This window comes from Triturus cristatus, chromosome 10 (genome assembly GCF_964204655.1).
Source record: "Triturus cristatus chromosome 10, aTriCri1.1, whole genome shotgun sequence".
Lineage (NCBI taxonomy): Eukaryota > Metazoa > Chordata > Amphibia > Caudata > Salamandridae > Triturus > Triturus cristatus.
Window position 1 is genome coordinate 870,337,490 of NC_140593.1, and position 288,358 is coordinate 870,625,847.

Below are 288,358 nucleotides of genomic sequence, written 5' to 3' on the forward strand. Positions count from 1 at the left end.
CGCTATCCAACACTTTCCATACTATTGCACTCTCTGGAGTGGGAATAGTAAATTTTACCCTTACGCTATCCAACACTTTCCCTACTGTTGCACTCTCTGGAGTTGGAATAGTAATTTTTATCCCTACGCTATCCAACGTTTTCCCTACTGTTGCACTCTTTGGAGTTGGAATAGTTATTTTTACCCCTACGCTATCCAACGTTTTACCTACTGTTGCACTGTCTGGAGTGGGAATAGTAATTTTTACCCTTACGCTATCCAACACTTTCCCTACTATTGCACTCTCTGGAGTGGGAATAGTAATTTTTACCCTTACGCTATCCAACACTTTCCCTACTATTGCACTCTCTGGAGTTGGAATAGTAATTTTTACCCCTACGCTATCCAATGTTTTCCCTACTGTTGCACTCTCGGGAGTTGGAATAGTTATTTTTACCCCTACGCTATCCAACATTTTCCTTACTGTTGTTTTTGTTGGAGTTGGACTAGTAGTTTTATTGTGTCTGATATTTAATATGTTTTGTAATATTTTAGCTATTGTAAAATATAATTTATAATAAAAAATATTCAAATTAAAAATATTGATTATTATTTGCTATATGTAATTATTTAATATTTGTTAATGTTATTGTTTTATGTGTATAGATGTATTGGTAATTAAAAAAAATATTTAATAATTTATATGTTACAGAAATTATTATTAAAAGTAATTATTAAGTAAGTGTATATATTATATATTATATATATATGTTTAATTAAAGTTTTATTTAATTATATATATTAAATATAAATTTTAGATATTATAAAATATATTTAATTATGTTTCTTTTATTTATAAGTATTATTTGGTTTATTTTACATATATTATTAAAGTAAAAAAAACGATATTTTTTAATTACGATATTTTTGACATCGATATTAAATTATCGATGTTTTTGTACTTACCATGTTGTAGATAGGATGTCGATATTCTTGACCACGATATTTTTGTTGCGATATTTTTGTAGGTCGATTTTCTGTCTTTCGAAATTATGTCATACAACCTTGCTATTTACCATGTGGTATGATTCCACCGTAGATAGCGGGCCCAAATAGCGAAATCGCTATTTCTAAAGGCAACTTGCATTGCATTTAAGGAATCGCAATTTGCGACTCCTTAAATGCAATCGCAATTTAAGAAATCGCAAAAAATTGCGATTTACTATATTGCGAGTGGCAAGTTGTGTCATGAATCGCAAAAGCTATTTTTGCGATCGCAAACGGCCTTTTTTTGCTAATTGCATCGTTTGCGATCGCAAAAAGCTTTGATGCATGTGCCTGTTAGTTTCCATACACAAGGCAGGGTACTTTAGTTACCACTGTACCACAGTTTCAACAGGGACAGGCCACCCAGCCAGAGGGTTGTTAATTTGCGTCAAAATAGCCCTAGGCTGCAAGATTACACTCCACTTCTCAGATAGCCCATATATATTGGGGATCTGCCTGAAGGGCCGTGAAGGCAAATCCATAGATATTTATAACATATATGTTAGAGGAACAAGGGGGGATCGTCCATCTGCCACTATCAAATAGATAGAAGATCTGCTGGATTAATGATCTACCCAAAATCCGTTGTTGGAAGCAGGCAACCTAAATGCGACATTCGAGCCTTTAGATAGAAGCGATATGACTGAGTCAAGCGAGGAAGACGCCGAGTGGTCTGTCCCCACACTAGACCTTCCCTCGTTTAAGAAATGGTCTCAGGTAGCACTTCATTTAAAAAAAAAAAAACATTATTTGAAAAGCAAAACAAGTCGTGGCTAGCATTATTACATAGATATACAAGGTAAACAGCAGAAATAGAATTCATGAGAATAAAACGAAAAAAATAAAAAGGATTAAATTGAGTGCACAATCAATTATGAATCCTAGTGGGGAGAAACAGAGTAAAAAGCTCTGCGAGCAGACAGTACATAGATGACATAAATAAAATAAATGGCATGAAAAACTTCTCCATAGTCGGCATCAGCGCTTGGACCATTCCTCTTGAGGGGCCCAAAATCTTAGAGACCAACTCCCGTCTCCTTCTCCCCCTTAGTAGAAACACTGAGGATTCCAAGTTGTACAATACCAACATCCTATCTCTCCAATTCAAAAAGGTAGGGGCTTCTAAACTTAACCATTGAGATGTAATACAAAGCCGATACATAGCCAGCGCTGCAAACAAGAAAGCAACGACATATCTAGATCTTCCAACCATCCCAGTGTCCTCGCACCCCATTATGACCATCTCGCGGGAAATTGCTACCAGGATATTAAGCACTGTATTTATAAAGATCTCCACTTCACGAAGGAAGTCCCCCAGATTTGGACACAAATAAAACATGTGTATAGCATCGGCAGCTTGAAGCCCACACCTAGCGCAGGTGTATAATACAGATCGAACATTGCGATATAGCTTTCAGTCCGTAGCCTGCCGGAGACTAGGACATGGCTTGTCAACTCCAGTGCAGGCCATATATCTACCCCAATCTTGCCCAATTTCCCCACCCACTTAATATTCTGTGCGACAAGGCCAGATAATAGATGTTGATAGACAGTACCAATTCTAGCCTTCCTTTGAGCTAATTCAATGACAATGATCTTATCAAACATTGTGGGGGTGGCACGATGACATTTATCAATAAAGCTTCTAATTTGAATATATTTGAAAAAATCTTGGGTATTTACATGGAATTTTTCCCTTAAAAAAGAAAAAGAAGCCATTTGCCCACCCGTACATAGATCGCCTATATCATTTAACCCCAATAACTGCCATCTAAAGATGACCTGATCCTGGAAAATAGGGGTCAAAACATCAACAGCTTTGAAGGGCGTGTAAATATTAACCTTCGAAATAGCCCATTTGTAACTAATTTTCCGCCAGACCGAAAACAGAGCCCCAATAACTCTCAGGTAGCACTTCAAGTAAAAGCTCTAACCCTAGAGTATGGGCTAAGGGCATCTAACGGAAGGACAAGCTCAGACAAAAGGGTGCCCATAGTTTTAATAGGGCAAATAGCTCGAGCTGAATTGACTATGTCTTGATAGATCTGCAGCCATGGAGTGAAGGCATTGATATATCAGTTGATGAAACCATAGATAGAGACCACAATCTACTCAGCCTAAGTATGTGTCAAGAATTCCTGTCATGCGAGGGGAGGAAAACGGTAACCAGCGAAAACGGACTACATCTCCCAGGATGCTTAGCGGTTGAGAGGTTATGTAAACAGGAGAGCTGTTACATAACTCAAGGAAAACACGCCCTTATGTAAACAGGAGAGCTGTTACATAACTCAAGGAAAACACGCCCTTATGTAAACAGGAGAGCTGTTACATAACTCAAGGAAAACACGCCCTTATGTAAACAGGAGAGCTGTTACATAACTCAAGGAAAACACGCCCTATAAAGGGAGGAACCGGGAGGTACAACGCTGTCGGATATTGTGTTTACACCGACGTACCTGCTTAGTGAAGAGCAGTGTTCCGGAGTGGTGCTCCAGTAAGGCAAGAACGGAGGTAGGTCGAGTCGTTACTCCCTGGGCCGTGTCTTGCCCCATCGTCACCTGTGAAGGACCCGGAAGCTCTACCGGATAACCATTGAGCTTCGCTTTTTGACTCGGCTGAGTCAAAGCGCAGTGGCGCTTTTGCTGGTTGGAGTCGTAACTCCCAGCCCGACCAGAGATACAGGGACTGCCAGCTGTAATGCACACCAGGAGGTGTTTGCCGCGTTACAGACTCGGAAGTCCACAGGATCGATTGAGCGGCTGCTCTCAGTTCAGTCTTCTTTGTTTGTGATTGGGGTATCGGTGACGCATCACCAGGAGGTGACTCCGCGTCCCGGTGCAGTCTGAGGAAGAGGTTGAGCGGCTGCTCCCTTCAGGTAGAGACCCCGGCTGGGTGTTTCCCTGACTCCTCGATTCTCCCCAACACTCTTCGTGCCCCTCACAGCCTACCGATTGGCATTGTCGGCCATTTCATTTCTGCCCTCTGTTGGCATACGCCGGGATCGGCGTATATGCAGAGGACGGCTAGGACCATCCGTGCTGTGGGCTGGTAACGTACTTAGCCTGGAGGATTCCAGTGACTATAACCTTTGTTTATTCCTTGTATTATTTTTGCCTTCATTAAAATAACTAAACCTTCACAAGTGGTTGCGTTCTCATTATCGTGTCTGTTAAACGATCCTGAGACGTTCAGGGCGTTACAGTATGAGAGTTGGGCAGGACCTATCGTTCAGATTGTAGAGCATCAGATAACCAAAGAATGCCAGGCATCCAACGACCAACGCAGCCTAAAGTGGGGCAAGATAATTTTGCATGAAGATAAACTATCTGGGTTGCACAATGATCTCCTGGAGGGCGTGACCAAACTAGAGATGTTACTTGAGAATACAGAAGGCTTAGCCAAGGCAACTAATGTCCACACAGACCCCTTCAAACAATTAGGCTCATATTTCACCATAGCCAGGCATCGGCTGACACACGGAAGCATCAAAAGGGATCCCACAACCTGGTTTAATAAAGAGTGTAGAACTTCCAGAATTCAACTATGGAAGGTCATTAAATCTAAACACAGAATAACCATAAATACTTCAAGGAAGAATTATAAATCATCCCTCCAAAAAGACAAAGAGAGTGGATGAACTATGTTGGCAGAAAATCAAGGAAGCCTGTGAAACAAGAGATTCAAAGAAGTTTGGGCACTAATAGTATGGGGCGACGAAGCAGGAGCGCCATCTTCACCGAATTATATATTGGCATCTGCCTGGTATGACCATTTCTGCCAACTTTACCAAGACAATGATTCATATTCACTGCTAGGGAAGTTTTAAACACACCGGCCGAGCGACTAGGTAGTGACCTATTTTAAATGGATGATATCGAAGCCTCTATTGGTAGAATAGTCCAGTCTAAAGCTCCTGGACCAGATGGTATACCAGGTGATCTCTTTCTTTTCGACAGCCTGCGCTGGTCTCGTTATATCTTATTGCTTTCAAACGCCATAGCAAGAGGTGCCCCGATTCCGAGCTCCTGGCAAGGGGCTGAGGTGGTCCCCCTATACAAAAAAGGGGACAGAGAACTGTAACTATAGGAACATTAGCCTAATCGATACAATACAGATAGTATTTTGCCGAGTGCTGCTATAGAATATACAGACGTGGGCCGATGAAAATGCCATCTTACCCTTTTCCAAGCCGGTTTCAGGGAAATACTGTGACAGTTGACCAGGTATTCCAACTCCTCCTCCTTTATTGGAAAACTGTGGTAATCAGCAAGGGTAGTTTGAATATAGCCTTCATCAATTTGAAGACAGCCTTTGGTTTAGTCCCAAAACAGAAGCTGTGGCAGGTACTCAAGGATAAAGGAATATCAATCAAACTTTTAAACCTAGTCATAAGGCTACATGAAAACAACTTAGCTAGAATGAGGTGGGGTACACAGGGGCAATTTACCGACCCAATCCCTGTCAGCAGGAGAGTTCGGCAGGGATGCGTACTTGGCCCACACTTTTCTCACTTTACATGAATGACAAAGTACGATTCCTCACCTTAAAACCTGCAGATGCTCCAATTCTAGACAGGAAAAAGATTGTGACCCTCCATTTTGCATACAATACTTTGCTGGTGTCCAAACCTCCAAGTGGGCTTGAGTTACTCCTGGATACATTTACCGATCCAATCCCTGTCAGCAGGAGAGTTCGGCAGGGATGCGTACTTGCGCCCACACTTTTCTCACTTTACATGAATGACAAAGTACGATTCCTCACCTTAAAACCTGCAGATGCTCCAATTCTAGACAGGAAAAAGATTGTGACCCTCCATTTTGCATACAATACTTTGCTGGTGTCCAAACCTCCAAGTGGGCTTGAGTTACTCCTGGATACATTTGTCTGCTTTTGTGACATGCAGGCCTAGTGATAAACACCACCAAAACCACATTTATGTCTTTAAACCCTCATAAATCGGGGCAGTCCATCATTGGAAGGAGTATCGCTATAAAGAGTAAATATGTTTGAATATCTAGGCATTAAAATGTCCGAGAAAATGTTCTGGAGACCCCATGTCCAAAAGATGGTTCTGAAACATAAACAGTTGGGGCACTAGGGAAAGAACATCACCAGTCATCAAGCACACCAGTAGTTGTGGCCCTACAAGTCAATGATGCAAAGGCAGCCAATTCTGCTCTGTACGGGTCAGAACTATGGGATTTTGAGAATCTAGAGGAGCTCACAAAATCTGAGCACAAATTCCTGAGGAATCTGGTATTGCTGCCCCAGAGCTCCGACCTTCACCCCTTAATGTTGCATATGGGCGGGAGACCGATGAACGATATTGCCAAGCTCCGCCCACTGTTATTCTGGGCTAGAATTAGAACCATCCCGACATTACTGGGATTGGGTTACAAAGATAGCCTGCCAGAAATTCTCCTGGGGGAGTCTAACGATGAAATTTAGACTCCACAAGCAAACCATCTTTTTGGAGCCTGATTTAGACCTTATCTTAATACCGCTTGATAGAAAACTGTACATCCAGTTCAGGCTGGGCTCACTCCCTCTGCTGGACATGTACAGTAGGTGGCAAAACAACACATCATTGCTAAGAACCTGCCTTGGGTGTGAATCCCACAAAGAATCCATGCCCCATGTTATGTTCCTGTGTCCGGCTTACACACAGCCCAGATTGAATTTGCTAAAACCTATTTGTAGGCAAATGAGAACTTGAGATTCCCAGGCAGCCATGAGAATCCTCAAATCAGATGTCAGACCCTTGTTCACCTGCACAGTTGCCAAATTTCTTGGCCATATGTGGCGCATCAGGCGAAGAGTTCTAGCCGGAAAGTCATGAAGTTGCATTGGCACTTTACAGGAATTGATTAATTTATTTTATTACAAAGATGCTATAATTATGTATTGTATGTTTTTTATTGTATTGTAATATTTAATGCTGAGGCATGTTTTACCTTAATGTTTAAACTTCTTCAAGATGTATTTAAACAATCAATTAGGAAAAATAATTTTATGGCAACGGATGATGAGTTATGATGGAGGTAAACTTTTATGGCATGTCGCCTAAATCAAGTATTTTGACTGACTGTCTGGCTATTGTATTTATCGATCTCAACATTACCCCCTCTAGTTGAATTTTCAACGACATCATTTTCCTTCTACGTCATGACAATCACATTATTTGAAATGGTGTATGTTGCTGCGGTGTCTGTTATCCCTTCCCTAGTCATTTGCATGCTGCTTAGATGCGGACTGCGTTTTTATAGAAGGCAACTCCCACCTGTAGGAAACCATACTGTAATATTACAACCATGTCAACAGGAATCATCAATGTGCACAGCCTGGTCACTCATAAGGGGAGCCCTGAAAAAAAGACTATGAAACCAGTCCTGCGTAGTGGCACCCCCTCCCTCCTTCATGTACGTGTGTAAATGATACAGTGCTTGGGTGGCAATAGCCAGTGTCTCGTTGTCCATGTCGTTTCCAGGGATAAAAGTATAAATGGAAGCACCAATCTTGGAACATACCCCTCCCTCCATTGCAATCATCATGTCACACACATACCGATGTTGCATCACTAGGAGGCGTCTGGCTCTCAGTCCTTTCCTAATAGCATTAAGGCTAAGATCAGTGTCATTTCAACACTTCCCATCTGGTACTTTGCAACCAGCGGACATTTGCTTTTGTTGAAAGGTGAAGAAAGGTATGATCCCTCCTGGATTGATATGAGTGTCTGTGAACATTCTGAAATCTTGAGGAATGTCCTTGTACTGAGCCCAACCAAAATAATCAGCCGTTCTTTTTCTTTGAACCTGATGCAACAGAGTTGTTTTCCACTGTATGGATGTTGGAACTACTCAGACCAATCTTCTCCAGGTATGACCAAGGTTGGGATGTGTATGGTTTTGTGGGCGCAGAGGCCTCACCATCCAGGAATGAGCTGCACATAGGCAAGGTCGCAATAAATGCCAGTAAAAATCCATTAGCGTGGAGGAGACCCATTGCAGATCTGGTATCTGCAACATCACTTCACAGTTGACATTGGTCCCGTGCGATATCGTCCCATTGCCTCTGTAACACAAAGAATACCGTGTAGGTTTCCATACAATTAGGGGTTATCCTTTTCTTCCAACCATGTTTACCTATTTAACTCAGTATCCCTGATTTCATGACATGGGGTGTCTGTGCTGAAGTCCGAACCCCTCCTAAAGGACTCATTTCCCCTAGCATTATCGAGGTGGATGGCCCGACACTGGAATTCCATACTTGGAACCCATTTCTCATTAAAAAAGGTGGCCCCAAATACATTAAGGGCCACCCGGGAACCACAGACAGAAGTGGGGAGAGACTCGTTTGCACACTGGAGCTGTGGTTTCACTACTGCGAAGAACCTCTTTTCTACTAGGTGTCAGGGCCAAACAGTATCCTCCCCTACAGGGCCCCACCTGCGCATCCTGTCTAACTCTGTTTGAATGTTGCTTGGGTCAGTAAAAGGGTACAGTACTGTGTGATTGGCCTCGCATCTGAAGATGTTTATTACTGCTTTATATGATTCTACTCTACTGGGATTTATCTTTGCCCTAATCCTACCGAGATATTGGTGGATGAACCACTTGGCTTCTCGAGGACTATTTCTTGGAGTAAGTAAAGTCTGTCTGCACCTATTGTGTAGGGTAACAGTGAGCATATGTAACATGATATGTTTGTGGTTTGCATGCCCACGGTGGTCATGTGTTGATACCATATGTTGTATAGGAGTGTGCTGTGTAGTGCATGTGTGGGATTCTAGCTTTGGGTTCAGTGTATACGTAAGTGAGGTGCAAGAGGTCTATGCACATGCATTTGAAGAATGTCAAAGCGGGTGTCATGGAACAAGGCACATTTGAGGAATTGACGGGGTGTGCGAGCACCCCAGCTAAGCACAGTGTGTACAAAAGTATAGAGGTTCATACCTTAAAAAACATTTGTCTGCTGTAACATGGTCTTCTGTGTGGATATCTGTTATCTGGCCGCCCAGAGGTGTCTTGTCTTGGTGAAGAGAGAAAAAAGGAGTTCATAATAAAAAATAAAAAAACGCTGTAAAGTCAAGTTGTAGTCTGTGCTCCTCAGTGGTTGCTTGTGGAAGTCTTTTTGGAGACTGAGGTCGAAATTATTTTGTAGGCTTCAGCTGAAGAGGTGGCAGTGGTTGAGATGATGATGCAGATGTGGTTAAATCGCCAATCTGTAGGATAAGAGCTGTGGGTTGTTTGGTAGCTTGTGAAAAGCACATCGTTTGATACTTTTTTAGAACAATTCCTGGTTTCTTTTATATGGGTACATTCTATGGTTTTAATGGAGTTTGAAGCTACCTAGCAGGGTGCTGAAAAATGGTGGTAGCACTTTTAGGGAACGGTGAGTTTTAAGTTTATTTTAGTTGTATTTGTACTTTCTCTCCCCCTCTGCTTGCCACAGTGGAGACAGTGTTTTCCTCTGTGGGCTGCTCCGTAAAAAGGTGTGTTATTTTAATCGCTGTGGGGGAATCCTTTTGACCTAAATGGGCAACGTGCATTTTTGGGAAACAGCGGAGTCTTGATTATTTGGTGGTCCGTCTGCTGACTTTTGAGCATTTCTCTGTTCTCTTAAGTGGTGCTCGCAATGAGGTTCTAACTAAACAGGGTTGAATTATTGTGTTACGCATTCTTTCTGGAGGTATTGAGAATTGTGGGCTGTTTCTAGGCTGCCTTTTTCATGGTCCGGTGGGCATTTACCTGTGGTCTGGGTGTTGCTGCTCTCAACAAGGAATAATGGAGGTGGTGGGAGGGTTGCTCATGCGGCACTGTAGGGCCCTGCAGTGAAATAACTGCAATTGTGTTTCTTTGCATCCTTCGTAAGGCCCTGTTTATCTTATTTGACAAGATGGGTGAAGTAGTGAGCAGCCCCATGCACCTTGGATGGGTGCTGCGATGGTCATCTAAGGGACCCTCCCATCGCCCTCCTCTCCCTCAGATCCAGGAGGCTTTGGCTCTATTGCCCTTAGTGGGAATCAGGGACTTCCTACCTCGTGAAATGCTACTCCCGCTGCTTGGGAGGGGCATGATCCTTCGAGCGGACTTAGGATGTGTTTGGAAACACTAGAGGAGAAGAAAAGGCAGAATTTCTTGCTTATGATGAGAGGTAGGTGCGTGTCTGCGACTTGTCATCCTGTGAGTAACAAACTGAAACAACTGATTTCCCTGGTGAATTTCCCTATTGTCGTAGTGCAAAATTAGTGCATGGATGAAAGTGTTCTGTGGGTCATCCCAACATCCCAAGTACACAGAAAACCTGGCTTCTGGCACAGGAGTGTCAACTCGTTTTTTAACTGAAGAGAGGGCCTCCATTTGCTGGAGGTCTAAAAATGTTAAAGAATGGGGTCGTTTTGATCGGGGGCGCACCCTAGTGACTTGGGCAAAGTGACCTGGCTGCTTGTTTTTACGCACTGGTCAATGGCCACCCTGCCCCGTCGTCCAATTGCCCTGTGCCAGTACGTGGCCAGCTAACACTGCCCTGGGGGACTAGCAGCATAGTGGGGCCTAGACCCCTGCAGGCACTGATAATGGTAAATTTAGTGTGAATTCCAGATCGGGGGAACATTTGGCAGCCTACACATATGTTGCAGATGTACATAAGGAAAGGTATCTGAATGATGGTGTGAGGGGGATATATCTTGTTGTGGGCGATCTTGCCATTGTGTGTTCATATTTTGCAATTGTGAAAAGGCTTTTCTTCCCCAAACAGTAAAATCCTTCCTGCCGTGTCTGTGGCTGGGGCCCTTGCTGGGCTGGGCTCCCTGTATGTGGTTACTCTTGCCACGTGCTGGGCTAACTATATGGGCCCTGCTGTGGTGGGGCACAGTTTGCCTGATTTCCCTGGCACTGATTAGATGATGCAATGGCGTTGCTCTAACCTTGACTTTGTGGACGGGTATTTTTTGTGGAATGTCCTAGGATTATGCCTTTTAGTTTGTGGTATGCTTTAAGAGGACATTGACTGACCATGGGATCTGATCTGTGACAATAGTGGCATTCCACAAGTCTTGGCTGTGGCCAGCCTCCCGAGGGTCTGCCGTTGGGACTGGTCAGATACCCTTTAGGGTCCGGGGGTGGATCTCCATTTAATACTGGTGCCATCTGTATACTAGCAGCCAACACAGATAATTCTTGAGCTGTCATCTTCAATTTGCGATGGACCAATTTAACTGTGACTCTTTGGGCCTGTTCCTGCTTTTCCTTGTTATTCTCCTGTTTCTTCCAGTAATAATGCAATATGTGGGCCTAAATCTCCCGCCAGGGTTTAGTGTCTAACCACACTACATCATCTAGTCCAGTTTAAATCTCAATGGGTTGTCCCTTTTTGAGGATTTTCTAAAAGAATGCAGCCTGGGGACCCATGTATATGCAGGGCTCTCCTGTCGCTTGTCCCCATCATTCTCTCATTCTATTTAGAAAATTGGTCACAGTTTGGTCAGGAAATATATCCCTCAGGGCCATCCATATTTGTTGCCTAAATGAGTTAAATGCAGCTTGTCATGTTCGGTGTTGATCAGCGTGGCTGTGGGGATGCAGTCTCAAGAAAAAAACTATGTCTGTCTGATCCCCGATGAGACTGCTGAGCAGACTTTTGATGTCACCTAGCGCTAAGTTTATTCCTGCGGTGTTTTTCTCGAAACACAAGATCCACTTGCCTGCCCTGTCCATCAATGAGGGCAGTTTGTTTCTGAGCCCTTCTTTGTCCATTAGTGCCAAAAGCACTTAGATGGTCCCTGTTACGCCTTTCTGCAGCAGTAGTGGTCCAGTTCTGATGTGGGCAGGCTCTGTCAGCTTCTCTCAGATGTACCTTTCCCATCGTCCACGGCATTTCTGCATGTAGGGATAGTTCCATCTCGGTTCCTCCCCTCCATGCTGAATGCAGTCCTCTGCAATGGCTATGACCTTTGGACGATCATACTGGCCCTTCCTTTCGGTCCAGAAGGCCAGTAGATGGCAGAAAGGCTGCGTTAAGGCCTCACCCTCTTCTCTAGACACTATTTCTCTAGGGGTTGGTTTGCCTGACCGGCGTGTTCGGAAGTAGCAGTGGATGTCCTCGCCGTCGCTCTCCTCGTGCACGTGTAAAGGTGCCATGCTACTCCTTCTGTGGCTAAGTTTTGGTACAGTCAGGCTATCCCGACAATTATTTCATGGTCGCCTCCTCTCATGTGCCGATGGCCAGGTAATGTGCGTGCGTCTGTTAGGGGCCTTCCTTCTGACTCTTTCCTGGTCTCATTCCCATGTGGGGCCCGGGGCCTAGCCCTGACTCCCTCCAGGGGAGGGGGAGTTGCTCCCCCTCCCTGCTGGGTTTCCCAGCGATGAGCTCTCTCTCTTTCTATGCTTAACTTACACCTTTTCTCTACTTCTCACCTGGGCTGCCTCCTTCTCTCATTGCTGCGTGCTGTTTTCCAAGTAATTTCTCGGCCAAAAACTCACTCCCTGATGCTTCCTCCACACCATGGACATACCCTGGGGGAGTGTAGCCCATGGCTCCCCCTTTGGAGTCGGACTTTGGAGGATTGGGGCCCCAATTTTCCCCTCCACTGATGGAACATCTTCCAGTATGCCCACAAACATCCCTCCGACCTTAGGGCGTCCTGTGCGGTGGTTAGGAGCATGTGCTCCTTGTTCTGCTCAGACCTGATGGGTCATGACCGATGAGCTAGGGTCTGACCAGAGGGAGCTTGGCACTGAACTGAGTCAGGGTTGATTTCATCTGAGCTGGTGGGTCCAGTAATCTCCCCCCCTGGGTCTGGTGGCTTGCTGCCCCAGGGGAGATCCACCAGCCTCCTCAACCTGTGGATTGGTGTAACCCAGCGCTGGGGTGACTGGGATGGCAGGCATCAACTAGAGCACATCCCTGCCAAAGTATGTTTGGGAGGTGCAGATGCCTCGCTTACAGTCGCAGATAGTCTTAGCGGCAGGGACCACATCGTAGATGGTCCATAGAACAAGTATGGCCTCTCATTTAGCCCTCTTCTGACCTGTATATCTGGTCTCTATGTGTGTCTTGTGGAGTCTCCATGATGGATTAGGAAACTCGTTTTTAAAGGAATTTACGAACTTTTGATTGTCTTGAGATTTTAAATAATTACAAATTCTACTCAAATTGTGGGGAAAACTGTGTACACAGGGTTAACCGGAAGCAATCTACTGGTTACGAGGTCTAACAAATCTGATGCATCGACAGACGTTTTAACAATGACAAATTCGACAAAATAATAATAACCTGCAATGGTTAGTTCAGAACAATACAAGTTGACTTTTAGCAGTGAAATAGCAAATATAAAAATTTTATTTGTGGAAAAAATTGTTAATACATCAAGAAATGCATAAACATATGAACATGAAACAACATTTAACATGAAGCACAATTTCCAAAATATCAACAGCACCACAACATCAATAATGCATAAAATGGAAAAATCTAAAAGAGACTAGAAGAGAAAAGATTTGTTGGAAAAATTGATACTTGGTCCAAAAACCCCTAGTACTTCCAGTGCCTCCAGCCCAAGGAGAGGGATGCTCTGTGTAACGCACAGAGGTAAGGGAGCTCCATAGGCTGTCAATATCAGCTCTGTGGACAAAAATAGCCACGATTTGTGCGGAGTAAAAATGGACAGCTGACAACTATTGGCCCTCTTTGGCCAGACACAAGTAATGACTTATTTAGCAAGGCCCAAAGTTTTCCCTCACGTGCGACTCATACCCTATGTCACACCTAGGAATTGTGCGTACTGACTGCATGACTCCCAGCAGTCTAAGAAAACAAATTCCACACTTCACTTTTTTCAAGGACCGTGGTAAGAAACCATCAGCCAAAAATATAACACCCTTTAACTAAAAAATAAGATTCAGGTGGTGACCCCATGTAACACACCAAGGACCAGGATTGCACCTATTGTGTATCGTTCAACGGTCCACCATCACTTTCACTGCAGTCGTTTTATTAGGTATATACCTTAAGCTCCTGTTGACTTACTAACCACTTCTCATATTCGAAATCTCAGTTCCCTGATGCCAGGTTTCATCTCCATTAAGAATGTTGCAATTGTTTATTTAGTAATGCTATTTCTATCAGACTTATATTCAATCAATCTTTGTTTCGAGTTCCCGAAGCTTGTCCTACATGTTTTACCACAAGGAAGTATTAGTTGGCATATCTCAGTTGATGTCATAAAGTTTGTATAATTTTTTAACAAGACCTTCCTCCCTGAAGTTGGATGTTGTTTATTTGACCCTTTGATCACATGATTACATTGAGAACAATTTAGCCATGGGAAGGTTCCTTGCTTTTTTGCCATTAAACAACTTTTGATCACTGTTTTTGAAAATCTGCTCTCATTAGTGCATGCTGAAGATTTCTCCTGTGTGTGTGTACAATCATAATTTTATGATAATACATACTTATCAATAGGTTACTGTTTTGAAAGATCTCCCAATGTTAACCATGATTTTCGCAATTGCTTGGCTTTGCCTTCAAAACATTACAATCATTTTAAAATGCCTTTCAGCTTCTTTTTGGGAACACCTTGAGGCTTTGTTCTCTGACTTTTTCTTTATCACGCTCTTTGCACTTAGATTTAAGAATCATAGGGGCATATCAACAACAACCGGCGATAATTTTCGCTGAGCGCACTTAGCGCTCGGATAATTATCGCCGGTTAGCGCCGATTTTTATTGCTGAGATAGCGTGCTATTAGCAACGCTTATCTCATCAGCGATAAAAATCCTAGCGCTAACTGGCTAACGCGAGATTATCGCTGGAAACCCAGCGATAATCTCACGTTAGCTAGTTGATAGGGACACACAAACTTAGCCATGATATCCACCTTCGATAGGATATCATGGCTAAGTCAGCCCTGAAGTAGGCGTAAGGAAAGTAGTGATAACAGGGGTTATCGCTACTTTTCCTGACGCTATGCTTCATAGCGTTAGGCTTGCTGATAGGAGAAATATCGCTTAGCGACATTTCTCCTGTCATGCCAGGTCAGGAACGCCCACTTTGCATCCCATTAGAGATGCAAAGCTGGGCCTTAGAAATCCCCACGCTAAAGCAAGGTTTCACGCGTTAGCGTGACCTTGCTGATTAGGCGATTAAATTATCGCCGCTTTTCGGCCGAAAACGGCCGCAAAAGCGGCGATAATTTTTTATCGCCTGCTTGTTGATATGCCCCTTAATTTCTTTTACCAATTAGTTTGCATATCTCTTGTTCTCTGCTATAGTCATGGCACAAAGGGGGGTTTATGCTACTACCAAGTTGATTCCAAAGACTTCTGGATTTAAAGTACAGTTGGCACTCTTGTACATTCTTGCAGCCCATAAGCTGACACGGTTCCGATTGCATGATAAAAACGTAGTATCGTCAACTATACAACCAAAAAGAATGAAAATGTATGCGACCTATTGTTTAATGGTAAGACGAGTTAGGTAGAAGCCTCACAGCAAATGCAAGCTCTTAGATTTTAAATCCTCATTAACCATAAGTTGCACATAGGGCAGCGTTGTTCCTGTGACTCGCCTGAGTAGTTCATGGTTGCGTTGATCTGTGTGTGCAACTCAGGCACAACGTGCCTTTGGCAATAGCCTTAGGGCCCTACCTAACGAATGCAACAACACAACCGAAACAACCTGTTAGTCACGCAAAAGAAAGCAAAAGTTACTGTACAGTAAAAACAAGCTCTCTGATATTAATTCCTTAATAATATAACCTGCACTTAAGGTAGCGTTATTTGTGTGACTCGCATGCGTAGCTCATGGTAACGTTGACCTGTGTGTGCAACTCAGACACAACGTGCCTTTAGCAATAGGCTCGGGGCCCTACCTACCGAATGCTACGTTCACAATTGAACCAGCCTGTTTGTCACGCAAAAGAAAGCAAAAGTTAATGTTCAGTAAAAACAAGTTCTCTGATATTAATTCCTTAATAACATAACTTGCACTGTGTAGCTCATGGGTACAATGATCGGTGTGTGCAACTCAGAAACAGCGTGCCTTTAGCAATAGCCTCTGGGCCCTACCTACAGAATGCTGCATTCACAACCAGACATGTTTGTCCCGCAAAAGAAAGCACAAATTACTGCCCAGTAAGAACTTTGTAGCCATTTTTGAGTCAGACTTGCAAACTATTTGAGTTTTTCTTAGCATTTAAAAAAAATATTTTTTATTCAGTTCTGGGAGTGAGCACTATTCGCTCTCACACAGTTGTTTCTTCTGAATGTCCTGCGACTTTTATAGCAACTGGACATGTTGGGAGGACAGAAATTAAAATCACAGAAAGAGAGGGATGACTCGGAGGAGTGGTCAACAAAAGGGAGCATTGTGAGGAACAGAAGGTCTTGCCTGTAACCTGCTCGAAAGGCGATCCCTGTGGTATGCATGGGAGACAACTGTTTTTAAACTGAGTTACTAATCCTTTTTATGTTTTGTTCGTTTTATAGATATATTGACTAAAATGTTGTTGAATCTCACGATCTATGGCTTGAATTGAATGTCTGTGTACATTTGCACAGGATTTAATGTAATTCATCATCCTGTTAAGGCTTTAACATATGGAAATAATGACAAAATAAATCTATCTGCAAAGAGATCTCCAACCTAGTGCCAGAAGGGCAAGAACCCTGAGAGATTTTCTGAACATTAACATAGTTTATAGTTTCTCTGCAATCACCCTCTCCAAAAAGGGCATTCATTTGTAAATATGAGTTTATGTCTGAATTTACCCTATTTACGACTGACAGGATTTCACAAAGGGATTCCTGGCAGGCGTAAACCCATTGACGAGCGCGAAGATCTCAGCCAGGCGGGGCCCTCCTTAATTATAAGAAACAATTGGGAAATGGGCATGAATTATCATGTGTTAGAAGTCAGTGTGAATGAGCGCAGCAGGTGTGACATCACAACCTAAAGTTGTAATTTTAGCCCCAGTGCCTAATATCCAGTGGATCGTTTAAAAGAATCTGCAGGGTGCTTTTTTTTTTTTTTTTTTACAATTTTATATAGTACAAACTCAACCTGTACGTATCATGTGTTTTTTTGTTAAGCGTGGGAAGTTTAAGTGACATGCCCAGTGCTTCCTTTGTAAAAAAATAAGTACCAGGACCTTTCGCAGGAGGCCACTGCAGCCTGCACCACCAACTGCCCCTACTAGCACTGCCAATGACAGTACTGACACAACTACTAACAATCACATTCCTACAAGTGTGACTGTTGTTCGAATATGAATTTACCTCAAAGAAATAAAAAGACAAGAGACGTTTAGAAAAACAGGAACAAGTTGGTTTAATTAAATACAGTGGCCGGGAGAGTATTGACAAAGGCACACCTGAAGACCGTCTCACAATACAGAAGTTTTGGCCGCACATATATATATTTTGAGGGTGCAATTAAACACTTTGACATTCTTTGAAAAGCCTCATAGTCATAAATAACAAGAAAAACATTTCATACTACTAAGTCGGGCCTCATCAGGACATGGGCAAAAGGAAAGTGCAACAGTATGAAAAACACTGATTAGGGGCAACCGGAGTGATCAAACGCCTCAAAGTGCGAGGTAAAAGCCTCTGTCAATTTTGCTGCACTCAGCGTTCCCTAAATGAAATTTTTGACCGTAAAAAATCTAAGAATTACTCTCTCCGTAGGCACACTCTCAACATGGGGAAGTGAAAAGGAAGCGCCGGCGATGATTTGAAAGAAGCACGCTCGGCGCTTCAGCTTCAATAAGTGACAAAATCACATGGTTTTGTCACTTGTTGACAATGTCCTGATGATTCCCGACTTAGTGGTCCGAAACGCATTGACATTTTGAATTGGAGGAGTCCGACTGATTGAAAGTTGCACGCAAGATACCCGGATACGCACTTTGGGAGTGTGCGGAGGTTGAATGTAGTCCTCACCTTTGTGAACTGGATTACCTCCCATAAGGAATGCTCATGAAATGTTGTGTTTTTAGCAACTGATGTATGAATGTATGGGAAGGAAGGAAACATGAATTATTGATGATCGTGTTGTTGTATATGTTTTTTCTTTATGTATTCTTAAAAAAATATAATGAATCTTTCTGAAAGTTCATTTAGGGCGGGTTTGTGAATGCTTAAAAATATAAAGAAATAAGTCTTGGGACTGAGTACCTATACATAGGGATTAATTTATTGTTTTTCCTACAGAAAAGTGCTTTGATTTATTCCCACACATTAGTCTTGTTTGTTCTCATATGTTTTTGCCCAGATGTGGTGGGATGATTAGGGCAAACCCCTATTGTTTGTTGACATGATGCAAAGGCATGCTAGCTGTAAGGAAATGACTCTTTTTGCATGTTTCCCCACCGACATTTTTAGACTGACTCTGCTGGTTTTTCGACTCTGATAGTGCACTGAGTCCTGCTAACCAGACCTCAGTAACAGTGTTCTAGCCCATACAAAGTGTATGTCATATTGGTTACTCTCAAGTGGCAGAGACTGATTTACTTATAAGTCCCCAGTATATGGTGCCCAGGAAATGTAAGTCAGAGTGTTCACCCAAGGCTGCAACACTGTTTGTGCCACCATGTGTGTGAGAGAGAACAAACTGTCTCCCAGCCTGACTCTGCAGACTGCAAGGGTAATGGTAACACTGTTAGTTTGCCTTTGCCATTCAAACCAATGACAAAACCCTCACTTTCCTTAACAATATTTGTAAGTCTCGCCTATGGAAGGCCTATCGAGCCCTAAGGCAGGGAGCTGTACATTATTAAGTAAGACATTTATTTTATATATATGTCTTGACAGCAACACTTCCAAATTGTTGGTTTGCTGTGGGAGAGTTAGTAGCCCCATTGGCTAACACAGAGTTATCAGCTGCCCACTCCATCCGGTTAACTTCTGTATGGGCCTACTGAGATGGGTACTGTAAGGTATCACATTTTTGGTGGCATTAAACCCAACTTGAGGCCCAAGTCAAATTTATTGTCATTATTATAAAAATGCAACTTTTTGAAAGTTGCCGCTCTATGTCCCAGTTTGTACAGTGACCTCACATGGTCACTGGTCACCAGACAGCTTTCAGTCCTCCTGCGGAGTAGTGTGAATGACTCCTGGGCTTAGGAACAATAGCAGCCTGCTATAGGGCAAGGTGTTACCTCCCCTTTGCATGAAGCCCCGCAGGATGTTAGTCCAAAGCTGCCTTTGGTGGCAAATGGTGATCACACTCTTGAGGGGCTGCCCTTTGTTCAGGTAGACAGGCAGGCAGTGGGAAATCGTCAGCTAGAGGGAAGGGATCCGGTAGTACTCGGGCGGCTCCTCAGCTAAGCCATAGAATCATAGCCCCACTGCCTTTCAGCACTGCAAAAAAATAAAAATAAAATGATAATATCTCAATGTTATCATTTTATTTTTCCATGCTGACGCAGTGTTGCTAGCGGGCAGGGCTTGGCAGAGCAGGGGGGAGGAGTGGTTGCACTCTCTATGTGCGCATGACTGTTTGGCCGGCCGCATTAGGCCAGCTAAATAGTTATGCGCACTTTGCATGTTCTCCACAGGCTGTATTGTACAGCCTGGTGGAGAACATGCCCAGGATCCTAGTCACTGTCTGAGCACCAAACTAATGCGCTCAGACCAATCACAAAGCTGCATTGCAAAGTTGTGATTGGTGTAGGGGAGCCTGGGTGCTTCCAGCTTCAACAGAAGGAAGAGGACAGAGAGGACGGAGGAGAGACTGACAGGTAAGTGATTTTATTTAATTTTTTTAAACATCTTCCCGCCTCACTACTGCTTCCCTTAGGCAAGAACCCTGAGAGATTTTCTGAACATTAACATAGTTTATAGTTTCTCTGCAATCACCCTCTCCAAAAAGGGCATTCATTTGTAAATATGAGTTTATGTCTGAATTTACCCTATTTACGACTGACAGGATTTCACAAAGGGATTCCTGGCAGGCGTAAACCCATTGACGAGCGCGAAGATCTCAGCCAGGCGGGGCCCTCCTTAATTATAAGAAACAATTGGGAAATGGGCATGAATTATCATGTGTTAGAAGTCAGTGTGAATGAGCGCAGCAGGTGTGACATCACAACCTAAAGTTGTAATTTTAGCCCCAGTGCCTAATATCCAGTGGATCGTTTAAAAGAATCTGCAGGGTGCTTTTTTTTTTTTTTTTTTACAATTTTATATAGTACAAACTCAACCTGTACGTATCATGTGTTTTTTTGTTAAGCGTGGGAAGTTTAAGTGACATGCCCAGTGCTTCCTTTGTAAAAAAATAAGTACCAGGACCTTTCGCAGGAGGCCACTGCAGCCTGCACCACCAACTGCCCCTACTAGCACTGCCAATGACAGTACTGACACAACTACTAACAATCACATTCCTACAAGTGTGACTGTTGTTCGAATATGAATTTACCTCAAAGAAATAAAAAGACAAGAGACGTTTAGAAAAACAGGAACAAGTTGGTTTAATTAAATACAGTGGCCGGGAGAGTATTGACAAAGGCACACCTGAAGACCGTCTCACAATACAGAAGTTTTGGCCGCACATATATATATTTTGAGGGTGCAATTAAACACTTTGACATTCTTTGAAAAGCCTCATAGTCATAAATAACAAGAAAAACATTTCATACTACTAAGTCGGGCCTCATCAGGACATGGGCAAAAGGAAAGTGCAACAGTATGAAAAACACTGATTAGGGGCAACCGGAGTGATCAAACGCCTCAAAGTGCGAGGTAAAAGCCTCTGTCAATTTTGCTGCACTCAGCGTTCCCTAAATGAAATTTTTGACCGTAAAAAATCTAAGAATTACTCTCTCCGTAGGCACACTCTCAACATGGGGAAGTGAAAAGGAAGCGCCGGCGATGATTTGAAAGAAGCACGCTCGGCGCTTCAGCTTCAATAAGTGACAAAATCACATGGTTTTGTCACTTGTTGACAATGTCCTGATGATTCCCGACTTAGTGGTCCGAAACGCATTGACATTTTGAATTGGAGGAGTCCGACTGATTGAAAGTTGCACGCAAGATACCCGGATACGCACTTTGGGAGTGTGCGGAGGTTGAATGTAGTCCTCACCTTTGTGAACTGGATTACCTCCCATAAGGAATGCTCATGAAATGTTGTGTTTTTAGCAACTGATGTATGAATGTATGGGAAGGAAGGAAACATGAATTATTGATGATCGTGTTGTTGTATATGTTTTTTCTTTATGTATTCTTAAAAAAATATAATGAATCTTTCTGAAAGTTCATTTAGGGCGGGTTTGTGAATGCTTAAAAATATAAAGAAATAAGTCTTGGGACTGAGTACCTATACATAGGGATTAATTTATTGTTTTTCCTACAGAAAAGTGCTTTGATTTATTCCCACACATTAGTCTTGTTTGTTCTCATATGTTTTTGCCCAGATGTGGTGGGATGATTAGGGCAAACCCCTATTGTTTGTTGACATGATGCAAAGGCATGCTAGCTGTAAGGAAATGACTCTTTTTGCATGTTTCCCCACCGACATTTTTAGACTGACTCTGCTGGTTTTTCGACTCTGATAGTGCACTGAGTCCTGCTAACCAGACCTCAGTAACAGTGTTCTAGCCCATACAAAGTGTATGTCATATTGGTTACTCTCAAGTGGCAGAGACTGATTTACTTATAAGTCCCCAGTATATGGTGCCCAGGAAATGTAAGTCAGAGTGTTCACCCAAGGCTGCAACACTGTTTGTGCCACCATGTGTGTGAGAGAGAACAAACTGTCTCCCAGCCTGACTCTGCAGACTGCAAGGGTAATGGTAACACTGTTAGTTTGACTTTGCCATTCAAACCAATGACAAAACCCTCACTTTCCTTAACAATATTTGTAAGTCTCGCCTATGGAAGGCCTATCGAGCCCTAAGGCAGGGAGCTGTACATTATTAAGTAAGACATTTATTTTATATATATGTCTTGACAGCAACACTTCCAAATTGTTGGTTTGCTGTGGGAGAGTTAGTAGCCCCATTGGCTAACACAGAGTTATCAGCTGCCCACTCCATCCGGTTAACTTCTGTATGGGCCTACTGAGATGGGTACTGTAAGGTATCACATTTTTGGTGGCATTAAACCCAACTTGAGGCCCAAGTCAAATTTATTGTCATTATTATAAAAATGCAACTTTTTGAAAGTTGCCACTCTATGTCCCAGTTTGTACAGTGACCTCACATGGTCACTGGTCACCAGACAGCTTTCAGTCCTCCTGCGGAGTAGTGTGAATGACTCCTGGGCTTAGGAACAATAGCAGCCTGCTATAGGGCAAGGTGTTACCTCCCCTTTGCATGAAGCCCCGCAGGATGTTAGTCCAAAGCTGCCTTTGGTGGCAAATGGTGATCACACTCTTGAGGGGCTGCCCTTTGTTCAGGTAGACAGGCAGGCAGTGGGAAATCGTCAGCTAGAGGGAAGGGATCCGGTAGTACTCGGGCGGCTCCTCAGCTAAGCCATAGAATCATAGCCCCACTGCCTTTCAGCACTGCAAAAAAATAAAAATAAAATGATAATATCTCAATGTTATCATTTTATTTTTCCATGCTGACGCAGTGTTGCTAGCGGGCAGGGCTTGGCAGAGCAGGGGGGAGGAGTGGTTGCACTCTCTATGTGCGCATGACTGTTTGGCCGGCCGCATTAGGCCAGCTAAATAGTTATGCGCACTTTGCATGTTCTCCACAGGCTGTATTGTACAGCCTGGTGGAGAACATGCCCAGGATCCTAGTCACTGTCTGAGCACCAAACTAATGCGCTCAGACCAATCACAAAGCTGCATTGCAAAGTTGTGATTGGTGTAGGGGAGCCTGGGTGCTTCCAGCTTCAACAGAAGGAAGAGGACAGAGAGGACGGAGGAGAGACTGACAGGTAAGTGATTTTATTTAATTTTTTTAAACATCTTCCCGCCTCACTACTGCTTCCTAAGAGCAGCCGCCACTGGGTAATACATTGGCTAGTGACTGCATCATTCCCACAGTGCAATCTCTGGGAATAAATGTTGCACCCCTGACATCCTAACCACAGATCACACCAGTACTGGAGAAAAAACAAAAGAAGGACTGCCCTGCTGACCCTTGGGCTTAGCGAAGAGAGACTGCACTATCTGCTATACTGCACATGCCCCAATTCCGACTGGCAAAGAGAGGACTGTGCTTGTGGCTCCTGGCTTGGGGAAAAGTTGTTCCCAAGTCCCAGACCAAAGAAGCGACACCAATGATCAGTTGCTTGACTGAACCAGCACCAGGGCTAACAAAGCTGAAGTAGCCTAACTCGGCAAGTCAGTAAGCACTTTGAGATAATCACCACTGACTGGCCCTGGGCATCCCAAGAGATCGATCCTTGACAGCCAAAAGTTTCACCCAGGTCTGCTGGACCCAAAAGTATCATCTGGGTCCAGATTGGTCGTCCAAGAGTAACACCAACCTCCACCGAATGATATTGTTAGAACCACTGTGGACAGAGATCGGTAGTCCAGCTGCAGCTGACCTTCTACTGTCTCAAAAAGAATTCAAGGAACTCTGACCTCTGTAGCCAAAGTCACATCACCTGATCTGTGGACCGAGGAATATCTGCAGAGGCACCATGCTGACCACGAGGCACCCAGAACATTCTTGAGTATCTTCCATCTCCTGCAGCATCAGGACCACTCCATTAAAGTCTAGCGCGGTTGTCATGTAAAGTTTGGAACAGGACTGGAAACCTGTTTGGTGGTCAGCTACCTGTCCAAATACTCCTTATTGGCTCCCCAGACCTTCTCTCTGTTGGATTTGGTCAACCAAGTTGTTCTGGAGTAGTCAAACTCAGCTATTTCAATACTTTTCAAAAGTTTGCAAACTTTACGATCACCAATGATTGTTTTAAGTTGAAGTGAGATTTAAGTTCTCTTTAAAAACCTGCAACTCTGGAATCCTCTGGTGGATTGTGCTCATCTTGGAATCAATTTTTATATATTGGTATCAGATTTCTTTTTTGTTGTGTGACTTTCTTGTTTTGTTGTTTGGTGCTGGTAAATGCTTTACACAACCAAATACTCACACATGCTTTTTCTGCTTTTTCTAGTATTGTATTTGTACTGATTGTTCACCCTCCAGTACAAATTCCTACCTGTAAACAACTACACAGTGGTCGAACTTGTAAGATATGCGTTGTAGTGTAAACAACCCATTACATTTAGGTATATGTTGCACAGAACTGTCCGCAGAGATAAGCGTGGTAGAGACGAATGAGATGCACTGACATGTTCCTAGCACTGCCAATTGCCTTCTCTGTTTTCAGCCTGTCCCGGGAGGGGCCAGAAGGTAATTAGAAAGCCCCCTCTATTTGGTCCAGGAGCGATCGGGCTTTGAAGACTGCAGGCCCTTTAACTAGCAAGAAAAGACCTCGTGGTCAGAAAGCCCAGCGGAGCAAAGATGCGAGCCATCAAGAGCAGAGGAAGCTTTGAGACTTGAGGAGACTTTGAGGATGCCAGAAGGCAACCGCCCACATGGGCTTCCCTGCCTCGCTCCTGGAGGAGCTTGGCTAGCCCAGGTGCATGCCGGGAGTCACCAGAAGGAGGGGAGGCCAAGTGGAGAGCACTCATCTGTGGAACGGGGTGTAGTGTGCACATTGGCCCCGCAAAGTCCTTGCCACACTGTGGCACGTGGTCTGACATACATGCAGCAAGGAACTTGTCTTACATTTTAAAATGGAGCATTTTTTTGTTTGTTGTTTAGTTGTAGCTAATTCCCTAATATGCCTTATAAAAGAGTGCAGGAAGCCCTCAAGAACTATTATGCAATCTCTAGTGAAGTTTAAATAATGAGATATAAATAAGACATTGTATTTCCCTGAGAATGGGGAGACTGCAAGCTGCATTTTGTTCTTCTCCTCAGGAGGGGAGACAGCAGGGGAAGCCCGCCCGCAGGAGCCTGGAGGACTACAGCTTCCCGTATTCTTTGTGCGCCAACACCCATCAAGCACACATGCTGGCCCGCAGTGCGGGTACACGCCCGGGCCACACCCAGGCCGCACCCAGGACAAGGGTGGGCCCGTCCACACCCGTCATCACCCAGAAGAGGCCGGCTGGGCCCCTCCCCCCCAATACTCTAGATGCTTTCCTCTTGAAAGAGATTTAAATCACGGAACAGCACCTCTCCCTTGAAGAGGTAAGATCTTGCCCTAACCTCACTGGCCAGAGCTCTTTGTCTGCCTTGACTTTTCTAGTACCCGTTGATGCCGCCTTACCCTTAGAAACTGGTATAGAAATGTTACCACTGCTCCAAGAAAGTCCACCAATTGAACCCCCTGGTAAAAAAAGAAGAGGAAGGGTGAAGACAATTATAGCATCAAAGACTGCACCAAAGCCTGTAAGGCCCGTGAATTCTAATGGCCAAGACATTGAAACTCTTACCTTGCCCAGTGGGGGGGTACACTGTTATCATTAGACTACCTATGTGGGATGCTTGAACATTCTCTCTCTCGCCTTTTACAACCGCTGATAATGAGACTGGAAACAATTGAGGATTCGATGTCTATGTTGTGTAATAGTTCTCGCTCTTGTGTGGTGGGAGGGGGTGGGGGGGTTTTAAGACAGGTCAAGCACAAACAATTAGCCTTAGCTTCCCGAAATCCTTGTTACCTACCCCAACCCCAAATCATTTAGCCTCTCCCAATGTTTTGGATCCACAACCTGTGGCTCTTATCTCAGTGTCCGGAGCGTCCGGAGGCTCGAATCCACCTAATGATAGTAACCACCTTATTACAAAACCCAATATATTCCCAAATAGTTGAGAGTAGTTGTTTTATCTCATCCTGTTTTGCCAGGAAATGACACTGCCTATGCTCGACCACCTATAAATACCGCTTCTCTAGATGGTGGCATCATAGGTTTTCATGGGTGCGTGGCTTGGCTGGGGACGATGGCGGACGCATGAGCAGAGAGCTCAGCATCAGCCTAGCAGCCTCAGCCTTGCAGTTATCCTATGTAATTAGATGCCTGGGGTCGCCCAACACGCCATCGGTGCCCCTCACGGGGCCGAGACCACGAGGAGCGGACCTGGCGAGGTTCAACTGGCCGTCTGCACTGACTATCAGCGGCGGCTGTGGACTTGTGCTGTGGGATCGGGAAGGCTCAAAATAGCGGCAGGAGCGTACGCTGTACACACAGACCACGGGGCTCTGCTTTGATCATGAGGGCCGTCCCGTGGCACCTGATTGTGACTGCGCTGCTGTCCACTGCATCCCTTATAACAGTGTGGAAGGAGAGACAATGAATGGTGGTGCAGCAGCCTGTGGAGGCATTGATGGGACGCGAAAAGCCGCGCCCTGAATCAATGGGTTGGAGGCAGGGTGGATTCGTACCCGGAGACAGAGAGGGCTCACCGGAGCGCGTCCCGGTACTGGTGTGGAACCTTGACCTGGGCAGGTGCCCTGAAAAACTTGACGGTGATTGGAGGGCCCCTGGAGAACCAGGAGCAGCACAGTGAGTAAGGACTGGTGTGGGGAGCACATCGCCCGGCCTGGGGACGAGAGACGCACAGGTGGATCTCGTGGGGCTTGCGGTGCAGGAATGACTGGGTTATTGCACTGCGGCCCCCTGACTCCGGAACAGACTAATGCCCTGGAGGAAGGAGTGGGCTGAGTGGAGTGTCGTCCAGCGCTGACCCGGAGCAGTGGCCTGAGCGGGAGAACTGGCAGAATTGGTGGCAGTGGGAGGCCTCCTGTGGATCCAGGACCGGTATTGCAGTCAGGGGCTACCCGGACAGACGCAGTCCCTGGCTCTGTGGAGAGCAATAAGCAGGTGGGTCCCGTGAGACTTGCGGTGACTGATTGCCTCACACAAGGCCAGATTTCAAGGAGGCGGGTAGCGGAGGGGTCCGGACTCCGGGCGGTGCCCCCCGGGGAGAGCAAAGGGGCAGTTTGAGACTCTGTTGGGCACCTAGCTCTGCAGCGGCGAAGTGCACAACGCCAGCCAGAACGGTGGCAGCTGCAACAGGAGTAGTGGCGTCGGAGCGCCCCATCGTGAGCTGCTGTGGGCCTTAGAGGATTGATTACTGGTGATCCGGCATCTTGTGGGCCCCCGACGGGGGGTGGCTGGGGAGGGCAGAGAGAGGCTCCGGCAACTCCAGTGGAGGCAGCGGCCGAGGGACGACTTTGAGTGGGACTGGCGAAGAGTGGGTAACCCCCACCTACAACCACATCAGCTGGGGGATTGTGGAGCAGGAGAAGAGCCTAGGCCTTGCATACAAGGCTAGAACTTAACCAGGGGGGTGCTGTGAGTGACCCCAAACCATTGGTGCCCTTCATTGGGGCAAACCAACGCTGTGCGGTGAACTTGACTTCGATCACCCCCCGGAGAGCGTCTGCCGCTGGACGGAGAAGGGGGTGCGGGTGCACGGGTTGAACCCACACTACTATGGGTAAACCCAGGGGTTGCCCGACTGGGGCCCCCCAGGATCAAGAGGAAGGCGATCAAGACCAGCGGAAGACTACCCGGGACGACCCGGGGCAGCAACAGCTTCTACAAATATTGGAGGACATAGCAGACACGAAGGCGACCCTCCACCAGGATATTAGCATTGTTGCAGTGGGGCTTGGGCTACTAAGAGACAAACACAAAAAGCTCTCGGAGTGGGTCAAGAAAACTGAAGCCAGTATTGCAGAGCTGACACCGGCGCAGAAAGATATGGCACAGCAACTGGGGGCCCTAACGGACAAGGTGCACGTTCTGGAGCGCAGGACCGAAGATTCAGAAGGACGTAATCGGAGAAATAACATCAGGGTGGTGGGGCTACAAGAGGGAACGGAAGGGGGTGATATGGTGGCCTTCTTGGAAAAATGGTTCAGGAGCGTGGTGGCCCCGGAGGGTCTCACTGCTTTCTACACTCTGGAAAGAGCTCACAGAGTACCAGCCATGCCGCTGGCCCCGGGGGTCCTCCGAGACCTGTGGTGGCCTGCTTGCTCCACTTTCGAGATAGGGACTTACTCCTGCAGAGAGCAAGGACGTAGGGCCCCTTCACTGTAGACAACAATAGCGTTACTCTTTTTCCGGACTATACTTTGGAGGTACAGAGGAAGCGGGCCTCCTATGTGGCAGTTAAGAAAGCACTACGAGACGAAAGCCTTCAGTATTCCCTGATGTTCCCAGCCCGCTTGCGCATTATCCTGGATGGGAACACACACTATGTTGACTCTCCTAAAGATACCTGGGATTGGCTAGAGATGTACAAAAAAGAGACATCGTGAGGAGAGCAACCTGGGAATGCACAAAGGTGAACCACGAACCAAACATTACGCTCGAACGGTCATCCCCGTAACAGAACCCAGAAGAAACCCATGTTATCTCAGACTACACAGGAGCGGGTGGAGGCTCTGCAAGCTATGGTGGCACTGGCGCAGGATCGGAATGCAGTTCCGGAAGAAGAGGCTGGTTCTTCCAGAGAGTCAGTGGACAATGAATTGGACACATCCCATGGCAGCGGTGAACGGATGCCCGGGGTGATGCCACAGACGGCAGATGGCATTATTTGAATGAGGGTGGTAAGTCAGAGTGGGCAGAGTGGTTAGAGGAACACTTACACTTGTAAGGACTGGTGCATGTCCCGGACTGTCTTGCTTATGATGGGGCTGGTGTGCAAGGGCTAGTGAAGTCCCGAGCCACCCGCGGTCCCTAGAACCTCTGTAGTTGACAGAGGATTTTGTGTGAATTTTCTTATGGTTTGGATGGGTGCTAGTTTAACAGTCACAAATTGTGCTGATGCACACACTCAATGTCCATATATAGTATACAAGTTATTGAGATAACACAAAATTCAATTGGGCTCCTGATCTTTTAGTCTTCTTTTATTTCAAAGTCTTCCATTCCCAATGCGTTTCGTCGCTATGGTAATCAACCGTGCGACTTCCTCTGGGCTGGAAGTAACAAATAACCACAATTGTAGTACCAACAAATATAAGAAAATTAAAATAACAACTTAAGGTGAGCCCATAGAAAACCTCATGCATGAGGACTACATACTGTGCTTACAACAAAAAAGCAATTTCCAGTGCTCAGTATACATACATGCACCTCTTCCGCTAACCTGTGGTTCCTATTTGGATAACATCAAAAAGTATAACAAGGTGTCTCTAAGATTAATGTGTATATGTCATACCATAATCCTATAGTGATTGCCAATCCAATAGTTTGAAATATTATCATGCCACCATTAGTATCCAATGTGCGCCAAACACACAAATAATTAATTGATCAGTACCTTAAACTTCAATTAGGTCATATATCTGAAATCAAATAAAATAAATAGCGACAGGATGAGTTATGGAGCACATGGGGCAAGGTTTCTCAGTACGCAAGAGTCACCTCACATTTCAAAACCGAACCATCATACCTCCCGTATTCGTGTATGAATTCCAACTGTAATGTAACTCCACGTTTCAAAAAAAGCTATCCTCTGCAAGGAATAAATGCAATATAATCAATCCTTAATAAAACTGATTATCTTTTTAGAATATGTTGTGACTCAACTATGTGTATCTATCACACATGAACTCTTACCTCGACTGTTCTTAAAGTATTTCAAAACATATTTTGCCACGGAATAGTCCAAATGCTGCTATTAGTTATTTGCACCGCGTAATATCAAAAGTTGTAGCTCACACGTCCCTGAAGTACGGGGACCTGCAGGTAAAATACGATGTCAGTTTATCAGTCAGACAAATCGAATATGCGCTCATTACTAAAGATACATTTGGACTCATGGAGTCAGTACGTACCTTCTAAGTTCTCAACACCCGATTACAGGTGAGGCAGCGGCGGTATGATATTACCAGCGCTTGCAATATATATCATAGACAGCGACGACGCCTACGGCAAGAAGCATGCGTATATTACCTCCCCCCTGCCGGCATTCTAAATGGGCGCCATCTTGTAACAATAGAAAGCTTACTATTTTATGTTGTTTAGGAAGTTTCTTCACGCAAACAATATACACCAGGATTACCCGGACATAGCATAGGAATTCAGATCTCCGTGTGTCATATACGCAATAATAACCGTAACAGCTGCCATATATGATACTGTTATATTCCCAAACGATCTGTTTCGTTCAGCGCCATCTTGGAAGAATAACATCATACAACGAATTGAAATAAAACAGTAAAGCCTATCAAGTATGAAAGGGGCTGAAGCGGAGATAGGAGAAGCGGAACAGCACCTTCAAGAAGTGGAGCGAGATCGCCCTGGGAGGCCGGATAGACAGGGAGAGCTCATGGAAGCAAAGGAGGTGGCAGCAGCAGAAGTAGAGCTGTTGCGCTGTTTCGACTAAAAAGCTTATGCCACACGTGCCCATGAAGAGGGGTACAAGTCAGGAGCTCTCCTAGCTTGGCTGGCTAACCTGTCGCACAGAGGCTCGATGATCCTCGAGATCCGAGACCACCGGGCAGGGGCTTGCTATACTCAACAGGGTAGAAATGAGTTATTTCTTGACTATTACAAAGACTTATATAAGAGTTGGATGACCCAGACGGAGAGTGACTTGAGTAGATATACAAATGAACTCAGACTTCCACAACTGGATGGTGACCAGGCGGAGTTGTTAGGAAGAGATATTGAGATCGGAGAAGTGAGGGCAGCTACTAAGCATATGGCACGGAATAAGACTCCGGGGATGTATGGACTCCCGATAGAATTCTATCTAACCTACACTGAGCAGCTAGCACCTAGATTGGTAGTGCTATATAATGATGCAAAGCATATAGGCCAGCTTCCAGTGTTAATGAGAGAGGCAGTTATCGTCCCACTCCTTAAACCTGGTAAGCTAGCATGGGACCGATCTGCATACCGCCCGATATCCATGCTTAATACAGATTATAAAATACTGAGCCGTATATTGGCGACTCGACTTCTGCCTTTCATGTCGACCATAATACATCAGAATCAGGCTGGATTTATTTCCACTAGGAATATGGCCTTAAATATTCAGCACCTAATGCAGATTTTAGAAGCAGACTCCTATCCGAAAGACACAGCCACTGTGTTTGCTGTCGATATTGAAAAAGCCTTTGACAGCTTGGAATGGCCATACCTGTTCCACGTCATGTCTAAATTTGGACTGGGGGACAAATTTATAGAGTGGACGGCCTTACTCTACAACTGCTCTTCGGCAAGGGTTAGGATGGGTAGATTGATATCTGATGCTTGTGACGTGGGCTGGGGCACGAGACAGGGATGTCAGCTGTCCCCACTCCTGTTTGCGCTGACAATGGAGCCGCTGGCGGCTAAGGCCAGGACGGGACGATACTACCAAGGCCTACAAGTGCATGGGCAGATTCTCCACATAGCCCTATATGCCGACAATTTGCACATTTTTTGTAAACTCAGGACAGGTGCTCCTAGGGTGTTGTAAATTGAAACAACGATGTGATTAAGCATTTACTAAAGACATTAATTCCTCTGTTATAGATCGTGTTTTCTCTGTTATGTTGGCCGAAGCTTGGACTCCATTTTGTATTGTCATGCTTCCACGTGTTCCCCACGAGAAGAGTCCAACCTCTGTGTTAGTTGCTCTTGTAATCTGCCTAGTAACAGTCTATAAATAGCTCCTTTGTCCATCTGGCACATGCCCAGACTTGACCACATCTGTTATCAGTTAGCCTTGCTTGACCATGTTTTCGCGGGCTCAAGGAGTGTGTTAGCTCCGCCCACATATTGATTCAGTATCGAAAATGACCATAAATGGTAATGTTCTTCGTTTTCATGTTGTATCCACCCACTCATGAGCCCCTCTACTGTGTATAAAAGGGGACCATGTACGAAGGTTCTTTGTGCTACTCTATGCAATACTGAAGAGTGTTGTGTGGATTGTAGGACCACCCTTAAGGGTTAATAAATGCTGTCTTTGTACTTTGCAGTTTCCGTGCCAACTTCCTTATAGATTCCATTACAGGAGAGCGAACCCTTGTGTCCTGCGGGCCTAGCTGGGGCCTGTATTCATCAATTGGCGCCCGTCACGTGGGGCTCATCGGCGACTCGGATGCTCGAAGGATTGGTCGCGACGAAGGTGAGGAATTGGGCCGGGGACGTGATCACTGCCAGCGGCGTCTTAGCCCTGGCATCCCAAGGTTTTTCTTCCTTCCCTTCCGAGCTGGCCGTCTGGGTGGCGCCGGTCCTCGACTGAGACCTCTTCTGTCGGTCTTGCCGTGAAAGCCGTTTGGGCGATTGTGGAGCTTGGCAGTTGGAATCTGGACTCTTGATTGGTAAGAACCGGTGTACGGTACTTGCTCCGAGTTTTGAAGCCTGATCTGGCTATTTGAGTTTGATTTGTGATGACTAGTCATATTTTGGATTTGTCTTTGTGAATATATATGCGTTGCAACACATATAGGCAGGTAATGTGGAGAGATTTCTCCAGAGCTGTGTAACTTTGAACGGCGCAACGATTAAGTGCCATTTTTTATAATATTGCATATTTTGCATTATTTCTGAGCATGCCTGCTTTCAGCGCACTCCGTAAGTGGTGCTGCTGTTTCGGAAACCGGTTGGACCTCGAGGAATCTGCTCCAGCTCCCCCAGAGGGGACTCCTAATAGGGATATGTATGTGAAGCATGGTCTTTCTTCCATAATGTACAGCACAGTATGGAGGAAATATACAAAAAAAGATCCTGAGTTGCGATGGCCTCTGTATGGATCGTTTGATATACGTAAGATTGAGTATGTGGAACAGTGTATGTGTAAGCGGCGTGCTCGTCAGGATATGTTTGAGTGTGTGCGGTTGTGGGTGAAGGAGGTGCGTGAGCGAGAGAAGCGTGAGAGAGCGCTGTTTGATAAAGAACAACGGAAGAATGATCATGTGCGAGCACAGGAAGCGAAGCGTCGGGAGGACAGAGAGCAGACGGACAGGCAAGAGAAGGAGCGTAGGCTACAAGTTTCGGGTCAATACGTTGTTCGGCAGCCACTTTATCCTGTCCTTAATAATCTCGATGATGATTTTTCTTTACTAGATCGCCCTCCGCCCCCATATGTCGGCGCATCTGCTCCGAGGCCGCAAGATTCTGTCCCGGGTACGGGTAAGGTAGATACGCGGTCCATGTTATCAGCCGACCAAATGGCTGAGCTTCGGCAAATTTCCTTCCGTGCGCTTAACGGCAAGATATCTATAGAGGAATTATTTCATACTTGGGGGTCGTGGCAGGAGAGAGATAAATTGTATTTTCTGGGTCATTTCGCGGATGAAGTGATTGATGCTTTCCGGAAACGTTCTGGTGTTTTTGAGCCCGACGAAGTATCATCGGATGCTAAAGCATTGCGTAATGGTGTTTTCTCTTTTTCTAAGGCTCCAGATACGGTTCGGCGGCTGTTCGCCTTGCGGGACGAGGTGCTGGTCTATAAAGAGAAAGCGCGCCAGCGAGCAGGGAAGGAGAAGCAGTCGGATTCGTGCACATCAGAGGGCCACTCATCCACCTCCCAGTCAGATAAGGATGACATAGTGCATGTTAAACCAATGCGAGAGGCGGCGCCTTTGTATGTTCCTCCTAAAGGAGCAGGGACTAGCTCGGACATTACCTCCGCCGATGCTAAGGGATATTTCGTGTATAATTGGGTTTACACTCCATGGCATAGGGCTGATGTTATGGCTTTAAAGAATGCGCTGCCTGACCCCCGCAAGAATCCAGCGGCCTTCTACGAAGAAGTAGAGGGGGCCTTGAATTCTTGTGTCATGACTTTAGCAGATATAGACTTGTTCTTTGGGCTTATTCTACCACCAGACATGTGGCGATCTGTGCGGAAGGTGGATGATGCTGTCACTTTTAAGGCTCGATGGTCTGAACTGGAGGATGAGGATAGGGAGAGGAAGCCTGCGCAGAAACCGCCCCAGAATATTTTAGATCTCCCTGCTGCTATTGTGGCTAAGTTGAAGACAATTATCCCCCCTAAAAAGATTGACTGGAATATGTTAGCTGCATGTAAACAGAAAGTTGACGAGTCAGTTGCGGACTTCTTTACGCGCTTTGAGGAGACGTTTCATGATTTTAGTGGCCAGTCGCTTACTGACGATACGGGACGCCACCTTTTTGTGGATAAATATGTGGCTAATCTGCTGCCGGCAGTTGCGGCCCGTCTGAAAGCGAGTGAAAGTTCTTGGTCCTCCGCTACGCCGACGGCCCTCCTGACTATCGCCCAGTATTATGAGCGTCAGGAGCAAGAAGCAAAGGGCCAGGAGGAAAAGAAATCGAAAGATTTGAAAACAAAGGTGATGTTGGCGCAAGTCTATGGCCCGCCTCGACGGGGTAGTAATAGAGGTAGGGGAGGATCTTATGGTCCTCCCTCGGGCCGGTCTGATTTGAATAGGAATCAATGTGCGTATTGTAAGCAATCGGGTCATTGGGCTAGGGACTGCCCGGTGTTGCATGCATCGCGCCAGGGGCATACCCACGGTGGCCCGCGAGGTAGAGGGGGTTTCTCGAACTTTCGAGGGAATTCTAACGAACAGGCTCGTCTTGAGTCTGCTGGGCAGCACCGAGATAGATCAAATGTTTTCGATCGCCAGCATCAGTATCAAGCATCAGGAATTGACCGGTCGGGGTACCATGACTCTCAGCATGCATAGGATTGCGTTGGATGGGGGTTAGAATCAGTTGAGGTGCCGGTCGATCAGAAGGGCCCTTATGTATCGGCTGAGGTTTTGGGCTCTACTGATCAGTTCCTAGTGGATACTGGAGCGACACGTAGTGCGCTATCTAAGCAATTGGTTCCGGGGGCTCCCCCATCCGGCTTAATGGTCACATCGGTAGGGTTTGATGGTACACTCTCCCGAAGCCCTCTTTCACAGCCCCTCATGTTTAAGGTTGATTCTTTTTCTGCACCCTGTCCGTTTCTGCTTGCCCCGTACACACCGGACAATATTATGGGTCTTGATATGTTAAAGCACTTTAGGGCTACTATCCGCTGCTCCCCTGCTGGTGTGCGGGTAATATTGAATGACAATTACCCCCGATCTGAACGGATGTGTACGATGTCAGAGGATGCGCTGTTGGCTACCCTCCCTCATGCTTTGTGGGCAACTTCGGATACTGATGTGGGACAAATGGTGATTCCGCCGGTCCACATTAGCGTCCAGGAGGGGGCGGTGTTACCACGCCTCCCACAGTACCGTATTTCCCAGGAGGGCGAGGAGGCTCTCATACAGATAGTGCAGGATTTGATAACGGTTGGGGTAGTCGAGGAAGTCCCCTACAACATTTGTAACAGTCCGATTCTTCCCATACTGAAAAAGGATACGGATGCCAGAGTTTATCGGTTTATAATTGATTTGAGGGAAGTGAACAAGATCGTGATACCTCAATACCCAGTGGTTTCCGATATCACGACGTTGCTTACCTTGGTCCCGCCTACGGCGACCATGTTCTCAGTGATTGATTTGAAAAATGCCTTCTTTTCCATTCCCATTCACCCTGATAGCCGATATCTTTTTGGGTTTACACTGAATAATAGATCTTATCGTTTCTGTAGGATTCCCCAGGGCTATACAGAAAGCCCTAGCATTTACATTCAGGCTTTGAAACGACAATTGGATTCCTTTGTCCTGCTCGAGGGTGTCGCCCTCATTCAATATGTCGATGATATCTTACTGGCGGCTGACACCCTGGAGTTATGTGAAAAAAGTACGTTATCCTTACTTTCCTTTCTAGCGTCCCGAAATCATAAGGTATCTAGGAAGAAATTGCAATTCTGTAGACCAAAGGTGACTTATCTGGGTCACCTTTTGTCTAAGGAGGGACGTGCACTCACACCGGATCGTATCCAAGTAATTCTGGATACACCGAGACCATCCACACAGAAGGATGTGCGTGCATTTTTGGGCCTTGTTTCTTTTTGTAGACAGTGGATATTGGGGTTCTCGCACATAGCTAAGCCATTGTTAGCCCTTTTGACAAAGGACACGCCTATCCCAATCCCTTGGTCAGATGAGTGTGATACTGATTTTCAGCAACTACGACAGGCCCTTTGTTCAGCACCAGTGTTAGGAACCCCTGATTATGCAAAACCCTTTTCGTTGTATGTGCATGAGAAAGATGGATGTGCATTGTCAGTTTTAGTGCAGATGCACGGTGATAAGCAGCGCCCATGTGCATATTTTTCGGCTGTACTTGATCCTGTTGCCCGAGCATTACCAGGGTGTTTTCGCTCGGTTGCGGCGACAGCTGTGTCAATACGCCAAAGCGAGGGAATTGTGTTATCTCATAAGCTGTTGGTATTAGTCCCCCATGCTGTTGATGCCCTGCTTAATCAAACAAAGACGCAGCATTTGACCAGTGCCCGTTTAACGGGATATGAGTTGACGCTTTTGGCTCCTCATATTACGTTGAAAAGGTGTGTGACGTTAAACCCGGCAACATTGTTGCCATACCCCGAAACCCAGCCTGAGGCGCGGAAAGCGCATGATTGTATTCTCGTGACTGAGGAACAAACAAAGGGTCGTATTGATCTCCAGGATACGCCCTTTCCAGATGTAGATGGAGAACTGTGGGTGGATGGATCCTGTCTGAAACTACCAGATGGTACGGCTTCAGCAGCATATGCAATTACCACATTACAAACGATAGTGGAGACAGCACGCATACCACAGAAATCAGCTCAAGCAGCGGAACTGATAGCATTAACACGAGCATGTGAGCGCAGTACAGGATTATGTGTGAATGTTTATACAGATAGCCGCTATGCCTTCGGAGTAGCGCATGATTTTGGCCTACTCTGGAAGGAGAGAGGGTTTTTAACGTCACATGGAGTACAGATAATGCATGGAGAGTTAGTTCATAATCTTTTAACTGCATTGACATACCCAAAGAAAATTGCCATCGTTAAGTGTAGCGCCCATAGGAAAGTGGTTGATAAAGTTGGAGAAGGGAATGCGTTAGCGGATCAAGTAGCACGGGAGACTGCGATGCAGCCCGGTACTACTGCCATGTATGTAGTGAAGTCACAGGTGGAGAGATGGCATGATGCGAAGGAGGAAGTGCGAGAAATGCAAAGGACCGCTTCTGACAAAGAGCGGGAACAATGGGCTAGCGAGGGAGAACTGGATGACGAGGGTTGCTGGAGAAATAAGCAGATGGATAGATGGAAATTACCCACGGCCTTTGTACAACCTATGGTTCAGATGGCACATGGGCTAGCACATGTTGGAGCTTCCGCAATTGTGAAATTGCTTACCCAAGTCTGGGAGCATCCAGAGATTGCTAGCACGGCAAAGAGAGTGGTGCAGACCTGTATGATCTGCCTGAGGTACAACCCAGGAAAGGGTACTCGAACTCCAGCAGGAGGGTTTGTGACACCCACTGCACCCTTTGAGGTTCTGCAGATGGATTACATCCAGCTTGAGCGCTGTAATAATTTGAAGTATGTTCTAGTAGTGGTCTGCGCTTTCAGCAAATGGGTTGAAGCGTACCCTACGAAAGACAATACTGCAATGACTACTGCGAAGCTGCTGCTAAAGGAGTTTTTCCCCCGATATGGCGTCTGTAGACTTCTGTGGAGTGATAACGGCCCTCACTTTGTAGCGGATGTTATAAAGTATGTCTTGAAGGGCCTAGGCATCACTCAGAAGTTCCACGCCGTGTTTCACCCTCAGTCTGCAGGCCTAGTTGAGAAGTATAATGGTACACTGAAGCTTAAGATCGCCAAGATTCAAGCTTCGACGTCTTTGACTTGGCCAGACGCTCTGCCACTGGCGTTATTGTCAATTAGATCAGTACCGCACTCTCAAACTGGCCTTACGCCATACGAGATCGTTTTTGGACGCCCAATGAATATTTGGGGTCCACCAAGACCTAAGGCTGTGTATGATGTACCTTGTGTAATGATGAGCGATTATCTGGCACAGTTAACGGATAACTTGGTTTCTATCCATCAACAGGTCCGAGAGGCGCTCCCTGATCGGTCTTCCGGCGAAGGACATGGTCTCCGGCCTGGTGACCATGTCATGGTGAAAGTCTTCGACAGAACGAATAGCTTGGAGCCGAGATGGGTGGGCCCTGAGCAGGTCCTCCTCGCAACGAGGACGGCTGTGCGAGTCTCCAATCGAAAGAATTGGATCCACTCTCTGCACTGTAGGAAGGTGCCGCCTGGATTGGTGGAACGTGCCGTGCTGACCGATCAACGAGACATTTTGGCTGCAGAGACAGGCCGTGCTGCGGAGCCAAACGCCACTGAGGAGCTCTTTCCGGACCACGCGACTCCTGGAGGAAGGCGATATCATCTTTGACCAAGGAAGTGAGTTTTCCAGTAGCGGGACATACTGTCAGAACGGCCCTTGGGTTAGTGAAACGGAGAGCCGATGAGGCAAGGGGGGGGGATCAGCCCTGCATTAGTGTAGCGACACCCGTCTTGGCCCGCTGGTGAAGAAATCAACCGCTGCCCAAGGGGAAGAGTTCTGACAGACTTTTAGTTTCAGGAAGATATTGGGTTTTATTTTTACCTTGATATGGAGAAAAAGAAAATCCTTTGTGCATTAGGGTTCATGTTGACAGTAGCCATTGTTGGGATAACCACATGGTTCGTGGAGGATGTAACTCCCGCTCGGAAGATTCTTGTGTTGACAACTCCGGTGCCTGAGGAGCACTATTTTTATACATTACCGTATCAAGAGTTGAAGCATCGACAATCTTACCTGAATAACACTTTCATCCAGATGCTGCATCATACCCATGTTGCTACGAATGCTACGAACTGTTGGATATGTGGGATGATACCAGCTCATGAGAAGAAAGGAGGAACGCCATTTATACCACTTCCTTTCTCTCATAATGGCTCTTGTAGAGCATGGTATACTTTGCTTTTTGCCACTCGGAAACCGACAGTGGGACGATTGCTTTTTAGACTTAATAAAGAATGCCATCAAGACAAGAATGGGTATCCACAAGCGAATGGGACAATTTGGGAGTGGGAAGAGTACCGACCAGACAATGAATCCATTCCCTACATCTTTACGAACACAAGAGACACTGTGGGAAGAGATAAATTTGTAATTCAAGTAGCACAAGCTCAAGCGGACCTGTGTGTCCAGAGTGTGGGTTTTATTCCTGTTGGTGTTAGTGATTGTATTACTGTTTTGAATATTGATGGGTTGAACAACAGTACCTTTTTAGCCTCCCATAATACGTACTTTGTGTGTGGAAATAAAGGTTATTACCGTCTGCCGGCTGGGTGGTCTGGGGTATGCTATGTATCATTTCTATTACCTCCTGTATTCTTAGCACCCGCATCTTATCATAAGGATTTGAAATTATTAAATAATGTGACTGTAAATAGGTATAAACGTACTCTATCAATTGATGATATAGATCAGACTGACACCAGTCTGCAACAGTATATTGATTTTAACTTAGGACTGTTTTTCTTTGTTGGAGCTGCCCTGAACAGTAGGAAGATCCGAAGATTAACAAGAGTGGTAGAAGCTGTGACAAATCAGACTGCTGCTGCTCTTGGGAATCTTACGGAGGAATTACAGATCACTAGAATTGTTGCATTGCAGAATCGTATGGTACTAGATGTTATGCTAGCTGACAGAGGAGGAGCATGTAAAATTATTGGAAGTAGCTGTTGTGTGTTTATTCCTGATCATACGCCATCAGTTTATAATGCCATCAATAAACTGCATAAAATTGCAGCTGAGATCCATACAGAAAACGGCACTTGGTCTTTTTCTGGATGGTTTTGGGCGTTAATTACCGCCTGGGGATGGAAGGTTCTAACTGGTCTCTGCATTATTGTAGCGGTTCTGTTTTCATGCTGTATTTGTATCCAATGTGGTCCCTTGCTCTGCTCATTATGTGTATCATTCTGTATCCCTGATAAGAAAGCTATTGCCGATGTTGCCCACCAAAAACGTTTAGCTAAAGAAGTTGAAGAAATGATGACAATTGATATATATGATGATTATCCTAACAAACCGGATGTCTTCAGTAAATGCTGAAAGGGTCGTCTGTTGTAAATTGAAACAACGATGTGATTAAGCATTTACTAAAGACATTAATTCCTCTGTTATAGATCGTGTTTTCTCTGTTATGTTGGCCGAAGCTTGGACTCCATTTTGTATTGTCATGCTTCCACGTGTTCCCCACGAGAAGAGTCCAACCTCTGTGTTAGTTGCTCTTGTAATCTGCCTAGTAACAGTCTATAAATAGCTCCTTTGTCCATCTGGCACATGCCCAGACTTGACCACATCTGTTATCAGTTAGCCTTGCTTGACCATGTTTTCGCGGGCTCAAGGAGTGCGTTAGCTCCGCCCACATATTGATTCAGTATCGAAAATGACCATAAATGGTAATGTTCTTCGTTTTCATGTTGTATCCACCCACTCATGAGCCCCTCTACTGTGTATAAAAGGGGACCATGTACGAAGGTTCTTTGTGCTACTCTATGCAATACTGAAGAGTGTTGTGTGGATTGTAGGACCACCCTTAAGGGTTAATAAATGCTGTCTTTGTACTTTGCAGTTTCCGTGCCAACTTCCTTATAGATTCCATTACAGGAGAGCGAACCCTTGTGTCCTGCGGGCCTAGCTGGGGCCTGTATTCATCAAGGGGTGAAGGAATTATTGCATGAGCTGGGCGTGGTGGCTAGACTTAGAGTAAATTGGGCAAAGTCTTGCTTGTTCCCAACTATCGGCGATACAGAAGGACCACAAGATATAGCTGGAGTGCAGTGGGAATACAGGTGTCTACCATATTTAGGGGTAAAGATATACCATACGCAAGCGGATAAGTTGGAGGACAATATTGGCAGGGCAGTGAGAGGCCTGGCGAGTAGCTTTAAGTTCTGGGGGACGCTCCCACTGTCAGTGGCTGGTCGAGTGGCCTTACGAAAAATGGTGGCCCTCCCAAGGCTATTATATTACTTTGGGACCTTGCCGGTTTGGATTCCAGCGCAGGTTTTTAAACAGCTAGCGACCATAGTCACAAGCTTCCTGTGTGGTACCGGTAGGTGAAGGGTGGCTTTGACCGTGTTAATGTGTCCAAGAGCAGAGGGGGGATGGGCAGTTCCTGATTTTGAAAACTATTACATGGCAGCTCAGCTGCAATGGCTTACGCAAAGCATAGCAGCACGGTTGCAATGGTCAGAAGAGAGGAGAGATAGAGCCCCGGCACTGAGATTGCTTTCTCAAATTGTACTGGACCTCCCTGTCCGTGCTGGCACCCTCCCAGGGGACCTTAAAAGACGAGGCAGTGTTGGAGACAGATTCTAAAAAGGATAAGAATTTCGGTGCCATATGCCCCTGATATACCGCTATCCATGTGTGGGGTGTTGCCCCACGGAGGTACGTGGCGGGATTTGGCAGACTGGGGCGAGAAAGGTTTGACTACCATAGGGATCTTTATGAAGATGGTAACATGCTGCCTTTTCATGACCTACAGGAGCGTTTTGATTTACAAGAGGGGGGGTGTTTTGCTCCATGTGGTGCTCCCTGCGGTTATCCACGAACACTGGAAGGAGGGCCTAGTTGATCCAAAAACCTCATTGGGATGTCAATATATAGTAACAGCTGCGGGAAAGTTTAAGGCGGTCATGTGCCTGTACAGGCGTATGACACAGGAGAAGCTGTTACCTCTGAGTGTACTGAAGTGCAAGTGGGAGGAAGATGTGGGGGAAGAGATACCAGAAAGAACCTGGGCTGACATAGTGGAAAGAGCATGGAAGAGCACCAGGAACGTCCGTTTTCAGTTGGTGCACTTTTATATACTGCACAGAGCCTATCTCACGAAAATTAAAACCTATTTTGACACTGATTCGGATGAGTGCCCGCATTGCCAAGGGGAAGGGGTGGATTTCCATCACATGTTCTAGGGGTGCCCACAACTAGACACTTATTGGAACGAGATAGTGACCTTGTTGAATGCCTTAACGGACAGGGAGTTGGAACCCGCAATAGGGCGTGTGTACTGCATTGGTTTCCCCATACAGCTAAAAACAAGATCACTAGCAAATTCCTAAACATGGGTCTTTTACTAGCCAAAAGGGAAATCACGATGCATTGGAAAGTGCAGAGGGGCCCCAACATAGCTAGATGGAAGAAGGAATTCATTAAATGGGCGGAGTGTGATGGGACAATGAGGTTGCAATTGGCGAAGAGAACGAGTAGCGAAATGACATTAGATGCGGCAAAAGCATGGGAAATGTTAGTGGGAATATTAAAGGACCCAGACACTGACAGCGATAAAGACAGTGAGATTGCTGTGCCAGCGATAGGAAATTAACATGGTCACGCCCAAGTGACACAGTACTGACACCCCTAGTAACAACATGATAACTGAGAACACTGCAGAGACGCGCAACTGAATTCACTGTTAGCCCTGGTACGTAGGCGTACAGATAGGTGCTGAGTGTCTTATGCAGAGTTAGAAGTGACATGCCTGGGGGGGAGGGATGGGTTGAGGGAGGTTAGGGAGTTTAATTAGAGATATGATTTGCAGCCATATTGCGATAACCACCATGGGATGGTACTGGAAAGCAGGATTTGTCCTTATCATTTCTCCACTTTTGTCTTGAAAATTGAGAGGGCGGGCCACTGCCATGCATAGCAGACTTCAATTTGCATGAGTTTACAATATATGCTTGTAACATCAACCCGGATGGGAAGTATTATGTAACGAAATTTAACACAATGTAGGTTTGTGCTGACAAGGAAATCTCGTTATAGTTTGTTTTAAAAAAAAATCATAGGTTTTCACCCCAGAATGGAGGCTGATCACCGACCAGTTGTTGTGGCGAAATCAGGAGTAAGGCTAGACCTTCCAACAGCAGCCTGCCCCTATATTATAGTGTTAGCAAATGTACCAGAATTAAAAGTGAACCAACAAGAAACTACAGAGCAGCTAAACCACAAAGCCTAGCATTGGCTTTTTAACTATACAGGGGATAGCTTTAAAATGTACCAACACCTTATTAAGGCCAGGAGGGTAAATTGGGTAGGAAGGGCCCCTAAAACCACCAAAGCGAACTGTATCATCATTGATTTTGATAACCACCACAAGATAGTTGACCTACTAGGTTTACTACCAAGTACTCTGACTCTCTATTTTATAGACCCTCCACGCTATCCCAAGTTGCAGCCTACAAAATAAATAATGGCAATTTGCCCCTATGTTTCTCTAACCAACGCTTCCAACAAACCTTTTTATCCTTACCTCTTAGTAATACATTTTCCTTATTGGAAGACAAGAATTAATGTGATTGACTTGATTATCAGAGTTTATTAGCCAATAATGATGTTCACACACTGCCATATATTGGGTCCTCTGTATCTTTTCTCCCCTCTGTAAGCTATCAATCAAATACAAGCTCACAGACAGCCAGTTTAGCCTTGTCTAAGAGCTCGATACACACAGAGATTACCCCGGAATCTATTGCAGTTATCTCTTATTGCTGGGTATAATCAAAAAAGTCCAATTTGGATTGGTTGTCTTTATTAATGCCTTACGACATTGTGCGCCTTCAGGAGACGTGGGAAGTTGACCAGATTCATTTGAATGGGTATCGCTCACTTCATACGCCTGCCATACCCTCACTAGCTGGTCACGCAAAAGGTGGTCTATAGACATTACTTTCTAATACTTTTCCTTTAAAAGTTAAAACTTTTTTAAACACATCTCCAATCTATCATATTATCCTCCTAGAGTTTTATAAAGATATATATTGATTACTAATACATTTTATAATAATATTTTGATAGTAATCACGCATCGATTTTGGAGAAAGGGAGTAACAAACCCTGTGATATAATCTGGCTAGAGGATTTTAATGCTCATCCTTGTAATAAGATTAATAAACCAGTGTGTGGGCTAGTAGATGAAGATAGGGATTTTGTTCCCCATTTTACCCACAATGATTATGGTAACGCCTTAAATAGGTTGTTAATTATAAATAACCTTGCAATCATAAATACTTTTGAAATTCTAACTGGCCAGTTAAACTTCACTTTTTCTAGTCTCTCCCACTTCTCGATGATCGATTATGTCTTGGTCTCAAATCCCATAAGGAATCTTTTCACTCATTTTATGACCAACTTCATGCTGCAATCACGTTTCTTATCTCTTCTTTATTAAAAAAGGAACACCCTGTACATTTCCATATCAACCAGTGATTGCTAGAGAGAATGGGTTTGTCTTGAAGTGGGAGAGAGTCGACACAGTGAAGTTTGTGGGTAATGCAGTCTCCAAACGAGCATTGGAGATAACGACATGTCTAGACCCTATAACTGATGATGGCATAATTATAGCATTTGAGCAAATCTTATTGGAAAATAAAAACAATCTAATACATTCTATACGTGATGGGCAGCGTAAGGGCCCTACCTGGTTTGACGATGAATGTGTACAATCGCTCAAGAACCTCCATACCGCCCTAAAGTCAAAACCTAGAGGTCAAACTTTGGTCAAGTCTTTACGCCAGCTATATAGGAAAGCTAGGTTATCAAGGATAAAATCTTAAAAGAGGACTGTTGGGAAAGACTTCAAGGGGCCGCCTTATTAAACAGCTCACAGGCCTTTTGGTCATTGATTAATGCGCCTTTTCTGAGAGACTAGCAAAGAATCACAACAGATACTCATATAGAGCAGAGTTGCCCACTTGGAAGGCCTATTTGGAAATACTGAGGAAGTGACCATTCAATTTCCCCCTCTAACCTCAGTTGGTACAGGAGGCAATGTCTTGTTCACTCTGGAGGAAATAAAATAAGCTCTTAACCAGCGTAAAAGAGCGAAGGCACCTGGCCCGATGGTGTCCCAATTGACTTTTTTTTAGATAATCAAGATCTTTGGGCTCCACTTTTAACAAATGTTTTTAGCAAAATTGCTTGAACAGGTGCTCCTTCTTCATGGAAAATGACTGTAATTGTACGTATTTATAAAAAGGGGGACAAAACACTTCTGAAAAATTATAGGCCCATATCTCTGTTAGATTCCACTGCTAAACTGATGGGCCGGCTACTTTTAAACAGGCTTGAGGAATGGTCTTTGGAAAGGAACATTATAATTCCATGCCAATATGGTTTTAGAAAAGGAAAGGGCACAGTGGACCAGTGCCTGAATTTGAATTTAATAGTAGCTAAATATACAGCAGCTAAGAATGGTCACTTATACCTTGCCTTCATGGATCTGTCGGCATCCTTTGACTGCATGGCACAGTCTAGGCTTTGGCAGATAATTGAGGCAATGGGGGTCGACATACAGATTATTAATATAATCCATGACCTTTATGCTGGAGCAACTGCCTGTGTCCGTTTTGGCAACAGAGGAGAACGCACTAGACACTTTAAAATCACTAGGGGTGTGAGGCAGGGGTGCGTCCTTGCCCCCTTTTTATTTGTTATTTATGCAAACGCCATAGAATCTGCTTTGTTAGGGTCCACTCCAGATATCCCCGATATAAACTCTCTTCAAGTTCCAATACTCCTCTACGCGGACGACGCGGTGATCTTGGCGCGCACTAGTAACATGCTGCGCTGACTCGTAGCGGAGTATGCAAAATTTATGAATAATTTGGACCTGAAAATTAATTATTCTAAGTCTTTTGTTCTTGTGGCAGGTCCAAAACAGCAGAAATTGCCACAAATGTATATTGAAAGGGGGAAGTTAGGTGTTGAGGACTCTTTTAATTATTTAGGGATCATGTTCAATATAAAAAGGAATTGGCAAAGCATGGTCTCTAATAGGGGATTACTGATGGAAAAAAATATTGGGGCTCTTTTTAAATTCACAAAAAAAATTGGGACCAAACTTATTGAAGTGGTTAAGAAAGTTTATGAAGCAAAAGTTGTATCTGCTCCCACTTATGGGGCATCACAGATTCTTCTAAATTGCAACGTGTAGAAGATGCCTTTTTGAAAAACTTGGCTTCCCTGCTCCAGTCGTGTTCCAACTATATTTGTCACATGGAGTTGAGAGTTCCTTACATTAGTAATAAAATCCGTATTGCACCCATTCTGATGTGGCATTCGTTCTGGCGAAAGGAGACTCTTTCACTGACTAGGGATATTATGAATGATGTTTTGAAATTAGATGGTTTGAACAAAATCAGTTGGTTAAAATATGTTGACTCCAACCTTAAGATGATTGGTTTACACCACCTTTATGGAGATCCAATGATGTGTTGCTCCATTTCTAAGAAAGAGCTGAAAATACATTCACTGACCGAGTTTAAGGCAAGGAGGCAGGATATTAATCTTAAACTGTCAACAGTTAGAGCATATCACGCTGTCCCGGGTATATCGATTAATGTGAATATAACTTATATAATCTGCAATATAGATATATTTTAATGCGATTTCACCTAAACTATATCCCCTTGATGCTAGGTCTCCCTTCTAAAATCTATGTGATCTCCGAACTGCCACTATGTTCTTGTGACAATTGATCCACCCAGAATGATCTTCATTTCTTGTTCTTTTGCAAATTTTATGGTGAAGAAAGGAAATAATGTATTGTCCCCCTCATTCGCAAAATGAATTTTAAACAGTGTTGTGTGGCTCTATATTATCTACAGAGATTGTCTGATCCTTTTACATGTCACTCTTTGGGCTCTTTCTTTTTATCTGCCGTGAGGAAAAGAAGATTATATTGCCATCCTGATACCTTTGTGCAATAACTGTGTGTACATTCATGATTATTATCTTTTTAAAATATGATTAACTTTTCAATCCAATTCTATATTTTTTAGTGAGTTTGTCTAAATATATGTAATTTTAAATTGTAATAATAATGGAAATTGACGTGTTTGAAGAATACTTTTCATGCCATCATTGTGCTGGCGAAATAAAGTTATTTTGACTGATTGAGATATAAAGACGAGGTGACAGGTTAAGACCGAGTGGTTCCCTCCCTCACATTCCTCCCTTGCAGTAATAGTGTGAGCAAAACACTTACCTATGGCACTTTTCTTGCTTTTGAGGGGCAACTGACACAGCCCTGGTGGTCCTCGATGGCAGCAACCTAAAGTAAGAAATAAGAAGGAATTGTTACTTTTGTTGAAACCATACATTTATAAAGCTCCACTGAACCTGAATTCATTTATGTCTGTCTATTGTGTCACGCACATCTTATAGTATATGAGGACATAAACCTCTTAACCCTGCTTGACCTAGTTTCACTAAACAGTAGTATTTGGCACAACACCAGATCAGAGTATTTTAATAGGTCTGGCTTTACACTTAAACCTGAAGTGTTTGTATTGTTCCTCCCGACATGTCCACATTTAATAAATTAAGAAGGATTTAGCGCATAGGAGTTTTGGTGCTGCATGAGGATCAATCTTTGGCATCAAATATCCTTTGCATGTGAAAGATGATAGTTGCACAAGTGCTAGCGCAAATCTTTAGTGAGTCTTTACCTTGATGTTATAGATGCGTAGACTCCATAATTCACAGAGTGCTTCGAAATATTTACATGACTCCTGTAAGGTCCTGGAAAGTTCCTGTGAAGACCCAAAGCTTTTACACAAAGCTTTTTACGTATAATTTTAAACATCTCATCAGTATATTGTTTGCTTTCTGTTTTTTTGGACCGAACACAACTTCAGCAGTTTTTTTGTTTGTTAAAATTGAAAGTTACCCTGCTTACGTTAAAGAGCAGTCTACACAGTTGCATCAAGGTTGTCCTAAGGTATGGCAAGGTGGAAGATTAACAAGCACCGACATAGCCAAAATATGTGTGTGTGTGTCTGTGGTTTCGAACATAGATTATTGGAAGCAGGAATGAGAGTGATGGATGCAGGAAAGAGAGTGTGAATGGATAGATTGATGAAAGAATGAAAACTTGTGATGTGAAAATGATGGAAGTATGTGTGGATAATATAAAGTGAAAGTGAAATGAAAGAATGAATGAGGTTGGAGGATATATTCATGAATTAATCATTGCATGAATTAATTACAAACCTTGTGTGGATGCATGGATGAATCACAGCAATAAATAGGCTAAATGAATATAAGTGCGAATTGAATGGATAGTTAAAAAGACCAACTGTAGATGGTTTACTTAATGAGGGCAACAGGATAACAGATGAATGGGCAAGGGTGTGAGGTTTGTCAAAAAAAATCTGCTTACACACCTACTTGAATTCTCAGCAACTTTAATACACAAGTAGGCAAATGCAAAATAACAATATAGAATGACATGGGTTTACTCTACCAAGGGTTTATCCTCCTAATGTTAATCCACTCCCCAAAACACATGTTTTATAGACGTTTGCATGCATGAATCAAAGGAGTGCATGCAATAGAAATTAAAACTCTGATGTCAATGAAGGTATAGAGTGTTCTCATGAGAATGGCATGCAAGACTATGAGAACAGATAAACATAATGTAAACTTTCAGATGCTGAGCTGGTAAAATGTGAATCCTCACAGATCAGAAGTGGTACTACTTCCACGGCTATGATTAACATGGGCACACAAGATAGTGTTGGCTAAAGAAATATGCTAGTATAACCAAAGGAGATCGAATTAGCTACCTATTTTACTGTCGCCATAGAGACAAGCTCCTCATAATCGTTTAGGCTGAAGTGCCTTGGAACCCACAGTGTGTTTTAAAAGAACCCTCACTCATTAACCTGGATGGTGGCATGCTTCATCACTGGGTTTCCATTCCTGGTCGCCAAATGCTTCCAGGGTGTGCTACGGTGCCTGAATACAGCGGAGTTGTTTTTTTCGGGGGATCTGTGACTGTGTGTGAGATGGTGAAGAGTGCTGTTAACATTGGTTCTAGACCTCCTATCACCAATCATGAATTTATTTTTCATATTAGTGGAGGTCCCGGTCAATGTTAAAAGCAAAGCAGTGGTGGATATTTGTGAAATATTAGTTGATCCCACTTATCCTAAACATGTTTCCGCCACCTGTATAATATGTCTCTAAGGGTCAATGTGGCTTTCGTCAGGATAAAAAAAAACAACTCATGCACACTATGGATTTAAGTTTCAGGTTTCTACTTACAAACCCGATCAATACTGGCAATAATCACCTCTTGCGATCCATCCTGTAAAATAAAATTATGAGAAAATTACATAATTATGAAGTCGGTAGTTCTATAATTTAGCCAGATTTAATATTGTTATCGTCACCTCTGGTTACATTGGTGCCTATTTTCCACTGTTATGCTTTTTCAAAGCTAACGATGCATATATAGTTGAACATTTGCACACTTCTGGATAGGCAAAGATTAACAAGGACAGACAATTATTATCAATAGAGTTTTGGACACACTTGTACAACACATGAACAGATACATCTTATGTGCAGATACATCTTTGTTTGGCCAAGTTTGTGTTATACTAGAAAATACAACAGCCGACTGTGCTGCGCAACTCCACGTATGTCATAGCCAAAATATTTTCATGCAGTGCTGTAAGTAAATTCCAAATGAAATGTTTTAGTCTTGTTCGTTGTTTTTTGTTGTTATACAGGCAGTTTTTACACAAATCAGCCAACAGCGCTTTTCATTGGTGCATGCAAGTATGTTAATTCATTCGCATGCAGTGAAAAATGGACTTATAATTTAAATCAATAAAAGTGGACACTGACTCTTAGTTTTGTAGTATTTAGCTACATGGGATTTTCTGAGGGGGTGGACCCTGTTGTCACACTCTGTAATATTGAGATAATGGTTGTTAGTTAGTACGATTCAAGGGTACTGACTTTAATCCTGTTTTAGTATCTCTAGTCAGGCTCCCCCGAGTATCAAAGTAGCCACTTACTTCTTCAAGGTGTTTCACCCTCCTGTGCACCTGTTACGTCCTTGTGAGACCCGCATCGTTTGAGGTGCCCTGGGTTTTCACTTTAAGTAATGAATCGTCCGGTTTTCCCGCCCGTAAGCGGGCTTTTTTGTGTGGCGCTTATTGGGTAGTGGATACATCCCTTGTTGTTTGGAGACTCCTGCCATCCATATTCTGCCGCATCCCCGTAGAAGCGGGGTATGACCTCTGGCATAATGGGTTCCAGGTGTGCATATGCGCGTATCATAGGCAGCGTCATTCAGAGGTAACTATAGTTCCTAAGTCAACAAATCCTGTAAGGGGATGGTGTTGATGTTTTCAATTCTGGTGTTTATGGAGCATTTTGCTTTCATTATTGCTTGCTTTCTGCACTGATAGTGCATGGTATATAGACTGTACTTACACTGTATATGAGGTCCAAATAATTTTTTACAAATCAAACTTACACCATTCCATACTTCTTCAGTGGGTCTTTGTTCATGCGGGTATGCTCTTTCCTTCCACAGTAAACTTTTATCTGTGAAAAGGCCGTCTCAACATTGGCACTTGAGACTGGCAACAGTAAAAAAGCCAGTACACAATTTGCTAACTCTGGCCACTGATATAGCTTTCCATACCAATACTGGTGCACCTAAAGATTGAATTCTCTGGGACAGGCTCTGCAGCATATGTGTTGAACTGGGTGTACATGCCCTCAGTTATTGAAGAGGTCAAAAATGAAGCAGTACTTTTCAAAGTGCGGAGAAAATTCCCCTTTTATGGAAGGGTTCTAGAACTTGTGCAGAGTATCACAGTGAGGCTTCATTGACCTTCAAATGCCATGGTTGTTGAAGAGACATTTCTATGCATCATTGTAAGCCATTTCTCATGCATTGTAAAATAAAAGCTCCTGAATTGCTCCTCAACATATCTTTGCTCACCATATGGCAAGTATTCTAACATGGAACATGTTGCAGTCCCAAAGTCACTGAAAGTGTCGCCCTGCCAACTCTCAGGGAGATGTTTCACATCTACACCAATTACAATGAATACTTGGTAGTCAAGGGTCTTTTCAGACTCTAGTTTTTGATTATGTCCACTACAGCAGTCATGTTTACTTGTCAAATTCGAAGCATGAAGTAAGGTGTACTTTTTTCACATCACCTTCAATGTGTGACTGAAGATCCTCACATTTCTTGCCTTTGGCATCATCACTAAGCAAATATTTTGTAAATGCTCACCACATGGAAAATATAGCATTCACGGCCTCTAGGACTGAGAGCCATCGGCTAAATGACACAGTTGGGTTGACTCTTTCATGGATGCCGCACAAAGCACAAAATGAGAAATATTTGTGTTTTAGTTCCCATGCATAACAGACTGGACTACAAAGTCACTAGCATTCTTCACTAACTCTGAAGACAATAAAGATGCTTTCAGCATACCATCTAGCAAGTGGCAAGGGTCTCTTTCAGGGAAGCACTTCAGCTCAGGTATCAATTTTGACAGGCCATCACACAACTTTTTGTAGCTGAATCACTGCACATACTAACAATATAATTCCAATCTTCGTTGAACTTGGTAGAAACTTTTTGTAGCAGCATTCCAAGTGACTCTGCTTTCCATGTTTTCCAAAAGTCTGGTGTCATGTTTTCACCACTATCCCAGATGCTTAGTGACAGCAGTCTTTTCACATATACCAACCACTACTCCTTGCATTGAATGTTTACATCCTGCAGAGTTTGTCAAATCACCTACTATCAATACTGACTCGCTAGAAAAGGGGGATGATGTATCAAAAGTTTCACCCATTCTCTGTCTGTGGGTAAATGTGATGGTACATATTGGGAAAGATTCTTAGAAACCAGCCATTTTACCTATCAGTGAAAGATTTAAACATAGCCAAAATATCAAATATGATTTTAATATTTCCTGATTCTCTACAGTTTCTAAACAAAAAGGAATAAGGCCTAAAACATGCTTCTAAACCCTGCATCTTTAGACGAAAGACCACAAAAAATGAAAAAAGCAAAAGGAAGAAGAAGAAACAATATTTTAGTGAAAGCCCTAACAACAAAACTCAAGCACATTACTTGTAGCCCACTCTTTCTTGCTGACACCCTGTAGAACAAAGTTCCATTGTATTGGCCCCTTCAGGAAGAAATAAAAATGACTCTTTCACTCTCCTTTTTCTTTCTTTGAATGACATTCATTGTGTGGTTGTGCAGGTCTTTATAAGTGTTTAGATGGTTACACTGATGAGGGCTATTTTCGTTTCAGTGCGGTTCTATCACTTACAATATAGGTTTACACCTAAAACAGGATAGCCTAAATATGGTATAGAAGTATCACAAAAAGGAAGAATTTAGAAATGAAACCAAAGAGAAGTGGTGCAATACAGTTGTGGTAGAGACATTCAGTGATGATTAAAGATTTATGAGATGGATACCCACCAGCTATACTTTGAATGGAATATCCTTCTGTTAGCTGTATGATAAATTAATTAGTGAGCTTGTTCAGCTAGATGTGACTCTTTAACCATCAACACCACTGGCTGTTTTCTCTCCCATAAAGGAAATTGATATTTATTCACTGGGAAAATAACCTGCATATAGGCTGCAGTGGGTGTGATATCTTGAGCAGGCTGACCATGATGCACCAGCAACCCAGTATCAAATGTCACACCACTGCACATCTGTACATTCTTTCGATATAAGCTGAGACGTGATCATTGCACCAGAGAGACATCATAGTGTGAAAAATACATGTGGGGCAATTTCTTAGAGTCCTCGAGCAGTTGGTGGTTACTGGGAATTACACTCTCCTGATATATTATGTATCATGTTCAATGGCAACCAAAACTATTGCACTCTAATTGGATAACCAAGTTTCTTCTTGAGGCATGTGACTCATTGGGATAGTCAAAACAGACAAGACTTGCTCTAAGATGAAACAGTTGTTATAAACGTAGATTCCACATGACACTGCAAACAGCACACATAACATGTATTCACAGTAAATTAAAAATATCAGTTAAAACATGATGCATTTGGGCTATCCAGGAGGTACTATTCTCTTTTGGGGCTGTGCTAAGACCAACATATATTTTATAATGTTTATACATTACATGTTTCATAACATTGGCCCTGTTGTCTACCAGGTGAACTTTGGGATCCTTCTGGGTTTTTAAACAATTTGGGGAAACTGCATTTGAAGGTTCCTGGCTATGGGACAAGTGTCAAACAGTGAAACAAAGTGGAAACCTTGCTCTGAGCTTAGTTTTGATGGCTCCTGGTGCTGGGTACAACCTGATAAATATGTGGGCTGAAACCACAGCTGTTGAGTTTCCAGTTGTAAATGGATAAGCATGTCTCTATTGCTAGAAGGCCACCGGCCAAACAGCAAAGTTCCAACACAGGGAAAAAATATTAATGTATTTCAGGGTGCCAACAGTCTCTTAGTTCAAGTCATTGGTAACAAGAGATTTCTTAACCATTGTCCAGAAGGTAGACAATTCCAGTTCAGAATTCTTTAAGGCTCCAGCTGTTTTGAACAGGGGTAGAAGTAGCATTGGAGCAGTAACCACATTGTGGTATGCCCCAGGGAGTCTAATATTTAGGTATCAACATGTCAGTAACTTTCCGTTGATATCAGGTTTGCCCTGTGGCAGGCACCCATGGGATCAGTAGAGCCCACCGGACCGGAAATCTTCATAAAGGATAGACAATGGTTTGAATTGTTCTGGAATCTGGATGGGCTATCTCCAACCAATGATTCAAGACATCATCATTCAGCTTTTGAAGACACTCTGAATGAGATGATTCTGTTTGATAGTACGTAAAAGTCCTCTACCCAGCAAGAGGTTTGCACACATGCCCTTAGTGCCCAATTGCACTGATGTCTGGATCCCTAATGCTGATTTTTGTTTTCATATTGTAGGAATCTGGCTCTGTATATACTACACCAAAGGAAGGTACAGTGTCCACAGAGTGCACTGGATCCCCAAAGGCTGTCAGAGGTAAAAGTAGACAAAACCTTACCATCTATTTGTGGTAGTGTGGGCAAACTGTACAGCTTTATCAGAGGGTAGTCTTAAGCATGTATTGTTCTCACTCAGGCAAGAACTTATTTCACACATTTAAAGACTGAACTCTGACCAATTGTTTTGTATAAAGATGTTTCTTTGCTGTATTTTATTTATAGAACCAAGCCACACTTGGTGCAGGTAAGTAAAATAATACTTTTTTCATATAATACAGTTAAATGCAGTTACAGGTAGGTCAAATGCTCAGAAATGGTTGAAATTACTTTTCAGTTACTTTGCAGTTACTGTCTGATTACTTCTTAGATTACTTTTCAGATTACTTTTTCTACTCAGTGTGATATGACTAAATATCACACGACATTTCCCGAATAAAAGGTAAGTAAGTCAGTTTTTGTGAATACACAGCTTCTTAAGTTCTCATACAATTTCCATCTTTACATAACTTTTTCCACAGAAAAGCAGTTAATGCAATTCTATGGGAGGAAATGAAGTTATCAGTTTAAAGGTTAAGTACTTGGTTGTGGAATTTGGGTTTCTGGGGTTAGAACCAGTGTTCCCACAGGGTCAAGGATGCACTCAGTGGTACTAGGGCGGCTGGGTGCAGAGTGCTGAGGCAATATGTTATCCAATAGGGGGTAAGGAGCCTCCGGTTGGTCGCTGCTCTAGGGCACTTCCCTTGGATGTGGGAGCAAAGCCCCTAGGGTTTAGCTCAGGACAAAGGGGGATCCAAGATAGCACACAAAGTGCACCCACAGCGGCACTGGGGTGGCCGGGTGCAGCATGCTGATTTGACGTTGGGTGCCCTGTTGTTTTCAATGGGAGTTGCAGGTTTTGGGTTTTGACTTCAGGCTCGGTCAAGGAAGTTTTCTGGGAGGAACCAACAGCAGGGTAGGTAAGTCGGAGGGCCTGGGATGTAGGTGCACCTCAGGTCCTCTTCTCCAGGGTGCAGGGCGGCTGGATGCAGGGGAGCCTTCTGAGGTTGGGTTTCGCCTGACTGAGCCTTTGTTGTTGGGGGGCTCCGTACAGAGGCTGCAGGCGACGTTGGGAGTCCTGGAGGGGCCAACCCATGGTGGACTTGGACTCTGGAGCGCTGGGGGACCTTGCTGGGATGGGTGGGTCACTTGGACTCAGGCCTTAGGTGACGGGTTAAGTGGTGATTCCAGGCATCAGGTTTTTTTGTCTTCAGCAGGCTTGGAGTCTTGCTTTGGAGATTCTTTTGAACAGAGTTGCTGTTCACAGGAGATCTGTTCATTGTTGAAGTCAGTCCTCCCAAGGGTTCTGGAGGTCACTAGCTACAGGACAAGGTGACTTATGGCGCAGGATCTCTGGAAACTGCAGATGAGCTGAAAGAACTGAGGAAAAGTCAGTTCTTCTCTGCAGTCTCCTCTGCTGGGTGTCTTCTTTCTTCCTTCTTCTTCGTAAGTTGCGGGAATCTGCCTTCTGGATTCAGAGCCGCCCCCTAAATACTGTAGTTAGGGATGTTTTAGGGCTACTGACCTTAGGGTGACTACACCCTTGGTGTGCTCACCCACATGGGGGAGTGGGCACAATCCTTAACATTGATTGGAGAGTGTCTGCCATCTGCACGATGGCAGGCACTGAAGAGTGGGCTTCACCTCACCTCCCCTCCCTGAGGGGTGAGATTGGCAGAGGTGGGCACACCTTCTGCGCTGTTCCGATTGTTCCCGCCTGTCCTCCCTCCGAAAAGGGGGAGAGAAAGGAAGGGTGCTGCATCCTGATAGCAGGAGAGATTGAGGGTTGCGTTCAAAAGGTGACAAGGCCTTTGAAGCTCCCCTGCCACAGATGACTCTTCCTGACCTGTGGGAGGTGGGACCACGTCAGCCCAGGAAAGGTTTTGTTTCTGGGCTCAGGGAGAGAAGGCTCCCATCCCAGGGGTGCAGAAACATCTCTCGTGGTGTCAGGATGTTGTTTACCAGTCAGGGAACCCAACAGAGGCTGGTAGTTTTTTCAGGGGGCATCTCTAAGATGCCTTCTGAGTGCATGGTATAATAAATTCCACACTGTCTTCAGTGTGGGTTTATTATGCTGAGATGTTTGCTACCAAACTTCCCAGAATTCATTTAAGCCTTTTTTTAAATAATTTTTATTAATTACAAATACAACTTCCATTTTTACCAGTAAAGCCATTTTGGTGCTGTGGAGTTTGTAATGACAAACTCTCAGACCGGATACTTGTTATGACTTTACTGCACTTACAATGTCTAAGAATGGACTTAGACACTGTAGGGGTACAGTGCTCACGCAACTGTACCCTCACCAATGGTATCGTGTACCCAGCTAGAGGCGTGTCTTACCTATACCATAGGCAGTGGGTTGCAGGCATGGCTCACTGGTATATGTGCCATGTCAACTCTTCACTTTTCTCTGCACCAAAACACGCAGCCTGCAATGGCAGTGAGTGTGTGTTTTAAGGTACAGGACCTCTAAGGGTGGCACCATATGTGCTGCAGCCCTTAGAGATCTTCCCTGGTCACACTGCCCTTGGTACCCATGGTAACTTTTACAAGGGACTTACATGTGGCCACTGAGGTGTCAATTGGGGCCACAAAGGTACACAGGCCATGGGAACCTTATAGGCAGGGGCCCAGGGCACATCAAGTCAAAGTGCATCAGAAGTCTGGCAAAAAGTGGTGGGGTTAGTGCAACAGAAGCCCACTTTTCACTAAAGTTTTCCAAGAATACACCTAAAAAAAGCTGACTGTGTCCTGAGATTGCCATGAGTACTCTTGAAACTGTTGTAATTTTGTGAAAGTAATCTTCATTCAAAATCTCATTGTGAAGATGAGTAGATGTTCAGTGCAAGCAGAAGTGCTAAAGATACTTTGATATAGTCACCAGTAAATAAGTTCTTACTGGCTACTTAAAATGTCATTGTATTCTGATATCAGCATCAGTCTGTACTAACTAATAAGTGAGAACACAGCCTCGTAAAATATCATAATATAAAAACCATTTTGTGTTATATACCCTAATTCTAAACATCATTGCTCAATTAGAATATTAATACCCAGAAATACTCTATGAAAACACAATGTTGCTCAAAAATATGTTAACAGAAAAATTAGTAACACAAAATCAACTACTCTGTTTGTAAATACTGTACATTATCTTGTTGAATGTAGGCCCTTCCGTCATGAAAGGAGCAGATAGATGTATTTTAGTGGCTGTTCAAAACTTTGCCCTTATGTTCTTACAATCGTATGGCGGGAAAGCCTTTTCGAATGCTCAGTTCTGCATTCCTTCAAACAATGAGCTGGGACTGAGAAGGAGGCGCCGACTCCTCTCTTTCCTTGAGAGTAGCTTCCGTGTTCAATATCCACGGACAGCCACACAGGTGTGCAAGGCGGAACCAGCAACATCACAGGCGCGGGAGGAAAAGTGCAGGCTTAAAGCCCTGATTTCAAAGAGCGGAGGGACAGTGGAGCAGCGCTGACAGTAGCAGGTACGGTTTATCCATCTCCAGTAACTCAGCGAGGATTGTACCTTCCAGAAAGCCTCAACGACAGGGCCTTGGTGTCTGCTGGGCATTGCTTTGGGTATTGTTTGGTTGTACGTTGGCAACCGCAGCTCGGTCCTAAGGCAGAGACGCGAGACAAGTATGTAACTGGATAGAGATGGCTGTGCGTGGATGACGGATCAGGCAGGAAACGGTGGCTCTAGGGAGAAAGTAGTGGCTTACAATTTTTTTCCTGGGTCCTTTAACAGCCACAGCCGAAACACATACTTCATCTGCTAATGGGTATGAGATTCACCTGGTTAGTATTGTAGGATATAAAAATAGAGAAAAGCTTTCGACACAGAAAGTCGCAGGGTCCCATTCAACTCCATAATTTTAGTGTTTTCTTCCCAGCTGAAAGGAGGGGGCATTTCACTTGTTTGCGTTAAGGCCTGCGAATAATTTTTATTGTTACACGGTTAATTTGCAAGTATATAAACATGTGTTTTCTATTTAATTTTCTATTTACGACATTCCTCATTTGAAGGCAATTACCATAGTTTTCGCAAAGCAGAAGTGAGCAAATGGTTAATAAAAGCACCTCGGTGAATTTCCTACTAGTTCTCTCCATATCTCTGCTTTGGCTGTTGGACTTTGTCTCGAAATAATTATCAACATTGTGCTTCCCCAGGCGCAATATTCTAAGGTCCAACACTGTATCTCAGTGACCTCCGGTCGCCCCACACGCCGCACGGCTTCCCCTTTGCGCTCGTGTCGCCCTCTCGCTGCCGCTGACTGGAGCTTGCCGCTGGTGGGCCTGTGCCCCTGGTGACCGCTGCATTGCCTCTCCCTTTGGCATTTCTTCTGTTTTTGGCTTTTCTTCTGTTTTCTGTCCCTGCCTGTTGGCATCCCCTGCGCCCCCTGCCCCTTGTGCCCCCCCGCTCCTCGCTTCCCGCCGCTGCTCCCCTGCGGCCCGCCCCCTTTTTGCCTTCTGTGTCCCTTCCCCTCGCCCATTGGCCGCCCCACTTGGCCTTTTATGGAGGTCGCCGCGCGGAAACGCGCCAAAGGCAAGCCTGTCTGCGCCCGTCCGCGCCTGGCCCGCGCCCAGCGCCAGAACCCCTGGACCCCGCAACCGCAACTGCCACAACCAGACTGCACTACGACTCCAGCGCCCTCCATGCACTCAACATCGGACGTGACCACTCCTGCTACCGGGCCACCCCGAAGCACACCCAAGGGCCCTTCACCTGCCGGAACTGCAGCCTCACCAGCATCCGGCCCGCAAAACCTTCAACCAGACAACCCATCCAGCTCCGTTGCATCCTCCTCAACACCCGATCCGCCCGCCAGCATGCCATGGAACTCTGGGACCTCCTAGACTCAACCAACCCGGACGTCGCCTTCCTGACGGAGATCTGGCTGAACACCACCTTGGCACCAGACGTCGCCATAGCCATTCCAGAAGTCTACAAGATCTCCCACAGAGACCGCACCAACAGAGTGGGAGGAGGAATCGCCATCATCCACAAAGACACCCTCAGAGTCTCGACCAACACCGAGGACACCATCACCACCGCTGAGCACATGCACTTCCAGATCCACACCGACCCCAACACCACCCTCAGAGAAACACTCATCTACAGACCACCCGGACCCCAACCACACTTCAGCGACACCATCGCCGGCCTCATCAGCACCCACGCCATCGCCTCCACAGACTACATCCTCCTCGGGACCTGAACTTCCACCTCGAAAACAACAACGACGCCAACTCCACCGCCCTGATCGCCAACCTCGGACCCAAACAGCTCGTGACGTCACCCACCCATGCTGCCGGACACACATTGGACCCCATCTTCTCAGCAAGTCCCCACGTCTCCTTCAGCCACACCACCGAACCCCACTGGACCGACCACAGATATGTCCACTTCACCTTCAGGAAACCCACCACACACCACCGAACCCAACAGTTGCCACGCCGCTGCTGGGGCAAAGTCATCAAGGACCAACTGACCACCACCCTCGCCCTGAGACCACCCGCCGACCCCACCGACCCCGACACCGCCGCTGAACCAGTGGATCAACAACTGCGCCGACTCCCTCGCCCCACTCAAGACCTCCGCAACCAATCACACCAACAAGAAAGCCGCGTGGTTCACCGAAGACCTCCGCACCTCCAAGCACACCTGTCGGAAGCTGGAGAAGAAATGGCTCCACGACCGTGCACCAGACAGCTACACAACCCACAAGAACGCCACCCGCAAACACCACCAACTCATCAGGACCGCCAAGAGGACCGCCTTCAAGGACCGCCTAGACAACAACACACACACCTCCAAAGAGCTCTTCAGCATCGTGACAGAACTCTCCAACCCCAGATCCAACACCAACGACATCCCACCTTCACAGGACCTGCGCGACTCACTGGCCACCTTCTTTCACCACAAGATCACCAACATCCACGACAGCTTCAACTCCGATACCCCCACACCCACCGCCGAGACAACCAGTCCTGCGACCTCCACCAGCCGCCTGACTGCCTGGACCAACGTCAGCGACGAAGACACCATCAAGACCATGAACTCCATACACTCCGGATCCCCATCTGACCCATGCCCCCACCACGTCTTCAACAAAGCCAGCACAACCATCGCACCCCAGCTCCGGAAAATAATCAACTCCTCCTTCGAGACAGCAACCTTCCCAGAAAGCTGGAAGCATGACGAGATCAATGCCCTACTAAAGAAACCCAAGGCGGACCCCAAGGACCTCAAGAACTTCCGGCCCATCTCCCTGCTCCCCTTCCTGGCGAAAGTCACAGAGAAGATTGTCAACAGACAGCTGACCCGCTACCTCGAAGACAACAACATCCTGGACTCATCTCAGTCATGCTTCCGCAGCAACCACAGCACCGAGACCGCCCTCATCGCCACCACCAATGACGTCAGGATCCTGATGGACAAAGGAGAAACAGCCGCCCTCATCCTTCTAGACCTATCAGCAGCCTTCGACACGGTCTGCCACCGCACTCTAGCAGCACGCCTCCAGGACGCCGGAATCCAAGAGAAGGCCCTAGCCTGGACCACTTCCTTCCTCACCGGCAGAACCCTGAGCGTCCGCCTCCCACCGTTCCGCTCCAAGACCACCGAGATCATCTGCGGTGTCCCACAGGGATCCTCCCTCAGCCCGACGCTGTTCAACATCTACATGACACCACTCGCCCATGTCGTACGACAACACAGCCTCAACATCATCTCCTACGCCGACGACACCCAGCTGATCATATCCCTCACCGGAGACCCCCATACCGCCAAAGCCAGCCTCCACAGAGGAATGAAGGCCGTCGCCGAATGGATGAAGCACAGCAAATTGAAGCTGAACTCAGACAAGACAGAGGTCCTCATCCTCGGCTCCACCCCCTCCGCCTGGGACGACTCCTTGTGGCCAACATCGCTAGGAGCAGCCCCAAAACCCACCAACCACACACGCAAACTAGGGATCATCCTAGACTCCGCCCTCTCCATGACCAAGCAAGTCAACGCAGTTTCTGCATCCTGCTTCAACACCCTCCGTATGCTCCGCAGAATCTTCAAATGGATCCCCCCCGAACACCAGAAAGACCGTCACTCATCACCAGCAGACTGGACTACGGGAACGCCCTCTATGCAGGAACTACAAGCAAGCTCCTGAAGCGGCTGCAACGCATCCAGAACACCTCGGCACGACTGATCCTCAACATCCCACGACGCAACCACATCACACCCCACCTGAGAGACCTGCATTGGCTCCCCGTCAACAAGAGGATCACCTTCAAACTCCTCATCCACGCACACAAGGCCCTCCACAACACCGGATCAGTATACCTCAACCACCGACTCAACTTCCACACCCCCACACGCAGCCTCCGCTCTGCCAACCTCGCCACAGTACCTCGCACACAAAAAACCACCACCGGCGGCAGATCCTTCTCCTTCCTCGCCGCCAAGACCTGGAACACTATCCCTACCAAACTACGACAGACCCAGGACCTGCTGGCCTTCAGAAGACTCCTCAAGACCTGGCTCTTCGATAGTAGCAGCCCCCCCCCCCCCCCCCCAGCGCCTTGTGACCCTCACGGGTATGTAGCGCGCTTTACAAATGCATCTGTCTTGTATTGTATTGTATCATAGTAAATGTTACATAAAGACAACAAGGGGTGGATTCACACGTCATCCATACAGGTAGGCAGTATAGTTAAAGAGTACTTGGTCTGGAGAAGCACAAACTCTGAATTTAAAATGTAACACAATGAATTGGGGCTTTCTTTAATAACAAGAACTGATTTATACCCAAATAAACCCTATTTGCAACATTAGAATAATGAAAGTCTGGGGAAAGAATCCATACGCTCTAATCTATCCTTTGAAGTCTGCACGGAGTTCTTTGATGACAGTTAATTGCTCACTGTAAACTGCAACTAGCAAAAAGAAGTCTATGACAAAAGCAGTAACCCACTGACCTGTTTACATTATATTCACTTTGTGATCTGCATGCTACATGTTCTTTGCAGCAGGCATATTAACCCTCTGCTCTACCTTACCATGAATCAAAACTTCCACAAGTCAAAACTTTTACTAGACAAAACTCCAATCTCACCAGAGAGAACATTAATCACCAGAGTTTTCTTCATGTTTTAATTGTTGACTGAAAATTGCTGGAGGCCAGGAACACAGCAGCAAGTGCTTTTAAGCAAACAGGCGCCCCATGTGAAATCAGGACCCGGTGCATTGGCACCGGTCGCACCGCCCTAGAGCTGGCCCTGAATCCACTTGCACTATCGTTGAATGAGAGCACCATCTTAAGACCGAAGAACAAGACAGAGGGCCTGATTGACAAACTACATTTTATGGGACGTAAGTAGTACTACAGTAGTACCACATATTTTTTCCAGAAAGCATTTCACAAATTGACAAGTGTTAAATCTACCCTCCTCATACTTGTTCTATGAGGACAACCTCACACTTCACAAACTGCACTTTTAAAGGTACTACAGCCAAAAAGGACCCAAAACAGTAGTAAATGTACTCCAGCTCAGAGCCTGACTAAGGCCAGCACAGCACTTTTCTAACCACTGGTACTGCAACATCCTCACATAGGAAATAATGGAGATAGGTTCCTACAATAAATAAAATTAACATATTTCAACTAGTGAAACATTTAAATAAAAGCAATTTTATGTTAAAAAGTATCTAAAAATAAAACGTTTATTTTATTTGAAAATTTTGTAATTACTTTCTCAGAATTTGAAAATGAATTTAACTTTAATTTTTTATTCAAATCTAATTAAGAAATGCACGAACTCATGACAAATACATATATTTTACTTTGTTAAAAGCACATGCAGTCTGTGGAAGGCCACATGTACATGCAGCAGAAAAACGTGCTCTGGCAAGGGGACAAGAAATAAATAAAGCAATTGGACACTCTTGTCTCTTGTATGTGCCCTGTTGCCAGGCAGAAAATCCCGCTTCTTTCTGTGCTGTCCTGATTGTGAGTTTTGGATGGCCTTTCCCCCAATTCCTTTGAGTGAAATACAAGCGCAGGGAGGAGAAATGCATGCAGTGATAAGCAAGCAGGTAAGCAATCACTGACACAGGCAGGAGAAAAACAGCCGATGGGAATAGCAAACAGTGATCACAGTGCTCATGTAAAGAACTCCAATAGCTTCCAGTCAAGCTGTGAGCTGTGACTTAAGCCTGGTGTAGAAGTCAGCTGGATTTCAAGAAGAGGGAGCAAGCGTTCGCAGATGTGAAGAGTTGCTGTTCAGAAAAAAGTGCACCAATACTACAGAAAAATCCTTCGGAGAAAGGATATAATATACCAATACTCCAGGGGAGGAGTAAGACAGGAGAAGGTGGGGCATACACCCTCAAGAAACCACAGAGAATAAAGCTTTCCAGAAGGATATACAGTTTGACCAATCTGCAGCGAGGGCGTGGCCAAAGCCCATAGAAGTGAATGCAGCATGCCTCGCCGAGCACTTCATGCACACTGCTAGGCTTGACCTAAAAAGAAGAAGGGATCCATGTGGTTACCCTCCCCGAGGCTCAATAGGCCCGAGACCCCATCCCCACAGGGCCATTTGTGATAAAAAAAAAAAGGGAGGGGGTTGTGCGGCCCTCTTCCCCAAACTTTATCATCCACCATCTCCTGGAGCCAAACTCAACTTTAAATTGAGGGGGGCATGTGGCCCCCCTCTCTGCACCAGCAAATGCACTGGGTACCCCAGACCCCGGGGCAAGCTCACAGACTGTGTCCCATGGAGCTCACCCTCCCAAGGACACAGTACTTTCCGTGCCAACTTCAGTGTGGGCAGGGAAATATGTCTGCTCCCACCAGGCAGAAGCATTTTTAAATCTCCTACCAGGTGAGAGCAGACATGTCTTTCCAGCCTGCAAGAGCATGGTCAGGGAAGTCATATCATTTCTCACTCGGCGGGATCCGTAAAAATGCTCTTGCCAGGTGGGAGCAGACTTCTGTTTCCCTGCCTGTGCTCCTGCCGGCAGAGAAACACAGATTTCTCCTGCCCAAAGGAAGCATGCAGAAATAGCTGCCCCTGCAGGATGGGAGCAATGCCGACTTCCCATTGTATGCCCCTCCCCATAAAGGCCCTGGAGGATGGGGAAGTAGCCCATGTGCCTTCTACACTTTAGAAACATTGTTTGGCCCCTGGGGTTAAGGTCTCAGGGGCCAAAAGATTCTCAGAGAGGAGGCCCCACACCCCCTTCATTAAAATAAAAAAAATATGCCCCAGGGATGTGGGCCCAAAGGCCAATGCTGTGAACAGCCAAAGGGCTTGCGAGGCTTGGAGTTGGCAGGGGGGGTGTTGACCAGGGTGTTGGCTTTACTTATGAAAATAAAATATTACATTGCATTAAAAAAACTAGATATTCACTGAAAAAACAAAGTTAAAGTAGCGTCATAGTTAGGATGAGCATTTGTTTGCAATGTTTTAAACTTACAAACCCACTGAAATTCACTAGTTATAGCTATCTCAAGTAGCTTTTATTCGTGCCCCAAGGTAACCATAATTCATGCCCTTTCCTTGCACTGCTAATTATCCCACATAATATATTACTCATGACATCTTTTATGACATCATTGAGATAATGGTTGATGAGATAGGTACATTAGTGCGCGAGACATTTTTACTTGACATAACTACAACTGCTGAATTTCAGAGGCTTTTGTTACTTTAAGCTATGTGTTTTCAGTAATTATAGATAGATAGACAGATAGATAGATAGAGAGAGAGAGAGATAGATATATTTCACAGAAAAATCCACCACCACCATGCACAGTTTTTGTATTAATAATTTTACAGCAAATGTTGGGGTTACATTATCATTGATGTTATAGAAGATGTTATGAGCATTGTAATATATGGGGTAATCAGCAGTGCATTGCAAGGGTGCGAGTTATAGTTACCTTAGGGCATGTGTTATAGTTACTTGAGCTAACTATAACTACTGAATTTCTATGGTTTAGTGTATGTAAAATGTGAATCTAAACTATAACGTCCCTTTAACCTTTATTTTTTTCAGTAAATTGTTACATTTTTTAATGGTATTTCCTAACTATAATGTCCCTGTAACCTTTTGCTTCTTTAGTGAATTTTTGAATTTTTTTAATGATATTTCCTAACTAACCTCAGCTCTCAAACACTAACTGAATAACATTGTTTATGCTCCCTGTGTGCCGGAGCAATGCCGGATCCCCCTGAAGGCGGGGAGCCGGCAGGGGCCGCGGTGGCATTGGGGCTCCACCATGGCCCAAACCATGGCAAAGTGGGTGCCCTAGGTGGGCTCGAGGGCATTCACCCTTTATTGGAATGGGCTCCAGTGGATTGGGCCCTCTGGGCTGATATCAGCTTGGGTAGATGGGTCACGCAGCCCCCTCTCCCATTTTTATTTGCAAGGCCCCTGGTATGGGGTCGACAGAGCCAATATTGACACTGGGAGGGAGCTATGTGTCCTCACCCACCTAATAATATGGGCAGGCCTTGGGAATTGGGGTCCCTAGGGACAAAATCGGCCAGGTGAGGGGGACTGTGTGCCCCCTCCCCTTTCTTAATATGGGTGGTGTTCGGGAAATGGGTCCCTGGGGCAAGAAATCACCCAGGGAGGGCTGCTGCATGCACCCTCCCCATTTAAAATATTGGCACGGAGATGGGGTTTCTGGAGTCAAAATTGGCCTGGGGAGGGAGGCTTTGTGCCTCCCCCACATAAATTAAGCGATGGGCCCCAGGGATGGGGTTCTCTATGCAGATTACGGCCCAAAGAGGGAGGCTATGTACCCCCTCACCTTAAAAATGTGGCAGGCCCCAGGGTATGGGATCCCTCCCACCACAATCAGCACAGGGAGGGGGCTGTGTAGACCTCCCAGGGTTGGCTGCATAAGGGGGGTTCAGCTCTTCACAACATGGTGTTGGCCTCAGGGCCTACCCTCTGCATGCAACCAAACCCACACCATGCACTCCCCTTGCCATGCGCAGCAGGGGGTTGACTGCAGTGCCTGACCTGCGGCCTGGCTCAACAGCCAACCCCCCCACACTCAGACAATGGGATGTGTGATGTGGGATTTGTTGCAAGCGGGGGGTTGGCCGTAGGCCCTGGCCACTGGCCAGGCTCTGCTGACAACCTCCTGCTGCCCATGGTCAAAGGCTGTGCATAGCGCGGGGTTGGATGCATGCCAGTGGTTGGCCTCAGGGCAGTTCGATTAACATATGGTATTTTTTATTACTTTACAAAAGCCCTATAAATTCACTGGAAAACCCAAAGGTTACAGGGATGTTATAATTAGGATGTGCCATAAAAAAAACATAGAAATCCACTGAAAAAAACTAAGCTTACAGGAACGTAATAGTTAGAAAATACCATTAAAAAAATAGACATTCAGTGACAAAACTGAAGGTTACAGGTACGTTATAGTTAGCTTCACTTTTTATACACACAATACCATAGAAATTCGGCAGTTATAATAAGAGTAATGTGAAGGAACTATAACTCTAAGGTAACTACAACTCGAGCCCTCACCAATACACTGCTAATTACCCCACATATTACAACACGCATAACATTTTCTATGACATCATTAATAATGTTTCTCCAACATCTGACATAAAATAATTAATAAGGCAAATGCACATGGCGGGCATGAGTTATAGTTACCATATGTCATGAGTTATAGTTACTTGAGATAACTCTAATTATAACTGCTGAATTTCTATGGTTTTGTGTGTATAAAATGTGAACATAACTGTAACGTCTCTGTAACCTTTGGTTTTTCCATTGAATATCTACATTTTTTTGATATTTCATAACTATAACTTCCCTGTAACCTTTGTATTTTTATAGTGAAAAGAAAATATATATATATATTAAACAGAAAAGGTTGCCCTGCATGAAGACGCCACACACGGGGAGTAATCACCTTTTAATTGAAGACTTGCAATTGTAACAGCCTCCCACAGCAGTCATTTTCAAAAGAGCCCAATGTGTTTCAGACACAACTGTCCTTGTTCACAGGCTGAGAAAAAGAGGACCAGCAACCGCATTGTGGAACACCTAATAATGTCTCTCAAGTCCCGCCGCAGTGGGCGTATGCAAGATTGCATGCTGGTATTTGTGGTTCCACAGTCAATCATTCCGAAGTGGGTGCTTCCGTGCCTCTCAAATTGTTAAATGTCTCCCCCCCATGGGTTGATGTGAAGCCATCTTTGAGCGGACTCGCGCGCGTAGGGTGACGGGAGAGCCTACTTAAAGTCGCCCCTTCCGCGCAGCGGAACGCGCAGGTGGAAGCCTTCGCTTAGCCTGAGTCGTGCCAGAGTCCTGCCCGTCTGCGCCCGTCAGCGTCTCGGAGGCGGCGGGGCGGCTGTGGATTCTGATTGGAAGCGGGGAGTATGTTACATTATACCTCTGCTACGCTTCGAGCCTTGCGTACTACATCTAGCCTGTGTCGCTCTGTTTTCCCCGGTCGACACAAGGGTAAACGTCGCTGCCCGGCGTGTGGCTGGTCGCCCACTGGGTCACTCTGCTGCGCCCCTAGGGCATCTAAAGTACATGCGAAACATCTCTGTCTGCTGTTGAACACAAGATCGGTAGGAAGACATGCCCAGTACATCTACGATCTTCTTGTCAGGGATAATCCTCTTTGCCTGCTCCTGACCGAAACTTGGTTGGGAGAGGCGTCCAATCCGGACATCTTTACTGCGATCCCTCCAACCTATAATATTTTCCGCCAAGACAGGGCGAAGGGTAGGGGGGGCGGAGTTGCTGTGGTGGTGAGGAAGAACATTTCTTGCTCTGTTCTTCCTGTTAACTCCATTGAGGGCTCTGAATCCCTTGGTTTTACGCTCAGACTGTCTCCAGCTCAAGCACTTAAGGGTCTGTTGGTCTACAGGCCTCCTGGCCCGGTGGGTTCCTTTTGGGAGGACCTACAGACAGCCATCTCGGAGCTGGCGCTGTCTGCACAGCATTGCTTGCTGGCAGGCGATTTCAACTTTCATCTCGATGTCACGGACGATCCGAATGGGGTTAAACTGCTGGATATTACATCTCCGCTTGGCTTGGCACCGTTTGTGTCAGGGCCTACACATGAGAGAGGGCATACCCTCGATCAAGTGTTCTCCTCTGTCCCAATTGTCGACATCGAAATACGGCCGGTGCTCTGGTCGGATCATAGATTGATTGGGTTTTCCGTGTTGGAAAATGGGCGGTCTGACATCTGCGCCCCCACGGTGTCCAGAACGGCCTCGAGAGCGTTGTACAGAGTGACGCCTGATATGTTGGAGCAGGCGCTCACAGAACATCCCTGTCCCCTCTCGGGGGATCCGGAAAGAGACACTGAGGCCCTGCAGCTATGGCTGACTGAGAGGTTAGATGATCTTGCACCAAGGGTAACCCCCCGGTCCTCGGTGAGACGGCAGTCGGCGCCGTGGTTTACGGAGGCGCTGCGTTTGGCTCGCAGTCAATGCAAGGTTGCTGAGCGGGCCTGGCGCCTTCAATATGATGGGGAGGCCAAACTCGCCTATAGATCTGCGGTGAAGGCCTATCATCGTGACATTCTTGGTGCCAAGCGGGAATATCTTGCCAGGAGGATTGAGGCGGCGGCGAACTCCTGTAAGGAGATCTTCACGATTGTGAAGGAGTTCACGGCCCCTTCCTCCTATTCACCCCCCCCTGTATCATCGGATGCGTGGGCATGTGATCTTGCCACTTTTTTCACCGACAAGATCAAGGCAATTCAGGCCTCCTTCTCGGAGAGCGTGGCGGAGGGTTGCTGTGGCCTCGGGGCAGGACTTGGAACATCGTCCCTGCCTACGGCAGTACTGGCTGACTTTCCTCCTGTCTCCAGTGATATGTCCCGGGCTCTGCTGGCCAGTCTCAAATCTGGCTCCCCACTTGACCCCTGCCCTGCCAAATTTTTGGCCGGGATGGCGGCAGTGGTGAATCCCCTGGTCAACCCGATCCTCAATGCCTCCTTGAGGGTGGGGAGTGTCCCTCGCACCTGGAAAAGGGCGATGGTGATCCCCCTTCTGAAAAAGCCTGGTCTTGATGCCGAGGTCTTGGCCAATTATAGGCCAATTTCACTTCTCCCGGCCCTGGCTAAGATCACCGAGAAACATGTTCATGGTGTCTTGTCGAGCTTTTTAGAATCTAACAATTTGCTCCATCCATCCCAATCCGGGTTCCGTCCGAACTTCAGTACGGAAACGGCGTTGGTGGAGGTCTCTGAGATCATCAGGGAGACCTTGGATGTGGGTGGCAAGGCCATGTTAGTCATGTTGGACCTGTCGGCGGCCTTTGACACCGTCCCCCATGAGGCGCTCCTCGCTAGGCTTCATGACATCGGCCTAAGGGGGACGGCGTTCAGATGGTTTTCATCTTTTCTGGAGGGCCGCCGCCAGACGGTCTGGGTGTCCCAGAGCTCCGCCGAGATGCCGCCATTGGGAGTTGGGGTTCCACAGGGGTCTGTATTGAGCCCGACATTGTTCAACATCTTTATGTCCCCCCTGACGGCTGCGGTGGAGGCTTACGGAGCCCAGATCGTGTCCTATGCCGACGACACTCAACTCCTTTTCACATGTGCTAAAGATCAGCCATTTGATGGGGAGAGAATACGGGACTGCCTGGATATGGTCTTTGGCTGGTTCCAGCGGAACAGTCTAAAGGCCAACTCCAGTAAGTCGGAGGTGTTATTCTTCGGCTGTGTCATCGATCCCGAGTGGCGGCAGTGGTGGCCGGCCGCCATGTGTCCCCGGCACAATCTTCCTTGGTGGCCAAAAATCTCGGCGTTAAGCTTGACAACAAGCTTTCTCTCGGATCGCATGTTCCTGGCCTGGCCGGCACCTGTTTCGGTGTTCTGAAAATGCTCCGCAGGTTTCTTCCACTACTATCTGCGGAGCATAGACGGATTACGGTGCAGGCGCTTATCGGATCCAGGCTAGACTATGCCAATGCCCTTTTCCTGGGTCTTCCAGACTATTTGGTCCAGCGTCTGCAGGTGACACAGAACTCTGCAGCGCGCGCAATCTTTGGTTTGCATAGACGCGCACGGGCTTCTGGTCTTCTGCAGACGCTGCATTGGCTCCCGATCCGAAAGCGGATTATGTTCAAATCCTTGACGCTGGTACATAAAGCTCTGTTTGGCTCAGGCGCAGGTTATCTGCAGAAGAGATTGGCTTTCTATCGCCCCGCCCGCTCACTGCGTTCGGAATCCCTTTTCACGGCTGTGGTTCCACGCGTGAGGAAGGCTCGGATTGGGGGGCGCTCTTTCAGCCACAAGGCCTCCCAGCTGTGGAACTCGCTCCCACTGGTACTTCGCAGTACTCCCAATTTGCTTCAATTCAGAAAGAATTTGAAGACTTGGCTTTTTAATCTTTCTGTTTAGGTGGATTTTTTTTCCTTTTCTCTTTTGGGGCTCCTGTTTTTCTTGTTATGTTGTTATACACTGTAGCTGTATGTGGAAAGCGCCGGGACACTCTTTTAGAGTAGCCGAGCGCTATATAAACGCATCTTAACATAACATAACATAACATTACACTGCCCATTCGATGTCATTCAACCTGGGACCCCCATTTCTACAGCATCTTGGTTTCAAGCCGCCACCGATCCACACTAGAAGCAGCAGAGCTTCTTCGCGGCTGGACCGGCCGGTAAACATCAAACAGAAAACGTTGGCCTGCATGAAGATGCCACACACGGGGAGTAATCCCCTTTTAATTGAAGACTTGTAGTTGTAACAGCCTCCCACAGCAATATTTTTCAAAAGAGCCCAACGTGTTTCAGAAACAATTGTCCTTGTTCACAGGCTGAGAAAAAAAGGGCCAGCAACCGCATTGGGGAACACCTACTAATGTCTCTCAAGTCCCACCCCAGTGGGCGTATATCAAGATTGCATGCTGGTACTTGTGGTGCCACAGTCAATCACCCCCCCCACGGTCCCCAACGGAGAGGCCAGGTCCCGGGGATGGGGTCCCTGGGGCCATAAGTGGCCTGGGAGGGGGGCCATGTGGCCCCCCTCCCCAATAAGTAATTCTTTTTTAAACATGGAAATGCCGGCCACAGTGGATGGGGTCCCCAGGGCCATAATTGGCCGGAGGAGGGGGGCCATGCGATCCCCTCCAAAGAATAAATAAAAATTAAAAAAATTAAAAAGTCTGGCCATGCCCCGGGGATGGGTTCCCTGGGGCCAAAATTGGCCTGGGAGGAGGGCCATGCAGCCCCCTTCCCGTTTTTCAAACAAAAAAAAGTAAAAAGGAGTCAGGCCCTGGGGGATGGGGTCCCCAGGGCCACAAAAATGTAAAAGAAGGGGGGCCACACAGCCCCCCTTGTTAGAAAAATATAGACATAAAAAAGCCGGCGAGACGCTGGAGGCCACGCCCCCTTACTCCACCACTCTGCAAATGCGCCCCCGGCATGTTCTAAGTTGGGGGATTAAGTCCCCTTGAACACTGAAGGTCCCTGGGGGCCAACTAGCCCACCAGGTACCTCCAGTAAATGCCACACAGCTGCGTTACAGAGAGGTGGTCAGATGCCACGCCCCTTTTTACTCCTCTCTGCAATGCAGGTCTGTGACGCTTATTGGAGATACCTGGTGGGCTAGTTGGCCCCCAGGGAACCTCAGGATTAAAGGGGACTTAATCCCCCAGCTTACAAGGCACCAGGGGGCGCGTTTGCACAGTGGTGCAGGGAGGGGACAGGGCCTGATATTAGAAGAGTGCCAACCCGCCCCATTGCGTGTTGTAAATTGGGAGATTAAGTCCCCTTGAATCCTGAGGGTCGCTCGGGGCCAACTAGCCCACCAGGTACCTCCAGTAAGCACCAGTGAGCTGCGTTGCAGAGAGGTGTTCCGAGGCCACGCCCCTTTTTACACCACTCTGCAAACGCGGCTTCTGGTGCACTGCTGGTGGGGCGATGAGGTCCTCTTCTGTCCCGAGGACCCCAGGACACAAGTGGACTTCATCCTTTGAGCAGCAGTATTTCAGAAGCCAAGTTTGCACCCTGGTGTAAAAAGGGGTATGGCCTTGGAACACCTCTCTGCAATGCAGCTCTGTGGTGCTTAAAGGAGGTACCTGGTGGGTGAGTTGGCCCCCAGGGACCCTCAGAATTCAAGTGGACTTCATCCCTTAACTTACAAAGTGCCGGGGGGTACGTTTGCACAGTGGTGCAGGGAGGGGGCGGGGCCTGATATAACAAGTTAGAAATCTTGCTGTGTGGGACTTACTGGAGGTAATAAAAGGGTAGTTGGCCCCCAAGTTTGATGTTCGGGGCTAACTACCCCTGCTGTTACCTCCAGTAAATCCCACACAGTGGGATTGCTAAAAGGTGTTTGGAGGCCAGCTCACCTTTCTTCACCACTCTGAAAAGGAGACTGCTATGTTATAGTTAGAAATTAGCATTTAAAAAACCTTTGAAATTCACTGAAAAAAACATAGGTTTCAGGGATGTTATAGTTAGAAATTAGCATTTAAAAAGCCTTTGAAATTCACTGAAAAAAACCATAGGTTTCGGGCACGTTATAGTTAGAAATGAGCATTTAAAAAACCTTAGAAATTGACTGGAAAAAAAAAAAGGTTTCTGGGACGTTATAGTTAGTTGGACATTTCACTCGTACAAAACCAGAGAAAATCCGCCGGTATAGTTAGTTCAGCTAACTTTAACTCCGCCCCCGCTATGCCCTGCTGATGAGGTCACATATTACATCATCCATGACATGGTCAGTGACATCACTGATGACATCACTTATGTCATCTCAAATGATTTGAATGTTTGCATGAAAAGAGTCTGTATGTGGCAGCTGGACAGAAAATTACGTTGGTGAATAAACGCTGTCAAGAGTTTATTTAACTTGCACGTGACACTTTATCTTTGCATGTAAGCAAGACAAATTGAAAGACTCTGTGGTTCTAAAAAACAAATGCTATTAAGCAACATTCGAATGGATGCCACAATTTAGCAAGTTTCTTGAGGCAGCAATAATGAATATTGGGACATGCATGCACTAAGCTGCGTCATGTAGGGGCATGGACATAAAATGACCTGTGTCTGGTTACCTCTTCACCTATGATTAAGGCATTCTGCCGAAACGCGTCAGGTTTGTGTAGCTGCAGCCACATTTTGCATTTAAATAAACGCTGCTCAAGCTCTGTAAATTGACCTCAGCACCTTTTGTTGTGGAAATAATTACCAGGAGTATCTGTTTCCGTCGACTGAGGCCACCCTGCAGAGTTGGGGACCCTCATCGACAGAAGACTGTTTGGAGATTTTCTATGGGGGGCATAAGCTGCTTGCTTCCACACATTGAAAGAGGATTGCACCTAAAAGTATGTGATTTTTTAGGCGAGAAAGGGAGAAGGGAGAGGTTTTTACCTCTTTCTAGCAATTCCAAACTAATGCGCATTTGCATGAAAAGAGTTTTGATGTGGCAGCTGGATAGAAAATGAGGTCGGTGAATAAACGCTGTCAAGAATGTATTTTATATTGCACGTGACACTTTATCTTTGCATTTAAGCAAGACAAATTGAAAGACTTTGTGGTTCTAAAAAAGAAAACGCTATTAAGCAACATTGGTATGGAAGCCACAATTCAGCAAGTTTCTTAAGGCAGCAATAATGTATTGTGGAACTTGCATGCACTAAGCTACGTCATGTGGGGTATGGACATGAAATCACCTGTGTCTGGTTACCTCTTTACCTATGGTTAAGGCATTCCACTAAAACGCGCCAGGTTTGTGTACCTTCAGCCACATTTTGCATTTAAATAAACGCTGCTTAAGCTCGGTGAATTGACCTCAGCACCTTTTTTTGTGGACTTAATTACTGATAGTTTCTGTCCCTGTCAGCTGAGGCCGCTCTGTAGGGTCAGGGACCCCAGTCGACAGAAGACTGTTTTGAAGATGTTATATGGGGAGCATAACCTGCTTGCTTCCACACGTTGAAAGAGGATTGCACCTAAAACTATGTGATTTTCGAGGCAAGAAAGGCAGAAGGGAGAGGTTTTCACCTCTTCTTGGCAATTACAGACTAATGCATGTTTGCAAGAAAAGAGTTTTGATGTGGCAGCTGGATAGAAAATGAGGTTGGTGAATAAAGGCTGTCAAGAATGTATTTTATATTGCACGTGACACTTTTATCTTTGCATTTAAGCAAGACAAATTGAAAGACTTTTTGGTTAAAAAAAACCCGCTATTAATCAACATTGGAATGGATGCCACAATTCAGCAAGATTCTTGAGGCAGCAATAATGCCTTGTGGCACTTGCGTGCACTAAGCTACGTCACGTGGGGGCATGGACATAAAAGCACCTGTGTCTAGTTACCTCTTTACCTATGATTAAGGCATTCCGCCGATACGTATCAGGTTTGTGTATCTACAGCTAGATTTTGCATTTAAATAAACGCTGCTTAACTCTGTGAATGGGCCTCAGAACCTTTGGTTGTGATATATATATAGGAGTGATGCGTGAGCCAGCACCTTTGGACCCTGTACTCAAATACAACGTGTCACCCCCCGAGCGGTTACATTACCACGGTGTTTACATTCTATTGTACGGGGAGAGAGGCTGCACTCTTTACTGCGGGGGATACAATTGGTCTCAGCCTGAAATCTTTCATCAAACTTGGATCCTCAGTTGGATGAATGAGGTCCGGATGCCAACAGGATTTGGGACACCACTGGGAGTCTGGTAGAACCGCTCATGGAAGTGGTCACCATGCCGAACTCCATCTACCAGCATGCACCAGGTCCAAGCCCAGCGCGAGGTGTATCACAGCATTAAGCAGAGGAGGAGCTTAAACATCCAGCTACTGGGAGTGGCTACAGTAACACCAGTAGATTTAAACCTGCTCCAGGCGCAAAGAACTGCTTGAAACCAGGCACCTAGGAAAGCCTTACAGCTGAAACGCATCTGCCACAGCATTTCTTGAACTCTGATCCCTACGCGCTGTAAGCGATTTGCTGAATAAATTCCAATTGTTTTAAATCCCTGCTTGTGTTGGGCTCATTCCGAGTAGTGAATGAGTATTGGACTTAATATATATATGTATATATATCCACACTTCTTACTTATGTATACCCGCCACTGCTCCAAAGTAGAGGGCGTATCATCTTAATGGACAACCCAAGTATGGTCCAGACACAATCAACAATTCCCCTCACAAACGGAAGGATGACAATGCCTTGCCTCAAGACAAAATTTTATTTTATTTGTCGGCTGTTACCGGACGCATTTTTCCTGCACAACAGGCTTGCTCACCTTTGATAGAGTTTTCAACCAAATTTAAACACCTTTTCATGACGAATCACGTGAGAACTACTCAATAAATGTAAGTGAAGACAGACTGGTATTTTTACAGTTGATTTACATACCATCAAATCATATCTACATTGCATTGTCTGCTGTTGATACTTCATAATAGTAATGTACGTCAACTTCATGTTGTATTTCTATACAATTCGTCATTGGAATATTCTTAATATTAATATTCCAACAGCCAATATTTGTTGTACAGTCATGGGTATTCTTAAGGTATTTATATCCCTTCATCTAGCCCCAGTGGGCATATCTTTCTTAACGGACCATTTGTCATTGCCATAATTACTAATTTGTATTTCAGCCCTAGTGGGCCGGTAAACGTTTTTTTCCTCCTCCTCCTAAACATGCATGTTGTCCTAACTATTAGAACTACACTATTCCTCTCCTAATGGGCATGTTCTACGGCAGAAATAAAACATCACAATACCAGTTGTCTTCTACAATACAAAGTGCACAAAATGATAATAAGAATACCACAACCATATAAAAACAGTTAAAAACAGAGAGATTTCAAGGAAGTTCACTGTAGCCTATCACATTTCATAAATGTGTGGAATCCTTCTTCCGTATTTAATCCTCCTGGGATCTTTGTATCGAGCTCTATTATATAGCAGGACTCCAACCTTCTTATATATATGTAGACACACACACATATATGTATATATATACAGAAACACACACATATATATGTATATGTTAGATATCCGATTGTTTCTTTCCAGAAAAATCACGCAGCACACCAAAGGATTCTTTTCAAATGGGTCTCCTTTATTCCAACGAGACGCTATGTATATGTGTATATGTATGTATGTATATAGTTATAGTTAGGACCTATTTTCCATAGGAAATCCGCAACATTCTATTCCCAATAAGTCTGGCAGCGATTGACGAATCTTCGCGAAAATTTCCAAACTTTTGGCCAGGTCCGCTCCGCTCCTACCCTGAAAGTTGTGTGGTGATTCGTCAAGCGGGGGCCGAGAAAAAAGGAGGGTCCCAAAACGCATTTTCCCCATGCTATTTCCCGTAGGATCTGTTGTCGCAGCTACAGCCCGAACTGCTGAACGGAATTACACCAAATTTGGCATAGAGGTAGTCCTCAGTTCAGACTCGTGCCTTTTGCTTAAATGGTGGAAATCTGTTCAGTAGTTCCTGAGAAAATTAGGGTAAAAAAGTTAGTGATATCTATGGCCGGGGAGGATCCACGCACCCTCCCCACACCCTCCCAGAACCCTCCCGAGCATGAGCTGAATGCTAATTGGCTGCCAACACTCTGAATCAGGAAATGTTGGCAGCCATCTTGTGCCTCGGTAGAACCGAGGCACAAGAAAACCGAAGAAAAGGCGCAAAATGCGACAAGGGGGCAGGGTAGAAACACCCTGACCCCCTAGGCCTGCTCAGGGGGTCCCACAAGGACCCCCAAGGCCCCCAATTTTTTTTTTTGTTTTTAAAAATCGCGGGATGCGCGTAGGGTCCGCGCATCCCGCTAATGAAAAAAAAAAAGAAACACGGTCTTCTGCGCTTCGTTTTGAATTATGCCCCCGGGGGGGCCAAGTCCCGGGGACAATATGGTATTATAATGGGGGCCCAGAGGGTCCCCCAAGCCCTGGGAACCGCCACCCCCCGGGGCTTTTGTAAAATATGTGGGGGGGCTCTCAGCACCCCCAACCCTGGGGACTGCCACCCCCGGGGCTTCAATTTCTTTGTTGGGGGCTCTCAGGCCCCCCCGTGGCCCCGGGGACTGCCACCCCCTGGGGCTTTTTAAAAAAAAATCTACCCTGTGTGGGGGGCTCAAGCCCCCCCGCACGCCCTGGGAACCACCACCTCCCCGGGGCTCTAAATATGTAAAATGGGGGGTCCGTGAGGGACCCCCCAGCCCCGGGGACCACCACCCCCCGGGGCTTTGAAAGAGGTGGGAGGGGGGCCGTGAAATCCCCTCCCGGAGCCCTCGATGGCCCTGGGGACCGCCACCCCCCAGGGCCGGCTCCTGCAGTGTCCCGGGTGCCCACCCCGGGACACTGCCATTTGCAATGAGAGGGCAGGAGCCTCGCGGCTCCCACCCTGTCAGTGCAAACTGCTTTGCTATTTGGAAGAGAGAGCAGGAAACCTGCTTTCTCTTCCAAATAGCAAAGCTGATTGCTTTTCCACATGGGAGCAGCATGTTAGCTGCTCCCCATGTGGAAAAGCAATGCCGGCTCCTGCAGGAAGCGGGGAGCCGGCTGGGACCGTGGGGGGATTGGGACCCCCCACGTTCCCCAACGAGATGGCCAGGCCCCGGGGATGGGGTCCCTGGGGCCATAAGTGGCCCCCCTCCTAAAACTTAAAAAAAAAAAAAAACGACCCGGGGGATGGGTCCCCTGGGCCTTAAGTGGACACAGGACTACGCAGCCCCCTCACTAAAAATATGTTTCTTTGTTTTTTTTTTTTTAAAAGGCCCATGCCCCGGGGGATGGGGTCCCCGGGGCAGATTAAGGCCTCGGGAGGAGGGCCACGCGGCCCCCCTCCACAGTATAAAAAAAAAGAAAATTAGGGGGCAGGCCCTGGGGGATGGGGTCCCCAAGGCCAAAAAATAAGAAAAAGAAGGGGGGCTACACAGCCCCCCTTCTTAAAAAGAATTTTATTTTAATAAAACGGAATCGGGGAGGAGGACACACCCCCTCCTTTCATCACTCTGCAAACGCGCCCCCTGGCGCGTTTGCAGAGGGGGAACAAATTCCCCTTCAATACTGGGTGTTAGAATATGGGTTCTCTGGTTGGCACAGGTAGGTACTTGTGACAAGCAGGGAACCTTTCCTCTAGTCAGGGTAAGGGGTTACACACCTAAAATAACCCCTGCTCATCCTCTAGGTAGCTTGGCGCGAGAGGACAAGGCTTATCTCAGAGCGTTATAGGTTAAGCATTTGTGAACACATACAGTAACCAAGTGACAACACTACAAATGGACACCACACAGGTTTTTATATTAAAAATAAGGATTCTTTATATAGAGCTACCACAAGACCATTAAACGACAAAAATACACAATACTGTTACTTGGGATGGTAGAAGATTGCTTAGTTCTCTTAAGTTCTTAAATGCGACACTTTAAGTCAATGTACCTGAGATGCGACACGCAGGGCAACGAAAGTGTTGCAACGATGCTGATGCGATGAAGTTTTTGGTGCAAAGAAATAAAGACGTGAAGATCTTCCAGATGCGTTACGCTTCTCCGATGTTGCGAGAAGACTCGACTCGATGCGTGAGCTACAGCGGCGTCACCCCTTTATGCGATGCGACGACAGCGGCCTTGGCAGCAGCACTCTTCTCCGACGTTTGCGAGACGCTTCCGCTCGATGCGATGCTGCAGTGGCGTCACCCCTTTACGCGATGCGACGACAGCAGCTCCGACGGTGGCACGCTTCTCCGTGGGTGCGAGGCGCTTTTCTTGATGCGGTGCAATGCAAAAACTACGATGGCTGCGATGGCGACACGCTTCTTTCTCGATGCGAGACTCTTCTCTTGATGCGGTGCAATTCATCAAATGCGATGGCTGCGATGGCGACACGCTTCTTCGGCGTTGCGAGACTTCCGAAATGATGCGAGACGCTTCCGCTCGATGCGATGCAGCGGCGACACCCTTTGCGAGATGCGACAACAACAGCTCCGACGGCGGCACGCTTCTCCTTCTCGAGTCGCGCTTCCAGCTCCTTGCGACACGCAGTCCCTCAGAAGGCCCAACAACAGCAGCAGGCACTTCCAAAGAACTCTGAGGAGCTGGGGGTGAAGTCCACTGGTCCTGGGACTTCGTTCAGGGGGCAAGCTCAGCACAAGCCCTTGGAGATCATTTTCAGCACAAGTTGAAAATAAAAAGTCTTTCCCAGTTTTTCTCCTCTCCTTCAGCAGCAAGGCAACCACTGCAGGCCAATCCTCCAGGTCAGGGACAGAACTCCTCCTTACAGCTTTCCCGGTTCTTTCTCCTCTGGCAGAGGTTCTTCTTGTTTAAGCAGGATCTAATTTCTTGGGAGCAGGGTCCCAATACATATACCCCTAATTCCTTTGTTCCTCTCGGGTTGAGGGGCCTTTGCCCAGTCCAAACCAGTTCTTGAGCACTTTGTTTTTGTGAGGCAGGCTGTTTCTTTCAGGGTGCAGGGCAGAGACATCAGCCGCTCCACAGGAGGTGGAGCCAGCATTGTGGTGGCAGAGCACAGCCCTATTCAGAGTCCAGGTGCACTCCTCCCACCCATCTATCTGTCAATCTTCCTATTCACCACCAGGCTACCTAGCCCTGCCCCTCTGGGTTTCCCCAGCCCTGTCACTCACACAAGCCAGACAGCAGATACACATCACACAGAGGCGGGCTGGAATGGTTAGACAAGCAAAGGCCAACTTTCTAAAAGTGGCATTTGCAAACACAGAATATTAAAATAAACCTTACTAAAAGATGTACCTTATTATTCTGAGTTCAGGCATACTAAACTCGATTTTCTACCATGTTCCCTGGGCATGTTAGGATCATAGGATGTAACAATCTTAACAGCCCATTCTGGCATATGGGGACAGGTAGCCTTACAATAGTGAAAAAATGAAAATGGCTGTAATTCACTATTAGGACATGCCACACACATCAGGGCTTGTCCTACCTTATGCTTACAATGCACCCTGCCCTTGGGCCTACCATAGGGGTGACTGATAGGAAGTTAAGGGAAGGTTTAGGGACTGGCAAGTGGGTGCACTTGCCCAGTCAGCATGACAGTACCAGACTGCACGCAGGTTCTGCAATGGCAGACCCTAGAGACATTTTACCAGGCCGCTTTTGTGGGTGGCACAACCAGTGCTGCAAGCCCACCAGCAGCATTTGTATTTACAAGCCCTGGGCACTCCTGGTGCACTTTACTGGGGTCTGACAGTAAACCAAATAAGCCAATCATGGAATCCAACCACCATACACATTTTAAAATAGGGAGAGCATATGCACTTTAGCACTGAACAGCAGTGGTAAAGTGCCCAGAGTCATAGAATAGCCAACAACAGGTCAGAAAAAGTACAGGTGGAAGGCGAAAAGTTTAGGGACCATCGGGCCAAAAGGGCCAGGTCCAACACTGGGGGTCCCTGGGGGCCAACTAGCCCACCAGGAAACTCCAGTATGTACCAGAGGGCTGCGTTGCAGAGAAGTGTTCTGAGGCCACACCCCTTTATGCACCTCGCTGCAACGCAGCTCTGTGGCGCTTAATGCAGGTACCTGGTGGGCTAGTTGGACCCCAGGGGACCTCAGGATTCAAGGGCAGTTAATCTCCCAACTTAAAACGCGCCACAGGGTGCGTTTGCACAGTGGTGAAGGTAGGGGGCCATCAGTGATGTCACTGACCATATCATGAGTGATGTAATATGTGACGTCATCAGCAGTGCATTGCGGGGGCATGAGTTATAGTTAGCTGAACTAACTATAACGGGGGAATTTCTAGGGTTTTGTACGAGGGAAATGTCCAGCTAACTATAACGCCCCTGAAACCTATGTTTTTTTCAGTGAATTTATAAGGTTTTTTAAATGCCAATTCCTAATTGTAACAACCCTGAAACCTATGGTTTTTTCAGTGAATATATATATGTATATGTATGTATGTATATTATCTACTAGCGGTCGCCAGTAGATAGTTATAGTTAGGACCTATTTTCCATAGGAAATCCTCAACATTCTATTCCCAATAAGTCTGGCGCCGGTTGATGAATCCTAGCGAAATTTTCCAAACTTTTGGCCAGCTCTGCTCCGCTCCTACCCTGAAAGTTTCGTGGTGATTCGTAAAGCGGGGGGCGAGAAAAAAGGGGCGTCCCAAGACGTGTTTTCCCCATGCAATTTCCTATAGGATCTGATGTCGCAGCTACAGCCCGAACCGCTGAACGGAATGACACCAAATTTGGCAAAGAGGTAGTCCTCAGTTCAGACTCATGCCTTTTGCATAAATGGTGTGACTCTGTTCATTAGTTCCTGAGAAAATTAGGGTAAAAAAGTTAGTGATATCTATGGCCGGGGAGGATCCGCGGACCCTACACGCACCAAATGCGCACCCTCCCCGAATTGAGCGCGCACCCTCCGGACCGCGCGCTGAATGCTAATTGGCTGTCGAGTGTCTGTCTACATTTGAAACCAGGAACTGTTGGTGGCCATTTTCTGCCTCGGTAGAAGCGAGGCTGAAGAAGCAAGGGGAATAAGTGTGTAAAACATATAAAGGGGGCAGAGTGGAAATACTCTGACCCTCTAGAGGTGCTTAGGGGGTCCCAGAAGGACCCCCTGGGGCCCCCTTTTTTTAAAAACAAAAACAGCGAAATGCGCGCAGGGTGCGCGCATCCTATCGCGTTTGGTGCACAGATCCTCTCGCGTTGGGTGCACGGATCCAAGGAAAAAAAATTGAAAAAAGACAAGAAATCATTGGTTGTATGACAACTTTCTACACTGAAAGGTAGGGTGTATATTTCTGTTTTTTTTAAACGCAGGATTCTTATTGGTTAACAAAAACTGATTGTAAGGAACATTATATATGATAAGCTGATATGTTGAAAAGTCAAGCACACTTGCTGTCTTGTTTAGCAACATTGTGTGCTGAACTTGTGACCTGTTTGCTCAGTACAGTGTTCCATGACCTGTTTCTATGGTAACAGGCAGAAGGCAGATTGGGGGAAGGGTTGAAATGTATTTTATTTGGAAAGGGTTGAAATGTTTAACCAATAGAAATGTGTGTTTGCTTTTGAATTTATGTGTGAAGGATTGTGATTTGATGTTTACATGTATATGTGTGGAAAATGAAAGGGAAACTTTGCCATTCTTTGTTTTTGCTGAGAGGTGCACAGTGCAGAGATTCTGTATAAGAAAATCTGGTGTGTGACTGATATCTGGTGTGTGACTGACATACTTTTTAATCTACAAAATAACGTGAAAGGTGAGTTATTTAATTGTGAGGGGATGTATGTAGACTATTTTGATTTTAATCAGACTAATGTATTTCTCCTGCTAAAGTGTAGGGAGTACTTTTTTTCTCTACAATCTTATTGACAGTGTGTGTGCATGTAGAAACCATTCTGTGATAAGCATTTGTGTTTTTCATGTATTTGCAGACAGATATCTGTGCTGTTTTTATATTTTGGTAGAATTAGAAACCAGTTATTGTTTCTGAATTTGTGAAATGAGTCATGTTTCTATACTAAAATGTAGTACTCCTTCTAGATGGAGAAATGTGTTTTGGTATAGTGCAAGGGATAGTGTTGTTTGTCTAGAATCACACAGTGAGTATGTGTGCATTTGGGAACCACTGTGAGGAAGTATTTGGTAACATCGTGTATTTGCTGACAGATAACTGTTTTAAAACCTGTCTTGTTGTCAAGTTTTAGTAGCATTAGAAGGCAGTTTTTGCTTATGCTTTGATTAAATGAGTCAGGCTTTGACACAAAAGTGCAGTCCTGAAATATGTAGATTGTGTGCAGTTCCTTTATCACTTCCACTGTAGTGAATGAGTTTTGGTAAACTCCTAGGGACAGTGGTGCTTGTCTAGAATCACACTGTGAGTCTGTGTGCATTTGGGAACCACTGTGAGAGAAGCATTTGGTAACATCGTGTATTTTCTGACAGATAACTTTTTTAAAACCTGTCATGTTGTCAAGTTTTAGTACATTAAAAGCCAGTCTTTGCTTATGCATTGATTAAATGAGTTAGGCTTTGACACAAAAGTGCAGTCCTGAAATATGTAGATTGTGTGCAGTTCCCTTACCACTTCCACATTAGTGAATGATTTTTGGTAAACTCCTTGGTATAGTGGTTGTTGTCTAGAATCACACTGTGAGTCTGTGTGCATTTGAGAACCCCTGTGAGAGAAGCATTTGGTAACATTGTGTATTTTCTGGCAAATAACTCTTTTAAAACCTGTCATGTTGTCAAGTTTTAGTAGCATTAGAAGCCAGTCTTTGCTTATGCGTTGATTAAATGAGTCATGCTTTGACAGTAATGTGCTGTACTTTAATATGTAGATTGTGTGCAGTCCCCTTACCCCTTGAACAGTAGTGAACGAGTTTTGGTAAACTGGTAGGGATAGTGTTGCTTGTCTAGAATCACACTGTGAGTCTGTGTGCATTTGGGAACCACTGTGAGAGAAGCATTTGGTAACATTGTGTATTTGCTGACAGATAACTGTTTTAAAACCTGTTTTGTTGTCAAGTTTTAGTAGTATTAGAAGGCAGTTTTTGCTTATGCTTTGATTAAATGAGTCAGGCTTTGACACTAAAGTGCAGTTCTGAAATATGTAGCTTGTGTGCAGTCCCCTTACCACTTCTACTGTAGTGAATGAGTTTTGGTAAACTTCTAGGGATAGTGGTTGTTGTCTAGAATCATACAGTGAGTCTTTGTGCATTTGGGAACCACTGTGAGAGAAGCATTTGGTAACATTGTGTATTTTCTGACCGATAACTCTTTTAAAACCGGTCATGTTGTCAAGTTTTAGAAGCATTAGAAGCCAGTCTTTGCTTATGCATTGATAAAGTGAGTCATGCTTTGACACTAATGTGCTGTACTTTAATATGTAGATTGTGTGTAGTCCCCTTACCCCTTGCACAGTAGTGAATGAGTTTTGGTAAGCTGCTAGGGATTGTGGTGCTTGTCTAGAATCACACTGTGAGTGTGTGTGCTTTTGGGAACCACTGTGATAGAAGCATTTGGTAACATCGTGTATTTGCTGACAGATAACTGTTTTAAAACCAGTCATGTTGTCAAGTTTTAGTATCTTTAGAAGCTATTCTTTGCTTATGCATTGATAAAATGAGTCAGGGTTTGACACTAAAGTGCAGTACCATGTACAATTCTCTTCACTGTGCCAGAACTGAAAATGTAAAAGTTTTACCCAGGCACTGTCCTAGCAGTATTCTGATGATTTAGTCAGTTTCCAAGTACTCATTTTGTGAACCATACATTACCATATAGACTGCTTCAAATGTCTATGCAGTATGAATGCAGTCTTCTAACATACTATACACTTGTCTTTCACACCTTCAATTCCCTAGTCAGTATCCATACAGTCCAGCAAACATCCTGTCACTCCCTTTGCACTCCTCTAGTGACCCATTCAGTACCAAGTACTAATCCATTCACTGTGTCAAAAGCCAACCACTTATAAATTCACCCAGGCACTCTCCTTGCTGTACTCTAATCATTCCGTTAGCACCCAAGTACTCATGCAGTGAGCCAGGCCTTTACACATAGACTGCTTCAAATGCCTATTCACTATGGATACAGTCCTCTAATCACCTACACAGTTGTCTTTCACACCTTCAATTCCCCAATCAGTATTCGTACACTTCTAGCAAACACCCTGTCACTCCCCAAGTGTGTCTCCTTATAGTACTGTAATCATTCAGTCAGTTAGCATGTAGTCTTTTAGTGAGGTGGCTTTAGGGCATGAACTGCTTCAAAGTAGTATGCACAATGCATGTAGTGTTTTAACCATCGTCACACTTGTGGTTCAGGGCTCTAGTTTCTTAGTCAGTTTTTATATAAAATGTGTTTGTACAGTAATGGAATAGTATAAATTTGAAAGTTATTAATATACATTTATTTGTGATTCTTTTTTACAGATACTGTTTTTCAACGTAAAAATAGAGAAATCATGCCAGAAAAAAAAAGAAAAAGAAAAGAAACTCAGACAGGCTCAGGAGCAGGAGTGTTTCTCATCCGTTTGCTCTCTTCTCGGGCAAGATTGTTCGGATGAAGGGTCCTTAGGTGTTTCATCATACTTGCTGTGCCGTACGAGTATTTCTTGTTAGGATCCCCTTGTGAGAGAACTCTTTTGCAAATCTTGCACGTGACCAAGGTGGCATTGGTCTTTGTTTGCCCCTCGGGAAAAGTAAAAAATTTCCACACCACTGAAGAAAAACGTTGTGGGCGTGGTGCCTTCTCCAAAAATGTATCCTCAGATTTGGTGAATATTTTAAAGCGGCAACATTTTCAGTTTTTGTAAGTTAAACTTATTACATTTTGTTAGCCATAAGCATTTTATATATCTGTGATTTGTATCTTGTGGTATTTTGCTGAGAATAGCATGTTGGGTTTGTTTTAACAATCTTTCTGATTGTTTTCAATATATTCTGAGAACAGCAAAAAAAGCAAACAAATTACTTTGGGGAAATTATGCTGTGTTGTAAAAAATGTATTATAACATTATATATATTTTTTTCCTTTTCTTTCACAAATTTTAAAATAAGCACTTTATATGAATTTAGATTGCAATGAAAATCTGAAAAAAATGTATACCATTTTTATTCCTATTACTGTGAAGGTAAGTTTAACTAAGTCTCAATATGCAGAATGATGAGGTCTGCAAGAAGCTACAAAGTTGAAACACGTTTCTAAAAACACTCTGTTTATACCTATGTAGTTTTGAAATCTGACCATAATCAGATATCATGTGACTTGCAAAAAAGAGATTTGAGGGGTCCATTGTACCTATTGAAGGACCACAATCATTTCAATCATTTTTCTTTGAACATCTTTGCAGACAAAACTCTGTGCTTACCTTCTATCATTCGCAAGGAATTTTAAAACCGGAAATATGTCACTTTTTGTAACATAGTTATTGTGCAAGACACTCTTTCATATTTACAAAGAGAGGAAAAGAAAGAGAAAAATGCCTTTACTGATTGTTTTGTGCAGGAAGGTGTGTCTTCCTGCACAAAAACAAACAGCACATGACACAGATATTCTTGCACTACGGTGCAAGGGTGCCTGTGTCACCACATGGCTGCAGTTTAAGCAGCCGTGCAGAGAGAAGCATAGATTTGCAACATATTTATGTACATATGTTGCATCCCTGTGCTTTGGAAGTACTACAGCACACTGCAGTTAAAGAGGTTACTGTGTGATGCTGCAGCACTTCCTCATAGTTCTGCACTTATACATTCACCATACGCTACTAATGCATTCATTCAGTCAATTACATACTACACATACATTCATCTAAACTTTCACACACTAACAAAGAAATTTAGCTCTTTTTTTAAACCAGGAAAGTTAGTTCTTGCAAGAACTTTTTTTTTCTTCTTTTTTGTTTTTTATTTTATTTTTGGTTTTTCCAACAATTTAGTGATTTTTTTGGAGAAAAAAAAAACAAAAAACAAAACAGGAGGAACCAAGCAATGAACTTCAGGGAACAATAAAAAAAAAAAAAAATAGCAAATGTGACTTTCTTGCCGGCGGCAGATCAGATCGATCGACTGCTCACCGTAGCACAAAGTCGCATTGCACTTAGTGCAGAGCACTTTTAAAAATTGAAATTGAGGACGGATGTCCAAGTTTTGGGCTGATGGATGCACTCTTGAAGAGCTCGGCTGCGATGAGTGGAAGGCGCAGGAGCAGGAGTGTTTCTCATCCGTTTACACTCTTCTCATGCAAGATTGTTTCGATGAAGGGTCCTTAGGTGCTTCATCATACTAGCCGTGCCGCATGAGTATTTCTTGTTAGGATCCCCTCGCGACAGCACTCTTTTGAAATCTTTCATGTGACCAAGGTGGCATTGGTCTTATTCTGCCCCTCGGGAAAAATAAAAAATGTCCACACCACTGAAGAAAAACGTTCTTTGCGTGGTGCCTCCTCCAAAAATTCATCCTAAGATGTATGAGGAGATGCAGGTGATGCCTGCTGCCCTGAAGCTATTTTTAGTTGAAAAAAGTTAGAGCTAAGTGTAAACTTAGTCTAAAAAATATAATGCACCATGCGCGTGCTGTGGTCGCGCAGTGCGCTTCGCGCACCGCTCGCCCACGTTACGTAGTTCGTAGTTCGCGGAATTTTTCCGTTTCTACCGTGCGCGCAGGCTACGCGCACTCCGCGATTTTTCGTAAAAGAAATTACAATAAAAATTTGTCCTTGGGGGTCCTTCTGGGACCCCCTGACCAAGGCTAGGGGGTCAGGAACTGTCCACCCTGCCCCCTTTTCACGTTCTCCACCTTTGTTTTTCACCCCCTCAGACTGCGAGAGACAAAATGGCGGCCAACACTTCCTGGTTTCGACCGATTCGAATGTTTACTAAGATCTAACAACCAATCAGAATCGCGCTCGCGCACGTGAGCGTGAGCGTACGGTAAGGATTACCGTACGCGCACGGTGCGCGCCTATAGATATATATATTGATTTAAATGCTATTTTCTCAGGAAATACTGAACAGATTTACACCAGACCTGCAAAAGGCACATCCCTGACCTGAGGACTACCTCTCTGCCAAATTTCAAGTAATTCTGTTCAGCCGTTCGGGCTGTAGCTTGGACTAAAGGTCCTACGGAAAAATGCATGGAGAAATGTGTTTTGGGACCCCCCCTTTTTCTCAGCCCCCGCTTGACGAATCCCCCCGAGACTTTCAGGGAAGGAGCGGAGCTGAGCGCCCCACCTATTTTGAAAATTTTGCGAGGATTCGTCAATCGGCGCCAAAGTTATTCAAAATAGAATGTTGCGGATTTCCTATGGAAACACGATCCTAACTATAACTATCTACTGGCGACCGCCAGTAGATAATATATATATATTTATACGTGAGAGTCAGTGATTGTGAGAGTGGCTGTATGGATGAGTGTGTACTTGTATCAGTGATTATTTAAGAGAGTAAGTATGCATTAGTATCTGTAGGAATAAGTGAGTTGGTGTGTGTATAACTGTATAGGTTATTGACTAGGTGTGTGAGTAACTCCATGGATGAGTGGCGGTGTGAGTGTCTGTATAAGTGCATGAGTGCATATGATAGTGTTGTATTGATGAGTGACTGCATGTATGAGTGATTGTATGGGTGAATGAGTGGATATGTGTGTAGACCTAGGAATCAGTGAGTGTGTATGTAGTTAGTTGGTAGTGTGTTGATGTTTTCGAAAATGGTAGTCTGTATTTTACAGTGTCGGTGGTATTTCTCGGGTTTTTATGAGTGACATGTCCAACTAACTATAACGTCCCTGAAACCTATGGTTTTTTCAGTGAATATATATATATATATATATATATATATATATATATATATATATATATTCACTGAAAAAACCATAGGCTTCAGGGGTGTTATAGTTAGCTGGACTTTTCACTTGTACAAAACCATTGAAATTCCCCCGTTATAGTTAGTTCAGCTAACTATAACTCGCGCGCCCGCAATGCACTGCTGATGACGTCACATATTACATCACTCATGACATGGTCAGTGACATCACTCATGACATCACTGATGACATCTCAAATGACATCACTGATGACATCACTGATTACATCATCCAAAGAAAATGTGTTTTTCTGAAAATTAAATATGTTTTATATATGTATATCTCAAGGTCGATGGAAGAATAAATGGGTATATAAGTGTCTAAATGGATGATTTGTTTTTGAAAAATTGATTGTGTAACTGACTGATTAAGTGTATCATAGTGAATACATGGCTTAGTGAGTAATGTTTAAATATGTAAATATCTGTATCAGTCTCTCACTTTGTGTATAAGTGGCTGCATGGGTTGGTGAGTAGCTACATGGGTGTCTATATAGGTTATTAGTTGTTTTTTTGTGTATCAGTCTGAGTGTCTGCATGGTTCGGTGGGGGGTATTACGTAGTGCATAGGTGCATGAATGAGTGACTCACTGTTTGTATGTGTTGAACACAGCATGTGTGCAGGACTGTATGGGTGGATGAGTGTGTGTATGGGTGTGTTAGTGAGTGAATGACTGTCTCAATAGTGTCTTTATGAGTAACTACATATGTTTTAAACTAGTATATGTGACTATTGGTGTATATATGTGAGTATATGTGAGAGTGAGAGATTGAAAGAGTTCCTGTATGAATAAGTATGTGTTTCTATACGTGATTGTTTAAAAGACTAAGTATGTGTAAGTTTCCGTAGAAGTAAGTGTGGTGGTGTGTGTATAACTGTATATGCAAGTAAATGTATGTTTGATTCTTTATTAGCATGAGTGACTATGTGTGTGAGTAACTCTATGGATGAGTGGCATTGTGTAACAGGATGTATAGGTGTATGAGTACATATGATGAGTGAATACATGTATGAGTGACTGTATAGGACTGTTGGTGAATGAGTGGATGTGTATGTGGATCTTAGAATTACTGAAGAGGTTGTTGTAACTGGTATTGGTATGTCCATTGTTTTGAAAATTTTAGTCTCTATTTTTGAATGTGTGTATCAAAGGTTATATTAGGGTGAGAGGAGGTCTGCCACTCTATCACAAGGATGATGTCATCAGTGATGTCATTTGAGATGTCATCAGTGATGTCATGAGTGATGTCACTGACCATGTCATGAGTGATGTAATATGTGACGTCATCAGCAGTGCATTGCGGGCGCGCGAGTTATAGTTAGCTGAACTAACTATAACGGGGGAATTTCAATGGTTTTGTACAAGTGAAAAGTCCAGCTAACTATAACACCCCTGAAACCTATGGTTTTTTCAGTGAATTTCTGAGGTTTTTTAAATGCTAATTCCTAACTATAACGTGCCTGAAACCTATGGTTTTTTCTGTGAATTTCAAAGGTTTTTTAAATGCTAATTTCTAACTATGCCTACAGAGATAGGACATGTGAAGAAAGAAGAAAAAATGCACAGAAAGAAACAAAAGAAGTGCAGAAAGAAGCAACAGATGTCCTCAAATACGAAGATAAGTGCAGGAAGAAGGATAACGTGCAGAAAGAACAAAAAGAAGAGCAGAAAGAAGCCTTGTTGCAAAATCATCCTGTACCCTCAACTTTTTCAGACGGATACTGGTGGTAACTGAGTCTGACTAACCAGTCCTAGAGCCAGTGCTATGTTAAAAGACACTTAGAATACAGTGAAAACACCTACATACACTAGGGAACATTATGCGTTGGGGTCCCCCTGTGATTAGCATGACCTCCTCTGTAAGCCCCTAGTATATTATAGGGCATGGGGATTAAAACTACCTCTTAAAACAGGCCACAGGGCGTTTTTGCACACGTTAACTCAGGCCCCGTCCCCTCCCTTCACCACTGTGTAAACACGCCCTGTGTCCATTTTTAGTTGGGAGATTAAGTTCATTTGAATCCTGAGGGTCCCTAGGGTCCAACTAGCCCACTAGGTACCACCAGTAAGTGCCACAGAGCTGCGTTGCAGAGAGGTGTAAAAAGTGGCACGGCCTGGACCACCTCTCTGCAATGCAGCTCAGTGGCGCTTACTGGAAGCACTTGGTGGGCTAGTTAGCCCCCAGGGGCCCTCAGTATTGAAGGGAAATTATATCCCCAATTTAAAACGTGCCATAGTGCGTGTTTGCACACGTCACCTCAGGCCCCGTCCCCTCCCTTCATCACTGTGTAAACGCGCCCTGTGGCTGTTCTAAGTTGAGAGATTAAGTCCTCTTGAATCCTAAGGGTCCCTAGGGTCAAACTAGACCACTAGGTACCTCCAGTAAGCGCCACAGAGCTGCGTTGCAGAGAGGTGTAAAAAGGGGCTTGGCCTCAGAACACCTGTCTGCAGCGCAGCTCCCTGGCGCATACTGGAGATGCCTGTTGGGGGCGCGTTTGCAGAGTGCTGCACGGAGGGGTCATGGCCTCCGGCACGATGCCAGCCTTTTATTTATTTTAATTTTTTAAGAAGGGGGGCTGTGTGGTTCCCCTTCTTATTCTAATCTATTGGCCCTGATGACCCCATCCCCCAGGGCCTGTCTCCTAATTATATTTTTTTGACCCCAATCCCCAGGGCCGGCCACTGTTTTTTATTATTTTAAAAAAATATATATTTATAGACACACCTAGGACATGCTGGACAAACCGTACGTACCTATCACCATGACGATTTGCGTGATATTCATTAAAAGGCGACTATGCATGCAATGAATCCACGTGGAATGTATTTACACCACTAGTGAAGCTCTGACATGTCTGATGCCCTACCGTGCCTAATCCCGGCAGACACCCTTGTCGTTTATTTATACAAACATGGGTAGCTATTGATGGGCACATTTAATACACATGCACACCAAGCCATTCAAAGGGGATTCAACAAAAATTCGACCAAAACTATGCAAGAAACCCCCCTCACGGTTAATAAAACACACATCCACTGCTGGATGTGTAATACTTTTTATTTTACTCTCTGGAAAGGGGACGAACATCACTTGAGAGTCACAGCGCGCTCCTGACAGAGCCCAATGCTGTGTTACACCCACCATTGCCTGCCGAGTGCCACACACCTCTGTGTTGTATTCCACTAGCTAGTGCATATGCTATGACACTCTCTAGCCCATGTGCACTGTAACACCACCCCGTGAATATGTCATACCACACTTGTCTTCGCACGGGTTATATTGCCCCATCTAACGTGCCTTTTTCGATGCCTATGTTATAACGCACAGTGCTATGCCATACATATTACAATCTGGGATCCATATCTTTGTCACAGTGCATATGCAACGTTACACTCCCCAGCACATATTTTATATTACAACTTTAGAGACTAGTTAGGTTACACAACACTGCCCTGTGCATATTACATTCCAAGGCGCATATCGCATAGCAGGCGCTAGTGCCTGTGCTATCTCGCGCTCTCCAATGAATCTGTCATTGCGCACAATGTATTGCATATTATATTTCACGCCCGGTTCATCTTATATCACACTTTTTTGTGCATAGTTTATACCATACACTATATCTAGTTTTCATTTTCAATCGTGCTCTCAGGACTATGTTCTATATAACACTGTGTTCACCTACCCTTTTCACGGGCATTACATTTTGCGATAGGGGGTGGAGGGTCAGGGGATGTTTCTGCCAAGTGAGCCAGGAGTCACAGTCACAAACGTCCTCTTCTTCCTGAATAAAAGTGAGATTATGCTGCATACTTGTTCATATTTTAAGTAGTTCGCACAGACACAATGTTTTAAAAACAATAAAGTTCCTAATACCCGCCTTCTCTGAACAGTTAGCTTGCTGCCCCATCCCCCTCCTCCCTATCCTCTGTTGTGTGAATCCATGGACTAGCCTCCTCCCTCCTGCCATGCATGGTCTGATGTGCTGCCACTGCCCTCAATTTAGTATGATGTACCAGTCCACTCCTCCTGCCCTCCATTGCCCAATTCTATGCCCCATCATTGACCTCCTGCTTAAACTCTGTGCTCAGCTTGCTGCCCCTATTCTCCTTCCCCCTGCCCTCCGATGTCGTTGTGCATGCCCCTGCTCCATCCTTTTTGCCCACCATGTCCCATGGACCTGCCACTCCTATCTACTCTGAGTGTTCTGTTGAGCTGCCACTCCCCTCCCACCTGCCTAGCATTGTCAGATGACTGTAACCTGTCCCTGCCACCTCCACCCTGCCTGTCCACAAGCCATGCCCCTATCCTCTTCCTCCTGTCCTACATGGTCCATTGTACTGCCACACCCTTCTGCCCTCCCTGGTCTGTTGTGCTGCAACTGCTCCTCCTGCCTGCCCCGTGTGGTCTGTTGTGAGGTCCCTTCCCCTGAACTTTCTTGTCTGTGCACAGGTCCTGACCCTCCCTTCTATCCTCCATCGTCCTTTGTGCATGCCCCTGCACCCTCCTTTTTGCCCATCATAGCCATTGTGCTGCCACTAACCCTCCCACTTGCCATGCATGGTCTTCTGTGCTGCCATGGCCCCTCCCACCTTCCCTGTGTGGTCAGTTAGCTGCCCCTGACCATTATGGTCAGCTAGCTACCATTGCCTCTTGCCCCTCTGTTCTCTGTTGTCCATGTGCATGGTCCTGTCCCCTCCCTCTTGCTTTCTATGGATTTTTGTGCTGCACTCCCGTCCTGCATGCCCTGTGTGGTGTATTGTGCTGCTGCAAACCCTGATGCCTGCCCTGCAGGGTCAGTTTGGTGCACCTCTCCATGTCCCTCCTGTCCTCTGTTATCCAAGTCTATGTCCCTATCCCATTTCCTTCCATGATCCAATGTACCATACTTGCGAACATTTTGAACTTGGTAAGAGGGAGATTTTGAAAAAAAACTGGGGTATTGATTTTCCCCTTTGAGTTACATTGAAAAAGAGGATATTGTAGACAGGAGACAGATCAAATAAAGCCCATTTGAGCTTAAAAACATTGGACTTTTCCTTCAGCCCACAATGGTCTATTACATTGCCACAGCCTTGAAGGAGGGTAGATTTTGTATCACAGGGGGCCCCTGGCCCGTTCTGTCCACACCTGAAGTATGAGACCCTTGTCCTTGCCCTGCCAGCCGCATTTGTAGGCCGTATTAAATTGACCAGCGGGTCCTGTGTTGCTATATAATTATCCTGAGACATCCTTACCACTCAGCCAGCATAAAACCCCTGTGTAGGCCCTTCTGTTCAATATGTAGGCCTCTTTGTTAAATTGACCATAGCTCTGCAATTTTAGTGTATAGCAGTCCGAAGGCAGGTCTGCGAGGCCTTCTGCTCCAAACTAGTAGCCCCCACCCTACCCGAGTCCTCCGTGCTCGGTATCAAAGTTCAACATCCCCCTGAAGCTGTCGACATACAGTAGGCTGCATCCTGGACTGGTACTTGCTTCCTGGGCAGGTTTCCCGCTTTTAAGGAAGTGGCAACCACAGAGCGTCAAGTTAGGAGAACTGAGGAGATTTTATACATGAATATATTGAATTCCCGTACAATACCCATTATTTTCTGCTTGCTCTATGGAACTTACGATAAACGATTGGCCTGAGAGACTGACCTTTTCACCCAGTCCATTGTCAGCATTAAGTGGGTAAATGACGAAATGTCTGGTAAAATCTGCAGACAAAGCTTTTGGGTAGCATACGTAGGTAGATGTAGCGTGCAAAGGAGCCCACAAAATGATATAAAAAGGAAGCACCCACAGATATCGACGGACTACCTCGCCGTCTGTATGTAGGTTAACAGGCTGTGCAGGTTTTCCCCAAGAGCTGGGAGCTCTTGTCTTCCTTTGCTTAAAATGTCTTGCTCTGCTTTGCTTGAAGTATCTTATTCTATTTTACCTATATGAAATGTCATGTTATGTTTAACCATTGTTCTCTTTACTTTTGCATTTAAAAGATTTTGTATTGTAATTGCAGGAATGCTTGCTCTAAGAGTAAACGTGAGTGTTCCTAGGTAACATTTTCCTTGGTGTAACTTGTTTCTCATGATGCATTTATAGATGTGTTTTCTCTCTCTCTCTGTCAGTACATTAATTGAGATACAGAGAATATCATGACAGCTGTATGATTATCTGGATTCTGTATTTTGTACTTTATGTCTCTATTCTGCGGTTTCTTTGAAGTTGCATCTTCTCATTAAACTGCCATTGTATTCTGCCTCCAATTCCATGTCTCATATGTCTGTTTTCTTCATTTTTGGAGCAAGCGTTACTAGGCACCCCGGCTCAAATTAAGGTGCCCCTTTTGTCCCTGACTCACTCTCCTGCTCAGTTCTGTGGTGGCTCCCGGGGCTCTGGGGACCGCCCCTAGCTTCCTTGACCCGTAATAGATCTTCCCTCCAACAGCCTCTCTTGCAAGTCCTGTATTGTTGGTTTGTTGCCCCTGCCCCCCTTTCCACTGCCCTCCATAGTCTGTTGTGCTTCCATGGCCCTTCCTGCCTGCTCAGTGTGGTTAAATTGTTGCCTTTGCACCCTCCTACCTGCCTTCAATTTTCAGAGTCCGTGCCCCTGGCCTCTGCCTCTCAACAGTATCCTAATGAACAACTAGATTGCTAACATTCTATATTTATTACAAAAGTGTGGAACGCCTGACATGATCTTGATGTAATCAAAACTGTAATACCTAGAGCATTTCCTTTAGAAATTACATATATGAGAGGGTCTTATTGGCATCAAAATTATGGTTAGTACTCTAAAAGACTAAAATAAGGACATATTTTCTGAGTTTTCAAATAGCGACAAAGCACTTTTAAATTATTTGTTATCTTTATGTTTTTTTATCCAGTTGAACACTTGATTAAATGTTGCACTTAGGGGAGAGGATGTGGTGTTACTTCCAGAACTGCAGACTTTGCAACTGGGGAACCAGGTTGAAGTTTCTGCTTCAGCTCGACATTCTGTGATTCTGGTCAAATCACTTAGTCTCCCCATGTCTACAACCAAAATGAATTTGTTCTTGTGTGATGTAACCAATGCTCATGTAAAGCACTCCAATACCTGACAAGTCTGCACTATATAACACTGCAAAAACACAAAATAATAAGTGTTTTGCACACTTCTGTCATTGGGCTATATTTGGGCTACATCTGGGTGATTTTGGGCTACATTTGGGCTCTTTTGTCTCCGGTGGCCATCTTGGGAGATTTATTTGTTATGAAGTTTCCTAATTTCCTCATGTACTGCAGTCTCCTCAGTAGGAAATGCTTTCAGTTTTTTACTTTTATTCCCTCATGAAGGTATTCAGATATGTCACACATTTGCCATAAATTCTTAATGTTAGCACTCTAGTTGCTCATTAGATCACTGTAGTAAAACTACTGTTCACCATGGAAGTCTGCTCCTGGTATTAAAAGTGCATGTTTCAGTCTGCATGTCAGAATTTTTTAATGAAATAGAAGAGGATTTGAGAAGTCACTCAAAATGTGCTCTCATTTTCTTTCTTCAGCATCAATCATAATTTCTATGGCAAAATGAACCCCCTCATTGTGTTCCTTTTTAAATTAAATGTTTTAAGTGTTACCAGTTTATTCCAATCAAGATGGCTTCAGGTATGCCATACTTTTGTCATAATGAAGACAGTAAGCGCTCTAGTTGTTTTTAAGAACATTCTGAGACATTCTGTCATTGGGCTATACTTGGGCTACATCTGGGTGATATTTGGGCTACATTTTGGCTCTTTTGTCTCTGGTGGCCATCTTGGGAGACTTATTTGTTATGAAGTTTCCTAATTTCCTCATTTACTGCAGTCTCCTCAGTAGGAAATACTTTCAGTTTTTTACTTTGATTCCATCAAGAAGGCATTCAGATGTGCCACACATTTGCCATAAATTCAGAATGTTAGCACTCTTTTTGCTCATTAGATCACTGTAGTAAAGCTACTGCTCACCAGGGAAAACTGCTGCTGGTATTGAAAGTGCATGTTTCAGTCTGCATGTCAGAATGTTTTAATGAAATAGAAGAGGATTTGAGAAGTCACTCAAAATGTGCCCTAATTTTTCTTTCTGCAGCACTAATCATACTTTTTATGGAAAAATGAACCCCCTCATTTTGTTCCTTTTTAAATTAAATGTTTTAAGAGTTACCACTTTAATCCAAGCAAGATGGCTTCAGGTGTGCCATACGTTTATCATAAGTAGGACTGTTAGCGCTCTAGTAGTTCTTTGGAACACTCTGGGAAGCTGCAGTAGAACACAAAGGAATCAACTGACAGTCTCTGCCCTTGTTGGATGTACATGTTTTACTGAGAATGTCAGACTTCATTCTCACATGACTGAGAAAGATAATGTGAATTTACAGAAAATAAGCTCTCAGTTTAGCTTATAGATCACCTTCCAAACCTCTGTGGTAAAAGCATGAGAAAATATTTTTCTCTCAATCATGATATCCCAGCAGAAGGCTTTTTCACATGGTGAAATCACCTTAGAACATACCACAATTCCTAAAATGAGTATGGTACCATCAACAAATGATTTATAATGTAACTAAAGTCTTAAAACCTTCTATTAACTGCAATGCTTTTTAATGAGGTGCTATCATGTATATTGGTCCCAAGATGGCTGCCAACACTTCTTGGATGAAGTGCTGACAGCCAATCAGATCTCAGGATGAGATGTGTGGTTAGGCTCCGCCCACATATATATATGCTTTTAAATGCTATTTTCTCAGGATATACTGAACAGATTTACACCAGACCTACAAAAGGCACTTCCTTGACCTGTAGACTACCTCTCTGCCAAATTTCAAGTAACTCTGTTCGGCCGTTCGGGCTGTAGCTGTGTCTAAAGGTCCTATGGAAAAATGCATGGGAAAAACGCGTTTTGGGACCCCCCTTTTTTCTCAGCCCCCGCTTGACGAATCTCCCCGAGACTTTCAGGGTAGGAGCGGAGCGTAGCGCCCCACCTATTTTGAAAATTTCGCGAGGATTCGTCGACCGGCGCCAAAGTTATTCCAAATAGAATGTTGCGGATTTCCTATGGAAACAGGGTCCTAACTATAACTATCTACTGGCGACCGCCAGTAGATAATATATATATATATATATATATATATATATATATATATATATATATATATATATATATATATTACCTACTGGTGGTCGCCAGTTGGGACCTAGTAACTATAGGAAAATGGCAACATTATATTTGCGATAACTTTGGCGCCAATTGATGAATCTTCGTGAAATTTTCAAAACTAATTCTTTGTTGAGATCAGCTCCGATGTTGAGAGTTTGGGGGTGATTCGTTAGGGGGGGGCCGAGAAAAAAGGGTGTACCAAAACATGTTTTTTCAATGTTAATTTCCATAGGCAACTTTAGACTAGGCTACAGATCGAACGGGTGAACGGAATTACCCCAAATTTGGCAGGGAGAAGGGTCTTGGTCTTGAAAGCACGCTTTTGTTTTTGAGAAATATCGAAATTTACAGATATCGATATTTGGGAATTCTGCCATCTGATTGGCTGAGGCATTACGAGCACGAGCTTGCTGCTAATTGGCTGCGAGCGCTGCAAGCGTTTGCAACTAGGAAGTGTTGGCCGCCATTTTGTGATTTTGTTGAAGCGAGTAAGGGGGAAAAAGGGCAAACAATGTGGGAAAGAGGAGGGTAGGAGCACTGTGACCTCTGTGGGTGTTTAGGGTGTGCTATAGAGGGGGTGCGAAGTGAACTGCTCATACCTACCGTTCTGAAAGTGCTGAGTACGGAAATTAAGTGAGGTATTGCGTAGTCTGATGCTGCTAAGGTGAGCTGCTGCAGGAGTCAGGGATGAAAGCATGAGCCTACACTGTGTGTCTTATGGTGTGAAGTCATGTGCCCTGGCCGCTGCAACACACCTGTGGAAGTAGTGTCAGCATGTGTTTACACCTACTAGGAAGAACTACTGACTCCTACTGCTTTGAAAGTCCTGGGGTACGGAAAATATGTGAGGTATTGTCTAGAGTCTCATGGTGCTAAGCTGAGGCGCTGCCGGAGTCGAGGATGAAAGCGTGAGTCCAAACTGTGTGTCATATACTGTGAAGTCATGTGCTCTGGCCCCTGTGCCACATCTGTCAAGTAGTGTCATCATGTAGTTATACCTACTCGGAGGAACTTTTGTTTTGAACATTGTAACTTATGTATGGTGCTTAGGGGGTGTTATACACGGTGTGCGATTGTAAATTTGCACGTATTAAATCAATACAGTATTTTTAACGGGCAAACTACTCACCCCTATGGGTCTGAAGGCCCTCGAGGCCGGCGTGGAAATTATGTGAGCTATTAAGTGAGCTATTGCCCAGAGTCACATGTTGCTGAGCTGAGGTGTCCAAAGGTGTCCTTCGTAAGCATTGCCAAACCTACCCCAGTCAATGTGCCTAGGTAATTTCTACCACAATACACAATCATGAGGTCAGGGTGTGGAAGATGCAAAGAGGTTTTAACCAAAGGTAGCAATTGGTGCAACTTCAATCTTCTCTGTGTAAACCATTTAATGTCCAAATTTTGTAAACCTAGGTCTAAGTCAATACGTCTGTGTTTTGCATACCTCTCGCTCCTGAAAATATAGCTATGTCTTACGATCCACACTAGCATTTTGAAGGTATGGTTGGAAGGTATGGAAAGATGTCTGTAGCTCAATCAGTTCCTTGGTAGAATAAGAGATATGTTTAAAGATGGGAAAGTAGTTTTTTTTCCCATACAAAATGATACGTGATTGGGAGTTGAAAAGCATTCTTTTTTAAAAGTCGGGTGCACATTCGTTTTGTGGAAAAGCATCTTTGTGATTGGTTAAGAAAAAGCAGTTTCAACGTGGAGTAAATATCATAGGATAAAATTTGCTCAACTGAACCACAGCTGCTACTTGTATTTGGAAGGCACTGTTCGAACTAAAAACAATCGTGAACTTTTAACCTGCACGTGCTGTTAAATGTTTGAGAAAATGCTGCATAAAAATATCGTTAAGTTTTAAAAAATTGATGAACTTTTAACCTGCACGTGTTGTAGAATGTTCTAGAAAGTGTGTTGATAGAATACGTTGCACTTCTGACTTCTATGTGTTGTTGAATATTAAAAAAACGGTTTATATGGAAAATTGAAAAGAAACCAATAGAGAGAAGTTTTCAAAACCTAAAAGAATCAAGGAACTATTCTAATTTGTTCTTTACAAGTGTTTATGTGTGGAGTAACAAAATTATAGACACAACAGCACCAGGAAGAGGAAGAAGCAGGGAGTGGGCGGACGGGGGGAGATAGGCAGAATGGCACACATACACAATTAAGTACAGCACAAGTATAGACAAACAATGGCTAAAATGAAACACACCGACAAGGAGCACAAGTCACACAACCCGCCGCCAACATCACACCACTGAACGAGCATAGAAGTGAAAACCACGCTTCATTCATACAGGATGTGTACAAAGGCCGGTCGTTGGTGTTGTGGGATGTCTGCGACCGTGGTTATCATGGATGAGATGCCCAGCACGTTGCACATGGACGAGTTCACTGTTTGTTACATTGCCAAACATCTGCTTCTCCCTCCCATGAGCCCCCACACTTTTCTACGGTGCACTGTTGTATCTCGTGCACTCGTACGGCACACCATAGTAATGCCTATTCGCGCATGTCCTGCTACATTCAAACTACACCATCACAGTGCCGTTTGGTGGGGGTGCATGGCACTTTACAACATCGAGTGCTACCGCCTTAGGGGCAGGCCACACCAGAACACAGAGACACACTTACCGCACTTCCTCTACACTGACATGTCCGAGGCACCCTGTTCCCCTTGCCGGATAGGCACACCCCTGCGCTGACCTGTGTACTCCGGACCAGCACATGCCGGTTGTGCATGCAGGAGGATTCGTGCATAGCTACATGTCCAGGCTCACTGCCAACGCTGAAGTGACAGCACAGTGTGATGTTGCAGGGCTCGTGCCTATCATGCTAAGACAATGACCACAGGGACACACTTGCTCAGATGTGGGTTTGGGGGGTGTTGGCGGTCCTGGAGTTGTTGCGATGAGTCTTGTGGCCCTCATGGGTATCCATGCATCATGCTCATTGATTCTATGGCACCTGTGGGTGTTCTGGTGTGGCTCTTGGCTGTGTTCCATTTCATGGTGCAGGTAGTCGTCTTGCTTAACACCATCAGAAAGCAGGTGTAAAATACCTGGTGCTAACGTGGCTAATCGCCAGAATTTGTTTCGCATTGCAGTTGGTGTGAAAGTTGTGATGTGATTTTTTTCGTGTGCAGAACAATATACGAACTGAGCAATGTATCTCGTCAAGATCCAGCACTTGACGCACTATTCCCAATCAATCTAAATACAATGAGAGTTCTTAATTGATTTTGTGTGTACACTGTAAGTGCAGCCACTACCTCAGTGCAATTCAATACAGGATTTTAGTATTTAGAATAAATCGCAAAGGTGCACCTCGTGTCTTTTTGTAAGGGAACGGCTAGCCTGCATTTTATTATCAGCACTTTAATGGAAGTAAAGTTGAGATACATCTAATACACTATTCAGAAGTTGGTGTAAACTGCAGACATCACCAGTATTCCCACGAAAAGTGCCCCAAAATTTAACACCATGGTGGACTCCATCAAATAACAGTAATAAGAACAAGAGTCACACAGCAGTGAAGAGAACAACCAAAAACGTTATTATTTTTTTTTTTACTTTATTTTTTTATAAATACATATGAAAACGATACACGAAAAAGTATTTGCAAAATGTTTTTTTTATTAACATATATATAAATGATAAACTAATAAACAAAATGTAACAAAAATAATAGAAAACAAGAAAGCGGAACACTCCTGTGGGGACCATGGATGTCGACGACAGAGCCTGGAAAATACTGCACAAAATAAGGACGTTTGTAATGGGCATATCAAAGGAGGGAGGAACAGAGAAACAGAGTAGGAAAAAAAAGCCAGAGAGAAAAAGAGAGGGAAAGAAAGAAAGGGAGTGAGAAAGGGAGAAGGAAGAGAGAGAGTTAGAGAGATAGAAGGAAAAGAAGGAAGAGAGAGAGACAGACAGACACTGCCGCCTCTGCGCATCCATGAGCAAATAATTACCTGGTGCCACCGGAGTGTGCAGCAGTGGGCACTCCACGTGCCCGTCAAAACTCCGCACATCCGAGATACGTCGCTGAGTCCTGAGTCATGAATTGCGGAAACAACATCAGCTTCTCCGCAAATCTCACAGATGTCGCTGAGTCCTGAGTCATGAATGGCGGAGACCACATCAGCTTCTCCACATCCTGGCAGATCTCACAAATGTCACTGAGTCCTGAGTCATCAATGGCGGAGACCACATCAGCTTCTCCACAGCCCGGCAGATCTCACACATGTCGCTGAGCCCTGAGTCATCGATGGCGGAGACCACATCAGCTTTTGGGGCGGCTAAGCCTGTGGAACTCAAGTGTGTGCACGTGGTGGTAGGCCCCTAATGGCCATATGAGGTTTGGGTGGTATTAACCTTGTGCATCCGAAGTCCGCACCAAGGGGGTAATAGGCCCCTGATGGCTTTACAGATCAGGGTGCGACTAACCTTCTGCGCAACCTTTCAAAGACTCTTTATGGTTGAGATGCATGGAGCGTCCGCCATCTAGTCAGCACCGGCAATAAAGGATGTGACGTTGTCGATCTATTATATTTGCGTGGTCACATGGCCTGTGATGCATGTGCCAGACGGATGTGGTGTGTGTGCACACCTGCCCTGAGGGAGTGGCCGTGAGATGTTGAGAAGTAGACCACTGACCTGCACACCAACAGCGAGTACGCCTGCAACAGGTAGCTATGTGGGGCCAATGTCGGAACGTAATCGCAGTGGCGTGGCGCGGCGTGGCGTATGACGGAACAGGGCAGGGATAGCTACAGTAACGCAGACGGATCGTAGTACTCCGTCTGTGAGTCGAGCGAACGGGCCGCAGCTGGCCCTCTGCGATCCTGGGTGCGAACTGTTTATAACTCACACGACATAAGCATTGAGAAACATTTTGTGATTCAGTCCGTCAGCTGGCATTTGTCCGAGGCATTTGTGAAAACATATCAGAGTTCTTTCTGTGATAGATACCCCTTTGACGCTGCCTCTCCCCACATCAGCAGGTAACGCACCCTCTTCCCACATTACCATCATACACCCAACAACCTTCTTGGGCCTGGAAGTGTCCCTGTGCGGTTGGACAAAGAAGATCTTAGTCATGTATAGATTTACATATAGAAAAAATTATTTAAAGAACGGAACAACAAATAAAACTGAAAGGAGTCTGGTGCTGTGGTCGGTGCCACGGACTTGGTGTCACTGCCATTCAGGACTCAGGACACAGTTACACATGTGGGATCGGCTTCTGTTAAAGAGGGTTAGAGGCACCAGAAGTATTGAGACTGTATGAGCCAATGATGATGCTTGGTGTGGACGGGCCGCACTGGGAGCAATGTGTCTTGGCTACTGGACTGCGTCATGTGGAATCAGGACTCTATCTGAATTGTGAGGCGTGCTGACCGTAGTGTAGGCCAGGGGTAGCGGTGAGCAAGGGCCCACAACCACATGCATACGTTGGTGGCCCACCGGCCTGAGTAGTGGAGGTTCAGTGGCACCATGTGTCGCCGGCCTTCCATATGCAAATACCCCTCACTAATCGAAGGGAGTGTGGTGCTGTGGTCGCTGTTACGAAGTTTGGGTCACTGACGTTCAGGACTCAGGACACAGTTACACATGTGGGATCTGTTTGTGTTAAAGAGGGTTAGTGGGACTACGTGTCGCCGGCCTTGCACATGTTAATATGTCTAACTGATCAAAGAGTATGCTGCTGTGGTCATTGCCACGGACTTGGGGTCATTGCCATTCAGGACTCAGAACACAGTTACACATGTGGGATCGGCTTGTGTTAAAGAGGGTTAGTGGCACTACGTGTCACAGGCCTTGCATATCGAAATATGCCTCACTGATCAAAGGGAGTCTGGTGCTGTGGTCACTGCCATGGACTTGGGGTCACTGCCATTCAGGACTCAGGGCACAGTTACACATGTGGGATCAGCTTGTGTTGGACAGTGATAGTTGGCACCACGTGCCCAAAATTCAAAATGTGAGGTCTGCTGCCCGCAGTGTTGACTGCTGAGTGTTCATTTGTACCTGAAAATGAATTTGGTCATTGTACTAAAGCTATAACTGATATAAAAAATGTTCAAGAAGAAAGGATACTAAAAGGATATTATGCAGATGTGAGGCCTGTAATAGTTACTTGCCTAGTGGACTCTGTATTTAATGAATGAAGAAATAATTTTCATTGGGAGCCCTACTGAGTGCAGTGTAGGCGCATGATGAAATCGATGAAATAAGTATGGAATACATTGATGAAGTGCTGTATTTTCTGAGTACATTCTTGTTAGAAATTAGCATATAAAATTGGAATTGCGAGCTGTACTGCCTGTAGTGTAGACTGCTATTCCATGTTAGTTTGCATTTGAAGATTAATTTGGTCATTGTAGTAAAGCTATAACTGATATAAAAAAAAAATTGAAGCGAGGATACTAAAAGGAAAATCTGTAGGGTGTAGGACTGTGATAGTTAGTTGCCTACTGGAGTCTGTAGTTGCATATGGAAATACCCCTCACTGATCAAAGGAAGTGTGGTGCTGTGGTCGCTGCCACAGACTTGGGGTGACTGCTATTCAGGACTCAGGACGCAGTAACACATGTGGGATCGGCTTGTGTTAAAGAAGGTTAGTGGGATTACGTGTTGCTGGCCTTGCATATCGAAATATGTTTCACTGATCGAAGGGAGTGTGGTGCTGTGGTGGCTGCCACGGACTTGAGGTGGCTGCCATTCAGGACTCGGGACACAGTTACACATGTGGGATTGGCTTGTGTTGAACAGAGTTATTGGCTACACGTGTCGCTGCCGTTGCATATGGAAATATGCCTAACTAATCAGAGGGAGTATGCTGCTGTGGTCGCTGCCATGGACTTCGGGTCACTGCCATTCAGGACTCAGGACACAGTTCCACATGTGGGATTGTTCGGCTTGTGTTGAACAGAGTTATTGGCACCACGTGTCGCCGCCGTTGCGCCGCCGTTGCATATGCAAATATGCCTCACTGATCGAAGGGAGTCTGATGCTGTTGTTGTCTCACGGAGTTAGGGTCACTACCATTCAGGACTTAGGACACAGTTCCACATGTGGAAACGGCTTGTGTTGAAGACGGTTAGTGGAACCATTTGTCGCCGGTCTTCCACAGTGTAGGCCAGAGGTAGCGGTGAGCAAGGGCCCACAGCCACTTGCATACGTTGGTGGCCCCACCAGCCTGCATAGTGCAGGTTCAGTGGCACCACGTGTCACCGGCCTTCCATATGGAAATACCCCTCACTGATCGAAGAGAGTCTGGTGCTGTGGTTGCTGCAATTCAGGACTCAGGACACACTTACACATGTGGGATCGGCTTGTGTTGAACAGGGTTAGTTGGCACCACGTGTTGTCGGTCTTCCACAGTGTAGGCAACGGACAGCAAAGGCCCACAAGCAGGTGATGTTGACTTGAGCTGCACAGATTGGGAGGATGTGGTCTTCTTAACCCATTATAGTGTCTTACACAATTTGCGTTGCTACTGATCTTGAATTGTGAACCGTGTAACCCCAGTGTAGGGCGGAGGCAGCGGTCAGGATGGGTGCACAGCTACGTGGCGATGATTTATGGTGCAGTGAGTTAGTAGCACCTGAAGCACAGAGCATGATGCGTGGTCTGGGTGGGCCACACTGTAGGCAAAGTGTCTTGCGAACTGGACTGTGACATCTGCAATCGCCACTGCATCTGAATTGTGCGCGCTGCTGTCCGCAGTGTAGATCGAAGGCAGTAGTTGGTGTTTTGGTTTTTTCAGTGAATATATATATATATATATATATATATATTCACTGAAAAAACCATAGGTTTCACACACGTTATAGTTAGGAATTAGCATTTAAAAAACCTTGCAAATTCACTTAAAAAACCATAGGTTTCACACATGTTATAGTTAGCTGGATATTTCACTCGTAAAAAACCAATGAAATTCCCCCGTTATAGTTAGTTCAGGAAACTATAACTCACGCGACCGCAATCCACTGCTGATGATGTCAGATATTACATCACTGTATTTAGACACTTATTTACCCATTTATTCTTCCATCAATCTTTAGCTATACATATATTACAAATATTTATTTTACAGAAAGACACATATGTCATCAGTGATGTAATATCTGACGTCATCAGCAGTGGATTGCGGTCGCGTGAGTTATAGTTTCCTGAACTAACTATAACGGGGGAATTTCATTGGTTTTTTACGAGTGAAATATCCAGCTAACTATACCATGTGTGAAACCTATGGTTTTTTAAGTGAATTTGCAAGGTTTTTTAAATGCTAATTCCTAACTATAACGTTTGTGAAACCTATGGTTTTTTCAGTGAATTTCAAAGGTTTTTTAAATGCTAATTTATGTATGTATTTTTTTTTTTATGGGATTTTCACCGTGCGCGCACAGTGCGCGCACCTCGCGATTTTTTGGTAAAATTTTTTAATGTTTTTTCTCACCCTTCGGGGTCCTTCAGGGACCCCCTGACAAACGCTAGGGGGTCAGAAACTCTCTACCCTGTCCCCTTTTCACGTTCTTATATGTTTTTTTTTTGGAGAGTTTTTCACCGTGCGCGTACGGTGAGCGCACCCCGCGATTTAAATTTTTTTTTAAAAAAATCTTATTTTTGGCCCTTCGGGGTCCTACTGTGACCCCCTGACAAAGGCTATGGGGTCAGGAACTCCCTACCCTGCCCCCTGTTCAGGTTCTCCACCTTTCCTTTTCAGTGCGACAGACAAAATGGCGGCCGACACTTCCTGATTTCGACCGATTCGAATGTTTACCGACATCCAGCAACCAATCAGAATTTCGCACGTGCGCGCACGGTGCGCGCACGGTGCGCGCACGGTGCGCGCGTATAAATATTTATATGCTTTTAAATGCTATTTTCTCAGGAAATACTGAACAGATTTACACCAGACCTGCAAAAGGCACTTACTTGACCTGAGGACTACCTCAAATGGATGCGCTTTTTTGAATAATTATTAGTTCAACTTCTCCACAAGCACCGTAAAACGAGATGCCAAGAATCCTTGAACTGCTTCCCACATATGGAGCTGCTCGTATCAAAAATTCCGTGGCCCCCTTGATCTAGGGTGGTGCAGGCTCAGCGGCAGGACGGCCGCTAAATATCACGCTCAGTGGGGTTTGTCCAACAATTAAGCCGCACTCGGAGACAGTTCCGCTTTCCCCAAAGCTTTATTTCAGGTCAGGCAGCACATTTACCAGCAATTGCAAAGCACTTCACCACAGCCCAATGCGTTTCAAGTTGCCCTCTTCTTTCAGGGGTCGTGCAGTGAAAAAGCGCACAATCGGCTTCACCTGATTAGTAAGCATTATCGTGCGCCATGATTGGCTGTCTCTGAATGAGATCACGTTGCTTCCTGGGGTGTGAAGTCCGGAATAAATCCTCAAATGGATGCGCTTTATTGAATAATTATTAGTTCACCCTAGATCAAGGGGGCCACGGAGTTTCTGATACAAGCAGCTCCATATGTGGGAATGAGTTCAAGCCCACTAACTACCAGGGATTCGAATGTACTTTTTTTTTAGGGCGGGGGCTGGCCGCAACGGGCACGCCAATGCCCCCACCCACCCACCACCATTACAGCCATTCTGCCCCCCCTGGGGGGCAGATGGGGCATTGGCCCCCAATCTGCCCCCCCGGGGGGGCAAAAAGCCCACTAGACCCCAGGGAATGTTTTTATTCATAAAAATAGGGGTGGGGGCTGCCCAAAACGGGCAGGCCCATGCCCCCACCCCACCCCCCAATTACTACAGTCTTTCTGCCCCCCCGGGGGGCAGATGGGGCATTGGCCCCTAATCTGCCCCTCCGGGGGGGCAGAAAGCCCACTATACACCAGGGATTTGTTTTCAGTTTTTTTTTAGGGTGGGGGCTGCCCGAAAAGGGCCCGCCAATGCCCCCACCCACCGGCCACCATTACAGCCTTTCTGCCCCCCCTGGGAGTCAGATGGGGCATTTGCCCCAATCTGCCCCCCCCGGGGGGGCATAAAGACCACTAGACACCATAGCCAATGCCCCATCTGCCCCCCGGGGGGCAGAAAGACTGTAGTAATTAGGGGGTGGGGTGGGGGCATGGGCCTGCCCGTTTTGGGCAGCCCCCACCCCTATTTTTATGGATAAAAACATTTCCTGGGGTCTAGTGGGCTTTTTGCCCCGGGGGGGGGGGCAGATTGGTGGCCAATGCCCATCTGCCCCCCAGGGGGGGCAGAACGGCTGTAATGGTGGCGGGTGGGTGGGGGCATTGGCGTGCCCATTACGGGCAGCCTCCCCCCTAAAAAAAAGGACTTTCGAATCCCTGGTAGTTAGTGGGCTTTCTGCACCCCGAAGGGGCAGATTAGGGGCCAATGCCCCATCTGCCCCCCGGGGGGGCAGAAAGACTGTAGTAATTAGGGGGTGGGGTGGGGGCATGGGCCTGCCCGTTTTGGGCAGCCCCCACCCCTATTTTTATGGATACAAAAATTCCCTGGGGTCTAGTGGGCTTCTTTTTAGGGCAGCCCCCACCCTAAAAAAAAAGTATATTCGAATCCCTGGTAGTTAGTGGGCTTTCTGCCCCCCCGAAGGGGCAGATTAGGGGCCAATGCCCCCATCTGCCCTCCAGGGGGGGCAAAAAGACTAAATTGCGCCAAATTTACATGGGGGAGCAAAGGCCCTTGCCCTCCCTGGTGTCCAGTGGGTGGATCCCTGCTTGGGGATCGCCCTCCGGTGGTGATCCCCAAGCAGGGATCCACTGGGGAGGGGTACCATTGGAAAGGGGAGATTCTCCCCTTTCCAACAATACCTCTTCCGTCTTTCTACGTGCTCAGGCGGCTGAGATAGCCCCCTGAGCAGGTAGAAAGTGAAACTGAAATGAGCCTCTTGGCTCATTTCAGTTTCACTTTCACTGTAATGACGTTGGCGCGACGTGCGCGCTGATCGTCATTACAGTGAAGGGGGGGGGGACCTCGGGAGCTGGGGAAGCTCTTTCCCAGCTCCCGAGGCTATTTTGGCAGAAAGGGAATCCCTCTGGTGCCCGCACCAGAGGGATTCCCTAGGGTATGCCTCATGACAAGCTGGACTCGTCATGGGCACAGCGCGACTGTGCTCCATGACGAGTCCAGCTCGTCATGGGCATACAAGGGGTTAAAAATGTTGGACATGTACATTTTAGTTTTACATGTCCTGGTAGTGAAAAATGCTTACATTTGTCTTTCACTAGTGTAAAGCCTGCCTCTCTCATAAGGTAACATTGAAGGTAAACACTACATTTAATAAGTGACAATTTCCAAATGGGATCTGGTAACCAGTTCATGTTTGATGTCTTTGGAATTGAAATGAAAAATCCTCCCTCATAGTGATGTTGGATTTTAAATTACATTTTTGAAAATGCCACTTTTAGATACTGGAATGGCATGGTGAGCAAAAAAACGATGGATTTAGGCCCAGATCTCTGTACTGGGGTGAATGCATGACATTGTTCTGCATTCTGTCCATCAATAGTTCTTTTTGCAATTGTCACCCCGAGTGGGACGGGTATGTTCAGACGTGAGTCCCGTGCTCTCCATTTCACTGGAATCAAGCTATCCTGGCTGAAGAGGGGTGAAACCCCGAAAGCGGTCCTAGGATGCCTGTTTCTAGTCCAGGGAGGACCTGGCCTGGCAGTTCGGGCTGGACTGTTCCCATTGGGCACAGGGTCAAGACTGATTTGCATATGGCTGGGTCCAAACTGGAATGGCATGGTGAGCAAAAAAACGATGGATTTAGGCCCAGATCTCTGTACTGGGGTGAATGTATGACATTGTTCTGCATTCTGTCCATCAATAGTTCTTTTTGCAATTGTCACCCCGAGTGGGACGGGTATGTTCAGACGTGAGTCCCGTGCTCTCCATTTCACTGGAATCAAGCTATCCTGGCTGAAGAGGGGTGAAACCCCGAAAGCGGTCCTAGGATGCCTGTTTCTAGTCCAGGGAGGACCTGGCCTGGCAGTTCGGGCTGGACTGTTCCCATTGGGCACAGGGTCAAGACTGATTTGCATATGGCTGGGTCCAAACTGGAATGGCATGGTGAGCAAAAAAACGATGGATTTAGGCCCAGATCTCTGTACAGGGGTGAATGTCTGACATTGTTCTGCATTCTGTCCATCAATAGTTCGTTTTGCAATTGTCACCCCGAGTGGGAAGGGTATGCTCAGACGTGAGTCCCGTGCTCTCCATGCCACTGGAATCAAGCTATCCTGGCTGAAGAGGGTCGAAACCCTGAAACCGGTCCTAGGATGCTTGTTTCCCGTCCAGGGAGGACCTGGACTGGCAGTTCGGGCTGGACTGTTCCCATTGGGCACAGGGTCAAGACTGATTTGCATACGGCTGGGTCCAAAGTGGAATGGCATGGTGAGCAAAAAAACTATGGATTTAGGCCCAGATCTCTGCACTGGGGTGAATGTATGACATTGTTCTGCATTCTGTCCATCAATAGATCTTTTTGCAACTTTTAGAAAGTTGGCATTTTGCTGCCTTAGACATTTAGTGCCTGCAGCCTGTCTCTAGGTCACATAACTGGGTGTAGTTGACAGTTATGCCTGGCTGGGCCATCAATGGCACGATAGGAGGGCAGAGCTGGGCACAGCCCAACTTATGTTTAAATAGGCTGTGTCCTGCATCCACAAAAAGGGCTGCATTACTCCTGTATAGGTAGTATGGAGCTAAGACAGGGAAAGTGGGACCCCTGCAGACGTTATAAGGAAACCTCTACATGTTTTTCCCACTTCAAAGGTAGGCCCAGGTAAAAATATTGGACCTCAGACACCAACTCTTCAGTACACTTCTAAAATTGTGGAGTCACTGCCAGGAAGAAGGACTGCTGTGCTGCTGAAAGAACTGCCATTTGGCTGGACTGCTGCTCTGAAGGACTCCTGCCCTGCGGTGCTGACGTGCTGCTCTTTAGCCTGGGTGAGAAGGAGTTGACCAGCATCTGTTGAACTCAGGACCCCAGGGGGACTCCTAGGTTTAGTGAGCTGGCCTCCTGACTAGAGTGTCAGAGACAGAAGGCTCCAACAACCTTGAGCCCAGCACCTGTACTCTGTCATCTGTGAGTCCTACCTTGCTTAGTGGTGCCACCCAAGTCCTGGATCCTTGAAAGTGAGCCTGAAGGTGCTCTGGCAACCCATCTGTGGATCCATCAGAATCAGCACATCTCCTCTGCTGCACAGTGCAAACTCAAGCAGAACCAACTTATCACCTCTGCTGTGGGGATTCTCTCAATGCAAGGACTTCACATCATCCTTGCAGCCCACATTAGAACTACAGCTGTGCGAAGCTTCATCAACACAGGCCCTGCAATCAGACATTTTTTGTCGATGACAGCCTCGACAATGAAACAGGTTCTTGCATAGTCGCCTCACAGCTCTTCAGAACCGTTGCTGTGTCTCAACACCACAACGCATCCATGACACCCGACTTTACAAAACAAGCCCTCATTGATTGGATCCTCAGTGATGACTCAGGACCTTGCATCGCAGCTCCACAGATATCCACAGTTTACGCTTTGTGCTTTTGGTGCTGTTTTTTCTAAAATCTTATCTCCGGTTCTTCTGATTGTACTTTTGTTATTTTGGTCTTGATTTACTTGTTAAAATGTACTCTATTTTTCTAAATTGGCATTGGATTTTTATTGGGTTGTGTTTTCACTTTATTACTGTTTGAAGTGCTGCATAAATACTTTACACATTGCTTCTAAGCTAAGCCTGACTGCTCTGTGCCTAGCTACCAGAGCTTTGAGCCCAGGTTAATTTGGGGTTTGATTGTGCCCCATGACAAGGATTTTGGTTGCTGCTTTAGAAGGGTTTCACCCCCTCAACCAGTCCTTCCACTCTTACACCGTAGTTGGGGTATTTTCACTGTATTTCATGGAATTTCATAGGAGTAGCGCAGTATATAGCAAAGACAACTTATTATGTGTTTGGCTATAATGACCGCCTTTAAAAAAGTTAAAAGCAACCATGTTGTTTTAGGTACACTTTACCTGTATTCTACATTTCGCCGTTACATGTAGATAAGTTTAAGGTTTTTTTTTTTTTCCTCTACCTATTACAATTTTATTAAAGTGATAATAGGTAGGGAAAATATTTAAAAAATCAAGTGGGGAATGGATCACTTGTCCTGAGTAACCAGGGTTTTTTTTAATTTTCGTATGCTATACTGATAAAAAACCCTCATTCACATACAGAGGTAGCAGTGGCGGTATTATGAATCTCCCGCACCTAATATGTCCATAAACATGATTTTATGGACATATTAGGTGCGGGAGATTCATAATAAATCCCCCTACGCACTGAACTATTTTTAAACTATTTCGAATCCAGATTTATTAAAAAACTTTATCTGGCTGTACGAGCATTTTAACTATTCCCTTTTTTTCTCACTGTACATAACCCAACCATCACTGATCACTACTGCACTAACCAGTGGTACACCTCCCGGTGGAGGAAGCATAAAAACTAACCCGATGATGATGCTGTCACGTTTTTAAAGAGAAAGGCGGAGAACCAAGATATACCTCCACCGCTACCTCTGTACGTGAATGAGGGTTTTTTATCAGTATAGCATACGAAAATTTAAAAAACCCTGGTTACTCAGGACAAGTGATCCATTCCCCACTTGATTTTTTGATATAGAATAAGGAAGCTGAATGGATCACAGTTCCTTCTTTCTCCCCCCGTCTTGATTTGTTATAGGGAAAATATTTATACATTTCTATATATTTTTTAATATATCCCTCAATACTTTTTCAGGAGTACTGCGGTCCCAAAATTACATAATAAAAATAACTATGTTAAAGAATTAAAAATACACTGTAGTATCCTATATTTTAGAAATATGTTGCACTGCAGTGTATTTTCCATTTTTAAGATATTTAAATCTTCTGTAAAAAGTCTACAGAGTACCGCAATAATGCCTAAAAATTATCATGCTACTTTAAAAAAAATTATTTTAAAAACGTATTTCTCCATAAACTGCTGTCAAATTATATAGAAAATAATTAATACATTTCTCTAGCTATTAACGATTTAATAAAGGGGTAATAGATGGGGAGCAACAATAAAAACCTGCAACTTGCCTGGATTTAAGACACTAACCCAGAACACAGTAATTGCAAACCGTAGACAAAATGTGCTGAAAATGACATGGCTGCCTTTTACCTATGGTAAACAAAGCCATTAGCCAATCACATACTGCCCTATCATGCACAAGTGCAGTGGTATACCGTGAACTTACTGAGATATACCACAGTGCAATATGTAACTAAGTCATTTAATATAAATGATAACATTAAAACCAAATATACGATTCTTGCATAGTACCAAAGATTACCATTTAGATCAAATAATGTTTTTCAGCCACATACCATCTATATCAGTTGACACACTTTCATGCTACATTTGTTTAAATTACCGCATTCCACTCCACGCCACTACTTTCTATGCCACTCCACTTTATGCCCCTCCACGCCACTTTGCTCTATGCTATTACACTCAACGCCACTTCACTTTACATCACTCCACTATACGCAGCTCTGCTCTACACGAATCCAATTCACATCACTCCATTCTGCACCACTCCACTCTACACCACTCTGCTCCACACTACTACAGTGTGAGCTATTGCACGCTATGCCACTCCATTTTATTACACTTCAGTGTGCGCAAATACACTATAGACCCTTACACTCTATTCTACTCCATTGTACGCTGTTCCATTGTATGCAACTCCACTCTGTTATTCCACTCTATGTCACTGTATGCTATTCCTCTGTACTCCACTGCACTTTATGTCACTCCAGTGTACACCACTCTACTCTACAGCAATCCATCATACACTATTACACTCTACACCACTCCATTTTATGGCACTACACTCTACACCACTCTACTTCACGCCAATCCACTCTGCAGTAATACACTCAATGCTATTCCACTGTACGACAATCCACTCTATGCCACTCTACTCTACACTAATCTACTATATGCCAGTCTGCTCTATGTCACCACAATGTATTATTATTATTATTATTATTAAAGAAGCTTGTAAAGCGCATGGTGACGCCATCTCGGCGTGTCCCCGCGCTGTGGAGAAAAGTCAGAGCCAAGAAGAGTAGTTTAGGAGGAAAACAGATAGGTTTTTAAAAGTTTCCTAAATAAGGGCTCTGAATCCGCTTGCCTGATATTTATGGGAAGAAAGTTCCATTCTTTGGCAGCCATAACGCGAAAGGAACATCCGCCCATTCTGGCTTTCTTGATGCGGGGAATTTTAAGCAGACCAGTTCCTCCCGAGCGGAGAATTCTAGTAGGCTCGTATGGAATAGCCAGATCTGTCAAATAAGAGGGAGCTTTGTGAGAGATAATCCTATAGCAGGTTAGAAGCGCTTTAAATAGGACTCTCTTTTTTATTGGTAGCCAGTGCAGAGTGGCTAGGGCTGGCATAGAGGCTGACCTTTTCGGAAGTCTAAGGACTAGGCGTGCTGCTGTATTTTGGAGTACTTGAAGCCTCCTAAAATTTTTTTGCGAGGTTCCAAGCAAGAGCACATTGCCGTAGTCTATCCTCGAGGTCACCAAAGCATGGGTCATAATGCGCCTGGCTTCCAGGGGGAGAAGATCTAGGGTGCGGTTCAGGGTCTTCATTATCCCAAAGCATTTCCCAACCACTTTATGTACGTGGTTGTCATAAGAAAGTCTGGGATCAACCCAGATACCCAGATTCTTAGCTGTTTTGCAGGGAGTAGGCAGCGGTCCCAGGCATGAAGGCCACCACTCCTTGGTCCAGCTCGCCTCCCTTCCCCCAATTACCAGCACCTCCGTTTTTGAACCATTAAGCTTAAGGCAATGCTGGGTCATCCAGCCTGCCAGAGCCTGCATGCAGGTTTTAAAGTTGTTAGCATCAGTGGAGGGTGCTTGAGACAGGGAGAGCAGGAGTTGGGTATCGTCGGCATATGAAACTAATTCAATGCCGTACGATTCTACCACTTCCGCCAGCGGGGCCATATACAGATTGAACAGGGTGGGGCTCAGGGCAGAGCCCTGAGGTACCCCCTGTTCTAGTGTTATACTATTAGAGCGATGTATGCCTCTCTGAACCTGGAAGCATCGGTTGGTGAGAAAGGCTTTCAGCCAGCCCAGCGCTTCCTGGGTGACCCCGGCTTTGTTCAGACACTGCAGCAAGATGGAATGTGCCACAGTGTCGAACGCGGCACTAAGGTCAAGCATAATCAAGGCCATAGTCTGGCCCGCGTCCGCACCTGCACGTAATGTTTCGGTCGCTCTCAGAAGGGCGGTTTCTGTGGAAAAACCTGCCCTGAACCCAGATTGAGAGCTGTGGAAGGCCTTATTCGACTCTAGATGGGCCATGAGTTGGCTGTTAGCTATTTTTTCGGCCACCTTCGCCAGATACGGTAGCAGCGAGATAGGCCGTAAGTTTTCAAGGGTATCCTGCCTTAAGTTGGGTTTCTTCTTTATAGGAAGCACAATAGCTTGCTTCCACTCCATGGGGAGGAGGGCCGTAGAAAAGGAGAGTTGGAGAATATATCTAAAATGTTGTTCCAGGACTTTAAGGCTAGCTGCTAGGATCTTAGGAGGCGCAGGATCACGAGGGGACCCTGACTTAATGCTTGTACAGATGTTAATTAAGGTTTTAGTGCAAGGAACGGTAAAGCGATCGAGGCATGCCATACCCTGCGTGATCTCCAGATTCTCGGAGAACGCAGAGCCCGAGGGCAGATCCTTTGAAAAATTAGCATAGATGTTAGTAATTTTGCTAGCAAAGTATCTCGCAATATCGTTACATGCTTCAACAGAGTCATTCTGGGTATTACTCTCACTAGATACTACCGAAATCTCCTTAAAGATTTTAAAGAGCTCCTTTGAGGAGTTCTCAGCCTCTCCAATGCGGGTCTTATAATAGCGTGCTTTAGAGGAACGAATGAGTTTGTAATATCCGGCTTGCGCTATTTTATATTGAGATTTGGCTTTGGGGCAGAAGTTAATGCGCCATTCTCGTTCCAGTTTCTTACAGGCGGATTTTGCCACCTGAAGTTCCGAAGTAAACCACGGGGAAGGTTTTCTGGTTTGCCCGTTGATTAGAGAACTGCAGATAGGAGCAGTCTTATCTAGGGCAGTTATAACATGGTTCTTCAGGCATGAATAGGCAGCCTCACAATCTGACCCTCCAGGAGGTTCAGCCGCAGCAAGAATGTCGATGAAAGTATCTATGTTGAAATTTTTCCACCTACGACATTGATAACGCTGCGTGCTATCGCTCCTAGTTTCAGGCTCGGACAGCCAAATACGTAAGGGAATGACAAAATGGTCCGACCAAGGCACGGGTATTGGAGGAAGTGTTTCTACTCCATTCCAATTACCAAATATGGGATCGATCAGATGACCTAGTTTGTGAGTAGGCTCTTGGTTCTTAAGAGTGAGCTGCAAGGAGAGTAATTCATCTTTTAAATAGGAGGCGTCCTTATCTTGGACATCATCAAAATGAATGTTCATGTCGCCCAGTACCAGGAGTTTGGATTTCCTCAGGGCGAGATGTGCTGTCGCCTCTACTAGACTAGCTGTAAAGTCAAATAGTCTACCTGGGGGTCGATATATAAGAATACCTGAAAGGGAATTTTGAGGTCCCAGTGAAATACTAAAAGATGCAGCTTCGCAGTGGTCAATAGTTAGGGGGAGTAGGGAGCACTCCAGTGGGGCCTTAACAGCAATAGCTATTCCACCACCCCTACCTTCCTGCCTGTCGAGCCTGGCGAGAGAGTATCCTGGAGGCAACGCCTCTATGATGTCTGGGTCAGAAGATTCGCCAAGCCAGGTTTCAGTTAGCAGCAGTATATCCAATGCCTCATCCTCAAGTAGGTTGTAGATCTGATTGCAGTGCTTACTGAGAGATCTACAGTTAAGCAGTGCGGCTTTTATCAGTTTTTTTGGGGGGACTATTGTGGAGCCCATTTCAGGAGTAAAAGGGCACATGGAGCAGTTATGTAGTGATAAAGCCTGCCAGTAACAATCAGTAAAAATCAGTAGCAATCAACGTTATTCCACCCTAAACCACTACACTGTACTGTATGCTACTCCACTGTATGCTACTCCACTCTATAAAAACTCCACTCTAAGCTACACCACAACACACTATTATATTGTACACCACTACAGTCTATCCCCTACTCTCTACCCAGCTCCAGTTTACAACCCACTACTCTATGTTATTCCATTCTACAACACTACACTGTACACCACTACACTGTATGCCATGCAATTCCATGTCACTCCAGTCTGCTCTATTCCACTGTACAGCACTACAGAGTACCTCACTCCACTCGAGCTACTCTACTATGTGCTACTCTACTGCACCCCACTGCACTCTATGATATTCAACTCTAAGCCACTCTACCATATGCCAGTGCACTTCTACCCCTCTCTAGTATGAACTATTCTATTGTATGCCACTTCTTTGTATGCCACTCCACTCTACGCCACTCCACACTTAGCTATTCCACTTTATGCATCAATGCTATACTTCACTCCACTCTACGCTAGTCAACTCGAGAACACTTCATTGTTTGCCACTCCACTCTATGTCACTCAACTCTGTGCCACTCCACTGCACCCCACTGCACTAGGCTCTATTCAACTGTACGCCACTTAACTCTAACACACTTAGCTGTATACCACTTTACTGTACCTCACTACACTTTACACCAATCCACTCTGCACTATTTTATTGTAGGCAACACCACTGTACAGCACTCCACTCCATGAAATCCACTGTATGCCACTCTAATATACTCTGTTCCACTATACGCCACTCCACAATACTCTACTCTACTGTACCAAACTCCAAATTAGAACACTCTACTCCAAAGTACAACACTTCATGCTATTCCACTGTACATCTCTGTACTCTACACCACTCTACTCTACCCTACCTCCCTCCACTCTTTGCCACTCCACTCTTTGCTACTCTACACAGCTCCTCTCTATGCTATTCAAGTCTAAGCCATTGCACTTTATGGTAGTCCCCTCTACTCTACTTGACTCTACGCTATTCCACTAAACACAACTCCACTTTCACCATACTCTACACCATTCCACTCTATGCCTCTCCACTCTACACCACTCCACTCGACTGTACGCCACTCTACTGTCCGCTATTCAACTCTACACCACTACACTCTACCACACACCATTGTATGCGCTCCACTGTACGTCACTACACTGTACGACACTCCACTCCATGGTATTGTTCTGTATGCCACTACACTGTACATCATTCCACTGTATTCCACTCTTAACCACTTCACTCTCTGAAACATCACTGTATGCTATTAAAGCCTACAACACTACCCTATATGCCACTGCGCTCTTCGCCACTCCATTGTATGATATTCTACTGTACGTCACTCAACTCTATGCCACTCCACTCTTCAACTCACCACTCTACGCTATTCAACTCTACTCCACTCCACTTTATGCTATTCCAATGTAGACTTCTCCATTGTACCACATTCCACTCTACTTCACTCTACTCTTCTCCACTCTACGACACTATACTCTATGACAGTACACTGTATGACACTCTCCTCTACTCTATTGTACCACAATCTACTTAACGTGCATATACTCGACTACAGTAAACTCTACAATTTACAAAACATTTAAAAAAATGCAAATCATTGAAATTCAATTAATAAAACAATAGTTAAACCTTTCTTGTAGTTTGGAAAACATTATTTATTCTTTCTCTACAAACCAAATAGTTGTTGTTATACCTTTATTTAATCACCACTGTTGCATCAGTGTAACTTTATGTATTCTTTAGCTGCAATTAAAAGTTGAAGTATACAAAAAAAATTCTACGATGATATCTTTATAACGTATGAAACACTTTCAAAATAACATACCTCAGGCACCTCCATACACTGTGTATTCTACTCAATTGCCACACTACATCAACTGTAACTTGCTCCTCAGTCAAGTGGGTGAACGGATGTAAATATTTTGTGGCAGGAATATACATTTTGAGGTGCAAATTGTATTTTTGGAAGTATGTGTGAATAGTGTAAGTAGTGTTAAATATCTAAGTTTTTAAAAACCATATTTATACATCATGGCGGGGTATAATGCAGTGAGTTTGCTGTATACTGTGGTACTTGCGGTTGGGGATTAATGCAAAACCTAATACTTACATAGGTCTGAAGGCATTACGCAGAATACAGCCAACTGGCCCTAAAAACAGCGTGGTTGCCTTAAACTTTTGTAAAGAAAGTCATTAGCCTATCTCCTAATGACTTGTCATTGCTATGTACCTCAGTACTACAGTGAAATACCGCAACAACAGATATCACAAAGTTCAAATACCTTATGCTAGTGAAACACTTACCTTACTTACCTTTGGTACCGAAAGGATAATCTCCCCAACATAATGCCTAGTCCTGCCAAACTTGATGTAAATCCATTCAGCCGTTTAGCCGTTAGGTCCAATACAATAAAAGTCATGTAAAATGCATTAAGGTCAAAACCTGTTTTGAGGCCCCCTTTTTTCTTTGCACCACCTTCCCCAATACACATGAAACTTTCCATCATCTGTCAAAGTAGAAGGAAGAATAGGTCTGGAAAGTTTCATGCAGAATTGTTTAACTGGCGCAAAGTTACTAGGAAGCTAAAATCTGAAGAATTCCTCTCTCTGGTAACCTTAACTATAACTAGAGAGTGGCTACTTCCACTCTGTAATATGAAAATAGTCCAAACACAAAGTTAAGAACCATACTCACTCAGGGCACAAACAGTGTAAACAGTGTTTATTTCTCGATCCACAGGAACCGTTTTGACTGCAAAAAGCTTTGCTCACATAATGAAAATAGTGCTACACACAATTTTAGAATCATTTCATATAAAACAAAATAAAGAAAGGGACTAACAAAAGGGAGATTACAACCCACACCACAATCAATTATGTAAGTAGACAAAGTAAATATATACACAATAAAAGAGTTATATAACAAATACTCAAAACATAATTTAAGATGTCTTCTTAAATAAATTATTGTATCTTGGACATTGTACATTTCAAATTCCAAAATAAACTTTTGGCTCTATACTTCCGTGCTGGAACCAAGTAAGCTCCCTTTTGACACACCCATTGGAGAAAATAGTAAAAATGGTTAAAATCTATAGTCTCGTAGGAAGCAGGGCCTACCCCATTTATATTAAGGAACATGAATCTATACTTCTATCACATATGGTTAAACCAAAAATATTGTACAATCGTAATCCTAGGCACTGTAATTTATCTCATCCAATCAGCAAAGTATAAAGTTTCACATTGAAAATTGTTAAAGGCAATAGAACTTATGAAAAAAAACATACAATACTGCACCCGGAATGTATGAGAAGCAAGTAGGCTTGAAGACGAGTGTAGGGGTATCGGCAGCCTCTCCACTGAGAATCCCTTCCTCGCCTCCTAAAATGAAAACAAAAAGAATCATAATCATTAAAAGCAGACAAAGTTGACCACTTAGTCAGAACAGAGAGACATGCAGGATATAAAAACTTTTCGCCACAGTAGAATGTCAGTCCCCTAAGTTTATCGCCAATTTCTCATTCATATTGAGACAGATAGGGTACTTGTTTTCCAGGTCTATAATGTATTTAGATTTTTTTTCTCAATGTTAACTCTCTATTTCCTCCCAGGGTGTTCTGGTCAACTCTGTCTATCCCATAATATCTCAAGGAGTTATAGTCTGAAAAATGAAGTTCTGAACAATGGCAGGGAAATATAGGGGTCACCTTTACCAATAGTTCTCATGTGCTCAAATATGCGCTTTTTACTTTCCAATCTATAGCTTCTTGCAGGGGCAAATAAGAATGTATGTAACACCGCTTGTAATGCATGTGATGAATTTCTCAGTTTCTTTGTAATCCAAACCATTACCTGCCTGGAATGCTTTGGTATTTTTGCTAGCTTTGCACATTCCACTCAAAAAAAACCTTAAGGTCAGAAATCACACCAATGTCAACTTGTTTCTGAGTGATGTCACTGTGTAATAACCAGGTAGAGACCTCCTTCTGCAGTATTTTATCTTAGGGTGGACTGGAATTTGATTAACAATATTGTTAAACCATTTAGTAATATTCCCGTTTCTTCTTAGTAAATACTGTTAGCGATTTGATTTCTTGCTGTAGGCAGGCCTGCCTCAGTATTGCACCAAAAAAAAAAAATGTCATCCCAGGGCTGCATTGTTTAATTTAAGGGATTGGGGCACACGTCCTCCCTCCCGGGCCATTATACAGTATGGGGTGCTCATCCCCCTTGGGAAGCATTCTAAAGGGGAGGATGCATGTTACCCCTTCCCTGAGCCATTGTCGGCCCCGGGGAACCCACTCCCAAGACTAAAATGTCTCAACAAAGGTGAGGGGCCATACAGCCCCCATACCTGTACATTTCATGGCCAAGGGACCCCACCACCTGGGCCCTGCTCCCTTGCTGTATTCCTGGGAACCCATCCATGGGACACAGTAGTTTCCCTTCCAGCTCTGGCATGGGCAGAGAAACTTTTATTTGCTCCCGTCTGGCGGGATCATTTTTGAACAGGAGCCAAATGAGACAAACATCAAGGGTCCGATACACAAAGGTAAAGTTAAACCAAAGTCCAACTGTACTACTTTTCTGTATTCACAAAGGTAAGTTACAAGTAGTCTCTTTATGACTGCAGATTTTCTGGAATCTCCACATTGGGGGTGGAATCACCGCTCTTGGGGGGGATTCCACACCAAGCGTGGAGATTCCGCTTCGAGCACGGAATCTCTGCAGTCGTAAAGAAACTACTCATAACTTACCTTTGTGAATACTGAAAAGTGTTCAAGTTAGACTTTTGGTCTAAATTTAGACCTTTTGTCTAACTTTATCTTTGTGAATCAGGCCCAGCTTCTGCTCCCAGTGGGCAGGAGCTTTAAAAATACTCCCACTAGCTGGGAGCAGACATGTATTGTTTCCCTACCCACACTGATGTGGCCAGGAAAACAGAACAAGATATTGCTCCCACTCTCAGGGAGCAGCATAAATAGCTGCTCTTTCTGGGCAGGAACAATGTTGGCTCCAGCAGCATGGGGGGAGTTTGCTGGGGATGCAAAGGCCCTGGGGCTCCCCCAATGGCCTCTAACATGTGCATGGTGGGTGCCCTAGTTGGCACTGGGGCACAAACCTTAAAAGATGTGGGCTCTGGGCATTGGGTCCCCAGGGCCATAATAGGCGCCCCTCCCCTTAATATATATGTTTTGACTGCAAGGGAGGGGGTCCCCAGTTCCTGAAGGCCAATAGCAGTGTGGGGCTGGCTGCCTGTGGGGGGTTTGACACAGGGCCTAGCCATTTGAGAGGTAATCAGTGAAGTCATAAGTGGTGCCATAGAGCTAGTGGTTGGCGGTAAACTCGCAGTTTGTAGAGTTTTACCACTTCACGCTCCACTTGGAGCGCGAAATTTTCGCAAAAACTCCTCCAACCGCCTCTTGGTGGAGTTTACCAGTGCACAGCTTCACACCAAACTGTGAATATACCATGGTGTGTCAATGCTTCTAGTTCACTGAAGTAACAGGATACCCACGTCTAGCTGTGCCATCTGGTTGGCCCTCTGTGGCTTACACCTCCAACCCAAAGTAATATTCTTGTGAGTTGATGCCTCTCACTGGCAGTGGACTTGGATGTGGTGACTGCCAAGTAGGTAGATCATAACATAGGATCCATCACTGACCTGAAGGCTGCAACTATACCCCAACTCTGAAGCAGTACACAAGACTGTTGTTACACACTAAATCTGCTGCGCTTCTAAAGCTCCAACATAGTGCCTTTAAGATTAGGCGACCGGATTTTCATTATCACTTTGTGTGTACGAAGACATGAGGTCATTAACCAAAATGTAATATTGAGCTAAACGTGCAATCCAATGGGAGGGCCCCAAGGGAAATGCAAAAATAGCTTAAATTATCTGAAGGCTATCAAGAATATCTGCAAATCATTTGAGATGATGATCAATGTATTTTAGATTCATATTTATTTATATATTCAAATGGTTCCAATTCCATGAAATTAACTATCCTGTGTCACTTAGTGATGTGTAGACAGAAAAGTGTTTCATGGTTTAAGTTTTGAACGATGAGACCCAGTGCATTTTGATCACTCAAACACTCCATCAGGGGAAAGCTGTGACCTAAACATTGAGAAAACAAAGCTAAATGAACAGGGAACACTGGTCAACTGTGCACCTAACTACATCTGGTATTACAACAAACTTAAAAGTTGATTGTGCTTAAATTATAACGAAAATCATAATGTTAACCTGTATTGGAATAGGCAGGATCTGATAGTAGTCAATGATAACCAAACTAATAACAAAAGGTAAAGTGCACTTATGAGTTAAGTTACAGTGAGGCTGTTCTTGCATTAAGATGGCTCCCAGTTTGTACAGGGTGGCATCCACTGCCATGTTGGTGGGTTTCGTGAGGTCAAAGTACGATAGGGTGGTGTCGGAGGGTACTGCTTCTTTGTTCCTCTGCAAGGAAGGCTCTTGTTCCTCTCCCCACTGCCAGGTCATGGTCCATTTAGTGAGTTCGCAAAGTGGTCGGGTCAGGTTCATCAGGTCTGGGATAAACCTGCCACAGAAATTGACCATCCCTAGGAAACTCCACATTTCTGTGGTATGCTGGTGGCGCTAGGGCTTCCTGGATGTCACGCACCTCCTCCTGATCAGGGGCGATGCATTTATCAGTTCAGGTGTATCCAAAGAACCATGTGTTTTGTAATCCTGGGCAAAGCACTACGCTACGCTTGCGTAGTTTGCGAAGTGTGCTCTACTTCGCACTACGCGAATTGCACGTAGCACAGTGCAAACACGCATAGTGTAGCTTAGTACAGCGGAATTTTTTTTGCTTGCTCCCGGTCCTCAACATCAAGTTGGCGACCGCGAGCAAGCAAAATGACATCCAGGCGAGACTTTTTCCTCGTTCGCGATCAGCAACATCAAGTTGCCGATCACGAGCGTGGAAAATTAACCTCCCGGCAAGCTTCTCAACGCGGGGAGGTCAGGTTTCTCATTGCGAGTAGTCACGTTTGCTCGCGATCGCTCGCGATGAGAAACTACCAGTCCACGTTGAGAAAGCTGCCGCTCGAGTAGAAATCTAATCGAGCGGCAGAAAACGACCGCTTGCACAGTGCAAGATGCAGTTTGCACTGATTACACAGTGCAGACAAGCATCCGGCACTGTGCAATCAGTGCGAACAGCATCTTGCACAGTGCACTACGCAGTTTGTGAAGCTACACGTAGCTTGCGAAGCGCACTTCGCGTAGCTACGCGTAGCGCTACTTCGCAAACTACGCCCAGGGTTAATGCTTTGCTTTAAAAACTCACACTTCTCCCTGTGTAAGGTCATGCCAACCTCCATGACACATTGCAGTACTTCTCGTGGGTCCTGGTGGTGTTCTTAGAGTGACTTCACGTAGGCCAGGATAACATCACTCACGTTGAGAACTACAGGCAGTCTGCTGAGCATTTCCCTGATGGCATTCTGAAATAACTCAGTCGAGCTGTAGATTCTGAAGTTTAGGCGTCGGTATCGTCGCAGACCAACATGGTTTGAAAACATGGAGATGTAACGTGAGTCAAGGTGAAGTGGCAGTTGGTGATAACCTGACCTGAGGTCCAGCTTTGAGAACCACACTGCACCTTTCAACCCCCCCAATATGTCATTGATGATAGGGGTGAGGTGCTGCGTTCTGGAGGCACATACCCAAGCAGATGCACACCTACCCCTTTTGCATCAGTTTCTTCATGGCCACTATCGGAGAGAACTACAGGGTGGGGCAGGTAATCTTCTCAATTATTCCTTCCTGTTCTTACTTCTCAAGTTCCTCCTTGACTTTGTGCCTCAGGAGGAAGGCGATACGCCTGTGCCTCAGCACCACGAGTTGGATGGACTTATCGATGTGACGTGTGATTTATTTGTTCTTGAGGCAACCAATGCCGTGGAAGATTTCACTGTACTCTTCTAGGATCGTCGCAATTTCTTCCTCCTGCACCGCAAAAGCAAAAGATATCAGCTTGAGTGCTTCTGCTGTAACTCCACTTATGAGCATTCCTTGTTCTTCCTGGACTATGTACATAGTAGTGTTCACTGTCTGCTCTTGGTGAGATATCGTGGACATGAAACACCCAATGAGAGGGATGGGTGTCTTTTGCCCATCTGCAAGTGCTTAGATCTTCGCATCTCTTAGTTGGAGGCTTGGATCCATGGTGCTGTGAGTGGGTGCCAACATGAGTTCAATGGATGCCCCAGTGTCAATGATGGCCGTTATATTCTGTTTGTGGACTTGGATCTGACATCTGGGGAGGTGACGTTGATTAGGTGATGGGTTCCCACTGCGAGGATGTAATGTACCAGGTAGTCTTCTGCATCTTCATCCATGTGTCCTCTTCCCCTAGTGTCATCCACCACATGTGCAAACTCTTTCTGCATTTTAGACGATCTGCAAACCATCTCAAATGATCAACTTTCCCACAGGCTGAGCATTGTTTTCCTTTTGTTGGGCTCTCGCTCATTCGGTGTGGGGGCCCTCCACAATACTTACATTCTTTCCTCCTCTCTTGTGGATGCTTGGTTGCAGGATGGTGTGATCGCGCCTTTGCAGTGTTGATGTGCTCTGTCTTGATGGGGGAGTGAAGAGTGGCTTCCATATGCGAGGCCCCAATTCCTTGGACCTCCTCGTCAACAGGATATTGTGCAGCAGTTTTCTGCATTCTTGGAGGAACTTCTTCTGAGGTTTGCAGAATAGCATCCATGAATGATTTGAGCATGAATTTCCTCTTGTTCATCCTGGAACCTGCACATGCTTGTGAGTTACTTTAGGTGGCCTTGGAAAGTATCTAGTTACTCATCAGACTCCTGGCCAGCTTGCCTGAAATGAAATGCTTCTAGTCCCTGTTTGCCCTAGGTTTGAAATCGGCATTTAAAGCATTCATGAGGGTGACATATGTTTTGGGAGTAGCTTCCACTAGAGTTTTGTATATCCTGTGGATGTTATTTCCCCTCAAGTGCAGTAGTACGGCATTCCTCCTTTCTCAGGCAATGATCACCCCTTCAAAGTAGAAATGTAGGCAGTCCATACAGTGCTTCCACTTTGGGGCCAATGAGGATTGTGTGCCATTGACCACAAAAGGTTCAATGGGTGGTATGGTTGACATGGCTAGCAGCAGGTGATGGAATACTCCTGTGAATGCCTCTCGGCACGAGTGCTGTCACTCTTCAGTGGGATGAAGTGACAGCCGCCAGGCCGAGGGAGTGGGCATGGAGAGATGTGAGTCCATTGAACAACTTTTCTTTGGGGTGACGTACTGCGAATTGTGAAGATCTGTGTACTTATTCTTGGACACTTAAACCGGTGAAATAGTGTGGCAGTGGTCGGGCTTGGACACTTTCTTGGCTGTGCGTTTCCTTGTGTTTGACTTTTGTCACATTGCCTGGAAAGGTGTTTGGCCTCGGGAGAGGGGTGTGAGTCCCATCTACAGTGGTGCGTTGTCAGCTATCCTTTCACAACAGATAGGCAGGACTGGCAACTTTCTAGGCGAGAGTGAGCCACAAAGATAAGCATCCAGAAGCGATATGGGAGCAAGTGAGGGAGGGCCACGATGTGCTAGGCTCCCGATGCTGGCTCCTCTTGCGGAACACATGGCGTGCTGCTGTTGTGGGAACACGTGTGCTTGAGACAACATTCGGCTGGCTTCTGGGTTCCCCGGCCTCACAGTCCCCTTCTGCTTGAGCGGAGGCATAGCTGGCAGTCTTCAGCAAGGCAATTGACTGGGCACGCTGGGGGGCAGCTCACCTGGAACGCATAGGCCTCACTAACTTCCTCCATCCCGGCCCTTCACGTCCGGAGAGCATAGCGGGAACGACAACACTCCTGCGCTGCCTGACAGAATATTGGAGCAGGGTGGGCATCCTCTCTGTAGGCTTCATTCTGGCAGGATAGGTTGCGGGTTCAGCGACCAGCTGCCGTCGCCAGTGTAAAGTTGGCTGCCAGGGCTAGGAAAAAGGAAGCCAACTAACATGAGTGGTAGTCAGAGGGGTAACTCGTGCTCATGTCATGAGTGATGTAATATGTGGGGTTATAAGCAGTGCATTGCGGGGGCGTGAGTAATAGTTAGCTCAGCTAACTATAGTGGCGGAATTTCTCTGGTTTTATATGAGCGGAATGTCAGCCTAGCTATAACGTTCCTGTAACCTCTGTTTTTTTTCTGTGAATTTCTAAGGTTTTTTTAATGCAATTTTTTTAACTATAACGTCCCTGAAACCTGCAGTTATTTCAGTGAATTTCTATGGTTTTTTAACTAGCAGCTTGCGTTAGCAGAGTGGTGCAGAAAGGGGGCTGGACCTCCAACTCAGGAATTGCACTATGTAAGACTTACAGGAGGTACCAGGAGGGCTTCTTGGCCTCCAAGGTCCCTCTTGAGTAAAGCGAACTTCATCCCCCATCTAGTAGTGCGTTTGCAGAGTGGTGGAGAAAGGGGGGGCGTGGCCTCCGAAGGCCTCTTAGCAATTCCACTGTGGGGGAATTACTAGAGGTAACAGGAGGGGTGGTTGGCCCCCAAGGAGGTCCCACACATCAGGATTACTGAGTTCTGATAGCAGGCCACGCCCCCTTTATCCACCACTCCTCCTGTTACCTCCAATAGGCCCTACACAGCTGGATGTTGAGAGGTGGTCAGAGGCCACATGCCTCTCTCCACCACTCTGCAAACGGGCATCCTGGCGCACTGCTGCTTGAAGGATGCAGTCCACTTTGGTCCTGAAGCCCTCAGGACACAAGGGGACCTTATCGCCTCAACAGCAATACTCCAAGAGGAGTGTTTGCAGAGTAGTGTAAGAAGGGGCGTGGCGTTCGACCACTTCTCATCAATACCACTGTGTGGGGCTTACTGGAGGTAACCGGTGGGCTAGTTTGTCCCAAGGAACCCTCAGAATAGAAGGGGACTTCATCCCCCAACCAATAGCTCACCAGGAGGCACTTTTGCAGAGCAGTACAGAGAGGGGCGGGGCCTCCGGTGAGTTGCCGGCTTGACTTTTTTTTTTTTTTTTAGGAAGGGAGGCTCTGTGGCCCCCTGGCTCCCCTCTTTCCTTGATCGTTTTGGGCCCCGTGGGGCCCCATCCCCGGAGGCCTGACCCAGTTTAAAAAAAAAGAGAGAAAAAAAGGAAGGGGATGTGGCCCCCATCCTTGGGTCCATTTCGGCCTTGAGGACCCCATACCCCGAGGCCTGGCCATTTTTTTATCATTATCAAGGGAGGGGTCCCAGCGCCCCCCATCCCCAAGCCAATTTCGGCCCCGGGGACCCCATCCCCCCAATCAACTACATTTTTAGTACCAGGAGTTCCCTTCCCTTGGAACATCATGTGAGAGAACGGTTTCACATTGTTTTGTTGTATTTGTCAATCTCAGCTTATTATCAGTGTGAACCAAAATATGAGAATTATATACGACCTACATGTCCATACTGGAATCGGATTTGTATACTTGCTCAATGCATTTACTAATATGACTTCGCAGCAGAGGAGCCAGGTTCACCAAATTATTGGCAGGCCACAGTCCTTATCATCAGGTCCACCGGGACGCCAGGTGCCCAGAGTGCCCCATATGATGGTCTTACTCACATCTACGATGGTCCATTGTAAAGTCTCTGGAATGAAAGAACTCACCCTAACTCAAGAACACTAAATAAGCAATGCAGTTATTATTTTTTGGACTGTGCCAATCAACTAGATCTGGATCCCCAAGCTTGCCTTCCCTTGATTCCCAAAAACAGGGACCAAATCATAATAAAAATAGGAGGAGGGGAAATTAGCATAGGCAAAGTGCATCAATGTCTCTTTATCATATAAAGTGCTGTCAATCCCTTGCCACATCCTTATTGCAGTCACAGATGAGGTAAAATGTTAGCTATGTGTATTATATTTATGCAAGTAAACATGTTTTTCAATGCATATTTTCATGTTTTCCTTTTAGCCTAAAGTGGCCTCCTGACTATTTACACGCTATAAAATATGTATTTCCAAGTAGAAACGTGAAAACAACATGTAGGTGTTTTGACGAATGTAAATCACATTCACATTGCACTTTTTCACCATCTAATGTAAACGCTCTGCTTTGATTGTTACAATAATGCTTATCTGCGAAAGGTTTGGGAAACGAGAGATGGCTTTGATTTGAGAGGTTTATTTTTATAATAATTAGTGCTTTGGTATTCATGCATGTTATATTTTTCCTAACAGGTCTCACGATGGATAGCAGGCACACTGAACAATCGGAACTGCGCTTGGTTCTTGTTGGCAAAACCGGAGCTGGCAAAAGTGCTTCTGGAAATACTATCCTGGGTAAAAAATTATTTTCTTCAAGTGACGTTTCGGTGGATAAGGCATGCAGGGATCAGTCAATCACGTGGAAAGGGAGGAATGTTGTTGTTGTGGACACGCCGCCCTTCTTTGACACAGAGCTTACTCCTGCACAGGTTGTGCAAGAGATCAAAACATGTGTCACCACCGCATCACCAGGCCCACACGCCATATTGCTGGTGGTGAAGATTGGCAGATTCACCGAGGAAGAGAAAACGACTACTGAGAGAATCCTAGATTCTTTCGGGGAGCAAGCAGCAAAGTACATGATGGTCCTTTTCACGAGAAAAGATGATTTAGAAGATGTCTCCATTGAACATTACTTAAGTAGCTCAAGTAACAGAAGTCTGCATGAGCTGATGGACACATGTGGTAACCGATTCTGTGCCTTTAACAACAGAGCGCCCCCAGAGGAAAGAGAGGAGCAGGTCAATGAGCTTCTCACCATGATTGAGGAGATGGTGAAGAAAAACAATGGGGCTTGCTACACTCCCGAGATGTATGAGCAAGCTATGAATATTCACCTGGAGAAACTAGAGGAGAGAAACAGACAAAGGAAAGGCCCACTTAAAGTACTAGAAGAAAAACTGCAGCAGCAGTTTGAAGAGGAAAAGAAGAAAATGCTAGAGGAAGTGAAGGAGAGGGAAAAAGAATTACGAATTATATCTGCAAGTGGGAATCTGCTGAAAAACAATAAACATGAAGTTTTGAAGCAAGAAAATGAAACAGGAAAGGAGTCATGCTGTCAGCTTCAGTATCCGCAAAATGCAAAGTATATGAGACAAGGGACACCAGAGACAATGACAGGAAAAGAGATCATGGCAAATCGCATGCAACAGAATGTAATGGAGGAGCTACAACAAACAATTTCCAAAGGACAGACGCACAACTTTGAAGTTCGAGCAAAAAGCCAAGATGAAGCAGAAAAGACAAAATATTTTGGCAAACACCAGCAAACATTTCATGCGAACACCACGATCACATCTGATAATGCTGAGAACAACGAGAGTGAAACAGTAAACAGATATGACAAAACACAGGAAGAGAAGAGTCAAGAACAAAAAGTGCAACATACTTCACATGTAAGAAAAATTAAATATTTTATAAACACTTGGGCTTCCGGGATCCGAAGGGTTGGTAATGAAAATGAGCAATGTCGTTGGAAATAGAAAATCTAAGGGAACTCAGCGGATCTGGTGTCTTTCATCCAGTTCAAGAAGTGGGGAGAGTGAGGAATAGCTAGAGGGACAGGGTGCCAAATTACATATTCTCCCCACAATATCCTTTTTTTTAAAAATCTGGCGACATGGCTCCCCACAGTTACTGATTCTCATAGTTCGGTAACTTTGGAAAGCTGGTGTAATTAACAGGCTACACTCCTGGACCCCCATAATAAGGCCTACAGTGGAACGCTCAATGAACAGCTGGGTATGGGTCAGAAATAATACTTTTTCACATCATTGCAGTGATATGTGCAAAAATGCCTTTATGGTAGAAATACTTGTATCTATTGCTTGTTCTGTAACTCTTTACTATGATATTTTGCATGGTAATTAATATTTGAAGCTTAGGAAGTGTACCTTTGATTAGAGATTTTGAGATTCCTGACAGGTTGTCCATTGAGCATTCCATAGGGAAAAAAGAGCAGAAATCCAGTTCATATATTTTGCAAATGAACGATATTGTAGGCAAATGTCAAACATATTGAGGGGCAACCTGTGCAGCATTTCCCCGACTGTGCTTTCTGTGCTTTTGCAATGAGTCCTGGTCAGAGGTAAGTTGGAATTCAGCAGGACACTTATGAGTGCCCTTTATTTAAGTGTCGAATTACAACATAAAGGCAGTGCTGGGCTCCCATTGCAAAATGTGCATCTATTCCTGACCACTTGCATTTAATTCGTTTTTAGGTCTTTTGCTACAGACAACTTCATGCACAGCGCTCCAATCTACACATTAAGGTTTAAATAGGTGCAATGGAGAGCAGTGCACACTGAGTTACAGACCGCGCCTGGGTCTGACAAACTCTCAGTCCCCATGCCTGATTCAGAGGCGGGAAGACAGTAAACATTAGGTCGTCAAAAAACTCCATCAAGTCCTCGGAGGAAGCAAGTGCCCCTGGAGGAAGGGCATTGGACCACCTTCCGTATTTAGGCTTGAGGCTGGATGTTGTAGGGTCCTTTCTTTCTGTCAATTCAGAGGTGGATAAAAAATGGTCCCCACCCCCTGGAGAAAACTCCCAGGATGTGGGGGTCATTCGCTTTTTATGTTTCAGAAATAAAGCCCTGCTTCTGGAGCTTGTTTCTGAGAAACAAAAAAGTTTTAAAGTTTGGTAAATGGCAGTCAAAATCGAAGAGGGGTGCCCCCAATTCTTTTGTACCTTGAAGGGAACCAGCGTGATGGTGGCTCCTTTCACGGTACTGAGAGGACTTCTGGGCCAGGGGTGTGGTGCATGGTCGTCTGTCAAGGTAGCGGAGGTTGGACGAAGTCCCACATGCCAAAATTCTAAATCAGGCTCTTAGTGCTTACCTTGCCTGCCCAAGTCCATGTCGGCTTGTCATGTTTGGTGGCTTGCCTTTTATTGTCTGATGAAACCAATATGTTTTAGCTGGCACAAATTAAAATTGTACTTGAGTATTCTGCTGGTAATAGTGAATAGATACTCAGAAATGTGTGCCGCAGATTAATGTGCTAGCAACTATTTAAGCAGCTATCTGGGAACTGTAATAGGCCATGCCTATTTTGTAGTGCACTCTGCAAGATGGCCGCTCCAGAATTACATCTGTGGCAGAGGGAGGTGTGTTTTTATTGATCTCCAATTGATTGCCATTAGTTTCGAAATATGTTAGCTGCATAACACTCCCTAGCCATGAAAGGGAATAAACTCACATGGCAGAAATGTGGCACTGTGTATTATTCTGATTATTATTTGTTATGGAAACTGTTTCCTCAAAGTAAAAGTGCACTATGGCAAACATAGCTGATAAAAGGGACTATTGGAAGAAGTTTCACTGCTGATACCTAGTGGTGTTGCTTGTGATTGTTTTCAAATATGAGCATATGGACGGAAGCAGCCCAGGCACCCATACTTAATGTAAATGGAAGCAAATAAAACCAGTGCCTACCACAACCAAACAGCTGCTGCTCTTATGGGTGTAGGGTTGTAGGAATGATGGAATGAATGAATGAATACTTTATTGTATGATTACCTAAAATCATTTACAATACAATACATGTTACTTTCATAGTTCAAACAGTATATTAGTAAAAAAAGCATCTAAAAACGCTAGGAATGATGGTGTGAAAAATTGCTGGTCCCAAACCTTTGCCGTACAATTGTGCTGCTGAGCCACTCCGCTGGAGGATCTTCTACTTGCAATGCAAGTGGCAACTAAAAATCCCTGTTGAGACCCACAAATAAACTCTGTCTTTGTTGTTGCTGCAGTAATTGATAGGGTTCGACTACTGCAGTTGCTTATATGTGGATCTTTCTGTGCCTCACAGACCAGAGTCCAGATTTACTAACATTTTGCATCAGGGTTATGTCACTACTTATACACAGCCCCATGCAAAATCTATTTTGGGAATTACTAAGCCATGTAAAGCCCAATTTGCATGGCTTTCCATGGCTTAGTAAAAGAAAAGTAACACAAGGCAGCGAATAGCACAGCCTTGCATTACTTTGTGTCAGAGAGGTGTTCCACGGGTGGAGCATGGACTTTCCAGTACATCCACCCATAGATTTTATTGCAAACTCAGATTGACTAAATCAGTTAACTTGAGTCGGTGCCTAATGAAGAGAAATGTAATAAGGAGAAATATCCTAATTTCTCTTCATTATTTTCTCTTTCAATGTGTTTTACATTCTACAGCACACATGATGTATCGTCAGGATAAGGTCAGCCGGAGTCGGGAAGCACTGATCCCTGAGCACAAGCCCACTGGTTCTGTGTGAAACAGTCCTCAGAAAGGACGTCCGTCCCTACTTGTGAGACTGCTGCACCAGCCATTGAAAAATGTGAAGCAGCCGCCTTGCAGAAGATTTGTCTGCAGGGTTGGTACTAGCATCCACAGAAGAGACCCATAGAGTTGCCAGTGTGCATGCTCTTCCAGGAGCAAGAGAGAGGCCATATGGAGATGAAGCGAGCTGGCTGCCCAAGTGCACCAACTCCACCAAAAATTGAGTGACTAAACCTCTCTTAGTGAGAATAAAATGTGAACTATGAAAGACTGAGTGTACGTTAGCTTCTGTCCCTGAGCATAATCACACTACTGCCCAGAAAAATCAAGAGCATGTGTTTTCCTCTTTGTTAGATATTGTGTTGTAGGTTGACTGGAGTATGAGCCCAGCAACAAAAATCCTGGTCAGGGTAAAATGTAGGCAAAACCTAAGTTAACTTATGGTACCTTGGCACAGAGCAGTTATGCTTAGCTTAGAGGCAATGTGTAAAGTATTTGTTCAACACTTTAAATAGCAAAACAGTGAAATCACCACACAAAAAAGATTTCACACCAGGAATGAGGGGGAGGGAAAGGGTCTTATCATATGGTGGAAGATAGGCCTTGCAGTAGTGAAAAATGACGTTCCAAGTTTTTTCACTATCATACCACGTGAACTTAATGGTGCATATCCTGCCTCTTAAATGCATTGCACCCTGCCCTCAATGTTGTTTGGGGCCTACTTTAGGTGTGGCTTATATGAATTAAAAGGGAAGGTTTGGGGCTTGGAAACGTTTTATTTCGCCAGGTCGACATGGCTGTGTAAAACTGCACACACATGCTCTGCAGTGGCAGGCCTGAGACATGGTTTATGGGCTACTTCAGTGGGTGGCACAATCGGTGCTGAAGGCCCACTAGTTGCACTTAATATACAGGTCCTGTATACTGGAGTACCCCTTTACTAGGGACTTAGAAGTAAATTAAATATGCTAATCCAGGATGAACCAATCTTCCCATATTTAGGGGAGACAGCACAAGAACCTTAGCACTGATTAGCATTGGCAAAGTGCATGCATTCCTAAAGCCAGCAAAAAACCAGGTCAGACAAGTGGATGAGGTTGGAAAAAAAGTTAGTGGGAAGACCACTCCAAGGCTGACAGGTCTAATATGTGTCCCTCTCAGCTGAAAGTGGGGAGAACTATTCAACCCCTTGGGAGCTCTTTTTCGCTAAGGTGGAAGAATCTGGCGAGATCTGCATTGGCGTGGTCTGACTCCCGATGATGCTCCACCATAAAGTCCAATCCCTGTTGAGAGATGGACTACCTCAACTGTGTGGGATTCTCACCCCTTATCTGCATGAGCCATCTGTAGGGTCTGTAGTCTGTGTGAACCTGGAAGTGAGCCCCAAACAGGCCTAGTCTCAACTTCTTCAGTGCCCAGACCACAGCACAAGGATCTCTTTCAAAGGCACTGGACTTCTGTTCCCTTGGAAATAATCTCCTACTAATGAATGCTACCAGTTGGTCAAGGCCCTGCTCATTCAGCTGTGTGAAGACTGCCCATCTGCCATGCTCTGAAGCGTCCATCTGCACGAATAACTGTTTGGAGAAATCAGGTACCTTGAGTAGAGGTGCTGTCACCATCACCCTTGATGGTATCAAAGTTTTTCTGACACACCTTTGTGCAGATCGCCAATCTAGGCTACTTCTTGAAAGTCCGCTCAGTTAAGGGGCCACAGTTGTGCAATAACCCTTAACAAATATTCAGTAGTAGCCTGTACGGCATAGGAAGTCTCTCACTTCTGTCTGATTTTTAGGTGGTTGACAGGCCAAGGTAGTTTGAATCTTGGCTTGAAGGAGCTGCACCATTCCCCACCTCGTAAGTGACCCAGATAAACCACTGAACCCTGTCTGATCTGGCACTTACTGGTCTTGATTCTCAGGCCTGCCTGTTGCATGGCCTGAAGCACCCAGTGGAGGAGATGCAGGTGTTCCTCCCAGCTGGAACTGCAGAGAGCAATGTCGTCTACGTAGGTGGCACAAAAGGCTTCCTTAACTGACAAGACCCTGTTAACAAACCTTTGGAAAGTGGTGGGGGCATGCTTCAAGGCACAGGGCATCACCTGAGATTGAAAGTGGCCCTCTGGGGTTGAAAATGCTGACCTCTCTTTGACCCCCTCAGTCAGAGCATTCAGCCAATTCCCTGATGTCAAATCAAAGGTACTGAGGAATTTGGCAGCACCTACCTTGTCAATGAGCTCACCACCTCCAGCTCTGGGAATGGGGTGGGATTCTGTCCTGGTGACGGAACTGACTCCCCAGTAGTCCACACAGAACATGAGTTCTAGAGTGGCACCTGGTGTGGCACCTTAGGTACCATCACAACAGGGCTTGTTGAAAGACTATTGGAGGTCTTAATCAACCCTAATGGCAACATCTTGGAGACCTCACCCTGATGCTGGCCCTTACTCTGTTTGACTATCTGTAAATTTTACTCTTTACTGGTTAACTGTCTCCATTGTCAATTTCATGGATGCACAGATTTGTGATTCCAGGGGTGAGTGAAAACAGTGAGGCAAACTGTCCCAGCAACTGATAAGAGTCACCCTGATGTTCTGGGGTCAGGGTGGAAGAGAGGTTGACTCACTCCACTGGTCCATTGTGTTCCTGTGCAGAGTAGGTCAGGGGAAGGTTTGCTCACCTCTACCATCATCCCCTTCTCTTTCTCGAGAAGCATGCTGACTTCGGTCCTCTCGAAGTAAGGCTTGAGTCTATTCACATGAAGAACCCTTAGAGGGTTCCTAGGGGTCTCAATATCACCCTTTTTGCTCCTTGATTTCATATGGGCCCGTCCAGTAGCCCTGGAGAGCCCTGGGCTCTACTGGCTCCATGACCCATACTTTATGGCCTGGCTGAAACTCTACAAGAGTGGACTGCTGTTCATATTAGAGGTTTATGACTTTTTGACTGGCAACCACATTCTTTTTGTCTTTTTCCAGAAGCAATGCATCTGGTTGTGGAGTGCCAGCATGTAGCTGATCACATTCTGGGGAAGGGGGTTTCCTGGAGCTTGCTCCCACCTCTCCTTGACAAGCCTCAGAGGTACCCTAACAGGGTCGCCATAGAGGAGTTCAAAGGGGCTGAACACTACTTCTTTCTGTGGCACCTCCCCGTAGGCAAAGGGAAAGTATGGCAAGAGAATGTCCCACTTACTGATGCCCTCCAAGGTCTTGTTGAATCTCTTCCCAAGACCATTGGTTTTGGGGTGATAGAGTGCAGTGAACATGTGAGATACACCACACTCATGCCACATGGACTTCATGTTTGCAGACATGAAGTTAGTGCCACTGGGCATAATTTAGTAGCTGGCGGGCACACCACCAGCCCACGCTGGCGGCAGTCAGGAAAACGCCAACAAGCAGGCTGCATCCCAAACGCTATATTGAGATATCACCACTGGGCTGGTGGTGTGCCTACGGCACAGTCATCGCAGTGGAATGCTCCGGCTGTAGTTAAGAGCCGTAGCCAATGCTAGCCATGCTGTAATGCATCTGGGCGCAGTGTTTCCATGCAGCACGGTCTGCAGGAGCAACAGTGTGCACACCCGTGCAGATGGCACACATAGTGTCACCATAAACATGTCTTCATGACACTCTCGCCCTGGAGACATGGTTCACCCCAGAACCTGACTTTCAACCAACCTTTTCAGGATGGGGTCCCCGCCATAAAAAAGTCAGTGGAAAGGCAGGTCGTAATGACCATGGTGGTGCAGAGGCCCGACACCGCCGCCATTCACCTAAGCTGACCACACTACCGCTAAAGCTCAGCTTTTGGCAGAGGAGGTGGTCTGGTGGTGGTCTCACTGCGAGCATCACAATCCGGCAGTCAGACCGCCTGGTAGGCAAGCAGTTAGACCGCCAAAAATCCATTGTGGTCCCAGGACTGCAACATCTAAATAAGGCAAGATAGCGTTTTCCATTGTGCGAAACCTCTCTTCAAAAGCACTGCCTTGATTCCCAAAAGGCGGAAGTAATCAGTGTTCAGAAATATTTGACAAATGTAATGTAATTTTTTGTGGTATTTGCTTGATTTAATTCATCAAGACATCAAACATTTCGAAATGATCAAAGTGCTCAAGAAGAGCAATATTCAATTAAACAGCAGCATATCCTTTTGTCAAAAAACAAATACATCATGTAAATGTTCACAGATGCCCTTGACACCTTTCACGGGCAGCCATGGACCAAGTGGTCAGACAGACCCACTCAGGCAGTCCCAACATCTCCAAGTGTGACCTGAGATCTACCTCCCTCCATATACTATGCTCCAGGTGGTTGCCCAACTCTCTAAAGCAAATACTGAGCATGTGATCTCTCATGATTACATTGTAGAACCCAACACAATTATTTACATTGCTGCCGTGCACCCAATCATTCTGTGTCTTGTTGGAGTAGTCCACAAAATCTACTCAGGATTGGTTAGGGAGCTTCTGGCTGTCCCTGAATATTTGGCAATACTTCTCAGGGTTCAGCCCAGATTTGGATATTAAAATGGCCTTCGTAGAGGCTTGGTTTATTCACCGGCCTCTAATGTATGAAGTGTGCCCCTTTCCAGAGTAGGCATGTGGTTCCACAGACTACCCCTTCAGTGCTCCTGAGGAAACCTGAGAACCTTCAGTGTAACTTCATAAGCAGAAAACCATTTGTCAATGTCATCTCCCACCACATAACTTGGCATCAAATCCTTGGATATGGAAAACATTTTCTCTCCTTCAAGTATTGCAGGTATGCTGTCACCATCACTGCTGTCGCCATCATACTATTTATCTGGCCTTGATAGCAAGCTCTTTTATGCTCCTTTTCTGAGCCAACAACAACATTTTCTACTCCAAGGTCCATTCAGACTTTTTCTCCTCTGCCTTCTTTTTTATTTTAGACATATGCAGCTTGAATTCTCTCTCCTCCCTCCTCTACACCAGTTCCTTGGGGGATAGGCTGCGGGATCAGACACCCCTCCCTGCCCTGGCAGGAAGCTCCATATCAGGTGTCACCCCCTCACCACTGCAGATGTTTCCTCAGAAGGGTTATCCTCCAATCGAGGATTATCAATATCATTAAGATCTTGTTTGCAAAGAGGTGTTTTGTGTGTCATCCCCTAAACTCCCTGTCATTTTTATCAGGATATTGTCTAAATAGTTGAGCCAGTGGTTCAACTGTGAGTTCAAAGAGGAGTGGTTAGATTTGACACCACTGTCTTGTACGAAAGCTAAGCCGAAAACATCAGGTCTGAATACAATTTACCACTTTTTTTTATTTTAGGGTTGCAGAGTTTGACTACATGTAGTTTTGCTTAGACAGTCTTATATCAACTTTCCCCAGGCCTTTTTGGAGAAAAAAACATTCAACCACATTTAAAGCTTTCTTTGCGTCAGTCGCCAGTATTATTGTCGAAATGAATCTCCTAATGGAATATATCATCAAGTGTAGCCATCTTAGTTAATTATCAAATGTTTGCTGGTTATTTGTTAACCTTGTCTGTTCTGGTTCTACTAGGTAGGGCATGCAGTCTTCCAGTTTGTATGTGACAACTTTCAGGAATATTTTTAAAATATTCATTTAGATGAGATATATGCCTATATGAGATGCATTGTTCTTTAGGATTCCCTGAGTTATATATGAACATGATTTTATTATGTCCGTTCCTTCCATGGTTTTGGTCATCATGCCTCTTTCTCGGAAGGTGCTTACAGTTTGGTTAATTGCTGAGCTATTAGCAAACAGATAAGTTATAGAAGACTATTGGTTAGGAGATCAGGTCCAAGCGATTTATTGGAGGGGAGAATATTTAGGTTTATTTCTAACTCCTGCAACAAAATCTCCTTTTTCAGATCTTGTCTTGTGTATTGTGTCTAAGAAGTGCACTGGCATGAAAAATCGTTTAGATCATGTGCACCTGAATTTTGGCTTTTATCATGTTCCTGGTGGAATGAGTCGAAGGCCATTTGTCTCGCCTTTTCTGTGTTTGTCAATGAGTCATGTGTTTGTTTAATGTTGAGTTTACGGAAAAGGTCTTTGGCGCTTCTGAGCAGGACCTTAATTTATCAGCCCTGTTGACTTTATCATAAAAGTGTTGTTTTAATCTTAACAATGCTTTCTCCATTTGCCACTTTAAAGTTAGGTCTATCTGACTCCTCAATTGAGTTTCCTCTCCATGTAAAGCCAACTTTTCCCCCTCACTCTATTATTTTACCTTAGTTTTAAGTTCCTCCTCCTGTTTTTTTTCGCTAGTGACCAGTTATATAGTTGATTTACATCGAGTGCTATTACTTTGCCTCCAATGACAATCTTCAAGGATTCTTAAACAGTGGATAATGAAACTTCCCTAGTTTGATTAACTTTGAACTATTCTTGTGGGGTGTGGCCAGGGATCGAAGTTGGCGGTCGAGCCTCTGTAGAGTTCCCACGAATCCCCAAAAAAACCAGCACCATCCGGACAGTGGTGCCCCAGGGCCTGTCAGTTTGCCTGAGGGTTGCCCCGGGGCTCATCCTGCTGTTGTCTGGATGGAACTTTGGATTAGCTACACTGCTAAGAGGCTGTCCAAGATATGTGGTCCAAAGATGATGGCCCATCCTTGGCTTGCGGTGAGAAGACAGAGAGGTACCGTGACTAGACCCTGGGCCACCACAGGCTGCATGTGCCCCTCCTTTGTTTTAAGCGGCAGGCCCTCTGGGACCCTGTCCTGGTGTGGCCGGTAGATCTGCAGTGGCTGAGGGAGAGAGCTCCTGTATGGCGGTTGAGTCTTGAGAGGCAAGGAAGCAGCTGAGCCCTGGTGGCCTGGAGGAGTATCCACGGTAGGAGCGGGGGGCTCTCCTCTTACAGCGAGGCTGAGCCCTGAGTGCTGTGCTTTAAGCCTGCAATTGGTAGTTGCTAGTGCCCCTCCTGATCCTCAGGCCCAATGTGAGGGCCTGGGGATCACAGGTGAGATAAAGAAAATGGCCTGGCCACCTGTGACCGACCACTTTGTGGCAGCACTATGGACACCAGGCTGCTTAAGGATCTCCTGAGAGCGGAGCTGAGGAAGAGAGGATTTGCAGTGAGGGAAGGCTGTGTGTGGGAACTTCCATGATCTGAGAGGGTTGACAGGCACTTCTGATGAGCTTGTGACCAGGCATGGGGGCAGAGTGAGCCTGAGCCCATTTCCCTTCAGAATCCTGGCATGAGGGGAGCGTAGCTGATGGGTGCCCTGACTTTTTGAGTTGATGTGTACTTTGGCTGGGAGGGCTCTGACAGTTGGGGGTTAGTAGCATGGATTTAACAGTGTTCTAGGCCCAATCTGGCATTGAATGGGGCCACACCATTTCTTACTCACCCTTCTCCACACATGAACATCATGATGGTTAAAGGAGGGGCGGCAAGAAATCAACAGGGGGCCATGGACAGGTACACCAAGGTTACATCAGTGGAACATACGGTGGAATCCGGGGGCATGGAAGGGGGCCCTTCTTGACAAAGGGAAGAACAGACAGCCTCAGCAGTATTTCTGGCCATTAATGAGTCCTGGAAAGCCCTGGAGTCCCGACTGGACAGAGTAGGTGTGGAGGTGACCCTCGTTCATCAGGACTTACAGAAACTGATAGAGCACCTGACGGAGGTCGAGAAGAGGGCCTCCACAGTGGAGAATGATCTTAGAGCATAGAGGTCTGAGTTTTTTCAGACTCTGGGAGGTGGCCCTTCATCTGAAGAAACGGGTGGAGAACGTGGAAGGTAGATTGAGGTGTAACATTTTGTGCCTAGTGGGGTCCTAGGAGGCTGGGAGAGAGTCCACCCTGAACATGTTTTCTCTCATTGGTACAGCTCCTGAATGCCAGAGGACTGGGTATCCCCCTGCTTTGTGATAGAGAGAGTGCACAGATCACTTGCCTAGTTGCCTCACCCTGGTGCCCCTCCCTGTCTGGAGATTCTCAGACACCTTAATTACATGGACGGAGATGTGATCTTGGCTGTTGCCCGTGGCAAGCAGATTGTACAATTGGAGTCCAGCAGGGTGATGATTTTTCGGGAATATACACAACTTTTGCAGAAACAAAGGTGGAGCTTCACGGTGTAAACAAAGCTCAGGGTAATGCAAATGTTGTGTATCCAGCATGATTGTGAGTCATTTTCCAGTCGAATACTTTGTTTTATGATTCCCAAGAGGATGCCTGGTAATGGGTTGAGGAGAAACCCACCGTGAGATGGAGTGGCCGACAGTCATCCCCGTAGAAAGCCACAGCGTGATAGGAAAAGTGGAAAATGGAGACTTGCATGTTCTGCAACAGGGAGCCTGTGTCAATAGAGGTGTCCTTCATATCGGAGGAAGATCCCCTGGATGTGGTAAGCCCTACACCTGGGGAGACTGGAGAACACCTGGGACTGCCGCTGATATGCATGTCATCGGAGGGGACTTCAGCGCAGTCTTGGGCAATACTATGGACAGGCCTGTCTCCCGGCCCTCACATACACTCTCCCCAACCCCCCTGTCTCGGGATAGCTGCTCACAAATACATATTTTGGAAAAAGGTAACCTTAAAGATGGCCTCTATTCTGGGGGTGCAGATCCTCCACTCTCCCCATTTTCTTATGCTGGATATATCTAATGATGCAGATATTCCTAAGAAACAGCTCCTATTTTGTGCATTGGGTTTTGCCCCGGCAAAAGTGCGATATTGCAAACAAATGGAGTAGCCCGCCCCCCCCCCCACACTGAACCAAAGGGGTCATTGTATGATGCAATGTATGAAGGTAGAGAGTGTCATTTATTTTGACAGGGGGTGTCCAAAGAAATTTGACAGAGTCTGGAACCCATGGAGAGAACACTTTGGATTAGGATGAGCTACTAGTGCCTCCCAGGACACCTGGAGTGGTGGAGGGGAGAGTGGACAAGAAAAAGAATGACAGTAGTTGAGGGTGTCCTGTTATTTAGGTGGCCTAATGGGGCATCCAAAGGAATGTGGATAATGAAGTTACTGCATATACAGGGGATGTTTATGGACTCTATAAGAGAAGGGCAGTATGTTGTTGATGTTTTTGTCAGGTGCTGTTCCGATGCAAAAAATAATAATAAAAAGTTTTTAAAAAACAAACCCTTTAACTATTCTTTCATATGGTCTTTTTTCTGATTCATGCAGTCCATCTTTGAACTCAAATGGGTAAAATCACTATTGTCATTTTTTGTCTTATATTTCCCTCATGTGAAGTCTCAGATTATTTGTGTATCATCTGACAAAGGTATGCAGTTTATGTCAATTTTAACCGTTTGGCCCAGCAGGGCCTCCATGCTCCAGATTACATCAATACTAAAATATGTCTATGACTCTATAAGAAGAATGTGAATTATTTCTCTGTCTGATGCACTTAGAGCCATATGTCAAAAAGTCCAAATTCTGATATTGTTTCTTGAAAGGTTTGTGACATCCTCCTCCAGTGTATTTATCATGTGGGTATCTGTCTAATTTGAGGAACCGGATTACAGTTTCCCACCCATCTGTATCATTGTCATTATCATGGCACACACATCCATACTCTTTGCTGTGGTGAAGAATTGTGAGATATAGTTCTATCTGACATCAGTCATATATCTATTACTGTGTAATGAGATTTATGGATGCATGCTATGTCAAATGATTCACTAGATATGGCTATCTTTACTTTGAGTCTTTGAACCACTTAAAAGTTGTGGATGAACTCTTCTTGCCCACTGTTTTACCTTTATTTTGCAGTGGAGGTAAATGGTTCACCCATTGCTTCGGCAAAGCAAATTCTTCTGGTCCGAAGAGCAGAAGGGTTTTCTTTTAAAAAATAAATTCAGAAATGAGGAGCTTATTTACAAGCCCCTTGCGCCGCCGGTGGGTCACTATTTCTCATATTAAAAGTGATGCACAGGCAGCACACGGGGCTTGTAAATAAGCACCTGAATTCGTCATTTCTTTGTTACTTTGACAACATACTGACATCACAGAAAAAAATGAAAGCAGATGGCAATCTTTGCTATCACTTTTATCTGTGTTCAGGGTGGAATAATTCTTCCCCTTAGCACTGATCTGTGTCAGAGAGGTAACACTGGAAAAGGGGAATGAAAACAATGCCCCCTTTTTAGTGATACTTGTACCTAGTGGATTCCACCTTGATGATCACAGCAGGACTGTGATATCCAACCAGGGTTTAGACACTTGACACCAGAGAGGGGAATAACATCCCCCAGGCATGGGCTAGTTTTCACCCCAATGTAAAAAAAATGGAACAGTCTTTCTCCCAATCCTGGGGGTAGAAATTTTTATGGCAATCTTTGGTTTTACTGCCAATCTGCCACTACTGGGGGCAAAAGGACCATTAGAAACCTAGGAAAAAACAGTCAAACAGAGACAGCCTGGAGGCCATCTGGCATGAGGCCATGCCCCCACGCAGAAACGACCCTAACAGAGTTTTGGGTCCCCCAGGGGGTTGAAGGGAAGAAAGCCAAATTGACACCAGGGATAATATAACTGAAAAAAGAGGTGGTGGCAGTGGCCCACTCAAGCATCAGGCAGTGCCCTTCCCCCTTAATGGGCCAAGCATCTCTCTGCTCTTCTGGATTTTCCTCCAGGGACAGAAAGACCACTATACAACAGGGAAAATTATAGATAAAAGGAATTAAGGTCTGGAGCCCCAACCTGGTATTAGGTAATCCCCCCCTCCAAAATGGCCATGGCAGTTATGTTATTTTATGCTATGTGGATTTGTATATCACACTTGTCACCCGAGGGGTAGCCAGGCACTGAAGTAGAAGAGTAGGCTGATTGGGTTCCCAGTTGGTTAGCCAGATCTTCAGTTTCTTGCAAAGCTAGAGTAGGGACAGGGAGGTGCCGATGTGGTGTGGAAGGTCATTCCAGGAATGGGTGGCGATGTCGGAGAAGGAGCGTCCTCCTGCAGACAGAAGGTAATTTGCACAAGGTAGAATGTGGCTGAGCACAGATGTGTGGTGGGTTGATGAAAGTTGAGGCAGTATTTGAGGTAGGCAGGTCCGATGTTGTGGAAGGCTTTGTATAAATGGGTGAGCAGTTTGAATTGGAATCGCTTCTGGATTGGTAGCCAGTGTAGCTCTCTGAGGTGCGACGCGATGTGTGCGCAATGGGGGATTTTGAGGATGAGTTTGGAGGCAGTGTTCTAGGTGATCTGGAGCCTTTAAATGAATTGATTACAAATGCTGGCATAGAGTTTATTGCTGTAATGTTGTCTGTTGGTGGTGATGGCCTAGGTGTCTGTGCATCAGGTGTCAGTGGGGAGCCATTGGAATATTTGGCAGAGCATACGAAGGTTGAAGAAGCGGGAGGAGGTAATGGCATTTACTTGTTTGGCCATCATCAGTCTGTCATACAAGATGATGCAGAGGTTTTGGGTGTGGTCGGTGGGCATGGGTCTCCGGTCTGTTGGCCGGAAGGAGGAATAACCTATAGTGCTCTTGTTTCTGAAAATCAGGACTTCTGTTTTATCTGTGTTGAGTTTTAGGCAGTCCCGTTTAAATCCAGTTTGCTACATTTGATATGCAGGTGGTGAAGTTGGTGCTGGTGATATGGTTGTTATCTGTGAGGGAGAGGATGAGCTGGTTGTCATCTATGTATGAGATAATGTTGATTCCATGGGATCTTATGACATGGGTGAGTGGTGCCATGTAGATGTTGAAGAGGGTAGGGCTCAGTGAAGATCCCTAAGGCAGTCCGCAGATAAGGTTCTTGTTTTCGGAAGGGTAGGGCAGGAGCCTGACTCATTGCATGCTGTCAGAAAGAAAAGAGGCCAGCCATCTCAGGGTACTCCTGACTTGTTGAGTCTTGTGATGAAGGTACTGTGGGAGACAGTGTTTAAGGCTGCGGAGAGGTCCAGTAGTTTGAGTGCTGTGGTTTCCCCTTTGACCATGATAGCTCAGATGTCATCAGTTGCTGCAATGAGGGCAGTTTCTGTGCTGTGGTTACTGTGAAATACAGACTGAGAGATGTCTAGTAGGTGAAGTTGTTCAAGATGGGGTGGGGAGTTGTTTGTTGATGGCTCTCTCCATGACTTTGTATGGGAAGGGCAGGAGTGAGATCTGTCTGTGGTTGCTGAGATCTTTTGGGTCTTCTGTAGATAAGGTGTGGCAAGAATCGGTGGGGGTCTTGGAGTGGATTGTTCTCATAATAGTAGCAGTGCTTTCTCAGGAGAGGTATTTCCAGTTTGTGATCCAGTGGTCAAAGTTGGTGGTGCTGGGCAGTTCTTATGTCATGCACTGGGGGTCGAAGTTGCTGTTGATCTTGAGGATTTTGTTGTGAAAAAAATCAAAGAGGTTGTTGCAGAGGTCTTGCGAAAGAGTGATTGAGTTGATGGTGGCTGGGGGTTGGAGAATTGTTCGAGGATGTTGAAGAGCTCTCTGCAGTTATTGAGGCTCTTTTCCAGTCTGAGAGCTAGTTTTTTTGTGCCTCATTGAGGTAAATGTAGTATTTTCTGAGCATGGACTTCTAAATGTTTATTGCGGTGGTGTCCCGGCTGGTTCTCCATTTTCTCTCCAGCTGTTTGCAGTGATGTTTGGAGTTTCTAAGAGCTTCTGTGTCCCAGCTGGTTCCCATGTTGTTCCCTGAGTGTCTGAGGTTCTTTGGGGGGACTAGGGTGTCTGCGCCGGTATTGATCCAGTTGGCAAGGCTTTAATATCGGCATGCAGAAGCGGTTTGGTTGGTGGGCATTGGCGGGTTGGGGTGCGTCTGTGATGAAGTGAACGATGGAGTGGTGGTCTGTCCACGTGAGCATGGAGAGGTGGTTAAACTTGACCTTGTTGCTGGTTTTAAAGATGGTGTTGAGGGTGTCATGCATTGTGGGCCTTGGACTTTCTGGGTGAGTCCCAGGATCTTCAGGCTCTCAAGTAAGGCAGCAGAGATGGGATCCTTTTGGTCTAGAGATGGGATTTGAGGTCACGGAGTAGGATGAAGTTGTTCGAGGCAATGATGTTTGTGAGGAGATTGCTGGAGGTGGTGCGGGGATGGGTAAGCTAGGGTGCCTTTGGTGGTTAGGTTGCAGGTCTGTAGTGCGAAGTACATATGTTCCATGGAAGATTTGTTCTCATTCGTGAAGGTGGTGTAGGTGATGGCGAGTCCTTCTCTTGGCTTGTTTGGTCTGTCCTGGCTGGACATCTTCTAGCCTGGTGGAATGACTGTGGCGAATGTTGGTGATGATGTGGAGTTTAGCAAGGTCTTTTTCAGGAAGATAATGTCTGTGGAGTGCATATAGATGGTGTCCAATATCTTGGTGGCATGTTTACTGAGAAACCTGGTGTTAAAGAGCATGCACGCTTGACAGGGTGAGGCATGTGTGGTGCATTGGGTGGGTGTGTTGGTGCAGGTGAAATGGCAGTGAGTGCATGAAAAAAGTCCTACCACAGAATATGGTGCGGTGCGGGAGCAGCTGTTATGGCGGCATTCGGTGTTGACTGCATGCAGGAAGGAGGCTGTAATGCTGCTCTATTTGTTAGGACCAAGATCTGTGGCGCTGGGTGCAGAACTGGCGTGGACAGGTGCAGATGGGTTTGCTTTTGGGACACCTTCAGTGTTTTTTTTATTTTTTTATTTTGCTTTTCTGGCTACTACCTCACCTCCAAAAGGTATATGATGTTATCGCCCACACCAACATGGAGCTGTGAGGTTATCTGTACCTTGCTATTGTATGGGGTTGAAATGTTTATTTAATGAAGTGGGCAGTTTCAGTATGTGGCTTGGGAACTCCCCACTGGAGCATCTTCATTACCTTAATGCTGGCCACACCCCCTCCCCAAATTGAATCATTTTGTAAGCATATTAGAGCAAATATGAAATGTTTCAAAGAAGAACCAGTTGGTGCGATCTAGAAGCCAGTCGATCACCAGCATCTAGAGTCTGGTGACTGTGTAACTATTCCCTTTTCCCTTTTGTGTGTGCCATGCTGAATACAGATCTTAGTATACAGTGTGCTGACAAGGATAAAGGAGAGTTAGCTTCACTGTCCAGAAACCTTTGCTACCTCTGGTGTGATCATCAAGTTTAGTCTTTGACTAAAAAAATAAGTGTAATGACAAAACGTAGCCTGATATTCTAACATCCACAAAGCCACTAAGACAGATGAACATCCAGCCACAAGACCTGACAAGCTTGTTGACAGACTGGGTGCTGTAAAGAGTTGTACAGCTTTGAGTTGACCAGTAGCTATTGGCAGATTGCTTTAGTACCTAGTACTAAGAAGAAAACTTCTATTTTCATGGCAGAAGGATTATTTCAGTTTAAAGTATTTTTCTTTGGGTTGAAAATGTTCCTCCTGCTCTCCAACTCCCTCCCTCCCCATGAGCTAGGTCCTATAAGGGCAAGAAGAGTTCTGCATGGTCTATCTGGATGACATTGTTGTGCTTATTAATTAAATGGAGCGCCGCCTAATGCACCCAGAACAGGATAAAGGGGAGCAAATGAAAACAAATGCTTTGCCATAGTGTGGGCTTTGAGAAGTGTCCAGTTGAATCTGTTTGGTGCTATATCTGTAGTGCAATTAGGTCACAACCCACTCAGGTGGTTGATGACAATCAAGGAAGAAAATACTCACATTTTTGGGATAGTCTATCTTGTGACACAGTCTAGATTTCACAGTGGAGCACAAAGTCAGAATGAATCATGGCAATGTTGGTGGATCTTCCTGACACTTTTTCCGATCCTATGAACGGATTTCTCCAATGGTGCACCAAGGTTCATGGCAATGTGATCTGTCAGGGCATTTGTTAGGATAGGATTTTCCTTTGCATGATGTACTGTTGTGTTCTCTTATGTTAATTGTTCCCCTTGGGCAATAATTTAGAGAGTGTTATTTCTGTGTGCCAGCACATTGGGATGATTAGCAACCCCCCTCCCCCCCGAGTAGGCCTGGGACTGCTCTACTTCACTACTCTGAGAGAATCAAGTGCTAGCATGAGAAATGTGGTTCCCAGTAAGGAGACAATCGTGGCCTATTTACAGAATTTCTTATACTATTTATGACATTTGAAGGTTTTGGCTGTGAAGTGCTCATAGAGTGAAAGGGGAATAGAGGTGTATCATTAAATTAGTTAATGGATAATTTGGACAAATATTGCTTGTGGTGTAAATTAGAGATTGAATAAGTATTGCTGAACACAGGACGGGGGGCTGGATACTGTGAGGATCAAAAAGGAAGTCGAATTTATATTTTCCATAATTTGAGGTTCAACAGACAAGGGTTCATTGAATAAACTGATATTTGGAGGGATCCTAATAGATGGAAGGGTCTCGTGGGTCTATAGTAATCTGTGAGTAAAGTGGTGGCTCATTCTCTTAGACTGAAAGGTTATTAGATTAGTAATATAAATCACGTGAAGCAGAGGTAGGATGAATACTGATAAAAGAATGAAGGAGAAGTTCAATGAATAACAAAGGGACTGATGGGGTAGAAGGATGATTCTCACTGAGGGAATGGGGTCTAGTTTGGACAATGTTAAAGTTCGGGGGAATTAACAAATCTGCTAGAGTGAAATGGTGGTTGGATATGTAGTATTCATGACGTGGAGAGCATATTGCCCAATTATTGTTCGCAAGTGGAGATGAGTGAGTCTGGACTTGGACAATGGTGAAATGTTGAAATGGTAAAAAGGGAAATTGGGAGCAGAATCTAAATGTAATGAAGATAATACCCATCCAGAGAGGGGGTGAATGGATGCTCTATGGCTTCTACTCATACTTTGAGGGGAGGTGTAATGGATAATGTTGTGAAAGTGAAGGTGATATAGGATGGATTCAATATTTATGGTGTGAAGGAAAGGTTGTGTGAATGAAATCCCTGGATTAGAAGAGAGGAAGGAAAAAAAATAATTGAATGAATAGTATGCTGGATTACCAATGTTCATTGTCCATCTTTTAATTGCAGTATCAACTGAATTAAATGAAAAAGAAGAGAATACATTAACTCAGTGATATGTAGCATGGCATACAGATGTGATGGTGATGGCAACATGTTTTTTTGTAAAGAGTAAATACCCTGGAACTTGAACATAAAAGGAGAAGCCAATTATAACATTATTAATTTTGCTCTTTATACCAATAGATATTTCAATTGAAAAATGAAACTCCACACGAAATATCTTTAGAATATAGACTATTTACATTAATGTTCAAAGTAGCTCTTAAACGTGACATTTTTCTATTTACTATGTATTATTCGTTACACTCTTATAATGGCTAATATGTTGTTTTGCATATTTCAGATACAAACTAGCGTCAGTTCCAAAGAGAAGACAAACGCTCCTAATTATGGCCCCAATTTAGTATGGCGATCTCACGGACACCACAATGTCCATTCGACAACCTCAATGATAGAACACACTTTCAACCACCCATCTGGCTGTGACAATATCCTCAAGTGTGAAAACAATCATGGCAAGTATTTGTGATGAAGATGTGTGTTAAATCCCTTTATACACACTATGGTATTTGTGATTACCTCTCTCTTGCATTATCATCAACCATTCTCTCTTTCTGAAGAAGGACGTCATTAACTATGTATTACCAGTTATAACCTGTGAGTCATAGGATTTTCTTCATGAGCAGGAACATCTATAGTAAATCGCAAGGAACAGCTAAACGTAGGGGCATATTAACAAGGGCTTTATCTCCGCTTTTTTGGCTTTAAGAGCCAAAGAAGCGGAGATAAAAATATCGCCCTATCAACAACAGGGTGCTAACATGCAAAATCGCATGTTAGCACCCTTTTTCACTACGCTTCCCTTTGCATCTCTAATGAGATGCAAAGTGGACGTTCCAGAGCAAAATAATAGGAGAAATGTCACTAAGCGACATTTCTCCTATTATCAAGCTTCACGCTAACCCTGTTAGAGACAAAAAAAGCAGCGCTAACCACGCTTAACGCTGCTTTTTTACGTCTGCTAATTTTCAGATTTAGCCATGTAATCCAATGGGAGGTGGATTACATGGCTAAGTCCACCATCGGCTATCAACAAGGATATCCCTATCCTTGTAGTTTTATTGCTGCATTACCAGCGATAACCTCCCAAAATGCCGCTATCGCTGGATTTTTTATCGCCTAGGCGGTTAGCGTTGTTAGTAATGTGATAACCAGGCGATATTATCCAGCTATTGCGAGCGTTACAAAAATTAACGCTAAGCGCCCTTAGCGTTAATTTTCCCTGTTCCTTGTTAATATGCCCCGTAGTTCTTGAGCAGCCTCCAACTTGTACCATAACATCATCAGCCCATTTTATACAATTGTCCTTTTCACTGAGATGAACAATGTTTAGCAAGCTCAGTCTAGTATTAGTGCATTGAAACTCCCATGATGGTGTTGCTCCCAACCTGTGTTCTTTAGGCATTAGTGCCAACGTCTCACACCATATCTCACTATATAATGGTGCACCTGGGCAATGAAACAAACTTTAGCACAATTGTGAGCCCTTCCAACATACTTGAACAATTAAGCACTCTGCAGCCTCTGCCTTCATGATACTTGTGCTGATTTGTATTTGGAAATGCACAGAACCAAGGGCATGCTGCTAAAGGCATGATGACTTAGCACCAAGCCAGCGTGGGCTCTTTGGAAGGAAGTAGTGGACTTTGACTCTACCTGAATCGGGGGACAAAGCAGTATGTGACTGGGTGGGTTATAGAGCAGACTTTATTGTGATTGGCTTGAGTGACATACAGCAGTTTTTGATAGAGAGTAGCACAACATGTTTCTACACATTACCAGTAAAAACATGTTAATGAGAAAAGACAGTCTTTCAGAGAATACAACTTGGACCGGAAACAACCAAAACCATTGTGTATGTTTTATTCTAGGTAGCCCATGCACTAACAAGGGAAGGCCTGTTTGATGCCTCATATCATTAAAGTATTTTGGGAAGGACAGTGTCGCCTGAAAAAGGAAGGCACCATCACGGTTGTGCCAGTAACCTATAGTCTCAAGGGCCTAACCCTTCACATTCCCCTTATATTGGGTTGTTCCAGTTATTGTACACTTAGATGGGCAGGTTTTTGTGCTATAGGTTCTCAATGTTATATTTGCTTCCTAATCTATAATATCGGCGCCTGAGATTGGGGACCAGTAACTGTGCACAATGGTGAGAAATTGAAACAGGCTGCCGATCACTGTCCTATGTGCAAAGTGCTCTGAGCATGTCACTGACAGGCCGTCCAGCCGAGCGGACTGTACGTTTTTCAGACCATAGACGCTTTCCATTAACCTACATTTTTTAAACATAACCAGGAATGCTCTGGGTTTGATATCTTAAGCCGCTCAATGTAGAAGACGAAATTAAATAAAACCAATCTAAAATCAATGAGCCTAAAGTATTTGAGGAATCCCATAGTAGCTGATTCGGGAATACAATGGAAAACAAGTCGACACAGAATCGTCCAGCTTTAGTGCTTTCTGCATTCTCTGGACCACCACAGTGGGCGCATTGTGGCACCGAAACTGATTTTCCAAATCCTCTAGTAGCATATAACACAGTTTCTTTATGATATTTTTTCATTTTGTATCATATATGGAAGGCCCTAAGAGGTGTCAATTTGCTTTACTGATGTTAGTGGGTTTCACGAGAATTAAATACAGAGAAAAGGCCACACGTTTATACAAAAATGCCAATAATTTACAGGGTACAAATGAAAATTAGAGCATTGGTATATTGAGAGCTTCATTGAAGACACTGGAACAGCAACATTTGAACACTGATCTGTAATTTTGACATGAACGGCTTCCCATATTAATTCCACTCCTTCTATGGACAGGTGCCACTGGAGTCATGGAAGGAGGGCTTGGAAATTCTCCGCAGCCTCAGTACCTCCCTTGGTTCTGCCAAATGATGAAAAGGAGATTGGCAGCAGTGAAGGAAACTCGGTGGCTGGCTTGTTTCTCCCTTCACAGTTCCTGCTGTCCATGGTTGACAGTTACAGGTGTTGCCACGCCCTTGGCTGTCAGACATACATACCAGCTGGAGCTGTAAACGGTACATAAACTTCAGAGCCGCAGTAAAGATTTAAAATTAGGATATTCTTCCCTCATGAGGCAGAATGTTTTAAACACTTTACAGCCTGCTGCGGTGGTCTATACTGACCACTAAAGGCCTACTCACTTTTTATTCCCCTTGTGTTCAGATTGTGCTAATAACACTGCAGCAGGGATTTTTAATGGCTAGTACAGCATGCAGCGGTGGACTATACGAATATGGTTTATCTTAATTTTAAACAGAAAATCCTACATACATAAATACAGACATACACCCAAGTGAGGAGTGAAAATACACTGTTTTCAAACATAGAATGACGGGAAGGCATTAGGAGGAAACAGAAATGAAATGTCCCACAAAGGAGAGGCTTTTCAGATATCAGATGTGCAATACTTACCAGAAACTCAGGGTAAGGTGGGAGGCTCCTGATGCTTACAGTACAAGCTTCGAAAGATTACATTAGGTTTTAGTGGTTTCTAAGGCCTGGTATCAACAGTAGAAGTGGATATCAGTCGGAAAGCCTCTGACCACATCTAAGGTTTCAAATCCGACCACCGTATTACAATGACGGGGGTCGGATTTGAAAGTGGCTGGTCATTCCGACTTGCTTCCGATGGGCTCAAGGAGCCCTTTCGGCAGTCGGAACAGCAACATAATGCCTTACTGACAGAGTTTCCGCCATCAGGATTATGTTGTTGGTTTCCAACGGGCTTTCAAAAGTCAGAAAGTGACTTTGGGGGCCCCTCGCAGGGCCCCCCTCTCTCTGCAGCCTCCAATTGGGTGGTGTGCCCCCTATAAATCCCTGCATGGTGTGACAGGCACCATGAGGTGCCTGCCACACCATGCAGGGATGTACAGTGACTCCCATTTCTCTATGGGAGCTTCTGCTGCAGCCAGTTTCCGACCGGCGCACAAGCTCCCATAGGGAAAGGGAGTCTGCAACCACACCATGAACAGTCGCATCGTAATTGTGGATTCTGTCGCCTACCCAAGGTTGGTCGGATCCAAAACCGCAGGGATGTCGGTCGGAGGCAACTCCAACTGACATCCAAATTAGGGCCTTAGTGGGAATCAATATTCTGGATTCAATAATTTTGTAGGTCGATATAAAAACACTCAATAACTGTAGAACACTGGATTGAGAGAAAATACATTTGAAGAAGGGTTTTTGTTGTAGGAGGTTATTGGCAAGGTCTAGACCCAGATTGTCATGTAGTTCTTATATTACCTATACAGGATCTGTGCAGTTGGATAACATAAACTGTGGGATTGGTGGCAGACTGATTCTGTGCACCTCCACCGGATATGTTAGCCTGTCTATCAGCTAGCTCACAGTGCCACTAGAATCTCCTCTTATCAGGGAGAGAATCATTTTTGGCAACCTCAGAACATGACAACCCTGATCCCTGAGAATCGTGGAAACAATATACTATCTTTCGCTCAGTCACTCATGCTCACTTAGAGGGTCCATTAGGATGGAGGGCGGATGTCCTCCGCCGGGCGGGCGGTAGCAACCGCCGGACCGGCAGCGGATATCCGCCCGCCATCGAAGCCCTGGACACCGCCGGTCCGATTAGCTGTAACGCCCTGAACGTCTCAGGATCGTTTAACAGACACGACAATGAGGACGCAACCACTTGTGAAGGGTTAGTTCTTTTAATGAAGGCAAATAAAATACAAAGAACAAACAAAAGTTATAGTCACTGGAATCCTCCAGGCTAAGTACGTTACCAGCCCACAGCACGGATGGTCCTAACCGTCCTCTGCATATACGCCGATCCCGGCGTATGCCAACAGAGGGCAGAAATGAAATGGCCGACAATGCCAATCGGTAGGCTGTGAGGGGCACGAAGAGTGTTGGGGAGAATCGAGGAGTCAGGGAAACACCCAGCCGGGGTCTCTACCTGAAGGGAGCAGCCGCTCAACCTCTTCCTCAGACTGCACCGGGACGCGGAGTCACCTCCTGGTGATGCGTCACCGATACCCCAATCACAAGCAAGAAGACTGAACCGAGAGCAGCCGCTCGATCGATCCTGTGGACTTCCGAGTCTGTAACGCGGCAAACACCTCCTGGTGTGCGTTACAGCTGGCAGTCCCTGTGTCTCTGGTCGGGCTGGGAGTTACGACTCCAACCAGCAAAAGCGCCACTGCGCTTGGACTCAGCCGAGTCAAAAAGCGTAGCTCAATGGTTGACCGGTAGAGATTCCGGGTCCTTCACAGGTGACGATGGGGCAAGACACGGCCCAGGGAGTAACGACTCGACCTACCTCCGTTCTTGCCTTACTGGAGCACCACTCCGGAACACTGCTCTTCACGAAGCAGGTACGTCGGTGTAAACACAATATCCGACAGCCTTGTACTTCCCGGTTCCTCCCTTTATAGGGCGTGTTTTCCTTGAGTTATGTAACAGCTCTCCTGTTTACATAAGGGCGTGTTTCCCTTGAGTTATGTAACAGCTCTCCTGTTTACATAAGGGCGTGTTTCCCTTGAGTTATGTAACAGCTCTCCTGTTTACATAAGGGCGTGTTTCCCTTGAGTTATGTAACAGCTCTCCTGTTTACATAAGGGCGTGTTTCCCTTGTATGACAGGAATTCTTGACAGTACATCCTCCCTCTCAGCGGCTCCCCACGGGTCCAGCGCTGGCAGGAAAACGCCGATGGAACAAGGAGACCAAGCGCGGAGCATGAACCCCTTCAGCCGGTTCCCATGAATGCTCCTCCGGGCCATAGCCTTTCCACGCAACCAGGTACCACAGCTTCCCCCTGCGCCATTTGGACGCCCGTATGCCCGACACTTCATACTCCACCTCCGACTCCACGCATACCGGCCTAGGTGTCCCAGACGGCTTGGAGGGTGCTGGTTTGAGCAATGATACATGAAAGACAGGGTGTATCCGCAATGACTGGGGCAAGCACACCTTCACGTTCACGGGACCCATACACTTGGTAATTCGATAGGGGCCCATGTACTTGGGATGGAACACACTGTTCTTTCGAAACCTCATGTTTCTTGTGGATATCCAGACGTAGTCTCCAGTGCGGTACACTGGCCCGGGCCTTCTCTTCCTATCTGCCGCAGCCTTGTATCTTCTCTTGGCCTCTATTAGGACAGCCCTTGAGCGCATCAACGTGTCTTTTATGTGAGCCACCCTGTCCGCTGTGGCGGGAATCCTGTCCTCTCTGAACGGATGTAGAAATGGCAAGAACCTGGGATGTTGGCCATAGTTGCTATAGAACGGAGATGACTGTGTGGAGCTGTGAGTGGCGTTGTTATAGGCTATCTCTGCAACCCATAGCAAGTCGACCCATTCTTCCCTGCCCTGGTCCACAAAACATCGCAGATACTGTTTGAGCGTTTGGTTCAGGCGCTCGGTTTGGCCGTCCGTTTGAGGGTGGTAGCTGGTGGACAGGGCGGTCTTAACATGCAGCGCAGTGCACCAAGTCTTCCAGAATTGCGCAGTAAACTGCGACCCCCGGTCCGACACGATCACCCCAGGTAATCCATGCAGTAGTACCACATTCTTTAGGAGTAGTGACGCCAATTCCCCGGCCGTAGGGACTCTCTTGCAGGAGATGAAGTGCCCCATTTTCATCAAGTAATCCACCACCACCAGTATTGCCGTCATCCCCTGGTCTACCGGTAGGCCCACCACGAAGTCCAGTGATATGCTATCCCATGGTCTATCCGGGGTCGGAAGTGGATGTAAGAGCCCTTGGGTTCGGCCATGGTCGGCCTTCATGGTAGCACACGTAGGACACTCCTGTCCCCACCTCCTGACATCCACTCTCATGGTTGGCCACCAGAAATGCCGTCCCATGCTAGCCACCGTTTTTTCAAAGCCCAAATGACCTGCGCATGGAGAGTCATGGCACCAGATGAATGCTTGTTTCCTTAGCCTAGGCGTGGGTATCAATAGGCACCTGCCCTTCAGGGGTATCCCGTCCTTCAGCTGCCATTCTCTGTGACTGAGGAGCCACCTCCGCCATGCGAATGACCTGATCCCTCTCTTTATTCCCCTCAGGAAAGTATCCGGTTGGATAACCCCCAATACCATCCTCGGGGAAATGATGGAACGCTCGGTTGCAGGCAATGGTTCCTTAACTGCAGATTGACGGGACAGGGCGTCCACCTTCCGGTTTTCAGTCCCCGGCCGATATGTGATGCGGAAGTTGAACCCCGCAAAGAAGATCATCCACCGCAGCTGCCTGGGAGAAAGGTGTCTAGTGGCCGTCATGAACTGTAGGTTCCGATGGTCCGTGTACACCGATACCACATGTCTTGCCCCCATCAACCAATGCCTCCATTCGGTGAAGGCGTCCTTGATTGCGAGAAGCTCCTTCTCCGCAATATGGTAGTTGCGTTCGGCGTCGTTGAGTTTGCGGGACATGTACGCAACGGGATGAAGCACCCCTGTGTCGTGGTTGCGTTGGGACAAGATAGCCCCCAGCGCCACATCCGACGCGTCCGCTTCCACCACGTAGGGGAGATCCGGATCGGGGTGAGCCAACACCGGCGCCTTACCAAAGGCGCTTTTCAGGGCCTCAAAGGCTTTGTTCGCTTCAGGGGACCAGACAAACTCCTTGGACTTCCTCAGTAGCTGTGTGATTGGGGCCACCACTCCTGAAAATCCATCTATAAACCGCCTGTAAAAGTTGGCGAAGCCAATGAAACTTTGGACGTCCTTCACGCTTTGGGGCACCGGCCATTCTTTCACCGCCTTGATCTTTCGTTCTGCCATCTCCTGTCCCTCTGGACTCAGCATCACTCCGAGGAATTCCACGGATGTGACGTGGAAGTCACACTTGCTGAGTTTACAAAACAGCATGTTTTCCCTCAGCTTTTGGAGCACAGCTTTGACGTGGTGTACGTGCTCCTCCACACTGGACGAATAGATGAGGATGTCGTCGATATATACGACCACGTAGATATCCAACTCCTCTCTGAATACCTCATTCAAAAAGTACTGAAAGGCTGCCGGGGCGTTGCACAGACCGAACGGCATGACGAGGTACTCAAAAAGGCCGAACCTGGTCTTAAAGGCGGTCTTCCACTCGTCTCCGTCCCTCATGCGCACCAGATGGTATGCCCCTTTCAAATCCAACTTGGTGTAGATACGAGCTTTCTTGACCTGTTCCAGAAGTACACTGATGAGAGGCAAGGGGTACCGATTTTTTATGGTTATCGCATTCAATGCCCTAAAGTCCACACAGGCTCTCAGCTCCCCATTAGCCTTCGGGATGAAGAAGAGTGGCGAGGCGGCCGGAGACTTGGACGGGCGGATGAATCCTAGCCTGAGGAGTTTATCCAGGTACCCCCGGAGATGCACGTTTTCAGGCTCCGTCAGGGCATACAGCCTGCCGCTGGGAACGCTGGCCCCTGGCACCAGGTCGATCTGGCAGTCAAACTGTCTATGTGGTGGTAGCACTTCCGCCTTCACCTCATCAAATACATCCTCAAAACTGTGATAAGCCTGGGGGAGAGCCACATCTTTTTCTGCCGCTGTAGCCACCGTCTGACTCCCGCTCTCATCTGCGTCAAGGGATTCCGTTCTTATTCCACAATGCAGGATGCAATACGGTGACGTCATTTCGATGCGATGTGTTGGCCAATCCACAAAGGGGTTGTGTTTCTGTAGCCACGGCAATCCCAATATGACGCCATATTGGGGCGCTCGGATGATGTTAAAATCGATTTGTTCCAAATGGTTCCTCCCATATCTCATCGGAAGGACCCCCGTGTGCTGTCCGATGGGCCCCGTCACCAATCGCCTTCCGTCTACCGCATAGACGTCTTCGGGTACTGCTTTGGGAAGAAGCACTAGCCCTAGCCTGCATGCCTCGTTGTGGTCCATAAACATGCCAGTGGCCCCTGAATCCACCATGGCCACAACGGGTATCCACTGGTCATGCACTCCCACGTGCACCGTGATAAACAGGTGTCGTTGTCCCTTAGTGACCGAGTTGGAAAGTGAAGGGATGGATGAGTGACTCCGAGATGCCCCGATAACGTGACGTCTTCGGTTTGGCAGGGCATTCACGTACGTAGTGGCCTTTTTTGCCACAATATAGGCACAATCCTTGTTTACGGCGTGACTCTTTCTCCGTGGCTGTGAGGCTCGCTCGTATTGCGCTGATGTCCATGGGTTCTCCCTTGGATGCGGTGGAAGTTTCAGGACTTCCCACCGTCACATAGTATGGAAGGGATTTTCCTTTTCTCCCATGATCCCCCTTTCTTTCACTTAGCCTATGTTCCAGCCGTAATACCAGGTTGATAAGGCCCTCACATGTCTTGGGTTGAGGGTCAATATGAGCCACGGCGTCCTTGAGCTCATCGCACAGCCCTTGATGGAAGAGCGCCGTCTGTTTAGCAACAGGCCACTTGGTTTCCGCAACCAGCCTTCGGAACGCGTTGAGATACTGCACCAGGTCATTGGATCCCTGTCTCAACTCAAGCATTTCACGGTCCGCCGTGTACGAGTCAGCCCTTCTGTCGAATACCTTCAGGAATTCCTCGCGAAAAGCACCCCAATCACATAAGAGGGGGTCGTCCCTGCTCACCAGAGGTACGGCCCATTGTGCCGCGTTTCCAGCCAAATAGGATATAAGGAAAGCCACACGAGCCTGACTCGTGGGGAACGCCTTTGGTTTGCACGATAAATGTAGCGCCACTTGTGTGAGGAATACCTGCACTGTGTTAGGATCCCCACTGTACCTCTCTGGTGTTGCCAAGGGGATGGCTACCGGCATTTCCACTACTACCGCAGGGGTCTGGTTCGTGAGGGAGGTGCTGGGCGTGAGCGGGTCCAATTGGATAGCATCCAGTCTGGCTTTTACATCGGCTGTTTCTTGCCTAGAGGCAGCCACTTCAACTTGCATGGCCGCTAAAGCAGCCAGCACATCATCAAGTGTTGCCATGTCTGTTATCGACCGGGAGACAGTTAGTGTTATTAAGGTCGGATATTTTGTAACGCCCTGAACGTCTCAGGATCGTTTAACAGACACGACAATGAGGACGCAACCACTTGTGAAGGGTTAGTTCTTTTAATGAAGGCAAATAAAATACAAAGAACAAACAAAAGTTATAGTCACTGGAATCCTCCAGGCTAAGTACGTTACCAGCCCACAGCACGGATGGTCCTAACCGTCCTCTGCATATACGCCGATCCCGGCGTATGCCAACAGAGGGCAGAAATGAAATGGCCGACAATGCCAATCGGTAGGCTGTGAGGGGCACGAAGAGTGTTGGGGAGAATCGAGCAGTCAGGGAAACACCCAGCCGGGGTCTCTACCTGAAGGGAGCAGCCGCTCAACCTCTTCCTCAGACTGCACCGGGACGCGGAGTCACCTCCTGGTGATGCGTCACCGATACCCCAATCACAAGCAAGAAGACTGAACCGAGAGCAGCCGCTCGATCGATCCTGTGGACTTCCGAGTCTGTAACGCGGCAAACACCTCCTGGTGTGCGTTACAGCTGGCAGTCCCTGTGTCTCTGGTCGGGCTGGGAGTTACGACTCCAACCAGCAAAAGCGCCACTGCGCTTGGACTCAGCCGAGTCAAAAAGCGTAGCTCAATGGTTGACCGGTAGAGCTTCCGGGTCCTTCACAGGTGACGATGGGGCAAGACACGGCCCAGGGAGTAACGACTCGACCTACCTCCGTTCTTGCCTTACTGGAGCACCACTCCGGAACACTGCTCTTCACGAAGCAGGTACGTCGGTGTAAACACAATATCCGACAGCCTTGTACCTCCCGGTTCCTCCCTTTATAGGGCGTGTTTTCCTTGAGTTATGTAACAGCTCTCCTGTTTACATAAGGGCGTGTTTCCCTTGAGTTATGTAACAGCTCTCCTGTTTACATAAGGGCGTGTTTCCCTTGAGTTATGTAACAGCTCTCCTGTTTACATAAGGGCGTGTTTCCCTTGAGTTATGTAACAGCTCTCCTGTTTACATAAGGGCGTGTTTCCCTTGTATGACAGGAATTCTTGACATTAGCATTGCGGTCGTGACCGCAGCGGTGTGATTTTCTGCCCGCCACTTATCCGCCGGTTGCAGTCCGCCCGCTTGCCTGGCGTATGGAGCTGGACCGCTACAATTGTGGCGGATCAGGGCCAAGCACCGCCGGCACAATTATGATGCGGGTGGTAGCCAGCTTTCCGCAACGGTGGAACCGCCACGGAAAGGCATGCGGAGAATGTCTCCGGTGGTCCATTGCAGACCCCCAATGTGTTGGGGGTGTGTGGGTGGACTGGGGGGTACCCATGGTACCCCCTACATGTCCCTGTACCAGGTGGCAGGCACTGTGCAGTGCCTGCAACACAGTGCAGGGACATGCAGGACATGCTTGTTTGGACATCGCGGCGGTGCTGCTGGCAGCACCGCCCGCCACAATGTTAACCGCCACTATCCCACCGCCGTGGTCGGATTTCCACTGCAGAGCATAATAATTGGACCGGCGGTTTTCCCACGGTACTGGCGGGCGGTGTTTTCCCGCTTCCATGGCGGTCGGAGTGATTTTCCGACCGCCATGCTAATAGACCCCATATTTTGTCTCAGAGAGATACACAGAATAAACAGGCTGGGCGTTTTCATTAAGAATTTATTGAACAGTTGTTATTCTAGTGTAGAATAGATGAGCTGCAACAACCATTAGACAGTAGCAGAGATATATGATTAGAAGCACTAAGAAAGTAAATGGATGGTATAGCTCTACCATCTTGTAATAATCATGAATACATACAAGTATATAAAACACATGATAAAAAGTGCATACTCCTACGATGCCTCCCTTACTAGATGTACCTAAATGTGCCTGGCATTAGTGTAGGTGTTATGCCAAGAATCCCTCTAGGATCTAGTCCACCCCATTACCTGAGAATGAGAGAATATGGGACCCCATCCAGGTCTCGAGTTGGACACCCCGCAAGGGATGTTAGACTACTGCGAGCTGAAGCGTCTGCATGCAGGAACCTCAGTGGGAAGTCTTGGTGTCCTCTGTCCTTCTAAGCAAGATGTGATGTATATATACCCATAGGTCTCCCCAGGGGTCCTACCTTGCTGTGTTACTGTGTTGGCCTAAAGCATGACGTAGGGCCTGAACTTTAAACAGAGATATTATACAGGAGATGTTTGTCCTGCTGTTAGTACTGCTGTGCTTCCAAGAAGCCTCATGCATAATGGATGAGATTCACACTAGGGAAAAACCTGCGTTCTGAATGTGGTGTTGTATCTAGGTAAGAGGTCAGTGCCTAAGAATCGTTATGTATGCGGTGTAGGGAAGAATATAGGTGAAAGGTTGCAATGATACCTGCGCCTATATAGGGTACCTATATGGCATATAACACCCACTCCTCTTCTGACTGGACGACATATGTAACTTCATCACCATACTAATAGCCTAACTAGACATTGATACGCACAAAGTTTATAAAAATATTTCTTTAAAATGTTTAAAACTTTAAAATAAATTCTAAAAGCGTAAAATGTTTTTTTTAAAATTGCAAGCCATAGCTCTAAAGTGTCCGTACTTATAGTTCGAACCACTATAAGCATTAGAAAGCCAAGTATCCCAATAAATGAAAGGAATGTCAATGTCAATTTTGTTTTTGAGTTCCAAATGTGAGCTTTTAAAAAAAGGGCGAATTTCTTCCAGCACACGACGAGCCAAATAACTCAAATGTTTATGTGTCCTGGCTGGTAGACTCAACATTTTTGTCTCTTATTTCCAAAGTAGACGGCCCCTGTAGCACCTCGCAGAGTATGTCAATTGAGCACAGATGATGTTGCACACTGTCTGCAGCCGGTGCTGGGGCAGCCTGTGCACCGTTCGAAGCCTGGGTGTCAGAGGAGGAGCCGGTGTCCAAGCCAACAGGTGCTATTACTACCTGTGGGGACTCAAGGAATGCCGCCATCAACATCGGAATATGCTGAGGACACTGCAGAACATGGGACGTTATCGGGTCCAGTAAATCATTCATGTCCGGTTGTGCACATGATGGGAGTTTCAAACAAAGGTCTAACATGCATTCTTCTCCGCAAAACAAGCATCAGAGGACAGGTAAGATGCAGTCCATCCAGACTGGTCGAAATGACAAGAACCAAGATGCACTTAGTTCTCTTAGGCGAGGCGTGCCTAAATGTTGTACTATGCAGTCACGGTATTTATGCTCTAGGAGTGCTTTTTCCATCTCCTTGGTGACTGAGACGTCCATTGCGTAGCAGATGGAAAACAATCAGGATACCTGCTACTAGTAACAGGATGAGCGGAAGTCCTCCAAAGATGCTTCTGAATACGGAGTGTATGAAGTTTGGTATAACTCAAAGTACCGTCTGAAAGTTGCCTAGAAATTCAGAACCTATGGTCTTGAATAGGTGGACTATGCCTGTCGTATCAGACATGTTAAAGATAGGATTGACCTTTTCTGCTAAATGTAATGGGCATTTTGTATGAATAAGTGCCAGTATCTCTGCCGAAGACCTTGTGATCTGGAGATCAAAAGTCTCTCAAGCGAAGGTTAAGGGCGCAGACTTCTGTAAAAGCATGGCTTTCATTCTGCTTAGAGTATCAAACCGTATTAAAGAAACATTCAGTGAAGGAATTAATGGCACCTAGCTGACTGTATGTGTCGGTGGTAACAATACTTGCATAGAACAAGTAGCCCAGGAACTCACAGTTACCAGGAGCATTCCACAGCAGCCTTGACTGTTCAGCATGAACTCCCATTTGAAAGTAGCCCGAATACTGGAGTAATCACTGCAGCTGGGGCACCACTCTGATCACAGGACAGGTGCGCTACAGAACCATTACAAGCCCATGCAGCATTATATCCTGACATATGAGTGATCCACTAAAAGCGTTCTCACAGCGTTCTCACAGTTTGTACAGCTGAGAAACACTTCTCAAGCCCACTCCGGCATCGAAATCTGTATGGTAATTCTCACGATTCCTTAATGTATTCCTTACCCATTTTTCCATATCTGCCTGCCTGCTTTTGTTCAAGGCAATACCGAAACTGAAAAGTAGCGACAGGTAGAGTTATGTGGCCATGGATTAGCGATTCCGTGGACGGTGATTCTGCCACTGTGAACAGTCATCTATCCAGTTTTTCGATACACAGCATTGTCTATTCTGCTCCCCTCTGTGCCATTTCTATCTGTTTATCTGTCAGATTGTATTCAGAAAATAGATACGTGCTGTTGATAAAACGCCAGGGCACATAGCCTGCACACAAAGATTTCAGCCTCCAGCTTAACAACATAATTGAACGTAATTGAGATTGTCCATGTTGTAATATGGCCAAATCTTGTTCTAGTATGTCTATCACAGAAGATACAATGTTGCCTAGGGAATATATCCTGAAGGTCAATCTAGTTAACCCATTGTCTACCACTGCTAGAGATTTGTCTAGATTTATATGGTCTATTTCCAGTAATCTCTGTGCGGCCTCTTGTTGTGATATTTACTATATTTCATTATAGGCAGCATAAATGAAACATTTCTGACATGGCTTCCTGGGACCTAGTAAAAAATCTCTAAGATCCAGATCTTGTGGCAGTAAGGATAAGAGTTGTTTCATCTGCGTGAGTATTGCGGTCTTTAGCCACTCAAGGCACAACTTCCCAACACTGTAGAATATCACTACCCCTGGATGTTCTCTCTGTACATAAAGTGGATCTGACCTATGAATACTAAACCACTTCGGTTTTACCCATGAATCTTGCCTGAAAACAATTGGTGTCTGTGGGCCAAATCAACCATTTCTTCCAATCGAGGTCTGATCTGTTGTATTGTATAATGTCATCTACTGTAAATGTAATGTAAATGGGCTTTTGTAGAGCGCGCTTACACTCCAAGGAGCATCTTGGCGCTAGACATCACTGTCTCGACAGAGAAAGAATAGGGCAGCTGCTAAGGTAGATCCTACTCATAGATCCTGGTCAGTGAGTAAGAAGGTGGATTTATACTAGCGCTAAGCAGATTGAATCTTCGGTGTTGAAAATCCAGGTTTTGAGCATTTTACGAAACAGTTTTTCGGACTGAATCAGGCGCATTTGTGATGGGAGCTTATTCCAAGCCTTAGCTCCCAGTACTCCGATGGATTTTCCACCTTTTGTGGTTAGTCTGAATTTGGGGACTGCAAGTAGGTTGAGGTTGGATGATCTGAGTGATCGTGGGGGAGTGTATCTTCCAAACCTTTGGGACAGGTATGTCGGTCCTGATTGGTGGTAGGCTCTGAAAGTAATGAGCAGGATTTTAAATAGCACTCTTTTGTGGATGGGCAACCAGTGCAGGGTTTTGAGTGCTTTTGAAGCAGATGATTTCCTAGGTAGTCGTAGCACCAGGCGAGCAGCGGCGTTTTGAACTATCTGTAATTTGTGCAGAACAGCTCTGTTTGCGCCTGCATAGATGCTGTTGCAGTAGTCTAAGCGAGATGTGATAAGGGCTACTGCCACAGTCTTTCTAGCTGTTAGGGGAAGGAAATCAAAGAATCTTCTAAGACTTTTAATGATATTAAAACAGGACCCTGCCACAGTACCTGCTTGTTGCTTAAAAGATAGTGCTTCATCGAACCTTATGCCTAGATTACGCGCCGACGTGATGGTGTTGGGGGGAACTTCGGCGTCTTGAGGCCACCAGTTTGAGGGGGAAAAAAGGTTTTTTTGGCCGAACGGGAGGATTTCAGTTTTACCTGAGTTACATTTGAGGTGGTTTGTTCGCATCCAGTCAAAGGTTGCCGTCAGGCAGTTTCGTAAGTTTTCCTCTGCTATAGAGGAGTTGTTATCCAGTACTAGGATAAGCTGGGTGTCGTCAGCGTAAGATATCGTGCTGATGTTAAAGGATGTGATAAGTTCTATCAGGGGGGTCATATAGAGGTTGAACAATACCGGGCTCAAGCTTGAGCCTTGCGGTACCCCTGTTTTTATCGTTTTTTCATCCGAGCAGTAGTTTCCTAGCACGGTTACTTGTCTCCTATGGCTTAAAAAAATTTTCAGCCATTCGAGGGTGGTTCCTGCTAATCCTGACTCTTTCAGGCGGCCTATCAACACGGCGTGTGAGACCGTGTCGAAGGCCGCCGACAGGTCAAGTAGGATCAGGACGGCCTTTTTCCCGTGGTCCAGTGCCATCTTGAGGGTTTCTACAGTATGTAGGAGGGCTGACTCTGTGGAATGTTTTGCCCTAAAACCAGCCTGGTTGGGGTGGAATAGGTGGTTTTCCTCTAGATGTTTTGTCAACTGTTTATTGACTGCCGCTTCGGTCAATTTAAACAGTAGCGGGAGCAGTGATATGGGGCGAAGGTTGGAGAGCGTGGTGGGGTCAGGTAGGGGTTTCTTCTGCAGAGGCTTGACTGCCGCGAGCTTCCATTCAGCCGGAATGGCTGCAGTAAATAGGGAGGAATTTATAATGGAGTTTATGGTAGGATTTACCGTGTCCACCAGAGAGTGGAGCAGCATTGGGGGGCATGGATCAAACGGGGAACCAGATTTACTTGAGAGGATAGCTTGTCGGGACTCATCGAGACTGATAGGAGTGAAATTTTTCAGCTGGGGTTTGTTGTTGGTTCGTAATGTTTCATAGTAGGGGGGATGTTCAGAAAGGTCAGGGAAGTCTGCGATGAGTTTAAGTATTTTTTGTTCGAAATAATCAGCTATATCGTTACAGAGAGCTAGAGAGGGTGGTATTTCTTGCCTGAGGATTCTGGGGTTCATGAATTCGTCAACAATTTTAAAGATTTGTTTCTGGTTATTGTTGGACCGGTTAATTCTTTGAAGAAAGTGGTCTTTTTTGGCGTTTTTTATCATGGAGTGGTATATTTTCCTCGTGGTTTTATAGGTTAGAGCTTCCTTTGGATCATAGTTACAACGCCATTTCTTTTCGAGAGATCTGAGCTCTGTACGTTTTGCTTTAATTTCGGGGGAGAACCAGGGTGCTGATTTTCTGTTCTGCTTTTTCCTGACTTTCTCTGAGTTGGCCGTACCACAGCACTCCGAGATCCAGTTGCAAAATATTTTATAATCGGATTCTGTGTCTCCAGACAGTGAAGGTGTAGATTTTTCTGCGGTAAGCAGGAGATTTGGTGAGTTCGCAAGCTTTTTCCAGTCTCTTTGCATAGGGACTACGATTTTTTGATTGACGGAGTTAGACCTTTTGTTATTGGTGGTTAGAGAAAAAGGGATTAGACAGTGGTCGGTCCATGTTTGGATCAGTGGGTCTTCGACGGTTAAGGTTTGGGTATTGGTGCAGATGCAGTCCAATATGTGGCCTGCTTTATGCGTGGGTAGTTTGGTCAGTATTTTCATTCCTAGAATGCTTGTCAGCTCGTTGAGCCACATGGTGTTGGGGTCGTTGGGTTTATCTAGGTGGAAATTTAGGTCACCCAAGACGGTGAAGTTTGCATATTTTAGAGTGAGCGTGCTGAGAGCCTCTTCGAAGCTTTCGAAGAAACCGTTTTGGGGTCCTGGGGGGCGGTAAATGAGGGCTCCCGCAAAGGTAGTTTCCTCAGTTAATTGGATGCAGAAAGCCATGCTTTCTGCCCCTTTTACGTCCGGGAGTTCGGTGATGGTACATTTCAGTGAGTCTCGATGGATGATGGCCAATCCGCCACCTCTAATTTCTTGTCTGTCGATCCTCTGAATGAGGTATCCTTGGGGGACAGTTTGGGCAATGATCGGGTTGCACCATGGTTTGAGCCATGTTTCAGTTATGAAGAGCATGTCCAAGTCATTCTCCGTAATGAGATCATGAATGTGCTCGCTATTCTTGCACATGGACCTTGCATTGATCAAGGCTCCTCGAAGCGAAGTTGCGTTAATCCTGTTTGGTAACTGTTTTACCGGGGTAAGAAGGGTCCTGCAGTAGTGACAGCATACGGGTCCTAACCATGTCTCAGCCTTAATAATGTTGAGGCAGTTCTTATTGTTGTGATTTAGAGCAAGCAAATCAGCTCGGGTATAGGTAGATGGTAAATCAGTACGTACCTTCGGTTGGGCAGCGTGTCCGGCCCTGGGCCCGGCCGTGGTACGGACGGGCACAGACGGGCTTGCCTTAGGCGCGCCGTCGGCGCGCAAACGGCGCTCCCGCTGCGCTCGTCCGCTGCGCTTCCTACCCAGGCACATGCTTTGTACAGGGGAGTCAAGGCGTTGAGGGGGCGTGGCCAGCAGAGGGGGCGTGTCTCAGGACGCGCCTCACCCTCGACAATGGCGAAGAAGTTTTGGGGGATATCGTTGCAGCGCTACCGCTGTTCAGGTGCCAAGGGTGCTAAGGATGTTTCAAGAGTGAGGTAAAATACACAGAGTATCACAAATAAAGTTTTTTTTTTAAAAATTGCGTCTTGGCGCTCCCGGCTTCCGCCTCAGGAGACCGATGTCATGTGAAGTAAAGCGACGGCGCTTTATTTATATGCCTGTAGGGGGGCGTGGCCAGCAGAGGGGGCGTGTCTCAGGACGCGCCTCGCCCTCGAAAATGGCGAAGAAGTTTTGGGGGATTTTGTTGCAGCGCTACCGCTGTTCAGGTGCCAAGGGTGCTAAGGATGTTTCAAGAGTGAGGTAAAATACACAGAGTATCACAAATAAAGTTTTTTTAAAAAATTGCGTCTTGGCGCTCCCGGCTTCCGCCTCAGGAGACCGATGTCATGTGAAGTAAAGCGACGGCGCTTTATTTATATGCCTGTAGGGGGGCGTGGCCAGCAGAGGGGGCGTGTCTCAGGACGCGCCTCACCCTCGAAAATGGCGAAGAAGTTTTGGGGGATATCGTTGCAGCGCTACCGCTGTTCAGGTGCCAAGGGTGCTAAGGATGTTTCAAGAGTGAGGTAAAATACACAGAGTATCACAAATAAAGTTTTTTTAAAAAATTGCGTCTTGGCGCTCCCGGCTTCCGCCTCAGGAGACCGATGTCATGTGAAGTAAAGCGACGGCGCTTTATTTATATGCCTGTAGGGGGGCGTGGCCAGCAGAGGGGGCGTGTCTCAGGACGCGCCTCACCCTCGAAAATGGCGAAGAAGTTTTGGGGGATATCGTTGCAGCGCTACCGCTGTTCAGGTGCCAAGGGTGCTAAGGATGTTTCAAGAGTGAGGTAAAATACACAGAGTATCACAAATAAAGTTTTTTTTAAAAATTGCGTCTTGGCGCTCCCGGCTTCCGCCTCAGGAGACCGATGTCATGTGAAGTAAAGCGACGGCGCTTTATTTATATGCCTGTAGGGGGGCGTGGCCAGCAGAGGGGGCGTGTCTCAGGACGCGCCTCACCCTCGAAAATGGCGAAGAAGTTTTGGGGGATTTCGTTGCAGCGCTACCGCTGTTCAGGTGCCAAGGGTGCTAAGGATGTTTCAAGAGTGAGGTAAAATACACAGAGTATCACAAATAAAGTTTTTTTAAAAAATTGCGTCTTGGCGCTCCCGGCTTCCGCCTCAGGAGACCGATGTCATGTGTCATGTGTATTCTCTCTCCGTGATGTTATGTTACCCTCGGTGTGTGATGGAGTCGGCAGCCGAGGTGTGTTCAAGTCTTTGTTCTTGTCTAGTCCAAGGCAAGATGTCTGTTGCACTGTCTTGTTCAAAAACATGATCTTTTAAGGGATAAGGCATGCTCTAAACAAAGCTTCAGTTCCCCGAACTTGCCATTCTCTAGTACTCCAGACTGGTTTTAAGTCTATGGTGTCTTTCCATAAGTCGAAACCTTGTTCACACAACAGGAAGCAGAGTAAATTTGCTTGGTGTTTGTTAGCATATTTTTCTGTGCTGAGGTTGGTGTAACCTTATATTAATATGAGGCTGGGTTAGACATATTGAAGCAAAAGACACACAATTGATGGACGGAATGCAAAACAAATCAAAACATTCACCCCTAGTCAAGAGATCTGGGTTAAATCCATTACTCTTTTGCTCACCATGCCACCCCAGTTTAGACCTGGCCATATGCAAATCAGTCTTGACCCTGTGCCTCATGGGAACAGTCCAGCCCGAACTGCCAAGCCAGGTCCTCCCTGGACCGGAAACAAGCATCCTAGGACCGGTTTCAGGGTTTCACCCCTCTTCAGCCAGGATAGCTTGATTCCAGTGGCACAGTGAGCCCAGGACCCACGTCTGGGCATACCTGGCGCACTTAGGGCGAGAAAGCAAAATACACACAATTGAGGGACGGAATGCAGAACAAATCAAAACATTCACCCCCAGTCAAGACATCTGGGTTAAATCCATCATTATTTTGCTCACCATGCCACCCCAGTTTAGACCTGGCCATATGCAAATCAGTCTTGACCCTGTGCCTTATGGGAACAGTCCAGCCCGAACTGCCAAGACAGGTCCTCCCTGGACCAGAAACAAGCACCCTAGTACCAGTTTCGGGGTTTCACCGCTCTTCAGCCAGGATAGCTTGATTCCAGTGGCACAGTGAGCCCAGGACCCACGTCTGGGCATACCTGGCGCACTTAAGGCGAGAAAACAAAAGACACACAATTGATCGACGGAAAGCTGAACAAATCAAAACATTCACCCCCAGTCAAGAGATCTGGGTTAAATCCATCATTCTTTTGCTCACCATGCCACCCCAGTTTAGACCTGGCCATATGCAAATCAGTCTTGACCCTGTGCCTCAAGGGAACAGTCCAGCCCAAACTGCCAAATCAGGTCCTCCCTGGACCGGAAACAAGCATCCTAGGACCGGTTTCGGGGTTTCACCTCTCTTCAGCCTGGATAGCTTGATTCCAGTGGCACAGTGAGCCCAGGACCCACGTCTGGGCATACCTGGCGCACTTAGGGCAAGAAAGCAAAAGACACACAACTGATGGACGGAATGCAGAACAAATCAAAACATTCACCCCTAGTCAAGAGATCTGGGTTAAATCCATCATTTGTTTGCTCACCATGCCACCCCAGTTTAGACCTGGCCATATCCAAATCAGTCTTGACCCTGTGCCTCATGGGAACAGTCTAGCCCGAACTGGTAAGCCAGGCCCTCCCTGGACCGGAACCAAGCATCCTAGAAGCGGTTTCCCATGAGGCACAGGGTCAAGACTGATTTGCATATGGCTGGGTTCAAACTGGAATTGCATGGTGAGCAAAAAAACAATGGATTTAGGCCCAGATCTCTGTACTGGGGTAAATGTATGACATTGTTCTGCATTCTGTCTATCAACTGTTGTTTGTGCATTTGTCACCCCGAGTGGGACGGGTATGCCCAGACGTGGGTCCCGTGATCTCCATGCCAATGGAATCAAGCTTGCCTGGCTGAAGAAGGGTGAAACTCCAAAACCGGTCCTAGGATGCTTGTTTCCAGTCCAGAGATGACCTGGCTTGGCAGTTTGGGCTGGACTGTTCCCATGAGGCACAGGGTCAAGACTGATTTGCATATGGCTGGGTTCACACTGAAATGACATGGTGAGCAAAAAACGATGGATTTAGACCCAGATCTCTGTACTGGGGTGAATGTATGACATTGTTCTGCATTCTGTCCATCAAATGTTGTTTTTGTATTTGTCACCCCGAGTGGGACGGGTATGCCCAGATGTGGGTCCCATGCTCTCCATGCCACTGGAATCAAGCTTTCCTGGCTGAAGAGGGGTGAAACCCCGCAACCGGTCCTAGGATGCTTGTTTCCAGTTCAGGAGGACCTGGCTTGGAAGTTCGGGCTGGACTGTTCCCATGAGGCACAGGGTCAAGACTGATTTGCATATTGCTGTGTTCAAACTGGAATGGCATGGTGAGCAAATAAATGATGGATTTAGGCCCAGATCTCTGTATTGCTGTATTGGGGTGAATGTATGACATTGTTCTGTATTCTGTCCATCAACTGTTGTTTTTGCATCAGACATATTGAACCCCTAAAATTATGGAAACTTTTATATAAATGTTTTTGAACTGCCTTTCGGCGGTGTTGGACAATATTCCCACTGGCGGTATGTGAACACATTACTAGGATTAGCAGATTTATGTAGAAAATGATGACCATAGGGTTGATAACAATAGATTGTTTCAAAATCTGATGTGCTTGCCAATGTTTCACTATTAGAAAATGTAGCAGGTTTTTCTAAATTAGACATGTTATTTACAGTTTCAAAATCCCAATCATTGAAAAATGTCTTTGAGGTTATGATCTCACTCAATGATATTTTCAATAAATGAGGAATTCTCAAAAGTTTGGTCGGACCAAAAATATTGAAATCAACCTTGTCCCAAACTATACCATCAGCTATAGGAACTGCTGTAATGTTCCCTGATGACAAGTCTTTTTGTTCTCGATGAGATGATTAATGTGGTTTTAAAATTAAATTCACCTTTTGAGCTGCAGAGCTTTGTCGAAGGTATTTTCCATTTATAAGCATGCTAAAAACTATTACTAAGCCTAATCAGAAAAGAAAGAAAAGTATCCCAGTGATTACCCATAGTTCTACCCAAAGTGATACCAGGTAAGTCTTTTTAAGAAAGTTCAGAAGGTTTTTAACTTGCTGCTTTTGTAATTGTTGGGCTGGTGTCGTTTCAGGTTCACTTGGATCCAAAGAAAATGTATCAAAGTTTATGAGGTAGCCAGAAGCAGTTCGATTAATAGTTGGTATTGCGTCTGGATTTGTTTGAACTGTAGTTTGCTCTTGACGAGGCATGTTGATGTAAACATCTGTATTTGGTTGACTTACAATTTGTCTTTCACTTTGGTTCTGAATTTGAATTTCAGGTTCAAGAGGAATGAGTTCCATATTATTATTGCATAGTCCATCATTCCGTGCAGGAGCCTCTTCGAACACGATGAGCCTTTCCGTTTGAACTTCTTGAATTGTAGCGAGAGGAGGGCGTCTGCTACTTTGGAGTCCATGTGGCCTACTACTCAGTATTGGCCACATAGTCTGGTTTGATTAGGTCGATTGAGACTAATCTTTTCTCCTTTTTTCTGGCAAGAGTCGGTAGAAGTACAGTTCTTGTTCCTTTAACTGCGAGGACCTGTACAGGCTTTCTGTATGATGGCTAAAATTCTTTATTGTCCGCTATTTTCTCAATGACCAGATCCCCGACTTTTGGGATCCAGCCAGGTCTTGCCGTGACTGATTTGACTTCCCTAGTGGCGGTCTGCTTCTGGTGGACATTACTTTACTATACAGATTACCAGGTTGCGTACGTTTACGCATGTCTGCAAATGTTCGGAAGCTATCATGTCAGCTTGTAGGGAACGAAGGACATCTGTGTGTTCCTGTGTCCATTGTCTTACAGAAAAATCAGGTTTTATTAAATCGTAGAAAGGTTTTACTCTTTCTGCGTAATCCAAAATGTATGTTCTACCAAAGTTTAGGAATCCCAGGATTGATTGTAAATTTTTTAATGATTTTGGTGGTTGAAGCAACAAGCTTTTTTCTAAAAAATTGGCTGCCAGGCGTTTCCCTTCACTTGAAAGCTCATATCCTAAAAACAGGACACTGAGGTAGGCAATTTTGCATTTTTTAGAGTTGGATTTGTAGCCTTCAGAAGCAAATCCTTAATTATGGTATTTACTCTGTTCAAGTGATCCTCTAGTTCATGGTCCGTTAGATAAATATCATCCACATAGAACAATGCTCCTTCATCCAAATTTTGAAGTAACTCAGTTACTCTAGCCGAAAACAACCCCGGGTTGTTCTTATACCCTTGGGGGAGTTGACAAAATTGACCCTATGTCCCTAGCGCTGAGAAAGCTGTTAGATACCTGCTTTCAGGCGCTATATTTTGGCAGAAAAATCCATTCGAGATATCATGTGTTGTTTTATATTTTTTCCGCACAATGTTATTCATTAATGTGGCATGGTGTGCATTTTGGACTGCAACTGTCTTAGTGCAAGTGTTTAAATGTCTGTAATCTAAAACTAAACTATATGAATTGTCAGGTTTCATGACCGGAAACAACGGATTATTCATTATTCCTCTATGCGGTTGCAGTATTTTTTAAAGGAATTATGTGGTGGGTTGAATCCTCCTCCTTTGGAGGTGAGGGTCGAGTATCTTACAATTCTACCACAAAGGTATAATTTGCTTCTTGGGCCACATAAGATTTATCAATCTGTAATCGAAATCTTCTATCTTCACATGCAATACCCTTCTCCTGCTTTTCCTTGTCATATGCTACGGTCTTCAGAGTCAATGTCTGCATTCTCCCTTTCCGGGCCTCTTTCTCTGTTTTCATTTGCCTCTGTTTAGCAGCTTTTTGCCACGTTCTAAGGGAATGAAACGTAGACTGTCTACTTCTTTTTCTAAACAACTGTTCTTGTAAATAGTCGATCTTTTGTTCATCAAAAGTGTCCGCCAAAGGCCAATGCAATTTGGCATTGTCCCTCGTATATTTGTGCCATCCCGTCCTAAACATATTAGGGCCCAGGCCATGCTTCATAAAATTTGGAGTGCCGTCTGGAGGCACTGGCTGAATTTCCTCCAGTCGGGCATCAGCAGAACAACAACAACAGCACAAAGAAACCAGTTTACTTATTCCAGGCATTCTCAAAAGAAAACAAATTCACTACTTATGCCTGGCAAAGTATTTGCAAACACTTTTCACCCAAAATCAGTCCTCAGACCGTACCAAATACAAACCAAAATGGTACCATATCCCCAAAGAACAAAAAGAAACTCACCTGATGCATGCAGGTCAAACAAATTTATTCTCCACTGCCGACTCTTCAGACTAAACAGTCCGATCCAAGGGTTTCGCTGTTCAGGACTCCAGTCGGGATGACCACTGGGCAAGACATCGTCCGGCAGGACAGAAAGGGCAGCTGCGAGTACAGGACTTCTCTCGTGCAAGGATCCCTGATCCGTCCGTCCAACCTGACGATGGCCTCGACCTCCCCACCCGTCCTCAGGAGGAGATGGGCCACTCACCAATGGAGTCCCTGTTTGGGTGCCAACTGAAGGAAGTGACCCGATTAGGGTCCCCTTGGTCACTCATGACCACCTCTCAGCCTTCCATACAAATGAAGAGTCAGTCAGACAGTAGAGAATACAAGCCAATACATTTATTCAGATACACTTGGGTGGAGCCCAGTCGGCTCAGTCTCTTAGGATTGCTGCAAAGGGACTGACATCATCAAACATGGTAATACATTACGTACGATTCAGAACCAATGAGGGAACGTCCACAATGGAACTTTCTGAGCAGATGCAGCTACACAAAGAAGCACAGAAGGATATGTTTCAATCCTGGAGCCGGGCACACACTATCTCTTTCTTAAGGAAGGTTGTACCGTCCGTGCCCACCGCTAGACTAGTGGGAGAAGGCCTCTATCTAGTGGGAAAGGTATGTGCTAAGGAGAACAATGTATTCATGAAGGAAAAGCAAGGCCCAACCTTGGACAAACAGAACTTATCAAAAGCTGTTTTTCAGGAAGGCAAAGTTTAGTTTCGATCCTGGTTCAAAATGGCGGGCAAACATAAAATGGTGCACGAATGCTAGCTTACATAGAACACAATACGTAATCAACACAGCGAGAACATTTTCATTCTAACAGTGGCAGTGGACCACCACACCAAAATGGCATATTTCATACCTTTGAAGGCCTTACCAACCTCTCATAGGCTAGCTAGTGTTTTTCTGCTATCGGTGGTTTGATTACACGGTCTTCAATCAATTCTGGTCTCTGACCCAGGACCACAGTTTATTTGCAGTTATTTGCATATTCTTTAAGTCTCTTTGGGAACTCATGGAAGAGGATGTGCAGTTGTCCTCCAGCAACCATCCCCAAAAGGATGGACAAACTGAAAGAGTGGATCAGTGCTTGGGACAATACCTATGTGGCAACTCATGCAGTCTGGTCAGGATTGGGCAGAATGGCTATGGGAAGCTGAGTTTGCATATAATTATGCAGTAAATACATTGTCTAAGTTTTCTCTCTTTTTCTGTAATTATGTGTATCGCCCCCACCTGCTTGAAGTGACCTCAGCGTCAGGCATTTGCATGCCATCAGTCCATAATTTCCTGGAATCAAGATGCAGAGATCTGCACAGGAAAACTTGACAGTGGCCAAACAGCAATACAAATCATATGCAGACAATCATGGACGTCCAGGGACCGACTGGTAAGTGGAACAATCTGCATGGCTCTCAACCAAATATGTGTGTTTAAAAGCACCACACATATTCCGACCACGTTACGTATGTCCTTTCAAATTGTTCCCCCAGTGTTCCATGTGTCAGTGATAAAACATGTACCAAATGATGCACACATCACACAAGACCATCCACCTATGCTAGTGGACCTCCAACCGGAATATGAAGTAAAAGCTACTCTAGACTTTAAAAGAATTAGGAATATATTGTACTACGTGATAGACTGGAAAGGCTATGGATCTAAAAACTGAACCAAGGAACCTGCAGGTAATGTATATGCACCATGTCAAGTATGATTTGTTTCACCAGTGGAATCCTGCAGAACCCAAACCTGTTGGAGGTGCATTAGGAGGAATGTACTGTTGGGACTGCTGCCATTTTGATGCTTCTGCATCACATGACACTTCCATGTGACTACGGAGGGCAGTGCAGGTCCATCATGTGGAATGCTAAGCGGCTCAATTCTAGGCTGCAAATGAAAACACAAGGAGCTCGTAAGGAGACATAGTCAGGTTGGACATGGCTCTTATATGAGACACGCCTACCAGACACATGCCTCCTACCTTACTCCCGGGTAGCAGCATTTCATGCAGCAGTTTTTTCCGTTCCTGTTCCCTCACAGGCATTATTTCTGAATCTTCTTTTCCCTTGCGGCAGCCTTGCAGAACAGAAAACAAAAAAATGAGGATTAAAGGTGGTAACACGCTCGCTCCGCAATGCTCTAGATTGTATGATACATTACCTTCCTTTGAAGCCTGCACACTTTACCCTGCCATGGAAGGTCAGACCATATCGTAACTCTTGCTAAACCTTTTGGAAACCATTCTTTTGAACCCTGCAAAGAAATTAGGGGAAAAACTCTTGAGTTCAGAATTATCATGAGACTGTTTTGTTAATGTGCAGCACAAATTCTAGTGCACAAATAGTAGAAAACGTGCTTAAACTCAATCAATGCGGTACAAAAGGGGGTGGTGATGGACGGAGCATCAGAACCAAACACTCACACCCAGTCAACAGATCTGGGTTTGATCCATCACCGTTCTTTAGCCCACTCTGCCACCCCAGTTCAGACATAGCCATATGCAAATCAGTCTGACCCTGTGCCTCATGGGAACAGTCCAGCCCGAACTGCCAAGCCATGCCTTCCCTTGACCGGAAACAAGCTTCCTAGGACCGGTTTCTGGCATTTCAGCCGTCTTCAGCCAGGCTTGCTTGAATCCAGTGGCAAAGCGAGCAAGGGACTCACGTCTGAGCATACCCTGCCAACTTATGGCGAACAAAGCGGTACAAAAGGGGGTGGTGATGGACAGAGCATCAGAACCAATAAAACACTCACACCCAGTCAACAGATCTGGGTTTGATCCATCACCGTTCTTTAGCCCACTCTGCCACCCCAGTTCAGACATGGCCATATGCAAATCAGTCTGACCCTGTGCCTCATGGGAACAGTCCAGCCCAAACTGCCAAGCCATGCCTTCCCTGGACCGGAAACAAGCTTCCTAGGACCGTTTTCTGGCATTTCAGTCGTCTTCAGCCAGGCTTGCTTGAATCCAGTGGCAAAGTGAGCAAGGGACTCACGTCTGAGCATACCCTGGCCATGTCTGAACTGGGGTGGCAGAGTGGGCTAAAGAACATTGATGGATCAAACCCAGATCTGTTGACTGGGTGTGAGTGTTTGATTGGTTCTGATGCTCCGTCCATTACCACCCCCTTTTGTACCGCTAAACTCAATCAATGGCAGAAGTTTACCCCAATCAAGGGATGTCAAATTAACATCACTGGAATTCTATGGTGTCTGTATTTCTGTTTTAAGATGCAAGTATAATTCTATCAATCTTCTGCTATGGTGGTGGTTCTATGGCTATGCACAACATATGAAGAATGTTTATGTTGGCTCGTGTGTCTGATGTATATAAATCTTGATTATCCAATTAATAAAAATCATTACAATCAAGGAAACTATAAGAGGCATTGAGTTTCTAAAAGCCGATTCATCAAACAACATTTTTTGTATAAGTATTTTACTGGTATTACGGTAATTCAGAGATAGCGTGTCATACTGGATTGTTGAAATCACATAGAAAGCATCATAAAAGTAGCATTTCGTTCGTATCATAATTTTCACATTTCATTTAATTACATTGTTAATCAGAGCTTCTCTATATATTATTAAGACTTTCCATACAGACTATCATTACTGCCTTTCACAGCAATTTTTTTAAAGTGCCTTTGTGCAATCCGTTCGGACAAGCTACATTTAATACAGTCACATTTCATATATAATAAAACAAGTTTCGGACTTTATCTATAAAATCCTTCTGTGCCACTTCTCATAGCTGAGCTAAATCTATGTATAATTGTGTACAATAACAACTTTAATTTCAGGGCAGTTTTCAGAATCTAGATGGTTACTCCTTGTTTACTTGACCAAAGATGGAGTCTAGTTCTTCAATAACATTGCTTGGCCCTAATAAAAATTGGATAAGCGCAACTGAAACATTTAAACGTCAACTTACTTTCTTTTATACAAAGTTTTTGAAATTAGGGTTAAGATTAAATTATCTGTGGGGAGTTGGGTGAATCTAACAACTCAGATGACTAATGGTGATAATCGTGATTTATTGCAAACGTTAAGATGTTTCCGTACCTGACACCCATTGCGCACCAATGCATTAACAATACAAATAAATAGGCCTAATTGCTTGTCAAAACCATTCCCTATTCCTATCCTAAAGACAAACATCTTCCTGGCTTAATTTTGTCTCAGCTATAAGCATGAACTTGACAAATTGAGTCGTGGAAGCAGGATATAATTCCTTGGCGGCACACTCTCACCCCAATATCTTTAAAGATGGGTTTTAGCAATGCCTGTCTCGCCTGTCGCAGACGGGGGCAGGTACAAACAATATGTAATAGCGTTTCATTAAGAGAGCAACATAATCTACAACTGTGTGTTGACCAATTTTGTACTCATCTTGGTGTTCCATCCTTAGTGGGATAGTGGTCAAACTTAACGTGAGAAATCTGTCCCTTAATAAAAATGGTTTCAACTGGGAGGTTAACGACCAAGCATGCTTTTTTTTGCAGTCTCTTCCTTATCTAATATAGATGATTAAAAATTAGCTGATTGATAAAGAATCCGTTTGAAGGCAGTTTTATTTCTATCCAAATGATCAAAAGGCAGGGACTTAAAGGTGGTTAGACTCTCCGTTCAATATAATCTCCAAGCACTTCCATTTTCAGATGTCAGAGATAACTTTATTTTGCCAACAAAATAATTGCATAAAAAGTATTCTACAGATAAAACAATTTCCAATTTTACCAAAAAATAAAAATAAATAAACACATTAAAAACAGCATTATTCTTATTACAAAGATTAAACGAAAAGAATAAAATTCATATATACATACAGTGATTAACACAATTCAGTTAATACTTCAGTTAATTATCTGATTGATGAATATATTGTCTCTTTTTTAAAGCCGATAAAAAGAAGGATGCCAACAAAAAACATGTAAAAGCATCAGGTAATAACTGCAGATAAAATAGGGCCACACGACACTGCCTAAAATTAATTTTACGGATAATGGGGGCAATAAACCTTTTCCTTTCCTCAGAATAAAATTTACAAAAAAAGAAATGCAGATCATTCTAAATGGATCGATCATCACATGTGCAAAATGGCAATTCAGATGTTACATAGGTATTACGAGGTCGACCTAACATCAACGGGATATAATTCAGTCGAACTCTAACCGAAATATATCTATGTTGTAGATTAGTGACGAACGATAAATAGATTGCATTCATATCCATTTGCGTTAGGCACATGGATTTGGAGCATACTTTCTGCAAATTAGAAATGTCTCTTTCTAAAGAGGCCAAAAGAACTGCATGATTGCCACCACAATTATTATCATCAAAATTAATAAGCAGCACAATACTCTAGGAGAATAGTATGATAATATGGAGATATATTGAAAAGGACTTCACTTTTATAGGAAAACTATTGGAAACTAAGGTCAATAAAACTCCCTTTGCACAACCAGCTGAAGAGGGTATAGCAGGAGTAAAAAATAAATGATACCCATTCAGATATATTGGGTCAGTTTCCCACGTCTCTTGTAAACATATTAAATCTTTAGATGTTATCAGAGACAACCGTTCCATATTAGACTTTTTTTGTTTGTATCCAGCAATATTCCAACAGATTACTGCAACAGAGTCTGAACTATTCTCTAAGTGTATTGCTGTCTGGGGCAAATTCGGAGAATCCATCTGGATATTTGCTCTAGTTGAGAAGCTACAGAAGGAGCGGAGAGCATAGTAGGTCCATTTTGCATAGGTATATTACTAGCATCATTATCTATTGGACTCAGTTTATCCAGTCAGTCACATACGGGCATGCCTTCCAATGCAATAAATCTATTGCTAAGTGGTAATAGTGAAACAGAGGGAAGAATAGTCTGGTTACATGGAAGACGAAAAGGCTTCCGGGCATTATGTACGGTAAGAAAAGGGGTCTGAGGTAAGAAGATAGGTTTGTAAAAGAAACCTAGTGGGAGGTTACACATTTCTGAAGGAAGTGAAGGAGTGCTTGGTAACATAGCTGGTAGGTCACCCACTAAGTGATGGTTATCACAATTTAGAACAATACAATCTCCTTTAATAGTTTTAGATGCTCTTCCAATCCAGTTAACCCTCCTTGCCATAATGATATGTTTGTGTACATTAAAATTATCCCTCGTGCACTTGGAAAGCCAATGCTGAGGCTTATGGATTAATTGCTCGTACATTTTTACTTACTTCTTGCCAGCACAGATTTGCAAGACTGCTGGGGTCTGAGAAAAATAGCATTTCAGAAATGCAGATGGTCTCATTAAAGTTTGACTTTTCAGGCCGACTTCTAATCTCACATTAGCATGCCCAGTGTTTTATGGAATTCTACATGTTGATTTAAAAACTTTTATTTGTAGTTTATCAAGGAGTTTGCCTTATTTACCCCGAAGGATTACTGACCCATAAGCTTGAGAGAGAATCAGCTTTGCCTTAATTACCTTAAGTAAAAGATTGTGACCTGAACATAATAGCTTGTCTCTGCACAATCTAAAAGCAAACGAAAGTGCAGTTGCTGTGGCCTTTAAGTTATTATAATATTGTTTAAAAGTCACTCTATCATCAAACGTAATTCCTAGATATTTATACTGTTTTCTTGATTCAATCATTAACCCAATAATTTTCCATAATCTCTTATCCGATTAGTTGATCCTATCATCATAGTTGTAGATTGTTTTTACAATCAATTGTAGACCATTGTCTAAAATATATGTATTAAATGACTCAATCAGTCTTTGAAGACCTATGGGCGTATAGCTCAGCAATATAGCATCATCAGCATACTGAAAATTATTATGGCCTGCAAAGTTTGGAGAGTGAGGGTTGACATTTTGCAAGTGATGTGGTAAGTCAGCCATTAAAAGATTAAAAAAAACATGGGGCTAGTACACAACCCTGTTTGAGGCCACTATGTGTTCCAAGGCAGCGGATGGTGCAACTGCCGTCCCTCAATTTTACCTTGACCCACATATTTGAATATAACAATATGATCATATCTAACAGCTGTTTTGGTAGACCTCATGCTGATTACTTTGCCCAAAGTAGTTTAAGTGGAACGGAGTCAAATGCAGCTTTAAGATCTACAAAACAGATATACAGCTTTTGTTTTTTGTATTTTGATCTCTCCAACAGAGTGAGAGACAGCAAGTTTGTGATCATTGACTGACCCTTGCAGAATCCGGTTTAGCAAATTGGTATCGCTTTCCTTATCGTGGCCCATTCTTCCAAGTCCTTCAGTAGACATGTTGCAAAGATTTTTGCCTCTACATCTGTTAGAGCTATTAGCCGATAGTTAGCCGGGTTATCCACTTTTGTAAATTGGTTGTATTGTACTTCCTTGCCAGGATTTAGGGACCAATTTAGATTTTACAATGTCTTTGAACAATGGTGTTAGCTCTTCTGACCATATATCTGGTTTGGATTTGAAAACGGCATTGGGAATCCCATCAGGGCCTGGAGATCCGTTTGATTTAATACTACTTGTAGATGTTTTTGCCATATCCTCTTGCATTGACTCAATTACTAATAGTTGTTCATCATTAGGATATACCTTCCCTTTGTTCTCACTACTTATGTTGGTTAGCGAGCTGGAATGTACTGTTCAATGTCGGTACCTGAGCCAATTACAAAAGGGGTACCGTACAGTTTGAAGATGAAAGACTCTCAACCTGAGGCGGAGATGTTGGCACTTTTAGCTGTCCTGTTGCCATATTTTAGATCATTAAGTGTTCCCCAAAATACATTCAGGTTATTGGTATTGCTGGCGAAATGCAGTTTTGTCCATATTCCTTCACAGTATGCCCTTTTTGCCTTCCAACTCTCATTTTTGTAAGTTCTTCTCAAGTGTTTTAATGAGCACAGGTTTGTGAGTTTAGCAACACTGTTGGGTTGTTTGCAAATGGCCTGTGATGCTTTTTTAAGTGACTTCTTTTGAAGATGTCACCTGTGCGTGTCCCATCTGTTTTTTTGGCCTGATAGGATTTCCTCTGGATATTGTTTTTACCAAAAAATGGTTCACTAATGAAGAACAGAGATGGGGCCAAATTTCTGCTATTGATTTCCCATGTTGGCACTTTCTGAGTACTAATTCTGTTATGGGATCCAGAAAGGCTAAGAACTCTGCTTGTACTGCCGAATGCCACGCCAGCCTTTTCAGGTTATAAGCGACTGACCCAGATTGGAGAGATCTTGACTTTCGTAAGTGATCCACTGTGAGTGATAATGTCATAATTTGAGGGTTATTGTCACTTTCCGCTCTAGGGACCACTTGAAACCCAATGAGACTAGTTGCCAATTCCTTTTAGATGATGGTATAGTCAATAGTGGAGTGTTGCTGTGAATTTTTAAAGGTTAGAACGTCTGCCAATTTATGTTGAGTATCCTCCTGTAGCAAAAAAAGCTCTCATTTTTGCAATTGGGAGAGGCACATCTTAGTTGAAACTGTACTTGATTTGACTAAACAATTCTTGGAAAATAGATGCATATTAAAATCACCAGAGATGATTAGGCTAGTGGCAGGATATTGGTAGGATAGGGTTTTAATTATTGCCCATAAGACAATAAGCGTAGTCATCTTAACTGTTCTTTTTGTGCTTAAATATATATTTAAAATGATGATCAGCATTTCACAGTCTATTTTAATGCATAGTAACCTAGTTAGTTGGAAATCAATTTCATGATGTTTGGTATCTAGATCCAGTGACACATTGATAGAGATACCACCTTTTGCACGGCCATAGGTAGATGAACTTGTTACAAAGTTGGCATACTCTTGATAACCAATGAAGGCCTCATTGCACATTTTCCAAGTTTCCTGGAAAATGAAAACTTAAAAATTCCGTATAAAAGTTATAATGTCATGATCTTTTAGCAATCTAGTGAGGCCATGTACATTCCATGAATGAATATTAACGAGTTCTTTCTTTATATCCAAACTGTTCAACCATCAGCCATTCCCTTCGATATACCCTGTAGTGAGTATTTTCGGGAGCCAGGCCCAGTCGTCATTTGAGGCTGGATTTCTTTTTGTATTTCTTCACATACTCATATACCCGAATTGGAGCTTGTGATTTTAATGCCAGAGGATAGTGCAGGATTGAATAGTGGGCCCATTGCCCCTTTCAGAGTATTTGTATATCCTCTGTCTTTGCCACTTATTGTGGGGTTGGTCTGGGAGCTTCTCTTTTCTACTGATTTTGGAATCAATAAGGTTGGATATTGACTGTCTTTACATTTCCTTATTTCGATCCCCCATTTCTCAAATTGCTGACCATTTTCTAAAATTGTATTTGTGGTTTCCTCACTATGCCATATGGTATAGGTTACATCTTGTGTGGGGTTGACAGGATCCTGTTTGAGTTTGACTGAATCTAAGGCATATGATGTTAGGTTACTAAGCTCTGGGATGGAAACTAGTAGCTTTAGTATATTACTGTGATTTAATATGTCGTGTGGGCCCCTTGAGTCATACCATGGGAGAAAAAGTAATTTTGCAGAAGAGGCGGGACAAATATCCCCTACTGTTGATGGGTTCTTCCTAAGTCGGTGATTGGCAAATGATGGAATTGAGATTGTGACCTCAAGTCTCTTGGACGTTCTTCAGCTAGGGTTGTTGGTCTAGATTCGCAATTTCTTCAAATGTGGCTTTTTGTGATTGTGCTACATTTTTACCAGACAGGAAGATTGAAGATGAGTTTATGTATACCGATTTGTTTTGTTGAAGATCTGAAAGAGTGCTTGGCTTTCTTTATCTTTATCTGGCATGGATATCTGTAAGACTCTGCTTACTGGTGGGGGCCCTTGGCTAGAGCATTGTCCGAACACATGGCAAGTTGTAACTTCTCCACAATGGGTGATTGTTGGCTTGTCAAGGGCATATTCAAAAGAAAATGGCATGAGTGGACTACCTAATCTTAAGGTCAGCCCATTATCCCCTTCTTTCGCTTTGCACAAAAGGTTTTCAGATTATTTGGAAATCGGATAGACTTCCTTAGGATTTGAAAAAACACTTAAATTCGTTATTTTTTTTGATCTATTTGTTTTGTTGTGTGCTTTTCATTGTCTTTTCCTTGCTCTTTTAGTAAGTCCTACTAGTTTTGAATTAGAAGATGATTCTGAGTTATTTATAACTTGGTTATCTTCACCGTCTTGTGCTTGGATTTGTTGTTTGGCTTTATTTTCATTAGAGACGACCAGGGAGTCTTGTATGTCGCATAATATGCTTCCTTGCATTATTGTAATATTCTTTCCTCTTTCATTTTCTTTAATAGATCATAGTTTCATTTGGTGCTGGTCTGTGTGCGTTTGGGGTTCATTCTTATTTACTCCCTCGTTACCATCCCCCATCATATCTGATTTTTTATTCATGACTTGTCTGGGTGTTTTGTGCTGGTGGTGCTTTAGTATTATGGCATTGAAGGTGATTATGGTCAGTTATATTAATTAGATCCTTTTTATTCTACACCGACATTAGCCTGACTTCGACTACTAGGGATACAACTATGCTTGGTAAATTTGGAATTGTATCTATGATGTGGGCACAGGTACAGATGATCATCTGATGATCTCTATGAGATTGTGCCCTTACTACTAGATTTGTTAACTTAAGTAATTTCGAGTCAATCCCTGCTACGTAGAGGGCAAGAGTATTCAATCAATCCACCTGAATATTCAATTTAGCTGAATGATAATTAAGGGCGTTGGTTATGGTGTCCATGGTATTAAGTAGACTGCCCAATATTCCTGACTGAAGCCCTACTGTTCTAAAAGAAAGTTTCTCGTCATATTTGGCTAGTAGGGATAGATCGACCGAATTAAAGGGACTGGTCATAGAATCAACTTTCTCCAGTTTGTTTGCAATATATGCACGCACACTCAATATCTATTACCTCAGGCAACAAAGTCGGTTTCAGGTCAGGATTGGATCTTTCTGTTGTTGCTATTGGACTGAATGGATTTATATTGATTCTGCTTTTTAAATTATTAAGGCCTGAAAAAGCTTCAGGTCGCATATTTTGACATATCTGGTCCCTTTTGCAATTGGACAACACTAGGGGCCCGATTCACAGAACTAACTTAAGACAAAATCCTAAACTTACAACCATTTTGGTATTCACAGAAGGCACTTACTCATTTTGGTATTCACAGAAGGCACTTACTCATTTCGGTATTCACAGAAGTTAGGAGTCCTAACTTTAGGACTCCTAAATGCCTTCTGTGAATACCGAAAGCCTTAAAATTAGGATTTTTCTCAGTTTAGTAGTAGTAAAGTTAGGAGTCCTAACTTCAGGACTCCTAAACTGAGAAAAATCATAATTTTAAGACTTTCAGTATTCACAGAAGGAATTTTGGAGTCCTAAAGTTAGGACTCCTAACTTCTGTGAATATCGAAGTGAGTAAGTGTCTTCTGTGAATACCAAAATTAGTAAGTGCCTTCTGTGAATACGAAAATGGTAGTAAGTTTAGGAGTTTGTCTTAAGTTAGTTCTGTGAATCGGGCCCTACCTTTTTTGGTGATATTATAAAGGAAAACACTAGCTTTTTTGGTAATATTATAAAGGAAGACAAAAATCCGTCAAAACTTGTGTATGAATCGGTGCCTGATGATACATTAATAACCATGTTGGTTACGTTTGAGCTGAGATCCCGTTCGACTGGGTTATGTCCACGTTGCAATTGGTTACAATCTGTTTCAGTGACCCATCACTGGCAATAGGGGCTATTTTTGTCCCCTTCACTGACCCACTGGTTGTACTTCTAGGCATAATCACTTTGGTTGGGGTGCAATATGTGTGTACTTGGGCTTTTACAACCAGAGGATAAGAGCCCAACACCTTATTGGAGGCTGCATTGTTAACTTTAGATGGCTTTCTAGTGCTTATACCAGCTGTTATGGACTTATTGACTGTTTGTGCAATTGGATGTTTTCTCATTTACTTTTGTATAACTTGTTACTGTCATTGTTGTGGCTTTAACCATTTTCATTTGCACTCCATGATCTTTATTGCATTCCCTAATTTTCCCAGAGGATTTAGAATAGTCGGCAATGGTTGTTTGGAAGGCCTCATTATAATCTTTTGAAGAATTCACCTCAGAGGCATTAACCCCTTCCCTGCTCATGACGGAACCGTTCCGTCATGAGCCACGGTTGCCGTGTGCTCATGACGGAACGGTTCCGTCATGACAATCCTGTCGGCGGCCGCTCCGCCTGCGCGGCGCTGTTTCCCCGCCTGTGCGGGGCGACAACGCAAATGGGCGGAGTCATGACGGAACCGTTCCGTCATGAGCACAGCTCAACTGTGGCTCATGACGGAGCGGCTCCGTCATGAGCACAGGCCCGCCACGCTGCCCCCCTGCCCCCCCCAGCGCTGCAGCGGAATGTCCGCAGCAGCGAAGGGGTTAAAGGAGCAGGCAGGTGCTATTATTGATCAGATAGTCCTTTCTCTGATAGTTATACTTGAACCACCACATATTGCCTCGGAACCGCACTTGTCCAGTCACTTTTTCCATTGCTTTGGTTGTTGTTGAAGCACTGTCCCACACAGACGGCCATGACTCATTGCTATCGTGCCGTGGGGTCGTAATTTTGTTGCTTTTAATTATTTAATATTGTTGCTCTGAACACAGTAGAACTTATAAACTGTAATTGTGGAGGGCAGGCCTAAAAGACCCCAATAATTCTTATCTAATCTGGTCGAGCTGGCCAAAGTCAATCCAAAATCAATCCGGTTGAACTGACCAAGCTGTTCCCGCTCCTCACCCTAGTGTCGGTGAGCAAAGAACAAGTTACATTTAAAATTAAATTAAATTAAATTAAATTAAATTGGGGCTTGCTACAGACTGCACTCCTTGGGGGTAGGGTAAAAAGGGAGGAGGCCCTCCACAATCAGAAAGAGAGTAGCAGCCTCACGCCTCACGTCATGTTGAGTTCATTCTCTTTAGGCGTTGGGGGGCCTAGGGGAAACGCTTTTCCTTAATAGTGAGAACCCTACTCTCCTCACTGTCATAGCCTCGATGGGCATAGATGGGCTAAGATGACCGGTTTGCCTTAATTACCATTCAGTCCGACCCTTGGCGTCTTTCTATCCTGGGCTGCCGAGACGGTAGAGACTGTGGAGGCAGGGGGACCCAGCCGATACTGCCTCTGCTATCGCCCCTAGGTCAAATAGAATCGGCCGAAACAACCCCCAAACTACCGCACCCGGTCACGTTCACACCAGGCCGCTTCCACCGGGGGAACAGCCCATAGCCTGCAAACATAAGGTCAAGCAAGCGCAGGTCTAGGTAGGACTCCTCCTCTGTGCCGTCCATCGCACCGAAGTGCCGAACTGCGGAACTAGCACCCCCACTACCCCAGCCACACAAGCCGCACCCAGTCTCCTTCACGCCGGGCCACCTCCACAGGGGGGTAGAACGAACCAGAAAGCCAAAGGCATGAGACAGCGAGACTGCAGGACAGACCACCATCATTGACTTTGACTCTGAGCAGACCTGACTTACTGGAACTAGTGTTCTATGTTTCACTATTCCAGTCCTAGGAGGAACGTGTCTGATAATTATGTGTATATCACTCTATGCATTTTACAAATAAATGGTAGAGTGCAGCAACATTAAGGACCCTGTACTCCATAAAAGGAGTTAGTGTCAAGACGTACAGACACCTAGGTAATCCTCTTCGATGAACAAGTGTCCTGGCATGTAGTTATAATTCATTTCCTGATATATAAACCATTTGATTAAGCAAGAAAGTGTACTTTATTGTTATTGTACTTTATTGTTCTATTTATTTTAAGATAAAGGACAACACCACAGAACAGACAATAGAGAGGGAGCATCAAAGACAGAAAAGGGGACACCAAGAGGTATAGAAGCTGATTAAGTAGAAGGACGGTTCTGAAGCCAGAAGGGAGTTCCAGTGCCCGGAGAACCTTGTGCTCTCTCTCTCTCTCTCTCTCTCTCTCTCTCTCTCTCTTGTCATCCCATTCCCCTCTCCCCCCTGGGGCCACAGGCATGACTGAGTTAAATCTCGTTCTGCCTCCAGTACTGGGGAGGGGGTGGGAACTAGCATCAGGACTCATCTTGCCTCCACAGGAAAACAGGCTAGTGAGAAACACCAAGCATGACATTATGGCTTGTTGCCGTGGCATTGTGCCGCAGTCCTGGAAAATAATGGGTTGAACGTGTAGGGTGGCTAGTCTGTGTTTGGAGGGTAGTCAATATACGGGTCCAGGTGCCCATGTTCCCCGTACCCATGAAGCTCAAATCTGTGGTGGAGGTCTGTCCCCTACTGAGGTGTCTGTCCAAGATCTATGGGGAAGTGGAGCTAGTACAGTGGTCGCCGCCACATGGCAGAAGAGCAACAGTGACCATCAGTGACAACAGCCAAGGGCACTGTCTGGGGTATCCTTGTTGACAACAATGATATCTGCCTGACGACCTGGGTTGTTATGATTCACACAGACCGTAGCCTATCTTTTCCCTTACGGTACTAGTATCCCCTTCATTGTTGGTACTGCTCCCCTGCGAGTTGAGAGAGTGAGAGAGAGAGCACTGCTGGATCTCCCTGTTCCTGTTGTGTTGGACTTGGCCCTTTTTGCAGGGTCAACCCTGAACTTTTTGCCTTCCTCCTATATTTTTTCTGACCTGTTGTTGGCTGTTTTATGACTCTGGGCACTTTACCACTGCTGATCAGTGCTAAAGTGCATATGCTCTCCCTGTTGTAAATTGATGTATGGATTAGTGATTCCATGATCGGCTGGTTTGGTTTACCTGTCAGTTCCTAGTACAGTGCACCAGCAGTGCCCAGGGCTGGTAATCAAAATGCTGTTGGTGGGCTTGCAGCACTGGTTGTGCCACCCACAGAAGCAGCCTGTAAAAGTGTGTCTAAGGCCTGCCATTGCAGAGCCTGCGTGCAGTCTGGTACTGCCATGCTGACTGGGCAAGTGCACCCACTTGCCAGTCCCTAAACCTCCCCTTTTCTTCATATCAGACACCCCTATGGTAGGCCCATGGGCAGGGTGCATTGTAAGTATAAGGTAGGACATGTCCTGGTGTGTGTGGCATGTCCTAATTGTGAATTACAGCCATTTTCGTTTTTCACTATTGCAAGGCTACCTGTTCTCCAAAGGCCAGAATGGGCAGTTTGAGTAGTACACCTTATAATCCTAACTGACTCAGGGAACATGGTAGAAATTCGAGTTTAGTATGCCTGAAATCAGAATGATATAATACATCTTTTAGTGAAGTTGGTTTTAACATTCTGTATTTGAAAATACCACTTTTAGAAAGTAGGTATTTTCTTGCCTAACCATCCAAACTGGCCTCTGCTAGGTTGTGTATTCCTTGCCTGGAGTTTAAGTGACAGGGGTTGGGGAAATTCCCGGAGACAGGGTGAGTCAGCACAGGACTGAATTGAGAGATATTCATCTAGATGGGTGGGAGGAGTTGCACCTGGGACCTGAATAGAGCTGTGCTTTCCCTCCACAATGCTGGCTCCACCTCCTATGGTGCGTCTGATGTCTCTGCCCTGCTTTCTAAAAGGAAAGAAGGAGTCATGTAAACAAAGTGCTCCAGGACTGACCAGAACTGGTTAGGACTAGGCAAAGGCCTCTCTGACTTCAGAGAACAAAGAGAAACTGGGTATAAATATTGGGACCCAAACCCAAGAACTTTAGATCACTTTGGGAACAAGAAGAAACTTTGGCTGAGGAGAGGAACCAGAAGAAACTGAGGAGAGACTATCCCTAAGCTGAAGTGCTGCTTGGGGGATTGGCCTGCAGTGGTTGCCTGACTGCCAAAGGAAGGAGAAAGGACTTTGTGTGCACTTTATTCAACTTGTAAAGGATTTCCAAGGGCTTGAGAGAAGAGCTTGCCTCCTGCTGAAGTCTCAGGGACAACAGACTTCAACCACCAGCTCCTCAAGAGTTCTTTGGAAGTGCCTGTAGCTGTATTTGGGCCATCTGAGGGACTGTGTGTTGCAAGGAGCTGGAAGCGCGACTCAAGAAGAAGAAGCGTGTTGCCGTCGCAGCCACTGCTGTCGCATCACTGAACAAGGGTGTCGCCGCTGTAGCTGTCGTATTGCACCGCATCACGAGAGGCATCCCGCAACACTGAAGAAGCGTGTCGCCGTTGCAGCCGCTGCCGTCGCATCACTGAACAAGGGTGTCGCCGCTGTAGCTGTCGCATTGCATCGCATCACGAGAAGCGTCTCGCATCACCGAAGAAGCGTGTTGCTGTCGCAGCCGCTGCCGTCGCATCACTGAGCAAGGGTGTCGCCGCTGGAGCTGTCGCATTGCACCGCATCACAAGAAGCACCTTGCATCCACGGAGAAGCGTGCTGCCATCGCAGCCGCTGTTGTCGTATCACTGAACAAGGGTGTCGCCGCTGCAACTGTCGCATCGAGCGGAAGCGTCTCGCATCATTGGAGAAGAGTGTCGCCGCCAAAGCCACTGTCGTCGCATCACTGGACATGGGTGTCGCCGCTGCAGCTGACGCATCGAGCCAAGACATCTCGCAACATCGAAGAAGCGTGTCGCATCAACAAGAAGACGCCATCTTTGTTTCTTTGCACCAGATCTTCAACGCATCACCGCCTTTGCGTGTAAGGACCTACCGCATCACCTTCCCTGCAACACTTTCATTTCCCTGCATGTCGCATCTTAAGGTACATTGACTCAAAGTGTCGCATTTAAGATCTAAAGAGAACTAAGCCAATTCTACCATTTTTAAGTAACAGTATTGTGGATTTTTGTCGTTTATGGTCTTGTGTTAAATCTATATAAAGAATACTAATTTTTAATATACAACTATGTGGTGTCCATCTGTAGTGTTGTCACTGGATTACTGTATGTGTTCACAAATGCTTTACACACTGCCTCTGAGATAAGCCTGTCTGCTCGTGCCAAGCTACAAAGGGAGTGAGCAGGGGTTATTTTAGGAGTGTACCCCTTTACCCTGACCAGACAAAAGGGTCCCTATTTGTCACAGGTACCTACCTATGCCAACTAGAGACCCCCAAATCTAACATGTTGGTAGAGGCGTGACCCCCTATACACACACTGAAAACTCACTAGGGTAAAGAAATCTAACATAATGTGGGTTGACAAGCAGAGAAAACCATTCTAGATGTGTAATGGTAAAAAACAAAGCAGTTTATTTTTATAACATATTTTGCAGTATGGTTTAGGTGTGTTTTAATATAGGATTTACAGACAAATTAAGTTGCAACAAATCCAGTAACTGAAACATGAATTGGCAGATTATTTAACAAGTCAAGAGCAAGAAATGTAACTGGATACAAAATATATATGAAAGTAAACTTTTGAGCTTACATCTACTGAAAATGTGTAAAAAATCTGAACTTATTTGTCCACTCGAATTGAATGTTTCCCTCCTTCGAATTTATATCAACTGTACCAGCAAGAGGGAAAACTATGGACCATACCAGAAACCATGGTCACTTGCAGAAAATAGATTAGATTTAGAAGTGCACAGCACCTATTATGTGGCTTATACTCTGGTGCTAAAGAAAGTCTGTGCCAGACGTACTAAAAAGTAGCTTCAAAAGGCAGTTTGACACATTATTTTGCAAACCGAACTATGTGGAAATAGGTTGGCTTGCAAATTGAGAAATCAGATGTGGTTGTTAAAAGACCTACCTAATTAATATTTATTAGTCAGGTCTCAATTTGCAACTCTCTCCAATTGGCTACATTCAGAATGATGGCAGCCTGCAAGGGACAGCAGTCCATCATTCCAGTGAATGTTTATTGCAAAATGGTAAACTTTTTATTTTAGCAGCCCCCCCGTTCTTTAACTAAAAAGAGCTGCTTCACAAAAAATTAGGGGGAAAACTTCAGTGAGTGTTGGCAGTGGTCCCCACGATCACTGCCTACTCTCTTTTACCTTTAGCAAATATATACCACCCTAAAACGGGAGGCTGTAACTGGTCAACAGTTTGCATCTGGAGTTACGATCTCAACCCATTTATACATAAGGTTCAGAATTGTAATTTAGAAGGGACGCCTAAAACACTCTCCTTCCAAATTGGGATCAGGTAACCATTTCTAATCCCACTTAGCAATTTCCGAAACAGCAAAGGAGTTTCGTGAAAATGTACAAGGATTTTTGTTGTCGCACGCCTTTAATTTGATTAATTTAAATGATCCAGGGATGGCTTGTGCAACCACAAAATCTCTTTGCACGTCTGGCGTTGTTCTTTCACAGAATGCAAGAGAAACCAGCTAAAGGAAGCTACTATAGGAGAACGTCTTAAAAGAAACACAAATTATACCTGCTTTTTAAAGTCACCCGGGTCTTAATCTGAATTTTAAAAGAAAGGAACTCTCAGATTATTAATACTGTGGTAAAGGAAAAGTGAATACTGTTAGAAGCCTTAAGCACATGTTTTTAAAAGATAAGGGTGTATATAAAACAGAACACAATGTTATCGCTCGTTAGTAAAACAGCTACTGTTGAGAAAATATAACCTTATTTGGCATGGCTTGTAGAAATAGAACCTGCTATTTTTCACTTTTATTAATGTTGGGTTAACTATTTTTGCTTTTTTAATATTCAGCACATCATAAAGCATTTTTGGGAGATGTTAGTCTGTGTTGGATATGTTTGAGAACTTATGGTCTTTGACTGTTAAACAATTTTTAGAGATGCTGTTGAGAGTTTGTCATACAAGGTATACTTTTTCAAGTAAAACTGTGGGGCATATTCACAAGGACTTAACTCCGATTTATCTCCACCTTAACGCATCAAAAGTGGAGATAGATTTAACAACCCATTCACAAGCTGGTGCAAACTGCAGATATCGCCAGTATTCCCGCGATAACTGACCTAAAATTTATTTCCACGGTGGACAACACCAACTAACCCTAATGAGATGCAGAGTAGGCGTTCCCGTCCAAAAACACACGGAAAAACCACTACACCACATTCACAACTAACTGTCAGATCCGCAATGCGAACCAAAAACTCGCGAGAAGCCGCGGTAGCACCAGGGATTTAACACCTGCCTCATGCAGGTGTAAAGCAGGACGACTACCTGCAGTAGGCAACGGAGCCCTGCACACAGCCACACCCGAAGAACAAACAACGCCATTGAGCTACTTTTCATGCAGTTCGGAGCCCCAACAGGGCCACAACACTCACCACCACCCCCTGGACCGCCACCCCCCTCAGGACCCGTACCCGCACCCCCCTGGACCACCACAGAGGCAGCGCAGAGTAAGACAGTGGACCTACCGAAAACGCACCACTCTCACAGACCTAACGCCCGAGGAAGTCATTGCCCACTACAGGCTCAAAAGGTCAACCATCCTCCCCATCACGACCAACATCGCCCACAGGCTGATGGTCCCAACACAGCGAAGAACCAACATCCCTCCGCAGACAAAGCTGCTGGCTGTGCTGCACCTGTTGGCCTCTGGTACTTTCCAACCAACAACTGCCAGATTCGGAGGAGTCTCACAGCTAGCCCTATCAAAGTTCATCAAACCTGTCCTGGATGCCATCCTCAGCTTCATACCCCAGCACCTTTACTTTCCCCACACTGCACAGAAACAGCTGGAGACCAAGCAAGGCTTTTACGCCATAGCCGTTTTGGGGCAATTGACTGCACACATGTCCCACTTGTGCCCCCTGCGGATACTGCACATCACTACCGCAACAGAAAGCACCTCACCTCCAAATTAATATATTCATAGTTGTATCATACATACAAAGTGCACATCTAAAATAGAATGAGTTGCAAGAGCCCCATAACACCACCACAACCATGTCAACAATAGAATTAGCAACCTACTACCTTAAAATATAGAGTACCTCAAGTATACAAGTTGAAGCATAGCCCATTATCATGGATGTGAAAAAATAAGGGAAAACACAAAGTATACAAATCCCCAAAGCTCCGGAATCTTTCATTCAGATATGGACTTACACTGATAAATTCAGTTTGGAACTTATTATCTCCATACACTCATTATAAGGTGTAAAAATGTCAAAGAAAATAAAATGACATCATGGTCAAAGATCTAAAGTGAACAAGATAATTAAAACGCATAAGTAAAATCTCCATAAGCTAAAGGCCATTTACAGAGAGAGCTCATACGTCCTTCACCGTCCAGCATCTCCCACAAGTTATAGAGCAAGGAGCCGGTCACAAACACTGCTTAAATAACAGTTGCATCCAGACTTTATTACATTTAAGGACTTGCATTTTTCAAGTCAGACAATAAGCCAACACCACAAACTCACTAGCAAAACCCACTTAAAGTAGACACAACTTTACTTCAGGTACAACAGTCGTTAAGCCCATTACTCTAAATCCATTAGTGACAACACCATCATTAAAATAACACCGCTTCCATATATTGCCAGGCAAATATCTAAAATTGATCTCAAGTAAAGGAAAAATGTTTTGATAAAGCAAATAATGATAAATTAAAGAATTAATTTAAACTGGGAGGAAATGTATGTTGATTGATATTTTCATTTCCACAGGTGAGGTTCAAACCCCCAAAGCATTGGGTACATGATCCATTTGTGCATGCTCAGTACTAAATTGAGTTCTTAGTAAGTTGTCATAGTCCGCAACTGGCCCATGTAGAAAAAAAGACTAATTTTGCTACAGAAAGATCAAATTTAACCCACTTTAATGAAGGACAACCACTAAGTCAAGTCAAAGAATTAAACTCAACATTTGAAAACTAATCTATTAGCAGTCACATAGTAAAGTTACTCCAAGATATCCACTCAGAGCAAAGGTGTTATCATATCCAAATTTAATTTCTCATCCCAGTTAGCATAGAAGTCCCATATCTATTGTGCTAGGTCTGTACTTTTACCTATTTGTGTTAAAACCACACATGCAACAAAGGTATCACTTCCAAATACAAAGCCATACATTCAGATGATATACTGATAATGAGGGTCATGGACGGCCGGCATTTGAACCTGATTTTACCAAGGTCAAACACTAAATCAATACATATGTATTAAAAAATCAATTAATATGATTCTGAGATGTATCAATACCCAGTCAAACTTAAGATTCACATAGCAATATTACTCCACGAGCCCTCTTCAACACCACATTTATCATCATATCTATATCTAAGCTATAATGATCCTGGGTTAGACTTGAACTCCTGTATATATCGTACTAGCGCCCCACTTCAACCAATTTGTGCTATGCCTTTCCATGCAACAAAAGCATAATTTCACTGCATAGCTATAAATTCCATCTACATAGCCACAATGAAGGCCATGGTCAGCAGCCATAACCAATTCCTATACACCAACTATTGCCTATTGAGAAGAACAGAGATCAGCATAATGTAAAGCCACTTAAAACCTTTAAAAGATCTTCAGATCAAATTGATTACTTCAGCATCAGTCTCGAACTTCCATTGGCATGCTGCACAGTCCATATATATCTTACCACAGGAACAGAGCACAATATATACATGCAAAAGTTTGAATTACAGTTCATGAATGATGCAATAGAATACCTCTTGTTACGAATGCAAAAAATCTGTGCATTTGTCCAATACACTATTACAGCAGACACAAGATCCCCATTTAAAGAACCCCACAGGTAGCATTGGTAACCAACATTGTTTAGAGGGATCTTGATACTCAATGGTGTCACTAGAGCTTAACATACTTTTTAGAGGTTTGACTTTTCTAAATGTAGTTTGAGGTCTCACCAAGATAACTTGTCTTAATTTTAGTAGATAGAGCCATTATCTCCCAATATGTAATTTCTCCTACTGAGAAACTAAAAAGTCATGATTTTGATTTACTTGATGATGATGAATGAAAGTACCTGTCTGTGAAGAATCCCGAGATTCCTATATTTGTTTCTTGTCAAATATGCATAAGACCGGTGGATTTCCTCCTTGTAGGCCTACTATTACAGAGATTGGGTCATGCACAGAGAAGACTCGGAGTATATTGATATACACTTATCTCCATTTCTTTTGTCTTTACCGTATTTCATTAAGGATATGAAGGATCTACTGAAAATAAGTGTATAATTTCCCATGGGATCTGAATTATGTATTGCCAACACTGGACGTTCAGAGATTAAATTGTGTTATTGATCACAGACAAGGTATTAAGGCATTGGAGAGTTTTCTCTACACTAGATCTGCAAGCTATTGGTGACATACAGTAATGCTATTGGATCTAACTATTGTTTTACTTCACAACAATTGTTTCCTCTTTCAAGGCCAGTCATACCATTAAAACTGAGGTTTTGCTCCAACATATGCTAATTTGTTTATGGGCTCTTTTGAGAATATGCGTGCTTGGATTGAAAATCTTTATCAGACTGGTGATAAGATTGTCTTATGGGTTTGATTAATTGATTATATTTTCTTTATATGGAATGGCCCCATTCATTATCAATTAGAATATCATTGATTTCTTTATCAGAATGAGTTTAATATCAGATTGTCACTAGAACATAATGCCACCAGATTAAATTGTTGGACTTCGAGCATTATGTGGAAAGCAAAAGACTGGAGAGGAGGATCTTTAGGAAGCCAACAGCATGTAGTAGCTTACTGCATGCCAAGTCTTGTCACCCTTTCCACCAGATAACAAGCATCCCATATAGGGAACTATTGGGACCTACCAAAGAATTGTAGTCTTTAAAGAAATCTATTGTTTGGAAAACATTAACAAATAAAAAACATTTAGAGAAGGGGTATAGGAAAGACTGCTAATGAATGCCAAATCCAGGGCTGATCTTGTTGAAAGATCATCACTATTGATGGATAAACCTAATTCCAATGGCTCTTTTAAATACTGTTTAAGGTTCATTGATACTTTCTCAGTGGAGAGTAAGAAACTCACTGAGATTTTACAAAAACATTGGGGAACACTGAAACTGCATAAGTATTCTATTGAATAATTCATGAAGTGTAGTTCAACTTTTTGCGTGTATATAATGTTCTGTTCCAGTAGTAAACTGTATGCGGGGGCACCAAAGGATCACTCAAAGCAAAGTGAAAGGATTATATGGAGCATTGCACCGTAAGGATATATCATACCCAGTTGCCAATCAAGTTTGGTCAGAGCATGTAACTTTGGGACATTAGTAATATCAAGGTTCTAGGAATCCAGCAGATCAAGGAAGATTGAAGGCGGGGGATATAGAGTCCTCTCTTGGAGAAGATGTGAAACCAGATGGATTGATCAATTAAAGGTGTTGGAACTAAGACTTAGTATTGATAGGCAATTGCATACATTTTTGTCTGACTAAAGTCATTACTATCAGAAGATCCTTTTGTCTGCTGAGTTTTGAGCTGAGAATTTTCTGGGATAACTACTATTGCACTTTGTGTGGACTGTGTAGTAATGCACTGAGAGTTCCAGAGTGATACTGGAATGTTTAATCAATTTTATCTAAAGACCTTTTAAAGGTTTTAAGTGATTTTACATTATGCGGATCTCTGTCCTTCTCAATAGACAATAGTTAAGAAATATTGTGTGTGTTATATCATGTTTCTTATAGTACTGAGCAACTGACCTATGGTTTGTCTCTGTTTTTCATAGTACATAATAGTTGAGAAAATATTGCATGTGCTATAATGGTTTTTACTAAGCCTGGGCAAAGCACTACGCTACGCTCGCGTAGTTTGTGCTACTTCGCACTACGTAAATTGAACGTAGCACAGTGCAAACACGCGTAGTGTAGCGTTGCGTAGAGCAGCGGTCATTTTTTGCTTGTTCGCAGTCCTCAACGTCAAGTTGGCGACCGCGAGCAAGCAATATGACATCCCGGCGAGACTTTTTCCTCGTTCGCGATCAGCAACATCACGTTGGCGATCGAGAGCATGGAAAATAAACCTCCCGGCGAGATTCTCAACGCGGGGAGGTCAGGTTTCTCATTGCGAGTGGTTGCGTATGCTCGCGACCGCTCGCGATGAGAAACTACCAGTCCGAGTTGAGAAAGCTGCAGCTCGAGTAAAAATCTACTCGAGCGGCAGAAAATTGCAGCTCGCACTGTGCAAGATGCCGTTTTCAATTATTGCACAGTGCCGGAATCTTGTCCGCACTGTGCAATCATTGAAAACGGCATCTTGCACAATGCGAACAGGGTACTACGCAGTTCGCGAAGTGCTACGCGTAGCTCGTGTAGTGCGAAGTGCACTTTGCATAGCTATGCATAGTGCTACTTCACGGACTACGCTCAGGGTTAGTTTTTACAGCACTGAGCAACTGACATTTGGTTGGTGTATATAGGAATTGCTTATAGGCTGATCATGGCCCTCATTATAGCTATGTAATGGGAATTTAGGGCTATGCCGTTTGAATGGATGCCTTTGTTGCATGGAAAGATATAGCAAAAACTGGTTGAAGTGTGGAGCTAGCATGATACATATGGAGTTTAAGGTTACCCAGAATGGTGATGGAATAAAAGTTGGATATGATGAAAAACATGGAGTTGATGAGGGCTCTTGGAGTAACATTACTGTGTGAATCTAAGTTGGACTGGGTATTGATGCATTTTCAAATTTTATTTAATATTATTTTATACTTTTGACTTGACTCAGTGTTTGACCATGGTTAAATTGGGTTCAAATGCCTGCTGACTGTGACCCTCGTTATGGATATGTAGTTGGAATGTATGGCTGTGCAATTGGAAATTATGCTTGTGCTGTATGTTAGGGTTTAGCACAACCTGTTTGAAGTGTGGACTTAGCACAATAGATATTCGAGTTCAAGCCCAACCAAGGTTGGTTATTAAGTTTGGATATGAGGAAAACTTGGCTTTGATAAGGGATCTTCAAGTACATTACTATGTGAATTGTATTTTGACTAGTTGTTGATTAATTTTGTATTTCTTCTTTTGACTTGACTTTGTTGTTGACCTTCGTTAAATCCAGTGACATTTGACTTTGCTTTAGGTAAATTAGTCTCTTTTATTTTTACATAAGTCAGTTGAGAAGTATAGCAACTCACCAAGAATATAATGTGGTACTGTCCATAGGCAGGTAGATGATGTTTTCAATGCCTTCAGGGTTCAAATCTCACCTATAGACATACACATCAATGAAAATGTCAGGCTTTGCTTCCAGCGCGGCCAGCAGCAGTGCTCCTAACCCCACCCACGGCCTCCTGCGCGAGCCCCACCTGCCGACTCCCGTCAGCTGGTGAAGGCGGTGCTTGAGGCAGTCAAAAGGGAGGGGTCCGTAAGTGAAACGCGCTTCGTGCTCCATTACAGACCCCGCCAGGCCTCCCTTGATTTTCCGCTGTCCTTACCTGCAGACTCCGGCATAGTCAGATCGGTGCCCTTGTGTGGGGACGTCCTGGGTGTTTCTCTCCCGGCGTCTTTAGGTGCTCTGTGTCTTCCGGACTGCTCTACCTGCTTCCAGAACACAGGGTTGCTTTGGATTTTCCCCTCATCGGTCAGCCAGATTGTTCTCTTCATGAATGCAGCATGTCACACGCTGTAAACTCCTGGTACCTGTGAACTTAAAGAAAATACAAGAAAGGTATATAAAAAGAATCCCAGTTCTGAATCAAAGCAGGATGCTTATTACAGAAGTATCTAGTGACATATGATACTTATCTAATTAATGTTCCTTCACTCTTGTGGATGGTGCTTTAAGCCTTGAACTTGTTTGTTTCCAAACGTTCTTCATATCTCTCACTGCAATAGGAAGAGAGATTGTCGTTAAACCAGTTCTACTTCACTGTACATTATGCACCTTGACCCTGCACCTTTTTGAGCAATTTGTTTTTTCCATTTATTGTTTCTCCTGAATAGGAAAATACGTTTTTTGGTTTTTTCCTAGTTTTTAGGCAAGATATATGATTTTTTGGGTCAGTTGATGCTCTACGGTGGCTGTTGCCAAGGTTGGTATGTTTCACATTTATCATTGTTTGTAGTGTAATTCTGCAGTCCATATGAATAATAAGTGTGTGTTTATTTTCTAGATCCATTCTGTGAGTTTCTTGCTCTAGTTGTTTGATAGAAAATAAAAATAGCCACATATGTATAAAGCGGATCTCTGGGTCCAAAAGAGAGTCATACTTACATATGTGTTTTTTCCATTAGGAATCCTGGTAACATTGCATTGGATAGACCAGTGCACTCTACTCCTTTTCCCTTTCCTTGTTTTGTTTACCCTTCTTCCCTACCTTCCCTATTTGGCTTTGACTTAGTTGGGCGGAAGAGGTGGGTGAGGGAAGTTGGGGCCTAGCATCCATACTGTCCATTTCTCCCGTGGAAAACCCAGGTGAGCTTTATAGAATGGGAAGCCCACATTTTATATTTCTGCCTGGACATAATGGAGGAAAGACAGATAACATTAGCCGATATGGCACATATGATAGGGAATTTACAAAAAGAAACCCAAGCCTTGACACTTAGAGTAGATGCCCTACAACACGCCTCCCGAATCTCTCTGCTACCTGATCCGGGGCCTGGAACCCATGGTACGTTTTTCACATCACACTCTTCTTCTTCTGGTAGTACATCTCCCGTATGTCACATTACAACCCCCTGCTCTCTACCTCTAGCACTGACAAGGTTTTATTCCAAACTCCCAGGATCGGTCCGATGCTCAAGTGGGTCCACCTCTCAATTGCCCCACTCTCTGAAAGCTATCATAGCACAGAGGGTTGGGGAGATTAAGCAAGGGAAGAGAAGGCTGGGGACAGAGGGGAGGGAGACCTATAAGACAAAAAACACCATAAGGAGATTATAACGAACCTCTTCTACACTAAACTCCTAAGTGTTTATATAGTTCTCCATTTACCTGTAAGGAAAAAGAAGGCTGCTCTGAAGTTCACCATGCAGAAGAGTTCCTCAATTACGGAACCTCTTCTATATATATGTGAGTGATGTTCTACAATATATATAAAGAAACAACCATTAGCATGAGCATATATTAAACTACCTACCATTCATACGTATTCATACTGGGTCACCCACCACATATATTTGACTACTGTGCATCACAGGGGAGGTTGTTTCACTTCACACACCAAGCACCCCTGCTAAAACAAAGGAAACAATTATTTGGAATATATTTATACAGCACTTAGGGGCAGATTTATGTTAACTGGCGCATCCCTGCATATCAGCAGGGATGCGCCAATTATTATTTATTTTATTTATTTATTTATTTATTTATTTATGGGCTTGTAACGCGCCGGCATCACACCCGAAGGTGTATCTCCGCGCGGTGCTGTGAAGGAACAGGTAGAGCAACGCTCCCACTAGAACAGGGTGGTCTTAAGGTGTTTCCTGAAGGCTAGATGGCTAGGGCAATCTCTGAGGGAAAGAGGAAGACTGTTCCACAGACGTGGGCCCATGATGGAGAGGGAGCGACCTCCTTGTCTGGTCTTGTTATGTCTAGGAACCTGAAGTAATAGCTGATTGCTAGACCTAAGAGTGCGGGAAGGGCGGTGGTATACAAATTTCTCGGCCAGGTAATGTGGACCGAGGTTGTGAAGACTCTTGTGCACCACACAGCAAATCTTAAATTCCACCCGTTTCCGGATGGGAAGCCAATGGAGGGCCTTGAGGAGGGGCAAGGATGGGGTTCTAGGGGGGGCATTGGTCACCAGGCGGGCCGCAGTGTTTTGAACCACCTGAAGTTTATTAAGCACTCCTTCGTTGGCTGCTAAGAATAGGCCATTGCAATAGTCCAGGCGGCTCAAAACGAGGGCCTGGACCAAGGTCTTTCTTGTGTGGTCAGGTAGAAGGGGGAACACCTTCCGAAGGAGGCTAATAATGTGAAAGCAGGAACCCGCCGTGGTGCTGGCATGATGAGCAAGGGTGAGATCATGGTCCAGACGGACCCCCAGATTTTTCACCACCTGTTTAGGGGATGGGGCCTGACCCAGACTGGAGGGCCACCAGTCAGGGGTCCACAGGGTTTTTGCCCCTCCGAATAGCATGACCTCAGACTTTCCCACATTACACTGGAGAAAGTTCTGGGCCATCCAGCTGGCGATCGCAGTCATGCCGTTGGAGAAAGCTTGTCTTATCTCCGGGGTGAAGTCTTTAAAAGTGAACAGCAGCTGCGTATCGTCAGCGTAGGAGATGGGCATAAACCCGAAAGACCTCACAATGTTAGCCAAAGAGGAGACATATACGTTAAACAACGTAGGGCTAAGACAGGAGCCCTGCGGGACTCCTCTGGTGATGCTGGCCGAGGGGGAGCTGAAGGAACCCATATTCACCTTCTGGGTACGCTCAGAGAGAAAGCTGGTGAACCACGCCAAGGCGGCTCCATCAATACCAATCTCCTTTAATCTGGTAAGGAGAATTGCGTGGGATATGGTGTCGAAAGCTGCGGACAAGTCCAGCAGCACCAACACCACTGACATCCCTCTGTCCAGGGACAAGCGTATAGCATCCGTGACGGAGAGGAGAGCCGTCTCGGTGCTATACCTGGGCCTGAACCCCGACTGAGAGTGGTCCAGACAGCCGGCCTGCTCAATAAAGCTGGAAAGATGGTGATTCACATGCTTCTCCATCAATTTGCTGATGAACGGCAAGAGGGAGATAGGCCTCAGATTAGTCATATCAGACCAGGGGATGGAGGTGTTTTTCCTAATAGGCTTGACCATGGCCTCCTTCCATTCCCTGGGGACCAGACCCTCAGAGAGGGAGCGATTGATCACCGTCTGAATGGAAGGACTGAGGACACTCCCAATGAGGTGCATGACACGGGCAGGAACAGGGTCCACTGGGCTGCCTGATTTAATAGTCCCGATCAGGGAGTTGACTTGGTCCAAGCTGATCTCGGGAATAGTGGACAGCGTAGCGGAAACAGCACCGACTGTTCCGGGCTGGGAGCTAAAAGAGGGGACCGTCTCCTCAATAGGTGGGCTTATTTGGGAGATGTTACGATAAATGGAGTCGATTTTATTGGCAAAAAACCCAGCGGTATCCTCACACAGTTTTTGGGTCAGCATTTCAGGACTGTCACAGGCGACGGGCTTGGTAAATGTGCAAAGAACCTGGTACAGTAGTTTAGGGTCGTTGCCAGCCTCAGCTGCGCCACCATGGATGCGCCGCATTTATAATGTGGCGCACCATGGGGCAAAAACGGCACAGATGCGTGACGCATCTGTGCTGTAAAACTGGCGCATTGCTGGAGTTGCGTCGCAAGCGCGACGCAGCTCCAGCAATGTTCTGGGGGGCCCTATCTGTACAATACTGCGTCAATCCTTACGCCTGCTTCAAGCAGGCGCAGGGTTTTGACGCAGCATGGGCCTAAAAGTGACTGAGTGAAATCTTGTAGATTTCACTCAGCCACTTTTAGGAGGCGTTCCTGCGCCGGAACGCCCCCACCTGCCCTGGAAAGCCTACATGTGGCGCAGGGCTTTACAACGTGACGCATCTCCCAGATGCGTCACGTTATAAATACCCCGCACCATGGCGCAGGATTTGCGCCGCTGCTGTGTCACAAAAGTGACGCAACGGCGGCGTAAATGAGGCGCAAGGGCTTCATAAATCTGCCCCTTAATATTCAGCTGTCAAAGGCATTACTGTGCTCATGCCCGTCATCCAAGTAGACAACAAGAAACTGATGCTGGCTTCACATCAGATGTTCATACTGCGAGACTGAATCCAATGCGTGAAATTCTTAGATAAGTATAATGTTGTTTGCAATAAAGTGCTGGATAAGAATCTCAACATGGAACCCAATTGCACCATATGTTTAACGTTTCCTTGTAACCTTTGTTCCAAGGCCAATTAGTAGACCAGTTCCAAGAAAATGAGGAAGAGAAGTCGTGTGACCCCCACTTAAAACATAATAGTAGACACCAATAAAGCTTATCTCTGATAATCACTACAGTTCTAGATACAATCGTCAGGATGTTGGGAAAGTCACCCTTGCTGCCTTTTCACCAAATTTTACTCTAAGGAAGGTTTCAGAAACAGATCTGGCTAGGCACAGAATATGCAGCAAGTGCCGAACACTGGAACGATTCCTTTATCGTCCGGATCACGATGTCGTCACTTGCACGTCAGAAGGGTGCTTCCCTCCTCAGGCTGCTGGGAAATGTTTTTCTGCTCCCGGCGGCTTCTCAACGTGAGAACGTTGTTCGAAGACACCGATTCCACGTGGCATGGAAGTCACCAAGAGCATACACAGCTAAGCGGCCCTTCCAATATTCAGGTGAGTGTAACAAGCATCCCCAGAAAGGTTCCTAGGTGACTCCGCAAAATTTTCCACGTTTATGAATTTGTGACAATTGCACTTTATGTGCAAAGATTCTTGCTTTCCCACAGAGCAATCCAAAGTAGCCTTTGTCTTATCTTATTTAGGTGGTACAGCAGCCACATGCTCAATTCCTTTAATGGATAGAAATGATCCCTTATTGTATGATTATAGTGCTTTCAAGGAAGAGTTACCACGTCTGTTTGATAGGCATTCATTTATGCAGTCAGTCTACACTGAGATATTAAATCTTAAGCATGGATCGAAGGATCTCATGAGTTATATCTCTTGTTTTAACAGGCTAGTTGCTGAAGCTGGATGGCCTGAAGCCAAGCACAGTGCTCGCTTTTACAAGAGTATAAGAGATGATTTGAAAGACATGCTAATACAAGTTGTAGACCCTCCTGAATCTTGTGATGTGCTAATTGATTTAGTCATTAAATTAGATCACCGTTTGCATGAGTGGAAACGTGAGAAGGAACAAACTGAGACCAAGTTCCCTACCTTTAGAGAAAAGAAGCCAGAGTCAGACAAACCTGTTGAGTATTCTGAACCTATGCAGATAGGTAATATTAAAGGACCCTTGAGTAATGGAGAGAGAAAGTGATGAAGGGATAATAAACTATGCCTATACTGTGATAAATCTGGACATTTCTTGAGAGACTGTCCTATCAAACCTAAACGACATACAGAGTCGGGAAACTGACCAACCTGAGCAAGGTGGAGACAGATTGCTCAGTGGGATAGGTTTAATGGTCTCCCAACTTTTAAGTCATGATCACATACCCTATCCCATTCACCATTTTTTCTTTAAGGCTCAGCTGAGCTGGGGCAATGATAATGTAGAGGTGCAAATCATGCTTGACTCAGGTGCTACTGGGAACTTCCTAGATTCCACCTGGGTTGAGAATATGGAAATCCCTATTGAACCAAGAAGAAAAGTGGAAGTTGTTAAAACTATTGATGAGAGCCACATGAAATCAGGACCTGTTACCTATTTCACCAAAGAATTAGGTTTCTACATACATGACAAGCATTTTGAAACCATCCAATTTGATTTCATCTCTTTGCCTCAATTTCACACAATAGTAGGACTCCCTTGGTTGATAAAACATGACCATGATATCAACTGGAGGGACCATACCATGGCTTTCACATCCGATTACTGTAAGACTAATTGTCTAGAAAGTAGCGCCCCATTACCACAGATAGCCAGAATTACTGATTCCAGTTTACCTGCATTACCTGATTGTTATGATTCCTTAATAGAGGTGTTCAATAAAGAAAAAGCCTCAGTCTTACCGCCCCATCGTCCTTAGGACTGCTGTATCAATCTAGTACCTGGATAAAAAATTCTGTGCAGTCGTATATATGCCTTGACAGAGAAAGAAAACATTTATTTGAGAGAATACCTGGACGAGATGTTACAGAAGTGATTCATTTGGCCAGCTAGATCAGCTGCCTGATCTTCCCTTTTCTGTTGTCAGCAAAAGGAGTGACCATGGATCCTCAAAAAGTTGTTGCCATCACAAACTGGCCATCTCCTTGTTCTGTGTAAGAAGTACAGAGTTTTCCGGGCTTCGCTAATTTTTAAAGGTGGCTTATGAAAGGGTTTGCTTCTTTGACATCTCCTATTACCAAACTATTGAAAAAGGGAACACCTTTTACGTGGACACCAGCAGCTGAAGAAGCTTCTTCTTGCCTCAAAGAGTCCTTTATCACTGCCACTGTACTGAAACATCCTGACACTCCCCAATCATTCATAGTGGAAGAAGCTGCGTCCCAAGTGGCTATAGGAGGAGTATTATCCCAGAGAGCTAGACAAACAGGTCATCTACACCCAGTAGCCTTCTATTCTCATAAGCGTACGCCATCTGAAATAAACGATTCAGTGGGTGACAGGGAGACAGGGAGCTATTAGCAATCAAACAAGCCTTTGAAGCGTGGCATCAGTACTTACTTGGGCCCTTACACATAGTCACTGTTATCACAAATCATTGAAACCTACAGTTTATGAAAGCAGCCAGGGTTTTATCCATGTAGCAGTTGCAATAGACCTATTATTTCAGCAATCTTGACTGTGTCATACAATTTCAGGCGGGCACCAAACACGGAAAAGCAGACGCCCTATCCCGATTTGGTTATGATCTATCTGAGGACCTGAGTATCCATGATCTACCCTTCATTTTGAGTCCGGAACATATTCTGGTGGGTGCTTTTTCGGAGGAGTTGTTTCTGAAATGGAGAGCACGGGACTCACGTCTGAGCATACCCGTCCCACTCGGGGTGACAAATGCAAAAAGAACTGTTGATGGACTGAATGCAGAACAATGTCATACATTCACCCCAGTACAGAGATCTGGGCCCAAATCCATCGTTTTTTTGCTCACCATGCCATTCCAGTTTGGACCCAGCCATATGCAAATCAGTCTTGACCCTGTGCCCCAAGGGAACAGTCCAGCTTGAACTGCCAGGTCATGTCCTCCCTGAACTGGAAACAAGCATCCTAGGACCGGTTTCGGGGTTTCACCCATCTTCAGCCAGGATAGCTTGATTCCAGTGGCATGGAGAGCACGGGACTCACGTCTGAGCATACCCGTCCCACTCGGGGTGACAAATGCAAAAAGAACTGTTGATGGACAGAATACAGAACAATGTCATACATTCACCCCAGTACAGAGATCTGGGCCCAAATCCATCGTTTTTTTGCTCACCATGCCATTCCAGTTTGGACCCAGCCATATGCAAATCAGTCTTGACTCTGTGCCCCAAGGGAACAGTCCAGCTTGAAATGCCAGGCCATGTCCTCCCTGAACTGGAAACAAGCATCCTAGGACCGGTTTCAGGGTTTCACCACTCTTCAGCCAGGATAGCTTGATTCCAGTGGCATGGAGAGCACGGGACTCACGTCTGAGCATACCCGTCCCACTCGGGGTGACAAATGCAAAAAGAACTGTTGATGGACAGAATGCAGAACAATGTCATCCATTCACCCCAGTACAGAGATCTGGGCCTAAATCCATCGTTTTTTTGCTCACCATGCCATTCCAGTTTAGACCCAGCCATATGCAAACCAGTCTTGACCCTGTGCCCCAAGGGAACAGTCCAGCCCGAACTGCCAGGCCATGTCCTCTCTGAACTGGAAACAAGCATCCTAGGACCGGTTTCGGGGTTTCACCCCTCTTCAGCCAGGATAGCTTGATTCCAGTGGCATGGAGAGCACGGGACTCACGTCTGAGCATACCCGTCCCACTCGGGGTGACAAATGCAAAAAGAACTGTTGATGGACAGAATGCAGAACAATGTCATACATTCACCCCAGTACAGAGATATGGGCCCAAATCCATCCTTTTTTTGCTCACCATGCCATTCCAGTTTGGACCCAGCCATATGCAAATCAGTCTTGACCCTGTGCCCCAAGGGAACAGTCCAGCTTGAACTGCCAGGTCATGCCCTCCCTGAACTGGAAACAAGCATCCTAGAACCGGTTTCGGGGTTTCACCCCTCTTCAGTCAGGATAGCTTGATTCCAGTGGCATGGAGAGCACGGGACTCACGTCTGAGCATACCCGTCCCACTCGGGGTGACAAATGCAAAAAGAACTGTTGATGGACAGAATACAGAACAATGTCATACATTCACCCCAGTACAGAGATCTGGGCCCAAATCCATCGTTTTTTTGCTCACCATGCCATTCCAGTTTGGACCCAGCCATATGCAAATCAGTCTTGACCCTGTGCCCCAAGGGAACAGTCCAGCTTGAAATGCCAGGCCATGTCCTCCCTGAACTGGAAACAAACATCCTAGGACCGGTTTCAGGGTTTCACCCCTCTTCAGCCAGGATAGCTTGATTCCAGTGGCATGGAGAGCACAGGACTCACGTCTGAGCATACCCGTCCCACTCGGGGTGACAAATGCAAAAATAACTGTTGATGGACAGAATGCAGAACAATGTCATCCATTCACCCCAGTACAGAGATCTGGGCCTAAATCCATCGTTTCTTTGCTCACCATGCCATTCCAGTTTGGGCCCAGCTATATGCAAATCAGTCTTGACCCTGTGCCCCAAGGGAACAGTCCAGCCTGAACTGCCAGGCCATGTCCTCCCTGAACTGGAAACCAGCATCCAAGGACCGGTTTCGGGGTTTCACCCCTCTTCAGCCAGGATAGCTTGATTCCAGTGGCATGGAGAGCACGGGACTCACGTCTGAGCATACCCGTCCCACTCGGGGTGACAAATGCAAAAAGAACTGTTGATGGACAGAATACAGAACAATGTCATACATTCACCCCAGTACAGAGATCTGGGCCCAAATCCATCGTTTTTTTGCTCACCATGCCATTCCAGTTTGGACCCAGCCATATGCAAATCAGTCTTGACCCTGTGCCCCAAGGGAACAGTCCAGCTTGAAATGCCAGGCCATGTCCTCCCTGAACTGGAAACAAGCATCCTAGGACCGGTTTCAGGGTTTCACCCCTCTTCAGCCAGGATAGCTTGATTCCAGTGGCATGGAGAGCACGGGACTCACGTCTGAGCATACCCGTCCCACTCGGGGTGACAAATGCAAAAAGAACTGTTGATGGACAGAATGCAGAACAATGTCATCCATTCACCCCAGTACAGAGATCTGGGCCTAAATCCATCGTTTTTTTGCTCACCATGCCATTCCAGTTTGGACCCAGCCATATGCAAATCAGTCTTGACCCTGTGCCCCAAGGGAACAGTCCAGCCTGAACTGCCAGGCCATGTCCTCCCTGAACTGGAAACAAGCATCCAAGGACCGGTTTTGGGGTTTCACCCCTCTTCAGCCAGGATAGCTTGATTCCAGTGGCAATGAAGAGCATGGGACTCATGTCTGAGCATACCCGTCCCACTCGGGGTGACAAATGCAAAAAGAACTGTTGATGGACAGAATGCAGAACAATGTCATCCATTCACCCTAGTACAGAGATCTGGGCCCAAATTTGCATTACAAAATTTAGAAACGGCTTTTGTAAATAAATCTATAACAAAGGGACTGATTTAGATTTTGCCGAACAGGTTACTTCATCACAACAGTGGCGGTTATCCGGTCCGACAAAATATAACTCGCACAGGATATTATAGGATTTATATTTCAGCGGACGGGATATCCGTCACCATTGTGATGGAGTATCCTATCTGCTGAAATCTAAATCAAGCCCTCTATCTATCTATCTATCTATCTATCTATCTATCTATCTATCTATCTATCTATCTATCTATCTATCTATCTATCTATCTATCTATCTATCTATCTATCTATCTATCTATCTATCTATCTATCTATCTATCTATCTATCTATCTATCTATCTATCTATCTATCTATCTATCTATCTATCTATCTATCTATCTATCTATCTATCTATCTATCTATCTATCTATCTATCTATCTATCTATCTACATCTAAACACAAAAAACACATTTCTTATGGGAATGCTGACCTAACTATACACACTATACCTACCTACATATACACACACACACACGTTTAGTTCATGGAAATTCACAGAAGCAAGAGGCTCACACTCCCAACGTTACTGCTCACCAGAGCCTTGATCACGGGAAGCCTCTCTGATTTTTTAATTGCCCACGTGATTTCTTTTAAAGCGCAGGCCGTATTCTTTTCCAGAGTGAGCAGGGAAGTTGAATAACAATCTTGAAATGCACTGAGTTAATTAAAGTGTTCAGCGCTAAATAACCTTTCTTCCACTGCATGTCATTCCCTTAGCGACAAAGTGTGGTGTGCCCCAGCTACATATTCTCCTATTACAGTTCCACTTACTCATTTAAAAGCGACATCAGCCCGCTATGAAGGAATCCCTTCTTCTGCATCCCTTACTTTCCACGCTCAAGGAAATCCTTTCTTTTCCCAGGGGGCAAGCAGGTCAGGCTCTCACACAATAAGTCCAACAACATGCATTACAGCATTTATCGGTACGGGCAAAGTCCATATGCCGATATCTTTAATGTCAGCTGCTTTGACACACCTGACACGTTTCTAAATTCATTCTTGCTCAGAGGCATGGCGAAGATTGTGTGTAGTTCCGGCTTATCCCCGCATTTTAAAACCAATTGCATGCCCCCCAGATGGGCTGTCTCAATAAAACTGTGCCGTGCATGCTGGGAATAGTAGTGCTGCATTCAGTCCGTAATGACTGCATACTGTAATTACTGCTGAAAAATAACAAGCCCTGTATGGGCCTCAGCAGAGAGACTTTTTCCTCATCCATCACTGTGGTTCCACATGCAGGCTCGACGATAATCTCACCGTGTGGCCCCCATGATATAGGGGTGGTACACTCTTTGCGGTAGGACGACCGCATAAGTTTCCAAAACTCCAAGGTTGCCCCTCAGTTTAAGAAGCACTCGAACCTCAGTGTTCGCATTACAGCATTTATTGGTACAGGCATAGTCCATATGCCGATAAATATATATTCCAATAAAGCCTCCATGGAAGTATGCAAAAAGTTGGCAAGAGAACAGGAAAGCCTGAAAATCAGTACTATGTTGAAAGATATTAGATATGCAATTATTCCAACATAGGCTAATCAATTAGTATTGGAAAGTGTGAGCCATACACAAGTCAAACAAGAACTTAAAATATCTTCAAGCAGTAAATATGAATGGACTACGTACCCTAGAAGGCCTATAAACTATATAAGGAGTAAAAGATATTAATCAGCAAAGACTAAAAACAGATTAAACCACTATGAAGAAGACAAGGTAGTTGAAACGCGTTGTGGTGTCTGACGCAATATTTAGCTGGCAAATAAATGAAGGTTACTCAACACAGCTCCTGGGAGTGCAGCATGGTTTTTCCTGACAGTCAAAACTACGGGGGTTTTGGTCCCAAACCTAATATGCTGGCACCAGCAGTTAGAGCCAATTGCCTTTGGGATATATATATATTCATATGCCTGTACCTCAATTAAATATCCTCCTTGTACTCCTGAGAGCGCGTATTTATTGCATTTTGGATCAGAATATATATATATATATATATATATATATATATATATATATATATATATATATATATATATTATCTACTGGCGGTCGCCAGTGGATAGTTATAGTTAGGATCGTGTTTCCATAGGAAATCTGAAAATTCTATTTTGAATAACTTTGGCGCCGATTGACGAATCCTCGCGAATTTTTCAAAATAGGTGGGGCGCTCCGCTCTGCTCCTACCCAGAAAGTCTCGGGGGGATTCGTCAAGCGGGGGCTGAGAAAAAAGAGGGGTCCCAAAACTCGTTTTTCCCATGCATTTTCCCATAGGACCTTTAGTCCAAGGTACAGCCCGAACGGCTGAACAGAATTACTTGAAATTTGGCAAAGAGGTAGTCCTAAGGTCAGGGATGTGCCTTTTGGATATCTGGAGTCAATCTGTTCAGTAGTTCCTGAGAAAATTGCAGTTAAAAGTATATATATCTATAAGCGCGCACAGTGCGCGTACGGTAAGCATACCGTACGGGCACGGTGCCGTGCGCGAGCGCAATTCTGATTGGTTGTTAGATGCCAGTAAACATTCGAATCGGTCGAAATCAGGAAGTGTCGGCCGCCATTCGCAGTCTGAGGCAGTGAAAAAAAACATGGAAAACGTGAAAAGGGGGCAGGATGGACAGTTCCTGAACCCCTAGCCTTTGTCAGGGGGTCACTGAAGGACACCCAAGGGTAAAAAAAAAATATTTTTTTTCTTAGAAAAATTGCGGAGTGCGCGCACCGTACGCGCACGGCACACACAACGCATCGTGGGCGCTTGGTGCGCGAAGCGCACCGTGCGCGTACGGTGCGCGCACGGTGAAAAACCTGAAAAAAAAAATATTAATAAATACATAACTTAGCATTTAAAAAACCGTACAAATTCACTTAAAAAACCATAGGTTTCACACACGTTATAGTTAGGAATTAGCATTTAAAAAACCTTGTGGGGGAGGAGCCTAGATGGACGCGTAGGCACAGAGCTCCCGCGACCCGCGCGGCCTCCCACGTCTATCCTGGCTGACATCCTGATATCTTGAAGGAATACCACGGGTGACCTAATGCGGAGGTGATTCCCGTTTCCAGAACTTAAATTGGACTTGGGGAACTCGACTTATCCTGACTTTAAGAAGGAGGCCTACCCCGCTGCGCCACCCCGGACTTGGGTTGGTACTGTCCCCGAGCTGTAATTGAACAACAACGGCTCCAGGGTCTCGGGCTGGTCCACCCCCCTTGGTTTCACTTTCATTTTTTGACTCTCCTCTACGAGTCTGGCCGCGGGTGATCGCAGAAGCCTTACGGCAGGATTGATCAGTGGCCATCAGCTGGCTCTGGAGTGGCATTGACGGAGGGGGTTGTCCATCACTGCTTGAGGTGTACGGGGTCTGGTTTTCCTTGTTGTGGAATGGCGAACCGGTTGGACAGCGACAAGCAAAAGTCTAGAGCTACCCGGAGAGGTGGCTATGTCCAAACAAACAACATGGACCGCTATGCCCAGCTTTCGAGGGGGGCTTTCGGAAGCTGTCGGGGAGGGCCAGTCTCCGTCGATCGAATTGACATTACAGGATGTCATGGGAGCCATTGACGCCATGAAGGCCTCGGTTCGCCAGCAATTTGACTCTCTGGCCAACAAACTGGACACTGTGCTGATAGATGTCAACCTACTGAGGGCGGATCTATAGAAAACTAGTGAAAAAGTCACTTCACTCGATCTCACGACTTCGGGCCTCACGACAGATGTCTCTGACCTCCAGACGGAGGTTCGCAGCTTGCGGGCCCTCAGCGATCTCTCTGTTAAGAGACTGGAGGATTTTGAAAGTAGGGCCCGGCGAAATAACGTGCGCATCATTGGTGTGCCGGAGAAGTCGGAAGATGGGTCGGTCGATCTCTTTGTTGAAGATCTGATCTTGAATAAACTAGTGCCTAAAGGCCTCAGTAAATTTTTCATGGTGGAACGGGCACACAGAGTTCCGGGGGGTCGGCCGAAGCCGGGGGCCCCACCGCGGCCTATCATCGCCAGGATCTTCAACTTCAGGGACCGCGACACAATCCTACAGGCCTCCCGTGTGAATGGACCGATGAAGTATGAAAATGTGGACATCAGTTTCTACCCTGATTTTACACAATCGTTCCAAAAACAGCGCATGGGATTTATGACTGTCAAGCGGCGGCTACGAGACATGGGCTTGAAGTACTCGATGCTTTTTCCGGCCAAGCTCCGTATTGAACTAGAGGATCGGACCTACTTTTTTGACCGGCCTGAGATGGCTGAGGACTGGCTGGACACTTTGCACCGTCGACGCAGCGGGGAGGAACGGATCGATGACTCAGTGGATTAATTGTGAACAGCTGTCTGATAGTTCCTGGGTAGCCCTGCATTCACCTCGGACTTGGATTTTATGTGCCTTTCCTTAGTATTGTGTTACCCTTCCTTCAGTATTGGGAGGCTGCGGGGTATCTGGTGAGACTCTTCCTCCTCAGGGGGGTTTTTCTTTCTTTCCGTAGAGTAGGTTCATGTTGGGGCGACAGGCACACTGCGAGTTGGGGTGGTTTGATGGTCTTGTGCAGGGGTGCAGGGTGGGGGGGTTTGTAACGGGAGTTGGGGGGGTGGTGGTGGTGGGGGAGTTGTTTATGGGTAGTGTTTGTTTTGTACCAGGCAATCAATGTTTTGTTTCAGGCTCTCAAAGTGTGTGGGGTGACTGTTGCGATGGGGATGGGGGGTAGGGGATTACGCATCTTGACGTGGAATGTCAATGGTTTGGGGGACCGCTTGAAGAGAGGGGTGGTGCTGCAATATCTTAAACGTCTCTCCCCTGATGTCGTTTTGCTGCAAGAGACGCATCTGGTGGGAAACTCATGCCATGCAATGAATAGGAGGGGCTACCGTTTGGTGGCCCACTCGGGTTTCACTACCGGATCCAGAGGAGTGGGTATTTTGGTTCGGGCCTCTCTCCCGCTGGAAATTGATGAGGTGGTGCACGATGACCGGGGTCGTTACGTTGTGCTGGTCGGTCGGTGGGAAGGACAAACTTTGTGTCTGCTTTCTGTCTATGTTCCCCCTGGGTTACAAACCACCACTTTTGCGGATTTGGGAGGGCTGCTACTCGGGCTCCCGGAGGGCCTCTTACTGGTGGGTGGGGACTTCAATTCTGTTGTATCGGGTAGAGAGGATCGGCACCCTCCCAGAGACCTCCCCGGGGCGCACTCCTGGCTGGGTGGCCTCATCGACACTATGGGGCTGGTGGATTGTTGGAGATCAATGCACCCGGGGCTAGCCCAGTTTACATTTCACTCCGGTGTCCTGAAGTACTGGGTATTTTAGTCCCAGCGGTGCAGGGGCACACACCCTATGACTTCTGGGTTCACCCTGTTCCAGACCTACAGAAACACAGAGTCTTCTGGGTGAAGTCAAAGATTCGTTTATTGGCTGCAGACCAATTACAGGTATCCTAGAAGTACAGCAGCGTGTATGTTCTCAGGAGACTGCTGAAAATCATAGGGACGGACTTCATCTTAAATACCCTTTTTCTTGCCTCAAGCATACATTCCTAGGTTTTATGATACGGCCATTATAAGTGTACATTACAAAGAAAAGGCAGAGTCATGATGACCATCCCACATTCCAGTTCGGCCAGCCCACAATGATTTACACAGTAAGGTTCAGATCCCACATTTGATATCAATAGGCCCCCCAATAAACATGAGCATCTCCTGTTTCGGGAAACAAGTCATAAAGCAGGAACAAGCAGGTGTGAAAGAGATTAGCCGGAGGATTGTGTAGAATGAAAGGGTTTTATGACGGGTCAAGCCCTGATGCTAATCACAGGTGGACGGAGGAAGGGGAGCTCGTGAGACCAGTTTGACCCGGGGCAGCAGAGCCAGCTGCCCAGGTCACAGAGAAGTCAGAGGAGAAGCCCATGTACTGTGAGGCCCGTATTTACTCCATTATAGCCTATGTGAGGGCAATGACAAGATGGCCACTGCTTCCAAAATGGAACCCGCGTAGTGAAGCAGAATAGCGTGTACACAGTGCATTCATAGCTAGAACGATATATAAAGCACTCGTACATACCGCATTAACCATTTGCGGTTTGCTAATACCAAGATGGACAGGGGTAGGGCCCTGTCCCCTACGCGGTCCCGAATATTAAAGTTCGACAGTCCACGGCTCCTTATCTAGATTGGACTATGTGCTGATGCCGGCCGCCCAAGCTCAACTGATTCGGGAAGTCAGACATCTGGCCCGAGGCATCTCTGATCATTCCCCGGTGCTGTTACATTTAGATGTTGCCTTGGGGGTAGGGGGGAGGGTGGCACCGATCAATCCCTGGTATTTGCATGACCCCACAACTCGTGCTCTTTTGGTGAAGTCTCTTGATCAGTACTTTGTGGAAAATCAGGGCTCAGTCACATCGGCCGTAACATTGTGGGAGGCCTTCAAGGTGGTTATTCGTGGCCAGGCCCTGTCTTTGATTTCCTTAGCCAAGAGACGTAAAAACGAGGATGTGGTTCGCCTAGAGTCCGAAATTACCGAGTTGGAGGAGGATCTCGGGCGGGGGGTCACACAAGATAAACTCCATGCCCTTCGCCTTAAACAGTCAGATTATTGGGCGTTGGTTACGGATGCGGCTAAGCTCATTAGCCGGGAACAACAGGGGCGCTTGTATGACGTCGGTGACAAGGCTGGGAAGTTGATTGCGTGGCTGGATAAGAGGGAGCGAGCGAGCCGTGTTGTCCCGGTGATTGTGCGTGCAGATGGTGGGAGTGTTACCGATCCGGGGGAGATTGTGAACTGTTTTGCTGACCATCTTCGTGCCGTCTACTCTCCGGTATCGGATAGGTCTGAGGATGACTCTCGTCACCTGCTTCGCGATATTGCATTGCCGTGCCTTTCAGTTGAGGAAAGGGAATTGATGGATGCTACTTTAACGAATGACGAGATTGCAACGGCGATTCGCTCGGTTCGCTCAGGAAAGGCTCTTGGCCCTAATGGTCTTCCGATCGAGCTTTATAAGCTTCGACCAGATAAGCTGGCGCCTCATCTCCGTGAGATGTTTACTGCATCCCTAGACGTCGGCTCCCTCCCGCGGGATCAGCGTCTTGCAACTATTGTGGTGATTCATAAGGAGGGAAAACCGCGTGATTGCTGTGCGTCTTATAGGCCTATTTCACTCCTGAATGCTGAACCTAAGATTCTCGCTAAGGGGCTAGCTAATCGCCTGATTAAAGTCATTGGCGACCTGGTGCATCCGGATCAGTCTGTTTTTATTCCGCACCGTAACACCGCACTGAACCTGCGCCGCCTCCATGGAGTCATCGCGAGAGTTGGTACTATTCAGGAACCCACCATTTTGGCGTCCTTGGACGCCACGATGGCGTTCGACACGCTGGAATGGTCATATCTTTGGGCGGTGCTGGCTAAGTTTGGTTTTGGTCCCGGATTCATTGGATGGGTGAAGCTATTATACGTGGAACCGCTGGCGCAGGTTGTTGTGAATGGTAGAGTGTCAGCCCCCTTTGGGCTGGGTAGGGGCACGCGGCAGGGTTGCCCCCTGCCCCCGCTTCTGTTTGCTCTCGCGTTGGAACCCCTTGCGGCGTGGTTAAGGTGGGAACCCTCCCTGACAGGTATTCGGTGGACACCGACCTTTGAGGATCGTGTGTCACTCTATGCAGATGACATCTTGCTCTATCTCACCTCCCCACGGAAATCATTGATAGTGTTATTCGATGTCTTAAACTCCTTTGGGCGCAACTCCGTGCTTGTTATTAACTGGTTGAAATCCTGTGTTTACGTGCTGGTTGGCGACCCCCCTCTTCTCCCCCGTGGCTGTCTGATTCAGATTTCACACTCTGGGTTTAAATATTTGGGCATTCACATGTCTCTGAACCCAGCGGTTCGATACGCCCAGAATCTGTTACCCCCGCTCTAGCGGCTCCGGGCCGATGTCGCTCGCTGGCGGAAGCTCCCGCTATCGCCGCTTGGCCGGGCAGCCTTATTCAAAATGATGTCGCTCCCACGTTTCTTGTATGCACTGCAGAATACGCTGGATGTGGTGCCCACGCGGTACTTTAGAGAGGTGGAGAGCCTGCAGAGGCAGCTAGTCTGGGATGGTAGATCGTGTATTGCTCTCGCTAAACTGACCCTCCCGTGGTATGATGGTGGTATTGCTCTTCCGGATATTAGATGGTATTATTGGGCTTCCCAATTGGTGGCGGTGAACCGTGGGACATATGGTCCGGCGGTGAACCCCGCGTACAAAATGGATAAGCTACTGTTGCCGGGCAGAGATTTTAATAGAGCGCTTTACTCTGTGACGGGTGGCGCCAAATTGACAGGCCCCACAAAAGCTGCTGTGCGTGCTTGGCATTGTGCCACCGCTGCTACGGGTTGGACGGGCCGTCTGTCTCGTGCGACTCCATTGTATGCGTCTGATAAGTTGGGCGGTCTGTGGCGTACCAAGGGCTTTGAGAAATGGGACATAATTGGAATTAGTCGTGTTAGTGATCTTTGGGCGAAAGGTGCTATTAAAACGTTTGAAGCTCTTCAGACGGAATATAAGTTGACTGACAAGGAGTTCTTTCGATACGCACAGATTCGCCATGCGCTACTTACCGCTTTCCCGAATCCTGTAGATATCCCAGAAGCCTCTCCGTTGGAGGACCGTCTACTCGACGGCTATCTACCGGATAGTACTATTTCCCTGATTTACAAAAAACTGATTAATACTCGCGCAGATCTCCTAACACATTTGCGAGAGGTCTGGGTCGTGGATGGCTTGGAATTGGATGATGAGGATTAGGTCGCGGCTGTAGCCTCCCCGAAGGAGGTCGCCATACCGGCTCGCCTTCGATTTGTGCAGCTAAAGATACTACACAGGGTCTATGTCACCGGTCCCAGCTTGCTTCACATGGGCTACACAGGCGACGGTCTATGTAGGCGTGGGTGTGGCTTGATTGGTACCTTTCTCCACATTCTATGGGAATGTCCGATGGTGGTACGTTACTGGACCGGTGTGCATGCGGTGATGGAGGAGGTTACTGGTGTCGCTTTGCTTCCTGAGGCTCAGCGATGTGTGTTGAATGTGTGGGAGCCGACTGATTGTAATGCGGCGCAGGAGCGATGGGTTACTTTGGGCAATATGATCGCTAAAAGGGACATTGCACAACTTTGGGGCTCCAGTAGGCCTCCCACAGTTTCAAAGTGGAAGGAGAATATGGATTGGTGCATGTTCCGAGAGAAGACTGTCTATGTGGTTAGAGGCAAACCTAAGAAATGGAGTTCGATGTGGGGCCCATGGAATTCTTACCGTGGGGGCATATGCGCTCCCCCCTTGGTGGTCGCACCAGACGTGACAATGTCCCCTTGACTCTGATGTTCCTGGTCTTTTTCTTATTTTCTTCATATTGCGTGATGGATGGCTGTTCTCTCCCTGCCCCCCCCGACTTTCTCCATACTGTAGTGTGGTGCGCTGTATCGTAGCTGCTGTCCCCCGCGCACGAGAGGGAGCGAGTTTCTGCCTCTGGAGCTCTAATGTCTGTTTTTTGTTGTTTGTTGTCGTTTTTGTTTTAAACAACAGTTAATAAGAAACCTTTCTGTAATTTTGGGTAATGTTGTGGGCATCGGCAGCCGGTCCATTTACAGTTTGCCTATGTTATCATGTCTGCTTCCCATCCTAGCGGCCGGCCCAGGCGGTTGTAGGCCCATAATTGTACTATTCGATCTGTCAATAAAGGTTTAAAAAAAAAAAAAAACCTTGCAAATTCACTTAAAAAAAACATAGGTTTCACACATGTTATAGTTAGCTGGACATTTCCCTCGTAAAAAACCATTGAAATTCCCCCGTTATAGTTAGCGCAGGCAACTCTAACTCACGCGACCGCAATCCTCTGCTGATGACGTCAGATATTACATCACTGGTTACATATGTGTCTTTCTGAAAAATAAATATTTGTAATATATGCATAGCTAAAGATTAATGGAAGAAGACATGGGTAAATAGGTGTCTAAATACAGTGATGTAATATCTGACGGCATCAGCAGAGGATTGCGGTCGCGTGAGTTATAGTTGCCTGCGCTAACTATAACGGGGGAATTTCAATGGTTTTTTACGAGGGAAATGTCCAGCTAACTATAACATGTGTGAAACCTATGGTTTTTTAAGTGAATATATATATATATATATATATATTACGTTCCACATCCTCAGAAGAAGCCGGGACACTTCTAGCCGCGGTGCACCTCCAGGTCCGAGGCAACCTGGTTTTTTATGCCGTTTCTCGTGCAACCAAGCACGCGTGCACTCCACTCAAAATCACGCCAAATCCAAACTGCTCCAAAGAGTTTTTATTTCATAAAGCCAAACAAAAAGCACCCTACGCGTTTCGGCGATGCCGCCTTGCTCATGGGTAAGTTTGTTTCAATTACAAACCGCCATTAAATCTAAAAAGTTACACTAGTCCATGACGTAAAGACGTATTTAACATAGAAAAAGGACTAATGCTTAAAAGGAATTCAGAACAGAAAAAGGCTATCGGCCATCTTATAGTGGCCGATAGCCTTTTTCTGTTCTGGACTAGTGTAACGTTTTAGATTTAATGGCGGTTTGTAATTGAAACAAACTTACCCGTGAGCAAGGCGGCATCGCCGAAACGCGTAGGGTGCTTTTTGTTTGGCTTTATGAAATAAAAACTCTTCGGAGCAGTTTGGATTTGGCGTAATTTTGAGAGGAGTGCACGCGTGCTTGGTTGCACGAGAAACGGCATATATATATATATATATATATAGAGAGAGAGAGAGAGAGAGAGAGAGAGCGAGAGAGAGAGAGAGAGAGAGATATGTATATATATATTCACTGAGAAAACCGTAGGTTTCTGGGGCGTTATAGTTAGCTGGACTTTTCACTCGTAAAAAACCATTGAAATTCCCCCGTTATAGTTAGTTCAGCTAACTATAACTCGCGTGCCCGCAATACACTGCTGATGACGTCACATATTACATCACTCATGACATGGTCAGTGACATCACTCATGACATCACTGATGACATCTCAAATTACATCACTGATGACATCATCTTTGTGATAGAGTGAATTTTTAAATGCTAATTTCTAACTATGCCTACAGAGATAGGACATGTGAAGAAAGAAGAAAAAACGCACAGAAAGAAAAAAAAGAAATGCAGAAAGAAGCAACAGAAGTCCTCAAAGACGAAGAAAAGTGCAAGAAGAAGGATAACGTGCAGAAAGAACAAACAGAAGAGCAGAAAGAAGCCTTGTTGTAAAATCATCCTGTACCCTCAACTTTTTCAGACGGATACTGGTGGTAGCTGAGTCTGACTAACCAGTCCTAGAGCCAGTGCTATGTTAAAAGACACTCAGAATACAGTGAAAACACCTACATACACTAGGGAACACTATGCATTGGGGTCCCCCTGTGATTAGCATGACCTCCTCTGTAAGCCCCTAGTATATAATAGGGCAGGGAATTAAAACTACCTCTTAAAACGTGCCACAGGAAGTGTTTGCACACATCACCTCAGGCCCCGTCCCCTCCCTTCCCCACTGTGTAAACATGCCCTGTGGCCGTTTTAAGTTGGGAGATTAAGTCCCCTTGAATCCTGAGGGTCCCTAGGGTCGAACTAGACAACTAGGTACCTCCAGTAAGCGCCACAGAGCTGCGTTGCATAGAGGTGTAAAAAGGGTCCCTAGGGGCAAAATAGCCCACTAGGTACGTCCAGTAAGTGCCATTGCAGAGAGGTGTAAAAAGAGGCACGGCCTGCACCACCTCTCTGCAACGCAGAGCAGTGGCGCTTACTGGAAGCACCTGGTGGGCTAGTTGGCCCCCAGGGTCCCTCAGGATTGAAAGGGAATTATTTCCCCAACTTAAAACGTGCCACAGGGCGTGTTTGCCCACGTCACCTCAGGCCCCGTCCCCTCCCTTCACCACTGTGTAAACGCACCCTGTGGCCGTTCTAAGATTAAGTCCCCTTGAATCCTAAGGGTCCCTAGGGTCAAACTAGCCCACTAGGTACCTCCAGTAAGCGCCACAGAGCTGCATTGCATAGAGGTGTAAAAAGGGGCGTGGCCTCAGAACACCTGTCTGCAACGCAGCTTCCTGGCGCATACTGGAGATACCTGTTGGGCTAGTTGGCCCTCAGGGACCCTCAGTATTGAAGGGGAATTAATTCCCCAACTTACAACTGGCCAGGGGGCGCGTTTGCTGCAAGGAGGGGGTGTGGCCTCCGGCGCGATGCTGGTCTTTTATTTTTTTAAGAAGGAGAGCTGTGTGGCCCCCTTCTTTTTCTAATTTATTGGCCCTGGGGACCCCATCCCCCAGGGCCTGCTACCTAATTTTTTTTGTTGAAAAAAATACATTTGGAAGGGGGCCGCGTGGCAACCCTCCCAATGCCTTAATCAGCCCCGGGGACCCCAACCCCTGGGTCATGGCCTTTTTTAAAAAAATTCTTTTGGAGGGGGGCTGCGTTGCCCCCCTCCTCAGGCCACTTATGGCCCCAGGGACCCCATCCCCCGGGGACGGCCTTTGTTTTTTGTTTTTTAAAAAATATATTTATAGAAACACCTAGGACATGCTGGGCAAACCGTATGTACCTATCACCATGACGATTTGCGTGATATTCATTAAAAGGCGGATATGCATACAATGAATCCATGTGGAATGTATTTACACCGCTAGTGAAGCTCTGACGTGTCTGACGCCCTACCGTGCCTAATCCCGGCGCCCCTGCCGGTGGGCACTCTCCAAATACACACGCACACCAAGCCATTCAAAGGGGATTCGACAAAAATTCGACCAAACTATGCAAGAAACCCCCCTCACGGTTAATAAAACACACATCCACCGCCGGATGTGTAATACTTTTTATTTTACTCTCTGGAAAGGAGACGCACCTCACTTGAGAGACACAGCGTGCTACTGGCTGAGCCCAATGCTGTGTTACACCCACCAGTGCCCGCCGAGTGCCACACACCTCTGTGTTATATTCCACCAGCTAGTGCGTGTGCTATGACACTCTCTAGCCCATGTGCACTGTAACACCACACCGTGAATATGTCATGCCACACTTGCCTTCGCACGGGTTATATTGCCCCATCTAATGTGCCTTCCTCGATGCCTATGTTATAAGGCACAGCGCTATGCCATACATATTACAATCTGGGATCCATATCTTTGTCACAGTGCAAATGCAACGTTACACACCCCAGCACATATTTTATATTACAACTTTAGAGACTAGTTAGGTTACACAACACTGCCCTGTGCATATTACACTCCAAGGCGCATATCGCATAGCATGCGCTAGTGCCTGTGCTATCTCGCGCTCTCCAATGAATCTGTCATTGCGCACAATGTATTGCATATTATATTTCACGCCCGGGTCATCTTATATGACACTTTTTGGTGCATAGTTTATACCATATACTATATCTTTCATTTTCAATCGTGCTCTCAGGACTATGTTCTATATAACACTGCGTCCACCTACCCTTTTCATGGGCATTATATTTTGCGATGGGGGTTGGAGGGTCAGGGGGTGTTTCTGCCAAGTGAGCCCGGAGTCACTGTCACAAACGTCCTCTTCTTCCTGAATAAAAGTGAGATTATGCTGCATACTTGTTCATATTTTAAGTAGTTCGTACAGACACACATTTTAAAAACAATAACGTTCCTAATACCCACCTTCTCTGAACAGTTAGCTTGCTGCCCCATCCACCTCCTCCGTATCCTCTGTTGTCTGAATCCATGGACTAGCCTGCTCCCTCCTGCCATGCATGGCCTGATGTGCAGCCACTGCCCTCCATTTAGCATGATGTACCAGTCCACTCCTCCTGCCCTCCATTGCCCAATTCTATGGCCCATCATTGACCTCCTGCTTAGCCTCTGTGCTTAGCTTGCTGCCCCTATTCTCCTTCCCCCTGCTCTCCGATGTCTTTGTGCATGCCCCTGCTCCATCCTTTTTGCCCACCATGTTCCATGGACCTGCCACTCCTATCTACTCTCAGTGCCCTGTTGAGCTGCCACTCCCCTCCCACCTGCCTAGCATTGTCAGATGACTGTAACCTGTCCCTGCCACCTCCACCCTGCCTGTCCACATGCCATGCCCCTATCCCCTTCCTCCTGTCCTCCATGGTCCATTTTACTGCCACACCCTTCTGCCCTCCCTGGTCTGTTGTGCTGCAACTGCTCCTCCTGCCTGCCCCGCGCGGTCTGTTGTGAGGCCCCTTCCCCTGAACTCTCTTGTCTGTGCCCAGGTCCTGACCCTCCTTTCTATCCTCCATGGTCCTTTGTGCATGCCCCTGCACCCTCCTTCTTGCCCATCATAGCCATTGTGCTGCCACTAACGCTCCAGCTTGCCATGCATGGTCTTCTGTGCTGCCATGGCCCCTCCCACCTTCCCTGTGTGGTCAGCTAGCTGCCTCTGACCCCCTCCCACCTTCCCTCCATGGTCTGTGTGTATGCCATCATAGTCTCACTGTTGCTCTCGATGGTGTGTCTTGTTTCTAGTGCCCCTCCTGCCTGACCTCCATGGTCATCTTGCTGCTCCTGCCCTGCCCCCTTGCCCCCAGCCCTCTGTTTCCATGTGCAGACCCCTATTCCCTCCCTCCTGGCTTGTCTGTTCCTTTGTAATGCCCCTGATCCGTCCCTCCTGCCCTTTATGGTCTGTTATGATGCAGCTTTCTCTCCTGCCTGTCCATTATGGTCAACTAGCTACCATTGCCTCTTTTCCCTCTGTTCTCTGTTGTCCATGTGCATGGTCCTGTCCCCTCCCTATTGATTTCTACGGATTGTTGTGCTGCACTCCCGTCCCGCATGCCCTGTGTGGTGTATTGTGCTGCTGCAAACCCTGATGCCTGCCCTGTAGGGTCAGTTTGGTGCACCTCTCCATGTCCCTCCTGTCCTCTGTTATCCGAGTCCATGTCCCTACCCCAATTCCTCCTGCCTACCATGATCCAATGTATCATACTTGCGAACATTTTGAACTTGGTAAGAAGGAGATTTCGAAAAAAACTGGGGTATTTATTTTCCCCTTTTAGTTACATTGAAAAAGAGGAGATTGTAGACAGGAGACAGATCAAATAAAGCCCATTTAAGCTTAAAAACATTGGACGTTTCCTCGCTGAAACGGGTCTGTTGGCATTTATGGTTGTACTACCACTGCCTCTTCCTTCTGCCCACAATGGTCTATTATATTGCCACAGCCTCTCTTGCCAGTCCTGTATTGTTGGTTTGTTGCCCCTGCCTCCCTTTCCACTGCCCTCCATAGTCTGTTGTGCTGCCACTGCCCTTCCTGCCTGCCCAGTGTGGTCAAATTGTTGCCTCTGCACTCACCTACCTGCCTTCAATTTTCAGAGTCCGTGCCCCTGGCCTCTGCCTCTCAACAGTATCCCAATGAACAACTAGATTGCTAACATTCTATATTTAGTATAAAAGTGTGGAACGCCTGACGTCATCTTGATGTAATCAAAACTGTAATACCTAGAGCATTTCCTTTAGAAATTACATATATGAGAGGGTCTTATTTGCATCAAAATTATGGTTAGTGCTCTAAAAAACGAAAATGAGGACATATTTTCTGAGTTTTCAAATAGGGACAAATAACTTTTACATTATTTGTAATCTTTATGTTTTTTATCCAGTTGACCACTTGATTAAATGTTCCACTTAGGGGAGAGGATGTGGTGTTACTTCCAGAGCTGTAGACTTTGCAACAGGGGAACCAGGTTGGAGTTTCTGCTTCAGCTCAACATTCTGTGATTCTAGTCAAATCACTTAATCTCCCCATGCCTACAACCAAAACGAATTTGATCTTGTGTGATGTAACCAATGCTCATGTAAAGCACTCCAATACCTGACAAGTCTGCACTATATAAAACTGCAAATACACAAAAAATAAGTGTTTTGCACACTTCTGTCATTGGGCTACATGTGGTCTACATGTGGGTGATATTTGTGCTGTATTTGGGCTCTTTTGTCTCTGGTGGCCATCTTGGGAGATTTCAAATTCAAATTCAAATAATCTTTATTCGGATATTAAAAATAACCATAAAAGATACATATTATATTCGGACCTTCTTCCATTAAAAAATTCAACCCAATTTACATATTTCACATTAAAACAATAATGATAAAAAAAATACAGTAATATGAGCATTAAACACCGGGACAATTCTGTACAATGCTCTATTCATTAAGCCATGTAGGGTTTTCCCCCATCGCATGGAAGGAGAGATCATGAAATGCACAATTCTTACTGCAAAATTTACTGTACCAATCTAAATATAAATCTTTCAGACCTTCCCCCTTTATTTAAAACTACATAATTAATCCTCTCCTCTGGTCTTTCTTAATTTAACTGCCAGACGTAAGAAGTGTACTGTACTGAATAGGGTGAAAGGATCAGAAGCAAGTTTAAGAAATAAAAGGGCCACTTTAGCCTGTCTTATATTATATTGGAACGTCTTAAAATTGTTTTTAAAAACTGAGACCTTGGGTGAGCATAGAACGGGCAAAATAGGACGAAATGAAGGGTGTCTTGCGGAGATCTGAGATCGCAGCCGCAACACCTTTTTAAACTTACATCATGTACAAAACCCGCTGGCACCGACAGGATATGATGCAAAAGATTTAGCCTAAATCTGGACATTAAAAATCTATCCTGTCTATTGTACATGTTCGAAAGTTAAAATTCCATGCCCGGGTTGCTTTGGTGAGCTGATGTAACCTTACTGTAAATTTCCGCCCTTCTCTTTCCTCTCTGACCCTACCTAAATGCTGCATAAAATCTGTCTTTATACCACCCTTGTCTCTGCTGACCAGTGTACGAGGTTCATAAAAAAAAAAATTGTGGCCCAAACTAGTCAAGACATCCCTTACATATTTAAGCCATGGTATTTGGGACCCCTTATCCCCTCTCATACAGTCCTCTAGGATAAGTCTACTTAGGCTTGCCTCAGGATTTGTCCAAATTTTTATCCAACAAATAATTGGTTTGAGGCCGGCCTTATCACTGAGATAGGCAATACCCAGCTCTTCATGAGCAATGAAGGAGGGTATACATTTTGGCACTTGCAAAAGCCTTTTTAAAAACTTATCTTCTTCCAGTTGGATTTTTCCCACATCTGTAAAACCCCACACCTCGCTCCCATACAGGGTCTTTGCACAGCATACCGAGCTATATAATTGTGCTATTTCATGCGGTGACCAGCGGCCCAATCTGGTCGCATAGTTCATAATCGACCCCACAGCACTAGGATGTTGGCTACATTTGTGTCTTGCTAGACGCTTGAAGTTAAGATCTTTATCAAAAACAATCCCCAAGTAATTAAAAAATTGTACTTTTTCAAGTTTGTGGGCTCCAATTGTGAAACTGCAGTTCTTGGATGGCGTCTTGCCCACTTCCATGATATATGATTTTGAGAGGTTGGGCACTAAATCTAAATCCACCATAAATCTGACAAATCCACTAATAAGGACCTGTAAGCTCCTTCCTGTACGCGCCAAAAGAACCGCATCGTCTGCATATAGGAGGACTGTTATACTTCTCCTCCCAATGCAAGGGCAATCTGCCTTCAGTGCTCCCAGCGCCTTATCTAACCCATTTATGTAAAGTGTGAACAAAAAGGGAGCTAGGATACAGCCTTGCCGCACCCCACCCTGGCACCGGAAGTCTTCCGTAAGGTCACCATCATCAGTGAATCTTACCCGTGCCGTTGTGTTACAATGTAGCATTTGTAGGGCTTGTATCAGTCCTGGGTCAATACCCATAGCTCCCAGGATTTCCCACAACTTCCTTCTGTTAACACAGTCGAAAGCTGCTGAGAGGTCCATACATGCCAAATATACGGTGCCTTCCCTGGCCAGGGTGTATTTGGCCACCAAATGATAAAGATTGAGGCACTGATCTGTAGTAGAGCGCCCATTTCGAAACCCATACTGGACGTCAGTAATGATATTGTGTTCCTCAGCCCAGTCCAGTAAACGATTTAAAATAACTCTCCCCATGACCTTCGCCGTGACATCTATAAGGGATATTGGATGATAACATTGTGGATCATTTCTGTTTCCCTTTTTAAAGATTGGCACGATGACAGCAGTGGACCAAGATCTTGGCATGCCCACCTTACTGGCTGTGTTAAATACCCTAGTCAGTATGGGGGCCCAGAGGTCTGCTTGACTTTTAAATAAATCAGGGGGAATCCCGTCAGGCCCTGGCGCCTTTCTCAGTACCAGGCCATCTATTCCTAACTTTACTTCAGCTACCGTAAAAGGTATCCAGTCACCCGCGGGGAGTCCTATATCTTGAATTTGCTGCGTCTCTTGAATGCCCCGATTATATAGGCTTGTAAGATGCGCTACCCAAGCTTCTGGCAAAATATGGGACGCCACTTGTGGTTTATTAGGGGCTTGAAAGCACGGGTCATTTATTACCCTCCAGAAGCTATTCATATCGTGGAGCCCTGCAGCCTCTCTTAGTGACTCCCAGGCCTGGGATTGTAGGAAGATTTTCCTCAAATTAATCGCCTTTTTGTACCGACTCCTGCAGTCAACTATCGTACCTCTGTCCTTTGGGACTGTTTTGAGTGCCTGCTTCAAGTTCCTGTGAGCCCTAGAACATTCCTTGTCGAACCATCTAGGGCAGTGGTCAACCTGCGTATTTATTTTGCTCCTCAGAAGACTATCAATATGCTGGGCGGTACCCTCAAACGCTGCGATCAAGTCACTCCCCTCTACCGTAGTATCCAGACACCTCCAAGTCTGGCTGTCACCATTTACAAGGAGCGCTCTATGGAGTGCTATCCCATCAATCTTGCTCCATTTAATTCTCCTGCCCTGGTCCTTTGCCTTATACTGTCCCACGGTGAGCCTTTTATCCGCTTTAGTGGAATAGTCAATAACACTTAATGTCAATTCCAACGGGTTATGATCACTAAATGCGCTAGGAACTATCATAAAATGGCTAACCCTACCAATTAGTGCATTAGAAACAAAGATATAATCGATGATAGAATCACATCCCCGTCCCTTAAAGGAGGGAGTTATTGTGTTAGGTGACCCACCATCAATCAGGTCCATCGTATGAGTTAAGGCAAACTTGCCCAATATTGTGCCTAGTGCCATGCCCTCACTGGAGTGCTCTGTATGCCATCCCTTAATAGAGGGGCAAGCATCCCAAATTCCTCCTTCCCATTTCAAATAGGGGCACTGATGACTGTTAAAATCCCCCATAAGAATCAGCTGGGTACTTGTGTCCCCTGTGTCGAGTAACCCCGTCAATCTCTCCTCCAGCTCCGCCAAGTTTGACATGGATTATCCCGCGTTATAAAAATTTATAAAAATAAGCTTTAGGCCCTTTGTAATGTATCTTATGCCCTGCAGACAACCAGAGACCCACCCCAAATCATGCCAACTCCCTTGCAGCGTCAATGCCACATATGTAATTAAGCCACCCTTGGCTCACCCCATTGATGATTTACGGGCCGGGACTGAGAACAATTTGTATCCCTCCAAGAATGACACACTGTTTTCCGTCTCCCATGTTTCCTGGAGACAGATGACTTTATACCTTTTAATAAAAACTTGCCATTCTGTGTTAGGGATTTTAGTTGCAAGTCCTGCAATGTTCCAGGAAGTCAGCCTCAACTCCATGGTTGTTAAATCAAGGCCACTAATCCCTCCCCTTATCTTCCTTGGAGGGAGACCCATCTCTGAACCAGTTACTTTCAGAGATGTGTCTTCCACATCCCTCTCCAACCCTACGGGTGTACCAATTTTTAAATCCTGATCATGTTCTTCTGATGGATTTGTGTCTCCAACATTCCATTGGGTGTCTAGTTCACTCTCGGCCACAACACTTCCCGTTCTCACCAGTCAATCTTGTTCGTCCAGGGCAGAAATGCTAGAGAGAGGTGCAAATCTATTTGATGCTAAACGAGTAATATCCTCCCTGCCTTTCTTAGTTATCCATGGCCGTTGCAAACTCTGCCCACGTTCAAGGGCGCTGTCCCTGTAAAAAAAATACAGTGGAAGCATCCTTATGCAAGACCCTCTCTCACTCTCCCCATGCCGGTTATCTAGTAGGTCTTTGACTAGCTCCGGGTGTCTAAAATTTACGATGACACAGTCACCTGCAAATTTTTTCTCACTACCCCCAATCCAAGCCACCCTCCTAGCCATAAGGATGTGCTCATGCTGAAATCTCCTTACTGGTATATTATTATGGATCTAGTGCGAAGCCTTGTTTATTAGTGTGCTAACCAATTCTTCACTGTCATTACTTATCCCTGGTACTCCTACTAGCACTATTGAGTAAGGACAGGAGGCCGGAGGTAAATCTAATATCTGGAGACCTGGAGTGCTCTGGGTACAGTCCCTACTGATGTTCTTAGAGGTCTTCTTGGGCTCCTTTTGTCCCAAGCGACTCATATGGAATTCGTAGATTACCTGGGGCCTTACAGCAAAGATCCTTATTGCTAGTCTTTTCTGGATCCAGGGTTAGCTCTGTGTGCTCGCTCTGAGTGATCTCCATATTGATTACATCCTTTTTCCTGTGGTCAGCCGCTATGGACCCCTCCTCCCTCCCCTGTGGGATATTCCCGGTTGATTTTCCCCTATTGTTATCAACTAAGCTGCTCATTGTCCCTTCCATATTGGAGATTTTAGTCATTACAGGCCCCAAATATTGAAGGAAGAGCTGTTCCATTTTTTTTTCTAACGCTAAGATGATTTCTTGGAGCCCATCCGTCCCTCTTTCACTATGACAGGTTGGGCATCCTGTATTCTCAAGGTTCATACTAGTACCTTTGGTGGACTTTGCCGGCCCTTTTCGGGAAGGTTTGCTAACGCGAGTAGAACATTGTGGTCCACCCGACTCTGCAAGCCCCGCTAAAACTTGCGATCTTTTAGAGCGTGTAACTACTTCTCTACTGGGGCTCCATGTAGGGTCGGCCTCCCTTGTTACTAATTGGGCTCTAGACCCCTCCCTTGAGTCGTCCCCTTGCGCTATTCTCTGTTGGGTAACCGTCTGAATATCACCTGTGCTATGCATTCCATTCGCTGCATTTAGGCTACCAGTGGACGGCCCAGTAGGGCCTACTATCATAAGATCCCCCTGTAGGCTTAAATCAACTGTTGTCGCTGCGTCAGTAGTGTCAGTAATGTCAGTAGTGTCAGACTGAATCGCATGGGCTAGAGTGGATTGGATGAAATGCACCCGTCCACAGGGCGTTAAGCAAGAGGCTATATTTCCCAAGGAGGATCGCTTCTTAGCTATTAGAGAATCCAATGATAGTCTGTGCTCAGTCAATTGGATCTCATGTGCTAGAAGCGATTCAGCTCTTATGATAAAGGCATCTAGAGTCCCTTTTACCCCTCCCTCTGCCCTCAGCTGGGAGTTCTTAGTTTTGACCATGATCAGATGAATCGGGGCTAAGTATCCCAGTTGTAGGCCCCGTCATATTAAGTGCACAAAACTAGGAAGATTACGATGCCAAAAACAGATCAGACTCAACACGAATCCCACAGCATTAATACAGTCTACCCCAATACAATATACGTTATACCAGGACAGTCATTTGTGCAGCTTATAGTAAAGTCACCTGAATAGCAGCACGAGATATATGTCTGCTAGTGTCCAGGCATATACGTTGGACTATTCAGTAGGCGACTAGAACCATGGGCAGGTGAACGGGACATGGCCCAGCCCGGCCTCCTTTGGCCTCTGATGGCCGCAGACGGCCCGCCCTTTGCCTGGGCTTAGCCCGGCTTAGCCCGCGCACTGTCCCGCAACGCGGGGGCTGTGCTGCAATTTAAAGCGCCTCCAGGCGCGTATGCTACCACGCCGGCTTCCGGCTTAGGCGCTGAGTACCCTGGGAGATGGAGTCCCCCTCCTCACAGTGGCCGCGGAGTTGGCAAATGCGGCGGCGGGAGGGAGACAGGGTGATCATGAACAGGCACCGGTAAGTACTATGTCCCAAACAAAATGAAAACTGGCCACAAACTGTTGATGGGAGATTTATTTGTTATGATGTTTCCTAATTTCCTCATTTACTGCAGTCTCCTCAGAAGGAAATGCTTTCAGTTTTTTACTTTGATTCCATCAAGAAGGTATTCAGATATGTCACACATTTGCCATAAATTCTGAATGTTAGCACTCTAGTTGCTCATTAGATCACTGTAGTAAAGCTACTGCTCACCACGGAAGTCTGCTACTGGTATTAAAAGTGCATGTTTCAGTCTGCATATCAGAATTTTTTAATGAAATAGAAGAGGATTTGAGAAGTCACTCAAAATGTGCCCTAATTTTTCTTTCTTCAGCACTAATCATAATTTCTATGGCAAAATGAACCCCCTCATTGTGTTCCTTTTTAAATTAAATGTTTTAAGTGTTACCACTTTAATCCAATCAAGATGGCTTCAGGTGTGCCATACTTTTGTCATAAGTAAAACAGTAAGCGCTCTAGTTGTTCGTTAGAACACTCTGGGACATTCTGTCATTGGGCTATACTTGGGCTACATCTGGGTGATATTTGGGCTACATTTGGGCTCTTTTGTCTCTCGTTGCCATTTTGGGAGACGTATTTGTTATAAAGTTCCCTAATTTCCTCATTTACCACAGTCTTCAGTAGGAAATACTTTCAGTTTTTTACTTTGATTCCATCAAGAAGGCATTCAGATGTATCACACATTTGCCATGAATTCAGAATGTTAGCACTCTATTTGCTTATTAGATCACTGTAGTAAAGCTACTGCTCACCAGGGAAGTCTGCTGCTGGTATTGAAAGTGCATGTTTCAGTCTGCATGTCAGAATTTTTTAATGAAATAGAAGAGGTTTTGAGAAGTCACTCAAAATGTACCCTAATTTTTCTTTCTGCAGCACTAATCATACTTTCTATGGCAAAATGAACCCCCTCATGTTGTTCCTTTTTACATTAAATGTTTTAAGAGTTACCACTTTATTCCAATCAAGATGGCTTCAGGTGTGCAATACGTTTGTCAAAAATAGGACTGTTAGCGTTCTAGTTGTTCTTTAGAATACTCTGGGAAGCTGCAGTAGAACACAAAGGAATCAACTGACAGTCTCTGCCCTTGTTGGATGTACATGTTTTACTGAGAATTTCAGACTTCATTCTCACATGACTGAGAAAGATAATGTGAATTTACAGAAAATATGCTCTCAGTTTAGCTTATAGATCACCTTCCAAACCTCTGTGGGAAAAGCATGAGAAAATAGTTTTCTCTCAAACATGAATCATGATATCACAGCAGAAGGCTTTTTCACATGGTAAAATCACCTTAGAACACACCACAATTCCTAAAATGAGGATGGTACCATCAACAAATGATTTATAACGTAACTAAAGTCTTAAAACCTTCTATTAACTGCAATGCTTTTTAATGAGGTGCTATCATGTATATTGGTCCCAAGATGGCTGCCAACACTTCTTGGATGAAGTACTGACAGCCAATCAGATCTCACGATGAGATGTGTGGTTAGGCTCTATCATTTTAACTCTAATTTTCTCAGGAACTACTGAACGGATTTACACCATTTAAGCAAAAGGCACGAGTCTGAACTGAGGACTACCTCTTTGCCAAATTTGGTGTAATTCCGTTCAGCAGTTCGGGCTGTAGCTGCGTCAACAAGTCCTACGGGAAAATGCATGGGGAAAACGCGTTTTGGGACCCCCCTTTTTTCTCGGCCCCCGCTTGACAAATCACTGTGACATTTTCTGGATAAGAGCGGACCGGAGCTGGCCAAAAGTTTCGAAAATTTTGCGAAGATTCGTCAATCGGCGCCAACATTATTCCAAATAGAATGTTGCGGATTTCCTATGGAAAATAGGTCCTAACTATAACTACCTACTGGCGACCGCCAGTAGATAATATGTATGTATATATATATATACATGTATATAGAGAGAGATTGAGAGATACATAGATATATACATATATGTGATGTGAGAAAGGTGGTGCAAACTACCGAAACGCGTCAGAGCACCTGTTAATAAACTTTTAAAACTTGATTCCAGCTACGTCTGTGTGGAAACAGCAGAGCAGGAGTGGAAGCGTGCGTATATATATATATCATTAAAGCGTGAGAAACAAAATACCTACTCTGTTGAAATAAACAGTTTGAATAAAAATGAACAAAAACATATATGTTCCTGTGTATTACCAGATCCAAATGACATTGATTTGAACTTTCAATGTTCACCTTTATCACACTTTGATATTTTTTATCCCAAAACAGATTCTAAGCTGAGATGTCTGAGCCGTGGAGACAGTGATCTGAGATTGATTCTTCTGGGCAAATCAGGAGCTGGGAAAAGTGCTTCTGGAAACACCATATTGGGTGAGGATAAGTTTACCAGCAGAGCCAGCTCAACATCAGTGGACCTGACGTGTAAGAGTGAGATGGTGTACTGGAGAGGGAGGCAAGTTATAGTCACTGACACTCCAGGCTTCTGTAATACAGAGCTAAAGTATGATCACGTTTTGAAAGTGATTCATACAAGTATCTCAGCGCAGAGGCCTCAAGTCCTTGTGTTGGTGGTGAAGATTGACCGATATACATCAGAAGAGATGAAAGCCATTAAGAAAATCAAGAATATGTTCGGAAATCAAGCAGCAGACAACATGATTGTCTTGTTCACAAAAAAAGATGATTTACAAGGTGTGTCCATCCAAGAATACATAAATATTTCTGGAAGAAATCCCCTAGGAAAGCTAATTCAAATGTGTGGGGGCCGGTACTGTGCTTTCAACAATAGAGCACCGCCTGGGGAATGCCACGAGCAGGTTGATGAGTTTCTTACCAAGGTTGCGCAAATTGTAAAGCAGAATGGAGCAACTTTCTACAGCACTACAAACGATTACCAAAGCAAAAAAGGGGCAGGTGGAATGCACATCAAGAAAAGGAAAGAAAAATTAGGAAAACAGGGAAAGGCACAAAAAAAGAATGGCTCATGTGATGAGGTGAGCAGTGGCTCTAGTGAAAACGTTATCCACAACTCTAATAACAGAAATGTTCCACAAAATCAAATTTACATAGAAAGAGTGGAAATGACAGAGGGAGAGAAACAAAGTATAACAAGCCAAATGGACAAAAACAAAACTGAGTCAAACACACATCTAGGCCGAGACAGAATGCAGAAAGCAGAAGAAAATGACAAGCAATGTTACAAGCAAAGTGAAAAAGAAAATGAAAAGTGTATCAGCAGTTTAGGAACAACTCCAATTCCCAGAGCAGCGGGTGGATTTCCGGATCGCTGTAACATCTGTTAACACTTGTAAGGTTTCTGTGAAGGAACGTTCACTTGGTGGCAGTGGGGTAGAGGTGTAAGCACAAGAGAAAAAGTAAAAGACTGTTCCGGACTGTAAAGAAAAAGCAATATCAGTGACCCCAACATTTGGCAAAATATGGTTATAGTTATGTCTCTAAATTAAATTAAACTAAATTAAACATTTTTTTTTGTTTTAGCACTGATACTTCTGTGCCATTACCTTTTATAATATATGGGATTCTGCAATTCCCCTATAAACTCCTGTCTATAATTTCTTTATAATTGGCTGCTTGTGACGCACCCTGTCTCCAATTATAAAGAACAGAGGTCGGGGCTCAACTGTAATAAGTTATTATGGTCGAACACTGATGGCCTAACTGGCAAAGCCAGCAGCCCAGATCAAAGCTGTCCAGGTCACTGAGAAGCTGTTTAAAGCAACAAAATCTAAAGTTGCTTTTGTTTGTTCTGCTAATTTTTTCTAGATTACAGTTACTAGCAGAAATAACATGTTTATTTTTTGCATTCCATAGATAAATATACAACATTTAAAATATTTCTAAATGTTTCTACACATTCTGAACTAATGCAGCTTTTCTTTCTTAAACTGACTTGTATTGAGCTGTTTCTAATATCTTTTTTCAAAAAACATCTAACAGGTTTTTGATGTGTTTAACTTTGCACTAGAGGTTCTATTTTTATTCTTCATGTTTTCAAACATCCTGTTTCTTTCAAATTAAAGAGCTACACACCAAGATTTTCAGTGGTTTGTGGGAGCGATGGTGATGTGACCATGTGTTACATAGGATAAAGTGCCCCAGCCGTACATGATAAGGATATTGCAAGTCACCTTGGAGATCCATAACCTTATAAAGGAACTCGGCATTCAGCCTTTTTCCTCTCTATATTTATGGAACTCCTTGGTGACTTGCAATATCCTTATAATGAATGGCAGGGGGGTACTTTATCCCTTATATAATCTGTCTCACAATGAACTTAGCTGCCTGAGCCATGATGTTCCTAAAGTCAGCCACAGATGCACTAAGGTGATGATGCTGTGTTTTAACCTGTAATGCAAATTTGCTTTTGGTCAATTATTGAGAGGATTTGTACCACACAGGTGTGCAAATCAGTTGAAAAGTGATAAGTATTGATTCATTAAGTTCAAGCGGAGCGAGATGTCATAGTGATCCCCAATTCTTAACTTGGGGTACAGTGTCCTTCAAATTAAAACTGATCACTGATATCACCAAAAGTTCCTATCACTTGCTCATGATATCACTGCAATATGATTTGAATTTTGGATGCCACAGAGGTGGCACTGCCAGTAGATCAACGATAGGTACTTCTAGGAAACCATGAAAAACAGGGCTTTAAGTTTATGCTCCATGTAGAGATGTAGTTAGAGCAGAAAATAATTTTGAAAATTGGAGGAGATCTCTCGTACTTTTAAAATTAAAATTGAGGTGTAGTTTGTTATTTAAAACCTAGTCTTGGCACTATTTATGTTTGACTACACACAAAATAAGCCAGTGTCCCTCATGGATCTCATGAAAAACAAGAATTCTCAATCATACATGGCAGTGCCATATTAAAGCAGTGTGTCTGGTCCTCAAGACCAAAGAAACCACTGAATTGAATTAGACCGAGATGGTCCTTCTAGTTAACATAGATGTTGGTCCTTTTCTGGGACACTGAAAATAACTACTAATTTGCCATAGTCTAGGACTCCCAAATATCTGATGTTAAGACACATTGTGGCATTGAGTTATACTCCGTAAAACACTGTTTGCCTGTGGAGGATAAATATCCACCTCTATATGAGAGCAAACATATATCTGTATGTCGTATTTAACTTTGGTGCACAATAAATGATATGTGCTGACTCCTGGTGTGCCGCATCCCGTTTTTTTCTGCTATTGAGGCGGATTGGAGGACTCCCTTACAAAGTTGTCAAGAGTTTATTCACACCACTAACACCAAGGCATTTAGACACAAGGTCCTGATCATCGTTGGGTAAGTCCTACATTAATTTCTTTTCATACTGATATTTCATGTTGCCCTTAATGAAGCATTATGGGAATTGTAGTTCCTATGTACATTATATACAAACTATGTTCCGTAGATCATTATTCAACACTTGCAAAGATGAATTTCATAGATCAAATTGTACCACATCAAGACAGTTCGAAACGCTTAACCTTCCTGAAATAAAACTCTGATTCATCTTCCGAGAGCGAGTCCTTCTTTGATGAAGATTCTTGTGTGGAATATATATATGTCTATATATATATACATATTCAATGAAAAAACCAAAGGTTTCACACATGTTATAGTTAGCTGGACATTTCACTCGTAAAAAACCAATGAAATTTCCCGGTTATAGTTAGTTCAGCTAACTATAACTCGCGCGCCCGCAATGCACTACTGATGACGTCACATATTACATCACTCATGACATGGTCACTGACATCACTCATGACATCACTGATGACATCTCAAATGACATCACTGATGACATCACTGATGACATCATCCAGTGATTGTGTGTTTTTCTGAAAATTAAATATGTTTTATATTTATGTATATCTCAAGGTCAATGGAAAAATAAATGGGTATATAAGTGTCTAAATGGATGATTTTTTTTTAAATTTTTTTTGTGCAACTGACTAAGTGTATCATAGTGAATACATGGCTTACTGAGTAATGTTTAAATATGAAAATATCTGTATCAGTTTCTCACTTTGTGTATAAGTGGCTGCATGGGTTGGTGAGTAGCTACATGAGTGTCTATATAGGTTATTAGTTGGTTTTTTTATCAGTATGAGTGTCTGAGTTTCTGTATGGTTCGGTGGGGGGTATTACTTAGTGCATAGGTGCATGAATGAGTGACTCACTGTTTGTATGTGTTGAATACAGCATGTGTGCAGGACTGTATGGGTGGATGAGTGTGTGCATGGGTGTGTTAGTGAGTGAATGACTGTCTCTATAGTGTCTTTATGAGTAACTACATATCTATTAAACTAGTATATGTGACTATTGGTGTATATAAGTGAGTATATGTGACAGTGAGAGATTGAAAGAGTTCCTGTATGAATAAGTATGTGTTTCTATAAGTGATTGTTTTTTAGACTAACTATGTGTAAGTTTCCGTAGAAGTAAGTGTGGTGGTGTGTGTATAACTGTATAAACTAATAAATGGATGTTTGATTCTTTATTAGCATGAGTGACTATGTGTGTGAGTAACTCTATGGATGAGTGGCGTTGTGTAACAGGATGTATAGGTGTATGAATACATATGGTGAGTGAGTACATGTATGAGTGACTGTAGAGGACTGTTGGTGAATGAATGTATGTGTATGTGGTTCTTAGAATTACTGAATAGGTTGTTGTAACTGATATTGGTATGTTCATTATTTTGAACATTTTAGTTTCTATTTTTGAATGTGTGTATCAAAGGTTAATTTTCAGAAAAACACACAATCACTGGATGATGTCATCAGTGATGTCATCAGTGATGTCATTTGAGATGTCATGAGTGATGTCATGAGTGATGTCAGTGACCATGTCATGAGTGATGTAATATGTGACGTCCTCAGTAGTGCATTGCGGGCGCGCGAGTTATAGTTAGCTGAACTAACTATAACGGGGAAATTTCATTGGTTTTTTACGAGTGAAATGTCCAGCTAACTATAACATGTGTGAAACCTTTGGTTTTTTCATTAAATTTCTAAGGTTTTTTAAATGCTAATTCCTAACTATAACGTGTGTGAAACCCATGGTTTTTTCAGTGAATTTGCAAGGTTTTTTAAATGCTAATTCCTAACTATAACGTGAGTGAAACCCATGGTTTTTTCAGTGAATTTGCAAGGTTTTTTAAATGCTAATTTTGGGGGGTTTTTTTCTTTTTTTTTTTACATATTTTTATTTTAATTTTCTATCCTTTTTTAAAGACTATGGTTAAATTTTAAAAATTCTACAATATGTTTTTTTTTAACCATTTTTATAAAATAAACAGGTAAGATTTATTAGTATAACATATTTTTTTTTTTTTCCTTTTTTTTATTTTTTTATTTTTTTTTAACGTGCGCGTACGGTAAGCGCACGTCTTGCTTTAATTACGTTAGATTTCTACGCTGTTTGCGTTCATTTATGCAATTTGGGTAGACGCACGTCACGCGCGCACAGCGCGTAACGCGTACGCTGCACGCGCACGTTACGCGGAAGTGAAGGGGCGTGCCTGTTTTGCGCATGCGCGCGTGCGCGTGTCTTTTTTACGCGCATGCGTACTTTTGCCGTAAGCGCTCCGTAAGCGCACCGTAAGCGTAACGTACGCGCACGGTAGATCATGTGATCAAGAAACAAGACTTTTGATTGGTTTTTACAACTTTCAGTTCTAGAACTCTCCTACACCACACCCATTCCCCTCATTTCTGCTTGTGATCCCTTAGGAGAAGGAGCTGGGTTGTCTTTGTGATACGATGGCAGAACAGCAGAGCTCTTCTGAGAGTGAGGCTAGCAGCACTACCTTGAGGCAGAGAAGGAGGAAACAAAAGACCTCTTTCATATGGGAGTATTTTACTTTTCCAGAGGGCAAGAAAAAGGTAAATGCACCCTTAGTGACTTGTAAGCTGTGTAAGCGTGTACTTTCAAGAGGGAATCCCAACAAGAAGTATTCCTTCGGGAATCACACCATGTTGAGACACCTTAAAGATGTACACGGAAGGACACATGCTCGACATACTGAAGGTAACCCTTCAGTAAGTCAACCAAGCACATCCACAGCAGCTCAGCCTGGTCCATCATCTGCAGGGCCGAGTCCATCTTCGGCAGGTCAGGTGAGCCCTTCATCTGTGGGGGGAGCATCTCCTTTTTCTCGTCCTCTGGAAATTAACCCTCGGTTTCTGAGGGTTGAAATACGGTGCGCCACTTGTCATGATCTAATTTGTCATAGGGAGACCAGTATTTCCCTAGTGAACATTAAAATAGATCAGCACATTTGTCGTACCGACTAATATTCCCATTCTTTCTTTCCTCTGTCCCTGCATGAACACAACGGCTCTTTTAAGAGCCAACCTTACCTTTCAACTTTTATTTATATATTTTTTTAAACTTTTTTTATTTTTTTTTTTACCGTACGCGTACGGTACACGTAATTATTATTTTTTTTAAAAAAAAAACACTAAAAATCAATTATCACATTACAAGGTCCTTGAGAGACTACAATGAAAAACTGAAAATGTGATTGTGGAGAAGTGGAAAAAAGGGACCATGAAATTTTTGACTTACCATACCCACTCAAAAAAATATTTATTCATTTAAATTTATTTTTAATTGCTTTAAAAATGGTTCTAGTTTTCGGAAATTTTCTATCTCAATCTGAAAAAAAAGAAAAAAGTATTAATATTTAATAAAACATTTTATAATACAGTACATATATTTACATATTTTTCAAAAAAAGTTTTGCCTTTTTTTTGCTGTTTTCAGAATATATTGCATTTCACTATAAATTGTGAAAGCAATTGCATTCATCGTTTAACAGCGGGCAAAAAAAAAATTAACAATCTCAAAGATTGTTTTAAAAAAGCCCACAATCTCTTTTTGCATAAACATAACTTTATAGAAATGCATAATATTCTTAAAAAATATCATCTAATATCAATACTTATTTCTTTAAAATACCATCTGATATTTTTGTTTCAGAAGTATAATCACAAAAATATATCTCAAATAACTCCACAATACATCTGATTCCATTTCCTTTAGGCCAAATAGTAATTTTAAAATTCTTTTTTGATTAAATTTCCAATGGTAATCCAATAAAAATCTAAAGTTTAAATTGTACAGATCTCACCGATTGTCTGTAACATTTTGGTTTCCGAAAGATTAATTAATAATTAAATAAGTCCCGAATAGAATTGTTTACCTTTCCGCATGGCCAAATAGTAATTTTAAAAATCTTTTTGGAATAAATTTCCAATGGCAATCCAATAACATTCCAAAATTTAAATTGTGCAGATGTTACCGATTTTTTCAAAATTTTTGGGTTTTCCAAAGTTTCATTAAAAATTGAAAAAGTCCACATTACAATTGGTTACCTTTCCATTAGGCCAAATGATAATTTGTAAAATCATTTTTTTTGAAAATTCCAATGGTAATCCAATAAAATGGTAAAATTGTTTTGTACAGATCTTGCCAAGTCTCTCTAAAATTTTGGTTTCAGGAAGATTAGATAGGAATTTGCTAAATCAAAAGGCAAACGTTGCTTAAAAATCAATTGGGAATCATTACAGAGTGTCCAGCCTTTTTCACATTTAAGATAAACTGTGTAATGACCAGAAGTTACAGTAGGTCCATCATGGAAAATTATTGCAACTGTTACAAAAGTTTTTACTGAAATTGATAATTGCTGTCCTGTAAACTTCTTTATTAAAGTATCTAATTTTGAACCATCAGCTTTACAGCGTTGCATCATTAAAATTACATACTGTCCGTATTCCTTTAAAATTAACGTTGAAAACATGTCAGATTGACACTCACTGCATTCCATGCTATGATTAGCATCTTTAACTAATTTAGCAAAAGTGACTGTTTTACTTTCTGGCAATGTTAAATAAATAAACCTTTCAGAATCAACATTAGAGCCACATATATTATAACAGTTTTCACAACTATGTTCCCATTTATAAGAGAGACCAAATAAATTTTCAATGGGAACCCCTTCTTCTTCCAGTACCTGAAGAAAAAACATCAAGAATTCCTGTGCGTCTTGCTGTACATTTTGAGAAAACTGTGTTCGTCCTGAACATACATCTAAAAGTTTTCTAATTTCAGTAGCACTTTCTATTTGAGTTTTATCATTACTCAGCTTTTGAAAAAGGAGACTCAACTCAGAACAGAATCTTTTTCCCTGATTTACTATTATCTGCTCTTGCACACTTTCCAGATAAAATACAACATTCAGCACTACATTAGCGTAGCAGTTGACACCAGAGCTATTTTCAAAATGACATCCTACAACCTGTTCTTCATTTTCCTTTTTCTTTTTGCTTGCAATTACATCACTCCTCTTTTTTTTCCTCCTCTCTACATCTTCATTACAGATATTCTCATTTCTCCTTTTACGAGAAACTACACGTTTCTCCAACACAGGATACTGACCTAAATGAGGAGCATAGCTTCTTCTTAATCTATTATACTCCTTTACACAATTTGTATCAGCACTAACTTTTGAGTCATCAAAGTCTATCATGAATAAACCTGATAATGTTTTCACTCATGACAAAGCAACATATGCCATACCTTCTTTGAACACAGTTGAACCAATGTTCACAAATGCACAATCTATAGTCAATCCTTGAGACTTGTGAATAGTTACAGCATATGCTAGAGAAAACAGAAACTGCTTCCTACGTACATATAAGTCTTTCACAAGCATGAAACGAACTGAACAACGACAAATATCTTTAACTTCTTCTATCTGATCAAATTTTATTTTTAAACATTCAATTCCATCTTTTTTCTGATAATTAATAAAACCCACAACTCTTCCCATAGCTCCATTAACTAAACCTTTTTCAACATCCAAATTTCTCCTTAAAAATACTCTACAGTTCATGCAAACATATAGATTTTTTCTAATCCAGCTGTTTTGGAAATGTTCTTCTCTAGTGAATCCAATTTATTTTTCAGTGTGCCTGTTAATGTGATAGTAATTCTTCCATCCTCAATTTTGTCCACTGCTTCCAATTTCCTGATATCTTCCTTTTCCAATTTCAAAAGCTCCTCATTGAATATTGAGCATTCACGTAGAGTTGGCATTAAGCAGATGACACTTTTCTTTTCTGCAATGTTCTTGTATATCTTCTCTGCAAGTATTTCTTCCTTTGGAAATAAATTATGTAGCAACCGACTCTGTAATGCTTTTGTGCCAGCTTCAGTGAGTAGTCCAATTCTGATATCTTTCAGAATACTTCCATATTCTTCATCGTTTGCTTGCCTCATATTAGTAGTAAGTTCCTTGTACTCAAAGAAGGACCAAATATTTGCATTACCGATGCTTCCCAATGACTTCTTTGTGTCTTCATGTGTCACAGTATTAAACACTGGTTGTCCTTTAACTGGAGTAAGCTGTAGAAGATCCCCAAAAACTATGACATGTTTTCCACCAAATAACCCGTCATAGTCTGTCCTTAGAATTTGCTGCATTCTTAAATGCACAAAGGCAAGCATTAAGTTTGATACCATGCTCACCTCATCAATAATGAGAACTTGCATCTTCTTCAATACTCTTGAAACTTCCAAGCATGCTTCTCCAGTTAGCTTGTTGTATTGTATTTTGTTCTCATGCTCCACTGGTAACATTAGCAAATGATGTAAGGTGATTCCTTTTATGTTATATGCTGCTAACCCAGTTGGAGCAGTAACCACACAAGACAAAGTAGAATCCGTTTTTTGCTGTAGGTAGCTTCTGATGACTTTTATTAAGAAACTTTTTCCAGTTCCAGCTTGTCCACTTACATACATCCTGATTGGATGAAATGATGTGCATGAGCACTCTTTTTTTTCATGTAGAAATCCGTGATCAATTTTGTTTCTGATCTCTTCATAAATTTGTTGCTGCTCTTCGTTCAGTTGTCTTTCCAAATTTTGTAAGTCTATAAATTCTTCTTGAGCTTGATTTATAGCCGTTTCCACTTCATTCATGGCTATTGATGCTTCATTTTCAACGATTGGTTGTCCTAGGGGATCTTGACTGAGTGTTCCTGAACTTTGGCTGTCCTGAGAACTGTCTCTAGCTACTTCTGCTGCAATTGTAGTTTCCTGTTCAATTTCTTCATTTAACATTTGCAGATAAGTTGAGAATGTACTGCATTGTATGCTGTCTTTGCAAGCATTAAAAGAATCTTCATAGCTTTGAAATTCTCCCAGTAGTTCATCCTCTGTACGCCATGGTTTAAACAGCTGTAAAAGAGCCAAGTAGTAAAATTCCTTTTTGTCAGTACTGTCGCAACTCAGCTTCCTGTGATTTATCAAACTTCCTTTTGTTTGCTTCACCAAACATCCTTCCTCACCAATGACTTTATATTTTCCATTGTTGATGTCTTCTGCGGCTTTCCGTGAATAAATGTAGTTCTGCAGCACTTCATACAGACACATGTTCTCCAGATGATGACTTCTCTTTGGGTAATATGTGTCCAACATGTTTGATTTCAAAATATCTGTACTTTCTGGGTCATTCTCGGCCAAATATTCAATTTCTCCAACAGATTTCAGTACCCGATTTCTCATTGCTGCAAGGCCTAAACTTGCCCAAATTATTCTTCTTGATTTCGAGTAGAGACTTGCAGAAGATAACCTATCTGAACATTCGTAGGATCCAATTTCTCGATGCGATAACATCTTTAAACTGAAACTGTACAGCTTCTTACTGACAGTCTTCTCGTGAGAAATCTCTTCCCACATTTCCTTCAATTCTGTTTTTTCTGATTTCGTAATGTAAGACGTTACATATCGAGCAACAGCAATGGAATTGTCAGCTACATACTGTATATCCATGTTAGCATTCCACATGGATAAAATGACTGGGTTGTAGTCATTTATATTTTTTGATTCTTCTTTTCTTTTAAGGTTGTAGGTATTCTTAGGTGATTTTCTTGTGATAGTATGTCTCACAGATGACATAAAACTGTTTACTCTTCCATTTGAAAGAACAGGTCTAGGAAATCCAAATCGACATTTAGTGTAGTATTTATCTTTGCTCTTGTATTTCCGTCGACAGTATTTTCCACACCGATGACTTTGGAAACGTAAAACTTGCTCCTTTAACTTTTTCTCTTCTGTGCTTTTTGGTATAGCACATGTTGCATATTCTTCAATGTAAGATAACACTGCTTTATCAGCATCTGTTCCAAACTTTGGGGCATCCTTGATCCACAACAGCATATGAATATGAGGAGCACCTCTTGCCTGGTACTCTTTTCTCCAAAAGAAATCCACTACTTCTCCTAGAGGTGGATTTTTTTTATTGCAGATGAAGGACATCATAGCCTCAAATCTATGATTGAAATATCTGCAAACATTAACCGGATCCAATGAGCACAGTTCTCCTGCTGTCTTGTATTCGATGTTTTTAATGTTTGAATTTGCCTCTCGTAGAAAATCCAGTAAATCATCCCAAGCGTACTCAGCACAGCTTAGGGTAACGAACCATGTTGGTGTTCCTAAATTCCGTAACATGCATTTTAATTCACCATGGCGTCGGTACCAATATTCATTTGTCCCACGCTGACAAGCCATCAGATTGATCAGTTGTGTTTCCAAATGATCATCTCGGTGCTGCACTTTCTCCATAAAATCCTTAGCAGACACATTTTGTAAATGTACTCCACTTTTTAAAATGTGATTTACTGCATAAGACAGTGCAGACAAGTCGCTTTCAAATAAAAGATGGAACAAATAAGGAATACTTTGTTGAAATCTGGGATCTTCAGCATATAGTCTTGTAGTCCGATACTCAGAAGCTGGAATCTGTTCTGGACGTTCATCGTATCGTCCTCCTTTTCCTTTAGGAAACAGCTGGGGAAAACATCGAGCTTCCAAGCTCTCCTCCCATACACTCACGGGAGTTCCTTTTGCTTTCTTGATCTGAAACAGATCAATATTGTCTCCCATAACTTCTTTTGAATGAAGAGGATGTATGCTAAAATGTTCATAAATTTCTTCTTCCTTTGACTTGTCCACTTTTTCAATTTGTCCAGTTGGTGTTTCTGTGTCTTCTTGTAAATCTTCTTCTTCTTCTTCTTCTATATAAATTGATTCATACCATTTGTTATTCCTTTTCAAATACAAATTTGCTCTTTGTACTTTCCGTACATCTACCAGCTCCTGCCAAATCTTCTTATTCTTTGTAGGTACACCATTAACCAGAATAATTAATGGTTCAGTTTCCAAAGTATCCGCATCAATAGTTTCCATATTTTTTTTCAAATCCAAGGGCAAATACACCACTCTACCTTTTAAACCTCTCAGTAAATCTGAAGGAGGTAATTTACCAGTTTTGGGCTCCATACGTACTATGGTCTGGAACGGATGAACACATTGAATGAGTATAGACTCATATGTATTTAATTCAGAAAGTTCAGCAGGAATAGCATCCAATTCTAAATTATTATGTACAGCTCTGGTCGGCATTCTATTTTCCTCTAACTTGTTGTAACAGTATTTACAAATACGCTGATCTTCACCCAATTCAAAACAATTTTCAAGAAATATATATGTGGCAAAATCCTTCCACTTATAATTATCTTCATTTTCACTCTTTCTGTAGAGATCAACATTCCTAGTTTGTTTTCTATAATGAGTTCTGCGGCAACAAATACAAGTAATATTTGGTCTTTCATTAGAGGTTATTGCAAATTTTGTTATGTGATCATTAAATGTCTTACTTACAGAGGGTTCTACATTCTCTTCCACTTCTTCCTCATTTACTGTGTCCTTTTCTGCACTGTTTTGTTCAGGACCAAAGTAACAAAACTGAATTTCATCAACAACCTTCTCTACATCTGATACCGATCCACGGCACAGAGCCCTATTCAATTCATCTAACTTTATTGCTGGACTTTTAGCAAAATACAACCGTCTCACAAACTTTCTCATTTCAGTATGATGAACAGCCAGCATTCTAAAATGATGGAAAACACTATTACACACTTTTCTAGATAGACAAGCCAGAGAATGACCCTGCAAACCAGTATTCTCTCTCACTCTGCATGGATCTAGACTTTGAAGCTCCTTAATCTTCTGTTTTACACTTTTTTTACTATATTCTCTTAGAAACTCACGAAATTTATCAATAGATTCCTGACGCACAGTGCAAATACTACTACAATTCCAAGTGTACACTGGGGCTTTAGGACGTCTCCCCATAGCCTCATCCGCCATCACTTGTACCTCATCTCTTGGAACCATTATCTCCTTCTCCATTATGCAACCATTTTTCACTTCGTAAGCACGACCTCTGGTGTCAACTGCATGCAGCAAACTATTACTTTGAAAATAGCTCTCTTCATTAAAAAAAGGTTCACTACTTGAACTATGCATCCATTTTCCTAAAAACACTTTACAAAAGTTTGTTCTGTTCACTACTCTTTTCCTTTTGCTTTGTGATTTCAGTACATTAACCATTTTATCTAATGTACGCATCCTATTCAAAATTAAAATGAATAGTTTCCCTTTTAATTCTAATGCCTTTGCTGCAATGGCTTCAATTTCTTTTTTTCTCTTGTAAAATTTAGCCTTTTGCTTATATTTCTTCACATCCTTTATCAAATTGGACATAACTCTTCTCTGAAACATTTTTCTACGTATCTCTTTAAACGCTGTTTTTCTGTTTAAGTTAATCTTTTTAGTTGCAGAAGGTATATTTGCATTAACTAAATTCTCAATTTTTTCCTGTCCTTTTCTATTGAAAACATTCTTTCCAGTACAGACATTTTGTACATTTTTCCTTTTTTTGAATATGTTCTTTAAAAAATCTTTTGTCTGCTTACCAGAAGATTTTTTCTTTTTCCCAACATGAGCATCTCCAACTAACTTAGGTCCTCCAGTTGTCTTCAAATATAGGTTTTTTTGTGGTCTTTCTTTACTCTGGATTTTGTAGGCATCTTAAATTTTGTTCACTGCTCTTCAGCAATACCTGAAAAAAACTAAAAAAAATTCCTTTATTTTATTTAAATATATTACTACATTTTTTATGTTCTTTAGAAATCTTAAAATACTATAAACCCCTTTCCTATAAATGAAAATCACAATAACACCTTCACAAATTAAATATCTAAAAATAATTCCTGTGTGCACACAAAGTCATGCTTTGAAATTAGACAGAAAACGAAATTTCTTTGCCAATTGCAAAGCATATTTTCTACTACTTTTTAGGCAAGTGAAAAGTACTTTTACAGACTGACACATTATGAATCCACTTTTCAGATTCTGATAAAAGCACATGTCCAAACAGCTTTTTCAGACCAGCACCATGTGTAACCTGGGTGACTGACTACACTCCAGCAAGGGCAACCAGCCTTAGTGATGCTGAATGTATTTGCATTACTGACTGAAACCTCAAACCCCACTCGCTTGTGAATACTGTGCATGATTCCACAGGGTAAGCAGCTGGGTGTGTGCTAAGAGTGTGCTTCTGCACAAAAAAATGGCTCCCCCTTTCCATCTAATGCAACTGTGAAATCACCAGAGCAATACGCAATAAATCTCTGCCTGTAATTCCGCTTTGCACACAGAGTCATGTTTTCATATTAGTCACAAAACAAAATTTCTTTGCCAATTTGAAAGCACACTTACTACTCTTTTTTTTGGCAAGTGATAAACACTTTTACAGACTGACACATTTTAAACCAACTTTTCAGATTCTTAAAAAAGCACATGTCCAAACTGCTTTTTCAGACCAGCACCATGTGTAACCTGGGTGACTGACTACACTCCAGCAAGGGCAACCAGCCTTAGTGATGCTGAATGTTTTTGCATTACTGACTGAAACCTCAAACCCCACTCGCTTGTGAATACTGTGCATGATTCCACAGGGTAAGCAGCTGGGTGTGTGCTAAGAGTCTGCTTCTGCACAAAAAAATGGCTCCCCCTTTCCATCTAATGCAACTGTGAAATCACCAGAGCAATACGCAATAAATCTCTGCCTGTAATTCCTCTTTGCACACAGAGTCATGTTTTCATATTAGTCACAAAACGAAATTTCTTTGCCAATTTGAAAGCACACTTACTACTCTTTTTTTTGGCAAGTGATAAACACTTTTACAGACTGACACATTTTGAATCCACTTTTCAGATTCTTAAAAAAGCACATGTCCAAACTGCTTTTTCAGACCATCACCATGTGTAACCTGGGTGACTGACTACACTCCAGCAAGGGCAACCAGCCTTAGTGATGCTGAATGTATTTGCATTACTGACTGAAACCTCAAACCCCACTCGCTTGTGAATACTGTGCATGATTCCACAGGGTAAGCAGCTGGGTGTGTGCTAAGAGTCTGCTTCTGCACCAAAAAATGGCTCCCCCTTTCCATCTAATGCAACTGTGAAATCACCAGAGCAATACGCAATAAATCTCTGCCTGTAATTCCTCTTTGCACACAGAGTCATGTTTTCATATTAGTCCCAAAACGAAATTTCTTTGCCAATTTGAAAGCACACTTACTACTCTTTTTTTTGGCAAGTGATAAACACTTTTACAGACTGACACATTTTGAATCCGCTTTTCAGATTCTTAAAAAAGCACATGTCCAAACTGCTTTTTCAGACCAGCACCATGTGTAACCTGGGTGACTGACTACACTCCAGCAAGGGCAACCAGCCTTAGTGATGCTGAATGTTTTTGCATTACTGACTGAAACCTCAAACCCCACTCGCTTGTGAATACTGTGCATGATTCCACAGGGTAAGCAGCTGGGTGTGTGCTAAGAGTCTGCTTCTGCACAAAAAAATGGCTCCCCCTTTCCATCTAATGCAACTGTGAAATCACCAGAGCAATACGCAATAAATCTCTGCCTGTAATTCCTCTTTGCACACAGAGTCATGTTTTCATATTAGTCACAAAACGAAATTTCTTTGCCAATTTGAAAGCACACTTACTACTCTTTTTTTTGGCAAGTGATAAACACTTTTACAGACTGACACATTTTGAATCCACTTTTCAGATTCTTAAAAAAGCACATGTCCAAACTGCTTTTTCAGACCAGCACCATGTGTAACCTGGGTGACTGACTACACTCCAGCAAGGGCAACCAGCCTTAGTGATGCTGAATGTATTTGCATTACTGACTGAAACCTCAAACCCCACTCGCTTGTGAATACTGTGCATGATTCCACAGGGTAAGCAGCTGGGTGTGTGCTAAGAGTCTGCTTCTGCACAAAAAAATGGCTTCCCCTTTCCATCTAATGCAACTGTGAAATCACCAGAGCAATATGCAATAAATCTCTGCCTGTAATTCCTCTTTGCACACAGAGTCATGTTTTCATATTAGTCACAAAACGAAATTTCTTTGCCAATTTGAAAGCACACTTACTACTCTTTTTTTTGGCAAGTGATAAACACTTTTACAGACTGACACATTATGAATCCACTTTTCAGATTCTTAAAAAAGCACATGTCCAAACTGCTTTTTCAGACCAGCACCATGTGTAACCTGGGTGACTGACTACACTCCAGCAAGGGCAACCAGCCTTAGTGATGCTGAATGTATTTGCATTACTGACTGAAACCTCAAATCCCACTCGCTTGTGAATACTGTGCATGATTCCACAGGGTAAGCAGCTGGGTGTGTGCTAAGAGTCTGCTTCTGCACCAAAAAATGGCTCCCCCTTTCCATCTAATGCAACTGTGAAATCACCAGAGCAATACGCAATAAATCTCTGCCTGTAATTCCTCTTTGCACACAGAGTCATGTTTTCATATTAGTCACAAAACGAAATTTCTTTGCCAATTTGAAAGCACACTTACTACTCTTTTTTTTGGCAAGTGATAAACACTTTTACAGACTGACACATTATGAATCCACTTTTCAGATTCTTAAAAAAGCACATGTCCAAACTGCTTTTTCAGACCAGCACCATGTGTTACCTGGGTGACTGACTACACTCCAGCAAGGGCAACCAGCCTTAGTGATGCTGAATGTATTTGCATTACTGACTGAAACCTCAAACCCCACTCGCTTGTGAATACTGTGCATGATTCCACAGGGTAAGCAGCTGGGTGTGTGCTAAGAGTCTGCTTCTGCACAAAAAAATGGCTCCCCCTTTCCATCTAATGCAACTGTGAAATCACCAGAGCAATACGCAATAAATCTCTGCCTGTAATTCCTCTTTGCACACAGAGTCATGTTTTCATATTAGTCACAAAACGAAATTGCTTTGCCAATTTGAAAGCACACTTACTACTCTTTTTTTTGGCAAGTGATAAACACTTTTACAGACTGACACATTTTGAATCCACTTTTTAGATTCTTAAAAAAGCACATGTCCAAACTGCTTTTTCAGACCAGCACCATGTGTAACCTGGGTGACTGCCTACACTCCAGCAAGGGCAACCAGCCTTACTGATGCTGTATATATTTGCATTACTGAGTGCAACCTCAAACCCTTAAAGTATTCCTTATTTTTACCAGTACACCTTAATTTATCGTGAAAACATAGTCCATATTATTTTACATGTTCCTCACATTTAAATTTCTCCCAAAACAGAAAATGATAAACACAACTTCAACAAAAGGAATTCCATTTCTATTATTCATTTCTTAATTTACCATATACATCCCCTCTCAAACTCTAAACTCACCTTTAAAATTAGTTAGCTGTGAAAGAAATGTGGCACTCAAACAGCAGATTATCAGAGCCAGGATCTCTGTTCTTTACACCTCTCTCCTCTCAGCAGAACCAGATAATGGCAAACCTTCCCTCTCTTTTTCCACACATATACATGTTAATTTCAAATCTCAGTGCTTCCCCCTTTTTTTCAAATGTAATCACACATTTCTATTGGTTGAAAACCAACCCTTTTCCAAAAGTACCCTTCCCCCAACTTGACTTCTGCCTAGTACCCTTCCCCCAACTTGACTTCTGCCTGCTACCATAGCAACAGCTCATGGAACACTGCTGTGTGGAGTTAGGTCAGAAGTTCACCAAACAATGTTTCAATTCCACAGAGCAAGAGTGCTTGACTTTTCAAACCTAACAGCAAATCCATAGTACTGTTCTTTGGTAACACATTTTTCTGTACCAATACAAAACATGCTTCTATTAATTTACACATACAGCCTAGTTTTTATTCTAGAATGGTATGAAACAGCCAATCAGTTCTTTTTTTTATAAAAAAAATATGTATGCCTCCATTTCCAAACTGTCTTTCATTTCTTTTTACCATTCTACTGAATTACACCTCCTGAGTGCATCCAGTTCTCCTTTGAAGATGTTCACAGTGTGGATTGTAGGGCACAGCTATGTCTTCTGGAGTGAAAAGTATGCAGAGAAAACAGATATGGTGAGAGACCTTGCTTTGCCAAATGTAGACATTAAATGGATTGGTCAGAGAGGGTTAAAGTGGCACCAATTGATGCCATTGGTGAAATCCTTCATGCAAATCCAACACCCTGACCTCATAATAGTGCACTGTGGTGGCAATGACCTAGGCACTTTGACTGGGGTAGGTCTGGAAATGCTTATGAAGGACACCTTTGCACAACTGTTTTCACTTTTCCCTAAAACTGCCTTTGTGTATTCTAACATATGCCAAAGGCAAAAATGGAACTGGTCCAATCATTTCTGTCCGCAGATTGACAAAGCAAGAAAGCACGTCAACAAATCTGTTTCTGCTTTCCTCCATGACTATGGTATGGGTTCCATTTACCACAACAACTTGCGTTACGACATGCAAGACATTTATAGAGGAGATGGTGTGCACTTCAATGATGAAGGGAACAGAGTCTTCCTCTTGAACCTTAGACTCTGCATCGGTACTTACTTGTAGTTACCACTAAAAAATCACTTCATAAACACAACGGCTCTTTTTAGAGCCCCCTAATATCTAAACTCTTAAATCTGCATTTCATTTCTTTTATTTTATTTTTTTTCTACCGTACGCGTACGTTGAGGTTACCGTACGCGTACCCCGCGATTTTTTTTAAAATCAATAAATGTTTTCTTTGTACTTTTCTGTCCTTCTTTGACCCCCTTACAAATGTTAGGGGGTCTGTAACTCTCTCCCTTGCCCCCTTTTCAAGATATCACTCTTTTTTTTCTGAGTGAAACACACGAAATGGCGGCCGCCGCTTCCTGATTTCGACCGATTCGAATGTTTACTAAGATCTAACAGCCAATCAGAATCGCGCTCGCGCATGCCACCGTACGCGTACGGTAAGCGCACCGTAAGCGCACCGTAAGCTGGCTCAGATATATATATTGATTTAAAGGCTATTTTCTCAGAATCTACTGAACAGATTTACACCAAACCTACAAAAGGCACTTCCTTGACCTGAGGACTACCTCTCTGCCAAATTTCAAGTAATTCTGTTCAGCCGTTCGGGCTGTAGCTGTGTCTAAAGGTCCTATGGAAAAATGCATGGGAAAAACGTGTTTTGGGACCCCCCTTTTATCTCCGCCCCCACTTGACGAATCCCCCCGAGACTTTCAGGGTAGGAGCGGAGCGTAGCGCCCCACCTATTTTGAAAAATTTGCGAGGATTCGTCAACCGGCGCCAAAGTTATTCAAAATAGAATGTTGCGGATTTCCTATGGAAACGTGGTCCTAACTATAACTACCTACTGGCGACCGCCAGTAGGTAATATATATATATATATATATGTATATATATATATATATATATATATATTCACTGAAAAAACCATAGGTTTCAGGGGCGTTATAGTTAGGAATTGGCATTTAAAAAACCTTCGAAATTCACTGAAAAAACCATAGGTTTCAGGGGCATTATAGTTAGCTGGACATTTCCCTCATGCAAAACCCTAGAAATTCCCCTGTTATAGTTAGTTCAGCTAACTATAACTCGCGCCCTCGCAATGCACTGCTGATGACGTCACATATTACATCACTCATGACATGGTCAGTGACATCACTGATGACATCTCAAATGACATCACTGATGACATCACTGATGACGTCATCCAGTGAGTCTGTGTTTCTGTAAAGTTTTAATATGTTTAATGTATATAAGGAAAGGCCTGTTGAAGAATGAGTGGGTGTACAAGTGTGTGAATGGATAATTTTCTAGGTGTGTAACTGTCTCTATAAGTGAGTCATTAAATGTATCTTACTGCAGACTAGTGACTAAACTGTGTGAATCTCTGTATGTGTCTGTGTGTTGGTGTCTAAGTGGCTGCATGGTTTTGTGAATAGCTATATGAGTGTCTATATGGGTTATTGATTGGTTGTTTGAGTATCTGTATGGGTGCCTGAGTGTTTGTGTGGGTAGGGTGTGTGTGACTCTGTGCATGGATGTGTGAGTGGGTGTTTCTATGGGTGCATGGTTTTAAGAGTGCAACTGTGATGGACTGAATGGTTGGGTGAGTGTATGTATGGGTGTGTTAGTGATTGAATGTATATCTCAGTTCTACATGTGTCAGTAACTACATATGTGAAACGCAGTGTATATGTGTGTAAGAGTATATAACTATATATATGTGAGAGTGTGTGATTGCGGGAGTGGCTGTATGGATGAGTGTGTGCTTGTATCAGTAATTGTATAAGAGTGTCAGAATTTGTTAGTATTTTTATAAGTAAGTGAACTTGAGTGTGTTTAACTGTATAGGTGAGTAAATTGGACTGTGATTAATTATTTGCATGACTGACTAGGTGTGTCAGTACCTCAATGGATGATTGGCGGTGTGTGAGTGTCTATATAGGTGTATAAATGCATATGATAGTCCTGTACGGAGTGACTGTAAACATGAGTGACTGTACAGGGGAGTGAGTGGTGATGTATGTAGACCTAAGAGTCAATGAGTGGGTATGTAGTTATTGGTATTGGAGTATCTATGGTTTTCAAAATGGCCGTCTGAAATTTTGAGTCAGTGTATCAAAGGTTATATCAATAAATCAATCGAGCATTTGTATAGCGCGCTACTCACCCGGAGGGTCTCAAGGCGCTTGGGGGAGGGGGGTCCGCTACTGCTCGAACAGCCAGGTCTTGAGTTGCTTCCTGAAGGAGAAGTGGTCTTGGGTCAGGCGGAGGTGGATGAGGAGGGAGTTCCACATCTTGGCAGCCAGGTAGGAGAAGGATCTTCCTCCTGTTGTGGCTCTTCGGATGCGGGGGACGGTGGCGAGGGCGTGGCTGGTTGATCGAAGCTGGCGGGTGGGAGTGTAGAAGGTCAAGCGGTCGTTGAGGTATCTTGGGCCTTGGTTGTGGAGAGCTTTGTGTGCGTGGGTGAGGAGTCGGAACATGATTCTCTTGCTGACGGGGAGCCAGTGCAGGTTTCTCAGGTGTACAGAGATGTGGCTGTGTCGGGGAATGTCCAGGATGAGGCGTGCTGAGGCGTTCTGGATGCGCTGGAGTCGTTTCTGGAGTTTGGCTGTGGTTCCGGCGTAGAGGGAGTTGCCGTAGTCCAGTCGGCTGGTGACGAGGGCCTGGGTGACCGTCTTCCTGGTTTCGGTGGGGATCCACCGGAAGATCTTACGTAGCATGCGTAGGATGTTGAAGCATGATGCGGAGACGGCGTTGACTTGTCTGGTCATGGAGAGGGAGGAGTTCAGGACGAAGCCCAGGTTGCGTGCGTGGTCTGTTGGTTTGGGTGCGCTGCCAAGGGCAGGGGGCCACCAGGAGTCGTCCCAGGCGGAGGGTGATGATCCCAGGATGAGGACTTCCGTCTTATCTGAGTTCAGTTTCAGGCGGCTGTTCGTCATCCACTCGGCTACGTCTTTCATCCCTTCGTGTAGGTTGGTTCTGGCGGTGGCGGGGTCGTTGGTGAGGGAGAGGATCAGCTGGGTGTCGTCGGCGTAGTAGATGATGTTGAGGTTGTGTTGGCGTGCGATGGCTGCGAGGGGGCTCATGTAGACGTTGAAGAGAGTGGGGCTGAGTGATGATCCTTGTGGTACGCCGCAGATGACTTCGGTGGCCTCGGATCTGAATGGGGGTAGGCGGACTCTCTGTGTTCTTCCGGCGAGGAAGGAGATGATCCATTCCAGTGCCTTCTCCTGGTTACCGATATTGTTGAGGCGCTGCACTAGGGTGCGGTGGCAGACCGTGTCGAATGCCGCGGAGAGGTCCAGGAGGATGAGGGCCGTTGTTTCCCCGTTGTCGGGCAAAGCTCAGATGTCGTCGGTGGCTGCGATGAGGGCGGTCTCGGTGCTGTGGTTGGCCCGGAAGCCGGACTGCGAGTGGTCGAGGGATCCGTTCGTCTCGAGGAAGGCGGCCAGTTGTCTGTTGACGGTTTTCTCGATGACTTTGGCCGGAAAAGGAAGGAGCGAGATGGGGCGGTAGTTTTTGAGGTCGGTGGGGTCTGCTGATGGTTTCTTCAGTAGGGCGCTGAGTTCGGCGTGCTTCCAGCTCTCTGGGAAGGTGGCGGTGCCGAAGGAGGCGTTGATGATGTCCCGCAGGTGGGGTGCGATGACGGAGTCGGCCTTGTTGAAGACGTGGTGAGGGCAGAGGTCGGTTGGAGATCCTGAGTGGATGGAGTTCATCGTGCGGATGGTGTCTTCGGTGTTGACTGGGGTCCAGGCGCGTAGGGTGGTGGTGGGGGGCATTGTTCCGGTCATAGGGTACGTTGGCTGTGTGCTGAAACTGTTGTGTATGTCTGCGATCTTGCTGTGGAAGAACGAGGCGAGCGAGTTGCAGAGGTCTTGCGAGGGCGTGATGTCGTTGTTTCCGGCGCTGGGGTTCGAGAGCTCTTTGACGATGTTGAAGAGTTCCTTGCTGTTGCGGGCGTTGTTGTCCAGTTGTTCCTTGAATGCGGATTTCTTGGTGGCGTGGATCAGCTGGTGATGTCTTCAAGTGGCGAGCTTGAGGGTGGTCATGTTGTCTATAGTTGGGTCTCTGCGCCAGGCTTTCTCGAGGGCCCGGCAGTTCTTCTTGGAGCTCTTGAGTTCGTCGGTAAACCAAGATGCTTTCTTGGTGCCGGGTCTGGCGGGGGGGTCTTCAGTGGAGCGAGGTCGTCTGCGCAGGTTGCTGATCCATTTCGTGAGGTTGTTGGCGGCTTGGTTGGGGTTCGCTTATCTGGTGGGGGGGTTCTGACTCAGGGATGTGGTGAGCTGGTCGGCAGTGATCTTGTTCCAGCTTCTGCGGGGGACCAGTTGCGGGTGGTGGTGAGTCGTGGTCCTTCTGAAGCTGAAGTGGACGCAGCTGTGGTCTGTGCAGTGGAGTCCGGTGGCGTGGCTGAAGGTGATGTCCTTGCTGGAGGAGAAGACGGGGTCGAGCGTGTGGCTGGCGTGGTGGGTGGGGGTGGTCACCAGTTGCTTGAGTCCGAGGTTGGCGAGGTTGTCCAGCAGGGTGGTGGTGTTGCGGTCATTGTTGTTCTCCAGGTGGAAGTTGAGGTCCCCTAGTAGGATGTAGTCAGCGGAGGGGAGGGCGTGCGGGCTGATGAAGTCAGCGATGTCTTCGCTGAATTGTGTGCGAGGACCCGGGGGTCTGTAGATGAGGGTGCCTCTGAGGGTGGTCTTGGGGTCGGTGTGGATCTGGAAGTGCAGGTGTTCGGCGGCTGTGAGGGTGTCTTCGGAGTTGGTTGTGATGCGGATAGTGTTCTTGTAGACGATGGCGATGCCTCCTCCATTCTGGTTGGCGCGGTCCCTCCGGGTGATCTTGTATCCATCCGGGATGGCGATGGCGATGTCGGGTGCTGAGGAGGCGTTCATCCAGGTTTCCGTGAGGAAGGCGACGTCTGGGCATGTGGCGTCGAGCAGGTTCCAGAGTTCCACTGAGTGCCTGTGGACGGAGCGGGTGTTGAGCAGGATGCGCTTCAGGTGCTTCAGGTGGTTGCTGTTGGTGCTTGGCTTGGCGGGTTTGGTACGGGTCCGGATGCAGGAGAACTTGCAGGATTGGCAGGTGAAGGGTCCGTGGGTGCGTCTTGGGGTGGCTCTGCAGCAGCCGGGGCTCCGGCCGGTGTTGAGTGCGATGAGAGTGGCGGCGTTGTAGGTCTTGCGGGTGGGCTGGCATCTGCGGGGGCCAGGGGGTCTGGCGCTGGGCGTGGGCCAGGGGCGGACGGGCGCAGGCGGGCTTTCCTTAGGCGCGCCTTTGGCACGCCAGCGGCGCGGCCACTGCGCGCGGCCTCCATATGAGTGGGAGAGGGAGGGAGGAGCAGCTGGGAGGTGGGAGCGGGGCGGCCAAAAGGGTGCGAGGGGGGCGGAGCTACGGGACGCGGCGGCCAATAGAGTGCGAGGGGGCGGAGCTACGGGACACGGCGGCCAATTGGGTGCGAGGGGGGCGGAGCTATGGGACGCGGCGGCGGGAAACGGGCGGCGAGGGGGAGACGCGGGGAATGGCAGAAGAAAAAAGGGACACAATCTGGGCACCAAAGGAGAGGAGAACAATCAAGGCAGCAAAATACACAGGTACAGTGAGGGAGAGAATCACTCACTCGTGGGTACAGAAGAGAAGGAGGGCACAGTCACTCTAGCGCAGGCAGACACAATGCAGCAGCGGTCAGTGGTCACACAGGGGGCTGCGTGGCGGTGAGGGGAGCGACCTGCCTGGTAAACAGGGTCAGAGGTTATATTAGGGTGTGAGAAGATGCACTAATTTATCACATGGATGACGTCATCAGTGATGTCATTTGAGATGTCATCAGTGATTTCATCAGTGATGTCACTGACCATGTCATGAGTGATGTAATATGTGATGTCATCAGCAGTGCATTGCGGGGGCGCGAGTTATAGTTAGCTGAACTAACTATAACGGGGGAATTTCTAGGGTTTTGTACGAGGGAAATGTCCAGCTAACTATAACGCCCCTAAAACCTATGGTTTTTTCAGTGAATAGATATATATTCTGGCGTTATAGTTAGTTCAGCTAACTATAACTTGTGCCACTGCAATGCACTGATGATGACGTCACATATTACATCATTCATGACATGGTCAGTGACATCACTGATGACATCACTGATGACATGTCAAATGACATCACTGATGACATCGCTGATGACATTATCCACGTGAAAATCTGATGCACCTCCTCACACCTGAATATAACCTTTGATACACCCACTCTAAAATACAGACTACCATTTTCGAAAAAATAGACACATCAATAACAGTTACTAAATACGCACTGACTGATTCCTAGGTCTACACACACATCCACTCAATCACCCATACAGTTACTCATACACACAGTCACTCATCAATATAACACTATCATATGCACACATACACCTATACAGACACTCACACACTGCCACATATCCAGAGTTACTCACACACCTAGTCAGTCATGCAAAGAATCAATCATACTTCCATTTACTCACCTATACAGTTATACAGACACCACCTCACTTATTCATACAGATACTAACACATAATTACTAGGGGTGGGCGGAATTTGCGAAATCCACTTTTGCAAATTATCGCGAAAATGTTTAAAATTATCGCAAACAAGCGGAAATATCGCGAAGATGCGGAAATTTTTTCCCGCATGTTCGCGAGATTTTCTGCATGGTTGCGGGTCGCCAACTTACCCATGTGGTTGCTCGCGGGCGCGGCCATCTTGTTTTGAGTTGTCTCACGGTGCATGATCGCGAGAAGAAAGACGTGATCGCGCGACGCATGACGTCACTGCGGGCGCGAACTGTCACGAGACAGCGCAAATGGCTAAAAACAATCCAACATCTCATGGAGAACGCGACCGGATCAAGAAAACTTGTCGGCGAACGCAGGGATTCAGGTAAGGCGATCGCGCACGCGCGAGAATGTATTATTTTACAGCGCGAGCAAGAAATAAATTATCGCCAAGCTGCGGAAAGCAGAAATTTTGACATTTTCGCGCTCTCCGCGGAACGCGAAAATGTCAAATTATCGCAATTTCCACGAACGGAACGAAATTTTCACCCAGGCCTAATAATTACTCTCTTTTAGACTCACTGATACAAATACACACTCATCCATGCAGCCAATCTCACAATTACTAACTCTCACATATAGTTATTTATACACACCATCACTCAGATATACTGCCTTTTACATATGTAGTTACTTACACATGTACCACTGAGACATCCATTCACTCATCAACACACCCACACACACACTCACCCACCAATACAGCTGTTTCCACATGCACTCTTGAACCCATACACCCAGTGAATCAACCACTCACACATCTATGCACAGTCACACACCTCCCACCCACACACACACACACACTCAGGCAGCCATACAACTACTCAGGCAAGCAATCAATAACCCATATAGACACTCATGCAACTACTCACCAACCCATGCAGCAGCTTACACAACAACAGACACACTGATACAGACTTTCACTCAGTTTATTCACTAACCCATGCATTCAGCAAGACACATATAATCACTCACTTATACAGTCACTCACGTACCTACTAAATACTCCATACAGACACTTATACACCCACTCATTCTTCAGTACAGCTTGGCATATATATAAAACAAATTTAAACTTTACAGAAACACACATTCACTTGATGATGTCATCAGTGATGTCATTTGACATGTCATCAGTGATGTCATCAGTGATGTCACTGACCATGTCATGAATGATGTAATATGTGACATCATCAGCAGTGCATTGCGGGGGCGTGAGATATAGTTAGCTGAACTAACTATAACGCCAGAATTTCTATGGTTTGATACAAGTGAAATGTACAACTAACTATAACGTTCCTGAAACCTATGGTTTTTTCAGTGAACCTCTATGTTTTATTAAATGCTCATTTCTAACTATAACGTGCCTGAAACCTATGGTTTTTTCAGTGAATTTCAAAGCTTTTTCAAATGAAAATTTGTAAGTCTAATGTACCTCAATCCTATGTTTTTTCATTATATATATATATATATATATATATATATATTATCTACTGGCAGTCGCCAGTAGATAGTTATAGTTAGGATCGTGTTTCCATAGGAAATCCGCAACATTCTATTTGGAATAACTTTGGCGCCGATTGACGAATCCTCGCGAAATTTTCAAAATAGGTGGGGCGCTCCGCTCCGCTCCTTCCCTGAAAGTCTCGGGGGGATTTGTCAAGCGGGGGCTGAGAAAAAGGGGGTCCCAAAACGCGTTTTCCCCATGCATTTTTCCATAGGACCTTTAGTCCAAGCTACAGCCCGAACGGCTGAACAGAATTACTTGAAATTTGGCAGAGAGGTAGTCCTCAGGTCAGGGATGTGCCTTTTGCAGGTCTGGTGTAAATCTGTTCAGTATTTCCTGAGAAAATAGCATTTAAATCAATATATATATCTATAGGCGCGCTCCGTGCGCGTACGGTAAAATGTACCGTACGCGCACGCTGCCGTGCGTGAGCGCGATTCTGATTGGTTGTTAGATCTTAGTAAACATTCGAATCGGCCGAAACGAGGAAGTGTCGGCCGCCATTTTGTCTCTCGCAGTCTGAGGGGGTGAAAAACAAAGGTGGAGAACGTGAAAAGGGGGCAGGGTGGACAGTTCCTGATGTCATCAGTGATGTCATTTGAGATGTCATCAGTGATGTCATGAGTGATGTCACTGACAATGTCATGAGTGATGTAATATGTGACGTCATCAGCAGTGGATTGCGGTCGCGCGAGTTATAGTTCGCTGAACTAACTATAACGGGGGAATTTCAATGGTTTTGTACGAGTGAAATGTCCAGCTAACTATAACATGTGTGAAACCTATGGTTTTTTCAGTGAATTTGCAAGGTTTTTTAAATGCTAATTCCTAACTATAACGTGTGTGAAACCTATGGTTTTTTCAGTGAATTTGCAAAGTTTTTTAAATGCTAATTCCTAACTATAACGTGTGTGAAACCTATGGTTTTTTCAGAGAATTTGCAAGGTTTTTTAAATGCTAATTTCTAACTATAACGTGTGTGAAACCTCTGTTTTTTTTTGTGAATTTTTAAGGTTTTTTAAATGCTAATTTATGTATGTATTATTATATTTTTTATATATTTATTTTACAATAAACTACCTATGTATATAGTTATAGATTGACTGTATCCTGTAATATGGAATGGCTCAGCTCTTTTTTTTTTATTTGGATAAAGTTGAACAGCATAGTTAATATCTTCTATGAACTTATAGACAGTTTAAAATGTTTTTTTTTTGTTAAGGGTTTTTCACTGTGCGCGCACCTGCAATTTTTTTTATTAAACGAAATAGTTTTTTTTGATTTACGACGTCCTTTAGGCACCCCCTGAGAAGGTCTAGGGGGTCAGGGAGTGTCTTCCCTGCCTCCTTTTCATGTTTTAGAAATCGGGTTAAAAGTAATTCATTTCTGATACGTGCGAGCACCGTGCGCACACGGCAAGTCATGTGATTACGAAACAACACTTATAATTGGTTCATAGTAGTTTCTGTTCCAGAATCTTCAAATACCACACCCACTCCCCTCACTATTTCTTCTTATTTCCTGGGACAAGGAGCTGAACAGCTACTGTAGTAAAATTTTACTTGAAAATGGCAGAACAGCAGTCTACTTCAGGGAGTGAGGAGGAGACCTTTGTGGTACCACCAAGGAAGACCAAACAAAAAGATTCTTTCATTTGGAAATTCTTCACCTTTCCAGAGGACCAAAAGAAGGTCAATGCCCCGAAGGTGACATGCACTATTTGTGAAAGTGTGTTATCCAGAGGAGATCCCACCAAGAAATACTCCTTTAGTATTTATTCAATGTTGAGACACTTCAAGACAGTGCATCCTGTACCTTATGCGCGAGAGTCAACTAGAGCCCTAAGCGACAAACCTCCACCTGCTCAGCCGAGCACATCATCTGTGGCCGCAGATTCTCCGTGTACCAGGTCACTGGACATCCGCCCACTTTTCCAGAAGGTGCACATACATTGTAATGTGTGCAATGCCGTTCTTTGCTACTGTGAGAGCAGTATTAACTTGATCGAAAACAAAATACAGCAGCACACATGCTCCAGCCCATAATTTTTTTCATTTATTGTTTTTGTTCCTGTTGAACAGTTTTTCATTACCAGTTTTTTTTGGGTGCTCTAAAAAAATCAAAAAAAATACAAAATTGTTAAAAAACTAAAAAAAAAATACAAAACAAAAAAGACAAAAAAAACAGTTCTTTTCAGAACTCACTTCACTTCTCCAAGAAGAGCTATATTCCTAATATACTGTGTTGTAATTTTATTGAATGAATGTGTAGTGTATACATGAATGATTGAAATGACTGAGTGAAGAGGAGGAAAGGACAGACAGAATGAGTGAGAAAAGGAAAGTATGATCAGTCATGAAAGGGAAGTGAAAGACTGACTGTAACAAAAGGACTAAGGGTAGAGGATACAGGTAAGAAGAGTGAATGAGTAAGGGAATGGCAGTGAGTAATGGAGAGTGATGGAGGGGGAGTGAGAAAAGGGGAGTAAGGGACGGAGATAGGAAAAGGGAGTAACAAATGAAGCGGATGAAGTACAGCAGGGTAAAGGGATTGAAAGTAAGAGAAGTGGAGTGATGGTGAGATAAGGGGTATGAGGATTAGAAGAGGGGGTAAGGGAAAGTGAGAGATGGGGAGTGAGGGGATGGAGGGATTTAGGAAACTGGAGTGAGAGAAAGGGAGTCAGGATTTCAATGAGCAAAGGAGAGTGAGGGAGAGTGAAGGAAGGAATGCGAAAAGGTGAAGGGGTGTGACAGACAGGAGGAAGTGAAGTAGGAGAATAGGAGTGACTATGAGTAAAGGATAGTGACAGTTAGGGAAGGTGAGGGAAGGAGAATGACGGAGAAGGTTAAAAAATTAACATAGATGGAAAATGAGTGATGGAGAGAGGAGGAGTGGTAGAAACAGAGATGTTAAGGAAATTAAGGGTAAGACAGACAAAGGGAGAGAGACAGAAACAGAGACAGAGAGCAAGGAACTGAGAAGGAGTAAGGCAGTTAGAATGACTGAGACATATGGAGACAGGGAGAGAAACATGGTTGAAAAAATAGTGATGGAGGCAGTAAACCTAATGGAGTAGTAGAGAAGGAGTGAGGGAGTTACGAAAGAGCAGTAAAGGAAGAAGAGAGAGGGAAGGGGAATGAGAAAAGCAGAGTGAGGAGAAGTGAAGAAAAGGGAGCATGAAAGTGAAGGGGTGAGAAATACAGATATTTTAAACTTACCTGACCAACAAAATAACTTAATTAGAAATAAATGTTTTTTTTATTACAATAAAAATGGATTCAATTTCCTAAATTTTCTTTCTAGATCTGAAAAAAAAGAAAAAAAGTAGTAATATTTAACAATACATTTTAGAATACAGTACACATCTTTTCATATTTAACAAAGTAATTTTTTCCCTTTTTTTGCTGTTTTCAGAATATATTGAATTTCACTGAAAATAGTGATATCAATTGTATTCATCACTTAACAGCGGGCAAAAAAATAAACAATCTGAAAGATTGTTTAAAAAAGCCCTGAATCTATCCTCAGTAAAACATACCTTGATAGAAATGTAACATATATATAAAAAATATCTTCTAAGAACAATAACTATTTGCAATAAATAACGTCTGTAAATCTTGTTGCTTAAGCACATACACCAAAATAATATCTGTCAAAGAAGTCCACAATAGAAACATTTACCTTTCCATGAGGCCAAATGGTAATTTTTAAATCCTTTTTAGGTGAAATTTCCAATGGTAATCCTATAAAATCAAAATAATGGTTTCTTCAGATGCTGCAATTTGTATCTAAAATTTTGGTTTTGGAAAAATTAAGTAGGATATTGGTAATTCTGCAGGCAAACGTTGCTTGAAAATCAATTGAGAATCATTGCACAGTGTCTAGCCTTTTTCACATTTTAGATAAACTGTGTAATGACCAGAAGTTATAGAAGGTCCATCATGGAAAATTATTGCAACTGCAACAAAAGTCTTTCCTGATATTGATAATTGATTTCCTACAAACTTCTTTATTAAAGTGTCCAATTTTGTTCCATCAGCTCTACAACGTTGCATCATTAAAATTATATACTGTCCATATTTCTTCAAAAATAACGTTGATAACATTTCTGATTTACATTGAGAACATTCCATGTTGTGATGTGCATCTTTAACTAATTGACTAAAAGTCACTGATTTACTCTCTGGCAATGTTAAATGTATGAACCTTTCAGAATCAACATTAGTGCTGCATGTGTTCATACAGTTTTCACAACAATGTTGCCATTTATAAGAGAGACCAAACATATTTTCTATTTCTACCCCTTCATCTTCCAGTACCATAAGCATATACATTAAGAATTCCTGTGCATCTTGCTGGACATTTTGTGTAATCTGTGTACATCCAGAACATACATCTAAAAGATTTCTAACATCAGAAGCACTTTCTATTTTAGTTTTATCATTATTCAACTTCTCATAAAGGAAACTCAGTAGAGAACAAAATCTTTTTCATGATTTAGTATTATCTGCTCTTGCAAACTTTCAAGATAAAATACAACATTCAGCACTACATTAGCGTAGCAGTTGACACCAGAGCTATTTTCAAAATGACAACCAACAACCTCTTCAACATTGTCCTTTTTCTTTTTTGCTTGCAATCACATCACTCTCTTTTTGTTTTCTCTTCTGTACATCCTCATTACAGATATTCTCAATTCTCCTTTTCTGACAAACAACACGTTTTTCAAACACAGGATACTGACCTAAATGAGGAGCATAGCTTCTTCTTAATCTATTATACTCCTTTGGACAATTTGCATCAGCACTAACTTTTGAGTCATCAAGGTCTATCATGAATAAACCAGATAATTTTTTCACTCATGACAAAGCAACATATGCCATACCTTCTTTAACCCCTTCGCCGCAGCGCAAATTCAGCCGTGGCGCTGGGGGGGTGTGGGGTGAGCGCGGCGCCGCCATGCTCGTGACGGAACCACGCCGTCATGAGTCACAGGCGAGCTGTGCTCATGACGGCGTGGTTCCGTCACGACTCCGCCCACTCTTCATTTCGCCCGCACAGGCAGGGAATTAGTGCCGCGTAGGCGGAGCGGCTGCAGCATGACGGAACCACGCCGTCATGAGCACAGCTCGCCCGTGACTCATGACTGCGTGGTTCCGTCATGCGCACGCAAGGGGTTAAACACACTAGATCCAATGTTTACAAAAGCACTATCTACAGTTAATCCTTGAGATTGGTGAATAGTTACAGCATATGCTAGAGAAAACGGAAACTGCTTCCTACGTACATATAAGTCTTTCACAAGCAAAAAACAAACTGAACAACGACTAATGTCTTTAACCTCTTCAATCTGATCAAATTTTATTTTTAAAAATTCAATTCCATCTTTTTTCTGGTAATTAACAAAACCCACAACTTTACCCATAGCTCCATTCACTAAACCTTTTTCTACATTCAAATTACGTCTTAAATTTACTCGACAGTTCATACATACATAAAGATTCTTTTCTAAACCAGCTGTTTTCGATATGTTTTTCTCTAGAGAATCCAATTAAGTTTACAATTTGCCTGTCAATATAATAGTTATTCCTTCATGCTGTATTTTATCCACGGCTTCCATTTTCATAATCTCTTCATTTTCCAATTTTAAAAGTTCTTAATTGAATATAGAGCATTCATGTAGTGTTGGCATTAAGCAGATTACAGTATTTTTTTCTGCAATTTTCTTGTATATTTTCTCTGGATCTATTTGTTCTGTTGGAAACAAATTACATAGCAATCGACTCTGTAAAGCTTTTCTGCCATGTTCTGTGAGTAGTCCAATTCTGATATCTTTGAGAATACTTGCATAATCATCATCATTTGCTTGGCGCATATTGGTAATGAGTTCTTTGTACTCAAAGTATGACCAATTATTCACATTACCTATACTTCCTAATGACTTTTTCGTGTCTTCATGTGCAAGAGTATTAAATACTGGTTGTCCTTTAACTGGAGTGAGCTGCAGTAGATCCCCAAAAACGATAACATGTTTTCCTCCAAATAACACGCCATAGTCTGTCTTTAGAATTTGCTGCATTCTTAAATGCACAAAGGCAAGCATTACGTTTGATACCATGCTTACCTCATCAATAATGAGAACTTTCATTTTCTTCAACACTCTTGAAACTTCAAAACATGCTTCTCCTGTTAGCTTGTGGTATTCTATTTTGTTCTCATGCTCTACTGGTAACATTAGCAAACGATGTAAGGTAGTTCCTTTTATGTTATATGCTGCTAACTCAGTTGGAGCAGTAACAACACAAGACAAAGTTGAATCAGTTTTTTTCTGTAGGTAGCTTCTAATTACTTTAATTAAGAAACTTTTTCCAGTTCCAGCTTGTCCACTCACATACATTCTGATTGGTTCAAATGATGTGCATGAGCACTCTTTATTTTCATGTAGTAATCCATGATCAATTTGTTTTGTGACTTCTTCATAAATTTGTTGTTGTTCATCATTCAGTTGTGGTTCCAAATTTGGTAAGTCTATTAAATCTTCCTGAGCTTGATTCATAGCTGTTTCCACTTCAGTCATGGCTATTGCAGCTTCATTTTCTACGATTGGTTGTCCTAGGGGATCTTGACTGAGCGTACCAGAACTTTGACTGTCTTGAGAACTGTCTCTAGCTACTTCAGCTGCAATTGTAGCTTCTTGTTCAATTTCTTCATTTAACATTTGTACATAATTTGTGTTAGTACTGCATTCTATGCTATCTTTACATGCATTAAAGGAATCTTCATAGCTCTGAAAATCTCCAAGTAATTCATCCTCTGAACGCCATGGTTTAAACAGCTGTAAAAGTGCTAAGTAGTAAAATTCCTTTTTGTCAGTAGTGTCGCAACTCAGCTTCCTGTGATTAATCAAACTTCCTTTTGTTTGTTTCACCAAACATCCTTCCTCACCAATGACTTTATATTTTCCATTGTTGATGTCTTCTGTGGCATTCCGTATAAAAATGTAGTTCTGCAGCACTTCATAGAGACACATGTTCTCAAGATGATGACTTCTGTTTGGGTAATATGTGTCCAACATATTTGTTTTCAAAATGTCTGTACTTTCTGGTTCGTTCTCTGCTAAATATTCAATTTCTTGAATAGATTTCAGTACCCGATTTCGCATTCCTGCAAGGCCTAAACTTACCCAAATTATTCTTCTGGATTTGGATTACAGACTTGCAGATGATAACCTATCTGAGCATTCGTATGACTCAATTTCTCGATACGATAACATCTTTAAACTTTTTACTGACAGTCTTCTCGTGAGAAATCTCTTCCCACATTTCTTTCAATTCCGTTTTCTCAGATTTAGTGATGTAAGATGTGACATACCGAGCAACAGCAATAGAATTGTCAGCTACATACTGAATATCCATGTTAGCATTCCACATGGATAAAATGACTGGGTTGTAGTCATTTATATATTTTGACTCTTCTTTTCATCTTAGGTTGTAGGTATTTTTCGGAGATTTTCTTGTAATGGTATGTCGCACAGCTGACATAAAACTGTTTACTCTTCCTTTTGAAAGAACAGGTCGTGGAAATCCAAATCGACATTTTGTGTAGAATTTATCTTTACTCTTGTACTTTCGTCGATAGTATTTTCCACACACCGATGACTTTGGAAACGTAAAACTTGCTCTTTTAAGTTTTTTTCTTCTGTGCTTTTAGGTATAGCACATGTTGCATATTCTTCAATGAAAGATAAAACTGCATCATCAGACTCTGTTCCAAATTTTGGGGCATCCTTGATCCACAACAGCATATGAATATGAGGAGCACCTCTTGCTTGGTACTCTTTTCTCCAAAAGAAATCCACAACTTCTCCAAGAGGTGGATTTTTTTTATTGCAGATGAAGGACATCATAGCCTCAAATCTATGATTGAAATATCTGCAAACATTAACCGGATCCAATGAGCACAATTCTCCTGCTGTCTTATATTGGATGTTTTCAATATTTGAATTTGCCTCTCGAAGAAATTCCAGTAAATCATCCCAAGCGTACTCAGCACAGCTTAGGGTAAGGAATCATGTAGGAGTTCCTAAATTCCGTAACATACATTTCAATTCTCCATGGCGTCGGTACCAATATTCATTAGTTCCACGCTGACAAGCCATCAGATTAATCAATTGAGATTCCAAATGATCATCTCGCTGTTGCACTTTGTTCATAAAATCCTTTGCAGACACATTATGTAGATGTACTCCAGTTTTTAAAATGTGATTTACTGCATAAGATAGTGCAGACAAGTCGCTTTCAAATAAAAGATGGAACAAATAAGGAATACTTTGACGAAATCTTGGATCTTCTGCATATAATCTTGTAGTCCGATACTCAGAAGCAGGAATCTGTACTGGACGTTCATCATATCGTCCACCTTTTCCTGTAGGAAACAGCTGGGAAAACAACGAGCTTCCAAGCTCTCCTCCCATACACTCACGGGAGTTCCTTTTGCTTTTTTCATCTGAAACAGATCAATAGTGTTTCCCATAACTTCTTTAGAATGAAGAGGATGTATGCTGAAATGTTCATAAATTTCTTCTTCTTTTGACTTATCCACTTTTTCAACTTGCCCAGTTGGTATTCCTGTGTCTGCTAGTAAAACTTCTTCATCTTCATCCATATAAATTGATTCATAGTACTTATTATTTCTTTTCAAATATAAATTTGCTCTTTGTACTTTTCGTACATCTACTAGCTCCTGCCAAATTTTCTTATTCTTTGTTGGTACACCATTAACCAGAATAACTAATGGTTCAGTTTCCAAACTATCTGCATCAATTGTTTCAATATTTTTTTTTCAAATCTAATGGCAAATAGAAAACTCTTCCTTTTAAACCTCTTTGTAAATCTGAAGGAGGTAATTTACCTGTTTCTGGGCTCCATACGTACTATCGTCTGAAACGGATGGACACATTGAATGAGTATAGACTCATACGTATTTAAATCAGAAAGTTCTGCAGGAATATCAACCAATTCTAAATTATTATGTACAGCTCTAGCTGGCATTTTATTTTCTTCTAACTTGTTATAACAGTATTTACAAATACGCTGATCTTCACCCAAATCAAAACAATTTTCCAGAAACAAATATGTAGCAAAATCCTTCCACTCATAATTATTTTCTTTTTCACTTTTTTTATAGAGATCAACATTCCTTGTTTGAGTTTTATAATGGCTTCTCCGGCAACAAATACAAGTAATATTTGGTCTTTCATTAGAGATGATAGTAAATTTTGTCATTTGATCTTCAAAATTTTTACTAACAGTGGGTTCTACATTCTCTACAACATTTTCTTCAATAACTGTCTCATTTCCTGCACTTTCTTGTTCTGGACCAAAGTAACAAAACTGAATATCATCAGTGACCTTCTCTACATCTGATACAGATCCACGCAACAGAGAACTATTCAACTCATTTAACTTTAGTGCTGGACTTTTAGCAAAATACAATCTTCTCACAAACTTTCTCATTTCAGTATGATGCACTGCCAGCATCCTAAAATGGTGAAAAACACTTTAACAAACTTTCCTAGAAAGACAAGCCAGAGAATGTCCTTGCAAACCAGTATTCTTTCTCACTCTGCGTGGATCTAGATTAAGCACCTTAATCTTCTGTTTAACACTTTTTTTTACTATATTCTCTTAGAAAGTCATGTAATTTATCAATAGATTCTTGTCGTACAGTACAAATACTACTACAATTCCAAGTGTACACTGGGGCTTTAGGACGTTTCCCCATAACCTCATCAGCTAACACTTCTTCCTCATTTCTTGGAACCATTTTCTCCTTTTCCATCACACAACCATCTTTAACTTCATAAGTTCGACCACTGGTGTCAACTGCATGCAGCAAACTATTACTTTGAAGATAACTCTCTTCATTAAAAAATGGTTCAGTACTTGAACTATGCTTCCATTCTCCTAAGAACACATTACAAAAGTTATTTTTTTTCACTACTCTTTTCCTTTTGCTTTTTGACTTCATTACATTGACTATTTTATCTAATGTACGGATCCTGTTCAAAATTAAAATGAATAGTTTCCTTTTTAACTCCAAAGCCTTTGCAAACACTTGATTCAATATGTTTCTTTTTCTTATAAAATATTGCTTTCTTCCTATATTTTTTAACATCCTTTAGCAAGTTGAGCACCACTCCTCTCAGAAACATTTTTTTACGAATGTTTTGAAATTATGTTTTTCTTTTTAAGCCATTCTTTCTTGCTTCTGATTGTACATTAGCATTTAGTATTTTCTTTCTATTGTCTTGTTGTTTTCTTCTTGAAACACTATTTGCAGTGGATATACTTTGTACATTTTTTCTATGTTTGAGGATATTTTTAAAAAAATCATTAGTCTGCTTACCAGAAGACTTTTTCTTTTTTCCAACATGAGGTTCTTCAACTAATTTTTGTTGTCCAGTTGTCTTCAAATATAGATGTTTTTGCTGTTCTTTTCTCGTTCTTGATTTTATAGGCATGTTTAATTTATTTCAGTGTTGTTCAGCAATACCTAAAGAAAACTAAAAAAAAATACCTTTATGTAATTTAAATATATTACTATATTTTTTGGGAGCTTTTCAAATCCTATCATATGAGCTGCCCCTTTCCTATGAGTGCAAGTCTTACAGAACAAGAGCAGCACAAATTAAATCTCTGACAACAATTCCTGTGTGCAGACAGACTCATGGTGTGATTCTAGGCAGAAAATGATATTTGATTGCCAATTTCAAAGCACATTTACTACTGTGGTAGAGAAAGTGATAATTACTGAAACAGCCTGACACATTTTCCTTATAGTTTAGAGAGGCAGAAAGGAGCACATGTCCTAACAGCTACTTGAGACCATGAGCATGTAGAACCTGGGTGAGTGATTAGACTAGAGCAAAGGAAATGAGCATTGGTGATGTTGAATGTGTTAGCGTTACACACTGCTATCTGAAATACCACACGTGCTGAATAGTAAGCATGGGAATGCAGGAGAAGCAGCTGCCTGTGTGCTAAGAGTGTGTTTCTGGAGACTGTGTATTGTCAGGTGCAAGAGAGATCTGCATGGACGCTTGCACAACTGCATGAAGACTGCAGAGATGTATGTAAGAGCACATGTGATAAGGGTTAATTGGGATTATTAACATGTAGGAACTACCTCACTCATTACAGTACTGCAAGGAAAATCTACCCTGTTGTTTTCAAATGTGTTAGCATTTGCCTCTCATCTGTGAGATGGTGATGTGTGCTGTATGCTAACCATCACAGTTCAAGAAAACAAGCTGCCCCTTTCCTATGAGTGCAAGTCTTACAGAACAAGAGCAACACAAATTAAATCTCTGACAACAATTCCTGTGTGCACACAGACTCATGGTGTGATTATAGGCAGAAAACGATATTTGATTGGCAATTTCAAAGCACATTTACTACTGTGGCAGAGCAAGTGATAATTACTGTAACAGCCTGAAACATTTTCCTTATAGTTTAGAGAGGCAGAAAAGAGCACTTGTCCTAACAGCTACTTGAGACCATGAGCATGTGGAACCTGGGTGAGTGATTAGACTAGAGCAAAGGAAATGAGCCTTGGTGATGTTGAATGTGTTAGTGTTACACACTGCTATCTGAAATAACACACAGTGCTGAATAGTAAGCATGGGAGTGCAGGAGAAGCACCTGCCTGTGTGCTAAGAGTGTGTTACTGGAGACTGTGTATTGTCAGGTGCAAGAGAGATCTACCTGGACGCTTGCACAAATGCATGAAGACTGCAGAGATGTATGTAAGATCACCTGTGGTAAGGGTTAATTGGAGTTTTGAACATGTAGGAACTACCTCACCCATTGCAGGAGTGGAAGAAAATCTACCCTGTTGTTTTCAAATGTGTTAGCATTTGTCTCTCATCTGTGAGATAGTGATTTCTGCTGAATGCTAACCATCACAGTTCAAGAAAACAAGCTGCCCCTTTCCTACGAGTGCAAGTGTTACAGAACAAGAGCAACACAAATTAAATCTCTGACAACAATTCCTGTGTTCACACAAACTCATGGTGTGATTCTAGGCAGAAAACGATATTTGATTGGCAATTTGAAAGCACATTTACTACTGTGGTAGAGCAAGTGATAATTACTGTAACAGCCTGACACATTTTCCTTATAGTTTAGAGAGGCAGAAAAGAGCACATGTCCTAACAGCTACTTGAAACCATGAGCATGTGGAACCTGGGTGAGTGATTAGACTAGAGCAAAGGAAATGAGCCTTGGTGATGTTGAATGTGTTAGCGTTACACACTGCTATCTGAAAAACCACACAGTGCTGAATAGTAAGCATGGGAGTGCAGGAGAAGCAGCTGCCTGTGTGCTAAGAGTGTGTTTCTGGAGACTGTGTATTGTCAAGTGCAAGAGAGATCTGCATGGATGCTTGCACAACTGCATGAAGACTGCAGAGATGTATGTAAAATCACCTGTGGTAAGGGTTAATTGGAGTTTTGAACATGTAGGAACTACTTCACCCATTGCAGGAGTGGAAGGAAAATCTACCCTGTTGTTTTCAAATGTGTTAGCATTTGCCTCTCATCTGTGACATGGTGATGTGTGCTGTATGCTAACCATCACAGTTCAAGAAAACAAATTGCCCCTTTCCTACGAGTGCAAGTCTTACAGAACAAGAGCAACACGAATTAAATCTCTGACAACAATTCCTGTGTGCACACAGACTCATGGTGTGATTCTAGGCACAAAACGATATTTGATTGGCAATTTCAAAGCACATTTACTACTTTGGTAGAGCAAGTGATAATTACTGTAACAGCCTAACACATTTTCCTTATAGCTTAGAGAGGCAGAAAAGAGCACTTGTCCTAACAGCTACTTGAGACCATGAGCATGTGGAACCTGGGTGAGTGATTAGAATAGAGCAAAGGAAATGAGCCTTGTTGATGTTGAATGTGTTAGCGTTACACACTGCTATCTGAAATACCACACAGTGCTGAATAGTAAGCATGGGAGTGCAGGAGAAGCACCTGCCTGTGTGCTAAGAGTGTGTTTCTGGAGACTGTGTATTGTCAGGTGCAAGAGAGATCTGCATGGATGCTTGCACAACTGCATGAAGACTGCAGAGATGTATGTAAGATCACCTGTGGTAATGGTTAATTGGAGTTTTGAACATGTAGAAACTACCTCACCCATTGCAGGAGTGGAAGGAAAATCTACCCTGTTGTTTTCAAATGTGTTAGCATTTGCCTCTCATCTGTGAGATAGTGATTTGAGTTGAATGCTAACCATCACAGTTCAAGAAAACAAGCTGCCCCTTTCCTACGAGTGCAAGTCTTACAGAACAAGAGCAACACAAATTAAATCTCTGACAACAATTCCTGTGTGCACACAGATTCATGGTGTGATTCTAGGCAGAAAACGATTTGATTGGCAATTTCAAAGCACATTTACTACTGTGGTAGAGCAAGTGATAATTACTGTAACAGCCTGACACATTTTGCTTATAGTTTAGAGAGGGAGAAAAGAGCACATGTCCTAACAGCTACTTGAGACCATGAGCATGTGGAACCTGGGTGAGTGATTAGACTGGAGCAAAGGAAATGAGCCTTGGTGGTGTTGAATGTGTTAGCGTTACACACTGCTATCTGAAATACCACACAGTGCTGAATAGTAAGCATGGGAGTGCAGGAGAATCCGCTGCCTGTGTGCTAAGAGTGTGTTTCTGGAGACTGTGTATTGTCAGGTGCAAGAGAGATCTACATGGATGCTTGCACAACTGCATGAAGACTGCAGAGATGTATGTAAGATCACCTGTGGTAAGGGTTAATTGGAGTTTTGAACATGTAGGAACTACCTCACCCATTGCAGGAGTGGAAGGAAAATCTACCCTGTTGTTTTCAAATGTGTTAGCATTTGCCTCTCATCTGTGAGATAGTGATTTCTGCTGAATGCTAACCATCACAGTTCAAGAAAACAAGCTGCCCCTTTCCTACGAGTGCAAGTGTTACAGAACAAGAGCAACACAAATTAAATCTCTGACAACAATTCCTGTGTGCACACAAACTCATGGTGTGATTCTAGGCAGAAAACAATATTTGATTGGCAATTTCAAAGCACATTTACTACTGTGGTAGAGCAAGTGATAATTACTGTAACAGCCTGACACATTTTCCTAATAGTTTAGAGAGGCAGAAAAGAGCACATGTCCTAACAGCTACTTGAGACCATGAGCATGTGGAACCTGGGTGAGTGATTAGACTAGAGCAAAGGAAATGAGCCTTGGTGATGTTGAATGTGTTAGCGTTACACACTGCTATCTGAAAAACCACACAGTGCTGAATAGTAAGCATGGGAGTGCAGGAGAAGCAGCTGCCTGTGTGCTAAGAGTGTGTTTCTGGAGACTGTGTATTGTCAGGTGCAAGAGAGATCTGCATGGACGCTTGCACAACTGCATGAAGACTGCAGAGATGTATGTAAGATCACCTGTGGTAAGGGTTAATTGGAGTTTTGAACATGTAGGAACTACCTCACCCATTGCAGGAGTGGAAGGAAAATCTACCCTGTTGTTTTCAAATGTGTTAGGATTTGCCTCTCACCTGTAAGATGGTGATGTGTGCTGTATGCTAACCATCACAGTTCAAGAAAACAAGCTGCCCCTTTCCTACGAGTGCAAGTCTTACAGAACAAGAGCAACACGAATTAAATCTCTGACAACAATTCCTGTGTGCACACAGACTCATGGTTTGATTCTAGGCAGAAAACGATATTTGATTGGCAATTTCAAAGCACATTTGCTACTGTCTTAGAGCAAGTGATAATTACTGTAACAGCCTGACACATTTTCCTTATAGTTTAGAGAGGCAGAAAAGAGCACATGTCCTAACAGCTACTTGAGACTATGAGCATGTGGAACCTGGGTGAGTGATTAGACTAGAGCAAAGGAAATGAGCCTTGGTGATGTTGAATGTGTTAGCGTTACACACTGCTATCTGAAATACCACACAGTGTTGAATAGTAAGCATGGGAGTGCAGGAGAAGCAGCTGCCTGTGTGCTAAGAGTGTGTTTCTGGAGACTGTGTATTGTCAGGTGCAAGAGAGATCTACATGGACGCTTACACAACTGCATGAAGACTGCAGAGATGTATGTAAGATCACCTGTGGTAAGGGTTAATTGGAGTTTTGAACATGTAGGAACTACCTTACCCATTGCAGGAGTGGAAGGAAAATCTACCCTGTTGTTTTCAAATGTGTTAGCATTTGCCTCTCATCTGTGAGATAGTGATTTCTGCTGAATGCTAACCATCACAGTTCAAGAAAACAAGCTGCCCCTTTCCTACGAGTGCAAGTCTTACAGAACAAGAGCAACACAAATTAAATCTCTGACAACAATTCCTGTGTGCACACAGACTCATGATGTGATTCTAGGCACAAAACAGTGTTCCTTGGTGATACCAGTACACCTTAACTTATGGTGAAGACATACTCCATAATATCTTACAAGTTCAAGGCAGTTAAATATCTTCCAAAACATAAAATGTAAAACACAACTTTAAAAGAAGAAACACATTTCTATTATTTATATCAAAATACACCACATACATCCCCTCTCAAATTCATAACTCACCTTTAAAAGTAGTTAGTTGAGAAAGAAATGTGCCACTCACACAGCAGATTTTCAGAGCCAGAATCTCTGAGCTGTACTCCTCTCACCAGAACCACTAAATGGCAAAATGTCCCTCTCTTTTTTCACACATGTACATGTTAACTTCAAATCACATTGCTTCCCACAGTTTTTTAAATGGAAACACACATTTCTATTGGTTGCAAATTTCAACCCTTTCCAAATGATTCCTACCCCCAACATGATTTCTGTCTGCTACCATAGCAACAGATCATGGAACACTGGTGTGAGCAGAGAGGTCAGAAGTTCAGCACACAATGTTTCTAATCCAAAGAGCAAGAGTGCTTGACTTTTCAAACCTAACAACATATCCAAAGTAATCTTCTGTGGGAACACATTTTTCTGAACCTATACAAAACATGCTTTAAAAAATTTAACCATACAGCCTAGTTTTTAGTGTTGAATGGTCTGAAACAGCCAATGAGTTCTTTTATTAAAAAAAAAAAGTATGTAAGCCTCCATTTTACAACTATCTTTCTTTTCATATTGCCATTCTACTGAAATACACCTTCTGAGTGCATCCAGATCTCCTTGAAAGATGTTCACAGTGTGGATTGTAGGTCATAGCTATGTCTACTGGAGTGAAAAGTATGCGGAAAAAAGAGGTATTGTGAAAGACCTTGCTTTGCCAAATGTAGACATTAAATGGTTTGGTCAGAGAGGGTTAAAGTGGCACCAATGAATGCCTTTGGTGAAATCCTTTCTACATCTCCCACAGCATGACCTTATAATTGTGCACTGTGGTGGAAATGACCTAGGCACTTTAACTGGGGTAGGTCTGGAAATGCTTGTTAAGGACACCTTTGTGCAATTGATGTCACTTTTCCCACAAACTACCTTTGTATATTCTAATATATGCCAAAGGCAAAATTGGAACTGGTCCAACCAATATTTTCCGCAGATTGAGAAAGCAAAAAAGCACGTCAATAAGTCTGTTTCTGCTTTCCTCAGAGACTATGGTATGGGTTCTATATACTACAACAACATGCAAGGCATTTATAGAGGAGACGGTGTACATTTCACAGATGAAGGGAACAGAGTCTTCCTCTTGAACTTTAGACTCTGCATCGGTACTTACTTGTAGGTACAAAAAAACACTCAATGAACACAACGGCTCTTTTTAGAGCCAACCGACATCTAAACACTTAAACTTTATTTTTAATTCTATTTTTTTAATGAATTTTTTGCTGCCGTGCGCGCACCGTGCGCGCACCATGCGCGCACCGTGCGCGCACCGTGCAATATTTATAATTTTTTTTTTTTTGGGACCTTAGGGGTCTTTCATGGTCCCCCTGAGAAGGCCTAGGGGGTCAGGAACTCTCTACAGTGCCCCCTTTTCACGTTCTCCACTTGCGTTTTTAGCTCTCTTCTGCCTCTAAAACTCAAAATGGCGGCTGGGGGGGTGTGCGCACCGTGCGCGCACCCCGTGATTTTTTTAAAAAAAATAAAATGTTTTTTTCACCCTTCAGGGTCCTTCAGGGACCCCCTGACAAAGGCTAGGGGGTCAGGAACTCTCTACCCTGCCCCCTTTTCACGTTCTCCACCTTTCTTTTTCACTGTCACACACAAAATGGCGTCCGACACTTCCTGATTTTGACCGATTGGAATGTTGACTGACATCTAACCACCAATCAGAATTACGCTCGCGGACATTTGGTGCGCGCCCCGTGCGAGCACCGTGCGCGCTTGGTGCGCGCATATAGATATTAATGTACTTTTAACTGCATTTTTCTCAGGAACTACTGAACAGATTGACACCATATATGCAAAAGGCACATGCCTGACCTGAGGACTACCTCTTTGCCAAATTTCAAGTAATTCTGTTCAGCCGTTCGGGCTGTACCTTCGACTAAAGGTCCTATGGGAAAATGCATGGGGAAAACGTGTTTTGGGACCCCCCTTTTTTCTCAGCCCCTGCTTGACGAATCACCCCGAGACTTTCAGGGTAGGAGCTGAGTGGAGCGCCCCATTAGTTTTGAAAATTTCATGAAGATAAGTCAACCGGCGCCAAAGTTATTCAAAATAGAACTTTCAGATTTCCTATGGGAACTCGGTCCTAACTATAACTATCTACTGGCGACCACCAGTAGATAATATATATATATATATATATATATATATATATATATATATCCTGATTGCCGCTTTCACCAGCCTCAATAATCTTTCAGATGCTTGCGAAGTAAGTACACGAACCAAATTAGAGTGCAAAATCGATTTATTTGCCCAGAGCGACGACCATAACGTTTCGGCTCCTCAGAGCCTTGCTCACATGACAGCGTTATACCCAAAGTGCAAAATATTTAAAGTGCCAGTGCTAATTACTGTTGTCGTCACATGGGGGAGTCATCATTGACATAGAAGAAATACTTGCGCAGTATTAGTAGTAAAACCACATAGTTATGCAAATGGCCACATAATATACAATATAAGTAAAATACTGGCAAATGCAAAACAAGATCCGCAGTGGCGGCATAAATGCCCATTCGTTCAGCGTATGATAATTGCATTTGCAAAGTATAAAATATTAAAATTGTAAAACCACATGTTACTCATAATAAACAATTTCGCCATTATTAAGGTCAATAATACAGCCTGATTTCAATGACTGATGGTATTGCAAGGTCCTCCCCTCATTAGATGTAACGAACAAGATCAAAATACAGTTTTAAAGTGTACTAGTGCCTGTGTTAAAAATAAAAACCACAAAATGTCATCAATACTCATAGAAATAATCATAACAGGTAATACATCACAAAAAGGTCAGAATGGCTTAAAGGACAATGTCATAGCAATCATATATATAAATATATCAAAATTACGGGGATCAGAGTTAGGTAGGGCGTCTTAGATTATCATAAAGATGTTCAAGATAATGGACTGTTGGATTTATCAAATTCGGAATCGTCTTAGTTTACCCCAAGGTCTGTTTAACGAAATAGGGAGTGAACACAGATGTGCAAATATGCAAATTTCACATATATAGTACAATTTGTCCATAATAAATAGTAAAATACTAAATAAATAACCATAAAAATAGGATATTAAATAGGTTAAGACAAATGACTAAAAGAATACAAATTGACATATATATATCCGATTCCATTCCCCGTTGCAAATATTGTGGATAAAATCCAATGTGGAGTAACGAATACACAATCTTCACTAGGTAGTATCATTACACATAAAAATTCCAACAGAATGGTGTAAATAAATCTAGCCCAAACATGTGTGCAGGTCCTCTGTCATATTCAGCCCCGATGGTGTCTTGGTATTGAGTTGTAGAATGTAACGTGTTTCCAATCTGCGTAAGCTAGACTCACGGTCTCCTCCCCTCCTGCTGGGCTCAATGGTATCGATAACATAATAATTGAGTCCCCTAGTATCACTTTTATGGGCTTCTCTAAAATGTCTAGCAACAGGGTAGGTGTTGTCTTGATTGGAAATAGCACGTAAATGTTGCAGTGTACGCTTATGTACTGCTAGTTTCGTGCTGCCAACATAGCTGAGGTTACATGGGCAAGTGAGGACATAAATCGCATATTCGGTTTTACAAGTCAACAACTTATTAATTTTGTGTTGTCTATTACTGAATGGGTCAATAAATGTTTTAGTATTAACACCATGGGCACAAGCCTTACAGATCTTACATTTGTAAAATCCACTATTCAGTTGCAACCAGGAAGTCTAATCAATAGTTTCTGGATTCGTGTGGACCAAGGCTTCCCTCATAGTGGGGGCCCTACTATATGTGATCAAAGCTCGCTGAGGGAGCAAAGGGCCGATAATGGGATCACTCCTTACAATGGGCCAATTTCTATTTATAATCTTGCGAAGATCAGCTTGTTGTTTACTGTAGCCCATGATGATTCTAAAGGCAACAGATGAATTCTTGTCCTTCCTCACTTGATTATTAGGTGTTGCTACATCCCATATAGTGTTAGTGGTGGTCTTTAGCAACTCATCACGGTTGAGGTCATTAGTTCTTGAAATGGCACTATCAATAATTCCAGTAGAATAACCTCTCTCCCTAAATCTCTGTTTGCTCATAGCCTGTGCTGCTTTGAGGTGAATATCATTGCTGCATACTCTCTTGAGACGCAGCATCTCCCCATAAGGTATACTTCTAATGAGGTGGGGAGGATGAGCGCTAGTTGTGTGCAGAGTAGAGTTACCAGCGGTCGGTTTGCGGTAAAGTCTAGTTTTCATGTTACCTGCATGTATGTAAACTTCTGTATCTAGAAACGTGACACTGGTTTGGCTACATGTCGCTGTAAAGTGGAGATTGAGGTTATTAACATTTAGATTTTCAATAAAACCATTGGCCTCATCCAAAGAACCATTCCATATTACAAATAAGTCATCAATAAACCGTAACCAGATAACTACATTATCTTTAAGGCATTGGGCATAATCCCTCTGGAGGACCATCTCCTCCCAAAAGCCCATATGGAGACAGGCGTAGCTAGGGGAAAAACTAGCTCCCATAGCTACGCCTCTCAACTGGCGGTACAGTAAATTGTTAAACATGAAATTGTTATTGAGGAGGCAAAATTCCAACATTTCAATCAACATATCATTATGGTCCCCAAACTGTGTTGGTTTTCGTGAAAGATAGTACTGAATGGCCTGGATGCCGTCACTATGACCAATACTAGTGTACAATGAAGTCACATCCAGTGCCAACATCCAGTACTCATTCTTCCATTTAGTTTTGATCATCTTACGCAAAAAATCACCTGTATCTTGTACATACGAGTCTAAGGATTTTACAAAGTCCTGTAAGAAAAAGTCAATATATTGTGACGTTTTTTCGTACATCCCATCCCGAGCAGAAATAATGGGTCTGCCCGGGGGTCTGTTAGAGTCCTTATGGACCTTCGGAATAAAATACAAGGTGGGGATAACTGGATTATCCTTCTTCAAAAAATTGTACTCTGCTTCAGAGATTAATTTGTGTCTCTTCCAACTGGCCAGTTTGCCGCGATCCTCATTGTTAGAAACCTGGATGGCTGCTGTAGTAGTGCGGGCATAGCAGTCCCTATCGTTCAGTTGTGTAAAGGCTTCATGATCATAATATTCCTTAGTCAACAAAACAATATTGCCACCCTTGTCACTTTGGCGGATAATGATCTTTTTGTCACGCTTAAGTTTCGAAATGAGCTGATCATATTGCTGGGTTTGTCAGTTATACCGACATCGTTTTTTCTGAGTTTTCTTATGCAATAACTTCACCTCAGCAGTCACATTCTCATTAAAAATATCAAGTGCATCGCGGGGCATTATAGGATTGTACGTAGATTTGGGTCTAAATGATGTGACAGGCCCCCGTAGGTTAGTGCCATCTCGGCAATTTGAGACGTTGGAATTGCCCATACCCTCAGTGTCCCATAGCTCCTGTATAGCATCCTGCAGCGATATTTCAAGTGCACTGTTAGAGGTTTTCTGTCGATTATCTTGTAGTGCAAAGGATTTCTTGAGCTTGAGTTTACGCACTGCTTTATACAAATCAAGGCGAGTAGCAGCATAATCAAAGTTGTTCTGAGGTGCATAGGAAAGGCCTAAGGAGAGGATCTTTTTATCGTCATCTGTTAATACCAATGGCGTTAAGTTGATTATAGTATTGGTGTCATCAGGATTTACTTTTTCGCCAAATATCCTCCTCCTCTTCTCCTGTTTTGATTTGAGGCCCCTCTTCCTCGCCCTCTGCCTCTGCCTGGATTTATAGTTTGAGCGTCTACGTCTTGATTCATTGCAGCTGGTCTCGGACGTAGAGTTTGCCTCCTCTCCACGCATAAAAAATTCATTTCTTCTGCAGGAGTCGGTTTAGGGATCAAGCCTGCTGCCAAACTGCTACGTATCTCTGATTGGGAATCACTGCCACCAATTAAACTTAATTCCGACTGGGAAGTGTTGTTTGTATAGGTGTTTTTACTGTGGCCCCTATTGAGAGGGGTCGCCTTAGCCTTCGGGATACGTAAAGAGTCATATTTCTTTGCGAAAGTAAAAATTTGCCCCAATTGATAATCGTTACGATCCCGTTGAAACTTGAAAGTTTTTCTCTCCATGATTTTAGTTTCCTCCTTTTTGAGTCTGGCAGTCATTTCATTTGTTAATCTGATTTTTTCATCGGTATTATCAATTTTGTCCAATTCCTCATTGATTTCATCTATTTCTTTGAGAAGCAGGGCTCTATCGATATCAGCATACTTAATCAAAATCAGTACCAGTTTGCGTGAGGATTCCAAGTTCGTTTCCGCCCATTCACGCATTAGCTCAGGGTTCGGGTTCTCGTAACTAGGAGCCGTCAAAATACGCAACCCTCAGGGAATACGATTCACATCAATGTAACGTTGGAGAGATTTCGACTCCCACCATTTACTCTCCTCACTTCGTAGTTTTCTCTCTAAAATTCTGAATTTCTCTTTTAATGAATTGTCCTGTGTGACCACATCCGTGGTATGACCGTTACGAATGGTTGCAGGCAACGGAAGGCTGTCAGAAAACATGGACAGTGCTGCAGCCTCCCGTTCGCGCACGCTGTCCGCCGTCATGCTCAATTACGGGCTTAATTAGTATGCGTATGGGGGGACAATACGATTTCAAGTGTTTACAACCGCAATCACCCACCGCTGCACATAAACTCACAATCCCTCGATACCTCAATGGGTTTTCAGCAAAGTCTCTGGTTCTTCCCGTGTCGTGTCGTCTGATCACGGCTGGGGAGAGCCTCCTTCGTCACAATCCGTTGCAGTCCGTATCCACAGTTCTGCCGAGAGTGGTATCAGGGGGGTCAGGCGTCAACTCTTCCTTCCGGGAGTAAGAACATCCTGGTAAAACCTGGAAACAGTTTCACTACCAACGCCGACCAATTAGTTGAGAGGGTTCCGTGTGAATATATATATTCACTGTAAAAACCATAGGTTTCAGGGGCGTTATAGTTAGCTGGACATTTCGCAAAACCATAGAAATTCCCCCGTTATATTTTGTTCAGCTAACTATAACTCGCGCGCCCGCTATGCACTGCTGATGACATCACATATTACATCAGTCATGACATGGTCAGTGACATCAGTCATGACATCATCCTTGTGATACAGTGGCAGACCTCCTCTTACCCTAATATAACCTTTGATACGTAAATTCAAAAATAGAAAATAAAACTTTCAAAACAAAGGACATACCAATACCAGTTACAACAACCTATTCAGTAATTCCAAGATCTACATACACATCCACTCATTCACCAACAGTCCTATATAGTCACTTATATATGTACTCACTCATCATATGTACTCATACACCTATACATCCTGTTACACACCACCACTCATCCATAGAGTTACTCACACATAGTCACACATGCAAAGTATAACACATCCATTTACTTACTTATAGAGTTATACACACACTACCACACTTACTTCTACAGAAACTTACACATACTTACTCTCTTAAACAATCACTTATAGAAACACATACTTATTTATACAGAAACTCTTCCAATCTCCCACTCTCACATATACTCACTTATATATACCAATACTCACATATACTAGTTTAAAACATATGTAGTTACTCATAAAGACACTATTGAGACAGCCATTCACTCACTAACACACCCATACACACACTCATCCACCCATACAGTCCTGCACACATGCTGTCTTCAACACATACAAACAGTGAGTCACTCATTCATGCATCTATGCACTAAGTAATACCCCCACCGAACCATACAGACATTCAAACACTCATACTAATACTCAAAAAACAACTAATAACCCATATAGACACTCATGTAGCTACTCACCAACCCATGCAGCCACTTATACACAAAGTGAGAGACTGATACAGATATTTACATATTAAAACATTACTCACTAACCCATGTATTCACTAAGATACACTTAATCAGTCAGTTATACAATCAATTTTCCCCCCAAAAATCATCCATTTAGACACTTATATACCCATTTATTCTTCCATCGACCTTGAGATATACATATATAAAACATATTTAATTTTCAGAAAAACACACATTCACTGGATGATGTCATCAGTGATGTCATCAGTGATGTCATTTGAGATGTCATCAATGATGTCATGAGTGATGTCACTGACCATGTCATGAGTGATGTAATATTTACGTCATCAGCAGTGCATTGCGGGCGAGCGAGTTATAGTTAGCTGAACTAACTATAACGGGGGAATTTCTATGGTTTTGTACGAGTTAAATGTCCAGCTAACTATAACGCCCCTGAAACCTATGTTTTTTTCAGTGAATTTCTAAGGTTTTTTAAATGCTAATTCCTAACTATAACGTGCCTGAAACCTATGGTTTTTTCAGTGAATATATATATATATATATATATATATATATATATATATATATATATATATATACACTAATGTGTGAACCTCGCTAAAAAGGCAGTAGAAGTCTGTACCGGGTCATAGACGAAAATAAAGTCGAACAGTGATCGGAGCGGAGGGATTGTTGGTTTTTCTATGGTTAATGTATTTTGATGTCCTGCTTTTACAGAGATGCATCATCAACTCTCATCTAAATTAGAGGGGTGGTCCTGATGAATATGAAGATGTCGTCCCAGATCCTGGGTGCATAGATGGAAAAGGCCTACTGTCTTGTGTTTTTCTCTTTTACACTTCTTAGTTGGTAGTCTGATGGTATCCAGGCAACTGTGCTTAATTTGAACCAGTGGTTTACGGTGCTCGGCACCAGCACTGAATTGTCAACACCATCACTTAAAACAGTCAGACACATGGTGTGCTGTTTGTCTAATTTAGAAATCAGCACAGCAGTTTATTAATTTAACATATACTAAAAATGACTAATACCTACCACCCAAGCTTCTCTTATAGCTTTCGCACCTGAAATATTCTGAATTTTAACAGGTGCAGGAGTGAAATGGTTAGATGTTATGCTGGTAGTGTGATTGGCAGCACTGGAGGGGGCAATGGGTGGTGCAAACTGCACTGTCCCTAACAAGGGCCCTGGCACTTCTTTTTTTAACACAAATTAAGCAGTGCCTGGGAGCGATTGTGCCAAGAACCACCAGAGATGGTAAGCATATCCCAGAAAATAAGCAGGGTGCTGGTTGTGATGGCTTTGCAAATGATGCACCTGGTTTTGAAGATGGTGCGGACTGCAAGGGTAGCCAATGGAGTTCCCTCAGGAAGGCAGTGGTGTGATCATGTTTCTTCAGACCCTGGATGAGATGTGCTGCTGTGTGTGTACGATGCTCTTAAGGGATGCTCGGTAGAACCTTGGAGGCCAATAAGCAGGGCATAGACATCATCAAATTACAAGAGCAATTCTGAAGGCACTTTCTGGAACAAGTGGTTTGACTTTCTTTAGAAGGGCAAGCTGGTACCACGCAGTCAGTGTTTTTGGTAAAGTGTTCCTTGAGAGTGAGGTTGATGTATAGGGTGAGTCTAAGTGACTTGGCATTGGCTGAAAGTTGTATCTTCTTTGTTGGTCTTGGCAAATAACAGGGTTCTATTTTGGTTGAGTTCAGCTTCAGGTAAGCGCTGGAATTCCAGGCCAGGATGATGTACCAGCAGTGTTTGAGGTGTTGAACATCTGAAGCAGAATTTTGCATCACCGATGTATTGGTGAATCTTGATGCCGTTATCCAAGAGTCGAGCACCAAGCGACCCATGTAAAGGTTGATGACATCAGGAAACAGTATGAAGCCCTTGGGGACCCCACAGGTGGTATGGATCTTTAGTGACCTGGAGGTGCCCTTGCCAATAAACTGGTGTCATTGCAAAGGCAGGAGGGGAACCAGTGAAACACACCACTGTTGAATGCAGTTTGAGACTCTAGGATGTGCATGAAGGGGATGGTCGAATGTGTCAAAGGCAGCTTAGAGGAAATGAAGCATAAGGAGGCTGGGGTCACCTTCATCTGTCGCCAGGTGGGCATTGTAACTGTTACACAAGGTACTGATCTCCATGCTGCAACATGATCTGAAGCTAGGCTGGTCGTCGTGCAGGAGATGGCTTGCTTGATGTGATTTTGGAGGTGAACATAGACTGCTCTTTCAATGTTTTTGCTGATGAATGGTAGTTGAGGGATGGGCCAGTAGTTAGTGCGCTCATCAAGGTCCAGTGTTGGTTTCTTTAGGAGTAGGAGGACCCGGCCTGTCTTGAGAGTTCCAGGGAAGATGCCTTGAATGAGGGTGGCACTGACCATGATAAGAAGGGGTAAGAGAGCGCCCCCCCCCAGACAGCTTTGATGAAGGGCAACCGTAAGACATCTTCATAAGAAGTGGCTTTGAGGGAGTTGAGTGTGCTGTGCAGATCTGGGAGGGATCAGGGTTTGAAGACCGACCATTGTGGGATTCTACGAGAAGTAATGGGTCTGACAGGTGAGGTGGGATTGGTGTTGTCCCTGTGCTGACTGATCGGTCTGATTTTTTTTGTACCAAAGAAGGGGTTGGTGGCATGGCACTTTTCTGCAATGAGGAATAGGTGGGTCGGGCGGGAGAGGGGTGATCCAGTGCTTGATTGTCTTTTGCTGGCTGTTGAGCAAATAACTACATGAGAGGCGTAAGCAGGCTCCTGTGGTGCATGAAGGCCCTAACGCTCCAGGGGGCCCTAGCCATAATATCTGAGAGATATCGGAGACTCTGGGGCCCTTCTTCACATTCTGCTGGGAGCCTCATCATTTTACGTGACAACACTCACTACACACTCCTCTTAATAAGGTTCTTTTCGTTGTTATTTTAGATGTGTTGCAATGTGATAATTTTTGACCTATGGCAGTGTTCGGTATGTACTGCTTGGCCACACCCTGCACCCAGTCTCCATGCCCCCACAGTCCGCTGGGCAGAGCATGCCCTTTGATTGCTGCCTAAGCCCAGATACCATGCCCCTGGAGTCTGCAGGGCTAGACCTGTGGACATGCTCAATGAACGAAACTCAGGAAAAGCTTTTCAGACACTTTCTGCATTTAATACCAAGAAGTCTGCTTGGCATAGCCTAAAGAAACGTCCATTGGTCTCTGGGCTCCCGGGATGATGACCTTCGGCCACTACTGCGGCCAGTATCCAAAGAGCCATGCTTATTGACCTCAGTGGTCACTTGCGGCAGGTTTGGCCTTTGGTCATGCTTCGCAGGGGCTTTCCTGAATGGCCTCAGGAACATTCTTTGAGTTCTCACAATAAAATCAACAATAGAAATGTAAATGGAAGCAACTTGTGGTACTCTCTTTTAACTTCCTCCCTCTAGTCTCATCTAAATGCAGCAATCCCAGGTCAAACTTAGGAGGACATATGTCATTGGTAACTTTAGACTGGGCCAGAACCAACTGGAACTGGGGAGAGGGGATCGCGCTCTGTGGAGTAGTTACGGTGTTGGTGCAAATGTCGGGATTGGGTTATAGGATAAAGATGCATTAATGCCATCTTACACAGTGTGCCGACGATGAAATAATGCCCACATTATCCCAGCCCCATGGGTTTTAGGGTCTCCCTGCATCCCACCCACCCCCCAAATGTCCCTGGTACGTTTTAGACAATACTGTCTCGAGATCTGGTATTCGGTAAACGCTTACGTCATGCAGTGGCAGACTGGCCAAAAAAGGCACAAATGTTTGACCCTATCATCGTTTGAGCTTTCAAGAAATAGTGCACACCTTGTAAGTGTATTAATCAACTGAGTATTCTCCAAAAGCCACAAACGTTCCTTTTTTCAATCCTATCAAAAATGACAAATGATTTAAACAAAATTAGCCCAGTGACCCCACCCCTACCATGGGTGGATTAAATCCATTAGAGAGCTTTGTTACAGAGCCTACAATGGAAAACAAGACTTTCACTTCACCCAGTTTACTTTCTGCCCCCTGGAACATTAGAAATAAAGAAACGACAGGAGTTATAAGCAAATGGAACAGCAATTTCGTATACATACACAATACAATCCAGCACCAAAATGAGAAGCACTTGGTATATGACGTCTGGTGAACAAAAGGCTGACCAGACTCCAAGCTAAACCTGTAGGTAACCTACATAAGCATGTAGCTATGCTGCTGCGCATCAACACAGAGAGCTTTTAGTAACATTGAACCCGTTTTGATCCTTTTAGAAACTGCCACCAATACAATAGGCACTCACCCCCTGGATTTTTGGTGCCGGGTGCTCAATAGAGTGGGTGAAATTGAAAATGAAGGTGGCTGACACAGAAGGACTGATTCGCAAAGCTTTTTCTACAGGAAAGAGTTGCACCAAACTAAACAGGCCTGATGCACAAAGCGTTTTTGAAGAGTAGGTGTTACTCTAGGCTTAGGAAGGAGTTAAACTGGACTATCTTCACAAATAATTTTGTACGAGTAGATGTAAATGACTCCAGGTTTAGGAATTCATTACTTCAGATTTAGGAATGAGTTACACCTGACTATCCAGGGCTGATACACAAAGCATTTTCAAAGAGTAGATTTTACTCCGGGCTTAGGAATGAGCTACACCCAACTATCCATGCAGGATTCACAGAACAATAGGGAGTAGGTGCTAGCCCAGGTTTAGAAATGAATCACTCTAGGTTTAGGAATACCTCACACCAGACTATGCAGACCCGATACACAACGCTTTTGCTATGAGTAGGTGTGATTTACTCGTGGTTTCAGAATGAATTACTCCAGGCTCTGGAATGAGTTACACCAAACTAAACAGACCTGATACACAAGGTGTTTTCAAAGAGTAGGTGTTATGTCAGGCTTTTTTAAAACATTACTCCAGGCTTAGGTTCAAGTTACACCGGACTTTGCAGGCCTAGTCACAAAGCACTTTCTGTGATTACGTATGAATTACTCCAGATTTAGGTTTGAGTTACATACGACTATCCAGACCTGTTTTAAAAAATGGTTTCTAAAAGAAGGTGTTACTTCAGGCATAGGAAAGAGTTACACCCGACTTTCCAGGCCTGATACAAAAAGAGTTTTTGAAAAGACAGGTGTGAATTTTTCTAAGGTTAGTAATGAGTTCCATCTGAGTATCTGTTCCACAAAGCATTTTTAAGACGGATGTTACATAAGGCTTAGAAATTAGTTACTCCCGACTATCCAGGCCAGATTCACAAATTATTTTTAGGTGTAGGTGTAAGTTATTCCAAGCCTAAGCGAGACTGTTCAAGATGT

At 44.2% G+C, this 288,358-nt stretch overlaps 1 protein-coding gene across 1 annotated transcript; it reads left to right on the forward strand.

Annotated features, from left to right (window-relative positions):
* Positions 1 to 57,141: 57,141 nt before the first annotated feature.
* On the forward strand, positions 57,142 to 234,484 carry LOC146796139 (GTPase IMAP family member 8-like). Its single transcript, XM_085628526.1, has 4 exons — positions 57,142 to 57,267; positions 128,663 to 129,864; positions 148,985 to 149,156; positions 232,883 to 234,484. Exons 2-4 carry the CDS (start codon positions 128,671 to 128,673, stop codon positions 233,914 to 233,916), a joined length of 2,400 nt encoding a protein of 799 aa, XP_085484652.1. The 5' UTR covers positions 57,142 to 57,267; positions 128,663 to 128,670; the 3' UTR covers positions 233,917 to 234,484.
* Positions 234,485 to 288,358: the final 53,874 nt, after the last annotated feature.

What these genes read in the sequence shown, in the direction of transcription:
- LOC146796139 (XM_085628526.1), top strand. Translation starts at nt 128,671, where the DNA reads ATGGATAGCAGGCACACTGAACAATCGGAACTGCGCTTGGTTCTTGTT. An exon ending in AAGTGCAACATACTTCACAT is followed by an intron (nt 129,865 to 148,984) that starts GTAAGAAAAATT and finishes TGCATATTTCAG; the next exon opens with ATACAAACTAGCGTCAGTTC. An exon ending in CAAGTGTGAAAACAATCATG is followed by an intron (nt 149,157 to 232,882) that starts GCAAGTATTTGT and finishes ATCCCAAAACAG; the next exon opens with ATTCTAAGCTGAGATGTCTG.